Source organism: Scyliorhinus canicula, chromosome 12 (genome assembly GCF_902713615.1).
Source record: "Scyliorhinus canicula chromosome 12, sScyCan1.1, whole genome shotgun sequence".
Lineage (NCBI taxonomy): Eukaryota > Metazoa > Chordata > Chondrichthyes > Carcharhiniformes > Scyliorhinidae > Scyliorhinus > Scyliorhinus canicula.
The window spans coordinates 105,277,481-105,536,446 of record NC_052157.1 but is presented as its reverse complement, the minus strand read 5'-3'; the positions used below and the strand labels follow the sequence as shown (position 1 = coordinate 105,536,446).

The following is a 258,966-nucleotide window of genomic DNA, read 5'->3' as shown; positions in this document are numbered from 1 at the left end:
TCAGCAGGGGAAGATGCACAGCCAAAATTAGAAGAGACAGCCAGTTAAGTCTCAAGGAAGTTTGGATGGTATTTATTTTAATGCAAGGAGTCTGACAAACAAAGCAGATGAGTTGCGTGCACAAATTAAACCATCGGTGTATGGTGTAATTGTTATCACTGCAACATGGTTTAGAGTGGGGGAGACTTGGCAGCTCAATATTCCAGGATACAGAATCTTCATGAAAGAAAGGGAATGTGAAAGACAGGGTGTCACAATTTTGATCAGGGAATCGATTGCAGCAGTAAGGAGATATGACATCTTAGAATGAAGCCATATGGATAGAACATCAAAACCAAAAAGGAGTAATTGCATTGCTGGGAGTGTTCTATAGGCCTCCCAACAGTCAGAGAGAAATAGAAGAGCAGGTATGTAGATAAATTTCAGAAGCGTGTAAAAGTAATAGGGTAGTAATAGTAGGGGGGATTCCAACTTCATTAACATTAATGGGGTAGTCATGGTGTGAAAGATATAGAGGGGGAGTAATTCTTACAATGCATCCAGGAGAACCTTTTAAGCCAGTATGTAGAAAGTCCTACTTTAGGGGAAAAAACTGGGCTAGTGGTTGAAGGTACAAGTGGGGGAACATTTTGCAGACAGCGATCATAACTCCATTAGATTCAAGTTTGTTATGCAAAAGGACAAGGATGGACCTGAAATTAAAGTTCTAAACTGGTGGAAAGCCAATTTTTACAAGATTCGACATGAGTGGCTAGAGTGGACTGGGAGCAGGCATATTTAGGTAAATCTGTTACAGAACAGTGGGGTGCATTCAAGAGTGCAAGGCCAACATGTTCCAATAAAGAAAAAGGGCAAGTCCAACAAATCCAGTGAACCCTGGATATTGAGGGGTATACAGCATTGGATAAAGAAAAAAAGGAGGTTTATGGCCAATACCAAGGACTCAAAACTGTAGGAGTCCTGAGGCTTATAGAATGTGCAAGAGAGAACTTAAAAAGTAAATTAGGAGAGCTAAAAGAGGACATGAAAGGAGACTAGCAGGTAAAATAAAGGAAATCCTAAATTATTTTACAAGTAGATTAAGGGTAAAAGGATAATTAGGGAAAGAGTAGGGCCTATTAAGGCCCACAGTGTAAATTGTGTAGAGCTGGAGGACGTAAATTGGGTTATAAATCAATACTATATGTCGGTGTTCACCGGTGACAGGGACTGTGTAGGTAAGGACTGTGATAAAATTAAATAAATTAACTAGACAAGAGTAGATGAATTTCCAGGACTGAATGGAATGTATCCCAGGCTGCTGAATGAGGCAAAGGATCAAATAGCAGGGTGCTGGCAATAATTTTCAATTCCTCTCTGGCCAGAGGACTGGAGGATAGCCAACGTGGCACTATTATTCAAGAAGGGAGGAAGAGATAAACCAGAAAACTACAGGCCAGTCAGTCTAATCTCTGTGGTGGGGAAACTATTGGAAGCAATTCTGAGACACCAAATTAATCTGTATTTGTAGTGGCATGGATTAATCAAGAACAGTCAGCATGGTTTTGTTAAAGGGAGATCATGTCTGAACAACTTGATTGAATTTTTCGAAGAGGTAACCAGGTGTGTAGATTAGGGAAATGCATTTGACCAGTCTACTTGGAACGTCAGAAAGGCTTTTTAAAAGGTCCCACATGGGAGACTGATAGCAAAGGTAAGAGCCCATGGAATCCAAGGAAACTGAGCAAACTGGATCCAGAATTGGATAAATGATAGGAAGCAGAGGGTAATGGTCGAGGGGTGCTTTTCTGACTGGAAGTGTCTGTTCAGTGGAGCCATGCAAAGAACAGTGTTGGGGGTTGTAGTGATCCTCGTCTGAGTGTGTACAGAAGGGGCTGATGGGAAATGGAAGTACCACCAGGGGGCAGCACGGGGACATATAAGAGTGACGCCGAAGGCCCGCCCTCGCTCACTTTGGCTGGAGAGACAGGGGAGCAGGACAGGGATGGAAGTTGAGCTCAGAGCTGCAAGTGTGGTCAGGGCTAGTTGCAGAGCATAGAAAAGCAGTATCTTTACAAGTGCCATTCTGTAAGTAAAAGCTCACGAAGTAATTTATTGCGGAGCACAATAAACCATCATTCAACTGCTGAACGACTTCTAGCATCCATTTAAGAAACATAACAGGGGTCTTGCTGTTTGTGGTTTATATAAATGATTTAGGCTTGAATGTAGGAGGGTTGATCCTACATTGACTGGTGCCGATGCGATGGGCCAAAGGACCTTTACTGTACTGTCGACCTCTATGACTCTATGAGTCCCGAAGTTGCCCTGCTCTTACAGAAGCTGCCTGAGACTGGATATTGAAATTCTTCAGCTGTCTGTAGTGCTGTACTTCATTTATAGATACCCTTCTAGATTTTAAATTATCGTTGAAGGTTAAAAATGATAAAAAACATTTCAATGATTTTTCTTCTGCTTTCTATTGGTCATTTTCCTCTCCTTAAATGACATTTTGCTTTCTGCATCTGATTTGATATGGAATTAAATATTCTAACAGGCACTTCCTGGCCCAGGCTCAGCACTGCTGATCACTATTTTTCAATCTGGTGAAGATGCACAGTTCCACATCTATCAACACCTGCCAGGTAAATTGGGAAATCCCAGATGGAAGCGCCTGTCAAAGTGTAATGGTTCTGTACAATGCTAAAGTGAGGAGCGCCTTCCCCATTACTCCAGAGAGCTGTGCACACCTACCTCATAATGTGGAGATGCCGGCGTTGGACTGGGGGGGGGGGGGGGGGGGGGAGCACAGTAAGAAGTCTTACAATGCCAGGTTAAAGTCCAACAGGTTTGTTACTGGAGGGTATTCAAAGGCCACCTTCTGAGGTGCAGGCAGAATTTCCCCCATGTCTACTAAGTCATTGTGAAAACTGAGACAACTTTATTGTTCCCGCCACAGCTCCCCTTTTCATGGAGAGCTGCAGACAGCTGCTCTTCCAATTCTGAGCAAAGTAACTTGCAAATCAAGAACAGAGAATTGAGTTTATAATCTGAAAATGAACAAATGAAGAATGTCTAGCAGCTCAAAACCAGACATCCATGAGGGGTTGTGAGCAATGAGCAGCAACAGAATTGTATTCAACCAAAATCTAACATCATGGCCTGGCACATTCCCCCATTCTTCCATTACCAGCAAGCCAACTGACCAGCCCTGGTTCAATGAGGAGTACAGCAAGAAGTTTTACAACACCAGGTTAAAGCCCAACATGTTTGTTTCAAACACAAGCTTTCGGAGCACTGCTCCTTCCTCAGGTGAATTCCTTCACCTGAGGAAGGAGCAGTGCTCCGAAAGCTAGTGTTTGAAACAAACATGTTGGGCTTTAACCTGGTGTTGCAAGGCTTTTTACTCTACTCATCCTAGTCCAACGCCAGCATCTCCACATCAATGGAGGAGTGTAGGAATGTACGACAAGAGCAGCTCCACGCATAAGCTCATAAGACCATATGACATAGGAGCAGAATTAGGCCACTCGGCCCATCGAGTCTGCTCCACTATTCAATCATGGCTCATATTTTCTCATCCCCATTCTCCTGCCTTCTCCCCATAATCCCTGATCCCCTTATTAATCAAGAACCTATGTATCTCTGTCTTAAAGACACTCAGTGGTTTGTCCTCCACAGCTTTCTGCGTCAAAGAGCTCCACAGATTCACCACACTCTGGCTGAAGAAATTCCTCCTCATCTCTGTTTTTTTTTTTAAATTTAGATTAGCCAATTATTTTTTCTAATTAAGGGGCAGTTTAGCGTGGCCAATCCACCTACTCTGCACATTTTTGGGTTGTGGGGGCGAAACCCACGCAGACACGGGGAGAATGTGCAAACTCCACACGGACAGTGACCCAGAGGATCGAACCTGGGACCTCAGCGCCGTGAGGCGGTTGTGCTAACCACTAGGCCACCGTGCTGCCCCCTCATCTCTGTTTTAAAGGATCATCCCTTTAGTTTGAGATGCTGTCCTCTGGTTCTAGTTTTTCCTACAAGTTGAAGCATCCTCTCCACATCCACTCTATCCAGGCTTCGCAATATCTTGTAAGTTTCAATAAGATCACCCCTCATCCTTCTAAACTCCAACGAGTACAGACCCAGAGTCCTCAACCGTTCTTCATACGACAAGTTCTTCATTCCAGGGATCATTCTTGTGAACCTCCTCTGGACCCTTTCGAAGGCATGCTGAAAAATAAAATTCGAAACTAGTGAAACTACACACATACTGAACAGTGAAAGTAGCATGTGACAGATGTATAATCGCACAACAGATCAGATCTAAGCTCTGCAGGTTCTGCCATATCCAGTCATAAATGGTAGAGAACAATTAAAAACCAGGATGAAACTCCAAAAACATCCCGATCCTCAATAATGGCAGAGCTCAGCTAATCAGTGCAGAAGACATCTTCAGGACGTCGGTGTGGTTTTGTGCTGTGGCGCGTTGGAACTGTCGATCGATGAGTCGAGCACCATATCGACTCATCAATCGACAGTTCCAACGCGCCACAGCAAAAAAAGAAATCACACTTACCTACTCAGAAGACAAACACAGGACATAACCGACAGAGTACCCTTCGCCGTCCAGTACTTTCCCGGAGCAGAGAAACTACAACATCTTTGCAGCCTCCAACACTTCCTTGATGAAGATGAACATCTTGCCAAGGTCATCCCCACACCCTCACTACTTGCCTTCAAACAACCGTGCAACCTCAAACAAACCATTGTTTGCAGCAAACTACCCAGACTTCAGAACAGCGACCATGGCACCACACAACCCTGCTATGGCAATCTCTGCAAGACGTGCCAGATCATTGGGGCTGGTTTAGCTCACTGGGCTAAATCGCTGGCTTTTAAAGCAGACCAAGCAGGCCAGCAGCACGGTTCGATTCCAGTACCAGCCTCCCCGGACAGGCGCCGGAATGTGGCGACTAGGGGCTTTTCACAGTAACTTCAGTGAAGCCTATTCGTGACAATAAACGATTTTCATTTTCATTTCATTGACACAGATACCACCGTTACATGTGAGAACACCACCCACCAGGTACGCAGTACATATTCGTGCGACTCGGCCAATGTTGTCTACCTCATACGCTGCAGGAAAGGATGTCCCAAAGCGTGGTACATTGGCAAGACCATGCAGACGCTGCAAAAACGAATGAACGGACATTGCACGACAATCACCAGGCAGGAATGTTCCCTTCCAGTCGATGAACACTTCAGCAGTCAGGGGCATTCAGCCACTGATCTCCGGGTAAGGATCCTCCAAGGTGGCCTTCAGGACGCGCGACAACGCAGAATCGCTGAGTAGAAACTTATAGCCAAGTTCCGCACACATGAGTACGGCCTCAACCGGGATCTGGGATTCATGTCACATTCATCCCCCACCATCTGGCCTGGGCTTGCGAAATCCTCCCAACTGTCCTTGAGGCAATTCAGACCTCTTTAACCTGGGGTCACCCCGATCTCTGGATCTGTAAAGATTCAATTACCTGCAAATGCTCACATTCTAAGCATTGTCTGGCATCTTTGACTTTGCCTATATATATGTTTCTGGAACAAACCTCTTAATTCACCTGAGGAAGGAGCAGTGCTCCGAAAGCTAGCGTTTGAAACAAACCTGTTGGACTATAACCTGGTGTTGTAAGACTTCTTACTGTGCTCACCCCAGTCCAACGCCGGCATCTCCACATCATGGGGTATTCCAGTCAGGGCCAGCCCAAGGTACCGGCAACTCGGGCAGTCGCCCGGGGCGCCATGTGCTAGGGGGCGCCAGAGACTCGGGTCCCGCGCATGCGCAGTTGGGCCGGTGCCAACCAGCGCATGCGCGGTGCCCGCCCTCCCCGCGGGCGGGCGGGCCCCCCCGAAGGGCGGCTAAGTTCAGCTTGCCCGGGGCGCCAGCAACCCTAGGGCCGGCGCTGATTCCAGTGCAGCCAAGACGTCCAGAATCACAGCTGCTGTTTTCCTCATCACCAGCAGAAAAGCTCAGGAGGCCCGAGAAAATCAATTAAACAGCTTTTAATCAGCCAATATAAAGTAAAGGCTACAACATGGTTGACAGCTCAAAAGTCCCAGTCCAGGGCGAATTTACGAGCCCCAGCTGGATGGGCCTCCGCCCATTGGGTGGGGGGTGTTTATATTGCATGAGTCACACAGGGAGATAACATTCATACAGAGGCCGCTGATCTGGAAACCCAATCACCTCAGAGGAACATGATCAGGCGCACGCGCAGTGAACACTACGGGACGGCGCGTGCGTGGTGAGGGGTGGGCACGGCGCGCACGGCGCGCACGGCGCGGTGACGTATCATCGCGTAGCCGTAGCCTGGCCAATCTGTGCGTGCGCGAGAGTACTGGCGCGAGTTTTGTTCTCTTCAGACAGCTGTCTCTCCGAGGGAACCTCTAAGGCAGCCGGAGGCCTCGCTGTATAATTGTCACGGTCTTGTTTACCAGGTAAGCAATTTGACACGTCCTGCATTATTATTTTGAACTGTGCGGGAGTTGCAATCGTATGGATGACACAGTGGTTAGCACGGCGGCCTCACACCGCCAGAGACCGGGAGCGGGAGTCTCCCTTACCCGGCGGGAGTCTCCCTTACCCGGCGGGGGCGGGAGTCTCCCTTACCCGGCGGGGGCGGGAGTCTCCCTTACCCGGCGGGGGCGGGAGTCTCCCTTACCCGGCGGGGGCGGGAGTCTCCCTTACCCGGCGGGGGCGGGAGTCTCCCTTACCCGGCGGGGGCGGGAGTCTCCCTTACCCGGCGGGGGCGGGAGTCTCCCTTACCCGGCGGGGGCGGGAGTCTCCCTTACCCGGCGGGGGCGGGAGTCTCCCTTACCCGGCGGGGGCGGGAGTCTCCCTTACCCGGCGGGATGGAGTGGCGTGAACCACTCCAGCGTCGGGCCGCCATCGCACCTTTAGAGACCAAGCCCTAACATTGAGGAGCAAGGCCCGTGCCGGAGTGGCCCCGCCAGCGGGGATGGCCTTTGGCGCCACGTCAGCGGGGCCGAAGGGTCATCCCGCGCGTATACAGGGGAGGAGGTCACTTCCGCCATGGTGCAGACTATGGCGAAGGCAGAAGGAAAAGAGTGCCCCCATGGCACAGGCCCGCCCGCCGATCTGTGGGTCCTGATCGTGGGCCAGGCCACTGTGGGGGTAACCCCCGGGGCTGGATCACCCCACGCTCCCCCGGAGCCCGCCTGCGCTGCCTGGTCCCGCCGGTAAGGTAGGTGGTTTGATTCACGCCGGCGGGAGAGGCATGACAGCGGCGGGACTTCGACCCATCGCGGCCAGAGAATCGCCTGGTGGGGGGGGGGGGGGGGGCCTGCTGACTGGCGATTCCCGCCCCCGCCGAATCTCTGGTGCCGGAGACTTTGGGAGACGGTGGGGGCAGGATTGAGTCCGGCCCCTGCCGTTTCTCCGACCCGGCAGGGGGTCAGAGAATCCCGCCCCCGGGGTCAATTCCCACATTGTTCGACTGTCTGCACTTTATCCCCATGTCTTGCCTGGCTTTCCTCTGGGTGCCCTTGCTGCTTTCTGTGGAAGAGAATTCCAAAGGCTAATTGTGGGAAGCAAGAAGTCAAACATTAGCTTTTGGAACACTGCTCCTTCCTCAGGTGAATGAAGAGTTAGGTTCCAGGAACATACCTGGAACAGCTGGAACATACCTATTCATTCACTTGAGGAAGGAGCAGCGATCCGAAAGTTTGTGTTTGAAACAAACCTGTTGGACTTTAATCTGGGCAGCAGGCTAGCACAAGTGGATAGCACTGTGGCTTCACAGCGCCAAGGTCCCAGGTTTGATTCCCCGCTGGGTCACTGTCTGTGCAGTCTGCACGTTCTCCCCGTGTCTGTATGGGTTTCCTCCGGGTGCTCTGGTTTCCTCCCACAGTCCAAAGATGTGCAGGTTAGTTGGATTGGCCATGCTAAATTTCCCTTAATGACCAAAAAGGTTAAATGTGGTTATTGGGTTACGGGGATAGGGTGGAAGTGAGGACTTAAGTGGGTCAGTGCAGACTCGATAGGCCGAATGGCCTCCTGCACATAGAACATTGCAGCGAAGTACAGGCCCTTCGGCCCTCGATGTTGCGCCAACCTGTGAAACCACTCTAAAGCCCATCATCCATATGTTTATCCAATGACCATTTGAATGCCCATAGTGTTGGTGAGTCCACTGCAGGGAGGACATTGCACGCCCTTACTACTCTCTGAGTAAAGAACCTACCTCTGACATCTGTCCTATATCTATCTCCCCTCAATTTAAAGCTATGTCCCCTCGTGTTGGTCATCATCATCCAAGGAAAGAGACTCTCACTGTCCACCCTATCTAACCCTCTGACTATCTTATATGTCTTTATTAAGTCACCTCTCAGCCTTCTCCTCTCTAACGAAAACAACCTCAAGTCCCTCAGCCTTCCCTCATAAGATCTTCCCTCCATACCAGGCAACATCTTGCTAAATCTCCTCTGCACCCTTTCCAATGCTGCCACATCCTTCCTACAATGCGGTGACCAGAATTGCACGCAATACTCCAAATGCGGCCGCACCAGGGTTTTGTACAGCTGCAACATGACTTCATGGCTCCAAAACTCAATCCCTCTACCAATAAAAGCTAACACATTGTACGCCTTCTTAACAACCCTCTCAACCTGGGTGGCAACTTTCAGGGATCTATGTACATGGACATCGAGATCTCTCTTCTCATCCACACTACCAAGAATCTTACCATTAACCTGGTACTCTGCCTTCCTTTTATTCCTTCCAAAATGAATCACCTCACACTTTTCTGCATTAAACTCCATTTGCCACCTCTCAGCCCAGTCCTGCCGCTTATCTATGTCCCTCTGTAACTTCCTTCTGCACTGTCCACAACTCCACCGACATTAGTGTCATCTGCAAATTTACTCACCCATCCTTCTACGCCCTCCTCCAGGTCACTTATAAAAATGACAAATAGCAGTGGCCCCAAAACAGATCCTTGTGGTACACCATGAGTAACTGGACTCCAGGCTGAACATTTCCCATCAACCACCATCCTTTGTCTTCCAGCTAGCCAATTTCTGATCCAAACTGCTAACTCACCCTAAATCCCATGCCTCTGTATTTTCTGCAATAGCCTACCATGGGGAACCTTATCAAATGCTTTACTGAAATCCATATACATCACATCAACTGCTTTACCCTCGTCCACCTGTTTGGTCACCTTCTCAAAGAACTCAATAAGGTTTGTGAGGCGCAACCCATGCAACTGTAAGACTTCTTACTGTGTGGTGAATGTATTCAACTTAATGCATGAGCTGTCTGTATGATGATGTGACCCATAACCTGGAAGTGATGATACGGGCTACTTCCAGGTACTGTACTGGAACCCCAGTGGGCTCCGCCCTCATCCGGGCCATATATAGTCTGTTTGTACACTCATTTGTATAGCCGACTCTAGCAGGCGAGTTCATGGATATGAAAGCCTAATGTTCACTCGTTCTCACGGTCTCACAGTGAATTGAAGGTATAACAATTTAATATCTATAGACATCATCATGGATGCCGCTTTAAAGCCAAATAGGCTCGAACTCGATGCGCGCACGTCGGAAACCAAAGAAATCTTCGAACATTGGCTTTGCTGCTTCGAGGCCTACCTCGACTCCTTCAGAATGCCTCCCACTGGAACCCTCAAGCTGCGACTCCTCCATGGTCGGGTGAGCCATCGAATTTCTGGGATGATCGAGAAAGCAGCCACGTACGAGGCGGCGGTCACAACCCTCAAGGCGCATTTCGTGAAGCCTGTAAACGAGGTGTACGCCCGACATCTCGAGACTCTGCGTCAACGCGCTGGAGAATCGCTAGATGAGTACCTGGCTCTGGTTGTGGTAATGCAGATCTAAGCCGCACGTTCGGTGTCTCCCGCTATTTTTGGAATTTTGAGCTCTTTTGAGGGCTCGTAGCGGCGCTGGTTGGACTTTTCCCGGTGTGGGAACACATCTGCTGCGCCTATCTGCCGGTGAATGGACTGGACCAGGAGCGGGGTGGTCAAAAATCAGCTTTGGAGCAGAGAAAGGTGCAAGGCAGGAAGAACAAGCTGGTGGCGGGCGGGGAACCGGCAGCAGTGGGTGCAGGAGCTGCTCCAGTGCTGCTTCAGAGAGCTGAAAGCGGAGCTGCTAGAACCGCTAACGGCCTCGCTGGATAAGCTCATGGCGACCCAGGGTGCAGAGATCCGCTAGTTACGGCAAAAGGTCTTGGAGAATGAGGATGAAGTCCTAGGCCTGGCAGTGAAGATGGAGTCGCACGAGGCGCTCCACAAGAAATGGCAAGCGAGGATGGAGGAGATGGAGAATCGCTCGCGGCAGAAGAACTTGCGGATCCTGGGCCTCCCGGAGGAGCTGGAGGGTTCGGACCTGGGGGCCTATGTGGTCTTGATGCTGAACTCGCTGATGGGAGTGGGGTCCTTCCAAAGGCCCTTGGAGCTGGAAGGTGCCCATCGGGTGTTGGTGAGGAAGCCCAGGCCGAACGAGCCGCCAAGGGCGGTGCTGGTCTGTTTTCACCGCTTCGCCGACTGAGAATGCGTGCTGAGATGGGCTAAAAAGGAGAGGAGCAGCAGGTGGGAGAATGCAGAGGTCCGGATTTATCAGGACTGGAGCGCGGAGGTGGCGAAGAAAAGGGCTTGTTATAACTGGTCGAAGGCAGTGCTGCACAAGAGAGGGGTGAAGTTTGGCCTGTTACAGCCGGCATGTCTCTGGGTGATTTTAATACAGTGCTGAACCCAGCACTGGATCGTTCTAGGTCCAGGACCGGTAAGTGGCCGGCGGCGTCCACAGTGCTGAGGGGGTTCATGGACCAGCTGGGGGGGGGGGGGGGGGCTTGGACCCTTGGAGGTTTATGAGGCTGGGGGGGTAGGGAGTTCTCGTTCTTCTCCCATGTCCATAAGGCTTACTCCCGCATTGACTTTTTTGTCCTCAGCAGGGCGCTGATTCCAAGGGTGATAGGGGCGGAGTATTCGGCGACAGCCATTTCTGACCACACTCCGCATTGGGTGGACCTGGAGCTGGGATGGGGAAGGACCAACGCCCGCTGTGGAGGTTAGAGGTGGGGCTGCTGTCGGACGAGGCGGTATGTGGACGGGTCCGGAGGTGTATAGATGGGTATTTGGAAACCAATGACAATGGGGAGGTGCAGGTGGGGGTGGTCTGGGAGGCGCTGAAGGCGGTGGTTAGGGGGGGAGCTGATTTCTATTAGGGCACAGAGGGAGAGGGGGAGAAAAGGGAGAGGCTGGTGGAAGAGATGGTAAGGGTGGACAGGAGGTACGCGGAGGTCGCGGAAGAAGGGCTTTTGAGGAAGCGGCATAGTCTCCAAGTGAAGTTTGACATATTGACCGCCAGGAAAGCGGAGATGCAGTGGAGGAGGGGGCAAGGGGCAGTATATGAGTATGGGGAGAAGGCGAGTCGGATGCTGGCCCACCAGCTCCGGAAGCTGGAGGCGGTGAGGGAGATTGGCAGAGTTAGGGATGGAGGAGGGAATCTGGTGCGGAGTGCAGGGGGCATTAATGGAGTGTTCAGGACCTTCCATGAGGAGTTATACCGGCCAGTGCCCCCTGGGGAGGAGGTAGGAATGGACCGTTTTTTGGACAAGCTGCAGTTCCTCAGAGTAGGGGAGGAGCAGACGGAGGGTCTGGGGGCACCAGTCGAGCAGGAGGAGCTGGCCAATGCGATGGGGAGTATGCAGTCAGGGAAGGCACCGGGGCCTGATGGGTTCCCGGTGGAATTTTATAAGAAGTTTTCAAACCTATTGGGCCCGCTGTGAGGACCTTGAATGAGGCAAGGGAAGGGGGTCTTGCCCCCGACGATGTCCAGGGCATTAATGTAATTGATTTTGAAGCGAGAGAAGGACCCCCTCCAGTGTGGGTCTCGCTCCTCAACGTGGACGCGAAACTGCTGGCCAAGATACTCGCCAGGAGGGTGGAGGAGGTGGTCCCGCAGGTTATTCGCGAGGACCAAACGGGTTTTGTGAAGGGGAGGCAGTTGAACGTCAATGTGCGGCGGAGATAGTGGCATCGATGAAAGCCTTTGACAGGGTGGAGTGGAGCTACCTGTGGGAGGTATTGAGGAGGTTTGGATTTGGTGAGGGATTTATTAGATGGGTGAGGCTGTTGTATAATGCTCCGGTGGCGAGCGTGGTGATGAACGGGAGGAGGCCGGAGGACTTTCGGTTGTACCGGGGGATGAGGCACGGGTGCCCCTTGTCTCCCCTGTTGTTCACGTTGGTGATTGAGCCCCTGGCCATGGCGCTGTGGGAATCGAGGAACTGGAGGGGGATTGTGCGGGAAGGGGGAGGGGGGGGTGGAGAGCACCGGCTGTCGTTGTATGCGGACGATTTATTGATGTATATTGCAGATCAGACGGGGGGGGGGTGCTGGAGGTGATGAGGATTCACGGGGAGTTTGGAGACTTCTCTGGCTATAAGCTGAATGTGGGGAAGAGTGAGCTGTTCGTGGTGCATATGGGGGACCAGGAGAAAGAGATATGGGGGCTCCCGCTGAAAAGGGCAGAGAGGAGCTTCAGATACCTGGGGGTCCAGATAGCCAGGATCTGGGGGGGCCCTGCATAGGTTAAACTTTACGAGGCTGGTGGAGCAGATGGAGGAGGAGTTCAGGAAGTGGGATGTGTTGCCACTCTCCCTAGCGGGCAGGGTCCAGTCGGTTAAGATAACAGTGCTCCCGAGGTTTCTGTTCCTCTTCCAGTGCTTACTCATCATGATCCCGAAGGCTTTCTTTAGGAGGGTCAGCAGGAGTATTACGGGGTTTGTGTGGGCGCAGAAGACCCCGAGGGTGAGGTGGGTATTTCTGGAGCGAAGTAGGGAAGTGGGTGGATTGGCGCTGCCCAACCTGTGTGGGTGTTACTGGGCTGCGAACGTGGCAATGATTCGGAGGTGGGTGATGGAGGGGGAGGGAGCCGCATGGAAGAGGATGGAAGCGGCGTCCTGTGTGGGTACGAGCTTAGAGGCGCTGGTGATGGCGCCGTTGCCGCTCCACCCGGCAAGGTACTCTACGAGTCTGGTAGTGGTGGCTACCATCAAAATCTGGGGGCAGTGGAGGCCACATAGGGGGGTAGTGAAGGCCTCAGTTTGGTCCCCGATACGGGGGAACCATCGGTTTGTACCAGGGAGGATAGATGGAAGGTTTTTGAGCTGGCACGGGGCAGGTATCAGGCGGATGGGGGACCTCTTCCTCGACGGGAAGTTTGCGACCTTAGAGGAGTTGGAGGGAAAGTGGGGTCTCCCCTCAGGGAATACCTTCAGGTATATGCAGATTAGGGCGTTTGTTAGGCGGCAGGTGACGGAGTTTCCGCTATTGGGCCAAGGGGGGTTCAGGATAGGGTGCTCTCGAGGACATGGGTCGGCGAGGGCAGGATTTCGGCAATTTATCAGGTGATGCAGGAGGAGGAGGAGGCCTCGGTGGAAGAGCTGAAAGGGAAGTGGGAGGAGGAGCTGGGAGAGGAGATAGATGAGGGGACGTGGGCGGAAGCTCTGGGGATTGTGAATTCCTCCTCCTCTTGCGCACGGCTTAGTCTAATCCAACTAAAGGTGCTGCATAGGGCGCATATGACTGGGACCAGGCTGAGCCGGTTCTTTTGGGGGGGAGCGCAGGTGTTCGGGGAGCCCAGCGAATCACACCCACATGTTTTGGGCGTGTCCGGCGTTGGAGGACTTTTGGAAGGGGGTGGCGGGGACCTTGTCAAAGGTGGTTGGCTCCAGGGTGGAACCAGGCTGGATGCTCGCAATTTTTGGGGTAGCATCGGAGCCAGGAGTGCAGGAGACGAGAGAGGCTGGTATCCTGGTCTTTGCGTCCCCAGTAGGCGCAGGATTCTTTTACAATGGAGGGATGCGAAGCCCCCGAGCCCGAAATCCTGGATCAGCGACATGGCTGGGTTCATCAAACTGGAGAGGGTCAAGTTTGCCCTGAGGGGGTCGGTGCAAGGGTTCTTCCGGCGGTGGCAGCCTTTTCTTGATTTCCTGGCGGAGCATTAGAGGGTGGTTAGCTTCAGCAGCAACCCGGTGGGGGTGGGGGGGGGGGGGCGTTTTGTTACGGGGGTTCGTTTTCATGGTTCTATGCCTATTTCTTTTTTTTCTTAATTTATTGTTTTTGTATTGGGGGGGGGGGGGGTTTACTGTTTTTCGTTGTTGGGATAAAATTTGTTGTTGAAAATTTGAATTAAAATTCTTTTTTTAAAAAAAAGATGAGTACCTGGAAAAACTGATCCTACTCGCGAGGAACTGCAGCTACCGGGCTTGGATGGCAGAGGAACACATGAAGCTACAGATCCAGGACACCTACGTGGCTGGGGTCCGATCACACTACATCAAGCTGTGCTTGCTGGAAAACGGGACCACTGACCTGCGGGACACGGTAAAGCTCCCGACCTTGTTGGAGGTGGCCTACCAGAACCTCAGTGCGTTCCCTGCGAACCTGGCAAACCCCTCGTGGTCGCGACCCCTGTCGGACTCAACTACGTCGCGGGCCTGTGCCACGTGGCTGCCAGTCCAGCCCGGGGAACCGCAGTGCTACTTCTGCGGTCAGGGTCAACACCCCCGGCAGCGTTGCCCAGCCCGTACAGCAACTGTGGGGAAGAAGGGACACTTCAGAGTCTGTCTGGGCTGACCGAAAGTGCAGAAATCGTTTACTCACAGGCCCGCAGACCCCACGACGTGGCTGCGTGTCTGCCTGGAATGCCGTCTTCAGATGTGTCATCAGACCCGTGGGGGCCACCATCTTGCCCGCTGGCTCCAACACCAACTGACACGTGCGACCGATGGGGGTGGCCATCTTCGACCCAGCCCGACACGTGTGACTCATGAGGGCCGACATTTTGTAACCCCGACCACGCGCAGCTGGGCGCAGTTACCCTTGGCCAGTCGCAGCCTTGAAAAACCCAATGATGTTTGTCCGGGTCAACTGGCATGGAACTCCTTGCCTTTTCGACTCCGGGAGCACGGAGAGCTTTGTTCACCCTGACACGGTAAGGCGCTGCTCCTTTCCCATATACCCCGCATCCCAAACCATCTCCCTTGTCTCCGGATCCCATTTGGTCCATATCCGGGGATACTGTATCGCTAACCTCGTGATGCAGGGCGCCGCACCCGCCCGTTTTAAGTTGTACGTCCTCCCTCACCTCTGCGGCCCTCCCCCCCCCCCACAGCTTGGATTAAACTTCCAATGCAGTCACCTAAGCCTGACTCTACAGTTCGGCGGACACTTACCGCCCCCTCACGGTATGCTGCCTCGCGACCCTGAAGGTCTCTTTCCACCCTCCCCCCCCTCTTTGCGAACCTCACTCCTGACTGTAAGCCCACCGCCACCAGGAGCAGGCGGTGCAGTTCCCAAGATGTGGCTTTTATCAAGTCGGAGATCCAGCGACTGTTGAGTGAAGGGATCATTGAGGCCAGCAACAGCCCCTGGAGAGCGCAAGTGGTGGTCGTCCGGACCGGGGAAAAGAACCGGATGGTTGTAGACTACAGCCAGACTTTTAACCGGTTCATGCAACTGGATGCGTACCCCCTCCCCCACATAGTGGAGATGGTCAACCAGATCGCACAGTACCGTGTGTTCTCTTTTTAAAAAAATAATTTTTATTGGAATTTTTTACAGAAAATATAAAATATAACAACAAACGATGAAATGCAACAAAATAACCCATAACTGTAACACCACCCCAAACCGTATCAACGCATGTATCACATCCCCCCCCCCAACAAGAGAACTTAACTTTCCCAGTACCCTATCATTGAGCCAGAAAGTCGAGGAAAGGTTGCCACCACCTAAAGAACCCTTGTACCGATCCTCTCAGGGCGAATTTGACCTTCTCTAGCTTAATAAACCCCGCCATGTCATTGTTCCAGGTCTCCACGCTTGGGGGCCTCGCATCCTTCCATTGTAGCAAAATCCTTCGCCTGGCTACTAGGGACGCAAAGGCCAGCACACCGGCCTCTTTCGCCTCCTGCACTCCCGGCTCTACCCCAACCCCAAAAATCGCGAGTCCCCAGCCTGGCTTGACCCTGAATCCCACCACCCTTGACACCGTTCTCGCCACCCCCTTCCAGAACTCCTCCAGTGCCGGGCTTGCCCAGTACATATGGGCATGGTTCGTTGGACTCCCCGAGCACCTGACACACCTGTCTTCACCCCCAAAGAACCTACTCATCCTCGTCCCAGTCATGTGGGCCCGGTGCAGCACCTTGAATTGGATGAGGCTAAGCCGCGCACACGAGGAGGAAGAATTAACCTTCTCCAGGGCATCAGCCCATGTCCCGTCTTCGATCTGTTCCCCCTCCCACTTAGTTTTCAGCTCCTCTACTGACGCCTCCTCCACCTCCTGCATAACCTTGTAGATATCAGATATCTTCCCCTCTCCGACCCAGAGCCCCGAAAGCACCCTGTCACTCACCCCCCTCGCGGGAAGCGAAGGGAATCCTTCCACCTGCCATCTAGCAAATGCCTTTACCTGCAGATACCTGAACATGTTTCCCGGAGGGAGCCCAAATTTCTCCTCCAACTCCCCCAGGCTCGCAAACCTCCCATCAACAAACAGGTCCCTCAGCTGTCTGATGCCCGCTCTGTACCAACCCTGAAATCTCCCATCAATGTTCCCCGGGAACCTCAAAACTCCTGAACCTGACCTATAATAGAGAAAAATGCGTTTTCCGCACAACCCGCTGATGTACCGTCAATTTCCACGAGACGAGATTGGTGAAACAATCTAGGCTTTATTGCACATGTTGTGCCTCCCCGCAGCGGGAACCAGAATGGAATCAGCCCAGGAGTGCATATACTTTTATACGCCTCCTGCTGAGCGGAGCCAGCAGGCAGGGATTTACCGTTGTACCTGTAATATACGGGCAGTGGAGTAATACATGTAATACACCACTAGTGGTGTCAACCACATTCTCCCCGTGTTTTTTTTAAAAAACAGGTCCGGCGCAGGTGACAAAAACATTACAAATTAAGTCTGTCAGGGGCTTTGACTCTCCGCCGTGATCAGCTCAATCTTGGTGGTGATGTGGGCACCAGCGACTCGGGGAGCGTGTTGTCCTCGTCTCCATCACCCCTGAGTGAATCCAGTGGGAGGACGAATCCCGCTGGGGTGGGGGCTGCGGTGAGGTTCGCTGGAGGGAGCGTGAGTGGCGCAGGGGTTAATGAGGCAACCGGGGTGGGGGCGGGGAGCAGCATCAGGTCGTTGGTGAGGACCCAGCGGGTGCCGGAGGGAGTCTGTGCCTTGGCGTCCGTCGGGGTGTGCCACGTAGGCGTACTGCGGGTTTGCATGTAGGAGGTGGGCTTTCGACCAAGGGGTACGATTTATGCCTCCGCACATGCTTCTGGAGGAGGACGGGTCCAGGAACTGTCAGCCATGTTGGCAGCGAGAACCCGGGGGTGGATTTCCTGGGGAAGGCAAACACGTGTTCGTGAAGGGTCTCATTAGTGGCGGTGCAGAGGAGCGACCAATGGAGTGGGGCACGTTGGGGAGGACCGCCTGCCAGCAGGAGACTGGGAGATTTTTAGACCACAGGGCCAGCAGGACGGCCTTCCAGACCGTCCCGTTCACCCTCGCCATCTGCCCGTTTACCCGGGGGTTGCAGCTGGTCGAGGCGATGCATTTGCTGAGCAGGAACTGACGCAGCTCATCGCTCATGAATGAGGATTCCCGATCGCTGTGGATGTAGGCGGGGAAACCAAACAGAGTGAAGATGATGTGCAGGGATTTGATTACCATGGCAGAAGTCATGTCGGGACACGGGATGGCGAAAGGTAACCGGGAGTACTCGTCAATTGCATTGAGGAAGTACACGTTGCGGTTGGTGGAGGGGAGGGGCCCTTTGAAGTCCACGTTGAGGCGTTCAAAGGGGCGGGAGGCCTTCACCAGGTGCGCTCGATCTGGCCAGGAGAAGTGCGGCTTGCACTCAGTGTAGACTTAGCAGTCTCTGGTGACGGTCCTGACCTGCTCAATGGAGTAGGGCAGGATGCGGGTCTTGCCAAAATGGAAGAACCGGGTGACCCCCGGGTGGCAGATGTCATAGTGGAGAGCCCGGAGTCGGTCCACTTGTGCGCTGGCACATGTACCACGGAATAGAGCATCAGGGGCTTGTTGAGCTTCCCCGGACGATTCAAGATCTCATAATTATCGGTGGGAGAGCTGAATCCTCCACCTCAAGATCTTGTCATTTTTGATCTTGCCCCGCTGTGTATTATTAAACATGAATGCAACCGACCGTTGGTCAGTGAGGAGAGTGAATCTCCTGCCGGCCAGGTAATGCCTCCAATGTCGTACAACGTCCACAATGGCTTGGGCCTCCCTTTCGACAGAGGAGTGCCGAATTTCGGAGGCATGGAGGGTGCGGGAAAAGAAGGCCGAGGGTCTGCCCGCCTGGTTGAGGGTGGTGGCCAGAGCTACGTCCGATGCATCGCTCTCCACCTGAAAGGGAGGGAGTCATCGACCACGTGCATCGTGGCCTTGGCGATGTCCGCCTTGATGTGGTTGAAGGCCTGGTGGGCCACAGCCGTCAAGGGAAAAACTGTGGACTTGATGAGTGGGCGGGCCTTGTCCGCATAATTAGGGACCCACTGGGCATAATACGAGAAAAGCCCCAGGCATCGTTTCAGAGCCTTGGGGCAGAGGGTGTTCCAGAAGGTTGAGGTCGGGCCCTAGGACTCCATTTTCCACTACGTAGCCAAGGAGGGCTAAGCGGTTGGTGCGGAGTTGAGCTGTGAGGTCGCGGGGCTGGGACTGATCCAGGGTGATAGAGTTGAGCTGTGGCAGATGCTGGGAGGTCCCGGGCTGGTCAGCGGTGGCGGAGATAGCGGCAGACGATGAACGGCCAGATGAGCAGGGGTCCGAAGGCGGTGTCCAAAATGGCGCCAAAGATGGCCGGGCCCACGTCGCTTGCAGAGGAGAAGATGGCGGCATCCCTGGGTCGCAAGTGGGGAGTGTAGCAACGTCGGGCCTGGAAACAGCGGCGACCAACCGGGCCTGGCAAACAGAAGCGAAGTGTCCTTTCTTCCCACAGACGTGGGAGGTCGCGCTCCACGCGGGGCAGCGCTGCCTGGGGTGTTTGTTTTGCCCGCAAAAATAACACTTTGGCCCTCCAGAGTTGGCTGACTGCCGCGCGGCGCAGGCTTGCGGTGAGTGGAGTCGGCAGCTGTTGGGGCCCACGATGCCCACAAGGGAGCCGCGCAGTCGGGGGCGTAGGACTGAACATTACGGGAAGCCACTTCTAACGAATTAGCGAGTTGCCTAGTTCCCGCAAGATCGAGCGTACCCCCTTCCATTAGCCGCTGGCGGACGTACGCAGACCTAGCGTCTCTAATTAAAAGTTCTGTGTGCTGGACTGCCGAACCTGCCTGGAAGTCGCAGTTCCTACCTCGGATGTGCAGGGCACGCCAGAAATCGTCCAGAGATTCCCCGGGGAGTTGCTGTCTCGTGGCCAGGAGGTGCCTGGCGTATACTTGATTGACTGGTCGAACATAATATCCCTTCAGGAGCTCCATCGCTTCAGAGTAGGTGGGTGCATCCCGGATGAGGGGGAAACTGTCAGGGCTCACCCGTGAACAGAGGACTTGGAGCTTCTGCGAGTCCAAGGGTTCTTCAGCAGCTGTTCTGAGATAGCTTTCGAAGCAGGCTAGCCAGTGGTCAAAGGCGGACGTAGCTTTGGCTGCTTGAGGGCTCAGCTGCAGGTGATCGGGCTTGATGCAGAGATCCATCATTTAAAAAATCTTGCTCAATAAATTGATGCACTATCAATTACCACAAAGACAAGACAATCGAGGCTTTATTGAGCAAGGTGTTGTTCCTCCTGTAGCTGGAACCAGAATAGCTGCAGCACAGGAGAGCACACACATTTATACGCCGCCTACTGGCTGGAGCCAGCAGGCAGGGATTTACCCTTGTACCTCTAATATACTGGCAGTGCCGTAATACATGTAATATACTACTAGTGGTGACTAACACAGGTATTGTGTTGTGTTGTACATGCCTGGGTTTGTCCAGGCTGGCTCCGCCTGTGGCTCCTCCCCTTGGCCTCATGTATAAAGGTGGCTAGTCTCCACCTCTGACCCAGTTTGGGTCCAGAGGCAGGAGGCTTGCTGTTTTGTCCATTAAAGCCTCAGTTACATTCATCACTCGTGTGTTTATTGATGGCTTATCACTAATGATCCTCTGAAAATAATAATCTGCCTTAAATGGTAGGCCCTCAATTTTTAGCTTATGGCTTCCTGTTCTAGATTCCTCCATGACCTCATATACATTTACAACAATAAATCTTGAAAATAATTCTTTTCTCTTTTCTCCATTCCTCAACTTGAATATTCTGAACTTCAGAAATACTCTGCAGTGCACCTGACCTCAGGAGACTAACATGTGGGATTGAAGCTCAGATGTTGCTCGCTATGTAGCTAATGATATATCAGGTTACTTAACTATTGAGCTATCAGAGATTATGTGCCTCAAACGGCACCAGGGACCCGGGTTCGATTCACGGCTTCGGTCACTGTCTGTGCAGAATCTGCACATTCTCTCCGTGTCTGTGTGGGTTTCCTTCGGATGCTCCAGTTTCCTCCCACGAGTCCCGAAAGACACGCTGTTAGGTGATTTAGACATTCTGAAATCTCCCTCAGTGTAACCGAACAGGTGTCGGAATGTGGCAACTAGGGGCTTTTCACAGTAACTTCATTGTAGTGTTAATGTCAGCCTACTTGTGACACTAATAAAGATTATTATTATTTGTCTCAATAATTCCATGCTTATTGGGTGGTACAAGGCTAATGACATGAGCAGTACATGCGATGTTCCGTTCTCGGCTAATACATTGTCCATGTTTTTTTCCAGGATGGAACAAGAGAGCATCCGAGTAATAGAGAATGAATACCCTGATTTGGTGTTGGATGCAGGCACATCCAATTTTGGGGAGCAATATAGAAAATGTATGAAGAACAAAACATTAAAAGTAATGCAGTTAAATATTATACTTCGATCCGCATGTGCTCTATTGAACTCTGGGGGTGGGATTATCACTGTGAAAGTGCTGAATGAAGATTATGACTATCATATTCATGGAATTGGATCAGATATAGAAACTGGGTTGGGTGAGTTGGTAAGTGGAGCAACAAATAAATCTTTCTTCGAATTTATTCAACAAGGCAAAACTTTGCTTATTTTTGTGCAGACATGGTGCAGTAGTAATGGTAATGAAAAGTTGCCACAACTCACTGCTATAAAAAGCAATGTCTACAAGCGATTACACAGCCGTACTATTCAACTGACTCCACTTGAATTGGAGAATTTTTTAAAAAGAGGAACCAAGCCCGTAGGAAACGGTGACAGCTCTGAAGAAGATTCCGATTCCAGCACAGAACCAGTGCAGAAAAATCACAGTTTATCTCCTGAATATGTGACTATTAAATCACCTCAGTGTATGCTAGATAGAACACAATTTCAGTATGGTGAAATATTGGGTTTCACTGAATCTACATATATTGAATTTAAAGAATTTTCAGGGGACAAGTTCTTAGAAAGGATAAAAGAGGTATTGCCAAAGTACATCTCTGCCTTTGCAAACACAAACGGAGGATTTTTAATCATTGGTGTCAACGACACCAAAAGAAAAGTTGTTGGATGTGGGCAGTTTATTGAAGATCATAGGTGTTTTGAGGAATTAGTATCCAGAACTGTACAAAAACTAAACACTGTGCACACTTGCACCACTGGAAAGGACATTAACTACAGGCTTAATGTTGCCAGTGTTCTGAAGGATTCAAAACGACGCGGCTTTTTATTAATTTTGCACGTGAAACCATTCTGCTGTGTAGTGTTTACCGACAGCCCTGACTGCTGGAAGGTAGAAAATGGCCAGATTAAAAGAGTGGAACCTGATGAATGGACTAAAACGTTGTTGACTACTGATCCTGGTAAGTGTCTTGGGTTGTATAAAATCTGATAAAGGACACCTTATACTTAGTAAACCTGGTTAAGGGAGGAATGATTTTACAGGAAAGCAGCTTCCAGATTTTCTGATCCAAAACAGTAACTAAAAGAGGAATAGTTTATGTACTATACTTAGCGATCAAGAAAATGAATACAATTGGCTGGGGATTGCTAATTCCATCTGAAAGGTATTTTTCTCTCCTTGCAGAAACGGAAGAACTCCGTTTGAATTTTCAGAAGGAATTGAGTGAAGCACCACCATGGTGTAAACCAGTGTTTTCAATCAAAGATGCTGGATGTTTGGACAAGTTACAACAGCAGCTGTTTAAAGGTTTGTAACCTTGGTGAAAATTTCATTTGATTATCAAGAATCTGTCTACTTTTAGTTTAAAAATATTCAAAGACTCGGCCTTCGCTGCCTTATCAGGAAGAGATTTCCAAAGACTCACGACCCTCAAACTGCCTCATCTCCGTTCAATGTGCAAATACAGCACCTTCATGCAACTCGCAGGGATGGGGAGCTGGTATTTCCATGCAGCTAATAGCGAAGTGGCCTAAGCTAACGAACAACTTTTTTTTAAAAAAAAGTATTTTTAATGGAATTTTAGCACTTAATATCAAACGTTGCGTATCGCTCGTTGCCACTGCACCTGTGGCAATAGTCCCAGTAATCATCTTGGCCAGTAATCAGCATTGAGGATGACTTGCTTCCATTCTGGGGAGGTGGGTTCTGCAGTAGCTAAATAGTTCAATCCTGGATTTGCAGTCTCTGCCACAGGTTTCGCAGGTGCTGCTTGATGAAGTGGGTGGGACGCTCTGGATTCTGCACTCTCCTTCCCGCTGTTTATGCTTGGCCTCTGCGTACTCCACCCTATGACACTCGAAGTGATTGGCACCTTCTCAGATGATTTTTCTCTCGCTTACACATTCTAAGGCAAGCAATTCCCACTTGTAGGTGAGATGTTGCATTTATTCGGGGGATTTCAGGGGCACTTACAATTTTTTTTTATAAAGGTGCAGGCTGGTAGAGATTTAGTTTGAGGCACATTCTCTCGTATGCCACGGTGAATGCGTGAACGATGGCTTGTAGCTTGTCCTCTGAATGTTTGCACACAGGCATTGTCTGCGTACTGCAGCTCGATGAATGAGGTTGGGGGTCTTGGTTCTGGCCTGGAGGCGTCGGAGGTTGAACAGTTTCCCGCTTGAGGGTGTTTGCACACGTGTTGGGTCTGTGGTGGTTCCATTGGTGAGGAACATGACGTGAATGTCACCATGGAGCAAGCAGAGAATGGTGACTAATTTCCTCAGGCAGCTGAATTTGAGGAGGATGTTCCACAGTCCCTCACGGTTGTCAGAGAAGCCTTTGAGAGATCAAAGAAGGCCATGTACAAAGATTGATGCTGCTCCCTGCAATTTTCCTGGATCCATCACGTGCTGAAGATCATATCAGCCATGATTGAATGGGGGGGAGCAAATTCAATGGGCCGAGTGGCCTAATTCTGCTCCTATGTCTTATGGTCTTGTATGTATTGAGCCTCTTGATGGGCGGAAACAGCATTGAGACTCGGAGGAGCTCTGCAGCCACTGGAAGGAGGCGGTTGAGTAGCTGCCCCGCCCCCCAATTCCTGTTGCGATTTGTCCAGTGGGATCCTGACTTTTTCAAAAAGTACTCCATAGATGTCACCACATTTGGCGTGCCATCCTCCCCCCAACCAGCTTGGTGCTAGTGTCATGTCTAAGAGGGTGTGTCCAGTTAGCTGGAGGAATGCCTTGGTCTCTTTGCAGAGAAAATCTCACAGCTGCAGTTATTGGAGTCCGTTCCATGTTGGAAGTTAGAATTTCTCTGATAGCTCACCCAGGGTCGCTACCCGACTATCCATGTACATGTCCTTCTCCGCCAAAGCCCGGGGCGGAATTCTCCGCAAGGCCCGACGCCATCGTGAAACCCGGAGAGGCACACGACGGCGTCGGAAGTCTCTCCCGGCCCCCTATTCTCCACTCCCCGGGGGATAGGAGGGCTGTACCGGGAAACTCTGCCGCCGGGCCTTGTCCCTGGCTTCAAGGCCCAGCGCGCCAAGAATGACGCCGCGGCAGTGCCTAATGACGTCAGCCGTGCATGCACGGGCTGGGCAGCTTAAACCCGCGCATGCGCGGTTGCAGTCTTTCCCCTCAGCCGCCCCGCAAGACGTGGCGGCTTGATCTTGCGGGGCGGCGGAGGGGAAAGAGTGCGTCCCCTTGAGACGCCGGCCCGACGATCGGTGGGCACCGATCGCGGGCCCGTCCCTTCCCGAGCACGGTCGTGGTGCTCGATCCCCCCACAGGCCCCACACTTACCTGGCGCGCCATGTTCACGACAGCAGCGACCAGGTGTGGTTGCCGCCGTCGGGAACAACAGGCCGCTCGGCCCATTCGGGCCAGAGAATCGCGGGCATTTCTCCGAGCAGTGTGTCGCAAAACCAGACACGCCATTTTGGGGGGGTGGGAGAATAGCAGGAGGAACGGGAGCGTACCTCCCGCTATTCTTCCACCCATCGTGGTTGCGGAGAATCGCACCCCCTATATGTGTAGTGTGTGTCTGTGCATGTGTTGGGTGCAGCGTGAATCATTGAACATCTCCCTTAAGTGCGAGGCCAGTGCTATTGTGAATATTTTGTAAAAGTCAACCCGGGGCTAATCTGGTCCCAACGCCTTCTCTGACTGCATGGTTCCAGCTCCTATTTCTTGTCTTCTCCCACCACTCATATCCAGACCGTTGAGGAAATATTTCATTCCCGAGTTCCCCTCCAGGGGCTCAGAGGTGTACATGCCTCGGTAAAGTTTGCAAAGGCCTCGTTAACGTCATTTGGGGCCGCAACATTCCTACTGCTCCTTCCCCTGAACTGCACTATTTCTTTCGAAATAGTCTGTTTCCTTAGTTGGTGTGCCAGCAGGTGACTGTCTTGGTCTCCACGCTCATAATAGGCCCCCCTGCGCTTGGTGGAGCTGGTGGGCCGCTTTCCCGTGGAGAGCAGATCAAATTCCATCTGCAACTTTTTCATCTCTGCTAGCAATTCCAAGGTTAGGGCATGGAGGGCCGCTGATATATTTCCAGTATGGAGTCGATCAGCCTGGTTCCACTTTCCTTCCTGTCCCTAAGAGTCCTTAGCTCTTAATTCCCCCTGATCGCTGACTTCAGTGCCTCCCAGAACGCGGAGCGAGACCTCCCCGTTCTAGTTGCAGGTTAAGTAGCCTTCAGTGTATTGTGATATTTTTTCCACAGAATTCCTTATCGGCAAGGAGAGTTGTGTCCAGACTATGTTCCATGGGCTCCTGGGTGATTGAACCTCCATGAGTCTACCCCCCATGCCCCATCTGTTCCAAAAAGGCATTTAGTTCTTTTGTCATTCCTAACATAGCTCCCGTCCTAGGGTTGGATCTGTCCATTTTCGAGTCCTGGGCGCAATTAACATTCCCCCATGATGAGTCGGTGGGTGTCCAGCTCAGAGACTTCTGCCATTATTTTCTTGACGAACTCTGCGTCTTCCCAGTTTGGCACGTATGTACTTGCCAGAATTACCGGGGCCCCTTCCAGGGTCCCGCTTGCCATTACAAATCTGCTTCCTGGGAACAGCTTGTCACTATGAACGCTACTCTCTTATTAACTAGCCAGCCCCCACCCCCCTTTCCCTCGTGTTAAAGCACGCGGGAATGTTTGTCCCACCCAGCCTTTCTTTATCCTGTCAGTCCCTCTTTTTAAAAATGTATTTTAGTACAAATATGTGTAAAAACAGTGACAGATACAACATATTTCACAAACTCACAGTCCACAATTTGTACAATTCTTCCCCTTTTTATCCCCACCTTCCCGTCCGCCGCTAGTTCCTCAAGCATTGTCACGAACAACCCCACCATGTCTCGAAGCCCTCCTCTGACCCCCCTCAACTCAATTTTGACCTTTTCCAACCGGAGAAGGTCAGATGGGTCCCCCAGCCAGGCCGCCTCCCCCAGTCGTGTCTCTGACCTCCAATTCAGCAAGATCCTTCGCTGAGCAACTAGAGAGGTGAAGGCCACGACATCGGCCCCCTTCCCCTCCATCAGCTCCGGCATTTCCGATATCCCAAAGATCGCCACCACTGGGTCCGGCCTGACCTCCACCCCCACAATTTTGGACAATGTCACAAACACTGCTTCCCAGTACCCCTCCATCTTCCCGCAGACCCAGAACATGTGTGCATGATTTTCCAGGCCCTCGCCCACACTTCTCATACTCGTCAATCACACTTCGAAAGAACCCACTCATCCTCGCCCGAGTCATATGCACCCTGTGCACCAACTTCAACTGAATCAAGCTTATCCTCATGCAGGACCTCAAACTGGATCCCCTACAGGATTTCTTCTAGTCCACTCTGCCCCCTCCACCCTTCACCACCATCACCTCACCTTTTCCACATTCACTGCCCGATAGTAGTGCACCAGATTCGGGAGCGCTAACCCTCCTTTCTGCCTTGCCAGCAGGGCCCTCTTTACCCTTCAGCACCTTCTCCGCCCATACAAACTCCAAAATCGTCATCCAGAAGAAGGCCTTCGGGAGAAAAATCGTAACGGTCTGGAAAACAAACAGGAAACTTGGCAGCAACCTGCATACTCCCTGCTAGTGTTAGGTGTAGTATGTCCCATCTCTTAAAATAACCCCAAATCTCCTCCATCAACGTTGTCAAATTCCACTTGGACATGGTAGTCCCATTCCCTCATTCGACTTGCATAGGTCCCTGAGGACCTCCACCTCCAAGGACACAATACGGTCAGTCTGGTCGGACACCATCGTCTCCACCTCTCAAATCTTTGCCACTTGTGCCTCAAGACGCTTCTCAACTCGGTCCATCAATCCTCGCAGAGCTGCTACTGCTTCCTCAATGGCCTTCGACCAGTCATCGTGCATCTCCTTCGTTTGCTGGCAAAAATTCATCCTTGATGAAGGCCATCAACTGTTCCATCCGAGCCTTTCCCACTGGCATCGACCCTTCCCCCTCCTCCGTTTTTGCTTGTTGCTGCGCCGCAGGTCCCTTCCATTCCTTAGCCAGGCCTTTGTTTTTTGCCTGGTCTGGTTGCCAGTAGACATGTCAGTCCTGGGGAGGATCTCTCCCTCCACACCTTCACAAGGTTCCTGCTGGAGCGGCCCCACTATCGACTATCAAGTGAACAAACCAATGTCTTTGAGCTGTAGCTGCCCTGTGAACGACCACTCACCCCATGCCGCCACCGGAAGTCCCCTTGGGTGTATCTCTTGCAAGAAGGCTACGTCCACTGTCAGGCTTTTGAGATGGGTGAGGACTCTGGATGTTTTCACCAGCCCGTTGAGCTCCTTGCGTTCCATGTGATTATCCTGATGGGGGTGTTCTGTTGTCTCCCCCCCCCACCCCCAAACACCTGTGGCTGTAGTCTACCTCCAGGGCCTTGGCGAAGCCCTCCTTCCCAAGCATCATCGCTATGTATTTTGTGGGGCTCCTCCACACTTCCTGCAGCCCCACGATCTGCAGACCTGTTTTCTTGGTCGTTGACTTTTTCTCTCTGCCCCTTTTGAGTCTGATCAGCCTCAATACCTCGACTTCAAGAGCTGCAATCCGGTCTCCTTGGTCTGTGGCGACATTTTCCAGGTCCTGCCCCATTGCCTCCTGGGCCTCCGCTCCATTTTGCCATTGCCTCCTTTATGGGGGCCATCACGGCCTCTACTGCCAACCCCACGGCAGCCAGGAGGCCCTCCTGCATTGCCTCCCTGTGCTTCTGGAGCTCAGTGGTGATAAACCTCATCATTTTTTTCATCAGAGCCTGGGTCGGACGTCGCCAGTTCCGGTCACAATACACCAAGGCTGAGATTTCCTTCTCCTTGCTTATGCTGTTTTTCCGACTGAATATCTGGTTCCTCGGCATCCTGACTGGCACTGCAGTTGATGAGGGACGGGGGCGTGGTTTGGGGGATTTGTTTCAGCTTCTGGTGTCCATTTGATAGGATTGAAAGGCCAAAACCAAAGTTCCTAGACGAGAGCCACCTTTCGTGTGACTGCTCAGTTCATGGCCGCCACTGGAAGTCGCTATCCAACAACTTGACGTGATTCACAATTAGAACATAGAACAGTACAGCACAGAACAGGCCCTTCAGCCCTCGATGTTGTGCCGAGCAATGATCACCCTACTCAAACCCACGTATCCACCCTATACCCGTAACCCAACAACCCCCCCCATACCTTACTTGTTAGGACACTACGGGCAATTTAGCATGGCCAATCCACCTAACCCGCACATCTTTGGACTGATGGAGGAAACCGGAGCACCCGGAGGAAACCCACGCACACACGGGGAGGACATGCAGACTCCGCACAGACAGTGACCCAACCGGGAACCGAACCTGGGACCCTGGAGCTGTGAAGCATTTATGCTAACCATCATGCTACCGTGCTGCCCATAAATTCTGAGGATACTTCCTTGTAATGTTGCTGGACGATTTAACATAATAATAGCATGTCTTGTTCAAATCCCATTCAACCTTTTCACAAGGGGCTTTCATTCAGTATTATATATTTGATATTTCGTTTTTTTCTTTACAGTGGAATTTAACTCAAGTGGAATCACTGTAATACCAGACCACTTGTCTGAGGAATTGTTTAAAGGTTATCCAGGTCTGGAGAAACTGCTACCCAAAATGAAACCTACAGGAGGTCAGGGAGTTCTGATTTTCTCCCGAAGTTGGGCTGTTGACATTGGCCTGCCAAAGAACTGGGATGTAATCTGCGATGTACTGCTTGTCAGCACAAAGAGCGCTCCACTATTGTACACCATTGTCAAACATGCAAGTGAAGAAGTTTTCAAGTATTCAAAAGACACGGCGTTTTCAATCAAAAACAAACTGGTGAATCCAGGTGGTTATGCAGGAAAACTGTGCGTAATTCCCAAAATCCATTTGTATCGTGAACGTGAATCAGTTCAAGGCGGTAATGCACCTACCGTGCGATTGGACAATCTCCGGGAGGCTAAGAGGAATTTAGAAGTTCAGTACCCGAGTGCTTATAGCTCTTTAAAAAGGAATGATATCAAAGCATTGCTGAGAGCACTGACTATTGTTCTATTGAGTTTCAGATCCAGCCTAAGTGATCAGCTTGGCTGTGATTTTCTCAATCTGCTAACATTAGAGCAATTTCAGATTCTTCATTCAAAACACAATATTGAGAAATGCAAAAAGCTCTTTGTGCACGGCCTTCCTGGAACTGGCAAAACAATTATAGCTGGACAGCTCATTGAAAGAATTATCAACACCTTCCACTGTCAACAAGACGAGGTGCTTTACATTTGTGAAAATAATCCACTGAAGAAATTTGTTTTTTTTTTTTTTTAAATAATTTTTATTGAAAGAGTTTTTCCATACAAACATTTACCCCTACTAATTTTTAAATTATTTACAACACAATCCCTCTAGGCAAATGTCCCTCCCTCGCCCGCCCTCTCGTGCGCACCAGTCCTCCCCTCCCCCCCCCCAGGCAACCTTAACAAACAAGGCAGCCTACAGTTTCAGACATGAGCAGCGAGCAGACTTGCCCGCGTTACAGTCGTGCATGTCCCCCCACGACCACTGAAGAAATTTGTGAGGTAAAGTTTATATTTTTTATAACTTTAAAACCAGAGATAAATGTACTGATGTATTTTTATAGTTCGGATCATGGGTGATGTAGAATAATGAATTCTTCTCATTCCTGTTTTTAGCAAGTCCAAATATCAATCAACAGAGCCTTTACCCTTCAGCGAAAGGCATCAACAGTAATAAAGTTAGTTAGCTTCGGCTTTAGTTGTGCCTCGTTCCAGTCATTGGCCTCCGCTGCAAACGGAAGTGAATTACGACCAACGACTGTCCACTCTTGAAGTGACCAATTTGATCAAGTCACATGACCTCAGATTGTGAGGAAAGACAGTAAAACATAAAAGCTTCTCAAGTAGGCAGGGGTTTTCCTGAGCAAGTTTCAATAAATTAATAGAAGCCAGTGGAGTTGGCGCCTGTGTGCAATGAGTGCCAGTTAATCAGGGAGCACAGGTCACAGTGATTTGGGGGGGGGGGGGGGTGCACCAGTCACAAATCAAATTACAGACTGAAAGTGGACATCTAACTTACCAGGAAAGATATTGGTAGTCATTTTATAAACAGGCACTCATTGCACACAAGGCGCCAACTCCACTGGCTTCTGTTAATTTATTGAAACTTGCTCAGGAAAACCCCTGCCTACTTGAGAAGCTTTTATGTTTTACTGTCTTTCCTTACAATCTGAGGTCATGTGACTTGATCAAATTGGTCACTTCAAGAGTGGACAGTCATTGGTCGTAAACAAGATCACCATAATCAAAACAGGCAGATAGACATCTGAACTAGGATGTATCTGCTAGAGTGAGTAAGCAGGGCTTATTGTTTTTACAGAAAACCAAGTCTAGACTTAATCTTAGCTTGTAAAATGTCAATGTGGGAAGTAAACATCAAAGCATGGCCCGGCCACATTCCAAGATACTTGTATGTGGAAACGTGCTCCGTTTCGGAGTCATCAAGCTTTAAAATTGTCATCACAGATGGAGTCAGACTTTTTCCTATTAAACCGCATAAGCTTGGTTTTAGTTGAATTCAGCAGAAGATTGAAACCAAACAATATCCAAAATGCTTCACAGCTGATGAAATCTTTTTGAAGATTACTCACTGTTGTAATGTATACAACACAACGACACAGAAAACCTTTACAAACAGCAATGTCATAATGACCAGGCAATCTGTTTTAGATCTTGATGAGGAGCAAGCATTGACACCAGGGAGAACTCCCCTCCACTTCTTCAAAATGGGAGCATGGAATTGTTTAGATTAATCTGACAAGGCAATCAAGGTATTAATTTAACATCACTTCCAAAAGACAGCGGCCTTGATTCTCTGCTGCCCACCAGTGGTAGTGAGGCCCCGAAGCGGCGGAGAATCGAAAAATCAGGATCAGCACCATGCTAAAAGCCATTCATTCATTTTTAGTAGTGGACTGTGATTGACAGCTCCCACAAAATAGCTGCATCCTTGATTCATTCATCACCCTTCATGGATGAGTGATTCTAAGTGCTGAAACCCTAGTGTTTACAAAGATCAACCACATCAAAGAGCAGTAAGTACATTTCAATCACACGCTTGAGTGACTGGATGGCTTGAGATGGCGGTCCAATAGCATCACAAGCGATACTAAATTGCTTCCTGACTTGCGCTCCCAGAGGGAACATAAATCAGTAGCAAATCTCCTCCTTGGAGAGAACATAGCCTCCCAAACGGAGAATCTTGCCCAGTAGCTCTGACAATGCACCACTCCTTCAGTACTGCATCAGAGTGTCTGGATTTTGTGCTAATGTTTCTGGAGTGAGACTTGAGGCTCTACAACTTTCTGGCTGAGTTTAGAGTGTTGCAGCAGAACACATCTGAAAACCCATCCCAGAAACAGCTGGGTTGGACACCTAGATGTGTAAGATTTATCATGTATTGCTTTTGAAATATCTTTTTGTCACTCAAAGCTGTTTATCAGTGGAATCTAAAGTAAAATGGAATTTATTTTTTAGCAAAAACACAAATTGCACCTGTGTTACAAGGAAGAAATTTATGGATAGCCATTACCCAAAAGTGAAACACATTGTCGTTGATGAAGCTCAAAACTTCCGCACTGAGGATGGTGACTGGTACGGTAAAGCTGAAAAACTCAGAACAGATGAAGAGACACATCTTAATGGACCAGGAGTCTTCTGGATTTTCATGGATTACTTCCAGGTGTCCCATATTTTTTCAAATGGATTGCCCAATTTTGAAGCTCAGGATCCAAGAGAGGAATTGACGAAAGGAGTCCGGAATGCCAGGAAAATACATGAACTTGTGCATTTGAACATGAAGAAGATTATTGAGTTACCAAAAAACAGAATGAGACATGAGTTTCTCACCAAATTAGCTGATGAGGCTGATTGTGGACATTCTTTACCTGGGAAGGTTAAGATATTTCAAAAGCCAAGAAAGGAAATTGCAAAATACATAGGGACCAAAATAAAGCATTACCTTGAGTCAGGCAATACAACAAAACAGATGGCTATTCTGTGCAGTACAGGAGAAAACTGCAGCATTTACAGAAATCTATTGCAGCAGGAACTCAAAACATTGAAACTAGATTTTGCAAAAGCAGATGACTTTGATCATCCCTCGAACACCATTATTTTGGACAGTGTTCGCCGATTTTCAGGTTTAGAAAAGCCCATTATATTTGGTATTAATCCTGTACCTCACCAGACACAGAGTGAATTAACTGCTAATATTTTAGTCTGCTTGGCCTCGCGTGCTATGACGCAGCTTCACGTGTTATATGAAAAGTAAGTCGAGTAGCCCCAGTTTTCCTCCACTGTGAAATCTGTACCTGAATACTATTAGTATCTTTCATTTTCATCAGACACTCATTGGTGAACCAGTAGTACCTGATTTACATTTGGCTGAATCCAGGGGCATAGGAACAGCTGGAAAAGAAAACGGTGAACAAGTGAATTAAAAGCTGTGGCAATAATTAAATGGATACACAAAGGGGTAACTTTTTAAACATTGAGTCACATTTATTGAAATAATTGTCAAATTGGCTTTGAATATGTTTCTTGCAGGATAAGGAATAAAATCAGTTTATGGAATCATCCCAAGAGCTTTAGTTGCAGAGTGATAATAGCAATCATTATACCATTCAAAAAGATAAATAATCAGAACAGGAAGCTACATAATATTTTAAGTACAATTGCTGATTTACTGAGGCTCAGCTGTTGAGTATGTTCAAAGCTGAGGTTGATAGATTTCTAAATACCAATGACATCAAGGAATACAGGGACAGTATGAGAAGATGTAGTTGAGAGAGAAGATCATCCATGATCTTGTTAAATGGCAGAACAGGCCCAATACTTCTTCCATCGGGCAGGTGATACAGAAGTCTGAGAACACGCACAGACTCAAAAACAGCTTCTTCCCCACTGTCACCAGACTCCTAAATGACCCTCTTATTGACTGACCTCATTAACACTACACCCTGTATGCTTCATCCGATGCCAATGCTTATGTAGTTACATTATATATCTTGTGTTGCCCTATTATGTATTTTCTTGAATTTTGTTTAATTCCCTTTTCTTCCCATGTACTGAATGATCTGTTGAGCTGCTTGCAGAAAAATACTTTTCACTGTACTTTGGAACACGTGACAATAAACAAATCCAATCCAGTGGCTAAATGGCCTACTCCTGCTCCTATATTCATGTTCTTTGTGGTGTCTTTGTGCTGTGTCATGTATGTAATATTCAATGCTGGGAGTTACCTTGCTAAATGAATTGTAAAAGCTTTCCAAACACTTATGATCATGAAATTATTTTATTATGCTTTACTGTAATTCTGAACTAATCATGTTTGGTGGATATATTATCTGAGCACATGCACTTAAAACTAAACATTTGCAATAAAGAAGCCATTAATTGTACCTGAAGTTGTGTTTTGTCCACTACTTGATCCTCCTGAGGTGGAACAAAGGTGAAATATTCTCACCAGAAGCATGCAGAGTGGGAAGATCATGACATCAGCGACTAACACTGATTTGGCCCGCAACCTGCCGTTTTGTACGACATAGGGTCTGTTAATTCTCTTTTGTAATCACTCTCTGGCACACGTACATTCACCTGCAAGAATGGTCCCCTGCTCCCTTCACCCATCCTCGAGTGTTATTTAAAGAGTTAACCTTGGAATTTCCAGGTGAAGTGCGTTTAACTATTTCTGGTGCAGTTAGTGGAACTACATTTCAGTTGCTCCACAATTCCCACCTTTCAATCCATCTGCTATGTAGCATCACAGCATTCTCTTGGCCAAAATCCTGAAATAAAATAAATCCCAAACTTTTTCCAACAACGCTTCCAATAATCCATGCAAAAGTGCAAAAACAATTCACCCCAGTTCCCTCAAAGCCTGTCTTGCCAATGCCTTTGCTTGTCCTAGTTCTGCTATGTAGTGCTATCCAAAGTGGCTGCAGCATGGCTGGGGGGGAGGGGGGGGGGGGGGGTTGCTGATGGCCTGGGAGCACAAACTCCAGCAGCTCTTAGTCTTATCAGCCCAGATTTGGACAACACCACCTCGGCATGGGATGCAGCAGTGAAGCAACGATACTAAAAATTACCATGCAATGTATCTCGCGCTTGCTAGCAGCCACATATAGAACAGTACAGCACAGAACAGGCCCTTCGGCCCTCGATGTTGTGCCGAGCCATGATCACCCTACTCAAACCCACGTATCCACCCTATACCCGTAACCCAACAACCCCCCACCCCTTAACCTTACTTTTTAGGACACTACGGGCAATTTAGCATGGTCAATCCACCTAACCCGCACATCTTTGGACTGTGGGAGGAAACCGGAGCACCCAGAGGAAACCCACGCACACACGGGGAGGACGTGCAGACTCCGCACAGACAGTGACCCAGCCGGGAATCGAACCTGGGACCCTGTATTCATAAGCAGAGACCTGCCTTCTACAGGCAATAGGAACATGTCCAGGCATTGAGACTTTTTTGAATGGGGGACAATCGCTCCCTGGAGCTTTCTCCATGGCAATGACTCAACCAATCACAATCAACTTGTCACCAATCATTACCCGTTCCTCATGCAGCATAATTTGTCCTTTATATGAAATTTGGCAAATATTCTACCTTGATAATTTTTTGTACCTGGCCACGTTTTACTGACCTGTGTACGTGGTGTACTGACACAGTTTATATGCAGGTACAGCAAGTTAACAGAAAGACAAATGGAATGTTGTCGTTTATGGTAAGAGGAATTGAATATAATTGGGGAAGTTTTACTACACCTGTACAGGGCCTTGATGTGACCACATCTGGAATGTGGTGTGCAGTTTTGGTCCCTTATTCGAAAAGGACTATCAGAAGCAGTTGATAGACGATTCATTAGATTCATTCTTAGGATGAAAGACTGATCAAATGAAGACATTTTGAATGGAGATCAGAAGAATGAAAGGTGATCTTATGGAAATATATAAATTCTGCAGGGACTTGGAAGGGTTTGGAAGAAGGAACTGAAGGCACTGTTGCTAAGTTTGCACTTGATACTAAGATCTGTAATGGGACAGGTAGTTTTGAAGAAGCAAGGGGGGTTCCAAAAGGATTTGGGCAGAGTATGAGAGTGGGCAGTGAAGTGGCAGGTGAAATACAATGTGGAAAAGTGTGAGGTTATGCACTTTGGAAGGAGGAATCTAGACATAGACTATTTTCTAAATGGGGAAATGGTTCAGAAAGCAGAAGCACAAAGGGGCTTGGGAGTCCTTGTTCACGATTCTCTTAAGGTTAACGTGCAGGTTCAGTCAGCAGTTAGGAAGGCAAATGCAATGTTAGCATTCATGTCAAGAGGGCTAGAGTACAAGACCAGGGATGTACTTCTGAGGCTGTATAAGGCTCTGGTCAGACCCCATTTGGAGCATTGTGAGCAGTTTTGGGCCCCGTATCTAAGGAAAGATGTGCTGGCCTTGGAAAAGGTCCAGAGGAGGTTCACAGGAATGATCCCTGGAAATGAAGAGCTTGTCGTTTGAGGACTCTGGGTCTGTACTCGGAGTTTAGAAGGATGAGGGGGGGGATCTTATTGAAACTTACAGGATACTGAGAGGCCTGGATCGAGTGGACGTGGAGAGGATGTTTGCACTGGTTGGAAAAATTAGAACCAGAGGACACCATCTCTGATGAAAGGGACAATCCTTTAAAACAAAGGTGAGGGGGAATTTACTCAGCCAGAGGGTGGTGAATCTGTGGAACTCTTTGCCGCAGAAGGCTGTGGAGGCCAAATTACTGAATGTCTTTAGACAGAGATAAGTTCTTGATTAATCAGGGGTTATGGGGAGAAGGCAGGAGAATGGGGGTGAGAGAAATATCAGCCATGATTGAATGGCCGAGTGGCCTAATTCTGCTTCTATGTCTTATGGTCTTATGGGCAGATACTGGGTAGATATTTCCTCCTGAGAAGGAGACTATAAATAGGGGAAACAGTTTTGGAATATGAGGGACGAGATTTAACCATCAGGTTGCGCACAGCATGGATCTGGGTGCGCCTGTTAAATAGAGGGAAAGTCAGGCGCAAATCAGTTTGCTATCTAAATGGCCCGATCCCAAGGGCGAGTTCTGGATCAAGCCCAAATATGGAGAGCATATCATTGACCATAATTTGCATCAAGTTCCATCTCAGTAGCGCGATTGAAGTTGAAAGCAACGGCCTCCCAGGAATTAATCGGCTCCCCAGTGAGAGATCACATGGGTGTCATTTAGCACTCCTTTTTAAAAACATGAAGCTGGTGCAATGGCTGCTATGGGGACTGAGGAGGTGAGTATTCATTTTCACTTTCCGGCATGCAGCTCAAGGGCACTGAAGAAATTACCCCAGTGCATGGGGGGGAGGGGGGGTTGACCCCTCAGAAGGACCATCAATAATAGACGAAGCAAGTTATAGAACTAAATTGTGGCTTTAATACACTGAGATGTGTGCCTGCTGCTGATCCCTCACTGGGGGCGGGGCCCAGATCAGCCAACTATATACAAAGCCTGAGGGGTGGAGCCACAGGCTTAGCCAACAGAAGCAACAACAACAGTAAGTAACAATGGAACAAACAATAACAGTGAATATATATATATATATATACAGCAGTGAGTAACAGTGGAACGTGGTTCACCACATTCACCCCCTGTTTTAAAAAAAATCCAGCGGGGGTCAAATGGACTTACAGATTGAGTTTGACAGGAGCTTTAACCTTCTGCCGTGATCACCTCAGTCCCGGCTGTGGTTTGGACACGGGTGTCGAGACCTTTGACTCCAGGAGCGTTTCATCGTCTTCATCCCGATGAGCCGAGGGAGACGGTGTAGGGGTGGGAGTGGTGGTAATGGTCACTGGGGAGGCTGTTGGTGCCAAGTCCCAAGGCAGCCGAGTGGTGGTGATGGTGGTAGACGGTGTAGGGGTGGGCCTGTTGGTGATAGTCGCTGGGGAACCTGCGGTTGCCAAGTCCCTGAGGGAGACTGTGTCTTGCTGTTCGTCATGGTGTGCCACGTAGGCATACTGTGGGTTTGCATGGAGGAGCAGAACCCTCTTGACCAGGGGATCTGACATATGGCTCCTTGTATGCTTCTGGAGGAGGACGGACTCTGGGACTGTCAGCCAGGACGGGAGCGAGACCCCTGAGGTGGTCTTCCTAGGGAAGACAATCAAACGTTCATGAGGGGTCTCGTTGGTGGCAGTACACAGAAGCGACCGATGGAGTGGAGCACATCGGGAAGGACCTTCTGCCCAGCGGGAGACTAGGGGACCTCTAGACCGTAGGGCAAGAAGGACGGCCTTCCAGGCCTTCACGTTCTCCCTCTCCACCTGTCCGTTTCCCCTGGGGTTGTAGCTGGTCGTCCTGCTTGAGGCGATGACCTTGCTAAGCAGGAACTGACGCAGTTCATCACTCATAAAAGAGGAGCCCGATCACTATGGACATAGGTGGGGAAACCGAACAATGTGAAGAGACTGTGCAGAGCCTTGATGACGGTGGCAGAGGTCATGTCAGCGCATGGGATGGCAAAGGGAAAACGGGAGTATTCGTCAACGATGTTGAGGAAGTACACGTTACGGTCAGTGGAGGGGAGGGACCCTTTGAAATCGATACTGAGATGTTCAAAGAGGCGGGAGGCCTTCACCAGGTTAGCTCTGTCTGGCCACTAGAAGTGCGGTTAGCACTCCACGCAGACTTGGCAGTGCCTGGTCATGGTCATGACCTCCTCGGTGCAGTAAGGCAGGTTGCTGGCCTTAATGAAATGGAGGAGCATGGTGACCCCCGGGTGACAGAGGTCATTGTGGAGAGCCCGAAGTCGGTCTACTTGTGTACTGGCACATGTACCGCGGATAGGGCATCTGGAGGCTCATTGAGGTTCCCAGGCCGATACAAGATGTCGTGGTTATAGGTGGAGAATTCGATCCTCCACCTCAAGATCTTGTCGTTCTTGATCTTGCCCCGCTGTGTGTTATTGAACATGAAGGCAACCGACCGTTGGTTAGTGAGGAGAGTGAATCGCCTGCTGGCCAGGTAATGCCTCCAATGTCGCATGGCTTCCACAATGGCTTGTGCTTTCTTTTCGACAGAGGAGTGCCGAATTTCGGAGGCATGGAGGGTACGGGAGAAGAAAGCCTTGGGCCTGCCCGCCTGGTTGAGGGTAGCGGCCAGGGCAAAGTCAGACACATCACTCTCCACCTGGAACGGGATGGACTCGTCTACTGCATGCATCGTGGCCTTGGCAATATCTGCCTTGATACGGTTGAAGGCCAGGCATCAGGGGAAAAATGGTGGATTTGATAAGTATGCGGGCCTTGTCCGCGTAATTGGGGACCCACTGGGCATAATAAGAGAAAAACCCCAGGCATCTCTTCAGGACTTTGGGGCAGTGGGGATGGGGAAGTTGCAGAAGGGGGCGTATGCGGTCGGGGTTGGGTCCTAGGACTCCGTTTTCCACAATGTAGCCAAGGATGGCTCTCTTAGTGTCATCTGCAAACTTGGACACATTGCACTTGGTCCCCAACTCCAAATCATCTATGTAAATTGTGAACAATTGTGGGCCCAACACTGATCCCAGAGTGACACCACTAGCTACTGATTGCCAACCAGAGGAACACCCATTAATGCCATGCATCTTTATCTTATGCAGCAACCTTTTGTGTGACACCTTGTCAAAGGCTTTATGGAAATCCAGATATACCACATCCCTTTATCTACCGCACTGGTAATGTCCTAAAAAAATTCCACTAAATTAGTTTGGCATGACCTGCCCTTCATGAACCCATGCTGTGTCTGCCCAATGGGACAATTTCCATCCAGTTGCCTTGCTATTTCTTCCTTGATGATAGATTCCAGCATCTTCCCTACTACCGAAGTTAAGATCATTGGTCTATAATTACCCGCTTTCTGCCTACCTCCTTTTTTAAACAGTGGTGGCCCGTTTGCTTATTTCCAATCCACCGGGACCACCCCAGAGTCTAGTGAATTTTGGTAAATTATCACTAGTGCATTTGCAATTTCCCTAGCCATCTCTTTTAGCATTCTGGGATGCATTCCATCAGGGCCAGGAGATTTGTCTACCTTTAGCCCCATTAGCTTGCCCATCACTACCTCTTTAGTGATAACAATTATCTCAAGGTCCTCACCTGTCATAGCCTCATTTCTATCAGTCACTGGCATGGGCAGCACGGTAGCATGGTGGTTAACATAAATGCTTCACAGCTCCAGGGTCCCAGGTTCGATTCCCGGCTGGGTCACTGTCTGTGTGGAGTCTGCACGTCCTCCCCGTGTGTGCGTGGGTTTCCTCCGGGTGCTCCGGTTTCCTCCCACAGTCCAAAGATGTGTGGGTTAGGTGGATTGGCCATGCTAAATTGCCCGTAGTGTCCTAAAATGTAAGGTTAAGGGGGTGGGGGTTGTTGGGTTACGTGTATAGGGTGGATATGTGGGTTTGAGTAGGGTGATCATGGTTCGGCACAACATCGAGGGCCGAAGGGCCTGTTCTGTTCTATGTTATTTGTGTCTTCCACTGTGAAGACCGACCCAAAAAACCTGTTCAGTTCCTCAGCCATTTCCTCATCTCCCATTATTAAATCTCCCATCTCATCCTCTAAAGGACCAATATTTACCTTAGCCACTCTTTTTTGTTTTATATATTTGTAGAAACTTTTACTATCTGTTTTTTATATTCTGAGCAAGTTTACTCTCAATCTATCTTACTCTTCTTTATAGCTTTTTTTGGTAGCTTTCTGTTGCCCCCTAAAGATTTCCCAGTCCTGTAGTCTTCCACTAATCTTTGCCACTTTGTATGCTTTTTCCTTCAATTTGATACTCTCCCTTATTTCCTTAGATATCCACGGTCAATTTTCCCTCTTTCTACCGTCCTTCCTTTTTGTTGGTATAAACCTTTGCTGAGCACTGTGAAAAATCGCTTGGAAGGTTCGCTATTGTTCCTCAACTGTTTCACCATAAAGTCTTAGCTCCCAGTCTACCTTAGCTAGTTCTTCTCTCATCCCCTTGTAATCTCCTTTGTTTAAACACAAAACACTAGTATTTGATTTTACCTTCTCACCCTCCATCTGTATTTTAAATTCCACCATATTGTGATCGCTCCTTCCGAGAGGATCCCTAACTATGAGATCATTAATCAATCCTGTCTCATTACACAGGACCAGATCTAGGACCACTTGTTCCCTCGTAGGTTCCATTACATACTGTTCTAGGAAACTGTCGCGGATACATTCTATAAACACCTCCTCTAGGCTGCCTTGACTGACCTGGCTAAACCAATCAACATGTAGATTTAAATCCCCCATGATAACTGCTGTACCATTTCTACATGCATCAGTTATTTCTTTGTTTATTACCCACCATAATGTTACTATTTAGTGGCCTATAGACTACTCCCATCGGTGACTTTTGCACCTTATCCTCCATAGCACCGGTCATCCCTTACTATTGCCCGGATGTCATCCTTAAATAACAGAGCTACACCACCTCCCTTACCATCCACTCTGTCCTACCAAATACTTTGATACCCTCAGATATTTAACTCCCAGTCGTGACCATCCTTTATCCATGTTTCAGTAATGGCCTCTAAATCATAGTCATTCACGATGATTGACACCATCAACTCATTTACCTTATTCTGAATACTACGAGCATTCAGGTAAAGTATACTTATGTTGGCTTTTATACCTCTGTTTTGAATCTTAACCTCGATCAGTAACCCCTCCTAAGTTATATTTCCTCTTAACTTTTCTCCTAATTTTCCTTGTCGTTGAACCCATATCTTCATGTAACAACCTGCCACGTCGCTTACCATTTATGTTTTTACTTCCCGTTTTATTCCTTTTAGTATTACTGGGCCTATTCACTGAGCTCCCCTCAGTCACTGTACCTTGTACTGTCGCCCTTTTTGATTTTTGACTATGACTTCTCTGCCTTACACTTTCCCCCTTACTGCCTTTTGTTTCTGTCCCTGTTTTACTACCTTCCAACTTCTTGCATCGGTTCTCATTCCCCTGCCACATTAGTTTAAACCCTCCCCAACAGCTCTAGAAACCCCCCCAGGACATCGGTTACAGTCCTGCCCAGGTGCAAACCGTCTGGTTTGTACTGGTCCCACCTCCCCCAGAACCGGTCCCAATGCCCCAGGAATTTGAATCCCTCCCTCTTGCACCATCTCTCGAGCCATGCATTCATCCTATCTATCCTGACATTCCTACTCTGACTAGCTCATGGCACTGGTAGTAATCCTGAGATTACTACCTTTGAGGTCCTACTTTTTAGTTTAACTCCTAACTCCCTGAATTCAGCTTGTAGAACCTCGTCCCGTTTTGTACCTATATTGTTGGTGCCTATGTGCACCACGACAGCTAGCTGTTCACCCTCCCCCTCCCCAGAATGTCCTGCTGCCGCTCCGAGACATCCTTGACCCTTGCACCAGGGAGGCAACATACCATCCTGGAGTCTCGATTGCTATCGCAGAACCACCTGTCTATTCTCCTTACGATTTAGTCCCCTATCACTATAGCCCTGCCATTCTTCTTCCTGCCGTGCTGTGCAGCAGAGCCAGCCACGGTGCCATGAACCTGGCTGCTGCTGCCTTCCCCTGGTGAGCCATCCCCCTCAACACTATCCAAAGCGGTATATCTGTTTTGCAGGGAGATAATTGCAGGGGATACCTGCACTGCTTTCCTACTCTTGCTCTGTCTTTTGGTCACCCATTTTCTATCTCCCTCAGTAACGTTCACCTGTGGTGTGACCAACTTGCTAAACGTGCTATCCATGACGTCCTCAATATTGCGGATGCTCCAAAGTGAGTCCATCTGCAGCTCCAGAGCCGTCAAGCGGTCTAACAAGAGCTGCAACTGAACACACTTCTTGCATGGGAAGGAGCCAGGGACAGTGGACGTGTCCCTGAGCTCCCACATCGCACACGAGGAGCTTGACACGGGTCCGGGATCTCCTGCTATATCTTAAACCTTAGGTTAACTTATACAACTACAATTCCGAAAAATGAAAGAAAAAATAATTAAATAAATTAGACAGTGAAAAGAAAAACTACTTACCAGTGACGTACCAGGGTTAAAAAGCACCTCCTCCCCACCCAGCTTCGAATTCCCAAACTCACTCTTTGTTGTGTCTTACTCTGGCTGTGTCTTCTCTGGCTCACTGGGAGAACTCAGTCCAAATCCTTCTGCAGTCCCCCTGCTTCCTCAACACTATATGTCCCTCGACATATCTTTATATCATCTGCAAATTTAGCAACAATGCCCTCAGCTCCTTCTTCCAAATCGTTCATGTATATCATGAATAGTTGTGGTCCTAGCACTGACATTTGTGGAACATCATTAGTTATCGGCTGCCATGCTGAAAAAGAGCCCTTTATCCCCACTCTGCCTTCCGCCAGTTAGCCAATCCTCTATCCATGGCAGTACCTTGCCCCTATGACCATGGACTCTTGTCTTATTTAGCAACTTCCTCTATGTCACGTTGTCAAAGGCCTTCAGTAAATCCAAAGAGATCACGTTCACTGGCTCTCCCAGCTATTCCATCATCTTCCCTGCTCGGCTCCACTTCCAATCAGCTCTGGCCAGCTCCCCCCTCATGTCTTTGTAGTTAATCTTTACTCAATTCTAAAAGCGTTACATCCGATTTCAGCTTCTTCCTCTCAAACTGCAGGGTAAATTCTATCATATTGCGGTCACTGCTCCCTAAGAGTTCCTTCACCTTAAGTTCCCAAATCAAGTCTGCCTCATTACACATCACCAAATCCAGAATTGCCTGCTCGCTTGTACGTTTTATGATAAGATACTGCAAAAAAGCATCTTGAGGACATTCCTTTTCTTGGGATCTGCTAGCAACCTGATTTTCCCAGTCCCCCTACATATTGAAGTGCCATGATTATTATAATATTGCCGTTCTTATAAGCCTTTTCTATCTCCTGATTTATTTTCTGCCCCACTTCCTGACTACAGCAGGGGGCCTGTGCATTATTTCCTCCGCGATTCCTTAACTCTACCTACACAGATTCTACGCCTTCCAACCCTATATCGCTTCTTGTTATTGATTTAATTTCATTTCTTACCAACAAGGCAACCCCGCCCAATCTGCCCGTCCTTTCGATAGGATACATCCTTGAATAAATATGACATTGGGAGAGTTGTAATGTAGAGTTATTGAATTATAATACAGAATTACTTAAATTAAAATATAATTTAAGTTATCTTCCAATATTTTTTCAAAATGTTGGTTTCAGCAAGGAAACCGGAGAGAATCCTGCCAGTGTCATCATCCTAAAGTTATGTATCTGCTTCATTCATGCAAGGAAACTGGAGAGAATCCTGCCAGTGTCATCGATGGTGTCATCATCTTAGCATTATGCATCTGCTTCGTTCATTCCCTTGGCATGCACTGATGCCATCTCGCTTCACTTGCAGGTCAATCAGTTGACCAATCTGGGCCATCCTCTCGTCCTCTGGACACTACGGACCTGAGCAGCTCTGAGGAAATATATCTGAGATTAGTGAAGAAACATCACAGTTATTCCCCCCACCCTCCACCAGTGCAGATACTCGCACCTCAGTGGGTAAAATGAGTAGGCAGGTTTCTTTTTTTTAAAATAATTTTTATTGAAATTTTTACAAAATATAAACAACTCAACTCTATTAACAAAACAACCGCGGTAACACCCCAAGAACAATACCCACCCATCTTCAAAAGCAACTACAAACAAAAGAAAAAACCCCAAAAGAACACCCAACAACAAAAGGGAAATAGATAACACCCGCCACATCCCACAAACCCATGTACACAGTTCTCCCTCCCCTGATCCAAGCCCCCCCCCCCTCTCTCCCTCTCTCCCCCCCCCCCCCCCCCCCCCCCCCCCCCCCCCCCAGGTTGCTGCTGCTGCCAGCCTATTTCCCTACCGTTCTGCCAGGAAGTCCAGGAAAGGCTGCCACCGCCTAAAGAACCCTTGTACTGATCCCCTCAGGGCAAATTTCACCTTCTCCAATTTGATGAACCCCACCATATCATTGATCCAGGCCTCCATGCTTGGGGGCCTCGCATCCTTCCACTGAAGAAGAATCCTGCGCCGGGCTACAAGGGACGCAAAGGCCAGAACACCGACCTCTTTCGCCTCCTGCACTCCCGGCTCCACTGCAACCCCAAAAATTGCGAGTCCCCAGCCTGGTTTGACCCTGGATCCCACCACCCTCGACACCGTCCTTGCTACCCCCTTCCAAAACTCCCCCAGCGCAGGGCACGCCCAAAACATATGGGCGTGGTTCGCTGGGCTCCCCGAGCACCTTGCACACCTGTCCTCGCCCCTGAAAAACCTACTCATCCTCGTCCCAGTCATGTGGGCCCTGTGCAGCACCTTGAACTGTATGAGGCTAAGCCTCGCATAGGAAGAGGAGGAATTCACTCTTTCCAGGGCATCCGCCCACGTCCCCTCCTCAATCTCTTCACCCTACTCCTCTTCCCATTTACCCTTTAGTTCCTCCACCGAGGCCTCGTCAACCTCCTGCATTACCCGGTATATGTCCAAAATCCTCCCTCATCCAACCCATACCCCCGAGAGCAACCGATCCCGCACCCCTCCTGGGGGCAGCAAGGGGAACCCCTTCACCTGCTGTCTGGCAAACGCCCTCACCTGCATGTACCTACACATGTTCCCCGGGGGGAGCCCAAACTTCCCCTCTAACTCCCCCAAGCTCGCGAACCTCCCCTCCACAAACAGGTCCCTCAACCTCCTAACCCCTGCCCTGTGCCAGCCCAGGAAACCGCCATCAATGCTCCCTGGGACAAACCGATGGTTCCCCCGTATCAGGGCCTTCATCGAGCCCCCCACTTCTCCCCTATGCCGTCACCATTGCCCCCAAATTTTGAGGGTAGCCGCCACCACCGGGCTCGTGGTATACCTCGTTGGAGGGAGCGGCAACGGCGCCGTTACCAGCGCCTCCAGGCTCGTGCCCACACATGACGCCGCCTCCATCCTCTTCCATGCTGCCCCTTCCTCGTCCATTACCCACTTACGCACCATCGCTGCGTTGGCAGCCCAATAGTACACACAGAGGTTGGGCAACGCCAGCCCCCCCCCATCCCTGCCTCGTTCCAGGAACACTCTTCTCACCCTCGGAGTCCCATGCGCCCACACAAATCCCGTGATACTCCTGTTGACCCTCCTAAAAAAGGCCTTCGGGATAAGGATGGGGAGGCACTGGAACAGGAACAAAAACCTCGGGAGCACCGTCATCTTAACGGACTGCACCCTCCCCGCCAGTGACAGCGGTAACATATCCCACCTCTTAAACTCCTCCTCCATCTGCCCCACCAAACTTGTGAGGTTGAACTTGTGCAGGGCCCCCCAGCTCCCAGCCACCTGGACCCCTAGGTACCTGAAGCTCTTCCCTGCCTGCTTCAATGGGAGCCTACCAATCCCCTCCTCTTGATCCCCCGGATGCACCACAAACAACTCACTCTTGCCCAGGTTCAACTTATACCCCGAGAAACCCCCGAATTCCCCAAGAATCCTCATCACCTCCGGCATCCCCCCCACCGGGTCCGCCACATACAGCAACAGGTCGTCCGCATACAGCGACACTCGATGCTCCTCCCCACCCCGCACCAGGCCCCTCCAGTTCCCTGATTCCCTGAATGCCATGGCCAGGGGCTCAATCGCCAACGCGAAGAGCAAGGGGGACAGGGGGCACCCCTGTCTCGTCCCCCGGTACAGCCGAAAGTACTCCGACCTCCTCCTATTCGTGGCTACACTCGCCATCGGGACCTTGTAGAGCAGCCTCACCCACCGGATAAAACCCTCCCCAAACCCAAACCTCTCCAACACCTCCCACAAATACTCCCACTCAACCCTATCAAAGGCCTTCTCCGCATCCAATGCCACCACTATCTCCGCCTCCCGTCTATGGCCGGCATCATAATGACATTGAGGAGCCTTCGCACGTTCGTATTCAACTGCCTTCCCTTCACAAACGGCATCTGGTCCTCATGAATGACCCCGGGCACGCAATCCTCTATTCTAGTGGCCAGGATCTTTGCCAGCAGCTTAGCGTCGGCGTTAAGCAGCGAAATCGGCCTATATGACCCGCACTGCAGAGGGTCCTTGTCCCGCTTCAGGATCAAGGAAATCAGCGCCCGTGACATAGTTGGGGGCAAAGCCCCCCCCTCCCTTGCCTCGTTGAAGGTCCGGACCAACGGGGGGCCCAACAGGTCCAAATACCTTTTATAAAATTCCGCCAGAAACCCGTCCGGCCCCGGCGCCTTCCCCGACTGCATGCTCCCTATCCCTTTGACCACCTCCTCCAGCTCGATCAGCGCCCCCAGTCCCTCCACCTGCTCCTCCTCCACCCTCGGGAATCGCAGCTTGTCCAAGAAGCGCCCCATTCCACCCCCCTCCACCGGGGGCTCCGACCGGTACAGTTCCCCATAGAAGTCTCTGAAGACCCCATTAACATCGACTCCCCTCCGCACCACCTTCCCAGCCTTATCCGTCACTCCCCCAATCTCCCTGGCCGCGTCCCACTTTCGGAGCTGGTGTGCCAGCATCCTGCTCGCCTTCTCCCCATATTCATACACCGCCCCCTGTGTTTTCTTCCACTGAGCTTCCGCCTTTCTGGTAGCCAATAGGTCGAATCTGGCCTGAAGGCTACGCCTCTCCCCCAGCAATCCCTCCTCTGGAGCCTCCGCATATCTCCTATCCACCCGCACCATCTCCCCTATCAGTCTCTCCCTCTCCCTCTGCTCCCCCCTCTCCCTATGCGTTCGGATGGAGATCAATTCCCCCCTCATCGCCGCCTTCAATACCTCCCAGACCATCCCCACTCGGACCTCCCCATTGTCATTGGTCTCAAGGTACCTCTCAATACACCCCCGAACCCTCTCAGCCACCTCCTCATCTGCCAGTTTCATTTCCCGATAATCACTGATGAGAATTTAAGAATGTCACTTTTTTTCTGTTCCCATTATGAACATAACTCAATTTTATTGGCCTCTTTTTGAGATATCACTTTCTCTGTGTGAAGTTCATTTGAGTTTAATTAAGTTTTTCTTTTTTTATTAGAACAGGGCAGATTACAGGGTGTTTCAATGGAAATGGATTGATAGAAAAAGACAGGAAGCAAAATTGGGCTTAGTAGTATCCATTTTCTGTATGTTATGAGGCCCGTTAAACACCAGAGATGCTGTGCTTTTAAAAAAGTTCCACTTGAGGGTCAATTTTAGTGCCACAAATCCACCTACCCTGCACATTTTTTGGGTTGTGGGCGTGAGACCCACGCAGACATGGGGAGAATGTGCAAATACTGCACGGACAGTGACCCAGAGCCGGGAACAAACCAGGGTTCTCGGTGCTGTGAGGCAGCCGAGCTAACCACTGTGCCACTGTGCCGCCCTAAATGCTGCACTTCGTATGGGACTTGTGCCATCTTGTTAAAGGCAATAGCATATGCACAGAAAAAGTATCACCAAGTTAAATCATGGTATCAATCAGTATTAATCACTGTCAATATTAATTCGACAGCAACAATGCTGCAATTTTACAATTCCATTCCGCAGCTTGTGGTCTCTTTTCACCTCATGCAACTGGACACATTATTACGCGGAACGAGGGATACCGCCGGCCCCAACACCAGCACTATTTAAAGGATCAACAACTTACAGGTTAGTTGCTGGATTAAATCTGCGGGCTATGGCTTCAATCGTACACTCTTTTGTTTCTTTTCGGTAGTTGATAGTGAGTGATTTGGTCCGTAATTAAATACTTTGAGATTGCATGATGGCAGTCTGAGATCTCACTGAAATGCTAAAGACAGAGGGAAAGGTTATTCCACTTCTGTAAGTTTGTTTTGATAGTGTTCACCAGAGAAGTACGGTTTAATTGATGAAGCGAGGCTCAGTTGTGGGCTACCTGGATCCCCAGATAATGAAAGCTAATCTTGGCAAGGTGAAAAGGTAACGTTCCCAGTTGGGCTCTCCTCCCTGGGGCGTTGACTGGAAGCATTCGCTCTTGTCCAAATTCTACTTTTAACCAGAAAAGGAGCCAAAACTACAAAGCAGCTTCATTATCTCGTCCATGGAGGGTACTGGGTCTGCAATATAGAGAAGTAGATCGTCCATGTAAAGGGACAGCCGATATTCCACCCCTCCCCGATTTATCCCCGCGCTATAGCAAACAACTCTTGCCAAAGCCAACAAGAGTGGAGACAATGGGAACCCATCTCGTGCCTCTACTCAACGAAAGATAACCAGAGTTCAGGACTTCCATATGAACACTTGCAGTGGGGCCTTATACAGTAGCTAAATCCAAGAAATAAATTTGTGGCCAAAACCGATACTTCCACTCCCTACTATCAAACGCCTTTTCGTCATCTAGTGAAGCACTCAAATTCAGACACCAAGGAAGGGAAAAGAACAACATTTAGCAGGCAACGAATATTGGCTGACAATTGTCGACCTTTCACGTTCCCCATCTGATGCTCCGAGATTACATTTGGGAGGCAGGGCTCCAGCCGAAGGGCCAACACCTTGGCAAGTAACTTAACATCAGCATTCAACAGTGAGGTCCCTTGGTATGACCCACACTCTTGTTGGGTCTTTGTCCTTCTTAAGAATCAAAGAGATAGAGGCCTGTGTGATTTGCAGGGCAATGAACGCCAGGCTAAGGAGTCATCAAACATATAGAGATATCCAGAATTAAAGGCAGCAGCTTCTCCGAGGACTGCTTATAGAATTCAATCAGAAAGCTATCCAGACCGGGACTTTGTCTGTCTGCATTGTAAAATTTCCTCAGGGTTTAACGAGGATTCCAACTCATGGCTCCTATCCACCTCCACAGTTGGGATGGATAGGCTGCCGAAAAAGTCAGACATAACCGATCCCTCCGCCGGAGGTTCCGATTTATAAAGGTCACGATTCAAAAGCCGCATTAACCCGAGGGAGGGCGGAAACAGGGTTGCCACACGAATTGCGTATCGAATGATTTCCCGGGAAGCTGCCTGCCATTTAAGCTGGTGAGCCAAAAGATGACTGGCCTTCCCTCTGTATTCGTAAAACACAACCTTTGTGCATTGCACCTGGCTCATCGCCCTGTCAGTCAACAATAATTTGAACTGCGCCTGCAGCTTCTTTCTACTTGTCAACAACTCCGGGCTAGGATGAAGTCAGTACTGGTTGTCCAACTCACGAATGGACACCACAAGCCTCTGCTGCTCCACCCTCGCTGTGATCACCAAATCCACTTTCTCGGGGATAATTTCCCCCCTAAGGACCACCTTAAGGGCCTCCCACAACGTGGAAAGTGAGATTCACTCAATTTTGTTAAATTTTATATAATCCTCTATGGCAAAGAACATGCGCTCACAAAATGTCCTATCTGCTAACAGTGTGGTGTCTAACCTCCATGGTGGATGTTGGGTGGGACCAGACTCCAGCGCTAAATCCACAAAGTGAGGGTCATGGTCCAAAATAACAATAGCTCAGTATTCAGCCGCCACCTCTGAAAGGAGGCGAGACCTATCTATCATGAAGAAATCAATCTGTGAACAAAACCGATGACCATGCGGAAAAAACAAAAAATATTTATTACCTGGATGCAAGAAATGTCAAGGATCTAACCGCACCCCCCCCAGCCCCACCTACTCCATGAAAGATAGCAAAGCCCTGACCACCCCAAATGGATTAAGAGATTTGGGCTTGGAATGATCCAATCCAGGGTCCAAGACACAGTTCAGGTCCTCACCCAAAATAGGTCTAAATTGGGGAGGGAAGATAGCAGGGTATTAATAAAATTCATATCATCCCAGTTCAGGGCGTAAATATTGACCAGAATCACCGAAGATAGCTCCGATTCCAGTGAGGCAATCCATTCACTGTGGCTCAGAAGGGCCACTTCCATATCTTCTACCGTGCCTCCATGGGCTTCCACAATTTCATTGGTTTTCCTCATAGTCTCTTGAAAGGGGGTCAAGGCCTCATCCATTGATTTCTGAAGGTCCACCAACACACTTAGTCGGTGCTTTTCAAACTCCTTCACCAAGGTACGAGAAAACACCTTGGCCGTTACTGGAATGTCCGGAGCACCAAAGACTGACTCCGCCATTTTACCTGCCGATGAACACTGAGAGGCCTCTGACTTCGCCGACGAACTTCTATCTTCCATTTTATTTCCTTTCAATTTTTGACTAAGTGTGTGCGAGAGTGGGAGTGTGAACAGGAGTGGAAGAGCGTGTGTGTGTGTGTGTGTGTGTGAGGGGGGAGCGGGAGAGTGTGTGTGTGTCGGCGAGTGGGGAAGGCTGTGTGTCTGTGGATGGGAGAGTATATATGCGCGAGTGGGATAGCGTGTGTATGCACGAGTGGGAGAGTGTATGCGCGTGTGGGAGAGTGTATATACGCGCGAGTGGGATAGCGTGTGTATGCACGTGTGGGAGAGTGTATATACGCGCGAGTGGGATAGCGTGTGTATGCACGAGTGGGAGAGTGTATATATGCACGTGTGGGAGAGTGTATATACGCGCGAGTGGGATAGCGTGTGTATGCGCGAGTGGGATAGCATGTGTATGCATGAGTGGAGAGCGTGTGAGCGGGAGAGTTTGTGTGCTTGCGCGGGTCTGAGAGCGTGTGTGCGCGAGTGGGAGAGGGTGTGTGTGTGCGCGAGTGGGAGACCGTGAGTGGGAGAGCGTGTGCGTACGAGTGGGAGAGCATGAGTGTGTGCGTGCGAGTGGGAGAGCGTGTGCGTGCGAGTGGGAGAGGGTGTGCACGCGAGTGGGAGAGGGTGTGCATGCGAGTGGGAGAGCGTGTGCGTGCGAGTGGGAGAGGGTGTGCACGCGAGTGGGAGTGCGTGTGCGTGCGAATGGGAGAGCATGTGCGTGCGAGTGGGAGAGCGTGTGCGTGCGAATGGGAGAGCGTGTGCGTGCGAATGGGAGAGCGTGTGCGTGCGAGTGGGAGAGCGTGTGCGTGCGAATGGGAGAGCGTGTGCGTGCGAGTGGGAGAGCGTGTGCGTGCGAATGGGAGAGCGTGTGCGTGTGAGTGGGAGAGCGTGTGCGTGCGCGTGGGAGAGGGAGCGTGCGCAAGTGGGAGAGTGTGTGCGTGCAAGTGGGAGAGCGTGTGTGTGTGCAAGTGGGAGAGCGTGTGTGTGTGTGCGCGCGAGTGGGAGAACGTGAGTGTGTGTGCGAGTGGGAGAGACTGTGTGTCTCTGCCCGACAGAATGGCAAACCTCTTCCCCCTGAGGACTAAGTACAAAATATTTGCTCTTCCCAACATTTCGTTTATATCTTGCAAAGGAACAGAACTTCTTCAATAACCCCATTATCTCCCCCATCACTGGCCCTGGATTCCTTACATACAGCAGAAGGTCATCTGCATACAGGAAAACCCTATGCTCCACTCCACCCCGCACAATTCCTCTCCACTTGTCTGATGTGTTCAAAACAATTGCCAGTGGTAAATCGGCAATGTGAATAACAGAGGTGACATAGGACATCCCTGTCTCGTCCCTGTGTAGCCTGAACGGTCCCGAATTCAAAGTGTTCGTTCGCACACTAGCAGCCAGCACCTCGCTCAACACACAAACTCAGGACTAATCCCAAACTTCCCCAAAACCATCAATAAGTAGCTCCATTCAAGCCGTTGAATGCTTTTTCGGGGTCCAGAGGCGAAATTATCTCCGGATCCAGCCCCTCGCCAGTGTAAGAACAACATTAAGCAGCCGCCTAATGTTTGACGACAGCTTCCTGCCCCTCACCAATCTCGCCTGGTCTTCCGCCACTACCTCCGGGAGGCAGGGTCCAACCTCAATGCTAGGATTTTAGTGAAAAGTTTCACACCCACATTAAGAGGGAAATTGGGCGGAACGACCCACACTGTGGAGTCCTTGTCCTTCTTCAGAAGTAGGGATATGTACGCCACACCAGTGTCTCCAGAAGGGAATCCCAAGCCAATGAGTCATGAAACATTCCCAGCACAATGTCATCCGCTAACTTGACAATAGTCCATTCATTTCCTTCGTCCAAATCATTAATATATATTGTCAACAATTGTGGTCCCAGGACTGATCCCTATGCACTCCACTAGTTATAGGTTTCCATCCTGAAAATACCCCTCTTATCGCAACTTTCTAGTCTTTTACTAGTTAGCCAATCCTCAATCCATGCTAATATACTACCCTCAGCACCATGGGCTCATATCTTATTAAGTAGCCTTTTGTGCAGTACCCTATCGAACGCTTTTTGGAAATCCAAGTATATTACATTTACTGATTCCCCTTTAGATAAAGGGGAATAGATATCCTGCTCATTATCATCTCAAAGAATTCCAAAAAATTGGTCAGGCATGAGTTCCCTTCCGTGAAGCCCATGCTGACTCTGTTTGATTATATTATATATTTCTAACTGCGCTGCTATTACATCCTTTACAATGGACTCTAACATTTTGCTAATGACAGATGTCAAGCTAACTGGCCTATAACTATCTGTTTTTGTCTCCTTTGCTTTTTTAATAAGGGCAGTTTTCCAATTGTCATCTAGGACTTTTCCAGAATGTAAGGATTCTTGGAAGATTACTCCAAGTGACTATCTCTGTAGCTATTTTCTTTAATATCCTGGAATGCAACCTTTGCAGTCCACGGGACCAATCAGCCTTGAGCCCCATTAGTTTCCCTAATACTTTTTCTCGAGAGATAGTTATTGTATTTATTTCCTCCCCCACTTTTGCCCCTTGGTTATTTAGTATTTTTGGAATGCTATTAGTTTCTTCTACCACAAAGACTATCGCAAAGAATTGATTTAATTCCTCTGCCATTTCCTGCTTCCCGATTATTTCCCCAGTCTCATTCTCTAAGAGGCCTATGTTCACTTTGGCATCTCTCTTTCTTTTTATATATTTAAATAAACTCATGCTGTCTGTTTTTATATTGTTTGTTGGTTTACCCTCACAGTTTATCTTCTCCCTCTATTTCATTTTGGTAACCTTTTGTTTGTTTTTAAACTTTCCTAATCCTCCTGTTTTATCACAGATCCGTGCTACATTGTAGACTTTTTCTTTTGGTTTAATACAATCCTTAAATTCCTTGGTTAACCACGGTTGGTTTATCCCCTTCTTAGAATCCTTCTTCCTGACTGGGATATTCTTCTGTTGTGAGTCACGAAATATTTTCATAAATCTCTGCTATTGCTGATCAACCGTCTTTTCTGCAAAATTCCTTTCCAAGTCCACTCCAGCTAACTCTGCCCTCATTCCTTTGTAATTACCCTTATTTAAGTTTCGCACAGTTGTTTCTGACACATGTTTCTCATTCTCAAACTCAAACAACACAGAAGGAAACTACTCAGCCCGCATTGTCATTGCACAGCTCCCAGGAAGAACTATCCAACTTGTCCTATTCCCCATTCTCCTCGATTTCTTTCCAGATATTTGGGGCAGCACGGTAGCATGGTGGTTAGCATAAATGCTTCACAGCTCCAGGGTCCCAGGTTCGATTCCCGGCTGGGTCACTGTCTGTGCGGAGTCTGCATGTCCTTCCCGTGTGTGCGTGGGTTTCCTCCGGGTGCTCCGGTTTCCTCCCACAGTCCAAAGATGTGCGGGTTAGGTGGATTGGCCATGCTAAATTGCCCGTAGTGTCCTAAAAAGTAAGGTTAAGGGGGGAGGGTTGTTGGGTTACGGGCATAGGGTGGATACGTGGGTTTGAGTAGGGTGATCATGGCTCGGCACAACATCGAGGGCTGAAGGGCCTGTTCTGTGCTGTACTGTTCTATGTTCTATGTTCTATATGAAACATGTGATGGATTCCATTCCTGCCGCTGTTTCTGGTAGGAATATTCCAAGTCCTAACAATCCCTCAATTCATATCAATAGTCATTGTAGCATCATATTCCATTTGGTTGTGAAACTTGCCGAAGACAATGTGGTGCCTGCTGTAAGAATGAGCTCAATTTTCAGGTACAAAGGAAGGTTTCAGAAATGGAGATTGGTATGTGCTGGTTGATGGAAATAAGTAATAGAGAAAAAAATAAGGTTAAAAAAATCTGTAGTCAGAAAATCTTGCTATATCCTTTTCAGAAATAGAAGAGTGTATGCTAAGCTGAAGTCTAAATATTTTAATGAAGGTACATAGGGAAGGTAATCTCAAAAATAAATATTTCACCAAGTATAAAACAATGGCAAGATTGCATGTATTGGTATCAAATATAGAAGTTAACTACAACTGCAATTGAATGCCAAAAATACATTGTGAAAAAAAACAACTGATCAGGTAGAATTCCCCTGGTTTGCAAGTTCCTTTAGAAGCTAGAAAGTTATATAGGTCTTTGAAAGATTTGGCAAGATGGTTTGTATTGAGGAATGGGATATGGTTGAAATGCTAAATATATATTTTCTATTCATTTTCATTATTGAAGATATTACAGTGTTGGGTTCAAATGCTTTAGATATTGAGTCCTTTAATTTAAATGCGTAAATGGCCGGATCTTGGTTTGGGGCACTGAAGATTGATCAGGTTGCTGGTCCCGATGACATTTGATCTCGAACGCTGAGGAAAATTGGGCAGGTACTATGTGAGCCATTAATTTAGCTGACTAATAATTCTTTGAGGTCTATACCAGAAGGAATTGACTGGAGAAAGAGCCCGATCTATGAATGCTTGCACACACACGCCAAGCCGCATTAATTGCTATCTAGATAGGTTCAAGAGTAGGTTATTCATCCCCTTAAACTTGTTCTACGATTCAGCTAAATTATGGCTGATCTGTATCTTAACTCTATTTGCCCAGTTTTGTTCCCATCTTGGAAGCCTTTTCACGGCGACCGGCGATTCCCCGGCCCGGATGGGCCGAGCGGCCTGACGAACGCGACCGGTTCATGCCGCACCAACCACACTTGGTCGCTGCTGGCGTGAACATCGCGCGACAGGTAAGTGTGGGGCCTGTGGGAGGCGGAGGGAGGATCGAGCACCACGGGCGTGCTCAGGAGGTGACTGGCCCGCGATCGGTGCCCACCGATCGTCGGGCCGGCGTCTCTTTCCCCTCCACCGCCCCGCAAGATCAAGCCGCCATGTCTTGCAGGGTAGTGGAGGGGAAGACGGCAACCGCGCATGCGCGGCTGACGTCACTTAGGCGCCGCCGGCCGCGTCATTCTTGGTGCGCCGCTTTGACGCAAGCGTCAAGGCCCAGCAGCCGAGTTTCTCGCAACATCGCTCCTAGCCCCCCGGATTGGGGGGGGGGGATAAGGGGTGAGGAGCAGCCTCCGACGCCGGAGTGAAACACTCCAGGTTTCACTCCGCCGTCGGTACTCAGTCTCCCTTTGGGAGAATCGCGCCCCAGGCCTTTGACCCTCCAGCTTCTTGATCACACCAAAACTAAAACAAGATGGAGCCTTCCTGTCCCTGGCAGAACACTCTGGAATGGTCAGCACCAATCAGCATAGACTATCATCTAAGAGCAAAGTAAACAGCTCATTGTCCAACAGCCAAATCCATCAAGATGAATCATCCAAAACTCGATGAGCATTCATTGCACAATCAGGAAAGACTGACTGTATTACATGAGCAACAGGAAGAGACAGACATAGCACAGGTACTGATGAATCATCAATGCCAGCAACTCCTGCTGGATTCATTTTTCTTTAAACTAAAGGTGAAGTCCATCTTAAATGTGTAGGTCCTATTAATTGTCCAGGTGTAAAAATTATAAAAGCCCATATAAGAGAAAATAAAGGGAATTTATAGGGAAAACAGGAGATGTACTCCTTACATCCCCCGCCCAAAATAAAGAATGAAACTTCCAGCCACGGAAGTTTCATTATGAGGAATGCAAGACATACAATACCCACACATACCTATCTAACGATGGGCTGAAGGACCGCTTGCTGTGCTGTAAAATGAGTCACAGAAATGGCAGCAAGAGGTAGTTGCAAAATATCATACCTATGGGAAAGTCGGTCCAGACATAAGAAATGAAAAATGAAAAAAAATGAAAATCGCTTATTGTCACAAGTAGGCTTCAAATCAAACACCTATCTACTCTAATCCCATTATCTAGAACTTGGTCTGTAGCTGTGGAGCTAAGGAGGCTGTGCCCCCATTGCAGGCCTCCATCCTCCTTCGCTCAAAGGTTGGGGCTAAATTTATTGTTCTTTATGCCTACCAAAATGTCCCTACGTTGATTTCTAGGTTTACACTACATCCACATTTGCGAGGAAGTTTCTTTTATCCAAGAATGTGTTCCATCACAGTCTCACTTGACAACTATTTTTGTTGACATAATGCTGGTCTGGTTAAAATTAGTTTATAGTCATGCCTTAATAGGAGTCCAGAATCTCATTTATTTCCATCGAGTTCTGATATCTCTGTTGGTTAACACTGGTTAGACGCTACATCAAAGGGATCATCATGATGAAGACTTCATCTTCCCAGGATCTACCCGACTCAAAACGCCTTGCGAGTTCACATCAGATCTCGCAAGACGTTGCGATATAAATCCCACCCATTGTGGGCAGGATCACTTTTTAGAAAATATGCATTCAAAAGAGGGACAGCTAGTCTCACTTTAATGCGCAGATTCTCCAGGTACCTGAGGTGTTGGATTTATCATTTTTGCCTCGGAGACCTTGGTACTGGTCTCCACAAACGGGAACAAGATGAAACGTCACTCATGGGGGTATGCCAGGGGATCGGAGGCCTGCAGGGGCATGCCCTTTAGGCAGGGTGGTACCAGAGAACTGCTAGACTGGCACACTGGTAGTGCCACCTGTGTGCCAGCCTGGTATTGTGGGGAGGGAAGGCGGGGGACCCTCCCAAAGTGGGTTGGGGATCAGGGGTTGCTTCGGGGGCTCCAGAGATCGGGATGCCATTTAAGAATGGTGGCCCAATCTCTCGCTACACTGCGGAGTTCCAGCGAGCGGAGCTCCTCAATGCACAAAACGGGGCTTGGTTTCGAATCGGCCGCACATTCCTCTGCTGAGGTCCCTTATCTAACACAAATGCTGTTTTATAGCGCTGTGTTTCTCTTCGAATTGTAAAAATAAAATTCCATTCCATCCTTGTCGCCAGCTTCGTGTGGTGTCTGATCTGGCGGTAACTGACGCAAAATCTTTACTTAATTGGCAATACCATTTATTTCTTACCTTTTTCAAACTCGGATCAATTCTCCCTGCCAATTTTTTAAAAATTCTTACATTGGATGTGGGTGTTGCAGGCTGCGCCTGCATTTGTTGCCCTTGAATTGAATGTCTTTCAGAAGGCATCGAAAAGTTAACCACAATGCTGTGGGTCTGGTCTCACATGTAGGCTGGAGCAGATTCCTTCCCTGAAGGACATTAGTGAACCAGATAGGTTTTTACAACAATGGTTTCATGGTAATCGTTAAACTTTTAATTCCACACTTTTATTCTAATTTCACTATGTCCCCTGGCGGGATTTGAATCTGCGACCCCAGAGCATGACCCTGAGTCTCTGGAATACAAGTCCAGTGACAATACCAATATGCCATTGCCCCCCCCCCCCCCCAAAGGTAAATTATAACCCCCAATTCCCAGGCTCCAAGCTGGGCCTTCAATTTATCCTCTTCCCAAATAAATGGGGAACCTACGGAAAGTGTTGACTAAATATCGCAGGCCACTTATCCATTGAGCTATTGGAGGGTATAACTTCCACATAATAATTGCATTTCATGCATATTGTGTGGTATGAGCACGATACACAATATGAACTGCACTCGACACTTTGCTGTGTGAATTCCCAGATAATGCGTTCTCTGTGTTTATTTCATTCCAGGGTGGCACAAGCAAACATTCAAGAGATGTACCCTGACTTGGTGCGGGATGCAGGCAGAGCAACCTTTGGGAAGGAGCAGAGGAAAAAAATGAAGCACAAAAATTTAAAAAGGAGCCAATGCAAAAAAATAGTTAAACATACACTTGCCCTGAGAATGAAGATTACAACGGGGACGAACATGAAATTGGGGGTCAGACATAGAACGTGACATGTTTGATCTTGTTAAAGGTTCAGTAAATCAAGAGTTCTTCGATTTTGAATATAAAGATGGGCACATGCAAATCTTTGTGCAGCCCTGGACCAGTGAAATTAACAATCGGGTGCCACCACTTTGTACCGTAACATGTAATACATACAAGTAACAAGCTTGTTCCATTTGTGGATTCCCGTCCAGTCATGAGCGATTTGGATCCCCAGGTAGCAAAATTTGTGTTGGGCTTGATTGAACGGCAGTCCCACTAGTGCCCCTCCCCCTTGAGGGTATACTGGAAAGTTCTCGCTTTTGCTCATGTTGAGTTTGTTGCCCGAGAAGGCACCAAACTCTTTTAGGAGCGCGATGATTCTGTCCATGCTGCTCTGTGTGTCCGAGATATAGAGGAGCAGGTCGTCCGCATAGAGTGAGACTCTGTGCTCTCTGCCTCCCCTCTGGGTCCCCCTCCAGTTTTTTTGCTGTTTTGAGAGTGATCGTTAGTGGTTCGATCGCTAGGGCGAACAGCAGCAGTGACACGGGCATCCCTGCCTGGTGCCCCTGTTCAGCTGGAAGTATTGGGAAGCGTTGTACAGGAACTTCACCCTGATTCGAGTCCGAACCGCTCCAGTACCTCTATGAGGTACCGCCACTCGACTCCGTCGAAGGCCTTTTCTGCATCCAGGGAGACGATCACCTCAGCTGTTCTCTCCACGGATGGGTCATTATTACGTTCAACAGGCAACTGATGTTCGATTTTACCTGTCTACCTTTGACAAAGCCCATTTGATCCTCTGCGACCACCTCTGGTACACAGTCTTCTAGGCTTTTAGCTAGGATCTTGGCCAATATTGTGGCGTCTATGTTTAGTAGTGCGATGGGTCTGTATGACCCACATTCTGTTGGGTCTTTGTCTTTCTTAGGTATTAGCAAGATTGAGGCCTGTGCTAGTGTAGGTGGCAGTGTGTCCCTATCTAGCGAGTCTGTGAACATCACCGACAGGGGCAGCACGGTAGCATGGTGGTTAGCATAAATGCTTCACAGCTCCAGGGTCCCAGGTTCGATTCCCGGCTGGGTCACTGTCTGTGCGGAGTCTGCACGTCCTCCCCGTGTGTGCGTGGGCTTCCTCCGGATGCTCCGGTTTCCTCCCACAGTCCAAAGATATGCGGGTTAGGTGGATTGGCCATGCTAAATTGCCCGTAGTGTCCTAAAAAAGTAAGGTTAAGGGGGGGGTTGTTGGGTTACGGGTATAGGGTGGATACGTGGGTTTGAGTAGGGTGATCATGGCTCGGTACAACATCGAGGGCCGAAGGGCCTGTTCTGTGCTGTACTGTTCTATGTTCTATAGGTGCGGGGCCAGCGCTGTCGCAAATGTTTTGTAGAAATCCGCCGGAAACCCACCCGGTCCCGGCGCCTTCCCCACCTGCATGGAGCTTATACTCTCCATGATCTCTCCCAGTTCAAGTGGTGCATCCAGACCCCATTTTCTGTCCTCCCCTACAACTGATATGTCCAGTCCGTCGAGGAACCATTTCATCTCAGATTTCCCTGCTGGGGGTTCCGAGGAGTAAAGCCCTCGGTAAAAGGCCTCAAAGGTTTTGTTGACTTTTTCTGGGTCTGTTTATGATTTGCCTCTGTTGTCCCTGATTTGTGCAATTTTTCTGGTGGCTGCCTGCTTTCTCAGCTGGTGTGCCAACAGGCGGATGGCTTTGTCTCCGTGTTTGTATAGGGTCCCCCATGCCTGGCGGAGTTGGTGCACTGCCTTCCTTTTGGAGAGCAGGTCAAAGTCCATTTGTAGCTTTTTCCTCTCCACCAGGAGCTCTACGAATATCTACGGTCTACCTCCAGTATGGAGTCGACCAGCTGCTGCCTAGCTGTCCTTTCTTCTCTGTCTTGGCGCTTTGAGACGATAATTTCCCCTCTAGTCACGACCTTTAGCGCCTCCCAGAACGTGGAGGGTGAGACCTCTCCGTTTTGATTGTTCTCCGTATACTCCTTTACGCTGAAAGCCTTGTCGGCTAATAATAGGGCAGTGTCCAACCTCCATGTGTGTCATAATAAACACACAAGTATTTGATGGTGCACATGACCAATGAGCACACAGAATAGAGCAGCCAATCACCAGACAGGACACGGCCACTATAAAGCCAGAGGGCACTAGTTTTCCCGCTCTCTTGGGATGCAGCCTTTGAGACAGTCAGAGCCCGTGAGCAACAACTAGAACATCCACCATGTGGTAGTAAGATAGTTTGGTCAGGTTAGCCTCAGGTCAGGGCAGCACGGTGGCCTAGTCGTTAGCACAGCAGCCTTACGGCACTGAGGTCCGAGGTTCAATCCCGGCTCTGGGTCACTGTCCGTGTGGAGTTTGCACATTCTCCCCGTGTCTGCGTGGGTTTCACCCCCACAACCCAAAAATGTGCAAAGTGGGTGGATTGGCCACACTAAATTGACCCTTAATTGGAAAAAATAATTGGGTAATCTAAATTTATAAAAAGCAAAGGTTAGCCTCAGGTCTCCAGTCAACTCAGCATGTGAGGGGTTGGTTTAGCTCACTCGGCTAAATCGCTGGCTTTTACAGCAGACCAAGCAGTCCAGCAGCACAGTTCGATTCCCGTACCAGCCTCCCTGGACAGGCGCCGGAATGTGGCGACTAGGGGTTTTTCACAGTAACTTCATTGAAGGCTACTCGTGACAATAAGCAATTTTCATTTCATTTCATAGTGTGAACCCACAGTTAAAGTATGTTTAATAATTAAGTGTTCAATACAATAGAGTTGCATTTCTTCAAGTGTTGGAAGCCTGTCTCTCTCACTGCTACAGTAAACGCAGTCCTCGCAGACCCAGCTTACCCAACACATCAGACTCCAACCTCACATCCATATAATGTGGAGCATGGTCAGAGATTACAATTGCGGAGTATTCTGCTTGGATCAGCCCTGGAAGCACCGTTTCCCCCACCACAAAGAAGTCAATTCTGGCATATACGTTGTGTACTGGGGAGAAGAAGGAAAACTCCTTCTCCCCTGGGTGGGTGATCTTCCAAGGGTCCGACGCTCCCACCTTTTCCATAAAACGACCAAGTTTCTTTGCCATGTTTGAGATCTTTCCTGTTTTGGGGTTTGACCTGTCTGTACTTGGGTCCTGTACACAGTTAAAGTCCTCCCCCCATGATTAGTCGGTGCGTCGCTATTTCGGGGATTTCCGCCATGGTCTTTTTAATGAATTTTGTGTCGTCCCAGTTGGGAGCGTACAAGTTAATGAGTACAACCAGTGCCTCGTCCAGGGCCCCGCTAACCATGGCGTACCGTCCCCATGTGTTTGTAACCGTCTTCGTCGCCTTAAACATCGTCCTCTTGCTGATCAGTATTGCCACCCCTCTGGCTCTCGTCCCGTAGCAGGAATGGTAGGTTTGTCCCACCCAGCCCTTTCTTACCCGCAGTCGGTCCTGCTCTCTCAGGTGTGTCTCTTGGAGGAAGACTATGTTGGCTTTCATGTTTCTCAGGTGGAAGAAGACTGGATCCTTCCACTGGGCCGTTGAGTCCCCTTACGTTCCAGATAACTATCCTGGTGGGGGGCTTCTGTTCCACCGCTCCTGTGGGATTAACCATATTTACCTGGTGGGTTTCCTTTTGTTAGGGGGCCGTCCAAGATGGCCACTGTCACTGCTGTCCCCATGCGGTCCTTCCCCTGCGCTCTCGGGTCTCCCTTTGTCCAGGTCGCACCCAACATGGCTGGCCACTGTGCATCCGCCATGTGGGTAGGGCCCTGGACTCTGGGGTCTCCCTTCGCCCAGAGACCGTATTGGGTGGTTGCTTGCAGTGCTTCCTTGCTCCAGGCCCCTGGTTGTGGCCCTTTGTAGCCTTATTGCTGCTTTCATTCTAGTTTTATTTTTCCTTCCCTCCCTGTGCCCCCCCCCGATCCCTCCCTTCCCCCACCCCCCTCCCATTTTCCTCTCTTTTGTCCCCCTTTCCTCCGCTCCTATTCCTGTTTGCTCCCCCGTTCTCATCTCCCCTTCCCCACCTGGCGGCGTCCCCCCTCTTGGGGGCGCGCCGCGGCCCTGCTCTGCTGCATACCCCTGGCACTAGCTTTCCCGCTAGTGCGGTGACCCTCCCTCCCGGGAGTTACTGTCTCGCTTCTCCCTCTCCTACTCTCTGTAGTTACTGACTTTACTCTCCCTTCTCCGCTGTGCTCGTTCTTTTGTACTCGGCCACTATTGGGGGGGGGGGGGGGGGGGGGGGGGGCGGAGAGGCGAGATGCTGCCTCACCCACTCCCCCTTCGTCGGCTTGTGGGTGTGCTGTTGCTCCTTGCCAGGGGCCCCTTATTTCTTCCCCTACTGTCGGTGTTCCAGCCCGCATTCCTCGACTTGTTTGCCCCGCCAGGGGCTGTGAAGAAATATTCTTTGCCTTGATGTGTGACCCAGAGCTTTGCTGGGTACAGCATACCAAAGCGTACGCCGTTCCTGTAAAGGGCTGCTTTCGCCCTGTTAAACTCGGCATGTTTCCTGGCTAGGTCCACTCCAATGTCTTGGTATACCTAATGCTATGTCCTTTCAATTGGCAGTTCTTGGTCTGCCTGGCCCAGCGCTGGATCCTTTCCCGGTCTTGGTACCGGTGCAGTTTGGCCATTACTGCCCTCGGTTGCTTCCTGGCCTTGAGTTTTGGGCGTAGTGACTGGTGTGCTCTGTCCATTTCTGGTGGGTTGGGGATAGTTTTCCTCCCCACTAAATTGGCCAGCATCTCAACCACGTATACCGTGGGGTCCCTGCCTTTGATTCCCTCCGGTACGCCCACAATCCGTACGTATTGCCTTCTCGAGCGGTTCTCTTGATCTTCCACTTTGCTCTTCAGGTTCTCCTGCATTGTGACCAGCCTCGCCACCTCCTTTTCCAGAGTCGTGATCCGAACGCTCTTGTCAGTTGCAGCCTTTTCTAACTCTTTAATGATCGCCTCTTGGGCTTCCTGTCTCTTCTCTGCTCTGTTCAGGGCGAGCTGTATTTCAGCCAGGGTCTTGGCCACCGCTGCCTTCACTGCGGTCCCAATGTCAGCTTATACCTCCGCTTTTATCTCCTGCTGGTGCTCCCTCAGTGCCTCGGTGAAGGATGCCTTCCAGTTCCCCCCTGGTACAGGGGGGGGGGGGGGGGGGGGGGGGGGGGAGTTTACTCCTGTCTGTCCTCGTTTCGGCGAAACTTCCGCTTCGCCGCCTCGTCCACCGGTTGGCTCAGCTGAGTGCGGTCGTCCCTGGCCCTTTCTGCTCCTTGTGTCTATTCTGCCTCTAGCTGGGTTTCCTTCAGGCATTTTTGCTTCTAGTCCCTCACTTTCTTCCTTCCTCTGTCCTGTTAAGTTTGGGGAATGGATTGCTGCTTCTTTTTAGCGAATTCTGTTGAAACGTGGCTGTTTTTTGGGTCCACGGGAGGAGAGCCACCTCACGTGCGACTGCTCAGCACGTCGTCATCACTGGAAGAGCTTCTAGTTTTTCTAACCCAAACGCCACAACCAAAATAGAAAAGTAAATACACTAGACAGCAATTAAACACAAAGTAATTATACCTGATGGTAGAAATCATTTGTATTGATACGCTAAATATTTCTGCAAGGCCATTCTGAAAGGAATTATTTTTCTCTATCCTGCAGGGATAAAATAGTGTGTGAGCGCAGGATCACCAGCTGTTTCATTCAGAGGTGCTGGATATTTGAACAAGTTGCAAAAGCAGCCGTCTAATGGTCTGAAATATTGGTGAAAATTTCATTTCCATTCAATAAGAGGTCAACAAGTGTTGGATTAGAGCTTCCTCTCCATTTATTCAATAGTCTGTATTATGCATTAATATACATCTGTGTGTAGAATCATAGAATCCTTTCGGGGCAGAAGGAGGCCACTTGGCCCATCAATTCTGCATTGGCTCACCGAAAGAGCTTTCGAAAATTCTGTAGATTCTGGAACAGTCACAGTGGGCTGGAGGGTGGCACATCTAATCCCAGCAATTAAAAAAGGAGGGTGAAAAAGTATTGGAGTTTATTATAAACGTTGTGATAAATGAACACTTCGACAATATTAACAGGGCGGCATGGTGGCGCAGTGGTTAGCACTGCTGCCTAACGGCACAGAGGACCCGGGTTTGATCCCGATCCTGGGCCACTGTCTATGTGGAGTTTGCACATTCTCCCCATGTCTGCATGGATCTCACCCCCACAACCCAAAAAGATGTGCAGGGTAGGTGAATTGGCCACGCTAAAGTGCCCCCTTTTTTGGAACAAAAAAATAATTGGATACTTTAAAAATTAAAAAGAAAATATCAACAGGGTTAGACAAAATTAACATGGACTTATGAGAAGGAAATCATGTTTTGACAAACCAGTCATTTTTTGAGGATGCAACTAGCAGCCTAGGTAAGGGAGAAACAGTGGATATGGTGTATTCAGATTTTCAGAAAGCTTTTGATAAAAGTTGTTAAGAGGTTAGTGTGCAAAAGTAAAGCACACAGGATTGGGAGTAATATATTAGCATGGATTGAGAATTGGTTATCAGATAGGAAACAGTAGGAATAAATGGCTCTTTTTTGGAGTGTCAGGCTCGTGGGATCCCTGAAGGATCGTTGCTTGGGCCCCAGCTATTCACAATATGTATCAATGATTTGGATGAGGGAACCAAATGTAATAATATCAAGTTTGCTGATGGCACAAAACTTGGTGGGACTGTGAGTGGTGAGGAGGAATGTCAAGAGGCTTCAAGGTGATTAAGACAAGTTGAATAAGTGGGAAAATACATGGCAGGTGCAGTATGAATTTGAAGTTAACCACTTTGGAAGGAAAACTGAATGGCAGAGCATATTGAAATGATGATAGATTGGGAAATGTTGGTGTATAAATAGCCCGAGATGTCCTTGTACACCAGTCACTGAAAGCAAGCATGCAGGTACAGCAAGCAATTAAGAAGGCAAATGGTATGTTGGTCTTCATTGTAAGAGGATTTTAGTATAGGAATTAGGATTTCTTATTGCAGCTGTACTTCTTTTCTACTTACCTAGGCAGTCACTTTAGGTGGAGTATGACTTGATTACACACAAAAAATGAGTTCTCAGGTGACTGAAGAGTCCAGTACGCGGCCTATAGTATCCATCACAGGTAGGGCAGGTGGTGGTTGGAGGAGTGAAATACATTCCCTTCACCTTGATGCTTGGCTTCAGCTTGTTCTCAGCGATGAAACTCGAGGTGTTCAGCTCCTTCCCAGATGCTTTTACTCCACTTTGGGCAGTCCTGGGCCAGGGATTCCCAAGTGTCAGTGGGGATGATGAACTTTTTCAAGGTTTTGAGGGTGTCCTAGAAGCATTTCCTCTGCCCTCCTGGGGCTTGCTTGCTGTGTTGAAACTCTGAGTAGAGAGCTTGTTTCGGGAGCCTTGTGTCAGGCATATTGATTATTTGGCCTGTCCAGCAGAGCTGAGTGACCATCATCTGTGCTTCGATGTTGGGAATGAGCGAGAGCACCGACGTTGGTGTGCCTATCCTGCCAATGAATTTGCAGGATCTTATGGAGGCAATGCTGGTGGCACTTCTCAGAGTTCATTTTAATGGGTGTAAGATGACTGTGTGCGTGTTCTTTTAATGTGGGGTGGCTGTTGCACACCAACTACCACACCGGCTCGATGGAGCAAAGCCTTGGTCCAGTGACAATGAGGTACAAGGCAACTGGAGATCAGACTCCGCTGTATGAGCCTAGGACATACGAGTACACATACTCTTACTGTCCTCCTTTCTCCTTTTCACAGGATCTCTCTCCTTAGGATTTATAAAGTGCAATGATGGCTTCATGAGGATGGCACTGCCCTTTGCTGTGAATGGCCCGGCTCCTCTCTAATTGCGATCCTCTCACTATGAATAGCTCCACTGCTCCTCTCTCACTCTTCTAGGTGGTGGTCACTGTCTCGGGGTCCTCTTTTTGTCTACGGGATCTTGGCGATACCACATTGTGTGCATTGTTGGTCTCCTTACCTACGAAAGGACATACTTGCCAATGAGGGAATGCAATGAAGGTTCACCAGACTGAACCCTGGGATGCCAGGTTTGTCATATTAGAAGAGATCGGGTCGATCGGACCAGTGTTGATTGGAATTGAGAAGAATGAGAGGGGTTCTCATTGAAACGTATAGAATTCTGACAGGGTCGGACAGACTGGACACAGGGATGTTGTGTCCTCTGTCTAGGGGGGTCTAGAGCAAGGGGTCACAGTCTCAGGATATGGAGTGGGGCAGTGTTTTTCAAACTTTTTTCCAGGGACTCACCTTTACCAACCGGCCAACCTGCGCGAACCATGCCGGCCGACCTTCCGACCCACCATTTTCTCTTACCTTTAATGCGAGAGGTGAACCTGCTTGGTCCTCATGATCTCATTCCAATCAGGTTCACAGGAGGAGAGGTAAGACATAGTTAGCATCCAAGTTTCATCAGCAAATGAATCCGCCAGAGAGGACAATTTCTCGAGGAGGAAAAAGTGGATTTTGTACCTCAGTTCGTAAACTCTGAGTAGCTCCCATGTTGACCGATCATTACAGTAACTCTTCAAGTGGATGAAGTCCACCGTCATTGGGATTGACTGGTCACCGTTTTAATTCAATGCTTTAATGTTGTCTAAAAGGTCAGCAAAAAACTTATAGCCACCCTTCCGTACACAGAGGGCGACATTGTGATGATTTCCCATGGCTTTCATTGTATCCCTTGCCAAATATTCAGTTCTGTCCATGATTAAACCATGAGGAATATATACTCTCTCCAGATCATTTGAGTAATGTTTAGGGATGCAAAACAGATCGAGGTCAATGCCTTATGCATCATCGGTGATCAGCCACTGCCATTCCACTATCGCACTTTGACCCCGGGTTCAGGTCCCAACACTCCCGGTCCATATGTGCACTGATGAGTGGTCACGGATGTATAGTGTGCCCACAATTTTTTTTAGCTGCTCGCAGCCAGCATTGTTAGAAGCTGGCTGTTGCGTGCAAATTTCCATAATCGGAAATGCTGCGATGTCTGGCTCCGTGACCCTCCCGACAACTGTCCGCGACCCCCACTTTGAAAATGCCTAGAGTAGGGCATTTAGGATTGAGGTGAGAAGAACCTTTATCACGGAGGATGGTGAACCTCTGGAATCCTCTACCACACAAGGTAGTGGAGGCTAAGTCACCAAATACATTTAAGAAAGAACTCAATAGATCTCTCGACCATAAAGTCGTCAAGGGGTATGGGGAGAGCGCGGGAGAATGGCATTTAGAGCAGTATTTTTCAAATTTGTTTCCTGGGTCACGTTTTTGCCAACCTGCCGACATTTGGGACCCAAGCCCAGCGACCTTGGCAAAACACGCCATGTTCACTTACCTTTAATGCAAAAGGGTAGCCTGCTTGGTCGTCACAAGCTCACTCCAATCAGGTTCACAGGAGGAGAGGTGCAGACTTCAGCCAGTTCCTTTGTGCTGTCTTCACCTTTGTGTGAACAGAAAATCGAATCACGCACCATGTAGGTCATTGCAAAAGGCAATAGTATCAAAATGCTTGATTTACTCAGCACTGGATACTCAGGGGCTTTTGGCATGTATTTTAAAAACAAATTCCAATGAAAGGGAAATTTAGCATGGCCAATCCACCTAGCCCGCACATCTTTGGGTTGTGGGGGTGAGACCCACGCAGACACAGGGAGAATGTGCAAACAGCACATAGACAGTGACCCGGGGCTACAAACGAACCAGAGTATTCGCTGCCATGAGGCAGCAGTGCTAACCACTGCACCACCATGCCGCCCTTTCAGACATTTGTTAATGCGCTGTCGCAGGAATGATACAGCAGCTTAGTCTTTTCGTTTGGAGTCAGCTGCAAGTTAATAACTGACTCTGAGGTCCCAACCTCCAAAGAAATTTTTCACCACCACTTCTCTTTCAAAATCTGAAACTTCTCTCATTTGCCAGTACTTTTTTGAAGATAACACACATGGGTTTTGCATCCTTAATTGCATTGGCACAAATGACAAAACCATATCTCAAGATAGACTGCTTTGTTCCCGAGTTGCTATTCTTTGTAGGCTGTCAACCAGAGGCACCTGATGCTCTGTACAGAGCTAACACGAGCATTGCTCTGTACTGCCCTGAACTCTTTTGAGCAGCTCTCTCCAGCAGATTCAGATGTGAGATCCTGTCCAGTAGGTACACTGCCGATTTGGTCTCTGGCCATCTCTTAGTTGTAAGAAAATGATTCATCTTCACAGTCCTCTTGCCAGCAGCTAGAAAATGGGAGAAGCTCTCTTCTGTGAATTGTCGCCAAAAACAGAGGACGCTTGATGTCAAGTGTACATGCACAGTGCGTGACCTGCTCACCACTGCCATTTCTGACACGAAGACTGAACACAACATTTAAACAGCAGCAGTAGACGCCATTCTTAACAAGAATGCCAGTAGCAGTCCTTGGTTGCTTCTCCCATGATCAGAATCGGTTTCCTCCCACAGTCCAAAGATGTGGGGATTAGGTAGATTGGCCATGCTAAAATTGCCCCTCAGTGTCCAAAAGGTTAGGTGTTGTTACTGGGATAGGATGGAGGTGGTTGCTCTTTCCAAGGGTCGGTGCAGACACAATGGGCCGAATGGCCTCCTTCTACACTGTAGGGATTCTATGAAGGGTACAGGGAAGGCGCTATCTCCAGCTCTAGGTCTCAAGACATCTCGGTTCAACACCACACTGACCCTGGGTTATGTGCCTTCTTGTATCATTGTGAGAGCAGCATTTAAAAGACACAGCATTATACATCAAAAACTGGTGAATCCAGATGGTTATGCAGAAAACTGCATAATTTACAAATTTCTTAGGTATCCTGACCGTGAGTCAGTTCAAGGCGATGATACATCCACAATGCAATCGGATCTACAATGTGCAGGATGCCAAATTACAGATTGGTACCCAAGTGATTATAGCTCCTTGGAAAATACAGATTGCAGGCGGGACAGGTGCATCCGGGGGGGACCCCCGTCCGATGGTGATCAGGTTCCACAGGTTTGTTGAAAAGGAGCGGGTGCTGCAGTGGGCAAAGAGCACCAAGAGCAGCATGTGGAATAACAGTGTTCTTCGCATCTACCAGGACCTAAGCCAGGAGGTGGCCAGGCAGCGAGCAGCCTTTAAACAAGTTAAGGAGGTGTTGTTCAAGAAGCCTGTGAAGTTTGGTCTGCTCTTCCCGGCCCGTCTTTGGGTTACGCATCAGGGTCAACACCACTACTTCTCCAAGCCCGAAGAAGCGATGGACTTTGCGAGGGATCAGGGGCTGGTCCTGAAAAGAGGTCCCACGGACGCAAGCTAGGGTCCGAGAACTACCGTTTGAAGGGACGCCGATTGTGCCTAGACTGTTGGTCAACTGTTTACTGTTTTAAAGGTGCCATGTGGGGTATTTGTTTTTTTTTGTGTGGGCAGTTTTTGCCCCCCCAATATGTGATAACCATCGATTTTCTCCCGGGAACATGGATGGGGGGTTTCGAACATGGCGGCGGTGAACAATATGTTCCTGGAGGGGAGCTTTGCGAGTTTGAGGGGCTTGGAGGAGAAATTTGGTCTGGTAAGGGGAAATGATTTCAGGTACTTACAGATGCGGACAGTGTCCGCAGACAGGTCCCATCCTTCCCACGCCTCCCGCCAATATGGATCCAAGACAGAATAGTCTCTAGAGGGGAAGGAGGGGAGGGTAGAGTCTCAGATATTTATAAGGTGCTCATGAAGGGGGAAGAGTCCCAGACGGAGGAACTGAAACTCAAATGGGAGGAGGAGCTTGGCAGGGAGGAGGGCTGTGGGCAGAAGCCCCGAGTAGGGTAAACTCAACCGCAACATGTGCCAGGCTCGGCCTGATTCAATTTAAGGTCGTTCACCGGGCCCACATGACGGTAGCTCGGATGAGCAAATTCTGTGGGGTAGAGGATAAGTGCACTAGATGCGGGGGAGGACCAGCAAACCACGTTCACATGTTTTGGGCATGTCCTAAGCTTAGGGGGTACTGGGAGGGATTTGCGGGGTTCATGTCCCGGGTGCTAAACACAAGGGTGGTGATGAGTCATGGGATGGCAATTTTTGGGGTTTCGGAAGACCCGGGAGTCCAGGGCGAGAAAGAGGCCGATGTTCTGGCCTTTGCATCCCGGATAGCCCGGCGACGAATACTGCTGGCATGGAGGGACTCAAAACCCCCGAAGACCAAGCTATGGATTTCGGACATGTCAAGTTTTCTGGGTATGGAAAAAATTAAGTTCGCCTTGAGGGGAGCTGTACTGGGGTTCGCCCGAAGGTGGCAATCATTCATCGACTTCTTCGCGGGAGAGTGAATGTCAGCAGGGGGGGGGGGGGGGGGAGGATTAGAGTGGAGTAGGAGGAATGAATAGGCAGGCAGTGTCGATGGGAGAGGAGCGGGCTTGTGCAGTATGGTTCGACTGAAGTATTGATTTTGCGTTGATGTTTGCACATTTTTGCCTTTTTTGGTTTTTTATGTTATCTATAACTGTTTACAATGCTGAAAAATACCTCAATAAAATTGTTTGGTAAAGAATCTTATAAGAAATTTGCAGCGGACCTGGCACCACATCTGTTGGGGGCGTTTAATGAAGCACCGGAGAAGGGGGAGTTGCCGAAAACGCTGAAGCAGGTAGTGATCACACTAATCCCAAAAAAAGTGAAGGATCCGGTGGAATGTGGGTTGTATAGACCCATATCACTATTGAATACGGATGTGAAAGTATTGGCTAAGTTGTTGGCGGGGAGGATGGAGGATTGTGCCCTGGGGCACAAGGGCAGGCAGCTCGCGAGTAATATAAGACGGCTGTTGAATGTGGTGATGAATCTGTCGAGAGCTCTGGTACCGGAGGTGTTGTCCATGGATGCGAAGAAAGCATTTGATCGGTTGGAGTGGTGGTACTTGTTCGAAGTTTTGGGTTTGGGCCGGGATTTGTGGTTGCTGTTTGTGGCGCCAAGAGCGAGGGTGAGGACGAATGATGAGCTCACAAAGCTTTGACTTACACAGGGGTACGAGGCAGGGGTGCCCGCTGTCGCTGCTGCTGTTTGCGCTGGCCATAGAGCCGTTGGCGATGGCTCTCAGGGGGTCAGCAGAGTGGCAGGGGATAATGAGGGAACAGAGGGCGCATCGGGTGTCGCTCTATTCCGATGACCTCGGAATAGATGTTTTGGATCCATTGGAGAGTATGGGAAGGAGTATGGGCCTGTTGGGGAGGTTTGGAGGGTTCTCGGGATACAAGCTGAATAGAGGAAAAAGCAAGGTATTCCCGCTAAATGAGCTAGCACAGTGGGCTAATTTAGGGGGGGATGCCATTTACATTAGCGAGGGATAGGTTTAGGTACTTGGGGATTCAGGTAGCGAGGGAATGGATGGGGCTCCATGAGTGGAACTTAATGAAGCTGGTGAAGGAGGCCAGGGAGGATCTTAAGAGGAGAAAATGAATATTCTGCCGATTTTCTTGTTTATCTTTCAGGCTCTCCCGATCTTTATACCATAGGCCTTTTTTCGGAAAGTGGACACAATCATCTCTGACTTTGTATGGGCGGGGAAGGTGCCGAGGGTGGCGAGGACCCTGCTACAGAGGCAGAGGGGGTGTTGGCGTTGCCAAACTTGCTTCATTATTATTCGGTGGCGAATGTGGACAAGGTGCGGTGTTGGTGGGAAGAAGGGGTAGAGTGGGTTAGGATGGAGGAGGAATCTTGTAAGGGATCTAGTTTGAGGGCTATGGTGACAGCAGCATTGCCAATGGCTCTGAGTAGGTATTCAGGGAGCCCAGTGGTGCAGTCCATGGTGAAGATATGGAATCAGCTGAGGAGGCATTTTAGAGTGGAAGGGATGTCGGTGCTAATGCCGCTGTTTGAGAATCATGGGTTTGAGCCGGGGGGAATGTGTTCAACAGGAGGTGGAGGGAAGTGGGGCTGGGCAAGGTGAGGGATTTGTATTTGGGGGAAGGGTTCGCCAGTCTGAGGAGCTAAGGGAGAGGGTAGACATGCCGAGGGGTAGTGAGTTCAGGTATCTACAGGTTAGGGACTTTGCACGAAAGGTCTGGAAGGGGCTCCCTAGATTGCCGGGATACACCCTGCTGGAGCGACTGCTGCTTCCGGATGTGGAAGGTGGGAAGAATTGGGGTTATATACAAGTGGCTGGGGGAGCAGGGAGGCGAGCGGGTGGTGAAAATAAAGGAGAAATGGGAAGTAGAGTTGGGAATGGGGAACGATTGGGGAGTATGGGGTGAGGCACTGCGAAGAGTAAATGGGACCTTTTCTTGTGCAAGGATGAGCCTGATACAGTTCAAGGTGGTGCACAGAGTGCATATAACTCGGGCGAGAATGAGTGGGTTCTTTCAGGGGGTAGCAGATGAGTGTGAGAGGTGTGGGCAGGGCCGGCGAATCACGCGCACATGATTTGGGGTTGTGAAAAATTGGGAAGATTCTGGGCGGGAGTGTTCTCGGTCTTAGCCAGGATAGTGGAGGAGGGAGTGGACCCGGACCCTTTGGTGGTGATATTTGGGGTTTCAGAGAAGCCGGAGCTCATGGAGAGGAGGAAGGCTGATGTCATGGCCTTTGCCTCTCCGATTGCACGGCGACAAATTTTGCTGGAGTGGCGGTCAGCATTGCCACCGGGGGTAGCAGCATGGTTGGGTGATCTGTACGACTTCCTGCGGTTAGAGAAGATAAAGTATGAGTTAAGGTATGAGTGACGTATCTGAACTTCTTCCACGAGAAAGTAACTGAAATCTTGTTTGGCTGTTTGAGACACAGAAAGGCAACCTCCCATCGTGAGAGCTATTCTGAGTCTTAGGAGAGAAACAGATGTTCCTCTTTTGGTGGCTTAACCTAAATAATAGGTTTGTAAGATTAGTGTTTTCAGGTCCGGAATACCTAAACCCGTCACACTATTCAAGAGTGGTACTTTCAGCTGCCTAACACAAATGTAGTTTTTTTAAAAACTGAATTCCACCTTTAATACATTCAACCCAACACCAGTTTGTACTCAATGGTTTAGCAGAATGTTATTATTTAAAGTCTCTCACCATATCTGGGATTGAGGGAAACAGTGTTGGAAGAAAACAATTTGTTGCATTGCATACAGGATTTGCACAGTAGCTTCACTGCAGTATTAATGTAAGCCTACTTGTGACAATAATAAAGATTATTAAACTGGGGTAGTTCTAAAACTTCAAGACTCCCACGTTGGTTAGATCAAATGGTGTGTGTATTATGTGCAGCATCAATCTGCACAACTGCTTTCAAAAATTCAATGCATCAGAATTCCAAATATACTTTTATTGCTCAGAAAAAATTGAAATCTAAAATCATGTACAAGAAAATGTATACAGGCTTTAAAATTAGCCAAGGAACTGATTCCAGAAATCATCCATATAATCAATATAAAATTTCTAGTTAGTTAGAATAGACAATATTTTCCAGTGTAGATAATTGATAGATTACCAAACTCCATAAGTGTATAGCATAAATCATTCGACCCTCATTTATAGTGCTGTCATTTAGTCTACTCTGCTCTGGAGAACCAGATACTTCTTTCCCAAAGCAGTAAAGAAGGAAACAATAAAACCCACAAAATGAAACTTAATTTTTCATTAGTCACTCTTAAGAAATGAAGCATTGTATGCGTTATTTCTAATTATGCTCCTGACACAGTCAGTTGCGCCTTATGAAATACAAAAATGCATCCAATGCTGTTATATTCAAGACTCATTGTTTAAAAACAAAAACAAAAACCTATCAATGCTTTAAACATTTTGAAATTATACAATCCACTAGGGGTATACACTTCCCAAGTAAATATTATTTGATCACCAGTCTTCACAGAACAAGCTCCACTTGCTACTTGATTTTTTAAAAATCATCCCATCAATCATGCTTTTGTAATAAAACTTGTTGTTTTATTACAAAATGAAATGGGCAGAAAACACCTTACATTTAAAGGGTTTGTTTCAAATACCATTCTTAATCTGACCAGAAAATTGATTCATATTCTCATGTAGTTTCTTCACTCTTCATTTCTCCAAACTGGTTTTCAAATTTGAGTTATATTGTTAAATCCTATTACGTAATCTATATGCTTGTTTTTGAAAAAGTTGAAAAGATTCCAAAGGAGTAACTAGAGCACAGTTACTCATTTCTTTTTACATCTATTTTACTGAAGATACTTTGGTAGGAGACAGGTGTTGAAATGGAGCAAGTTTTAAAAAACGAAACTTACAGCAGATCTTAAAGGTTGGAAGGCAAAAGGACAAAGAATTATTGATACTTCAGAAGCATCAGGTAACTAGTAAAGCTTTCACAAAGGATTCGATTTAGATTGTCAATAAATTATGATCAAGTTTGCACTTCATTCCTTTTGATACAGATCATACGTAAAATACAGAGTAAAGCAAGTTTGGTCCACAGATGGTGTTGTTTCAATATCCTCTTCCTTTGTTATGGAACAGGTTACAATAATAGTTATGTGACTAGCAATAAAACAGGAAAAATAAATCACCAAAAATAACTAGTTGATTTTAAATCTACGATAGGCAGATTATTCCACGGACTGTCAGAGCAGAATGTTAACATCTCCATTTCATCTCTCCTTCAAATGCTGCTGTCTTCCAGTTAGTACAGTGATTTTTGGTTTATTAAAATGCAAGACATTTGAAGTATTAGTAAATGGAGCCACATTCAGTGTCAATTTCTGGTGAACAAATTAACATTACTAAATCAGTTTTCAACCAGATATGGCTTGATGGCTGATTCTAACTCTGTGTAGCTCGAAACCATTCCCAGTCCATTCATAACTTTCTTCTAATAAAACAGGTATTCAACCCAGGACCATCCATATTTAATTTGCCAATGCCTCATATACAGTATATGTCGAACAAAAGCATACTTCATAGACCTATGCTTAATACCAGTGAACGATGTTGTAAAACAAATGTATAGGTTGTTGTTCACTTTTTCTGCTCAGTCATTTATAGGAACCATGACTCCTTTGATAAAGTCTTCCTTCGTCCATTGGTAGATTTTCAGACAGCTTAAGTAACAGATTGTCAAAGTTAAAAGCATGTGCCTCTCACAATATATTTTAGTTCTCACACTGGTTCAAATAAAATCATGGGACCTTAAGAGTGCTCAACACAAACTCCAATGCTTAATGACAGGTAGTACAACTTGATCAAAATATTTCCTCATTTTATACATGAAAATAATACTCCAAACATTTTTTTGGAATTTTAGGAAAAGCATCAGGTTTTTAAAAAAAACCAGTTCAGAACTGATGAAATATAATTGATCTGAAACATAAACTCAGAATAGCTACTGTAGCAAGAAATACAAAAATAGACTGTATGTACCTTAACAAGATTGTTAAAAGGAAGAAATTAGTGCAAGTAAACATGGGTCACTTAAGGCAGATGCAGTTGAAAGGTTATTAATCTGAAAGGTTAATTCTGTTCCTCTCTCCACTGATGCTGCCCGAGCTGTTGAATATCTCCAGGATTTTGATTTTTTTCTCTCCCCTAACTCCCTTGCTGCTCAGCTGCACTGGTGACCCAAGCAACAGAGGAAACCAGAGCATCTTTTAGTAAAAGGTGTGGGGAATGGAGGCGGGGTTGCCAACTTCATAGTCACGGGACCTCAGGGCACAGTACTGTCAGCTGGGAGCCTGTTATCGCACAATTCCCAGGTTGGTTGTAAATTAAGCTCCTGCTGTTAGTTAGGAGCCTCTCAGTGGATAGACCGAGTTGGTAATATCAAAAAAAAATTTGCTCAGACTTTTCTTTTTTAAAAAGGGGTTATGGAGTTACACTCCTGAGACTTTCCCTACAAAACCAGGATTTGTGCTTTTATTTTCCTTTACATCCTGTGCATAACAAAAACAAACCCTTTCAGCTTCCCCACCTTTACTGAAAACATTAAAACAAACTTCAGGCAACATTGATCTCCTTGCAGCTTTTACTTTTACTATAGAAGATGTCAGTTCTGTATAGGGAGTAATAAGCCAATTCTCCCCAACAGCCTGCCAATTTGATACGAGGTCTGTAAACCAGCATCAAAATCTTTATTATTTAAAATATGCAAATCGCATCATTTGAAACAGAAACAGAGTCTGAAAGAGAAAAAGTAAATTAATCATGTTACAATGCCATTGGGAGTGATTCTCTGGCCGCACTGCACCCGCTGCAGACTCCACTATGCCGGGGGAATAGTCAGAGGGCCCCTAAATGGGGTTTGTGCTGGGCGCCGACCAGTGGCAGATGCCCTCAGCCTGTGGCAGTTGATGTAATCTGGTTCACCATCTCGCTGGGCACTGACATCATATGTGACGACCATGTTGGGGGGCACTGGAACCCCCAGGTGGTTGGGGCATGGCTGGGTAATGCCATGGCACCGTTAACTGGGCACTACCAAGGGGGGTGGAACCTGAAAGGAGGCGGGCATCTGGTGACCACAACGCAGGGTATCACTCATCTGTGTGTTGGAGGGGGGGGGGGGGAGGTTCTGAAATGGAGGCCCCAATGACAGTGAGGATGATGGAGGGGTGGGGAGGGCACTGAAGCTCCGATGGTGGTGATGTTTGGGGACGGGCCTCAACTATCACTTAAGAGATCGTGGCTTCCTCTAAAAACTGCATCCCTTTCTCTGTGAAGCCGGGCATGTTGGTGTGTTAATGGTGGGTCCGCCACTCATATGCCGGTGCAAAACTCCCCCTCTCAATAAAAACTAAGTTTTTTTCAAAATTCATCATCCCCGCTGCAGATTTCCTAGTGGCATGGGGTGGCTTTAATGGGAATTCCCATTAACAACAGCGGGAGCAGCTGCCAGCGAACGGCCCATCAGCCCTCGCTGCCGAGAAATACGCAGCTCTGAGGCCGAAGAATCCAACCAAATGTCTACAGATGGATTGTCAACAGCAAACACTACTGCCCTTTAGATTAGGCCGATAACATATTCACACACTTCAGTAATGTGCATCTGATATGCTGGCGTGGGAGAGAGAAAAAGTCTAAAATATAAAGTGGGAAACCTATAGGTAGCAAGCACACCCGTCCTGATGTCAGGCAAGCTCAAGACAGCATTTATTAATGTGAGTGATATAGTTTCAACATTTTAGTAACGATAGGAGATATTTTGTGACCCATGTAGAAAGCCCCTTACAAAATGCTCCTATTGGAGACCCTATGGTATTTGCTTAACTATTTTGGGGTATGTGGAAGAGATGTTTTGTGCTAATATACATTTACACTGGGATTTTTAAGATAACAAAATGAAACGACTATAGTCAGATGGAGGTCAAATTCACAAATCACATCTTGCAACATTCTGGTCTAAGAACAACAAAGCTTTTCAAAGGTTTGCAATGTAAACGCAACAACTAAGACTTCAGTTGATCTACCTCCCATTCTGGTTATTGCTTGCAAGATACAGGTAGCACCATTTCAAATATAGGCCAAGTCAGTTTTCACAGCTGAAACAAAGTCTATGCTAGAGAACAGATTTAAATAGACAGGACACACTTTGAGAAAAATGTGGCAGGAAACAGCTTTCAATCCTGAGAAAAAGTAGGAAACTGTAAACATGTCTCTGCAGATGGACAAAGGCTGCAATGCTCCATTATTAGAACAGTCACAGGTCCAGAGCAAGTAACAGATACAAAGATTTAACGGATGGATTAGAATTCAAATATCAGTACACTGAAACTTTTGCATGTAGAAAACTTAATTGGTAAAAGAAAAATCATTTAGATAAGATTACATAAGGCACAACAGATTTGAGATTTGGCATTAAAATCCACTTTAAATAGTACATTTGGTGTCATGAATTTTCTTTTGGTTGTGGGTGAGGGGGATGGAAAAGATAAAAAAGATTTCTTGGGAAAAATGTTGGTATAAAATTGAAGATCAGACAATGATGGTGTAGTACTGTCAAAAATGGAAATCCAGCACCTACAGAGCGACAGAATGGTTGAAAACTATAAGGACACTGGCATTAACCATACAATTTGGAAGGACAGTGGAGAGAAACCACTCAAATCTTAAATATTTTAACAGAATTTACAATGTTACATTGTTTGACCGTTAACCTGTTTTAAACTCCTGTAAACATTTACATGCAATTATTGCACTGTAGACACCAATGCAAAGTTAAAGATCGATAGACTGTATTTCAAATTTAAAACTTGGTGTTTAAATTGTACATATCAATTGATTTTAAATTTGCTCCTTCAATCTATGCAGTATAGGAAAACAGGATGGTTCAGATAACACAACTGTATAAATTATATGGAGCCATGTTTAATGTGAAGGCTTGGGGCTCAGTAAGATGAAGATGGTGCATTTTATCAACACAATTTGACCAACAAATATCTACAACTGCTAGCCCACAGTCTGGTTTTGCCCTTCGATGTTCAAGTGCATGTGGAAATACCCGGTGTTAATAATGTATCTGATATTTAGTTCAGTGGTTTTAGGCTTAAACGTGGCAGAACCAAGTTTCAACTGGAACTGAAAGATCGTTATTCGTTCTACTCGCATTTTGAGTAATAGCATGATGGCCATCTACCAGCATTTGCTCATTTGAGTGCAGCTTAATGTCTGCTCTTTTAGTTTCCTCACGTGTTTTCGATGTATAATTTGTTGATCAACCCCCCACCCCAAGTAACTACCAGTAAAAATAAATTACACTATTTCTAAAGTGTCTGCAGTCATTGTAATAAACTATGAATGATCGAAACAGAAGTACAAAATCCTTCATAAATACTAGTGATCCCAAATAGAAACTAGCTTACATTTAATAATTTCCTCTGCTCTCCTGTGCCCTTAGCCTGATCTTGCGTTCTGTCAACTCAACTTCAATTTTCAACATTGGGTCACATGCTGAAATAGTTCAACCCTACATGTTGTTCCACAGAGCATTACAAGATCAGCGAATTCTGGCTTAATTTCTTTTTGCTTTGGATTTTCTTGTACTTCTCTTTGCAATCTCATTTCTTTCAACCTTCCTTTCTACAGTGGAAAAAGAGTTCCAATTGTACGGACACCCTTTGAACATTTCCAAGATAAATGATATTTGTTTCATGTAAAACATTCTACACAATTAAATAGTGTTTTCATTGAGTGAACCAGAAATGTGTTGGCTGACTTACTAGATGTACTGGTGGGCAGATCTGTTTAAAACAGCAGCCTAGGTCTGGGTTGTGAAAATGCACATCTCTAATTGATCTGATATGGATTCACAGTAGTTACAAACACTCAAGACTTGAAGACATGTACAGCCCGTATGACAAACTGCCTGCAGATGGGGCACTCACTCATACGCTTCCCACATTTAGTACACGTGACCATGTGGCCACACTCCAGCAGCACACAGTCGATTGGAGAGTCCATGCATATTTTACAGAGATTCTCATCAACACCTGATGGTTCATTCCCATCTGCACAAAATAAAACAATATAGTTAGTGCAAAAAATTACTATGATGCAATTATGCAACAGCAAACTGATTGAGGCATAAAAATATAAATTTTAATTTGTGTAGTCAAACTGAGAAAGCTAATGAAAAATTAAACACTTCCTCTTTTTAGTCCTTTTGTTTCTCACCTAAATTCCCAACATGAACAAGTTAACTGCCTGGGACAGGGGTGGAAACCTGTTCAAGCAGGCAAGCAGAGAGCTGCTTTGTTACCAATCTCACATTTGTCATTTCATTTTGCGCTGTTGACTGATCACCACTGACACTCCACAGATGTAATGCAACTCCAGCCAAAATATACAGTCAGCGCCTTTTCAATAAGTTAAAGAAAACTGAGGGAGACTATACAATACAGAAATTTCCCTGGGTTTGAAATCAGCCAACTTAATGGAATGAAAGTTTTATTTCTCACTAATGACTACAGGTTCAAAAGTGAAGCACATTTGTACAGCTGCAACCTGCACAGAACAAAGATGCCATAATTCAACACTAATTGACATTAAGCATGCAGTCTCTCAGGCTTAGTTCTGTTGGAAATGGTAAACCTACACTGGGCCTTTGGTAATACTTTTCTTCAGTTTGTGTCAGGACACATATTAGGCAGAAACAAGGATACTTTTGGTATACCGTCAGACAATTTGTGTGTAAAATCCAGAAAATAATCAACATTCCAGCACCATCATCCTTTATTATGCTGAGTGGTCTGTTTCTGTGCTGTAAATACTGAGAAATAAGGGCCGGGATTCTCCCCTACCCGGCGGGACGGGGGGTCCCGGCGTAGCGGAGTGGCGCCAACCATTCTGCCGTCGGGCCTCCGCAAAGGTGCGGAGAATGCTAGGCCCACGCCGGAGTGGTTGGCGCCACACCGACTGGTGCCAAAACCGGCGCCAACGGCCTTTGACGCCCGCCGGCCGGCATCGGGGCTGGCCAAAAGGCCTTTGCCGGTTCGCGCATGCGCCGGTGCGTCAGCTGCTGCTGACGTCACCATCGGCGCATGCGCGGTAGGGGGGTTCTCTTCCACCTCCGCCATGGTGGAGGCCGTGGCGGCGGCGGAAGAAAATAAGTGCCCCCACGGCACTGTCCCGCCCGCCGATCGGTGGGCCCCGATCGCGGGCCAGGCGGGTCCGATTGCCCCGCGCCCCCCCCAGGACCCTGGGGGCCCACTCACGCTGCCAATCCCGCCGCCACCAGAGGTGGTTGAAACCACGTCGCCGGGATTGGCCTCTCAGCGGCGGGAGTTCGGCCCATCGCGAACCAGAGAATCGCTGAAGGAGGCATGCCGATCGGTTGGACAGCACGCCGATCGGCGCAGCATTATTGCCGCCCCGCTAATTCCCGGGTGGCAGAGAATTCTGGCCACGGCGGGATTTTAGCCGGCCCCGGTCGATTCTCCGACCCTGCGGGGGTCGGAGAATTTCGCACAAGATGTACTAATCCATAAACGAAAATTCACAAACGTCTCTTAAAAGCTACAAGGTGAAAATATTGCAGATTCTTACCACCTCGTGTTCTGGAGTCAGAAGCTGTCATGGAAAGAAATTAGCAGAGAAAAAGTATTTACCTCACGATGGGATTAAATATACAAATATGGAACTTCTTTTACCCTGATTCTGAAGGTCCTTTTGTTCATTGTACAGCCGTGTCACTCTCTCCATTAGCTCCCACTTTTCACAACACCCTTTGTAATTTACAAAATTTCGTGCTAGTATTTCCTTCAGCTGACGCACTGTGAGAGCTTCAATATCCTCAATGCAAGTCAAATCCGATAGAGAGGCTCGGTGCCGGCCTGGGGCAACGACCTCCTCCGAATCGATAGACTAGGGCAAACAAGACCAAAATGGACAGTTTTAGTGACCACATATGGTGTTTAGGGTATTATTTATTCCACACATTAGATACAAGAAACACAATGACAATGTTAGGCACTGCAATTTTACGTAGTCCTAAAAGGTCTTCAAACTTGGTCTTCAAACTTGACCAAACAATTTTTGACAGAAGTTTAATTTGGGATGATGGAATTGACGAAAAACCTGTTTTTTCTTCTACTCTTCTCAGAGCACGCTCAAAGAAAATTAATCTTTCATGTCATCAGGAGAGGAATAGACTTTACTTAAACTGGCAGGAAGGACTGTCCTGGTGAATCAAATAATTAGTGCAGGAGATTGGGCTTTACGCTAATACAGGTTGAGGGAGGGTTCAGACTAGGATAACTTTAATTTAATTTGTGAGTTAAATTCATAAAGCGAGATTATGTAGAGATGGCAATGCACAATCTTAAATCTCCCCCCGCCCCCAACCCACACTATATGGCAGAGAAAGCCACTGTTGGCAGCTTCAGCACTATTTTTCCCTCCTGATATTGGCCTTTGCTGATACGGGGAAAACCCCGGCCCAAGTCTGGCAAAGATAAAAATAAATAAATTAATAATTAATTTTGTCTACATCAGGTACCTCCCTAAACAACAGAACTGCAGTTCTTATCTTTATGTTTTATGGTGTCCGAAGCAGGATTCTTCAGAACAGAGTAGCAATTTAGCCCAAATCAACCAGGCTGAATTAGGAAGTGGTAGAATTTAATAACGTTAATATGGCATTAGTGACCAAGGCCACATCAGGGAAAAACAGCTGGAGTTCAAATTGAAGGTGCTATACCTGAAGACACAAAACATTTGTAACAAGATTTAAAAAAAATTGTTCATAGGATGTGGATAGCAGTGGCGTGGACGGTATTTATTTCTCATAATTGCCCTTGAGAAGGTGGAGGTGAGCTGTCTTCTTGAACTCCTCCAGTCCACATGGTGCAGGTACACCCATAGCGCTGTGAAGAAGTGAGTTCCAGGAATTTGACCCAGTGACCGTGAAGGAACCGCAATATAGTTCCAAGTCAGAATGGTATGTGCCTTGGAGGGGAACACAAAGGTGATGGTGGTGTTCCCATGCAGCTGCAGCCCCTGTTGTTCTAGTTGGTGGAGGTTGTGGGTTTGGAAGATGCTGTTGAAGGAATCTTGAACCTCTGTTGGGAGAGCTGAGAGTACACAATGCAGTGCATCTTGTAGGTGGTAAACTCTACTGCTACTGTTCGTTGGTTATAGAGGGAGTGACTGTGGATGGGGTGTCAATCCCGATAGATAAATTAATGGCACAAATAGAGATAAATGCATTTCGCCATTACTTAGATGTTGCAAGGTGACCATGGTTAGGAACAAAATATTCAAGGGTGTTGATTTCGTGAAAAGGTAGGCAAAACGGAAATGGAAATTGGATCGCCCGATAGTAAATGGATAAGATAAACAGGAGGGCTTCTTGATGCAATATGTAGATAGTCCAACTAGGGCAGGGGTGGGCAAACTTTTCCGTGCAAGGGCCATATTCAGAAATTCACAATTTTAAAGGGCCGCATAGTATATTAAGTAAAATAATTACTTCACCCGGTTATGATTCTGGGCGCCTCATATAGAACATAGAACAGTACAGCACAGAACAGGCCCTTCGGCCCTCGACGTTGTTCCGAGCAATGATCACCCTACTCAAGTCAATGTATCCACCCTATACCAGTAAGTAACCCAACAGCCCCCCCCATTAACCTTAAAAAAAATTAAAAATTAAAAAAATAAAAAATAAAAAAATTTTTAAACATTTTTTTTTAATGACTTGGTGGGCCGCATAAAGACCTTTGGCGGGCCGCATGCGGCCCGCGGGCCGTAGTTTGCCTACCCCTGAACTAGGGAAAGGGCAGTACTGGACCTGGTATTGGGAAATGAGCCTGGACAGGTGGTTGAGGTTTCAGTAGGGGAATATTTTGGGAGTAGTGACCACAATTCCATAAGTTTTAGGGTACTTTTGGATCAGGATGAGGGAAAGGGAAATTACAATAACATTAGACAGGAATTGAAGAATTTGGATTGGGTGCGGGCGGCTGTTGGAGGGTAAATCAACATCGGACATGTGGGAATCTTTCAAGTGAGTCTGGATGACTCTGTCAGAGCTTTGACACTCTCTCCACCACCTTCACCCTATTTCTATTAATTTATTTCCATTTCTTCCACTGATCTGCTTTTCCCTCACCATTGTTCCCCCTCCGCCACCCCATTTGGGCCAACTGTTCCTAGTTACCCTTTGTCACATTGTTCACCTTTGTTTTGCCATTCACACATTCTAATCTCTTTATGTGCCACTATTGGAGCCCTTTCTCTCGGGGCCTTAATCATCCCCATTTACATTGCTTTGTCTTTTTGTCCTTGACATCTGTGTCAATCTCCACCCATTACTGGCCCCCAATCCAGTCCCACTGCTTCACCATCCCGCCCACTGTAATATAAATTGGACTCCATTTTCAGTTCCCTTTAGCTTTGACAAAGAGTCATCCAGACTCGAAACGTTAGCTCGCTTCACTCTTCACAGATGCTGTCAGACCTGCTGGGATTGTCCAGTATTTTCTTATTTTGGTTCAGATGCCACCATCCGCAATAATTTGCTTTTATCTTTTTGCTTTCATCTTCAAGAAACTGTTTCCACTGCACTTTTCCTAAAATTACATGACAACTTGGTAAAATTGGTCTTTCCTCAGTTTAAAAAAACTTTTATTCTTGGTCTAGCTTAATCCTTTCTCATAATTATTCCAAATCTAACTGGATTAGGATAACTACCACTAAACTGCTCTTCCACTGATATCATTTCCACTGGCCCCAATTTACTCCCTAAAGCCAAGTCCAGAACTGTCCCTTTTTGAGGGGTTCCTATATACTTGTGAAAAGGTTCCCCATAATATATTTTAAGAATCCTGTGCCCAATGTACCTTTGACACTGAATTTATCCCAGTTAAAACCTGGATAGTTGAAATTTATTACTGCCCTTTTCAGAAATTTAAGTACATTTTGCTCTTCTATTTCCCTTTGTTTATCTATAAGATATTCACAGCAGTATGAATTCCCCCTTTTTATTCCTCAATTCAATCCACATAGCTTAATTTGATGATCCTTCTAGTGCAGCAACTATCCTCATAGCTGTGATTGTTTATTAATCAATGGTGCAAATGCCCTCTTTTTTAAAATCCTTATCTCTCTCCTGTCTGAAAATCCCAGAATGAAGAATTTTGAGCTTCCATTCCCTACGCCACTTTTAACTAGATTTGTTTTTAAAAATAATGATAGACAAGCAATGGCAAACATTTAATGTAAATAATTAATTGTTGTGAACAAATACATTCCCTCCAGGAATAAAACTCCACTAGACGTTAAGCATATTAGATCAAAAGGAGACTCTTACAATTTTGCCAAAAATAAGGGTGCTAGAAACCTGCAAAAAACCCAAGAAATTTGATCAAAAATGCAAAAATAGAAAGAGAATAAATTAGCAAGAAATATAAAAAGAGATTGTATGAGCATTAACAGGAATGTAAAAGGGAGGAGATGAATGCATACAAGCGTGGGTCACTTAAGGCAGCGACAGATGAAAGTTTATCGACCTGAAATGTGAACTCTGTTCCAGCATTTTCTATTTTAATTACAGGAGAAATTATAATGGGGAATAAGGAACTGCAGAAACGTTTTAAAAATACTTTCTGTCTGTCTTCACATTAGAGGACATAATAAGCATACTGAAAATTGTGGGGCATTAAAAGTCTAACGCAAGCGAAAAACTTAAATCATAGAACAAATAGAATTTACAGTGCAGAAGGAGGCTATGTGGCCCATTGAGTTTGCACCGGCACTTGGAGAGAGCACCCTACTTAAGCCCACACCTCCACCCTATCCCCGTAAACCCAGCAACCCAATGGAAAAGTGCCAAAAACAAAACAATGGGACTTAAAACCGATAATTCCTTTGTACCTAATGGCCTATACAGAGTCTCAATTGTTAAAATGATTAGAATTTTGTTTTAAAAGTTGCCAAAGTTTAAATGCTTGCTGGGGAGGGATTCTCCCCTACTCGCGTGGCGGGTGGCCACCGAAGGGTGGCTTGAACCACTCCGGCATAGGGCCTCCCCGAAGGTGTGGAGGATTGGGCTAGACCGGCGCAAGAGTGGTTTGCCAATCGGCCGATACGGAACTGGTTTTGGCGCCATGCCAGCGGCGCCGAAGGGCCTCCGCAAGTTGGCGAATGCGCGTGAGCGCCAGTTTGTCCTGGCGCCATCCCAGCACATGCGCAGGGGGGGGTTCATCTCTGCGTCGGCCATCGCGGACATTTACACCAGCCGACGTGGAGGAAGAGTGCCCCACGGCACAGGCCTGCCCGCGGATTGGTGGGCCCCGAACACGGGCCAGGCCACCGTGGAGGCACCTCCCGGGGCCAGATCCCCCTGTGCCCCCCCCCCCACCCTTCCCCCCCAAGGCCGCCCGCGCAGCCAGGTCCCGCCGGTAAGTACCTACTGTAATTTAGAAAACGGGCGGACGGGGGGGGGGGGGGGGGGGCGCACGATTCCCGCCACAGCCAAACCCCCGGTGTTGGAGAATTCGGCAGCCGGCGGGGGCGGGATTCACCCCCCAGTTTTGTCACAGCACTAAAACGATGCTCGGTGAAGAACTGGGTATAATTGGCCCCACTCAATAAAAAGACTAAGTTTGACTGAAAATATAATCAATATAGTACACTTAGTCGTCACTGATCGCTTTAGAAAACAGGTCAGAAATATGCTGCTCGCTCGACTTCCGGTTGGCGAGCGGAGCGGTTGCACGGAGAGGGGCTCCCGCAGGGTAACGAAGTCGGGGCCTTTCTCTCCGCAGCGGCAAGAGCAGGGAAGGGGAAGGGGAAGGGGAAGGACCCCCCACCCCCAATAAATCATAAATCTGTCGGCGGAGGATCCTCGGCGGCGCAGCGGGTCCCCCCCCCCCCCCCCCCTCCACCCAAGGCCAGGAGCGGTGCGGCAGCAGCCAGGACCGAAGCGGGGCCCAGCCGGCGACCAGCGACCTAACCACCCCCACCAGGAGGGCGCGGGGTAAGACGTGCGGCAGCGGGGACCGACCCAACCCCCCCCCCCCAGCAGCGACCACCACGAGGCAAGGACAAAGACTCTGGACAAAAGTCTCTCTCTCTCTATCCTGGGTGAGTGAGGGGAAAGGAAGAAAAAAAGGACTTTTACAAAATCAAAACCCAAAAGAAGACTGTTAGAGGGGGGGGGATATATATTATTTTCTCTCTTTTTACACACTCTCCCATCCAAAACAAGCCCACCTGAGAGGAGTTGCATAAAAGAGGAGGAAAAAAAATAAAGTGGTAAAGGAAAGAAGGGAAGAGAGAAGAAAAAGGGAAGAGACAAAAAAATAAAAATAAAATAAAAATAGGGTGCGGAACAGGGGGGGAAAGAAAAACAAGGGGAGAAGAAAAGATGAAAGGGAAGGGGGAGGAAAAAATGTCAGAAGGGAGCCAAGGCAGAGGGAGAGGGGCACCAGAAGCAGACGGGACAAGGGGCAAGCCAGCTCAGGCGAGCGAATCAGCTCACAAAGCGGCGGAATGGATGTATCGCCGCATCAAAAAGAGGTGGACAGACAGGTGCCCTCTCCCCTGGGGCCAAAGGGGGGCTGGAATTGGAAGGCAGCCTTTACCGAGGTGCTGAGGGAGCAGCTGCAGGTAATCAAGGCAGAGGTGAAAGCAGAAATAGAGGCCGCAGTGCAGGCAGCAGTGGCCAGGGCCATGTCAGGGGTGCAGCAGGCTCTGACCAGACTGGAGGAGAAATTGGATGCCCAAGGGGAGAAACTGGAAGCCCAGGAGGCGACCATTAAGGAGCTGGAGAAAGCAGCGACCGACATGAGCGACTGGGTCACGGCCCTGGAGAAGGGAAGTGGCGATACTGGGCGCAACACAGGGGAGCCTGAAGGGCAGGGTAGATGACCAGGAAAACCGCTCGAGAAGGCAAAATGTAAGGATAGTGGGCCTGCCAGAGGGGATCGAGGGTAGAAACCCCACAGCATATGTGGCTGAGATGCTGGGCAACTTAGTGGGGAAGACAACTTTCCACAACCCACCAGAATTGGACAGAGCGCATCGGTCGCTGCTCCCGAAGCTCAAGGCAGGGGACCACCCAAGAGCAGTCATAGCTAAACTGCACAGATACCAGGATAGGGAGACAATCGTGCGCTGGGCCTGGAAAAATAGAGCTTGCAAATGGGAAGGCAACGCCATTCGAATTTATGAGGATCTGGGGGCAGATATAGCCAGGAGACGGGCTGAGTTCAACAGGGCGAAAGCAGCTCTCCACAGGAGCAACGTGCGTTTTGGTATGCTGTACCCAGCGAAACTCTGGGTCACATATCAAAACAGGGAGCACTTCTTTACAGCTCCCACTGAGGCAAACAGGTTCATCGAAGAGCACGGGCTGGAAAACCATCAGCGAGGGTGGGGCAACGACACGCCGAAAGGGGGGGGGGGGGGGGGGGGGGGGAGAAAGAGAGAGGGGCGAGGCAAGGCCAGGCCCCCCCGCCCCCGCAAGACCACCCAGAACAAAGAGCAAACCACTGCCCGTGGGACCGCTCCAGTTGGGAGGCCAGGCCCCAGCGCGAGGGAACGAGAGCAATGGAGAAGGGAGAGCAAGCGGGAGGGGTGCAGGGTAGGATGGGGGAAGAACGGGCAGAAAACCGTAGAGGCCAGGCGGGGGAGAAGCGAGACAATAACCCCCGAGAGGGGGGCCACCGTACTAGCAGGAAAGCTAACTCCGGGGGCACGCAAAAGGAACAGGACTACAAAGTGCCACAACCAAGGGCCCAGAACAATGGAACTGCTGCAAGCACCCACCCAGTATGGTCTTTGGGCGAAAGGAGACCCCGGAATGCAGGGGACTACCTGCATGGCGGACACATAGTGGACGGCCGTGGCAGGTGCCCCCGGGACAAGGGGAAACCCCGGAGCGCAAAGACCCGACTGCGTGGAAAGAGCAGCAACAGCAGCTATCCTGGACGGTCCCCCAACAAAGGGAAACCCCAGAGGGCAGGGGCGCGTCCACCAGATAAGTATGGTTAATCCCACAGGAGCAAGGGGGCAGAATCCCCCCACCAGGATAGTCACCTGGAACATAAAGGGACTTAACGGCCCAGTGAAGAGATCCAGTGTCCTCACCCACCTCAGAAATATGAAGGCCGACATAGTCTTCCTCCAAGAGACGCACCTGAGGGAGCAGGACCAACTGCGGGTAAGAAAGGGCTGGGTGGGACAAACCTACCATTCCTGCTATGGGACAAGGGCCAGGGGGGTGGCGATCTTGATCGGCAAGAGGACGATGTTTAGGGCGACAAGGACGGTTACAAACCCGGGGGGACGGTACGTCATGGTCAGCGGGGCCCTGGATGGGGCACAGGTGGTACTAGTCAACGTGTACGCGCCCAACTGGGACGACACGAGTTTCATCAAAAAGACCATGGCAGAAATCCCAGACATAGCGACGCATCGACTAATTATGTGGGGGACTTCAACTGTGTACAGGATCCAAAGACGGACAGATCAAACCCCAAAACGGGGAAAATCTCAAGCATGGCAAGGGAACTCAGTCACTTTATGGAGCAGATGGGAGCGGTGGACCCCTGGAGGTTCGCCCACACGGAGGAGAAGGAATTCTCCTTCTTCTCCCCGGTACACAACGCATACACCAGAATTGACTTCTTTGTGTTGGGGAAGACGGTGCTTCCAGGGATAGACAAAGTGGAATACTCTGCAATTGTGATATCAGACCACGCTCCACATTACATGGACGTGCTGCTAGAGACGGGAAGGGCCCAGCGCCCCACATGGAGGTTGGACGGTGCCTTACTAGCTGACAAAGCCTTCAGCGAAAGGATAGTGCGGGCCATAGCAGAGTACACTGGGAAGCGCTAAAGGCCGTACTAAGAGGGGAAATCATCGCTTTCAAAGCACAAAGAGATAGGGAGGAAAGGGTGGCTAGGCAGCAGCTGCTTGACTCCATACTGGAGGTAGACCGTAAATACTCCGAGACCCCGACCATAGAGCTCCTGGCAGAGAGGAAAGAACTACAAAGGAACTTTGGCCTGCTCTGCACCAGGAAAGCAGTGCACCAACTCCGCCAGGTGCGCAGGACCCTGTATGAACACGGAGACAAAGCACACCTGTTGGCACACCAGCTGAGAAAGCAGGCAGCCACCAGAGAAATTGCACAAATCAGGGGTACCGGAGGCACGTTGGAAACGGAACCAGAAAAGATTAACAAAACCTTCATGGCCTTCTACCAAGAGCTGTACACCTCAGAGACCCCAAGGGGGGAGTCTGGGATGAAATGGTTCCTTGATGGACTGGACATTCCAGTCGTGGGGGAGGGCAGAAAACGGGGCCTGGAAGCACCACTAGCACTGGGAGTGATCATGGACAGCATTAGTTCCATGCAGACGGGGAAGGCGCCGGGACCGGACGGATTCCCGGCGGACTTCTACAACAAATTCACGACAGCGCTGGCCCCGCACCTACGGGAGATGTTCACAGACTCGCTAGCTAGGGGCACACTGCCACCCACGTTAGCACAGGCCTTAATCTCGCTGATACCTAAGAAAGACAAAGACCCAACGGAATGTGAGTCATACAGACCCATCTCACTGCTGAATGCAGACTCCAAAATACTGGCCAAAAGGCTAGAAGACTGTGTACCTGAGGTGGTCACAGAGGTCCAGACTGGAGCGGTTCGGGCTTGGAACAGGGTTCACCTCTTGGGTAAAGCTCCTATACAACACTCCCATGGCGAGCGTACGGACCAACAACACCAACTCCCAATACTTCCAACTGCACAGGGGCACCAGACAAGGATGCCCACTGTCCCCGCTGCTGCTCGCCCTAGCGATCGAACCACTAGCAATCGCGTTCAGGGCAGCAAAAAGTTGGAGGGAGGCAGAGACCACAGAGTCTCACTCTATGCAGATGACCTGCTCCTCTATATTCCGGACCCACAGAGCAGCCTGGACTGGATCATTGCGCTCCTGAAAGAGTTTGGAGCCTTCTCGGGCTACAAACTCAACACGAGCAAAAGCGAGATCTTCCCAGTACACCCGCAAGGGGGGGGGGGGGGGGGGGGGGGGGGGGGGGGAGAGAGAAACACCAATGGGACTGCCGTTTAAACAAGCCCGACACAAATTCCGCTACCTGGGGATCCAAATAGCCCATGACTGGAAAGGGATCCACAAATAGAACCTCACCAGTCTGACGGAGGAAGTAATAAAGGACCTGCAAAGATGGAACACACTCCCACTCTCCCTCGCGGGGACAGTCCAGACGATCAAAATGAACGTACTGCCCAGGTTCCTCTTCCTGATAAGATCCATCCCGATCTACATCCCCAAGGCCTTTTTCAAAACACTGGAAAAACTAATCATGGCGTTCGTATGGGGGGGGGGTAAAAATGCTAGGATCCCAAACAAGGTCCTACAAAAAACAAAATCCAGGGGGGGGGGGCTAGTCCTCCAAAACCTACAATTCTACCACTGGGCGGTAACAGCCGAGCGAGTAAGGGGATAGATACAGGAGCCAGAGGCCGAGTGGGTGGGCGCGGAGGAGGCCTCCTGCGTGGGGACCTCCCTCCGGGCCCTCGCCACGGCAGCACTCCCATCCCCACTCAAAAAACACTCCAGCAGCCCGGTGGCGATAGCCACCCTCCAATCCTGGAACCAACTGCGGCAGCAATTTGGCCTGACCAAAATGTCTGACAAAGCTCCCATCTGCAACAACCATAGGTTCACACCAGCACTGACTGACGCCACCTTCAAAAGGTGGAAGCAGGACGGAGGGACACTGACAGTCAGGGACCTATACACGGATGGCAGGATCGCAACACTGGACGAACTGACAGAGAAATTTTGGCTAGCCAGGCGGAACGAGCTACGGTATCTGCAGCTCAAACACTTCTTACGAAAGGAGACAAGGACGTTCCTACAACCGTCATGACAGACACTACTGGAAGACCTACAGGACGCAAGCATCCTAGATAAAGGGAACTGTAGTGACATGTACGACCGACTGACAGAAAGGGCCGACACCGTACTGGACGCAACAAGAAAGAAATGGGAGGAGGACCTGGGGATTGAGATAGGATGGGGACTCTGGAGCGAAGCACTGCATAGGGTCAACTCCACCTCCACGTGCGCAAGGCTCAGCCTGACGCAGCTAAAAGTGGTACATAGAGCCCACCTAACAAGAACCCGTATGAGTAGGTTCTTCCCGGAGGTGGAAGATAGATGTGAACGGTGCCAAGTAGGCCCGGCCAACCACGCCCACATGTTCTGGTCTTGCCCCAGACTGGTGGAGTACTGGACAGCCTTCTTCGAGGCAATATCCAAAGTGGTGGGAGTGAGGGTGGAGCCATGCCCGAAAGTGGCGGTCTTCGGGGTCTCGGACCAGCCAGATCTATTCCTGGGGAGGAGGGCGGACGCCCTTGCCTTTGCCTCCCTGATCGCCCGCCGTAGAATCCTGTTTGGGACGTGGGAGCCATTCACGCGACTGTTCCGGGACCTGTTTGTGGCCAACAAACAAGAGGAAGAATAGCCAGGTAGCCAAGAATCAGGAGAACTTAGTCAAGAATCAGGAGAACTTAGTCAAGAATCAGGGGAGGGTAGCCAAGGCATGAAAGGGAGAGAAAGGCGAACCATGGGGGGGGGAGACGGGGGGGGGAAGACTGGGAGACAGCTGAACTTGAGGAGGGGGGGGGGGGGGCAGAAGAGGAGAACCAGCGGGATGGGGCAGGGAAACGGGAGCCGGAAGGAGGGCACGGGGTGCCAAAATGTGCATGACATCTCCAGGAGCGGGGAACGAGGAGGTTGGGGATGGAGGACGGGAGGAGCAGTGGAGGCGAGCGGGGGACGGCGGCGAGAGCCGTCCGGGAGAGGCGGGCTACAGCGCAACGCGACCCAGCCAGGTGTCGCACACTGTGGTTATCTCCCCGGCACCCAAATGTATATTTGCTTCCCCCCCCCCCGCAAACAGTCGCGAACTTACGTGGTGTAAATAATTCGGCCAGATGCACAGAGCTGCCTCTGTCGAGCTGGTGCACGGTACCCCACCAGTTAGTCTATTTCATATTTTATTGTATTCTATGTTGGGGTGTGCCCTTCTCTTCTAAATATGTGTGTATATATATATATATATATATGTTTCTTATTCTGTGTACATAACGGTAATTATACCTTGTTCAAAAACCCAATAAAAACATTTATTTTAAAAAAAAGAATGGAAGGGGGGGGGGGGGGTGTTGGTTTTGGGTTTGTTTTGTTATGTGAGTGTTAAATGTAAAAATGTTAAAATTTGAATTAAAATATTTTAAAAAAGAAATATGCTGCTCGCAACAGTGTCACTTATAGAATTCAAGAAACCAGAGAAAACCACAATGCAGCACAACAGGAATGAAGATGTAACACACCTCAGTCTCGTCCTCTATTTGTGACACAGGCTCATTCCGACTCTCTTCCGTCACTTCTGCATTCAACTGTAAAGATGAGAAATTGCATTACATTCATATTTCAAAGTGGTCAATAAATGAAAACTAAATTGATTAAGATTAAAGTTCATAGTTAATAGTGAGATTTAATACAAGTGGCTATATATCTTTTGTAATTACAGTTCAGAAAGTTCAGTAGCTTTTAATTCCTATGCAAACAGCAAAAACTATTTATAATGATCTGTATCACTTGACTTATGCTATTTGCATAGACTGCTTTGCAGGTTTCCGAGTAAACATTATGATTAGTTGTTATTTTATTAAACAAATGAATTCTTATTATGAGACAAACCCAGAAATAATACATACCAGTGATTAAATTCCTCTTTGCAAATAAACTTTATAAAATTAGTGAATTTTGTTTGAAAATACATTGCTCGATTCTGTAACGCATTTAATAGGTTGAAAATTAATATACAAGATAGTCAAGTGGCCAATATGACTTAATTCTCCTTTCTTGTTCCTACCACTGATATAGAATTAAATTCAACACAGATCCACAAACATTTTTTAAAAAATCCTGTGTGACCATTACTCAATTTTCCTAGATTTATAAATTACATAAACACATATTTACCAGGTTTGCTTCCTGAGACTGTCCTGGGCTACTTGGGCTGGCTGCTCCATATGGTGGTGGAGCATCCTGTGAGGTAGATGCTGTTGTCCCTGTGTGTATATTAGGTATGAAGTACTGCTGCTCAGGCATATCCATCCTGTAAACAGGAATATGCACTTGAGGGGCTGGGGCAGGCAGAGATCGCTGTCCCAGTACTAGATCTACGAGTTCCGACTTCTCTCTGCACATCTCCATTGAAATTTCATGAAGTTGCAGATAATCACGCAAGTCTTTCACTTTCAGTTTCATTAGCTCGCCTCGCTCGAAGTCAGTGGCACGGAATTTCTGGCAAGTGTGGCACATTTTAGGATTGTTCTCAGGTTGGATTGAGCAGGTGGTGCAGAAATTCTTCTTGCAGTCCACACATACATGCTGTAATGAGAGAAAGTGTTAATGGCACTGTGCATCATCCAACTTTGTACATCTGCACTAATACAGGAGTTCCTACTTGACTCATTGTGATCATTCCTTCTTTCTCCTAAGTTAAGCATATTTTTCAAACAAGCATTAAGCGAACATTTCTCAAAATTGTCCCATATATCCAACATAACAATTGTTATGCCGAGTGATTGCCCCAGTAAAATTTTAGTTGTGTTATGTTATGGGCCAGGGTTGAGAAAACCCCAAAGTGTAACATGGAGTTCACCTGCCTCACAACTTTTAATAGATTGTGGTATGGGGAGCACACTGCCCACTCTACAGGTGTGGTACAGCAGATATGGAAACCAATTTTTTTAAAGCAAAACAATGTTTATTCTATGAACTCAAGTTAACCTTTTTAAAATATAGTGAACATCTTCGCAACCATTAATTCAAATACAACCCTCAAAGACTATAACACTAAGTAATCCTTAAGCTGTCCTTTTAACATCCATAAGACTTTAAAAAAACCTTTAAACAGAAGCACATCAGGTTAAAGTCACTACTGAGAGCAGTTATTAGTTTTAAATCACCAAAGGATCAATTTACAGTTTTTAGATTACAGAGAGAGACACTAATGTCCGTTCTGGCTGTGACTGCAGCTATCCAGCTCTGAAAACCAAACTAAAACACACCCTGCAGCAAACAGCTTAAAACGAAAAGTAAAATGCTGACAGACAGCCCAGCTTCACCCACTCTGACATCACTGCAGTAGTAAACACCCATTTCGTAAAGGTACTCTCACATGACAGTTAATTCACAATGTATTGCTCCACTTTTCAGCTGTGCCCTTTTCCAACAAACCAAAGGAACAAGATGTCCAGATCATTTACAGGTAAATTGTTTTTGAAGCATCTTTGTAAACTGGAATTTGCTTCTCTGTTTATGGCTGGACTTTAGAAATGCAGCTGAGAAGAACCAGTTTTTTTAAGATGGCTTTGCATCTGTGGCAAAACATGATATTTTAATGCTGCATCTGTGCAAAGCGAAATGCTGTTTTTCATATATTACTCCGAGGTTTTCCACAGCACTGCACAAGATTCACCTTATCTCTCACTCATAGATACGTCAGTCCGGTTGAATGAATGCCAGCAATGTTCATTTCTTTACGAACTCATTTTGGTACATTCTCACAAAACTAACTGGAATTTTTTTTTTTCCTGTGTGTCTCGAAATGTCCTCGAGACACCAACGAGTGGAAGCAAAAACTTCAAGATAAAAGTGACTTCAGATTTACAAAACTAAAGAGTAATTTCAACAAAGGCCTTTAAAAGTAATTTTTACCGATGCGTCAAGGATTCTCCGACGGCTAAAATTTCCCTGCTAATCAGTTAAACAGATCACATTCTTAAGGGAATCCTTATCTGGGTTTAGCCCCTTACTTAGTTTCATTGGTTCTAATTCTTATCTGAGACCCCTTGATTTGTTCAGGAAAGTGTCAGTCACTTAACAAGCGATTGGTTAATTAAACATTAATCAATTACTCCAAATTAATTAATTATCTTTCCCATGACTCTTGTCCCACGTTCAAACTCCCTACGTCATGTCTGGTCTCAGTTACGAAATTGTTTCAAACTTGTTGATTGTACCCTTATTTCAGTAAAAGTACCGATGAGTGTACTTGCACTACACTATTCATCACATTTGAGGCAGTCATGGACAGTATTCAAAAGATTAGCCAATTTTATAACTTACTCATATTTCTACAAATTCTGTGATTTTCACGAATCATCTTAGCGAATATTTTAAAGGACCTCCCTCGACAATTGTTGAATCCAACACCAAGTAAGATGTTTCATTGCCGTATAGGTACAGAGTATTATGCTATGCAATGCACAATGCATCGTCATGTTGGCAAAGTAAATCAGTGTACTTTCAAGACTATAGATCCAACTGCTGTTGAGCAAACATTGAGTGAGTTCATTATTTATAAATCAACTAATTTCAATGAAGACAACACTGGCATTTTCTGACTGCTCTCTCTTCATGTTGTAATCATCTGACTTACTTTAAAAATAAAGCTCTCCCTTACTCCTCCCACTATCTTTCCCACTCCCCCCCCTCCACCAAAAAAATCCCCGGTACCCCTCAGTCCGTTTGATACAAAGCCCAATGAATCAGAAGTGGAATCGTGAAGAAACAGGACTTCTTTGCCCAACTTTATTATTATCGAATCTCCTGTGGCGTATGAACTTGGAATCATAAGCTATGCTACTGCAAGGTCCTGAGCTGTGAAAAGAGGATGGGTGCACATGTCTAGTGAAAAATATGCGTCACCAACAATGCTCCCCAGAGATTGTGAAGAAAACATTTTTTGATCAGCGACAGCAAAATAAGTTAGACTTTTTCCCTAGGCGGCACAATGGTGCACCTCACGGCACGGAGGATCTGGGCTCGATCCCAACCCCGGATCACTGTCTGTGGGCAGTTTGCACATTCTCCCCATGTCTGCTTGGGTCTTACCCCCACAACTCAAAAAGATGTGCAGGGTACGTGAATTGGCCCATTAAATTGCCCCTCAATTGGAAAAAAAATAATTGGGTGCTCCAAATTTTTTTTTTTTTAAACTTTTCCTTGCTGCAATTCATAAATAATACTGCTGCATTCATGAGAGAAATAGGGATTTTTCTAACCAACTGAGTTGTCTTTTTAAAAAAAAGTTCATGAACCACTTTTGGCATAAAAGATTTCAGTTTACTGAGAAAAAGCTTTTCAAATGATTTTGAGCAATTTAACTGGTTTAGTTTATTTCAATTATCCTCAGAAATTAGCAAGAAAAGAAACTTTACACTTAAGGAACAGGATTAGACAATTTTATTTAATGAATTTGATTTGAGGCTGAGAATGAAATATTTCCACTTAACCCTTAATAGGAATGGAAGGTATTGCAGTAAACCCTTTAAAATTCTTCGACAAATAAAGCACTTGAATTTTGATCTGCACTCGAGCAGGCCACTAAGCTTTTAGATCAACTTATATTTGCTAGTACCTTTAACTAATAAAGCATCCTGCAACACTTCATACAAGCATTATAAAATAAAATATGACATGAGCCAATAAAGAAATACTACGGCAGGTGACCAAAAGCTTGGACAACAATGTACCTTTAAATGAGTGTGTGTATTTTAAAGGAGGAAATCAAATTAGAGAGACATGGGGAGGATATTCCAGAGCTAAGGGCCTATGCAACCAAAGACAATCTCCAAAGGTAGGCATAGAATCATAGAATCCCAACAGTGCAGAAGACGGCTATTCAGCCCATCGAGTCTGCACCGACCCTTCGAATGAGCAGTCTACTCCCACCCACTATCCTGTTCACCCTGCCATATCGTCGTAAACCCATAACCTGACTTGCACGCCCCTGGACGCGAAGGGGCAATTTAAAATGGCCAATCCACCTAACCTGCACATCTTTGGACTGTGGGAGGAACTGGAGCACCCGGAGGAAACACACGTAGACATGGGGAGAACGTGCAGACTCTACACAGTGACCCAGGTCGGAATTGAACCCAGGTCCCTGGCGCTGTGAAGCAGCAGTGCTAACCCGTGTGCCATACTCTCATCGGAACCAGTGATTAAAATCAGGAAAGCTATACCACAATCCTTTTTAAATGGGTCAACAAAGTGATCACTGGCTTTGTCTGGGCGGGCAAGACCCCGTGAGTAAGGAAGGTGATGCTCGAGTGGAGCCGGGGAGAGGGCGGGCTGGCGCTGCCAAACTTTAGTCACCTACTATTGGGCGGCGAATATAGCCATGATCAGGAAGTGGGTAGTGGGGGGGGGGGGGAGGGTCGGGTCGGCATGGGGGCGCATGGAGGCGGCTTCATGTAAGGGCACCAGCTTAGGGGCGTTGATAACGGCGCCTCTGCCGTTCCCGCCAGCACGGTACTCCACCAGCCCCATGGTGGTGGCAGCCCTGAGAGTCTGGGGGCAATGGAGAAGACATGTGGGAGCAGATGGAGCATCGGTCTGGTCCCCAATCTGTAATAATCACTGGTTTGCCCCGGGAAGTATGGACGGGGGGGGGGGTTGCGGAGATGGCAGAGGGCTGGGATTGAGAGGATAGGGGATATGTTTATAGAGGGGAGCTTTCTGAGTTTGAGGGAACTGGAGAAGTTTGGATTGGCGAGGGGAAACAAATTCAGATACCTGCAGGTGCGGGACTTCCTACATAGACAGGTTTCAACCTTCCCGCTCCTGCCACCAAGGGGGATACAGGACAGGGTAGTTTCCAGAGGGTGGGTGGGAAAAGGGAGCTTCTCTGACATTTATGAGAAACTTATGGAGTCAGAGGCGACACAGACTGAGGAGCTGAAGCGCAAGTGGGAAGACGAGTTGGGAGGAGAGATAGAGGACGGTCTATGGGCGGACGCGTTGAGTAGTCAACGCGTCCACAACATGTGCCAGGCTCAGCCTGATACAATTCAAGGTCGTTCACCGGGCTCACATGACACATGTTCTAGACATGTCCAAAGCTTAGGGGATTTTGGCAGGGGTTTGCAGATGTCATGCCCACGGTGTTAAAAACAAGAGTAGCACCGGGTCCAGAGGTGGCGATTTTCGGGGTGTCGGAAGATCCGGGAATCCAGGAGGAGAAAGAGGCAGATGTTCTGGCCTTTTCTTCCATGGTAGCCTGGAGACGGATATTATTAGCATGGAGGGACACAAAGCCCCGAAGTCAGAGACTTGGCTATCTGATAAGGTTAGCTTTCTCTGTTTGGAGAAAATCAAGTTCGTCATGAGAGGGTCAATGTTAGGGTTCACCCGGAGGTGGCAACCGTTCATCGACTCCTTTGCGGAAAATTTATCGTCAGCAGAAGGTGGGGGGGGGGGGGTTAGTTTAGCTTGGGGGTTAATAAAGGTGGGACCTATAAGGGAGGAAGACAGCTTTTGCACGATGTTTATAGATTCATTGTTTATTTTGTTGTTGTTGTAAAACCAAAAATACCTCAATAAAATGTTTATTTAAAAAAAAAATCAGGAAAGCTGAAGGAAACCAGGATTAGAACAGTGCAGTTATCTGAGGATTATGGAGCTGAAAGAAGTTATAGAGATAGGGAGGGATGAGACTATGGAGGAATTTGAAAACAAGGACGAAAAGTTTAAAATCAATGATGTTACTAAACTGAGCCAATGTAAGTCAGCAAGCACTGGGGTGATAGGTGAATGGGACTTGAGAGTTAAGACATGGGCAGGATTAACCCAAGTTTATGGAGGGTGGAATGTGGAAGACCAGCCAGAAGTGCATTACAATAGTCAAGTCCAGCGGTAGTAAAACATAAATGAGGGTTGTTTCAAATGTTGGGTGATGGTATGAAGGTGGAAAAGAGTGGTCTTAGTGATGGAGGGAAAGAGCTTGGAAGCTCACTTCAGGGTCAAATGTGGCACCAGGTTTGTGAACAGACTGGCTTAATCTCAGATTGTTGCAAGGGAGGGATGGAATCAGTGTCCAAAGAACAGTTTTAATTTTGATCTGTACTGGAGCAGTTCATTGTCTGATTTTAAGAATTCATGTCAGGCTTGTGATATTGACACGTATAAAATACCCAATCTACATGCATTCTGCAAATACAGACATCTGTTCCAAATAATTGGTAATTCAGAAATTAGTGAGTTACATTTTTCAAAAAATACATTTTATAGCATCTTTCATGGCATCAGGACACCCTGTAGTTCACTCGCATCTGAACCAGTAAGTTATGGATTCAAGTCCCACTCCAGGACTGGAGCACAAAAATCCAGGCTGACACTTCAGTGCAGTAATGAGGGATCCCTGCACTGCTGGGGGTACTTTTGGATGAGACATTAAACTGAGGCCACATTTGCCCTCTTAGAAGGATGCAAACATTTCCATGGCACGACTTAAAAAAAAGAAGGGGAATTATCCATAGTGTCCTCTTGCCCAATATCTATCCCACAATAATCACCCAGAAAATTATCTGGTCATTATCACATTGCTGCCTTTTATCGTATAATTACAAAATGTACTTATCAGTTGCTAAATTCTTCAGAATATCCGCAGATCATGAAAGGTGCTACATGTTCGCAATTGCTTTCTTTACAACATAGAATAGAATTTACAGTGCAGAAGGCGGCCATTCGGCCCATCGAGTCTGCACCGGCTCCTGGAAAGAGCACCCTACCCAAGGTTAACACCTCCACCCTATCCCCATAACCCAGTAACCCCACCCAACACGAAGGACACTTTTGGACACTAAGGGCAATTTATCATGGCCAATCCACCTAACCTGCACATCTTTGGACTATGGGAGGAAACCGGAGCACCCGGAGGAAACCCACGCACACATGGGGAGAATCTGCAGACTCCGCACAGACAGTGACCCAAGCCGGAATCGAACCTGGGACCCTGGAGCTGTGAAGCGATTGCGCTATCCACAATGCTACCGTGGTGCCCCTAACCAATGACGTATTCTTGCAGTGTAATAACTGCTATGATGCAGGCAAACAAGATAATTAATTTGTGCACAGCAAGGTCCCATAAATCCCAAAAGAGAAAAATGATCAAGTAAGCTGTTGGCCATGGGAGAAACGATGGCCTGAAAACTGAGAGGTGGCCTCTGCTCTTCTACAAATGTGCCGGTGGTTATATTATAGTCATCCGAGCAAGCAGAGGGGAAATTCTTTTATACCTTATCCAGAAGACAGTACTTTTGACAATTGAGCACTCGGTCTTTTGCTGTACTAAAGTGTTAGCATAGGCTATGTGCCCATATCCTGGAGAAAGCTTGAACCCATAACCTTCTGACTCAGAGGCAAGAACACTGCCACTGATGCAAAAGCTCAGTCTTTAAGCTTGTGCATATTATGCCTCCATGCAGAAATCAATGGTCAGAAGCTAATACGTTATCATTGTTTAGTTCTCTCTTACACAGATGTTTTTGTATTTTTAAAACAGCGTTGTTCAGACAAGTGACCATCTAAAAACATTTTAAAAAGGAGGGAGAAGGGTTGGAAAACAAGATTCCGGACAAGATCTCTCAATGTGACCTAATCTTTGTGGTTAAAACAGTGGAATATCATGAGGCTACAATACTAACAATACTAATCCCATGCAGGCTAGTTACTTCCTTTAAACTTCAGCTCCCACTGGGAACTTAGGAAACATATCAAAATGTGATCAAAAGCCATTAAGAACATGCTGTACCGAGTTACCTCATCTCAAAGAAAGCAGAGGTGGATATGTTAGTGTTGACTTTGGTAACCCAGGGCAGGACCAGAAGCAGCCTGTGGAAGTTTGCTTATTCTCTCAGCTAACTAAATATCTAGAAAGTTCTCGTCAGATAAAGGCCAGATAAGACTCCACTGTGATATCATTCACGATCATTTAACCTGCCAGGTTTAGACTTTAAAATTATGTTGAAAGGAGAAAAACTTCAGATATCATCTGATTACCACCGTGCTCAAAATTTAGTTTGTTTGTTAAGGATGCTAAAATAGATTCTCTCAGAAACACCTCCCCATATGACAAAAGAGTTATCTCAGGCTTGCAAGTGCATGGGTTTGGAGCACTGCCAAGTGAACTATAAATCACTGAACTAAAGATATAACACATGCATGAAGTTATCATCAAAAGCTAAGCAAAAACGTAGGCCAATAGATCAGATTAAATGTGCTTTCAACGTTGCTAACTGCGGGCAGCATGTAACATGCTGTCACACGGACACCATGGTGTGGATCCCAAAACTAGGAACAGATATCTGCCAAGAGAGATCTTCATTAACTTGGTGTTCAATCTTTAAAGTTAACCCTCCATACACATCCAAAGAAAATATGTTGATATAAAAAATTGGTATGTTAATTTCATTCATATATGTCCACTGATAGAAACATAGAATAGAAAATAGGAGGAGGCCATTCGGCCCTAGGAGCCTGCTCCACCATTCATTATGATCATGGCTGACCATCCTTTGTACAGAGACTAGCTCTTGGCCTTGAACTCCTGCATGCCTCCTAGTTGCTCGCCGAGGGAGGCTTTCTGATCACACACAATCTATTTTTGGACTATCAAAATACTCCCCACATCAGAGTCAGAAATACTTCCTGCTGCACAACTGGTGCTGAAATATTTAATCACCTGCACAACTTCTTCAGTCAAGAGAAGATGGGTTAATTTGCTGCGAATCATACAAACAGAACATTTCCAATAAAGAAGAAACCCATTTGGTCTAATCTAAAAGCCATGATTGAATTTGCCACCACCAAAGTGCTTTCCAGATCCCAACACCTAGCTGCGTAAAAAGGATTTCTGCATGTCATTCCGGTTCCTCTGCCAATCACTTTAATTCAGCGTCCTCTAGTTCTTGACCCTTCTGCCAATGGGAACAGTTTCCCTTTGTCTATTCTAGACCCCTCATGATTTTGAACACTTCCATCAAATCTGTCCTCAATCTCCGAGTGAGAATACCCCGGTTTCTCTAATCAATCCGTATTCTTCATCCCTGCAACCAATCCCATAAATCTTTTCTGCACCCTCTCTTCACATTCTTCCTTAAATGCAGTGCCCAGAATTCAAGATACCCAGTTGAGGTTGTCCTGTGTTTGATATAGGTTCATCATAACTTCCTTGCTTTTGTAATCTAGAATTCCTTTTTAAAAAAAATTTAGAGTACCCAATTCATTTTTTCCAATTAAGGGGCAATTTAGTGTGGCCAATCCACCTAGCCTGCACACCTGTGGGTTGTGGGGGCGAGACCCACGCAAACGCGGGGAAAATGTGCAAACTCCACACAGACAGTGACCCAGAGCCGGGATCGAACATGAGACCTCGGCGCCACCGTGCTGCTCCCTGTAATCTATACTTCTATTTAGAAAGCCCAAGATCCCGCATACATTATTAACTGCTTACTCGACCTGTCCTACCACCTTCAACAAGTTGTGCACCTATACCCCAAGGCCTTTCTGCTCCTGCACTCACTTCAGAATTGTACCCTTTGTTTATATTGCCTATTCTATTCTTCCTACCATAATTTATCATTAAATACTACTTGTTGGGCAATCTAGAGTGAGAGGTCACGGATATAGGTTGAGAGGTGGTAGATTTAGAACTGAGATGAGGGGGAACTACTTCTCGCAGAGGGTGGTGAATTTGTGGAACATGTTGCCCCATAGTATGGTGAAAACTGAGTCATCAAATGGTTTCAAGAAGGAGATCGATATACTTCTGATTTTAAAAATTGGGTTAATGGGACATGGGCACCAGGTGGTGAGCTGGATTTGAGACCAGGAAGAGGTCAGCCATGATCTGATTGAATGGTGGAGCAGGCTCGAAGGACTGATTTGATGACTTCTGCTCCTAATTCCTATGTTCGGCACTAAATATTATTGCTCATTTGTCCACTCATTCCCCCAGCCTGTCTATGTCTTCCTGAAGTCGACCACTATCCTCAACACTTACAAGCTTTGCAACACCCAAAACTTTTGGTGCTGATAGAGTCTAGTTTTACTCATATAGTGGCCAGTTGAATGCATATAACCAATAAGCAAAATATTAAGAGTATCCTGAATGTGGGAACTCAAGTCATTTTTCATATAACAAAATAACCATTTTATTCCATTGTATTCAATACTGAGAACTAATCGTCCATTTCAAATCTAGTGGAAACAAATAACCTTTGCCACCATTTTGCTGCACTTCCCTTTGAAAGAACAGTGGGAGGGAGGAAATCTTACAGAAATCCCATCTGCAAGTGTTTGGAAGAAACTAATGATGATTTGCTGTTGGATGCATGAGCACAAGGGAAAATATTGATCACAGAATGATGCGAGAAGGTGCAGCAACATTTCTCTACTGTTATATTTGATTCCCTTTGTAAATAACGTCAACATTCCATTTACCTTTTTAATCACTTGCTGCACTTGTATACCAACTTTGTGATTCATGTGCCAGAATACCTAGATCCCCCACTACTTCAAGAGTCTGTCAACTCTCCATTTAAATAATATTAAACTGCTTTCCTATTCTTCCTAACAAGATGGACAAGTTCGCATTTTCCCATATTATACTCAATCTGCCAATTTTTTTACCCACTCACTTAACCTATCTAAAACAATTTGTAGAAAGTTTGTTGTCCTCTTGACAACTTACTTTTCTACTTATCTTTGTGTCACCAGAAATTTTAGCTATGATACATTTGGTCCCTTCACCCAAGTCATTGATAGATTATAAATAGATGGGGCCCAAGCACTGATCCCTGTGGTACTCCACTCGTAACAGATTGGCAACCTGAAAATGACCCATTTCCCCCTACTCTTTGCTTCCTGTTAACTAACCAATCATCTATCCATGCTAATGTGTTACCTCTTACACTATGAACACTTATTTTGTGTAGTAACCTTTGATGTGGCATCTTATCTCAGCACCTTCTGGGAATCTAAGTGCACCACATCAACAGCTTCATAGTTATCCAGCTTACTTGTCCCTTCCTCAAAGAACTCAAATAAATTAGTTAAGCATGGCTTCCCTTCCACAAAACCATGTATACTCTGCCTTATTATATTCCCTTTTCCTTCAAGGTACCATGTCCTAAAGGGTATTTAGCAGCCATGAACTTCCATGTTAATCTTGATCTAGAAACGTGGATCATCTGATTGCAGAATAACTTTCTAAATATTCTATTGTAGTCAAGCATTTTCTGTAGGACAAAATGTTAAGTGAACTGGCCGATAGTTTATTGCTTTGAGTCTCATTCCTTTGAATGGAGGTGTTACTTTAGTGAGTTTCCAATCTGCTGGGACCTTTCCAGTGCTATTAAGATATTTGATGGAGAGACAATCACATTATAGCCACCACAGCATGAGTTCATAATCACACCTACAGCCAGTATATCCCATGTTATGTCCCCATATCTATTGTGCCACCTCTGCCTATTGTGTAGGGAAGCTAAGTTGGCAGGAGTTTTGCCAACTCAGCAGGAGATGCCAGAGTTCACTGTGTACAAGTGCAAAGGAAGGGTTATTCTCCATCCATGTATAATCCACGAAAAGGCAGGAGAAAACACCTTGGTAAACTTACGGGATGAAAGACGGAGCTTCTGATAGTGTAGCACTCCCTTAGTACTGCACTAAATTATCACCATAGAACCACTTAAGTAGTCTTTCAAAGTCAAAGTTCCAAACAATATGACTCAGCATGGTTAAAAGAAAATGGGTATAAAGCTGAAGTTAAATTGCAGGCTGAAATAACAGGTTTGTGAAAAAGAAAAAAAAGGAACACGGTCTTGTGAAGGAATACAAGATTGATGGGTGTGTACTGAAAAGGTTTCAGTGCCAATAAAACTCTTGGGGAAGGGCAATAGTTTCAGCCTGAATCTTAACTTGCTTTTGCAGCTTGATTCACGTCATCTAAATAGAAAATAATAGAGCACTTAAGTTTTTTTTTCTCTCAAGGGTTTAGGAGAATGAAAAGCTTCCATTTACTTCAAAACACAACAGCCTGAACCTTTCCGTAATAAAAAGAATGTCCAATTTCTGACTGATCTGGCATTTGGTTTTCCAGTATATAAAGGTTATGTAATGTAGACCGAGTGAATTATTTATGTTGGAAAATACCCTGTGAGATAATAGAGAACTTTAAAACCAAAGTTACAGGAGCTAGGTACATCCTTGAAAAAGATTCATGCTCTTTCTAAAGATACTTGATTTTATAGGATCGGAATCCCCTCCAACTGGAAAATCTAGGGGTGTAATTTTCAATTCATGGAAATGCTTTGACCTCATGATTGGAACTATCAGTTACAAAAACCAGGCTGCAGTCAGCAGCACAAGGCTGGGCACCAAGAGGTTAATTTGGACATTTAATAATAGAGTGACTCATCAAAAGGGTTTGGACATGTCAGGGAACAATGGTAAAATCAAATGTAAAGCGCAGTACGGGCCCTTCGGCCCTCGATGTTGCACCGACCCGTGAAACCATCTGAAGCCTATCTGACCTACACTATTCCATTTTCATCCATATGTCTATCCAGTGACCACTTAAATGCCCTTAAATTTGGCGAGTCTACTACTGTTGCAGGCAGGGCGTTCCACACAAATACTACTCTCTGAGTAAAGAAACTGCCTCTGACATCTGTCCTATATCTACCACCCCTCAATTTAAAGCTATGTCCCCTCGTGTTGGTCATCACCATCCGAGGAAAAAGACTCTTACTGTCCACCCTATCTAACCCTCTGACTATCTTATATGTCTCTATTAAGTCACCTCTCAGCCTTCTCCTCTCTAACAAAAACAACCTCAATTCCCGGAGCCTTTCCTCATAAGACCTTCCCTCCATTCCAGGCAACATCCGAGTAAATCTCCTCTGAACCCTTTCCAAAGCTTCCACATCCTTCCAATAATGTGGTGACCAGAACTGCACGCAGTACTCCAGGTGCGGCCACATCAGAGTTTTGTACAGCTGCAGCATGACCTCGTGGCTCCGAAACTCAATCCCCCTACTGATAAAGGCTAGCACACCATATGCCTTCTTAACAGCCCTATTAACCTAGGTGGCAACTTTCAGGGATTTATGTACCTGGATACCGAGATCTCTCTGTTCATCTACACTACCAAGAATCTTGCCATTAGCCCAGTACTCTGCATTCCTGTTACTCCTTCCAAAGTGAACCACCTCACACTTTTCCGCATTAAACTCCATCTGCCACCTCTCAGCCCAGCTCTGCAGCTTATCTATGTCCCTCTGTATCCTATAACATCCTTCAGCACTATCCACAACTCCACCGACCTTCGTGTCATCTGCAAATTTATTAACCCATCCTTCTACACCCTCTTCTAGGTCATTTATAAAAATGACAAACAGCAGTGGCCCCAAAACAGATCCTTGCGGTACATCACTAGTAACTGAACTCCAGGACAAACATTTGCCATCAGCCACCACCCTCTGTCTTCTTTCAGCTAGCCAATTACTGATCCAAACCGCTAAATCACCTTCAATCCCATACTTCCGTATTTTCTGCAATAGCCTACCGTGGGGAACCTTATCAAACGCCTAACTGAAATCCATATACACCACATCAACCGCTTTACCCTTATCCACCTGTTTGGTCATCTTCTCAAAAAACTCAATAAGGTTTGTGAGGCATGACCTACCCTTCACAAAACCGTGATGAGTATCACTAATCAATTTGTTCTTTTCAAGATGATTATAAACCCTATCTCTTATAACCTTTTCCAACATTTTACCCACAACCGAAGTAAGGCTCACAGGTCTATAATTACCAGGGTTGTCTCTACTCCCCTTCTTGAACAAGGGGACAACATTTGCTATCCTCCAGTCTTCCGGCACTATTCCTGTCGACAAAGACGACATAAAGATCAAGGACAAAAGCTCTGCAATCTCCTCCCTGGCTTCCCAGAGAATCCTGGGATAAATCCCATCTGGCCCAGGGGACTTATCTATTTTTACACTTTCCAAAATTGCTAACACCTCCTCCTTGTGAACCTCAATCCCATCTAGCCTGGTCGACTGTACCAGAGTATTCTCCTCGACAACATTGTCTTTCTCCAGTGTAAACACTGACGAAAAAATTCCATTTAACGCTTCCCCTATCTCCTCTGATTCCACACACAACTTTCCACTACTATCCTTGATTGGCCCTAATCTTACTCTAGTCATTCTTTTGTTCCTGATATACCTATAGAAAACCTTAGGGTTTTCCTTGATCCTATCCGCCAACGACTTTTCGTGTCCTCTCCTCGCTCTTCTTAACTTTCCCTTTAGGTCCTTCCTGGCTAACTTGTAACTCTCAAGTGCCCTAACTGAACCGTCATGTCTCATCCTAACATAAGCCTTCTTCTTCCTCTTGACAAGTGCTTCAACTTCCTTAGTAAACCACGGTTCCCTTGCTCGACAACTTCCTCCCTGCCTGACAGGTACATACTTATCAAGGACACGCAGTAGCTGTTCTTTGAAAAAGCTCCACATTTCGATTGTACCCATCCCCTGCACTTTCCTTCCCCATCCTAAACCTTGCCAAATAGCATCATAATTGCCTTTCCCCCAGCTATAATTCTTGCCTTGCGGTATATACCTATCCCTGCCCATCGCTAAAGTAAACATAACCGAATTGTGATCACTATCACCAAAGTGCTCACCTACATCTAAATCTAACACCTGGCCGGGTTCATTACCCAGTACCAAATCCAATGTGACATCGCCTCTTGTTGGCCTGTCTACATACTGTGTCAGAAAACCCTCCTGCACACACAGCACAAAACCTGACCCACCTATAGTACTCGAACTACAGTATTTCCAGTCAATATTTGGAAAGTTAAAGTCCCCCATAATAACTACCCTGATACTCTCGCTCCTGTCGAGAATCATCTTTGCAATCCTTTCCTCTGCATCTCTGGAACTATTCGGAGGTCTATAGACAACTCCCAACAGGGTGACCTCTCCTCTCCTGTTCCTAACCTCGGCCCATACTACCTCAGTAGACGAGTCCTCAAAAGTAAAAGAAGCCTTTACCTGAAGCAGATTTCCCTGTACAATGGCACAAAGGTCACAGCAGTGCAATTACACTCAGGCAGATAAGGTCTGTACCATGGACAATAGTACTGGAAATAGTCATTTAAATCCTCATTAACCTTGAAGCCAAGGTGATGCTGTAATTGCTCATACAATGATAACTGATGATATTAGTTTGGATACAACTTCCATGGAAATCCCAGATTGCTTCAACCAGCAGGAGCTGAAGATATTTGTCTGGACTTCGCATGGAATCAAATAATTGAACATTAAAAAAAATAATAATTTACAGGATGTGGGTGTCGCTGGCTGGGCCAGCATTTATTGTCCATCGCTAGTTGACCGTCAGAAGATAGCGGTGAGCTGTCTTCTTGAACCGCTGCAGTTCCTGAGGTCGAGGTGCACCTGGTGCTGTTAGAGAGCGAATTCCAGGATTTTAACCCAGTGACAGTGAAGGAACATGGGAACAACAGGAAATAGATTGTGACATGTCGGAGTTAAATTATTATAAAATAGTAAATCCGAGTAGCTGTGCTGCAGCCAGATGGAGGGTCACGGCTGGTCAACTTGACTCAGGCCTACTGTCAACACCAGGCAGTCCAGCCGTGTTGGGGCTTGTAAGTTTCAGCCAAATCGTAGTGATATTGGTCTGAGGACTTTGTGACGGTTTGGGGTGAAAAGGTGGTGTTTTCTTTGCTGGTAACTAGCAATTTGTTTCAGCCATATCTTGAGTAATACTGGTCTCAGGGTTTTTCCACCAGGGTTCAGGATAAGACCTGGTGTTTTGTCAGTGTTTTTTTGTAATTTAAAACCACATTGTGGGGTCTTCTTGTGGAGTTAGTTTAAGCCTGAGTCGTGGTAATTTTATGTTGGGTATTGGTTGTTTAAATTTTGGGGTTTTGTACAGTGCGGTTGTGGGTGATTCAATAAAGTGATTGTGAATTATCCGAAGAAACTTGTCTCGCTGGTTCAAACCTTACACGCAAGTTTGATGTCACTAACTTGAGTGTGGGAAGGACTCGGAGGTAGAAAGAATTCTGAACACAAAAATCGCTAATGGTATGGTAATTAACTTCTTTAAATAAAAGCTAAACAACTCCGGGTGCTCCGGTTTCCTCCCACAGTCCAAAGATATGCAGGTTAGGTGGATTGGCTATGCTAAATTGCCCTTAGTGTTCAAAAAAGGTTAGGTGGGGTTACTGGGTTGCGGCAATAGGGTGGATGAGGGCTTAAATGGGGTGCTCTTTCCAAGGGCCGGTGCAGGCTCGATGGGCCGAATGGCCTCCTTCTGCACTGTAAATTCTATGATCTCTGATCTATGTCAACTGGGCGGGACTTCAGTTGCTGGGTCAGAGCCTCGATGGCCTGTTGACTTGTATTCCAATCCCACACTTAATAGGGAAACATGCACATGCCACTATTTGAATTTCCAAATAGTTTAACTGGTCAATAACCGTATTCACCACTCAATTTATTGCGACAGACCTGGGAAACACTGCTGATGGGTCGGATTTAAAGGGCTGGCATGAAATACAAAAGCAATCATACACTCAATACATCTTTCAGCATGAAAATGCAATCGCTTTGCACATTCATATTATACACACATAGACAGTGGGCAAGAAACTGCATTGTTGAAAAGGGTAACCATGTTGAGGTGCAGGGAAGGGATGGAAATTGTCACTAGATGTCTGGAGGGAAGTTGGAAAGATTTTGCTCACAGATATAGACTGTTCCCTGGAAAATAAGAGCACTTTCTATCTCACTACAAGTAGATAAATAAATATGATTATTTCCGCACAGTAGCACAGTGGTTAGCTTCACAGTGCCAGGGACCTGGGTTTGATTCCCGGTTTGGGTCAGTGTGTGCAGAGTCTGCACGTTCTCCCAGTGTCTGTGTGGGTTTCCTCGGGGTGCTCCGGTTTCCTCCCACAAGTCCCGAAATACATGCTGTTCAGAATTTGGACATTCTGAATTCTCCCTCAGTGTACCCAAACATGTGCCATAGTGTGGCATCTAGGGAATATTCACAGTAACTTCATTGCAGTGTTAATGTAAGCCTACGTGTGACACCAATAAAGGTTATTATTACAGTTCATACAGAACTAGCTATGTCCCATGGGTCAGAAGCTCTTTAACTCAAAATATTAAAAAAGTTAACAAAAGGTGAATTAATTTACATGATTCCTTCTTCACAAAACACTTTTGCAACAGTACAGTTATTAAAGAATTCTGTTGGAACATGTTTAAATTCAAGACGTTGGTTTGGTACGACCCTGCAAATTAAATAATGGCACAGTGCTTGTATTTGAGGTTACTCCCAGCGATGATCTTATTAAATGATGGAGTAGGCTCGAGGGGCTGAATGGCCCAAGCCTGCTCCCGGTTTGTATGTACTACCCAGAGTCCTCCCTAACCTTATTTCCTTGTGTCTGATCCTGGGTGGGTAAAAAAACTAGCTCCCAACTCCCCAACAACTCTACTTTCAAAATTCAAACTGTTCATGCTTGGCTCATCCATTCACAATTACAATTCTGCAGGTATTGATGTGCGCAAAGACATCCTCACCCACACCTTTGATGTCACAATCCCATTAAAACATTCTTTCATCCTGCGTATGTTTGTCTGATGCGATCCATCAAGTGTGTTAGAATAGTGGGTGATAGTGGGTGATGTGTAGTGATCAGTCTCCCATTAGTATATGGCCCCGACATCAGCAAGTCATGTTGTGCCTCCCCACTAAAACTAGCTAAACTACTGGGGAATAATAGAACATAGAAAAATACAGCACAGAACAGGCCCTTCGGCCCACGATGTTGTGCCAAACTTTTGTCCTAGATTAAGAACAAATTAATCTACACCCCATCATTCTATCGTAATTCATGTACCTATCCAATAGCCACTTGAAGGTCCCTAATGTATCCGACTCAACTACTTCAACAGGCAGTGCATTCAATGCTCCCACTACTCTCTGGGTAAAGAACCTACATCTGACATCCCCCTATATCTTCCACCATTCACCTTAAATTTTTGTCCCCTTGTAATGGTTTGTTCCACCCAGGGAAAAAGTCTCTGACTGTCTACTCTATCTTTTCCCCTGATCATCTTATAAACCTCGATCAAGTCGCCCCTCATCCTTTTCCGTTCTAATGAGAAAAGGCCCAGCACCCTCAACCTTTCCTCGTAAGACCTACTCTCCATTCAAGGCAAATCTCTTTTGCACCTTTTCCAAAACTTCCACATCCTTCCTAAAATGAGGTGACCAGAACTGCACACAGTACTCCAAATGTGGCCGTACCAAGGTTTTGTACAGCTGCATCATCACCTCACGGCTCTTAAATTCAATCCCTCTGCTAATGAACGCTAACACACCGTAGACCTTCTTCACAGCTCTATCCACTTGAGTGGCAACTTTCAAAGATCTATGAACATAGACCCCAAGATCTCTCTGCTCCTCCACATTGCCAAGAACCCTACCGTTAACCCTGTATTCTGCATTCATATTTGTCCTTCCAAAATGGACAACCTCACACTTTTCAGGGTTAAACTCCATCTGCCACTTCTCAGCCCAGCTCTGCATCCTATGTGCCTTTGCAGCCGACAACAGCCCTCCTCACTATCCACAACTCCACCAATCTTCCTATCATCTGCAAATTTACTGACTCACCCTTCAACTCCCTCATCCAAGTCATTAATGAAAATCACAAACAGCAGAGGACCCAGAACTGAACCCTGCGGTACGCCACTGGTAACTGGGCTCCAGGCTGAATATTTGCCATCCACCACCACTCTGACTTCTATCGGTTAGCCAGTTCGTTATCCAACTGGCCAAATTTCCCACTTTCCCATGCCTCCTTACTTTCTGCATAAGCCTACCATGGGGAACCTTATCAAATGCCTTACTAAAATCCATGTACACTACATCCACTGCTTTACCTTCATCCATTTGCTTGGTCACTTCCTCAAATAATTCAATAAGACTTGTGAGGCAAGACCTACCCCATACAAATCCGTGCTGACTATCCCTAATCAAGCAGTGTCTTTCTAGATGCTCAGAAATCCTATCCCTCAGTACCCTTTCCATTACTTTGCCTACCACCGAAGAAAGACTAACTGGCCTGTAATTTCCAGGGTTATCCCTATTCCCTTTTTTGAACAGGGGCACGACATTCGCCACTCTCCAATCCCCTGGTACCACCCCGTTGACAGTGAGGACGAAAAGATCATTGCCAATGGCTCTGCAATTTCATCTCTTGCTTCCCATAGAATCCTTGGATATATCCCGTCAGGCCCGGGGGACTTGTCTATCCTCAAGTTTTTCAAAATACCCAACACATCTTCCTTCCTAACAAGTATCGCCTCGAGCTTACCAGTCTGTTTCACACTGTCCTCTCCAACAATATGGTCCCTCTCATTCGTAGTGTAGCCACCTGGGTTGGCCACTTCCTCACACAAAATGGAAGAACGCAAAGATTACAGGGAAAAATGGACATTGGCAAAAAAACAAGCAGTCTGCAGAATCCCCTGTATTCTAGCTGCCACAGAAACCAGACAGAATTGTAACTAACGAGCTGCGCATATTAAATGAGCGATTCACGGTGATTCCCAGGCACAATGGACACAACAGTTAACTGCAATTGAAACATTCTATGGAAGGTCAGACAAGAGCTCTCCTTGACCAGCCTCCCAGCGCTCTCCTTGACTAGCCGGCCCTCCCAGCAGAACACCGTTGCAGCAGAAGAACCTCGAGAAGGAGAGGCCTGGTCAGCAGCCGCCATCAAGTAAGTGTCATACAACGCACGCTACGAGAGTAGACACTCCTGACCCCTTTAGTCCACACCAACTGGAAGCCTGCGGATCCAGGACAAAGCAAGAGGTCATTGTTCCCTGATCCGGCAGTTCCCTTATTCCAGATAAGTATTGGCCTGTTAGTGGTAGGAATAGCCTAGTCTTTTAGTTTTATATGCATAATTAGTAGATAACTGTATTATAATAAACGTGTCCTGTTTGAACTTACTAACTGGTGTATTGAGTTATTGGTCTGAACTTGAACTTGAATCGTGTGGCGGTATCTTAACGATACCTGGCGACTCTAGAGCTAAGGAATAAAACAGAGCCAAATTGAGTGTAAAGCACACTCACCCAGAACGAGCAACAGTAAATACTGAAGAAAAGTACTCGTTCAAGACCTCTCCTATCTCTTTAGACTCAATACACAATCTCCCGCTACTGTCCTTGATCGGACCCACCCTCGCTCTAGTCATTCTCATATTTCTCACATGTGTAAAAGGGCTTGGGGTTTTCCTTGATTCCACCCACCAAAGATTTTTCATGCCCTCTCTGAGCTCTCCTCATCCCTTTCTTCAGTTCCCTCCTGGCTATCTTGTACCCTTCCAGCGCCCTGTCTGAACCTTATTTCCTCAGCCTTACATAAGTATCCTTCTTCCTCTTAACAAGACATTCAACCTCTCTTGTCAACGATGGTTCCCTCACTCGACCATCTCTTCCCTGCCTGACAGGGACATACACATCAAGGACACGTAGTATCTGTTCCTTGAACAAGTTCCACATTTCAATTGTGTCCTTCCCTGACAGCTTATGTTCCCAACTTATGCACTTCAGTTCTTGTCTGACAGCATTGTATTTACCCTTTTCCCAATTGTAAACCTTGCCCTGCTGCACGCACCTATCCTTCTCCATTACTAAAGTGAAAGTCACAGAATTGTGGTCACTATCTCCAAAATGCTCCCCCACTAACAAATCTATCACCTGCCCTGGTTCATTACCAAGTACCAAATCCAATATGGCCTTTCCTCTGGTCGGACAATCTACATACTCTGTTAGAAAAGCTTGCTGGACACACTGCACAAACACCACCCCATCCAAACTATTTGATCTGAAGAGTTTTCACTCAATATTTGGGAAGTTGAAGTCACCCATGACTACTACCCTGTGACTTCTGCACCTTTCCAAAATGTTTCCCAATCTGTTCCTCCACATCTCTGCTGCTATTGGGGGGCCTATAGAAAACTCCCAACAAGGTGACTGCTCCTTTCCTATTTCTGACTTCAACCCATACTACAAGTCTGCAGATCCTCCTCGAACTGCCTTTCTGCAGCTTTTATACTATCTCTAATTAACAATGCAACCCCCCGACCTCTATTACCACCCTCCGTAATATTATTGAAACATCTATAACCAGGAACCTCCAACAACCATTTCTGCTCCTCTTCTATCCAAGTTTCCGTGATGGCCACCACATCGTAGTCCCAAGTACCGATCCATGCATTGAGTTCACCCATCTTATTCCTGATGCTTCTTGCGTTGAAATATACACACCAACCCATCTCCGTGCCTGCAAGTACTCTCCTTTGTCAGTGTTACCTTCCCTACTGCCTCACTACACACTTTGATGCCCTAAATATCGTCTGCCTTAGTTGCTGGACAAGTCCGGTTCCCATTCCCCAGCCAAATTAGTTTAAACCCTCCCGAAGAGTACTAGAAAACCTCCCTCCCAGGATATTGATGCCACTCTGGTTCGGATGCAACCCGTCCTGCTTGTACAGGTCCCACCTTCCCCAGAATGCACTCCAATTATCCAAATACCTGAGCCCTCCCTCCTACACCATTCCTACAGCCACGGGTTCAACTGCACTCTCTCCCTATTCCTAGCCTCGCTATTACGTGGCACCAGCAACAAACCAGAGATTACAACTCTACCTGTCCTGGCTTTTAACTTCCAGCCTAACTCCCTAAACTTATTTATTACATCCACACCCCTTTTCCTACCTATGTCATTGGTACCAATGTGCACCACGACTTCTGGCTGCTCCCCCTCCCCCTTAAGGATCCTGAAGACATGATCCGAGACATCCCTGGCCCTGGGAGGCAACATACCTTCCGGGAGTCTCGCTCACGACCACAGAATCTCCTATCTATTCCCCTAACCATTGAGTCTCCTATCACTATTGCTTTTCTATTCTCCCCCCCTTCCCTTCTGGCCGCTAGGGCCTTCCCCCTATAGGTCATCCTCCCCCCCCCCCCCCCCCCCAACAGCATCCAAAATGGTATACTTGTTTTGAAGGGGAACGGCCACGAGGGATTCCTGCATTGTCTGCCTGTTTGTTTTCTTTCCCCTGAATGTAACCCAGCTACTCGTCCTGTACCTTGGGTGTCGTAACCTCCCTGTAACTCTTCGTCTATTGCCCTCTCTGCCTCCCGGATGATCCGAAGTTCATCCAGCTCCAGTTCCCTCACACGATCTCGGAGGAGCTGGAGTTGGGTGCACTTCCCGCAGGTATAGTCAGCGGGGACACCGGTCATATACCTCACCACCCACATCCTACAGGAGGAGCATGCAACTGCCCTAGCCTCCATCCCCTCTTATCTTACAAAATATAGCTGCACTATGGAGCAACTGGAACTCCGCCCTCCGACTCTGCTCCCAGTCAGCTGCAGTCTCTGTAAACTCCCGGGTCCCTTCACGCTTTGAAGAAATGTAGGAAATGAAATGAAAGGAGTTCCTTCCTCCCCCCTAACCTAACTTCGTCAGTCACCAAACTCTCACCATGGCACTCAAATGCACCCAAATTCAGCACAGTGCAAACAAAGTCTGCACTGTAGCTAGCTCAGATTTAAACTGTGACTCTAGCCTCTGAAAACTGGCCGAATCCAATTAACTAATTAACAAGCTCCAGCTGCAAGTAGCTACAAGTAGAACCTTTGTTTAAACCTGATTGAAAGTTCACCTTCTTCTCAACCAAACAGCAACTTTTAAGTTAATTAACTAAATAAAAAACTAGACTTTAGATAAAAATTAAAAAATAAACCCTTGATATCCCTCAGTCACCAAACTCTCACTATAGCACTCAAATGCACCCAAATTCAGCACTCAGTGCAAACCAAATTTGGCGGATATCTGGTCCCCAGACATGTGGCATAAAAAAAACCTGATTTGTTGTCCACAAACCAAACCTCGAGCAGTGGGTAAATAGTTCCACTGCCTAGTGGATGCCTCAGCAGAGAAGGCAGCTAAGGGAGTAAACCCCAACAGAAAATCCAGAGTGCAGTCCATTAGCTAGTAATGTCATCTATCGGGCAGTTTTCCGGCAACCCTTGCAGCAGACGCAGTTGCCATCCTTTTCTTTAGATAATAACGTCAGGGGGCAACCTAGGACCCCTATATTATTTGCCTCGGCCTGTGCCCCGGAGAGGACATTCCAGTTTTGTGATTTACGTTGGCACAATATGGGAAGAGCAGTTACCAGTTGTAAGCTCTCGCCCAATTGGCGTAGATGACGAGTGCTAGGAGTTACTTCTATGGTGAGAGAGCACATTGCACCTCATTGGATAGCTACTGTCCACCTAAGGCTGGGCAGCCACCAATCAATTAGGTGATGCTTGCTTCAATGAGTGTTTTGCTCTCAGACTCACCTTTCATCAAGTGGGTTGCTAATCTGTGCACCAGGCAAGACTAACTCAGTAAAGAAGACAAAGATCTTTCACATCACAAACTGGAATGCAAGGACAATACGTCCTGGTCTTACTGATAACTTTCTTCAGGTTGATGCTACATGCAAGCCAGCTGTTGTTGACAAAGAACTTACAAGGTTTGATGTTGGTACTCCTGCGCTGCAAGAATCTGTGCTCGCTCAAACTAGATCCATTATAGAGAAACACTACACATTCTTCTGGCAGGGGAAAACTCAACAGGTAATTTGTGGCAACTTCTACAGACTGGATTTAACAGGAAAGGGAACACTACTCATGATGATTGAACCCACCACAGAAGGTGGAGAGAGGCCTTGTGACAAGGTGTCCTGAAGAAATCCAAGATCATCCCACTGGCACTAGCAAGATCTCATCATCACAGATGCACTTCAACAGTGTCCTCATCACTCGTAGCTGTCACAGCCCTGACTGTGACAATGACCATTCCCTGGTGTGTAGCAAGATCAGGCTTCAGCCAAGGCGACTATACCACTCCCAAAAAAGAAAGGTAGTCGTTGGATCAACACTTGCTGGACCACTGACTGAGAAAGGAGTCAGGAATTCCTCAACAGCTTTGATCAGATTCATTCAGATAACAACACCCAAGACCAGAACATGGTGTCGAAGTGGAATTACCTGCGCAACACTATCCATAACTTTGCCCTCACTGCATGTGGGAAAAGAGATGCGAGGAATATGGGACTAAAATGGAGCCAGTTACTGTAATCAAGACGAGAGCCTTCATGAACTACAAACAAGTCGCCAGCAAAGAACATCTAGATGCTTTCAGAGCTGTCTGAATCAAGTCTCAGCAACAGCATACAATCTGCTGCTGAATCCAGGGATGCTCAGCAGGTTGCTCAGCACTGCACCAATCAATAAGGGTTGAAACTCAACAGCAGCATATGACCTGCTGCTGCATCCGGGGATGCTAGAGGATTTTATGAAAAAATCAAGGAAATAACAGGCCCAGCAGCAAGCAAATTAGTCCCCTTGAAGACAAAGACAGGGATGATCATCACTGAACCTTGGGGCAGCACGGTAGCATAGTGGTTAGCACAATTGCTTCACAGCTCCAGGGTCCCAGGTTCGATTCCCGGCTGGGTCACTGTCTGCGGAGTCTGCAAGTCCTCCCCGTGTGTGCGTGGGCTTCCTCCGTGAGCTCCGGTTTCCTCCCACAGTCCAAAGATGTGCGGGTTAGGTGGATTGGCCATGCTAAATTACCCTTAGTGTCCAAAAGGCTAAGTGGGGGTTGCTGGGTTGCGGGGATAGGCTAGATCCTATGATCTATGATCCTATGATCTATGATCCTATGAACCTAACAAGCAGATGGAAAGCTGGGTGGAGCACTCTTTCAAACTCCATGCAATGGAGAACATTGTCATTGAAGAAGCTCTCAGCACCAATCCAGACTTTCCTGTCATGGACGGTGGGCAGTGAGCCCACCATAGTCAAGCTCAACAAGGCCATTGGCCATCTTGCCAGTGGTAAAGCCTCAGGAAACGATTGCAATCCACCTGGAATCATCAAAAGTGTAAATCTGACACTGCCACAGTAGCATCGCCATCAATCTTTGGGTGTCTGTTGGCAGGAAAAATTTGTGCCTTGCGAAATGCAAAAACAGTCTCATTGCATAAAAACAAAGGGACTCACGGTGACTGCGACACTTACCCACTTACTGTGGTATCTCCTTCTGAACTATTGTGGGGGAGTATTGTGACCAGATTGCAGACCCTGGCATCAAGCATCTACTTCAAGTTGCAGTACGACTTCAGAGCTGGCCCAATCCACGCCCACCTTTTCCCGATATCCCCATATTTGACAGGAGGTTATAATTTTGTTTGGATGTTGTTGACAAAAACAAGTTCCATTTACCTTCACTGCCTCAAGTTATTTTCCATCAACAATGGAAGATGGCTCAAGAATGCAAGTCATTCTAACATTCCTTGTTTTAAATACATTTAGAGCATCCAATTCATTTTTTCCAATTAAGTTGCAATTTAGCATGGTCAATCCATCTATCCTGCTCATCTTTTTGGGTTGTGGGGGCGAAATCCATGCAGACACGGGGAGAATGAGCAAACTCCACACAGGCAGTGACCCAGAGCCGGGATCGAACATGATACCTCAGTGCCGTGAGGCAACCGTGCTAGCTACCGTGCTGCCCTCTTACATTACTGACCTACAGAGTAAATGCTCTGTCTTTCTGTCGATCAAACGAATCCAGAAGTTGTAGACACAGGTGCAGGATGTAGCCTGCCATCCCATTAGGCCCCTCCCACTCTGGATAGGCCTGAACTCAAAGTTCAGGTTTATCAGAAATGCATAAATTTCTGATAGAAAGCATTAAAAACATCTTGGAATGTATTCACCGTTTGGGAGCCTACCTCCCGCTGCAAGTGAATTGTGTTGAATTCATGCTCCTGCTGGGTGCGCCATGCAGTCAAAATTCAGGTCATGCTAATGGACCAGCGTGAAACGCGAGTTAATACTGGCCCCGCTGGAGTCTGATTTGCTGGGGCTGGGATTTGCCTTCCAAGTGCTTGACAGTTGGAGCTGGTTATAGCACTCCACTCACCACAGACTGACGGCTGCACGGAGACCTGCCACCGATTCTGGGATTCGAGATTGACCGAATGCAGGATGCCATTGAGGAGAGGTGGGGCGGTGACTCAAATCTGCCCTATGTAACAGCGCCTGGGAAAAGGTGGCAGTGGCTGTCATTGCTGCCAGCCTCACCAGGAGGATGGGCACACAATACGGAAAGATGATGAATTATTTCCTTAGGGCAGCTCGGGTGAGTTCCCACGTCTGTGCCCCTGGCATCACTTCTATCTCTCACTCCTCACATCTCCCCCAATCCCCTAGAGGCCAACAAGTCACCTGCCTGCATCCCTTATACCCAACCTCCACCACACCCAAACACATGTATTGCCCTCTTCGGCCAGGGGCCTTGCACACACATGTCACCAGCTGCAGACCCCCCCATAGAATTCACCTTCCAGCATCTCACTATGTCCTTTCTGGATCCCCAAGGATAAGGTAGTTCACAATAGGCATGAGCGGCATAAGACGGGAGGGTGAAATTGCTGACATTCGGGTCCAGACCCCTTCAGAGGAGAGGACCCTGTAACCCGCAGGGAAGGCCATGAAGAGGGCAATGATGGAGGTCAGCATCCGCCAAACAAAGGAGACCCAATGCGACGCAAAAGTCCCTAAAGCAAGTGAGTCACCCACCTGCCACAGACCAGTCCTTCCCAAGATCTCACCCAATGTCTTTTGTCTTGCAGACTCATCAGACAAGGCTGAACCATCTGGGGTCACTGCTCCCCAGCACACCCTGCAGCACCACTCCAGGGAAGACACCAATGTTTTGATTCTACTGTCACCAGCACTCTCTACTATTGCAGACTGGATGGGTTATGCTAGGCTTCTAAATCACCCTCTAACGAACACCACATGCATGCTGCAGCACATTAGGTGGAGGCAGAGACTCCCGAGGGATCGGACAGTCGGAGGGCTGCCTGATCCCATGGAACAGCCAATGCCCAGACAAGTGTTGCGCTTCTGCAAAGTATGATCTAATCACTGGTGCAGATGCAGAGCTAGAATTTGGATTGGATTGGATTTGTTTATTGTCATGTGTACCGAGGTACAGTGAAAAGTATTTTTCTGCAAGCAACTCAACAGATCATTCAGTACATGGAAGAAAAGGGAATTAAACAAAATTCAAGATAACACAAGAAAATACATGAGAATACATAATAGGGCAGGGGTGGGCAAACTACAGCCCGCGGGCCGTATGCGGCACGACAAAGGTTTTTATGCGGCCCGCCAATGAGGTGCCCGGAATCATAACCAGCATTTTTGAAAAGCCGCCGGGGAAAAGCCGCTGAAGTAAATGCGCTTATTCAATAAGCGCATTTACTTCAGCGGCTTTTCCCCGGCGGTTTTTCAAAAATGCCGGTTATGATTCCGGGCACCTCATTGGCGGGCCGCATAAAAACGTGCATAGTGGGGTGGATGAGTGGGGCTGTCTCATTGGTCGGTTTAGTTGGGTGTGCGACCAATAGGAGTCCAGGTTACAAACAATAAGCCTTATTATTGTTTGTAACCTGGACTCCTATTGGTCGCACACCCAACTAAACCGACCAATAAGGCAGCCCCACTCATCCACCCCACTACGCACGTTTTTATCGTTGACTCGGCTAGGCTGTGCTTCTGTCAGTGTTAAGGATCAGCACAAGCAACTTGACACCTGATTTCAACAAACTGGTAAATGACTGCAGTCAGATGCATCATTCTCATTGACATTGTTCTGTTACTTACTGAGTTACTTCGTTTTTCAAATAAATGTGCTTTTTTTTCTTTAAAGACCTTTTATTTTGGCTATTTAAAATATTAATTATTTTACTTAATATACTATGCGGCCCTTTAAAATTGTGAATTTCTGAATGTGGCCCTTGCACGGAAAAGTTTGCCCACCCCTGTAATAGGGCAACACAAGATATACAATGTAACTACATAAGCATTGGCATCGGTTGAAGCATACAGGGTGTAGTGTTAATGAGGTCAGTCAATAAGAGGGTCATTTAGGAGTCTGGTGACAGTGGGGAAGAAGCTGTTTTTGAGTCTGTTCGTGCGTGTTCTCAGACTTCTGTATCTCCTGCCCGATGGAAGAAGTTGGAAAAGTGAGTAAGCCGGGTGGGAGGGATCCTTGAATATGCTGCCCGCTTTCCCCCGGCAGCGGGAGCTGTAGATGGAGTCCATGGATGGGAGGCAGGTTTGTGTGATGGACTGGGCGGTGTTCACGACTCTCTGAAGTTTCTTGCGGTCCTGGGCTGAGCAGTTGCCATACTAGGCTGTGATGCAGCCCGATAGAATGCTTTCTATAGTGCATCTGTAAAAGTTGGTAAGGGTTAATGTGGACATGCCGAATTTCCTTAGTTTCCTGAGGAAGTATAGGCGCTGTTGTGCTTTCTTGGTGATAGCGTCGACGTGAGTGGACCAGCACAGATTTTTGGTGATGTGCACCCCTAGGAATTTGAAACTGCACCATCTCCACCACTGCTGACAGGGGTGTGCACAGTACTTTGCTTCCTGAAGTCGATGACCAGCTCTTCAGTTTTGCTGGCATTGAGGGAGAGATTGTTGTCGTTACACCACTCCACTAGGTTCTCTATCTCCCTCCTGTATTCGGACTCGTCGTTATTCGAGATCCGACCCACTATGGTCATATCGTCAGCAAACTTGTAGATGGAGTTGGAACCAAGTTTTGCCATGCATTCGTGTGTGTACAGGGAGTAGAGTAGGTGGCTAAGTACGCAGCCTTGCGGGGCACCGGTATTGAGGACTATTGTGGAGGAGGTGTTGGTGTTTGGGGGTGCCAACAACTTCCTGCGTCTACAGGTGAAGCTGGAGGAGTCCAACCGCCTACAGGCGTAGGAGTTGTTGCCAACAATGTGCAGTTCCCATGCCAACAATTATACCCATAGCAACACTGAAAAGGTGGCAACTGCAGTGGAAAGCCTGTGTCATGATGTCAGAGCCATGTGTCAGGGCGTCCCAGGCTTCAGACACATTGTCCTGTGATGGTTGAGGAGCAGGACAGGAGAGCCCAGTTACAGGCGGACGTGCCCCGGGCACAGATTGACATTGCTACGGTGCTCCAGAGCTTGGCTCATTCACAAAGTGTCATGCTTGAGGGAATAGAGACCATTGGTCGAATGCTGACTGACCTTAGCCAGTCACAGAGACATGATCAAGGCAGTGAGGGGCATGTTGCGGTCTCAGTGTGCCTTGGCTGAGGACATTAAGACAATGGCTCAGACCAGGGCAGGTCTCCAGGACTGGCAGCGCCTGGTGGCGCTGGCACTTCCAGAGTGACACACGAACTTCGGCCGGGACCATCCAGGACGGCCGCCAAGGGCAAAGGACGGAGGGTGAGACACGCAGCAGGCCACCTCAACTACTGATGTGTGCTGTTTGGAGAAACGGCAGGACTGGTAGGCTATGGAAGAAAATCAAGATAGATGGCGCTTAAATTGGCACGGGTGTAGTAGATAGATGATAATTTGCGGTTAGGGCACACCATTGTATTTAGTAACTATTAAACACTTTGCACCATCAGTCCCGACCTGCCTGTCTGATGGGTGTGATTGATAGCCTGGGGAAGGGGGGTGTATGGCCATGGTTACACCCTCACTGAGGTGTTGCAGCATGTGGGCAGCAGTGTAAACCCACCTTGCATAGATAGCAGGGCTGGTTTAGCACACGGCTAAATCGCTGGCTTTGAAAGCAGACCAAGGCAGCCAGCAGCACTATTCAATTCCCGTACCAGCCTTCCCAAACAGGCGCCGGAACGTGGCGACTAGGGCTTTTCACAGTAACTTCATTTGAAGCCTACTTGTGACAATAAGCGATTTTCATTTCATTTCATATATGACGGCATGCCCATTGAGCCCTAACCGTTCACCATCTCCCGCAACCACCCCAGTTTGGAACTAGAACAGTTGTTAAATTTAAATCCAAGATAGATTTTTGTTAAACAAAGATATTAAGAGATATGGGCCAAATGCAGGTATATGGAGTTCAACCACAGATCAGCCATGATCTCATTAAATGGTGGGGCAAGCTCAAGGGACAGGGAACGGGTGGAGCGAAGGCCTGAAGGGCAGGAAACGGGTGGAGCAAAGGCCTGAGAGACAGGGAACGGGTTCGAGCGAAGGCCTGAGCGACAGGGAACAGGTGTAGCAAAGGCCGGAGGGACAGGGGTAGGGAACAGCTGGAGTGAAAGCCTGAGAGGCAGGGAATGGTGGAGCGAGGCCTGAGGGAGAGGGAACGGGTGGAACGAAGGCCTGAGGGACAGGGAACAGCTGGAGTGAAGGCCTGAGAGACAGGGAACGGGTGGAGTGAAGGCCTGAGAGACAGGGAACGGGTGGAGTGAAGGCCTGAGAGACAGGGAACAGCTGGAGTGAAGGCCTGAGGGACAGGGAACGGATGGAGCGAAAGCTTGAGGGACAGGGAACAGGTGGAACAAAGGCCTGAGGGACAAGGAACGGGTGGAGCGAAAGCCTGAGGGACAGGGAACGGGTGGAGCGAAAGCTTGAGGAACAGGGAACGGATGGAGCGAAAGCTTGAGGGACAGGGAACGGGTGGAGCGAAAGCTTGAAGGACAGGGAACGGGTGGAGCGAAAGCTTGAGGGACAAGAATGGGTGGAGCGAAAGCTTGAGGGACAAGGAATGGGTGGAGCGAAAGCTTGAGGGACAGGGAACGGGTGGAGCGAAAGCTTGAGGGACAGGGAACGGGTGGAGCGAAAGCTTGAAGGACAGGGAACGGGTGGAGCGAAAGCTTGAGGGACAGGGAACGGGTGGAGCGAAAGCTTGAGGGACAGGGAACAGGTGGAGCGAAAGCTCGAGGGACAGGGAACGGGTGGAGCGAAAGCTTGAAGGACAGGGAACGGGTGGAGCGAAAGCTTGAGGGACAGGGAACGGGTGGAGCGAAAGCTTGAGGAACAGGGAACGGGTGGAGCGAAGTCCTGAGGGATAGGGAATGAGTGAGAGGCTCATGGAGGGGTGTGGTGGTTTGAAGTGGAGGAAAGGAGAAAAGAGTTGGGACAGATGAGCAGAGCTGCCGGTGCCAAGGCCACCTAATTGGTAGATCTGGAGGTGATGAGGTTGTCCTGTGTGCGGCAGCCTGGATCACACTTCGGGCGACCTGCCATGCGAGCTCTTGCTCCACGCCTGGATTCTCCTGGGTAGCATCCTCATCGTCAGATAAGGCCTGCTTATCCTTTCTCCTCCTCCAACATGTCATCCCTCTTATGCGCAATGTAATGGAGCGTTCAGGCCACCTCGATGCTGAAGACCCTCTTGGGGCTATAACGGAATGCATCTCGAATAAGCCACTCAAATGACGCTCCTGGTTGCTCTGTAATTGTCATTATAACGGTTCTCCGTCTCGTCTGAGGCCTCCATATAGACAGCATCAATCATGACCTCAGCTGGTAATCCTTGCTGCCCAATAGCCAACCCCTCACCCGAAGGATTGCCTTGAAGGTGCCGGGAACTGACAAATGAACCAGGATCTAAGCGTTGTGCAGGCAGCTTGGATATCGGGTGCAGACATCCATGATGTGCCGCTGGTGTCCACACACTCGGAGGGCGATGCGTGTGCCATCGATTACCCCCGAATATGGGGCAGTGAGCGATGGTGCCCGGACATCCTGTTGGGCCTGGTGCAGGTTGAAGGTGATGTAATCTGATGCCCTGGTGCATAGGGCATCCGTAAAAGCGCAGATGCCCCTGTGTGCAGACGTTTGCAAGATCCCTGCTCGAGCACGGAGTTGGATTTGTTCTGCCTTTTTTGTGGACAAAATATACCTAGCCAATTTCCCAGTGACTCATTAGATGCCTCACCAATTACACTATCAGGTGTGCCCATTCCCGAGGATCCCAAGCTGTTTCCACGTCCTGCCTGTCCACCGTGCCCCTGATCCCAACCATCCTGCCCCCAGCTAGGAAACCTGACCAGATCTGTCACAACCTGGGTGTTAAACCCAGGCTCCACATAACACTAGCTAAGGTCCCAGCAAATGCACACATCCTCACTCACCCCCAGCTGTAGAACCTGCACTCTCACTAGCCTCTTAGCATGGAGGCGACTGGCAGCATAAGTTAACCATCTCCAATATACAACCAGTTGCCACCCTGCTGGCGGGAGAACGTGCTTCCCAGCCAGTGAGGAGACCCCAGTAGACCACACTAGGAGAAACAGAACGGGGACCACAGGGCCTAACGCTAACACTGGTTGCAGTAGCCGCCAGTACCCCTGTTGGCAGGAACCGGTGGTGGGGATAGAGGATTCCCGCATCACAGGCCAGGTGCCAGTCACTGATGGAGACAGGTTGCATTGTGAACAACAACATCTCAAAGGAGGGGCGGGGGGGGGGGGGGGGGGGGGGATAGGCTGAGGGTGGCACAGCAGTACAACTCAAGGTGACCATGTGATCTGGTAGCCATGATGTGGAGATGCCGGCGTTGGACTGGGGTGAGCACAGTAAGAAGTCTTACAGCACCAGGTTAAGGTCCAACATATTTTTTTCAAACACCAGCTTTCGGAGCACTGCTCCTTCCTCATGTGTACCTCACCTGAGGAAGGAGCAGTGCTCCAAAAGCTAGTGTTTGAAACAAACATGTTGGACTTTAACCTGGTGTTGTAAGACTTCCTAGTGTGATCTGGTAGCATTGGATGGTCAAGGGAATCCTCATCTTGCTACCATTCTCTGTCTCTTCCTCCTCCACAAGCAGATACATGGATATCGGACTACAACCACCTGTGCCCACTATGAATCTGACTTGTGGATGCAAGGAGGCTAGAGCGCCAGGGCCAGAGGAGCCCCAGAAGAGCAGGGGCCAGCCAGTGAGGGTAAAGTGCCGGTATCCGACAGGCCAAGGAGGAGGTGCGAAGGAGACGCCGCATCAGGTCACGTGTATATCATTGGCGCCTGTCCTTCAAGGGGATGCTGGACTGTGTGCTGCCACCAACTCTGGCTCACCAGGGAGACTGTCCGGCACCTGTGCCAGATGGTGGTACACCTGGCACCATAGGGATTTAGAGGAGGACACGCCCCTGGTGGCCATCATGGTGGCAGTCACTCTGAACTTTTATGCCTCTGGCTTTTTCAAGTGCTGGGAGGCAGCTGTGCCACTCTGCCACCCTCTTGTGGAATCCAATAACTGTTATTGATTTTTAAAAGCTTGTAAGTTGTTGGATGCTACAAAGCTGGTACAAAGCTGCAGCCTAAAACTGACCAGCAGATTCCAAACTGTAAGCTTTACTGATCATTCAAGAATTAAAGCCTTATTCCTCCAAGTGTTTACTTAACTATTAGAACTTGGTGGTCTTACGAGATACAGCTGTGCTTCAGTGGTGTGCCAGGGAGGGTTCCAACAGCCACAGTGCACGTGTCCTTTGTTTTGGGTGAGCACTGCTAATCCCCTGCTTCCTCTGGTATGGGACTGCCCTTCTGAGGAGTGCCAGCACCTGGTGTCAGCGACTGAGCATGGCCACGCCCATCATGTTATAATGGGGTCTGAGGGTTTCCAGAGGGGCGTGCAGGGTGAGTTTCCGTATGATCAGAAGCCCTCTGAGCATGTACAGGATACAGTGAGCAGTCAAAAGTGTGAGCAGCCAGGAGCCTGTAAGTTGCAGTCAAGGGAGGGTTTAAATTAATTAATGCAGCAATGGCGGTCTGACTCAGGCCATGCCAATCGGGCACCCCGAGTCCATGCACGTGCAATCAAGTCATTCCCCGCTACTTTCCGAGGTCCAGACACAAACCCCAGCAAGGTCAAAAAGGTCAAAAACCTTCTTGCTCCCCCTCAACAACTATGGCGCCCAGGCCCCGACTTGCACCAATTCACACTTGTGTGACCCCCGCCAAGAGGGGTGGAGCATCCGGTGTCCAGCCCATTAATCGTAGGCAAATCGATGCAACTCATGGATTTTCATAGGGCCACCGGCGCAGGGCACGAACCTCTACGCTGCCGCCAGCGGGGACCGGAGCATTACAACATAATTGCCGCTGGGTTCCTCTCCTGTTTTTTGCTCCACGCAAAGTTCTTTGCCCAATTGAGAATGTCCACAAAATTTCACTAATAAAGCTACATTCTTAGCATTGTAAAAGTTCTAATTTTAAAAAAAAAAATAGTTTACGACATTATAAATCTTGCTTTAGTTTGCAGAGGGTTCAGAGAAGCAGAGAAATTTTCAGGCAAAGTAGTTTTGCTTGTTTATTAATATTGCCACAGATTCAAAAGTATTGAATCATAGAATTTACAGTGCAGAAGGCCATTCGCCCATCGAGTCTGCGGCTGCCCTGGGAAAGAGCACCCTCCCTAAGCCCCCACCCCTACCCTATCCCCATAAACCAGTCTATCCTTTTTGGATAGTATGGGCAATTTAGCATGGCCAATCTACCTAACCTGCCCATCTTTGGACTGTGGGAGGAAACCGGAGCACCCGGAGGAAACCCACGCAGACACGGGGAGAAAGTGCAAACTCTACACAGACATTCACCCGAGATCGGAATTAAACCCGGGACCCTGGAGCTGTGAGGCAGCTGTGCCACTGTGCCAACCTCTTGTGGAATCCAATAACTGTTATTGATTTTTAAAAGTTTGTAAGTTGTTGGATGCTACAAAGCTGCAGCCTAAAACTGACCAGCAGATTCCAATCTGTAAGCTTTACTGATCATTCAAGAATTAAAGCCTTATTCCTCTAAGTGTTTACTTAACTATTAGACCTTGGTGGTCTTAGGAGATACAGCTGTGCTTTAGCAGAATGGACTGAAGTTTATACTTCATGACACTTCTTGTTTTATAAAAACAGCAGTTCACCTGATGCGTCTTGAAAATATACAGAATAAAAAGTCACATATCTGGGGCTGGTTTAGCACAGTGGGCTAAACAGTTGGCATGTAATACAGAACAAGGCAGCAGCGCGGGTTCAATTCCCCGAACAGACGCCGGAATGTGGTGACTAGGGGCTTTTCGCTGTAACTTCACTGGAGCCTACTTGTGACAATAAGCTATTAGTATTATTATATCTGGAGATTTTCTGATTCCTGCCTCAAATTTCAATCACAAAACTGCAACAAGTCACAACCAGAAACGGATCTTATCAATATATAGAATATTTAGAGGTATTAATAGAGAGAAAGCAATTAGTTTTTAATTCACTTCAAGGTGAAACTACTCCTAACAATGAACCCATGTGGCATGAACACAGCTCACATTTAGATGAAAAATAGATGGCATAATTACAGAGCAATAGGTTCCAGTCCATTTAAAACAGCACCAACTTATGCCTCTCAGAATCACGGATTAATTTCTCCAACATAGTTTAAAATTCAAGGTTAACAGCACAAGACGCCATTTACATTTAGTAATGTTTATTTCTAAGCTACTACTTCTGCTGAAAAGTAGGGTTTTTTTCTGTGCAAGAGTTCAATTTAATTCCAATCTCAAATTCAACTTGTACCCACCTTTCTCAGTGGATTTTCAAATTGGGATCCACAAGCTCTGCATGTGCTCTCCAATCCGGATGGAGGTGACTGAGAGTTGTAGCCTGCATTGGTGTACACCTGCCTTCTAGGATTTTGCTCGGGTTCATCCATGGTCTGGTTATCCACACAAAACCAGTTGCAGCAGGAGGCCCACATTGCAGTGCCGTCTGCAAAAACACAACAATTTATTTATAACTGGACTGCTGCATGCAATGTCTGCAGTTTTAATCAACATCACATACTTTACCCATTCATTTTTTGGAGGTGGTTGAGGAACTGGAAGGTGCTGTAAAGAAGCCTTGGCAAGTGGTTGCAGTGCATATTCGAGATGGTACACACTTAGCCTGCAGTGGAAGGAGTGGATGTAGAAGATGGTGGATGGGATATTGATCAAGCCAGCTGTTTTGTGATGGGGTTGAGATTCTGGAATATAGTTGGAACCGATAAGTGGAGAGTATTCTTGTGCCTTTAATGGTGGAAAAACTTGGGAAGTCAGATGGGAGTCAATTACTTGCCACAGAATAACCAGTCACTGACCTGACCTTTCACCACACTATTTATACGGCTGATCCACATAATATTTGGTCAACGGCAACATCTAGGATGCTGACAGTGGGGATTTAAATGATCATAGTGTCACACAATATCAAGGAAAAGTGGTTGGACTTTCTCTTGTTGGAGGTGAGCACTGCTTAACACTTGTTTGGCACAAGCATTACTTACCAGGTCTTGCTGCATATAGATAGACTACTTAATTATCTGATAGAATTGAACTGTGCAATCATCAACAAATATCCCCACTTTATAATGGGGAAACCCTTAATGGGTCCATTGATGGAGCAGCTGAAGATGGTTGGGCCTAGGGCACTGCCCTGAGGAACTCTTGCAGCAACAGATAGGATGGAGAGTTTTCCTCGGACTCGCATTGACCTCAATCTTAAGAAGGTGCCTTATGCCCTATTGAGTAAAATGCTGCCTCAACACCAAAGACAGTCACTGTCACCTCACCTCAGGAGTTCAGTTCTCTTTGCTATGGTTGGGCAAGGCTATGAAGTCTAGGACCAAGAGGAGCAAATGAAATTTAAATTAAGCATTGGTGAGCAGGTTGTCAAGCACTGCTAGCGACCCTTCCATCACATTATTGATGACTGGAAGTAGACTGATGGGGCGGGGGCAGTAATTATAGAATCATAAAATTTACAGTGCAGGAGGCCATTCAGCCCATCGAGTCTGCACTGGCACTTTGAAAGAGCACCCTACTTACGCCCACACCTCCACCCTATCTCCGTAACCTAGTAACCCCACCTAACCTTTTTTTTTTGGACACTAAGGGCAATTTATCATGGCCAAGCCATCTAACCTGCACATCACTGCGGGAGGAAACCGGAGCACCCGGAGGAAACCCAGGCAGACACTGGGAGAACATGCAGGCTCCGCACAGACAGTGAACCAAGAGGGAAGCGAACCTCGGACCCTGGAGTTGTGAAGCAACTGTGCTAACCAGTGTGCTACCGTGCTGAGTTGGATTTTGTAGCCACCTGGGTTGGCCACTTCCCGACTTAAAATGGAGATTCGCTAAGAACGCAGGGAAAAATGGACAGGCTCAGAAAAGCAAGCAGAATGCAAAGTGTCCTGTATATTCGAGTTGCAGAAAGCAGACAGCACTGAAACTAATGACAATCTACATATTAATGAGCGATCCCCGGGACAATAGCACCAGTTAAAGATAATCAAGGTAAAGCCAGACTCCTCGGCGCCAGCAGGAGCCAAAACAAAAGAAGCCAACGGACACTTAAGAACCGCCCAGCGATCAGGGAACAGCCCCGGTATTGGGGAAATCAAACCAATTGATTTGGTCCAATCAATTGGAGCCAGGTACAGGGTCCGCCCACAAGGGCACAAAACCCCTGGGGACTATAAAATAGAGTCCCCAAGTTCAATTCGTCCTTCTTGGCAGGGTCTCCCAGCAGCTCGAAACAACCCTTGACAGAGACCTGCCTAGCAGCTGCACCAACAAGCAAGTGTCCAGTCAATGCACGCTACGAGATAGGCGCTCCTAACCCTTAGTCCATACCAGCTGGAAGCCTGCAGACTCAGGATCGAACAAGAGGCCATTGTTCCCTGACCCAGTGGGTTCCTTTTCCAAAAGTTAAGTATTGGCCTTTAGTGGTAGAAGTAGTCTAGTTTTGTAGTATTTATGCATGAGTAGTGATTGACTGTGTATATAATAAATGTGTTTTGAATTGAACCTTACTGACTGGTGTATTGGGTTATTGATTAGCACTTGAACTTGAACCACGTGGTGGTATCATAAAGATACCTGGCGACTCTACAGCAAGGTAATAAAACAGCCAATTGAGTGTAAAGCACACTCACCAAAACAAGCAACAATTTGTTCTGCCTTTTTTGTGGACAAAATATACCTAGCCAATTTCCCATTTTATTAGATAAATGCCAGTGCTGGCACTCCTGGCATCACCCGAGTCTGAAGTGGAAAGTTTCTACTTTCATTTCAAGTATTATTGCAGAAAGCTTGGCTGGAGGTGTGGCTAGTCCTGAAGCATACGTCTTCAGTGCTTAGGCTAGAATGTTGTCAATTCTGTGGAGTGAATCAAATTGGCCAAAAAGTAGCATCTGTGAAGTTGGGGACTGAGGCTGAAAGAGACTGAAAATGGTTGTAAACACTTCAGCATTACCTTTTGCATTCATATCCGGACTTGGCCATCATGGAGGATGGGGATGGATTTACTCCTCTTTATTGTTCATACTGTTCACAATTGGATGCGGCAGGGAAACAATTTGATGTGATCCACTGCATATAAGATCAATCAGCTGCCTATAACATGCTGCTTCCATTACTTAGCACCTCATGTAGTTCTTTGTTCTACTTTAATCAGGTTGACACCTCATGTTTAAGTACACCTGGTGCTGTTACCGACATACTCTTCTACATTAGAACTGATGGTTAGTTTGTGTTTATCTGGCACAGACACAATGGGCTCAACAGCCTCTTTCTGTACCATAACTTTTCAAATGGTTCAAACGTTTCTATGGTTCTATTCCTCATTAGGCCAGGGTACATAGAACATACAGTGCAGAGGGAGGCCATTTGGCCCATCGTGTCTGCACCGACCCACTTAAGCCCTCACTTCCATCCTATCCCTGTAACCCAATAACCCACCCTAACCTTTTTGGTCACTAAAGGCAATTTATCATGTCCAATCCACCTAACCTGCTCTGGGGTAGTGGACTGTGGGAGGAAACCTATGCAGACATGGGGAGAACGTGCAGACTCCGCACAGTGGCCCAGCAGGCAATCGAACCTGGGACCCTGGTACTGTGAAGCCACAGTACTATCCACTTGTGCTACTGTACTGCCCTCCAAGCATGGGGTAGGCTCTCCCAAGCATGATCGTGATGGTATAGTGGGGGATATGCGCAGCCATGAGTCTACAGATTGTGATGGAACACAATTCAGTGACTCACAGGGGCTCATGGATTTGAAATGCTGGATCTTTTCTGAATCTATGGAAGAAAGCACAGTGTTGTGCCACATGATGGAAGATGTCCTCAATGTGAAGACAAGATTTTGTCTCCACAAGGACTGAGTAGTGGTCACGCCAATCAATACTGTTACGGACAGGTGTAGGTAAATGAGTGAAGATCAGGTCAACTAAGCTCTTCCCTCACATTGATTCTCTCACCATCTGCCACAAACACAGTTTGACAGCTATGCCCTTCAGGAGTCAGTGAACCCGGTTAACAGTGGTGCCATTGAGCCATTCCTGTTGATAGATATTGAAGTCCCCTACCCAAATTACATTCTACCCGTACAACCTCAGTGCTTTTCCCAAGTAGTGTTCAACAGAGAACTGATTCATCAGCTCAAAGACAGTGATAGGTGGTAATTATCAGGTTTTCTTGCTGACGTTTGACCTAATGACATGAGAATTCATGGGGTACAGAGTCAGCAGTGAGGATTTCTACAGCTATTCCTTCTGACAGTATAGCATTGTGCCACCACCTCAGATGAGCCTGTCCTGCAGGTTAGGAAGGACATTTACAGGAATGGTAATTGCAGGAGTTTAGGATAGATTGGCAGGTATGATTGTCAGGCTGCTACTTTACATGTCTGTAGGACAGCTGTCAATTTTTGCACAAGTTCCCGGATGTTAATCAGGGCAACATTGCAGAATGAACTATGCGTGGACTGCATATCTAGACTGCTTTAATTAAGGACACACTGCTGCATAACAAAAAACAATTCATGAATTGGATCACTAATTTCATAGAATCCCTGCAGTGCAGAGATGCCATTCGGCCCATCATGTCTACACTGACCCTCTGCAAGAGCACTCCATTAAGCCCACTCCCCCACCGATCCCAATAACCCCCATCCAACAGTAAGTGGCAATTTAGCATGGACAATCAACCTAATCTTCGCATCTTTGTGGGAGGAAACCGGATCACGCGAAGGAAACCCACGCAAACACAGGGAGAAAGCGCAAACTCCACATCGTCACCCAAGGCCGAAATGAACTTGGGCCCATGGCATTGTGATGCAGCAGTGCTAAACTCTGTGCTACAGTGCTGCCTCTGAAATTACTTGGTCTAAATGCTTTCCCGACAGTCAAACTACCTCCCCAGAAAAGAGAGGAACAATAGCAATGATGAATGTGGCCACTGGTTAAGCAGGATTCCCTTGATCTCCTAGCAATTTGTTTGAATTTGAGAAGGTATCGGTTTCCCTTACTTTTTTGTCTTCTAACTCTTAAGCTTTCTCCTAACCAGGTCAGGTGCTTGCTTTTCATTCCATGAGTGTTAAATTTTAGCCAACAGTTGCATATATGGAACCTGATCGAATGCCTCCAGAAGTCCACACAAGTTATACCCATAAACATTTGATTGTCTACAACCGTAGCTACTGCCTCAGAAAAAATTTAGTTTGGTTTATTACAGAAGACCTGCCTTTTACAAATCCATGCTCGTTCTGTCGAGCCAGGTTTTGAATTAGATATTCCAATAACTAATCTTAACAGAGATTAGACTAACCCATCTGTAATTTCCTGGTTTCCTTCCATCACCTTTCTTGAATAATGGAATTACATTTATAATTTTCCAGTCTAAAGGGGCAATTCCTAAATTGAGAGAACTATGGAAGTTAGTAGAAAAATCTTCAGCTTCATCAACCACTCCTTTTAAAACTCTCAGGTGTGCAGGGGGTTGACATTAGCTAGGGATTCACTTGATTCCCTATAAACAGACACCGACGGAAACTGCGGTTATTGGGTTAGGAGGTACATGCTTATAATATATAATTCTTCAATTAAATGCTTTTTGAAAGTACGTAAACATTGGCACCAGCCTCATCCTTCAACATTTGGGGCGGCACAATGGTTCGCACTACTGCCTCACAGCGTCAGGGTCCTGTGCTCAATGAGTCGAATGGCCTCCTTCTGCACTTGTAGGGATTCTATAAAATGTCTTTCTGGAGGATAACATGGTAGCAGAGAAGATTACATAAAGGTTGGAAACTAAAAAAAAAAATTCTGACACAAATTTTAAATCCTAGTTGCTTTTGTGGAAAATGACAGAAAGCAAATATAAATTGCTACAGTATAGTTACCTTATGATGTGTTGGGAGTCTAAACTATTTGACTAGTGGAAGAATTAAGTGAATATGTGAGGAAATAGGATATTGTCCTTGGATTTGTCACTTCCTACAAATAGCGAAGTCACAAGCAAAATTAGTTCTGAGATGGATGCCCTTTCACTTGGAAAGTAACGGATTGAACCTTCCATTGGGGTTCTTGGATGAAATTTACAAGAAAGATTATCTATTTAATGCCTATGAGATAAAGTCAGACTTCGATCAATTTCAAAAGACAGATAGCCATTCTGCAGACAATTGTTTTCCTTTGTAGTAATAATCAGGGCCTAGTTTTAAGGACAATTAAATTGGATACCTTAAATTAAAGAATTGGGCACTTTAAAAACCACAGTCTCCAGAAGCCTGCAGAATCCGAATATAAAGAACTCAACACAAGCTGACGGGATCTGTCTGAAGCAGTCCCTGAATAACCCATCGAGTAATTATCATTGCTACTTGAGATTCTCTGGCCTATTGCCCATAGTTCCTGATATCCCATCAACTGATAGTCGCTCCTACTAAGATGCATTGGCCTGTTGTTCACAGTTCCTGTAACCCATCAAGCAATCATTGCTCCTCCCAAGGCGGGCTCAGGTGCCCTGTCAACAGATTATCAACCAGACCATTAGGCACTGAGACCCTGCCTCCTGAGACTCCACTGGCCGAAGGCCAAGGGCAGGTGGAAAAATGAGGTGGGTGGCGACAGGGGAATAAAAAGATAGGCATTTTCCAGACATCTGGAGAGAAAGGACTAGAAGCTGAGACTGGAAGGAAAAGACTCAAAGCAAAAACCTTAAGGCAAAAGACTCGAAGTAAAAGACTCAAAGTAAAAGACTCAAAGTAAAAGACTCAAAGTAAAAGACTCAAAGTAAAGACTCAAAGTAAAAGACTCAAAGTAAAAGACTCAAAGTAAAAGACTCAAAGTAAAAGACTCAAAGTAAAAGACTCAAAGTAAAAGACTCAAAGTAAAAGACTCAAAGTAAAAGACTCAAAGTAAAAGACTCAAAGTAAAAGACTCAAAGTAAAAGACTCAAAGTAAAAGACTCAAAGTAAAAGACTCAAAGTAAAAGACTCAAAGTAAAAGACTCAAAGTAAAAGACTCAAAGTAAAAGACTCAAAGTAAAAGACTCAAAGTAAAAGACTCAAAGTAAAAGACTCAAAGCTTGGTGTGTGAGGTGACCTCGACCAGACCAGAAGGAAGGAAGCAAGCAATAGCCAGCAAGAATCACCTTTACAAAGAGGAACCAGAGGGACTTAGGGATCGGATCTGCAGCTTACCAAATCACTTTTACGGGAAGTACAGTCGAATCCTGGGTGTTTCTTGTATGTATAGTGGGTAATTTATGGGTTAACTATATTTAATAAAGTGTGTTGCATTATATCTGTGTCCGTACTTTGTTCTCCTCATAAATAAAGACACTTGGGTAAACTTTAATTAAAGAGCTGGTTGAAGTATCTGAATTGGACAAATACAACACCTTTATTCTTTCATGGGATGTGAGAGTTGCTGACAAGGCCAGCATTTGCTGCCCACCCTAAATTTCCCATGAATTGAATGGTTTGTCACAGAACTGTTACACTGCAGAAGGAGGCGATTCGGCTCATGATGTCTTCACCACAGGCAGCTACGAGTCAACCATTTTGCTGTGGGGTCTGGAGTCAAAAAAGATTAGTGAACCAGAAGGTTTTTTTTTCAACAATTGATGGTGGTTTCATGGTGAATAACTAACTTTCAATTCCAGTTTAATTAATTGAATTCAAATTCCACCAGCTGCCACGGTGGGTTTGGCCCAGAGCAGTGGTGAGCAACCTGCGGTCTGCGAGGGTCCTGCAATGCAGCCCACGAGATATTTTGTTGACGTGCAGGGCTGCTAGATTCCGCTGTTTTCCATTCATGTAGTTGTTTCCCCTACCAGTATGACTAAAGTGATAACCATGTAAAGAAAAGGCACCTGAAGTGAGGAGTGTGCTGAATGTACCAAACGTTGACTGTGAGAGTCATGGATTCCTGCGTCTAATCAAAGAGCAAATATTTATTTTGTTTTTACCATTTGAAGTTGATGACAGTTCTATTAATATATGAATGATTAAGCATTTTCTATAATTTGTTAAGAAATTTTTGGCATGTACTAAATGTATTCAATCTTATTCATGGGGTCATGGTTAGTGGGCATGCCTGATTTCAATCTTGCGGCCCACTGAGATGAAGGAGGGAAATTATGCAGTCCACTCACTAGCCTATATTGCAAATCACTGCCCATTTGTTTTTATCCAGTGTTTAACTCTCTGCCACCTCTCTTCCAGGAATGTCTACCCTGAAGAAGTACTGCTCTTCTCTCAGACAGGATTTCCGTAAGTCCCTCCCCCACTAAATATTTCCCACTTTCTCTGTCTGTTAGCTTTGACAAAGAGTCATCGGACTCGAAACGTTAGCTCTTTTCTCTCCCTACAGATGCTGCCAGACCTGCTGAGATTTTCCAGCATTTTCTCTTTCGTTTCAGAATCCAGCATCCGCAGTAATTTGCTTTTACACGGAGCAGTGGGTGTCTGGATTATTAGTCCAGTGACATCACCAGCATGTCACCATTTTCCCATTATATCATGGACAGTTTGTATAGAACAGGCATTGTCAATCTCGGGGGCGCGGCCCGCGGGTGAGTCACGGGCGGGTGTCAGGAGGGTCGCGGAGCCGTCCGTCGCGGCGCTCACAATCGCGCAAATCTGCACGCAACAGCTGCCTGTTAAGAACGCCAGCTGCAAGTGGCCTTCAAAATGGCTGCGAACATGTAAACAAAATGCGGCCGCACTGCGCATGCATGCCAGATCATCGGCTCGCAAGCGCAAAACTACGCGCATGTGTGCCGATGATCAGGCACGCATGCGCAGTGTGGTCGCTTTTTCTTTTAAACTGCCAAAGCTTTTTGTTTTACCAGTTCGGGGGTTGGGGGGGGGGGGGGGGGGGGGGTTTATTTGATAAAATGTTACAGGAAACAAATGCAGAACTTTGGACAGATGGAGACTCCATATTTTCCGACACCGGAAGGCTTCACCTTCATCTAACAGGTTTCATTGAAGGAGCGTGTACGAGGGCCAAAGGGACCCAAAACCATTTCCTCCATTTTTGTCAGCAACAAACAAGATAAGAGAAAATGGTGGGTTGCGCAGGTCGGCCGGCATGGGTCGCGATGGTCGGCCAGGTTGGACGAAGGTTGGCCGGGTTGGCAACAATGGGTCCCCGGAAAAAAAGTTTGAAGAACACTGGTACAGAATATTGCGGTAATTCAATTTGGGGAACAATTGCATCAGCACTAGCGCTCAAATTGTTGGATGTTGCCAAGATGGCTCAGATAGACCAGTTGTTTGGCTGGGAAATGCTGCCCTTCAACTTGGGAAACTAAAATTAAAAGGGTTGTTAAAAGTACGGTGGTTGCTGAAACAATGATTCAAGTGGAGGAAATGCATAAGGGATTCTGCTTATCACTTATTCTAAGTGAGATTCTGTTCAATGGGACTTCTGAAGATAGTCTATAACAAGGCTGTGCTCCTTTACTTTTCAAAATCTGATTTTTCAACTTTAAACTGACTGGAAATTTTGCAAGTTGAACTGCGACAGAGCAAACGGTTGGAACATACAAAGCTATATTCCAAGGTGAAGGTATGAAACCAACAAATCATCCTCAGCAGTGTGCAGGGAGAGAAAATATCAAAACTCAAATGTCTCTGAGGCATTAAAAATTCAAGTACTATTTATTGAAACAATGACTGCCACAGACAGACCCAGCAAAAACCTCTTTGGAATACACAATGGGTGAAGTATTTCATCGCAAGGCTGCCCAGCCACCCGAGAGAGAGATTGCAAGGTGGTGTTCAGAAAGTCATCAGCAGACGAAACCAGTGAAGGCTGCTCTCTCTCCCTCTCTTTTGAAACGGGTGTCTCACCCTATTTGAGAACCCACTCTATCAGAACCGAACTGAGGTCTTATAATAATTGCAATGTCTTCTAAATCTGACAATATCAAAGAAACCAGCTAACTTGCATTGGCCACAGTGTTTAAATTCTAAGCATCAAGGACACTTAACTGTAAATTCTTTCACTTTAAAAAATAATTGGACTCTAACTTCCTTTATTTCTGCAACGTGTGTAAGCGTTATGTGCGCGCTCGCCCAAATGGCTACTTGGCCAAATAACTAAATTCTTGAAGTCGCATTTTTATTATTTTTCTCAGGTTTGGTTGATAAATTTGCTCTTTTGACTCAAAAAAAAACTTTGTTTGATTGGCTCCTTATTGCCAACAGCTTTAGTTAAATACATTCTAATTTGGAAAAGGCAAATCCTCATGAAAAATAAACATAAACCTATGTTGTGGCTAACCGAAGAAGTAGAATAGAGGGGAGCCAGTTCACCCCTTCTCATCTGCTCATAACAAGGTAAATAATTGTTCTTTGTGGGTACATTCTATGAAAAGGTGAGCGAGAAAAGATCAGAGTGACTGACTTGAAACAAAGTGAGAGAAAATACATTTCTAAAATTAAATGGGTGGATGTAAGTCAGGAACTGATTGTTTAAGAAAATATGCATGCATGAATAAATTGTGATCTCATATTTAAATAGCTTGACTACTAATACTCTGTTGCCCATGAACCTAGAACGAACCACTGCTATCAGGAGGGAATTATTCTGAAAAAAAAACTGCCCTTGCATAATCCTACATTTTCTCATTCTTTATGTTTCCATTTCTGTATCGCTGCCCTCGAATTTTCCTATTCCTTGAGACAATACTTCCTGGTGTGGAACTCAAAATTTGCTTAGTGCTTGCAAGTACTTCCCTCCTAAAATACAAAGGAACACAGAAAAACAATTTGAGAAACCTTGAAATTCCAGCAAAAGGCGAGCCCCAGGAGTCATAGTTTTACATTTTAACATCTAGGAAGCAAAATTTGCATTCAAATTTCTCACTGCATATGGAGTTTGAAGAGTCCTATTTCACACATCACACCCCCACCCTTTTTTATTCAAACACATGCCACACACCGCCCCTTTTGTTTATATGCACACATCCCCACACAGACCCTTTTGTTTATACACACACACCGCCCCTTTTGTTTATATGCACACACACCCCCACACAGGCCCTTTTGTTTATACACACACACACACCCACCACCCCTTTTGTCTACCTCCCACACCCCTTTTATTTACCCCCACACTCCTTTTGTTTACCCCCCACACACCCCTTTTGTTTACGCTGACACCCCCCTTTTTGTTTTCACAGCACACGCCACTTTTGTTTACATACCCATACCCCCTTTCATTTACACACACGCAGCAATATGCTGGGGAACAGGGTGAATGGAGAAATAAATGACACAATATACTGTTACAATTCATACATTGAAGTCAACATGTGCCAACAGATATTGCTAGAGTCCAATTTCTGAGTGAGATATTGTCTACGGAGCTTTTTATACTTGATCATGTACTACCTATTCAACTATACTTAAATGAATAAAACAATCCCTTTGAGTACATTTAAATTTGAGTCTGCAGTTTAATTTTAGATTGCTCTAATACACAAACTGAACACAGGTATGTGGCAAATACCCCAAAACTACATTTCCATCCTTGTTGCAATCCTACAGTCTATGTTGTTACAACACTTTTGCTTCAATAGATAACTGAATTGTGAAAAAATTGCAAAATGAAAAAAGTATCATAAAAAAAACTACAATCTTGTGCTATTTAAATAGATTCAACTTGTAGCATTATTAGTACTTAAGTTACAGAAACTTTTGCATCCAAGGTTGGGAGAACACTGGAACGAAAAGCAGAATGAATGCTAGATAAATAAGCCATATTCTACCAGCTTTTTAAATCATGTATGGAAGTTTTACCAGAACAAAGGGCAAATAAGCATTACATGGATAATGAAACACTTGCTATCACAGAAATGTTGAATAGCATAGGCATATTTCAGGAGAAGCTAGATTCATACACGAAAAAGAAGGATATTCTGATAGTTAAATAATGCGGTTACTCCGAGATCCCGACCGTAGGGTTGTTGGCGGAGAGAAAAAAGTTGCAAATGGACTTTAACCTGCTATCCACTAGGACAGCAGTGATAAAACTCCGCCTGACATTGGGGACCTTCTACAAACACGGAGACAAGGCTGGCCGCCTATTGGCTCACCAGCTGAGAAAGCAGGCAGCCATGAGGGAAATAGCGCAGGTTAACGATAGCAGAGGCAGACTGGTAACAGAACCAAAGAAGGTCAATCGGGCATTTGAGACCTTCTACCGGGGACTGTACACCTCCGAGCCCCCCCAACGGGGATGCGGGAATGAAACAGTTCCTAGACAGACTGGAACTACCAGTGGTGGGGGGAGAAATTTGGGGGGAGCTTGACGCACCAATAGACGGGAGAAATCATGGAGAGCATCAGCTCCATGCAGGGGGGGGAAGGCATTGAGACCCGACGGGTTCCCGGTGGACTTCTACAAAAAATTCGCACCAGTCCTGGCCCGACACCTAAGGGACATGTTCGCGGATTCGTTGGCAGGGGGCACCCTGCCCCCCACGCTAGCGCAGGCCACAATCTCACTTATACCCAAAAAAGATAAAGACCTGACAGAACGTGGATCATACAGACCCATTTCACTGCTGAACGTGGATGGGAAAATACTCACAAAGGTCCTGGTCACAGAGGACCAAACTGGCTTCAGTGAACATCAGGCGGCTGCTGAATGTGACAATGACCCCTCCCGGGGAGAGAACAGAGGTAATCAGCTCCCTAGATGCAGAAAAGGCCTTTGACAGAGTCGAATGGAACTACCTCCTCGAGGTACTGGAACGGTTTGGGCTAGGAGCGGGGTTCACCGCCTGGGTGAAGCTCCTGTACAACACTCCGAAAGCAAGCGTCCGAACTAACACATCAGCTCTGAATACTTCCAACTACAAAAATGAACAAGACAGGGCTGCCCCTTGTCCCCACTCTTGTTCGCACTAGCGATTGAACTCCTGGCGTTAGTCCTACGGGACGCAAAAAGCTGGAAGGGAATACGGAGAGGGGACAGAGAGCACAAAGTTTAATTCTATGCAGATGACCTGCTCCTCTATGTCTCGAAGCCACAGGATGGACTGAAGGCAATACTGCAAATACTGAGAGTTTGGAACCTTCTCGGGCTACAACCTTAACCTGGGCAAAAGCGAGGCATTCCCAGTGAACCCAAAAGGGGGAAGGACAGAGCTGAAGGGGCTCCCGTTTAAAACGGCCCAGAACAGATTCCGTTACCTGGGGATCCAAATAGCAGGAGACTGGACACAGATGTAAGAGTGGAACCTGACCAGTGTGGTGGAGAAAGTAAGGAAAGACCTCAAACGGTGGGGCTCACTCCTACTCTCCCTGGCGGGGAGTGCGTAGACGATCAAGATGAACGTACTACCAAGGTTCCTCTTGCTGTTTAGATCCATCCCGATCTTCATCCCCAAGGCCTTTTTCCAAAACGTAGATACTCTGATTATGACGTTTGTGTGGGTTTGTAAGAACCCGAGAATTCCAAAACCGACACTGCAAAGAGGAAAAGTCAGAGGGGGCCTGGTTTTACCGAACCTACAATACTATCACTGGGCAGCAATGGCAGAAAGTGAGGGGGTGGGTACAAGAATCCAACACAGGTTGGGTACAAATGGAGGAGGCATCCTGTAAAGGAATTACCCTCCAGGGCCTGGCTACAGCAGCTACCTCAGCAAGGTACGCAACGAGCCCAGTGGTAGTGGCCACACTGAGAACGTGGACCCAGTTGAAACAGCACTTTGGGATAACCAAAACGTCCCCCATTGGCCCCATCTGCGGCAATCACAGATTCCCCCCAGCCATGCTAGATACCACCTTCAAAAGATGGAGGCGAGACGGGGGCACACTGACGGTTGGGGACTTCTACGTAAGGCGCAGACTGGCGACATTGGACGAACTGACGAGGAAGTGGAAAATAGCAAAATGGGAGGACGAACTGGGGACAGAGGTAGGATGGGGACTCTGGAGTGAAGCACTGAGCAGGACGAACTCCACCTCCCCCTGCGCAAGGCTAAGCCTAATGCAGCTCAAAGTAGTGCACAGAGCACACCTGACCAGAACCCGAATGATCAAGTTCTTCCCGGAGGTGGAGGACAAATGTGAGCGGCGCCAGAGGGGCCCGGCCACCACACCCACATGTTTTAGGCATGCCCCAAGCTTGCTGGGTTCTGGACAGCCTTCTCCGAGGCAATGTCCGGGGTTGTGGGGGTGAGGGTGAAGCCATTCCCAAATAGTGGCAATCTTCAGGGTATTGGAGCAGCCAGAGTTACACATGGGGAAGGGGCCCAACGCCCTTGCTTTTGCTTCCCTAATCGCACACCGGAGAATCCTGCTCGGTTGGCGATCAGCCGCAGCACCCAAAGCTGCAGACTCGCTCGCTGACCTCTCGGAATTTCTCCACCTGGATAAGATCCGAGGGTCAAAGAAAGGCTTCCTGGATACTTGGGGGCAGGTCGGCAGCCTGTTCCAAACCCATTTCGAGGCCAGCAACAAGGAGTAAGCTAAGGAAAAATAAAATGAGGAACCAAAGGACTGCGCAACCCGGGGGGCGGCGGCGGAGAAACCACAAAAGAGGAAGGGGGGGGGGGGGGGAAGAGAAGAGAACCATAGACCGATCAGAGGGCAACAAAATGTACATAAAGTTGGTTAAATGAAGGACAAAACAAACCTCTTTGAAAAATAAAGTAAATTAGCATGGGCAAGAAAAATGTAATGTATATACACAACTGTTTATAAATATGAGAAAAGCCAATAAAAAGATTTTCAAAAAAATAAATAAAGCGAAGGTGGGACAAGTCTAATCTAGTTTGGAGTACAAGTACTGACACAGATCGAATCAATCGAATTGTCTGGGCGGCACGGCGGGGCAGTGGTTAGCACCGCTGCCTATGGCTCTGAGGACTGGAATTTGATCCCTGCCCCGGGTCATTGTCTATCTGGCGTTTGCACATTCTCCCAGTGTCTGCGTGGGTCTCACCCCCACAACCCATAGATGTGCAGGTTGGGTGGATTGGCCACGCTGAATTGCCCCTTAATTGGAGAAAAAATTATTGGATACTCTAAATTTATTAAAAATAGATCAAATTGTCTATTTCTGTATAGTAAAATCTATGGCTGGACTTTGCAGTTGTAACTGTGATAAAACTGTCAGCATTCATGGTCATTACTCTGTGAAACTGACAGCAATTTTTGTTAACGTGTCCCTAATTAAATTTGAAAATTCAGAAACCGTTTTGGTCATTCCCAGCTCCTCCACAGGTTGCACTGTTGAAAGTTCCTGCGGATAGGAATCAATTACTCACTCATTTGATATAAATATCCAGTTTTTCACAATCATTCCTACTGCAAAAACCCTCAGAAAAAAAAGTATACTTTGTTAAATGAGGGGTAACTAGGTTTTAACAGTGTACTAAATCATAGCTTCTGTCTAATCAGTTCTTGTTTTGAACGGTGTGGATTATGGCAAGCTAAACTGGAAGCTATGGGATTCACGTTTAGAGGGGAGAGGGTAAGAAAACAATCAAGGATAATCAACTGGTATCTTTTCTAAATCTCAAACAGCCTAATAGAGATGACAATGATGGCAGCCTGGGAGCAGGCTTACGTGCCTTTTAGGCTTCATGGTGTCAAGCTAGGAATGTTGTAAAGGGGAGTTGAGATTGCAGCAAGATTACCTACGTTCACAAAGAGAATCCGGAGAACATATTTTAAAATTTCTAGTTCATTTAGTTGTTTTCATATTGCCATAAGCCAAATTTAATTGTGGAACCTGGTGATGTTAAATTTTCTTTTGCAAACTGTTGCCATCAGTTCATCATCCAGTGCAAAACTGGCAATCATTAACTTTTAAAACTTGTAATGTGGCAGAATTAAACTAAACAATCAAACCTGTGGAAAAACCAATGTCAGAATACATCAGTCCTCAAAACAGATTGTTGCAATCTGAACAATAAATTCATACAAGGAACTACTCGATAGCCAAATCTTCAACTTTATGTTGCACTCTGCACTCAGATTGTCTGGAAGGACATTTTAAGAAAATGTTGATTTCCCTCTCTGAATGTTGAAGCATTGCCAAAAACTCTCTTCTGACATTCTTTCAGCAGAATAAGTGATTCATTAAATCCTGGATAAATGTTTCACTCACACATCTTTCCAGATGAGTCAAAAGGAGCTTCTTAACCTGAATCATGTACCTCCTTTCTCAATGGATGTAATACAATCTGCAAAACTTGTACCCACACAAAAATAAGCCACCCCCTTATTAACTGCATTTCTGAAAAATATAGTTTTAGGGTGTTGTAGTCTACCACGGTCTTATTTTGATAAGACAGTGGTAGTCTAAGTAAGCAATTAACAAATCGGCATTGGATGAGCAAGGCAATTTTACTCATCATAATTTATCCATTAACGACCATACATTTCCCTCAATGCTGCAGAGTTGTTTCTTAAATTATTCCAGGGCTTCAGTCTCCCCCTCTCTACAGAAACCCATTCCAAAACTTGGCTATTGTTCAAATAACCCCCTAATATCAATCTTAAAGTCCAAAGACGTGCAGGTTAGGTGGATTGGCCAGGCTAAATTGCTCGTGGTGACTAAAAAGGTTAGGAGGGGTTATTGGGTTACAGGGATAGGATGGAGGTGAGGGCTTACGTGGGTCGGTGCAGACTCGATGGGCCGAATGAGCTCTTTCTGCACTGTATGTTCTATATATGTTCTTTGCGGGCGGTCAGTTCCAGCATCCCCACCCCCAACCTGGGGTTGCAGCATATGTGAATTAACAAATAATTCTTATAAACTTGTCGAGATTTGATCCTAGACTGCTCCAATGAGACTGCACCAATGAGACGCGGACACCAGATTTATAAGTAAAAATGTCAACAATAAGTTTATTAATAAAAAGATCAATATATAAACTAATAACAGAACAATGGTCTAATAATCTACCAATGGTCTAATTACCCCACCCTCCACCCAGACACACGGGGTAGAAATTGGGGGGGGGGGGGGGGGGGGGGGGGGGGAGGTTTAAAAATGACAAAGGGATTAATAGTTATGAGATGATTCCTTGCTTTCGATGTATCTCGTTGTAGCGAGCGATCTTCTAATCATATATCCAATCAGAAACTGCAGGCTCTGGAAAGCTTGCTAAATCAACTGGCAGAGAGAGATTTAAAACTGCCTCATGCCTGGATCTCTTCGCACCACACCCAAAATGACACTCTTCACTAGACCCGCCTTCCTTCTGGAATTTTCTGTCTGGCCCCACCAATCACAGGCCCCATTAGGAAAAGGTCGCAAATGATACATTTTCCGATTTGCTGCTTGCCAAGCCGATCAAATCAACCTCACCGGTTGGCTTGGTCCATCACGATAGGGGGTTCCAACTCGGCCTAAATAGTTTAAACAGAAATCCCAGATGGTGTAGCAATGTTGTAGCAACTAACCAGAAGACAGGCAGCAGGGTGGGGATAAAAAGCGGAACACAGGACAAAAGGGTTTTACAGCAGTATCTTAACACAATTCTACCAATTACGACCTCAAAAAACTCCAGTATGTTTGTCAAACATGAGTTCGTGTTCATAAATTCAAGTTGTCTTTGCCGAATTATGTATCCTTGAGTATGTATCATTTTCCCTACTACTTTTTTTTAAATTTAGAGTACCCAATTATTTATATTTCCAATTCAGGACCAATTTGGTGTGGCCAACCTACCTACCCTGCACATCTTTAGGCTGTGGGAGTGAGACCCATGCAAACACAGAGAGAATGTGCAAACTCCACACGGACAGTGACCCGGGGCCTGGATTGAACCCAGGTTCTTGTCGCCATGAGGCAGCAGTGCTAACCACTTCTCTGCTCCAGCGAAAACAACCCAAGCTTATCGAACCTCTCTTTACAACTTAAATGTTCCATCCCAGACAACATTTTGGTGAATCTTCTCTGTATCCCTTCCAGTGCAATTACATCCTTCCTATAATGTGGTGACCAGAACTCCACCTGTGGCCTCACCAATGTTCTATACAAATCCATCATGACCTCCCTGCTTTTGTAATCTATGCCTCAATTGATAAAAGCGAGTGTCCCATATGCCCTTTTCACCAACCTATTAACCCCTTCGCCTGGAAAAATAATTGTGTACTCTAAATTTATTTTTTTAAATGATATATCCAATACTTGCCATACAATAACACTAGACATATCTCTTATTACAATTCATGTGGAGATTGATTTAAGAAACACGTTTACTATAACAATCAAACTAAAATCAACATAAATAAACACACAATTAGAAAAGAAATGGAAAGAGGGGTGGAAAGAATGCGTTTTGCTCACAGATGTTGGACACAGATGTTTCAGTCGGTGTGAAGTTCAATCTTCATTCACACAAAGCCCTGATTGGCTAGAGGACCAGAGTCCATCCGGTCCTCCAAATCTTCCCATTTGTCAACACCTCTCAGGCAGGCAATGAGGTTGTAGACCCCACGCGGCCAATGAGAATGCTTGAAGAACCCAAGAACTCAAAATGATGCAGGTTTTTAGCCAATCGAGAGATCAGAGATCAGCCCCGCCCCTCATTCACTCAGATTGATTGGCGGACCAGCCGCTCCTTCTTGGTCTTCCAGTCCTGCCCCCTCTTCCTATTGGGCTGGAGCTGCCGTCAATCACTCCCCCAGGCATTGTGATGTGGAGCATGCGCAGTGCGGCTCATGCCCAGGGACAGATGCTTGTTTGTCTCATCTTCAAGTGGGAAGGAGGCGGATAAGTGGCAACAGCATTAGGGGCAGCGGGTGGGAGAGGAGGCTTTACAAACACCCAGTGAAGGCCTCGACATTCCCAATACCAAACTAGAGGCACTGCCTCAACACCCAACACAACAGCAGCTGCGTGCTTTCTCCCTGTGCCAGGCCCCAGTGGACAAATTTAATAATAATCTTTATTGTCACAAGTATGTTACTGTGAAAAGTCCCTAGTTGCCACATTCCAGCGCCTGTTCTGGTACACAGGGAAAATTCAGAATGTCCAAATTACCTAACAGCACGGCTTTTGGGACTTGTGGGAGGATCTAGAGCACCCAGAGGAAATCTACGCAGGCACAGGGAGAACATGCAGACTCCACACAGACAGTGATCCAAGCTGGGAATCGAACCTGGGACCCTGGAGCTGTGAAGCAACAGTGCTACCCACTGTGCTGCCCAAATGCAGCAATGGATGTGTTAATGAGAAATTATCTTTAACTCACTTCACTGAACCTGGAGCATGAGGAGAGGGGTTGGGGGGAAATTCTATCCTGCACTCCTACCGATAGATTTGTTAATGAGGAATTATCTTTAATCACTTTACTGATCCTGGAGCAGGAGAGAATGGAGGGAATTTCTATCCTGCACTCACACTGATGGATTTTGGAAACTCCTTTTAGGGGGGGGAATTAGAAGAGGAGGATTTACAGACAGGAAAGTCAAACCAAACATCACATCAAGTGCAGACCAGATTAATCAGGACCTGGATATTATCAACGTTACTGTAAGAAAAACTTATTTCTCACATTCTCCTTGTATCTCTTCCCATAATCTCAAATCCGTGTCCCATAAACTTTCGCAATCATAATGGGGACACAGCTTTTCTTTATCTCATCGAATTTATTATGAACTTCTACACCTCGACGGAGGTGTAATCCTCAGGTTAAATCACCATCTGCAGCCCTGCCCTCAAAAGGAGAAAACAGCCAATGATCATCTGGGACTATGACAACTTTATTTTACTGGACTCACTGGCACCAATGACATAGAATGGCTGGGTCTCAGCTTGACTGATGGCCAGTGAATTGACCCAAAAGGTGGTGTTCTGCGCGAGACAGGTGATGATTGGATCTGATCCCACTGGAATGTTTTTAGGGTCACGAGGTTTCCAGTTTGCTGTCAGTTTGCCTTTAGCCATTCGGAGAGAAGACCGACTCTCTTTACTCTCAGTGTTTCTCCAGAAAGGTTATGCTTCTTAACTGGCAGAAAGCCTGGATGAATTTGTTTACAGGAGAACCATTACAAGCGGTGCAGGCAAAGTTCAGAATCTGTTAATTCCCCTAGAATATCTGGTGGGAATCGACTGTCTTTCTCCAGAAGGCCTTCTGCCTTTGATGAAACAGGGCTTGAAGGCAGGACACGAACTGAAAGCAAAGTTTGATGAAATAGGGATTCTGACTCTCCAGGAAGGGTAAGAGTAAGGTGCTTTTAAAAACTACATGAAAACCAGTACGGGCTGTAACACAAAGACTGTAATATACAGTATAAAAAGCATGCCAGGAACCATCATCTGAAGAAAATACTCCTTTCTCTTTAAAGTACATTTTTCCTCTTTTTCCATCCCTCTGTGTTAGTCTGCCTGGTGTGTGTGTGTGTTTTTGCAGAGGCAAGTTAAAATAGGAATTAGGTACTTATTAATAATGTTTAACCAACTGTATCTGCTGCATATTTCATCATTATTCTTGCTATAAATAAACAGTAATTGTGTTTCAACTTACAAACCTGGCAACTGTAATTATTGGGCAACCAAGGGCCAAAAAAGAGTATTTTTGTAAGAATGACTGGTTAATTCATTTGAGCTGTAACTCCGGGACGAGTGGAGTTGGAATTGACTGCGCACTTGCCCAGGATGTCGTAATAGCAGAGACATCTGACCTCTTAAGGGACTAGAGGTAATCCCTAAAGTATATCTGCTGCCTTCCTGACTGTCTCCTGCCACTATAGAGTTTGGAGTAAAACAGTTGCTTTGGGACATACAGTGTCAGACATACGAACTACTTATCCTGCCTATCGGAGCTGTATATGAGTGATTAGTACCTGAAGGCTGGATGAATTAGCGCGGGAAAAGCTGCTGCTTTTGGACAGTCTTTCTTGCCACTGGATTTGGCAGGTCTTGAAAAGGCACTGCTGCTGGCATTTCTGTTCTTCGAGGTACCTGCTGTCCAAGTCTGCAAAGCATGCAGGAGAGTGGGGAATCAATGCTTCTGGCAAACCAAGGCCTCAGTCTCGGGATTGAGATCCTGGTTCACAAATATTCTCCTCCTCAGTTGGCCGAAGGTTAATCAGGTACCTTGTAGGCAATGATGAACAGAAGTAGTTGCATTATAGATTATACGGTCCATATGTAATTTTGTTTAGTTTCTAGGAAGTCACTGAAATAGTGAGTAGCTAAATATCCAAATAGAAATACCATTGTCTGTGATTCGCAAGTCAATTTCCTGAATCCAAAATCTTCCTGGACTATTAATTTGCTCAGATGCAAGAAGCACAACTAATTTCAGAGTTTTTCAAGAGTCAATTCGATTTCTGTTTGCACTCCTAAACTGGTACTTCATTGGTTAAAAGGGACAAATGTAATTCCACTCCCATATCCTGCACAACAATAAGATATTTTGCTTGAAGAGTCAGATTGCGATCTGACGTCAAGGCGCACCTATTTTGTAAATTCATTTTGAGTTTTTTTGGCAAACTGTACTGACAGACTTCAAATATGGGGTGGACGGGGAGAATAGAAGAGGAAGTTTGAAGATTCACATATATATAATGTACTGAGCAGCTCCAGTTCACGAATATTTTTTTCAATACCAGAAAGATTTGTGGTTAGGTTTAAAATTGATCTGAAATGACTGTCGGAGTAAAGGACATTACGATTGTTTTCTCATTTGATAGAATACATGAGATACAAATGAGATAACATTGTCAACATTGAAATAATATTCCCCATAACGATTCAATTTCAGTACACTCCAGTTAACAAAGATGGACACCAGCGTGAGATATTTAAAAATAAACTTCAATGCAATTAAGATAATTAATTAGAAAGTAACTGAAATAATCCGATAAGAAAACAACGAAAAAAGATATGGATGGTTCATAAACGACTGGCCAATTACAAGACCAGCTGAACCATAGTAAGTCATTGCAGCTGGTACCCTGGCACGTAACAACTGTTATCGGGATCTTCACAAGTGTAAGTGGGTTCCTGTATTTTTCTGTTTATTTACTCTTTGTGGTGATGTCCAAACTACTTTCCGATAGCATTTTCATTTGGATGATTTACAATAGGATATGACTGAAGTTTAGTTCATTTCATATTTTCTTTCCATGCTGTCCTGTTACATGCACAAGCTAACATCTGAACTGAGATATTTTAAGAGATGCTGATCTTTATAAAAATCTGATATAAAGAAAGTATTAAGTAGGTAGATACTTGATGTCTCCATTATTGGAACTCATGTCAGTGCCCTTTTAACATAATACGTTTATATGAAGGGAAATTTGATAATATAATTGGATTGGATTTGTTTATTGTCAAGGTACAGTGAAAAGTATTTTTCTGTGAGCAGCTCAACAAATCATTAAGTACATGAGAAGGAAAGGAAATAAAAGAAAATACATGTTATGGTTCCAAAGGGTATTCTAGCAGAATTGAGGGCTTCTAGAAAATTGATTATTTGTATATCTTAGGGTCACAGTGGCCAATGGATGAATGTTAGATAACACAGGGTATTTTACAATGCAGTTTTTAGAAACTTCCCATTGAAAAATATATTTTTGCTGTTTCCTGTAATTATAAGGCGGAACAATTAAATAAAGCTCTTGCCGGTTTGTTTTAATGAATTTGAAGTAAGTTTCATATTCCAAACTCTTTTGGATCAGTAGCTTAGATTACTGTGCAGGAAAACCTGGCAACCAAGTGATCAGGAAATAATGCTGGACCATGAGTCAAGCCCAAGGAAAGCTAATACTATTGTCTGAAAGTAATACGACAATGATTCAAATAATGTCATAATCATGCTCCTTCAGCTGAATACTTTCCCACAAAAGGCACTCCACCTCAAATTTCCATGTATATAGTTAATATTTTTTGATTGCAGAGCCTATTCATATCACCCTGAAGAACTGTTCTGTTATTTTACTGAAAAGTACTGATGCAGCCAGTAAGCACCACAATGCACAGTTGGCTTAAACCTTGGCTGTGCTAATTTGTACTTTTCACTCTCTGGACTGAGACAAGTAGGGCATGCATCTCTGGGAAGAAAACACACAGTCTATCGAGCATTTTGATTTAATACTGTTATTCAGTCTAAAATATGGTGATGGTCCTCTGTGCAGATATCATCTGACCAAGAAAAAGTAGGTAACGGCCAAATTCAGTAAAAACAGAAATGGTACATAGCCTCCTCCCTAATGCATTCTTCACATGAATAGAGTTTATTCCATTTTTACACAAAAAAGAAACACTGCAAAGCTTTCAAAAATCTGATCTGCCAAACAAGCACTGCCATTACTTTGAATTTCCTTTATTCTCCAATTAGATGTGACAATTCATAAAGTAGTTTTCACATTCTAATATTTTGTTGGAGACGTCAACCAGCTGGTTCTCCTGTTACAAACTTCAGCTTCTAGTCCGGACTTAAAACAGTCACAAAGTAAACTTAAAAATCGATGCCATGACAGTCAAATCATCCAAAACAATGCAAATGAAAGTAAAGATACCCTCTCAGTAACTGCTTGTTTCAACACTAGGAAGGTTAGCAAATAACGTGATTTAACTGTGACTCAGTTTCAATTTCGATTAATAAAAATGTCTTTCAACTTATTATTTTTTGGATATGCAGAATAGCTCAAATATAGGTAGACTTTAAACACTTGTCACATTTATGGTTAATAAGGACAATCAAGTTTAATTAATTGGTGTATGACATGTATTTAGTAACATGTTGGATCAATTTGAACATTAATGCTTTTCGGAACGTGAAACTAAATTTTGCTGCAGCTCTAATCTATCACCCAGAGTAAATAGCGCATACATCACTTTTTTTTTTTTTTTTTTTTTTTTTTTTTTTTTTTTTTTTTTTTTTTTTTTTTTTAATTTTTTTATTGGAATTTTTTGCAGAAAATATAACAAAAAGTATAGCAAAAAGCAGTAATATGCAACTAACAGCCCCATAACACTCACAATTCCCCCCATACCGTAACATCACATGTATCACATTCCCCCACCCCCCCCCCCCCCCAAACAAGAGAACTTAACCATAAATTAAAATTAGATAAATCAAATTTAAATAAAATAAGCTAACATAATCAACGCCCCCCCCCCCCCCCCCCTCACCCCCCCCCCCCCCCCCCCCCGGGTTGCTGCTGCTACTGTCCCAGTACCCTATCGTTGAGCCAGAAAGTCGAGGAAAGGTTGCCACCGTTTAAAGAACCCTTGCACCGATCCTCTCAGGGCGAATTTAACCTTCTCAAGCTTAATAAAGCCCGCCATGTCATTGATCCAGGTTTCCACGCTTGGGGGCCTCGCGTCCTTCCACTGTAGCAAAATCCTTCGCCGGGCTACTAGGGACGCAAAGGCCAGCACACCGGCCTCTTTCGCCTCCTGCACTCCCGGCTCTACCCCAACCCCAAAGATCGCGAGTCCCCATCCTGGCTTGACCCTGGATCCCACCACCCTTGACACCGTCCTCGCCACCCCCTTCCAGAACTCCTCCAATGCCGGGCATGCCCAGAACATATGGGCATGGTTCGCTGGACTCCCCGAGCACCTGGCACACCTATCTTCACCCCCAAAGAACCTATTCATCCTCGTCCCAGTCATGTGGGCCCTATGCAGCACCTTGAATTGGATGAGGCTAAGCCGCGCACACGAGGAGGAAGAATTTACCCTCTCCAGGGCATCAGCCCATGTCCCGTCTTCGATCTGTTCCCCCAGTTCCCCCTCCCACTTCGTTTTCAGCTCCTCTACTGACGCCTCTTCCTTCTCCTGCATAAGCTTGTAGATATCGGATATCTTCCCCTCCCCGACCCAGACCCCCGAGAGTGCGCATACATCACTGACACCATTGAACAACTAATATAACAGAAATATATATAGTTCATTATCAAATGAGTTGCCATCATAAGATGTTGCAAATATTTCTAATGCGTTATATACAGTTAGAAATATGTACACTGAGTCAGATTGATCTACTACATAATTGTACATGTTTACATTTCTGGTTTTCAAGAAAACTAAACTGTGGAAAAATGAGTACATGAGGGAACTTCCCGAGTACTTCCTGCATGCCTCATCTAACCATGAAATAGGCGGAGTGTTGTCCGTGAACCAGAAATTTTATTTAACAGTTTCCAAAAATGAACATTAGCTGGGCTCTGAGTTTTATCACTTGGTATGCTGATTCATATCCTCACCTCAAACAACTTGCCAACACAAGAAAAACAGAACGGATGGGATCCAAGGCCATATTCCAACCAACACTGGCATTTTTGGTGACATGGAGCAGAAAATACAGGTGGTGTGAGAAGGGGGAGGTATTTACAATGGGACTAAATGTACCAGAAATCAATATTTGAAAGGAATAAAAATTCATTTAAAATATGCATCATAGAGATCTGCATTTCAAACCAATTTCCAAATATTTTATTAAAAAGGGTTAGTAATTGTCATGGAGAAACATGACCATTTCAGAACTTAAATGAAAAAAATTAGACATTCAGGAAACTGCCAAGAGAACTTGAAATAGAATGTTGTCTTTGTATTTTCCACTGAAGTTTCCCCTTTGATTGGATCAAGCAGTATCTTGATCGATTAATATCCATTTTACAACTGTTATGACACAATGGGCGGGTGCGCGGTCAATTCAAGCCCACGTGCCCAAGGGTCACATTACAAGCGAATTAACCAATAATTCTTACAAGAATACCCAGTCTTTGGCCTTTGGCTGTTCAATACTTACAGTCACCAGATTTGTAAATGTAAACACGATTACTGTTTATTTAGAATAAGGACCATCAAGGGTGGTATGGTGGCAAGCACTGCTGCCTACGGCGCTGAGATACCCGGGTTCAGCCCCAGGTCACTATCTGTGTGGAGTTTGCACACACTGTGTCTGCGTGGGTTTCACTCCCATAACCCAAAAAAGATGTGCCGGTTAGGTGGATTGGTCACACTAAATTGCCTCTTAATTGGAAATAAATAATTGGATACTCAAATTTTTAAAAAGAACAAAGACTACCATGAAATATGCAGTAAATTCAACTGGCTAAAGACAAGCTAATATCTACTATCCACAACTGTTCCCATATACACACACCCACATACATACACAAAGGCATACAAACTCAGAGGGGGTGGAAAGGGGTAAAAAATATAATAAGGATGAATGTCAAATGTCTATGCTTCAGATGGTGCTTCTTTGGCACACTTTCTTCACAGCAAGCTTGCCGATTAGAGTCTTTCATTTTTAGCCGGTAATGGTCTTCTTTGTAGAGTCATTCAGTCAGGATCACAGTAGTTTAGAAAATGCAGTACTCAAAGACAGCAGGCTTTCTGGAGAGACACCTTATTTCACATCAAACCTTGCTTTCAGCTTGAGGTTTGACTTCAAGCCTCTACAGTCTCATCAGAACATCACTCAGACTTACTGGAGAGAGATTCAGCCCTCACAGAGGCCTTCTAGAGAGACAGGTGGATCTTTCGGGAGAGAGTTAGTTACATCTCTTCACTAGGCATGTCAGGTGGTGGCATGTATGAAGAAGTCGCACAAATGAGGTGAATCGGTTAATATTGTTCAATGACTCCTTGTCCTGGGATTCGTTGCCCGTTACACTTACACAGGCTTCTATTTCTCTGATCTTAAAGAAGGACAAGGACCCTACAGGGTCGTACTGACTCACATCACTTTGGAATGCGGATGCTAAATTACTTGTGACAGTGTTGCCGCTGTGATTAGAGCCCTGCCTTCCAGAGGTGATTGCAAAAGACCATACACAGGCTTTAAGGATCGGCAATTATCAACCAATGTTGGCTGATAAACATCATTCTTTCCCCCTCTCCTGTGCCTGAACCAGAGGTGATTGTATCCATAGAAAAGTCTTTGATAGTGTGTAGTTGGGATATGAATGAAACGAAATGAAGAATGAATGAAATGAAAATCGTTTATTGTCACAAGTAGGCTTCAAATGAAGTTACTGTGAAAAGCCCCTAGTGGCCACATTCCGGCGCCTGTTCGGGGAGGCTGGTACGAGAATTGAACCGTGCTGCTGGCCTACTTGGTCTGCTTTCAAAGCCAGCGATTTAGCCCTGTGCTAAACCAGCCCCTATTTCTTTTAGATCCTTGGGAAATTTAGTTTGGGGCAAAAGTTCACATCTTGGGCTCGGACACGGCTAGTGTCCACACTGACGACTTGGTGGCCATTTTGGGGTAGTGGCCTCGCTGATGCTCTAAACAGGGAGGGGTAATGGCAAATGCCATTGTCTTTACTTTGTTGATAGCCCGGAAGAGTGTTATGCTTCGGTGAAGGTTTCCAACTTTGCCCAGTGCCTTGCCCTGATTGGGTGACCTCATGGAATTTTTACATTTGGAGATAGTCAAGTACACCATTAAGGGGTCAGTCGAGGGGTTCTGTCCGAGATGGCAGCCATTCGTTTTCCTTTTCAAAGGGTTTGTCTCCGTCAGTTGTAAAGGGTTTCTTTTGGTTTATTGTTAGGGGGTTTTAATGTGTTCCTAATTATTGACCGTTTTCTTTTTCTTTTGCAACCCGAAGCATCCATTTTATATAATATTGTTATAAATGAAACAGTATTCAATAGAATTAATTTTATAAAGATCCCTTCATTGGGCTGCCAGAATCAAACTGAAACCTCAGGACTCTGAAGGACCTTTCAGTGGAATCCAATCACCTATTACTGGTCAGAGCACAGCATTTTTTTGTCAGAACATCCAAACTTACTCACAAATATTGGCATAATTCAGATACTGAAAGGTTCGACATCAAACATCTATATTAAGATCATTCCTAAACATTATATAAACAAGAGGGACAGACAGACTGTTTGTAAAGTTGCCTTATTAAAATTAAAGTTACTAACTTCCTAGTACTTAACTATTGGCCAGGCTCCAACACTTACAACAAACGTATTTCATCAGGCTCTTCATTAAATATTCTTTCAAATCTAATCAATACCGTTCAAACAAAACTGACTATGTAACACACAAGCAATAAAAGCAAATCTGAAAAACAGAAAACTCTGGATAAATTCAATAGGTCTAGCAGCATCTGTGGAGACAGAAACAGTTAAAGTTTCATGTCCGTATGACTTTTTCACACCTGAAGAGAGGGAGAAATGTGTTGGAGTTCATACTGTTTAAGTGGGGATGGAGCAAAATAGAAGGTCAGGGGACAGGTGGGAAGCTCAAAGAGAGATTTGACAAAGGTGTCATGGACACAAGACAGAGAGTTTTTAAAGACTAAAGAAGGTGCTGATAGAAATAGTGGAAAAATAGCAGAATGTGTTAATAGCAGAACAAGGGTCAGCATTCTGTGAAAGCAAAACCTAAGAACAAGTGACAGATGGCCCTGCGTGGGCTGGAAATTGCATTTTTATTTTTTTTTAAAAAGGGTCAAGATGGAGGACAGAGTTTACGTTAAGTCCAGAAGGCTGTAAAGTATCTCATCGGACGAGGTGTTGTTCCTCCAGTATACGCAATGTAAATAAATAGTCACAGACATTGTGTGAAGCATATGGAGTGTAGTACTACTCAAGAGAGAAGATGTGCGGAGAGATCAAAGTGTAGAACGTGTGGAACAAACACTGTTACCAGACCAGGTAAGAATCTGACTATGAGCCTTGGTCACACATTGATATGTGGTTCAAAGCTCAGCTTGTAGTCAAACAGAATGCAGAAATGTTACCAAATAAATATCAATGCTAGCAAGAACTGAACAGTACAAATTTAAGTTTTGCAACAGTAAGCCAAGACTTAAATGCTGAACAGGCAATCAGATAGCCCAGCAACAGCCAAGAGTCAATTGTGATATTATGAAAGAGTAACATGTAGGTGAAGGGAGATTGCAAAATAACACAAGATGAAAAGGACTGAAGTCAGATGCTATTATGCCTCAGTGTTTAGAAGAGTTGAAAATAAAAATGCAAGTATGGAAGTGCATTAGCAAGAATGTGACCAAACCACTGGGAGCTAAATATTTATAGGGAAAGTACATACTCAAAAAGTTAACAAACTTAAATGTAGAAAAGTCAACATGCACAGTATGAGATGGATATCAGTGTTGGAAAGGTACAGTTCAAATTCATTACAATGAAAGGTTACATTTAAAAAGATTTGAAAACATCACCTCTTTTTCATTGAAGCCAAATCAGAGCATTTGTAGCAAAAGCTGCTTCCTTTACTAATTGGTAGTTCATTAACAATGGGAAACCAACTGAGGAGTATCACGGAGGACAAAGTGAGAGGATTGTGAGAACATGGAATGCTTAATCACAAGGGCCAGGACTGCAAAATCATCAGACAAGTACTGGATAAATATTTTGAATGGGGAAATAGAGTTACAGTAAATGAATCTTGTTTGAGAGCCAGTATTGGCACAAACTAGTACTCTAACCAAAAGGTTATCTGCTCTAATGCCCGCCACCGTGGCTTAATTTCTAGGATTCTCTCCTCTCAATTACACCTCTTCCAGTTCACTCCTTCCTGACACACCACAGCCATTGCTAACAATGACTTCTCCTCGCTGATATTTTCTAGAATTAATCTGGGTCTTCTCCTTATTAACTACATTTGTTTTTATTTGTTCATGGGATGTGGGCATCATTGGGTGGACCAGCATTTATTGCGCATCTCCAAGGTAATTTTTAAGAGATCGGTTGTGGATCTATAGTCACATGTAAGCCAGACCAGGTAAGGACAACAGATTTCCTTCCCCAAAGGACATTAGTGAACCAGATGTTTTTTTTTTACAACAATCGACAATGATTTCATGGTTACCTTTAGACTTTTAATTCCAGATTTTTATTGAATTCAAATTTCATCAATTGCCATAGCAGGATTTGAACCCAGGTTCCCAGAGCTAGGCTCTGGGTTTCTGAATTACTATTCCAGCGACAATCCCACTACTCCATTGCCTCCCCCAAATTTACATTTTCGTTACGTCATCCAGTAACAAGTAGTGAGCATTTTGCATGTATTCAATGACACCCTATTTCCTTCACTAACTGACTTCCTACACTTCAGTCACGTATGCAATATTGAGACCTGGGTAAGATAATATTTCCTCCACGTGAATGCTGGGAAAACTGAGATCACCCGATTCAGTTCCCATCAAAACCTCTGAGCTTCTGAACTTGAATCAATTTCAAGCAGTTAGGAAATGCTATATTTGTCATCCAGTTCAACTTCCTCCCCACATATTGTTCATTATTGAAAGGTTTTTCTTTTTGTGGTTGCCTCAACTCAGCCCTTTTGCAGTTGAAACCCTTTCAGGTTTCCTTTACCTGAATAAAAGACTTCCTCGGTACATTTTAACTGACCCACTCCACAGCAACCTCCATTATCATTGGTCTTCATCCAGATTAAGCTCTATACTCACATTATCTCCACCCACTTCAAGCTCCACTTTGTGCTCCAGCTTGTCAATTTAAAATTTCTTAACCATTGTTGCAAATCACTCCCAGCCCCTTATCCTGAGACTATGCCACTGAGCTCTAGGGCCAGAGACAAGTTCTGAGAATGTTATTCATTTCAATAAGAGTATACTAGTTAATCAATTCTCATAAGGAGCGAACTTCTAACACATTAATCTATCTAGTCAGCCTCTGTTGTACCCATTTTAAGACAAGTATATCTTTCCTTGGGTGGCACGGTGGCGCAGTGGTTAGCACTGCTGCCTCACACCAACGAGGACCCAAGTTCAATCCCAGCCCCAGGTCATTGTCCGTGTGGAGTTTGCACTTCTCCCCATGTCTGCGTGGGCCTCACCCCCACAACCCAAAGATGTGCAAGGGTAGGTAGATAGGTCATGCTAAATTTCTGCTTAATTGGAAAAAAAACAATTGGATACTTTAAATTTATTTTTAAAAAGTATAGGAGACCAAAGCTATAGACAGTGCGCCAGCTGTAGTCTTACTGAAGCCCTGGGTAACTGCAGCAAGGCTTCTTTGCGCTTATATATAATAATCTTTATTGTCACAGGTAGGCTTACATTGACACTGCAATGAAGTTACTATGAAAAGCCCCTAATCGTCACATTCCGGTGCCTGTTTGGGTAGATGGAGGGAGAATCAGAATGTCTAAATTACTTAACAAGCATGTCTTTTGGGACTTGTGGGAGGAAACCGGAGCATCAGGAGGAAACCCACGCAGACATGGGGAGAACGTGCAGACTCCGCAGACAGTGACTCAAGCCGGGAATCGATCCAGGCGCTGTGAAGCAACAGTGCTAACCACTATGCTCCCGTGCTGCTCCAACTCTCTTGCAATAAAGACTAACAATTGCCTCCTTAGTGGCTTGCTATAACTGCATATTAACTATGATTTATGTACAAAGGCGCCCAAACCGCCTTAAAAATCAACATTCAGCAGTCTCTCACTTTTTCACAAAATATTTTTCCATTGTTCCTACCGAATTGGATAATTTCACACTTTAACGTATTATACTTCACCTGTTCAGTCATCGAACTGGTCCGAGACAAGAACAGAGGACACTAGCAGGTCTGCCAGCATCGATCAGGAGCAAAACAGAGTTAATGTTTCGAGCCAAAGTCTTTTCATTGGAACCAAAAGGAGGGAGAATGTTGCTGCAGAAGGAACTGCAGCAAAAAGGGCAACTTTAAGAGCAAACGACAGATGGCCTGGTGTGAGGGGACGGGCTGTTTTATATTGAAGCAATACACGTATGGAATATTTTTTTTTAAAGTGGGGGTTTAAGATGAAGGAGAAAGGTCACTTTGCAACCTCCGTGTACTCGTCAGAGCTCATTTTTCCACCTAGCCTTTTACCATCTGCAAATTGGATACATTACACTCAGTTCGTTCATCCAAGTCGTTAATATAGATTTAAATGGTTTGTGTGAAGAACTGAAATTTGTCCTACATTTCAATTAACTGGTTTGAGCCTGGAGCTCCTCATCCTATTTAGTTTGTAGTAGTTTTCTGTATTTATTTACACTTGCAAAGCATTGATCCACTAAGGATTGAGAAGTTAAGCCTTTTAGATACATAGAAGATAGGAGTAGGAGGAGGCCTTTTGGCCCTTCGAGCCTGCTCAGCCATTCATCACGAGCATGATCATGCAACTCAATAGCCTAATCCTGCTTTCTCCCCATAGCCTTTGATCCCATTCTCCCCAAGTGCTATATCCAGCCGCCTCTTGAATATTTCAAAGTTTTAGCATCAACTACTTCCTGTGGTAAAGAATTCCACAGGCTCACCACTGTTTGTATGAAGAAGTGTCTCCTTATCTCTGTCCGAAATGGTTTACCCTGAATTCTCACGGGACTAGACAGGGCAGATGCAGGGAAGATGTTACCAATGATGGGTGTGTCTAGAACCCCTGGTTCTGCACACACCCATCATTGGTAACATCTTCCCTGCATCTACCCTGTCTAGTCGTGTGAGAATTTTATAAATCTCCATGAGATCCCCCCTCATTCTTCTGAACTCCAGCGAGAACAATCCCAACCTAGTCAATCTCTCCTCATATGACAGTCTGGTAAACCTTCGCTGTACTCCCCAAGAGCAAGGAGATCCTTCCTCAGAGAAGGAGCCCAAAACTGTACACAATACTCCAGATGAGGCCTCACCGAGGCCCTATACAATAACAGCAACACATCCCTGTTTCTATACTCGAAACCTCTTGTAATGAAGGCCAACATACCGTTAGCCTTCTTTACCGTCTCCTACACCTGCATGCTTACCTTCAACAAATGGTGTGAAGATGCCAGCGTTGGACTGGGGTGAGCACAATAAGTCGTACAACACCAGGTTGAAGTCCAACAGGTTTGTTTCAAACACATCATGGCTACCAGGGGCTGGTTTAGCTCACTAGGGTCTGGTTTAGCTCTCATGGGGCTGGTTTAGCTCTCTAGGCTAAATCGCTGGCTTTTAAAGCAGACCAAGCAGGCCAGCAGCACGGTTCGATTCCCGTACCAGCCTCCCCGGACAGGTGTCGGAATGTGGCGACTAGGGGCTTTTCACACTAACTTCATTGAAGCCTACTCGTGACAATAAGCGATTTTCATTTCATTTTCATTTCATTTGTTGAAGGTAATCATCTTCCTAATCTGAGGATGGAGCAGTGCTCCGAAAGCTCACGTTTGAAACAAACCTGTTGGACTTTAACCTGGTGTTGTAAGACTTCTTACTGTGCTCAACAAATGGTGCACAAGGACACCCAGGACCCGCTGCACACTCCCCTCTCCCAATTTACAACCATTCAGGTAGTAGTCTGCCTTCCTGTTTTTGCTTCCAAAATGAATAACCTCACACTTATCCAAATTATACTGCATCTGCCATTAGTTTGCCCACTCGCCCAATCTGTCCAGAGCTTGCTGTAGGATCCCTGCATCCTCGTCACAATTCACCCTCCCACCTAATTTGGTATCATCTGCAAACTTTGTGATGTTACATTTTATTCCCTCATCCAAATCATTAATATATATTGTGATTAGCTGGGGTCCCAGCACCGATCCCTGTAGTATCCCACTAGTTACTGCCTGCTAATTTGAAAAGGACCCATTAATCCCTACTCTTTGTTTCCTCTCTGCCAACCAGTTTTCTATCCCTCTCAATACATTTCCCCCAATCCCATGAGCTTCAATTTTGCACAATAATCTCTTATGCGGGACTTTGTCAAATGCCTTCTGAAAGTCCAAATATACCACATCGACTGGCTCCCCCTTGTCGATTGTATTGGTTACCTCTTCAAAGAATTCCAACAGATTTGTCAAACATGATTTTCCCTTCATAAATCCGTGCTGACTCGGACTGATCCTGCCACTGCTTTCTAAATGTTCCGCCATAAAGTCCTTGATAATGAATTCAAGTATTTTCCCCACTACCGATGTTAGGCTTACTGGTCTATAATTCCCTGCTTTCTCTCTACCTCCCTTTTTGAATACCGGAGTGATGCAAGCTACCCTCCAATCTGCAGGGACAGTTCCAGAGTCTATTGAATCCTGGGAGATGACCACCAATGCAGCCACTATTTCCAGAGCCACCTCCTTAAGCACTCTGGGATGCAGATTCTCAGGCCCTGGGGATTTATCCGTCTTCAATCCCATCAGTTTTCCCAGCACCACTTCTCAACTAATGTTGATGTCACTCAGTTCTTCCCGCTCACTAAACCTTTCATTCTCCAACATTTCTGGGATCTGATTTGTCTCCTCATTTGTGAAGATATAACCAAAGTATGTACTCAATTGCTCAGCCATTTCTTTGTCCCTTATTATGCATTCCCATGCTTCTGTCTGCAGGGGGCTGACATCACAGTGGGCTAAACAGCTGGCTTGTAATGCAGAACAATGCCAGAAGCGCGGGTTCAATTCCCATACCGGCTTCCCCGAATAGGCGCCGGAATGTGGCGACCAGGAGCTTTTCACAATAACCTCATTGACGCCTACTTGTGACAATAAGTGATTATTATTATTTCTCTTTACCAGTCTCTTTCTCTTCACATATCTGCAGAAACTCTTAGTATCAGTCTTAATGTTCCCTGCAAGCTTCCTTTCGTACTATACTTTCCCCTTCTTAATCAATCCTTTGCTGAATTCCAAACTGCTCCCAATCCTCCTTATTTTTCTTGGCCAATCTGTATGCTTCTTCCTTGTATCGGATAATATTTCTAATTTACCTTTGTAAGCCATGAATTGGCCCTCTTACCCTCTTTTGCTTTTGTGCCAGACAGGAATGAACAGTTGCTGTAGTTCTTCCATGCGTTCCTTGAATGTTTGCATTGTCTATCCACTGTCATCCCTTGAAGTAACTCTCCCCAATCTATTAAGGCCAACTCACGCCTCATATCCTCGTACTTCCCTTCATTAAGATTCAGCGCCCTAGTCTCTGAATCAACGACTTCACTCTCATCTTGATAAAAAATTCTATCATGTCATGGTCGCTCATCCCCAAAGAGTCTTGCACAGCCAGATTGGCAATGATTCCCTTCTCATTACACAGTACCCAGTCTAAGATGGCCCGCTCTCTAATTGGTTCCTTCACATATTGGTCAAGAAAACTATCCCGTATACACTCCAAGAATTCCTTCTCTACGTGGCTAATTTGATTTGCCCAATCTATGTGAAGATTAAAAACACCCATGATCATCGATATTCCCTTGTTACATGCATCTCTAATTTCTTGTTTAATGCCATTCCCAACCTCACCACTGCAATATGACACCCACTAATGTTTTTTGTCCCTTGGTATTTCTCAACTCTACCCATACAGATTCCAGATTGTCAGAGCTAATATCCTTTCTCACTATTTTGTTAATTTCCTCTTTAACCAGCAGTCCCACGCCACCACCTTTTCTTTTATGCCTGTCCTTCTGAAATACTGAAAACCCTGGAACATTCAGTTCCCATCCCTGTTCACCCTGCAGCCGTAATGTATCCGTAATCCCAATTATATCAGACCCATTTATATCTATCTGCATGATTAGTTCATCCACTTTATTGCAAATACTCCATGCATTATGGCACAGAAACTTTAAGTCTGTCTTTTTCACAATGTTTGTCTTGTTCCCAATGTTCTTCTCTACTGGCCTGTTTAAATTTTGTCCTTGGTTTCGCAACCTATCACTTTTCTACCTTTTGCTTTTGTCCTTGCTCCCTCTTTCTCCGACTCCTTGCATGGATTTCCACCCCCCTGGCATATTAGTTTAAACTCTCCCCAACCGCTTTAACAAATAGCCGCCCTCGAATATCAGTTCCAGTCCTGCCCAGGTGCAACCCGTCCAGTTTATACAGGTCCCACTCCCCCAGAACAAGTCCCACTCCCCCAGAACCAGTCCCAATGCCCCAGGAATCTGAAACCCTCCCCCTGACACCATCTCTTCAGCCACGAATTCATCCTATATATCCTGTCATTTCTATGACAGCATGGGCAGCATGGTAGCATGGTGGTTAGCATAAATGCTTCACAGCTCCAGGGTCTCAGGTTCGATTCCCGGCTGGGTTACGGGTATAGGGTGGATACGTGGGTTTGAGTAGGGTGATCATGGCTCGGCACAACATCGAGGGCCGAAGGGCCTGTTCTGTGCTGTACTGTTCTATGCTCTATGTTCTCTGACTAGCATGTGACCCCGGTAGTAATCCTGAGATCTCTACCTTTGAGGTTGGATTTCTTAACTTCCTTCCTAGCTCCCTGTATTCTGCTTTTAGGACCTCATCCCGTTTTTTACCTATGTCGTTTGTACCGATGTGTGTCGCGACCACTGGCTGTTAACCCTCCCCCCTCCAGAATATCCTGTACCTGCTCCAAGACATCCTTGACCCTAGCACCAGGGAGGCAGCACGGTAGCAATGTGGATAGCACAATGGCTTCACAGCTCCAGGGTCCCAGGTTCGATTCCGGCTTGGGTCACTGTCTGTGCGGAGTCTGCACATCCTCCCAGAGAGTGCGTGGGTTTCCTCCGGGTGCTCCGGTTTCCTCCCACAGTCCAAAGATGTGCAGGTTAGGTGGATTGGCCATGATAAATTGCCCTTCGTGTCCAAAATTGCCCTTAGTGTTGGGTGGGGGTGTTGAACTTGGGTAGGGTGCTCTTTCCAAGAGCCGGTGCAGACTCGATGGGCCGAATGGCTTCCTTCTGCACTGTAAATTCTATGTTCTATACCATCCTGGAGTCTTGTTTGCGACCACAGAAATGCCTGTCTATTCCCCTTACAATTGAATCCCCTATAACTATTGCACTATCACACTATTACCCCTCCCTCTGCAGCAGAACCAACTGTAGTGCCACAGGTTTGGTTGTTGCTGTTTCGCATCGCACCCCCCCCCCCCCCCCCACGCGAGGCCATTCCCCTCAATAGTATCAAAAATGGCATATCTGTTCTGCAGGGGAATGGCCACAGGAGACTCCTGCACTACCTGCCTCGCTCTCTTGCTCTGTCTGGTGGTCACCAATTCCCTTGCTTCTTGCGGAGTCTGAGCCTGTGTTGTGACCACCTCTCTATACGTGCTATCCACGATACTCTGCGACTTGCAGATGCTCCACAGTGTCTCCAGCTGCCACTCCAGCTCTGAAACTCGAGCTTCCAGGACATGTAACTGGAGACACTTCCTGCACACATGCTGACCCTGGGGACCGGAACTGTCCCCAGCCTGCCACATGGAACAAGAGGAGCAGACCATGCCTTGGAACTATCTTGCCATGATTAATTCCTTTAAATTAAACTTTAGAAAGATGTTTTTGTGTCAGATTATATTCTATCTCACGTACACTATTTAATTAGCTTTATTTTAAAAACTGAGTATTTATCCCTCTTGATAGGAGAACAAATTAAAAATAATTATTTAAATGAAATTAAAAGTTATTTAATTGAAATTACAATAGTTATTTAATTTAAATTAAAATAGTTATTTGAATCAACTTAAAAATAGTTATTTGGATCAACTTAAAAATAGTTATTTGAATCAACTTAAAAATAGTAATTTAAATCAATCCAAAATAGTTATTTAAATCAATCCAAAATAGTTATTTAAATCAAATAAAAAAATTAAAAAATTAGTAATTCAAATCAAATAAAAACTAGAGTCCTCTCTACTCCCGGAAGCTGAGTGAAGGCCTAGAGTCTGGCACTGCCTTTATCCTCTCCCTGTAGCAGTGTCCCACACAGGTTCGCTCCTCTCTGCTCCTGGAAGGTGAGTGAAGGCCCCAAGCCTGGCGCTGCCTTTATCCTCTCCCTGTAGCAGTGTCCCACTCAGGTCCGAGTCCTATCTGCTCCCAGAAGGTGAGTGAAGAATTTCTGTATCAGAAATCTTTCAATCTACTACAATGAAAACAATGACTCCACAGATGTGTTAGAGATCATCTTACACCTCATTACATAATTCTTAACAATATAACTCTGCAATATCCAAATAATGATTGCAGTTTAGCAAATAATTGAAATGAACAGCTTCATTCTCAAAGTCTCTTCTGGATTTGAAGAGGCAAACAAACGATTGCCAATTAGTCAAACTATTGTCAATATTGATTTTATCTTATGAATTAATTATTCGATTAAACAAAGAAAACTTTTCCATTTATCTTGGTGACTACTTTTTCAGATAAATCATCTTTGCCGCTGTTGTCAATTGATCACAGCGACTCCCCAATACGATATTGACATATCAATGCAAACTACACAATGTAGTTTGGGTGGCAAGTGCCCCAATCAAGTGTAGCAAAAATAGTCCAAAACCACAGAGATGACATAGACTGATATTACTCAATTTCACACCAGTCTTGTTAGAGCTACAACCTGGGCAAGGAGGATTGGGACTTTTACATTATAATCTAACTTACATTCAAATGTTTGTGAATAGACTTCCATTTTCCCTAGATAACAAGGCAATATGAAACAGGTCTTCCGATAGTTACAGAAGGAACCAATTAGATTCAGTAGTTTTAAACCTACAGAAAAGTCTACAAGGGAACAACATTCTAAGTATCTATTACACCATCTCACAGCTCAACAGAATGTTTTTAACACAATAACAGTTGACCAACCTTTGAACTCTATTTAGTTTCAAGCAGATATTACCACAAAATTCTAACCTCAAGAAACTTCATTGCAATGTATTCTACAATAAATTAATCTCAAACAAATTATGTGTATCTGGCAACATCTCTGGAGAAAACAAAAACAGAATTCACGTTTCGTGTCCAATACGACTCTTCTTGAGAGCATATCGGACTTGAAACAACGTGGCAATCTCCCTCAGACTTCCACATTCGGCAGACTTACCGACGCTGTAATTCCCAAGCCCCTGCCTTGCCCAACCTTCCCCATTCAGCCTGGGTAAGATAGGAGCAGTGAAGCGCACCCCTGGTACCATCGTCGTGGAGTAACTAGGGTGCTGAGTTATTTGCCCTTTTATACGGCAGTAGCTGCCATAAAGGGGAGGTTTAAAGGGGCGATTTACAAGAAAATACAGTTTATATGTGGGTGGGAGTTGGAGGGAAAAAGAAGTGTCTATGTTCGGGAGGGAGGGGGTCGAATGGGTCATGTTTGTATGGGGTGTCCCATGTGAGGCTGGGTCTGGGTGTTTAAATAGTTAGTTAGAAGTGTATTTTTCCTTCGAACTCTTTCAAAGTAATTATCAGGGTAAAACTCACAGAACCATCCACAGTTAGCGATTTATTTACTTCTGTCGGATAATTCCCAGTGCAGTGCAATTGTCCAGAGGAAGTTAGCACTTCTGGGCAATTGCCGGGTAATTCCCAGTACATCATAGGGGTACCCACTAAATGCAACACTGGGGAACCTGGAAGGTGTGGGTAATAAATTCACTGTTTCTCTCACCACAGATGCTGCCATGCCAGGCTTGCTGAGTTTTTCAGCACTTGGCTTTTATTTGATTTCAAAAACATGCAATATTTCACTTTTATTTTATTACGATCCCAGACCAGACCCTCAAAATGGCTAGGATACTGGACCAAAACCCCAATATTTCAGTTTATTTGTAAGACTGTGCAGGAAGAATGATCGCTCTAGGAATGATTGCAGGAAGAAACTTGTTATTTTTAACACTAACTTTTATTATGAATAGAATATTAACTTTTTTTTTTAAACTGCACACACAGCTTACAATTACTTCTTAAACACTACTACTTGATTTCACATTAAAGAAACATACAGCTCTCAATCTATCATAGTGTGGGAGAATTGTGGACTCAATATCAGGCAGATCAGAAGTTAACTCCTCTTTCCAAAGTTTCTCCACAAAAGACTCTCGAAAACAGCTTTCTCCAAAATATCTGCTTCTCTAAAGCTTTTCAAAAAAATGTCTCTCGACATTCCTTTGCACGACTCAGCAATGACCTCATCTCCCCAAGGTGAAAAACAAATTCTCTCTGCAGTTTGCAAAGCATAACTCCCCATTAGCCTAGATTGAAAACACATTTGTTTGTCAGTTTCACCTTCTGGCCCTACAAAAAAAGTTTTTAAAAAGACCAGTGTAGTCAAACACACCAAACCCAATACTTAGAATCCAATATTCTTTAAATCTTCCAGTCGTCACGCCTTCCCCTCTTAAAACAATGAACCAGCAATGTAACAGGAGGCTTTATTTTTCTAAAACCCTTTTAACGTTAAACATTTCTTAAGATTACATATAACCTCTGTAGTAATCCACGGGAGGCAGGAGTTCCGTCACCACACCAATATTTATTTACAATAACGATATTACAGGAGCAGCTACAAACAGTGCTGCTAGCAGTCCAGTCAACTTAAGACTGGCTCACAGCCTACAATGAGCTATCATTGAGGGAGCTCATACTTCAATTGGCCAACCAATAAAGCCAATTGGAGTTCATTACACCCCTCCCCCCCAAGGTCCGAGGAATTCCTGCCAGCTGGCATTCCTCTGAGCTTCTTCCTGCTCCTCATGTCCGGGTCTGTCACCTCTGTGTTGTCCGCCGGGTCGTTCTCCGAAGTGGGCGGGGTGTACCTTATAGGTGCCCGTCTTTTCCTTGACGACCTCCTTGGAAGTTGTTCTTCCTCCTCCTCGGGAGAGGTGTCGCGGCGGCCTCGTCGAGTGTATCCATCTCCGACTGATGACTGGATGACGGGGTCTGGAGAAATTGCTCGGGGCTGGGGTGTGGGTATCCTTTCCGTCTGGGCTATCCCAGCTTGAGACGGTCCTGCTTCGCCTGCCTCCAGGTGTGGTTCCGCTGCCCTTATTTGGTCTAGGTGTTTCTTCAGCACCTTACCTCCTATTGAAACCTCATAGGATATGGGCCCTGTTTGGGACTCAACCGTGCCTTTGATCCACGTTGGTCCATTCCCACAATTCTTGACCCAAACCGGTGCCCCCACCTGGAAATGTCTCTGCTGCCGACTATTATCATGCCCCCTGCGTTGGGCCTCCTGTTGTTTCTCCACTTTCCCCGTTAAATTTGGGAAAAGGAGACTCAGCCTCGGTCGCAGCCGCCTTCCCATTAAGAGTTCAGCTGGCGGTATGCCCGTTGTGGAATGCGGTGTGGTCCGGTCCTGTAATCAAACAGCCAGAAGGAGAGCTTTGTGTCTATTGACGCTGCCGGCTGCTTCTTGAGTCCCGCTTTAAGTGTCTGGACCGCTCTCTCTGCCAGGCCGTTGGTCGCTGGATGGTAAGGGGCCGTTTTGATGTGACAGACTCAGTTTTCCTTCAGGAATTTTCCAAATTCCCCACTTGTGAATGCCGTTCCGTTGTCCGACATCAATACCTCCGGAAGTCCATGTGTTGCAAACGAGGCCCTGAGCTTTTTAATTGTCGATGCTGTGCTTGCCGTGTTTACCCGGTGGACGTCCAACCATTTGGAGTGGGCGTCCACTATCACCAAAAACATTGAGCCCATGAAAGGGTCGGCGTGGTCAGTATGCAGACGGGTCCACGGTCTGCCTGGCCATCCCACGGGTGCAATGGCGCCGCTGGTGGCACTCTTTGCCCCTGTTGGCACTCCTGGCACCGACGTACCAAGGCTGCTATGTCTGTGTCCAAACCTGGCCACCAAACGTAGCTTCGAGCTAGCATCTTCATTTTAGACACCCCTGGGTGTCCGTGATGTAACTCAGTTAAGATTGCCTGACGGCCCTGAGCTGGGACGATTACCCGGGCTCCCCATAATAGGATACAGTCTTCTACGGTTATTTGGTCTCTTCTGCTCCAGTATGGGTGCATCTGGGGCTCCACTGGTCTTTCCCGTTCCCCTGTTAGCAGTAAATGCTTCACCTTGGCTAAAACTGGGTCTTTTTGTGTCCACAACTGAATATGTTGTCCATCTACTGGTAGGGTGTCCAAAAAATTTAGAGTCATTACTGTCTCCTCTACTTTTGGTATTTGCGGCGGAGTGTCCGTGAGGGGAAGTCTGCTCAAAGCATCTGCATGTGCTACTCGCGTTCCCGGTCTGTGCTCCAGAACGTATCTATATGCCGCCAGTAGCAACGCCCAGCGTTGGATTCTAGCTGATGCAATCGGGGGTATTGACTTGTCTTCTTTTAATAACCCTAATAACGGCTTATTGTCCGTCACTATGGTGAATTTCCGCCCGTAGATATACTGGTGAATTTTTTTTACTGCGAATATCACCGCCAGTCCTTCCTTCTCGATTTTGCGTACTTCCTCTCAGCCATCGCCACGGTCCTCGAAGCACAGGCTATTGGCCGTTCTTCCCCATTCCTTCCTCTATGGGCTGAGACGGCTCCTACCCCATAGGGGGATGCATCACAAGTGACCACCAACTCCTTCCTTGGGTCATAATGCTCTAGGACATTTTCGGATGACAGCTGTTCCTTAATGTCCCTAAATGCTCGGTTTTGGCGGGTGGACCATTTCCATTCTTGCCCCTTTTTTAGTAGCTGGTGGAGGGGTTCTAGGATGGATGCCCTATTTTCAATAAATTTTCCATAATAGGTTACCAACCCTAAAAATGATCGTAACTCCTGGACCGTGGTGGGAGCTGGGGCTTCTTTTATTGCCCTTACTCTGTCTTCTAATGGATGTAAGCCTGACTCGTCTACTTTATATCCCCGGTACGTCACTTGTGGGGCCAGAAAACACATTTTTCCCTTTTTAGCCGTACGCCTGCCTTTGCGAAACGCCTGAGCACTTCCTCCAGGTTCCTTAAGTGTTCCCTGTTTGTCCTACCCGTGATTAAGACATAGTCCAAATAAATCGCCACCTGCGGTAGTCCCTGCAGAATATTTTCCATCGTATGCTGGAATATAGCGCAGGCTGATGACACTCCAAAAGGTAGCCTAGTATAACGAAAAAGGCCCTTCAGGGTGTTGATCGTAGCAAACTTCTGGGAGCCCTTGTCCAGTTTTAACTGCAGGTAGGCGTGGCTCATGTCTAGTTTCGTGAACAAAAGCCCACCTGCCAATTTGGCATATAGGTCGTCTATTTTCGGGATTGGGTATTTGTCCAGCATTGCGTATTTGTTTACTGTCTGTTTGAAATCTCCACAGAGACGTATCGAGCCGTCTGGTTTCAAAATTGTTACCACCGGCGCTGCCCATTCCGAAAACTGTACTGGTCTGATAATGCCGTCGCGCCGTAACCTTTCTATTTCGTCATCTACTTTCTTCCTTAATGCAAAAGGTACCGGCCTGGCCTTACAAAATTTCGGAAGAGCTTCTGGGTCCACGTGCAAAGTTGCTTTGGCGCCTATGATTTCCCCCAAACCTTCCTGGAAGACCTCCGGGTGTTTTTGGAGTACTCCACTCTGGAAAATTTTCATCCAATCTAATTTTAGGTCTTTCAGCCAGTTCCGTCCAATTAAGCTTGGTCCGGAGCCCTCTACTATCGTCAACGGTAATCTGAGCAATTGTTTCTCATATTCCACAGGTACATGAGTCGTGCCTAGAACTTCCAGGGGTTCCCCCGTGTAGGTTTTAAGTTTCGTCAATGTTTTTGTTAGGGTTAGTGGCTGGAGTCCATCTTTGATTTTTCTAAATGCTGCCACTCCCATTACTGATACGGCCGCACCCGTGTCTATTCCCATCATTGTCGGCCGCCCGTTCACCCGTGGGGTAATCCTAATGGGTTCTGCTTTCTTCGTTGTAATATTATATAATTGTTCACTTTCGGAGGAGGATGGGGCGTCTAGGTTGTGTACTTCCCTGCGTCCCCACCTGCTATTTCTCTTTTGCCATCTCCTTCTAGAGTTTCTGTCGTTGTTACCCCACTCTGTCTGGTGCCAGAAACGGTCCTTCTCTGTTGGGGGAGCCTCAGCCGGTACTTCCCTCTGTCTCCAGTTAGTCCTGGCAGACTTGGAGGCAGTTCTGGGGTTTTCCTTTTTCCCTATATTCCTCAGGTTTTTCCTGAGCGCGGCTATCTGGTAGCAGGACCCGTTGTGGTAGTCCCTCTCACAGGTATCTACCTCCATTGGCGTGTCCTGTAGTTCCTGCGCCCCACTTGCTGCCTTTTCTAGGGACAGTGCGAGCTGTAACGCCTGCCTGCAGTCTAGCTCAGTTTCCACCAACAGGCATTTCTGTATTGTGAGGTCGTTTACACCACACACTAACCGGTCCCGAAGCATTTCATTTAGCGTTGGGCCGAACTCACATTTTTCCGCCAGCCTTCTCAGGCGGGTCAAGAAATTTGTGACTGACTCCCTGTCTTCCCGCTTCGCTGTGTAGAATCTGTACCTACGCAAAATGAGGGGTGGTTTTGGGTCGTAGTGCTCTTTCACCAATTCCGTTACTTCTTGGAAAGTTTTCGTGTCCGGCGCATCGGGATAAGTCAGGCTGCGTATAATGGCGAAAGCGGAGGGTCCGCACGCCGACAGCAGGATAAGCCGTCTCCTATCGTCCGTCAGTATATCATTTGCCCAGAAGAAGTAACACATTCTCTCCACATACTGGGACCAGTCCTCAATAGCCGGGTCGAATGCCTCTAACCTCCCAAAAAACGGCATTTTTTAAATGGCAAGGCTTACCCTCCGAGTGTGGCAGCTGGTCTCCGCAGAATTCGTAGTTTACCTCGTCGCCACTGTAGTAATCCACGGGAGGCAGGAGTTCCGTCACCACACCAATATTTATTTACAATAACGATATTACAGGAGCAGCTACAAACAGTGCTGCTAGCAGTCCAGTCAACTTAAGACTGGCTCACAGCCTACAATGAGCTATCATTGAGGGAGCTCATACTTCAATTGGCCAACCAATAAAGCCAATTGGAGTTCATTACAACCTCTACTCTCTACAATATATAATTTTAATTTTTAAACAGGCAAACATCAACACGAATATATTCCATTTTAGTCTTCTCACACATCATAGTTGTGATAAAGCCTCAGCAAACACATTTTCTTTCGCACAGACTCTCGCATTTAAGTTCTGTCTGAATACTCCTGGCATTATCAAGCAGATAGGTCGTCTCTATGATAGCTTCCAGCAATTTTTCTAAAACTGTCTTGAAGACAGGTTCCCACATTTAGTACCAACTCTTCAGCCTCCGGTTCCAGTATTCCACCACTGAAGTTGTCACTATGAAACGGTCACAGAGTCACTCCTGACGCGATACAAGCATCATCACTTCCTGTGTCACAATCATGTTAGAAATTTGACAGCTCTTGGTGCTTCACAGTTCCTCCATTTTCTTTCATTGCAACCTGTTGTCTTGTGATAAATTCCCTCTCTTGTTGAAGTGGTTGTTGCTCCTCTTCTAGCTCATGCAGACAACTGTTGGTATGCTGGAGTTCCTGCGCCATTTGATGCTAGTTGAGGGGCTGTTTTAGCACAGTGGGCTAAACAGCTGGCTTGTAATGCAGAACAAGACCAGCAGCGCGGGTTCAATTCCCGTACCGGCCTCCCCGAACAGGCGCTGGAATGTGGCGACACATTCGTTTCACAGTAACTTCATTGAAGCCTACTTGTGACAATAGGCGATTATTATTATTGTTATGCTGAATCTCAGTTTTCTCTCAAATCTGCCTTCCCAAGCTAGCGTCGTCTCCTGTGCAACCATCTCATCTGCTTGAGGCTCCAATGCCACCTGCTCCCTAGCCTTCAATCTTCATTAACTCTGTCAAGGAGTTCTGCGGTGTTTACATAAACCAGCCACCTCCACTTGTATTTGTGTGAACTTCAGTGGATTGAGCCTGTATGGATCGTGTTCAATGGGAATATTCCTATATCTCATCATGCATAATTACTTTCTCACTTTTTCTGTTACTGCAACAACCTTTTAGGCTGTTTTGATTTTCCCCTGGAAGGTAACTCAATTTATCCCAATGTTTGAATACTTCCTCTAGATTCATCTTTTCTCCCTGAGTTACAACGACTAACACTTCCTCCTTCTTTCTTTCTCTATCAAAATGCCTTTTCAGCATATTAACATGACACACTCTAGTTTTAATTTTGTCTCGTGTTCTCTTCAAATAACTCACCTCACTCAATTTCCTTTCAAATTGATAAGTGTTACAGACTTAAGAAATAGGGCTTGGTTATTTTTTTAAACCAACTTTATTAAAACGACCCGGGTTCAATCCCGGCTCCGGGTTACTGTCCGTGTGGAGTTTGCACATTCTCCGTGTCTGCGTGTGTTTCACCTCCACAACCCAAAGATGGTTTCCTCCCACAGTCCAAAGATGTGCGGGTTAGGTGGATTGGCCATGCTAAATTGCCCGTAGTGTCCTAAAAAGTAAGGTTAAGGGGGTGGTTGTTGGGTTACGGGTATAGGATTGACACGTGGGTTTGAGTGGGGTGATCATTGCTCGGCACAACATCGAGGGCTGAAGGGCCTGTTCTGTGCTGTACTGTTCTATGCGCAGGTTAGGTGGATTGGCCACGCTCTTGAACATCTGCGCCACATATGTGCCGGCATCTGTTCCCTCGCTGCCTTCCGGCAGGCCCATGATCCTCAAGTTCTGCTGCGCGATCTAGTCTCCAGATCCTCCGCATTCTCCTGCAGCTGCCTTTGTTGATCTCTCATCAATCCCTACCCACACTCATTGAGGCAAGCTGCTCCTGGTGCTCCCCCAATGCCTCATCCACCTTCTGGATTGTCTGGCCCTGGGCCTCTAACCTCATCTCCATGCAGTCGATCCCTACCTTTATCGGATCCACCACCCTGGCCAGGTCCTCCAAGTTCTCCTTCCTCTGCTTTCCAAATTTCACATGGAAGAAGCTTACTAGCTGATCCGTCGACCACCGGGCAGGCAGGCTCAGAACCTGACCCTCTTCCCGTGTCGCAGGCGTCACACCAGTTTTCAATAATTGTTCCATCCTTTTCCAACCACTTCTGGTCCACAAATCCATATACCGGTGGGATATTATCTTCCACTCCTCCTGCACCTTTTACAATCACTCAGCTCTGCCGTTAGCTGGGGAAAAGGTCCAACCAAAGGAGCCACCAAATGTGCGACTGTTCACACTATGGCTGCCACCAGAAGTCACATGTAATACTTCTGAATGAAATTACCTCTTGACATTGAGTGGACTCATCCATTATGGTCAACAGATACGGGTTCGCACTTTTAGTTTTAGGCAGGGGTCCCATGCAATCAATTAGGACCCTGGTAAAAGGTTCCTTAAAATGTTGGAATAGGCATTAAAGGTGCTGGTTTGCTTACTACCGGAGGTTTCCCTATTACCTGATGTGTGACATGTATGGCAAAATGCAACTATATCCTTAATATATTTTTGTACTTTTGCTCGAGTTTTCCTTACTCCTAAATAACCCCTACTGGAACCTCATGCTTTCTTTCCTTATCACTTTCATCCTTTGCTAATCTTTCCATTTCTAAAGCCCTTTTTCCTTTTCTTTCATAATATATTTTATTCCAAATGTCAAATTCGGCATACAAAGGCAAAATAAATAAATAGTTCACCCCCTCATTGACAAATCAAATTACTCCATGCTTTCATGTGCAAGAAGAACATGAACCCCAATAGATAAAATACAAACAGTGACAAGAACTAGAAGCATGAATATGCAAAATTCAAAAATCTCCAAAAAACATCCCATAACCACAATCAAATTTCTCCTCGTCCACTCCTCCTCACAAAGTCATTCGCATCCCCGATGAATTAAAGTAATGGTCCTTGTTTTTAAACGTGACCCACAGTTGAGCTGGGCACACCATTTTGAATTGCACCTCTTTTTTATAAAGCGCCCTCTTGGTCTTGCAGAACCCAGCTCCTTGCTTTGCCAGTTCCACCACGACGTCCTAGCAAATTCTAAAACGGTGCCCTTCCCAATAGCTTTCCTTCGTAGCCTCCACCCATTTCAAGTTCCACTCTTTTATCGAGAAATCTATGAAGGTGGACTATAACTGCTCGTGGTGGATCCCCGGATTTCGGTTTCAGTCGTAGTGACCAGTCCACCTTGGAAGGGTTAACAAAGACCCCTTCCCCCACCAATTTCCGGAGCATCTTTGCCACACATTCCGTGGCTTTCGAGCCTTTGATGCCCTCCAGTAGCCCGACAATCTGCAGATATCGGCACCTAGACCTGTTCTCTTGGTCTTCAACCATGGCTCTTAAAACCTTTTGGGTCTTTGGCTTCAACAAAACCTCAGCCTCCAAAGAGGCAATCTGGTCGCTATGATCCGGGACCACCTCTTCCATCTCACGGATCTTCTTGCCTTGTACCTCCATCTCCTGCTCAACCCTCTCCAAGGTTAACCGAAGGGGGAAGTTACCACTTCCTCCATTGCCCTAGAAACATCTCCCGCCATCAACTGCCTTTGCTTATGGAACTCTCCCACAAGGAATTACATAAATTTTTCTGTTGGCTAGGGGAAGTTTTCGACAATCCAGAGGGCTCCGCCATGTTTTCCCCCCTCACCACGAGGTACTGCCGAATCAGGTGTGGAGCTTTTACGTGTTTTCTGTGTGATTTTACCCCCTACAAGAATCCCATATTGGAGACCGGGAGGCACAAATTCGCTTCCTTTTTTAAAAAACCATAAGTGTGTCGCTGAACAGGAATCGCCTAATATTCGACTGCTCACCGCATCGCCTCAACTTAAGTCTTCCTCTTTTTCCTTTTCTTCCGCCAATGCCAATCTCTCCTTTTCCTTTGCTTCTATTTCCAATGTCTTCACTTCTATTTGTAATTGAATTCTCGCTAATTCTAATCATTCAGGCTGTATCTGGCAAATTTAAATATTGAGCTATGGATTGTATTATCTCTACCTTCCTCACCCCTTTAGATAGCATTAACTGAAGCTTCTCTGCCAAACCAAAAAGTTTTGCTCTAGTCTCCCTTTATAAACCATCCCATATAATCACTTCCACACCCAGAAGTTTTTGCATATGAAAGAGCGATCTCCAGTCACTCATTTAACTTTCAAATACTGAAAGAATGCAATCATTCCACATCCACTCACTGTCTTTAAGTTTAATAACCTCAAGCCGAACAAGGAATCCCAAAGGAGCCCCCAATTTTATTACAATCCCAGACCAGACCCCGACAGTAGCTAGGGTACTGGAACAAAACCCCAATATTTTAGTTTATTTGTAAGACTGTGTGGAAGGAACGATTCCTTCCCACTTGAAATGAAAATCGCTTATTGTCACGAGTAGGCTTCAATGAAGTTACTGTGAAAAGCCCCTAGTTGCCTGTCCGGGGAGGCTGGTACGGGAATCGAACCGTGCTGCTGGCCTGCTTGGTCTGCTTTAAAAGCCAGCGATTTAGCCTTGTGAGCTAAACCAGCCACTTCCGATGGTGACCATGTTCTGATCGGCCGCACACAGGAATGATTTGGTTTGGTCCCTTTTTTGCCAGTTTTGCTTTGATGGGGACATTGTCATCGTCCACCCCATTATCAGTAGAGTAACTAATGGGGCTGATCAAAGGGGTACTAAGAAAGCATCGGTGAGAAATACAGGAAGATTGGTCAAAGGCGATCGAGGGAACAGTTGCCCCTCTTCAGATGTCATGGAGTGGATGGAAAAGCACCTGTATTCGCATGAGGCTATGATTCGAGATGTGGAATGGGCAATCTCTGACCACAGTGATCAAATTGTGGGGTCACACTTCGGTGCCTGTTCGGGTACACGGAGGGAGAATTCAGAATGTCCAATTCACCTAACAAGCACGTCTTTCGGGATTTGTGGGAGGAAACCGGAGCACCTGGAGGAAATCCACACAGACACCTGGAGAACGTGCAGACTCCACACAGACAGAGATCCAAGCCGGGTCCCTGATGCTGTAAAGCAACAGTGCTAACCACTGTGTGACGTGCCGCCCATTGGAGCTGAACTGGCCAAGCAAAGAGCTGGCTTCAATTGGGCCATTTTTTGAAATAAGATTCGATTTGGCGTGCTGTATCTGGCCAAACGCTGGGTGACATTTAAGGGGAAGGAACATTATTTCACTAGCCTGAAGAGGCACACAGTTTTATTAAAGAGCATGGATTAGAGGAGCGTTGATTGGAGAATGGGGGTTATTGATGCAATCCAGTCAGGAAGGGCATTGGGCCTGGGTGGTTTCCTGGTTGATTTTTATAAATGGTTTGCGACAGACCTGGCCAACATATCCTGGGGATGTTCTCGGACTCTTTAACGCGGTGGGAGTCACCGGCCACGTTGGCTGAGGTGTCTATTTCATTAGTTCACAAGACAGAAAAAGATCGCATGGTGTGAGAGTTATCACAGTCCATCTCCTTATTAAATATGGATGTGAAAGTTCTGGCTAAGATTGTAGCACGACGGCTTGAGGTGTGCTGGCGGGGGATCAGGCAGGTTTCATGAATGGGCGGCAGCTGTCTAGCAATATCAGAAGTCTATTAAATGTTGTCATGGCACTGTCTAACAGGAGGGTGCAGAGGTTGTGGGGGCTCTAAATGCAGAGAAGGGTTTCAATAGGGTAGAGTGGAGGTATTTGCTGGAGGTGTTGGATAGGTTTGGATTTGGGCCACATTTATCTCATGGATGGACTTGTTGCATGTGGCCTCCACAGCTAGGTGTTTGGACATATTTGGTTCGCTCTGAGTATTTCTGGGCATGAGGCAGGGCCGCCCGTTAACCTCACTTCTGTTCACATTAGCAATAGAGCCTCTGGCTATTGCTCTCTGGGCTACTGTGGAGTGGTCAGGTATTGTGGTGGTGGTGGTGGTGGTGGGGGGGGGGGGGGGGGGGGGATGTAGAATTTTGCTTTATACTGATGACTTGTTATTCAATATATCTCATCCACTGGGGTGTATGGATAAGATTTTGAGGATATTGGATAATTGGTATGTTCTCAGGCTACAATTTGAATATGGCCAAAAGTGAACTATTTCCGGTTAATGCCCTGGGGAAAAGGGAAGATTTGAGTGTCCTTCCATTCAAGCAGGCCAGAAGTAGATTCAGGTACTTAGGTATTCAGGTGGCTCATGAATGGGCCACGACGTATAAATGGAATCTGGTGGACGGGTGAAAGAGGATCTAAAAAGATGGTAAAAGTAAATTACTCCGGGTGCTGGAATCTGAAAAAAACCCAGAAAATGCTGGACAATCACAGCAGGTCTGACAGCATCTGTGGAGAGAGAAGGGAGCTAACATTTGAGTCTGGATGACTCTTTGTCAGAGCTTTCACAAAGAGCCACCCAGATGCAAAACCTTAGCTCCCTTCTTTCTTCACAGATACTGCCGCACCTAAAAAGATGGGATGCCCATTTTTCATTATCTGGGCGGGTGCAGATGGTCAAGATGAAGTCCTACCAAGGCTTTTGTTCATATTTCAGTCTCTCCCGATATTCCTGTTTTTCTGTGATATGGATAGAATCATGGAAGTCTTGTGAACTCAGCATCAGGCTGATCAAAATTCACTCCTCTCTCCAAGGTTTCTCCACAAAAACGCTCTCCACAGCTTTCTCCAAAATATTTGCTTCTCTAAAGCTTTTCAAATAAATGTCTCTTGGCATTCCTTTGCTCGACCTTATCTTCCCCAAGCCAAAAAACAAATTCGCTCTGCAGGCTGCAAAGCACCAACTCCCCAGGGACTTTCCCACTACCTTAAACTGAAAAACGCATGTCTTTGTCAATTTAACCTTTTGACTGCTAAAAGCACCCAGGCACTGCAAAACAAAATGTGTAAAAAAAAATGACCACTGCAGTCACACTCTAACCCCAGGCTTTTAACCCTTAAATTGCCCAATACTTAGAACGCAATATTCTTTCAATCTCCCGTTGTCACTGAAACTATAATAGGAGTTGTAGATTGAGCAATACTTCATTCCTGAGTTTATATTTGAACTATTTTGAAAGCAATAGCTGTGCAATAATATTGTAGACTGTTGGAGTGTCAAAAATGCTATTGCCTCTACCAACTTGTGTACACAATTTGTTGTTTCAAACTGGGGGCAGTTTTAATTCAAATTCAGAATAGGAAAGCACACATTCGGCAAGAGACAACCTCTTCCTTCACAATTGATGATGAAATACTTGTGATTCTAGTTATGAGATATGCCATTCGACAACCCAACATTCAGTTGAAAATTATAAATTATGTTCTAACACAATACAAACCACTAAATGTAACTGTTCATTTGATGAACACGCTTCAAATTATTTTCCTAACATAATTAGGAAATTATTATTTCTAAATTGACATTTCAAGCTTAGTGTTAGAAATCTTTTTTCAATTTGAACATTTACAAAGTGCCTCAGGAGGCGAATGTATTTCAAGGATAACCTGAAGAATGTAACATTCTTCCAGAAACATTGCAACAATTAACCAGAGACTGCATAGGTTGAACAGCTTTGAAAATAGCAGAGTGACAACTGCAGAAGGAATTCCTTGTTTCAGAAAAGTCAACCAGCAATGATTAGAATGTGGACAATACTGGGCTTGTTATGTGCATCACTGACTATGAACTGTTGCATCATAGTCAGTTCAAGGTGGCCTGCACTGTTTTTTGTTGGCTAGGGATTTGTATGAAGTAGTATCATTATGTTTAAAAGTCTCAAGTCTTTGTATTGGCATTTTCAACTTTAACAGTATAACAGTTTGACATGTAAGGCACATGGTATTTACAAAGTAGCAGCTCAAGTGTGTCTGATATTTACAAGCCAGTTTGTAGCTTATGGAGAACAGTTTTTACATGCTTCCTGTTGGAGGCAAGTTCCGTTTGGTTCCTCCGCCGCCGCCGCCCCCCACTGTTTTGAAAAAAGTTTTGTTGTTTGGTTTGGGGGGGGGGGGGAGCTGCGTAGCCCTTCCTCATCTCCTCTTGCTCCCCGGTGCTTAGTTTTGTGCAGTCTTTCTCCCCCCCCCGCCCCGTCTCTTAAAAGTGTCCGCCCTCGTCTTTCTCTCTCTCTCCGCGGCCCCCCCACCTTCATTGTTTGACCCGTGGATGGTGTACTTGACCGTCGGCAGGTGGAGAAATTCCGCCAGGTCTGCCAGCCAGTCTGGAGCTTTGGGTGGTGCGGCTAATCGCCAGCCTAGCAGGGTTCTCCGGCGTGCGATTATTGATGTAAAAGCTAGGGCGTCCGCCCTCTTCCCCATATGAAGGACTGGCGGGTCCAATACCCCGAAGAGTGCCACTGACGGGCAGGGCTCCACCCTCACCTCACAACCTTGGACATCGCCTCGAAGAAGGCTGTCCATAACCCGACAAGTCTGGGGCATGCCCAGACCATGTGGGCATGTTTGGCCGGACCTCCCTGGCACCATTCACATTTGTCCTTCACCTCCGGGAAGAACCTGCTCTTTTGGGTTCTAGTCAGGTGGGCTCTGTGCACCACTTTAAGCTGCATAAGGCTAGGCCTAGCACAGGAGGTGGTAGAGTTGGCCCTGCTCAGTACTTCGCTCCAGAGTCCCCAACCCACTTCCGTCCCCAATTCACGGTCCCATTTCCATCTAGTTTCGTCCAGTGGTAGTCTTGCCCTGTCTCGTAACCATCCGTATCTGCTCTCACAGTTCTCTTCCCCCCCTCCTTATTGTCCGTGTTGATTAGCTCCTCTAGGAGAGTGTCTCTCGGCGTCCTTGGGTACCTTATTGTCTCCTTAAGGAGTAAGTGTTTAATTTGGAGTATGTCCCGCAGGTGTGGGGCCAGGGCAGGTGCGAATTTCTTATATAAGTCCGCTGAGAACCCGTCAGGTTCCAGCAACTTCTTTGCCTGCATGGAGCTGATACTCTCCATGATCACTCCAGTCCTAAAGGTGCTTCCAGCTCCCTCCGCCTATCAGCTCCTGGCCTGTCGGTAGGTCCATTTGATTCCACGTCTTCAACGTGGCTACCACCACTGGGCTGGATGTGTGCTTTGATGGAAGAGGATGGGAGCGCTGGTGTGGCGAGTGCTTGGAGGATTGTTCCCTTGCAGGACTCCTCCAGCCTCACTCATTCTGTGGTTGGCTCTCGTGTCTATCTCCTCACCCTCTTGGCTGTGGCAGCCCAGTGGTAGGACTGTAGGTTCGGTAAGGCTAGACCGCCCATGTTTTTCCTCCTTTGCAGCGTTGACTGAGGGATCCTCTGGTTCTTCCCCCCCCCCCCCCCCCCCAAACAAACACCATAATCATTTTGTCTACTTTGTGGAAATACACCTTGGGGATGAAGATCAGTATGCATTTCAACAGGAATGCTCGCCTTGGGGACGTTGTATAAGAGTTTCACCCATGAGGTGAATCCTGTCCCTAACCCAAACCACTCCAGCACCTCAATGAGGTACTTCCATTCGACTCGGTCCAGGGAGATAATCACCTCTGGTGTTCACTCCCTGAAAGGGATTATTATTACATTCAGCAGCGACCGAATGATCGCAGTTAGCTGCCTACCCTTGACGAGGTCAGTTTGGTTCTCTGGACGTAGTTCTTCAGTCTCTTGGCCAGGACCTTTGTGAGTATCTTCACGTCTACATTCAGCAGTGAAATGGGTCGATATGATCCACATTATCTCAAGTCCTTGTCTATCTTGGGTATCAGCAATATCGTGGCCTGTGTTAGAGTAGGAAGCAGAGTGCCCCTCACAGCAAGTATGTTCTGCAGGTGTGGGGCCAGGGCAAGTGCGAATTTCTTATACAAGTCCGCTGAGAACCCGTCAGGTCCCAGCACCTTCTTTGCCTGCATGGAGCTGATACTCTCCATGATCAGTCCAGTCAGAAAGGTGCTTCCAGCTCCCTCCGCCTATTGGCCCCACAACTGGCATGTCCAGTCTATTGAGGAATCTTTTCATCTTGGCATCCCCGTTGGGAAGGTTTGGGGGTGTATAGCCCTCGGTAGAATGTCTCAAACGTTCGGTTGATCTCTTTTTGCTCGATTACCGGCCTGCCTCTGCTATCTCCCTCGTGGCTGCCTGCTTTCTCAGCTGGTGAGCCAGTAGACGGCCAGCCTTTTCCTTGTGCTCATAGAAAGTCCCCCGTTGGTGCACTGCTTTCCTGGTGGATTGCAGATTAAAGTCCATTAGTCGTGTTTCCTCTCTGCCAAGAGCTCCATAGTCGAGGCCTTTTCTGATGAACCCCCAGGATGCAATCGATCAGTTTTGCTTGGCCACTCTGTCTTCCCTATCTCTTAATGCTTGTAGGCTACAATCTCTCCCCTAATCACCGCCTTAAGTGCCGCCCAGAACGTGGAAGGCGAGACTTCCCCATTCCGGTTGTTTACAACATACCCGCCTGTGGGTTGTGATATTTTCTGGCAGAAGACCTTGTTGGTCCATGTCTAACCTCCATGTGGGGCGCTGGACACGGCTCGTCTCCAACCTCGCACCCATATAATGTGGAGCGGAGATAACTATCACTGAGTATTCCGCTCTTACTATTCCTGGAAGTACTACTTTCCCCACTGCAACAAAATGTATGCTCGAATATGCCTTGTGGACCTGCGAAAAGAACAAGAATGTAGGAACCTCGACATGTCCACCCCCCCCCGCTATCTGCTCCATGAATGTTGCCAGATCCCTGGCCATGACCATTTTTTTTCCCAATCTGGGGTTCGATTGGTCTGGCAATGGGTCTTGTACACAGTTGAAGTCGCCCCCTATGATCAGTCAATGCATGTCAATGTTGGGGATTTCTGTCATGGTATTTTTTATAAAGCCTGTGGCGTCCCATTTGGGCACGCAAATATTAACCAGGTCTACCGATGCCCAGTCTAGGACACCGCTGACCATTATGTACCACCCCCCCGGTCCATAACTGTCCTCGTCGCCGTGAACCTCGTTCTGTTACTAATCAATATGGCTACTCCCCTAGCCCTCGTCCCGTAACACGAGTGATACGTCTGTCCCTCCCAGCCCTTTCTTATTCGCAGTTGGTCCTTCTCCCTCAAGTGTGTTTCCTGTAGGAAGACCGTCAGTTTTCAGGCTTCTCAGATGGTCAAAGACACTGGATCTTTCACCGGGCTATTAAGTCCCCTCGTATTCCAGGTGATAATCCTGGTGGGGGCTTTTGGCCCCACACTCCTGCGGGATCAACCATACCTGGTGGACGCACCCCTGCATTCCGGGGTTTCTCTGTTAGGGGGCCGTCCAAAATGGATATGGTCACCTTTCTCATCATGAGGCCGGGCCCCTGCACTCTGGGGTTTCCCTTTGCCCAGGGGGGCACCCACCATGTCCACCAACTATGTTTATACATGGCTGCGCCCCTGCATTCCAGGGTTCCCTTTGTTCAGGGACCCCCCCAAAGTGCTGCTTACAATGCCATCTTGTTCCTCACCCGGCGAGGCCTGTAGGATACCCAGCTCATTTTTCCTTCTCAGTTCATTTTATGTCCCCTTCCCCATCTCCCCCCCGTTCCCATCCCTCTGTGTCCCTCCTTCCCGCCTCCCCCATGCACGACCAGGTGCTCCCTCCCTGCTGGGAGGTGCGCTGCGGTTCCCCTTACTTTCCACCTTCGCAGACTAGCTAGTTCTGCTCGTGTGGTGGCCCTCCTCCCTGAGCTGGTCTAGCCCCTTCCTTATGCCCGCTGACTGTCCGTTCTCCATGTCTAAACCCTCACCTGTCTTCCCCCAATACCTGCTCCTTTCTAAGGTCCAGTCTTCCCTTTAGAATCGGAACGAGGCAGCACAGTCTAGCGCAAACATGCTCACTGTCCAATGATTCTTTTGCTCTTTCAGAGTTTCTCTGTACAACTCTCATTGTTGCCATGCCTGTCCCTTGTCCAGGCGCTTGATTCTAACAAACATTTTCACTTACTCTGGGGAGTTGAAGTAATGCTCATTCTTTTGGTATGTGACCCAGAGCCTGACCGGAACACCATCAAAACATGCTCTGTTCTTGTACAGGGTCGATTTCAGTTGATTAAACACGGCCCTGCATTTTGCTAGTTGTGCCCCATTGAGCTGGTAAATTCTGATTCTATGTTCTTCCCAGGTACTTGCTTTTGTTTGCCATGCCCACCACAGGATCCTTGCACGGTCCTGGCAGCGGTGGAGCTTTGCGATAACCGCCCTCGGCTGCTCCCCGCCCTTGGGTTTCGGTCTATGCGACTTATGTGCTCTTGTCGAGCTCTGGGGGTTTGGGGAAGCTGTCTCTCAACTAAGTTGCCCAGCATTTGGGCAACGTAGTCCATCGAGTCTTTGCCCTCAATGCCTTCGGGTAGACCCATGATGCTTATGTTTTCTCGTTGGGAACTGTTCTCCTGGTCCTCGACTTTCCCCGAGGTTCCCCATGACCGCCACCAACCTTTTTACCTCTGCCTCCAGGGCGCCGATTCTGTTGCTCTGGTCCATCGGGGGCTTTTCCAGGTTGAGAATCGTCCTCTCCGAGGTTGCCACTTTTCCCCCAGCCCACTGATTGCCTTCTGCACGGTGGCCATCGCCTCCGCCACCAGCATTTTGACCCATACCTGGATTTCTAGTCTGAGCGCCTCCTTCATGGCGGTCAGCTCCTTCATAAGGTAGCTCTTCCATCTGTCTCCAGGTGGTGGGGAGGCTGATGCTCCAGTCGTTGGCCGCCCTGTCTTCTGGGGCCCCTTCACCTCGTGGGGCTGCCGTCTCGTCTGTCAGCTGATCCTGGCTCTTTCTAACACTTCTGCCATCTCTTCGGTCCCTCAAGCTCCTGTTCGCTGCCATCTCTCCTTGGCTACCCTCCTTAAACTGTTGAGGGATTTTCCCCTTGAAATTTGGGCAAAATTCAACTAAAAAGGGTCTTTCTTTTTTATAATAATCTATATTGTCACAAATAGGCCTACATTAACAATGCAATGAAGTTACTGTGAAAAGCCCCTAGTCGCCACATTCCAGCGCCTGTTTGGGTACACCGAGGGAGAATTCAGAATGTCCAAATGACCTCACAGCACGTCTTTCGGGACTTGTGGGAGGACCCAGAGGAAACCCACACAGACACAGGGAGAACATGCAGTCTCCTCACAGACAGTGACCCAGTCCCGGTTCAGAGTGCTACCTAATATGCTTCCTCTCAGCACATCATCGTGAACAGAAGTCTAAAAGTTACTGAGAAATCCGCACAAGTGCAATTTCCATTGAACAGATACGAGTTATACATTGTAACCAACACCATTTACCCAATTCCAGGTAGCTTATCAAAAAATAAGCTTCTGACCCTGTTGAAGTTGCACAAATAAAACTACCATAGGTATCGGCTTCAATCGCTCACGTATCTAGGCCTAAAATATCAGTCAGGATATGACTTAGAAATTATTTGATTGAGGAGCCATATCATAGTGATAGAACTATCAATTCAATTCCCATAAGCAGCTAGGGCTGGCTGGTCAATCATCAGTAGCACTCTGGAGTTTTAGAGACAGGCTCAGGCATCAGATTACCAAATCCACAACAAAGAAAGAACTTGGACTTATACAGCAACTTTCACACCCTCCAATGTCTCACCAGCAAGAGAAGTATTTTTGAAATATTTTGATTTGATTTATTGTCACATGTATTAGTATACAGTGAAAAGTATTGCTTCTTGCATGCTATACAGACAACGCATACTGTACATGCAGAAGGAAAGAGAGACTGCAGAATATAATGTTAGTCATAGCTAGGGTGCAGAGAAAAGATCAACTTAATACGAGATAGGTTCATTCAAAAGTCTGATGGCATAGAGAAGAAGCTGTTCTCGAGTCGTTTGGTACGTAACCTCAAACTTTTGTACCTTTTTCCTGACGGAAGAAGGTGGAAGAGAGTACGACTGGGGTGCGTGGGGTCCTTAATTATGCTAGTTGCCTTTCCGGGGCAGCGGGAATTGTAGACCGAGTCAATGGATGGGAGGCTGGTTTGCGTGATGGATTGGGCTACATTGACAACTTTTTGTAGTTTCCGGCAGTCTTGGGCAGAGCAGGATCCATACCAAGCTGAATGCTTTCTATGGTGCATCTGTAAATGTTGGTGAGAGTTGTAGCTGACATACCAAATTTCCTTAGTCTTGTAAGAAAGTAGGGTCATTGTGACAATAAACAAATCCAATCCAATCCAATCCATTGGTGGTCTTTCTTAACAATAGTATCAGCATGGGGGGGGGGGGGGGGGGGGGGGGGAAAGAGAGGACAGGACAGGTTACATAGAACATAGCACATACAGTGCAGAAGGAGGCCATTCGGCCCATTGAGTCTGCACCGACCCTCTTAAGCCCTCACTTCCACCATATCCCCGCAACCCAAGTCACTAAGGGCAATTTATCATGGCCAATCCACCTAACCTGCACATCTTTGGACTGTGGGAGGAAACCGGAGCACCCGGAGGAAACCCATGCATTCACGGGGAGAACGTGCAGACTCCGCACAGATAGTGATGCAGCGGGAATCGAACCTGGGACCTGGCGCTGTGAAGCCACAGTGCTGTCCACTTGTGCTACCATGCCGGCATGGGGGGGGGACCAGGACAGGTTGTTGGTGATCTGGACACCTAGAAACTTGAAACTCGCAACCCTTTCTACTTCCTTCCCATTGATGTAGACAGGGGCATGTTCTCCACTACGTTTCCTGAAGTAAACGACAATCTCTTCATTATAGTCATTGTTGTGATGTGGCAAATGTAACAGCTAAGTTACGTAGTCACATGATCTTCTAGATAAATCTGCTTCCATAACATAAACTGGGGTGTAATGTTAACCAAGGTACTGGGAGAAAAGCCCTTCTCTTCTTCAGGTAATGTCATGAAAACTTTTATGTTCACTTAAATGGACAGATGCTGCCTCATTTGAAAACAGGTGCCTCAGTATAGCACTCCCTTCAGCACTGTACTGATGTGTCAACCTAGATTATGTTCTCAGTTCTTGAATCTGCAACTTTCCATGAGCTAAGACGGACACCATAAGGATTGAATTGATTCTAATCCTCCTTAAGCATAATATGCTGGGGCACAGATGCTGAAAGGCATTGCTCAAGACTTATTAATAGTGAATATGGTTCAGTCAGTCTCCCTTTTACCTTGGGAGTTAAAATGTTGCAGGTTTAAGTCGCACTCCAAAACTTGAATATATAGTCTAATATCTCAATGCAACATTGGAGGGAGTGTTGTGTTGTCAGAGGCCCATCTTTCAAATGAGACCTTAAACCAAATTCAGGTGAATGCAAAATAGATTAGTGAGTTCTGTTGGTATGGTACCAACATTCATTTCTCATCCAACGTTGCCAAGAAAGATTAACTGGTCATTCATCTAATTTCTGTATGCAAGTTCACCATTACGTCTGTCTCAAAAATTACAAGATACTTAAAAAATAAGGTTAATTGATTGTGAAGCATTCTGGATGTCCTGATGAAAAATACAATATAAAAATAAGTCTTTCAAGTGTTTCGATTCAAAAAGGACAGCATTAACACATTGCTGAAATGCATACAACAAAGTTTCATATGTTACAATACAATTTCAGACTGATTTCTTATCTTGCCAGAAGATGACTAGTGTACATTATGACAGTCACAGCCATCAATGTAAGATTGAGCATTCTAATAGTAGCAAATTCAGGATTCCAAAAACATTGCACGTAGTGCAGAACTAAAATTAGCTCATCAGTTTGAGAACAGCACAAGTATAAGTCAAAGGGGAGATTTAAGAAGTCCAATGGAAAGATGAAATATCGCTACATACACATGCTCCGTGCAAAGCTTTTTACAAAGCAGCTGTAACAGAACAACTTGTACAGCACAAAATAAATCAATCCTATCTAATGGAGCATCAAGGACAGCTCTGCTTTCACTTATTTGGTCAACTTAATTTGAAAACAATTTTAAACTCCCATGATTGCCCCACTCCACTTGCGCTGCCTTTATAAGATTTTCCAATTCTCCAAAATTCAGAATTATTGATGGTAGCAGTTCTGGCAGATAATAACACCCAGCAAAGAGCATATGCTAAAGCTACAACATCACACAGTGAACGAAGGCAGTAATGGACACAAGTTTTACCCAGTTCAAGAACCGTCTACTACTGTGAGGATCAGAGTGAGCACCATACACTCACCTGGACTGACAGCAGTCTTCACCTCACCTTTGGGATAGAAATCTGCAATCACACACCATAATATTAATGTTTAACGGGAAAGACAATATTGTACCATTTCTATGGTTATTTTTGCAAATAAGATTACATCTCAAAGATAAGTTACATTCTTTTAGTTGATGATATCTTTTGTTCATAGAAGTGAGCACGGCAAAATTAGTTTATTGCTGATTCCTAATTGTCCCAGAGAGGCCAGTGGTGAGCTACCTTCCTGAACACTTGGTGATGGAGATTTCAGCAATTGTAAAGCCAATGATGTCAAAAGGAAATCTTTATATTCTCTCTTAGTGAAGATGATTATTGTCTACACATGTGTGGTATTAATGGTACTCCCACTTAATAGCGCAAGTCTGAATGCCATCCAGGTCTTGATGCATGCAGGCAAACATTGCTTCAGTCTCTGAAGAATAAAAGCAAAATGTTGCAAATGCTGGAAATCTGAAATATAAGTTTTACATTAATAGGCATTCTGAAGAAAGATCAGCAACCTGAAATGTTAAATCTGTTTCTCCACAGATGCATCCAGACACACTCCAAGACCTCCAAATATTTCTGTTGTTGTTTCAGTGTCTAAGATTTGGAATTTTATTTTCAGTAGGGCATTGAAACATAAAAGTAAATTCAATGGCTAAATTTGATAATTTTCACTGTGCTCAATATTAAAAGCTTTTTTGAAAAACTATTTAAAATTAATTTGATTTATCAACAAGGGTCAGAGGCCAGTCTTTAAACCGGAAATTCCTCTCAGTAATCTTTCTATAGGCAGTCTCCACGTTGATGTAATAGTAAGTTAAAAAGGATGACAAAAGAATCTATGGTTTGTAGACAGGAAATATGCTAATGCGGTAACTTCTGTTCACAAAGTGCCTTTTACACACAAAATACATCCCAAGGTGCAACTCAGGCATGCAAATGCTGACCTAAAATAGGAGATTTTAGGAGCGATGATCAAAACCTTGTTCAAAGAGTTATCAGGTTATAAGAAGGGAAACAGAGGAAACTCTGGAGGATGGACCATACATGACTGAAGACATGATTGACAAATATGGGGAGATGGGAGTGGAGTCTGCATTAGAAGGAAGGGGCAGGTTTAGGTAGCAACTTCAGGCAGGAACATGTTAGAGATTTATATAATGTATAATAGATATTTCTATAACGTGTCACAAAGCTATTTCCTATGAATATCAAACAGCAACCTGAAGAAGAACCTTGGTATCTATTGTAACTGCAAGCCTGCTAAATCCTGAAATGCACTTGAGCATACTGTAGGAAGTGTCTCCATTACCAAGCAATCTAATGCAACTGTATTAGTCTGTAGAAATTGCACCACATTTGGTTTTAGCAATTTAGGGAGGTGATGGCATTGTGGTATTGCCACTGGACTACTAATCCAGAGATCAGTATAATGCTCTGGGGAACCAGGGTTTGAATCCCACCACGGCAGGTGGCAAAATTTGAATTCAATGAAAATCCGGAGTTAAAAGTCTAACGACAATCATGCAACCATTGTCAATTTTGTAAGAACCCACCTTTTTACATAGAATTTACAGTGCAGAAGGAGGCCATTCGGCCCATCGAGTCTGCACCGGCTCCTGGAAAGAGCACCCTACCCAAGGTTAACACCTCCACCCTATCCCCATAACCCAGTAACCCCACCCAACACTAAGGGCAATTTTGGATACTATGGGCAATTTATCATGGCCAATCCACCTAACCTGCACATCTTTGGACTGTGGGAGGAAACCGGAGCACCCGGAGGAAACCCACGCACACACGGGGAGGATGTGCAGACTCCGCACAGACAGTGACCCAAGCCGGAATCGAACCTGGGACCCTGGAGCTGTGAAGTGATTGTGCTATCCACAATGGACATGGTCCAATAATATCCTTTAGGGAAGGAAATCTGCCATCTTTACCTGTGACTTCAGATCCACAGCAATGTGGTTGACTCTTAATTATCCTCAGAAATGGCCTAGCACAGGCATTTTCAAAGTGGGGGTCATGACCCATGGATGGGTTGTGGAGCCATCCATCGCGGCATTCCCAATCGCGGCAATTTAGGCGCAATGTCCGCAGCAGCCGGTTTTTAACAATGCCGGCTAAACCTGCTGGAGAGAATGGCTCAGGAGAATTCAAAGCAGGTAAAACCAGTGGTGGTGTGAGCTGTTCAGGAGAATCCACAACAGAAAGTTTGGATTCAACAAATTCCAAAGACATTTGAAGACAAACCTCTTGATTTTTTTCAAAGGATGCAATGAGAACTTAAATCGTCAGCTGAAGTCCTCAGCAGCAATGTTACATTGAACAACAAAGTACAATTAGCCTCTTGGTAGCTTACCGTGTAGCAAAGAGAAAATGCCCCACACTGTAGAAGAGATTAATTCTCCCTGCTGCATAAGATAAAATTCTCACGGTCATAGATGAGAGGTTCGTTGAAACAGTGAAATCTATCCCACTTAGCGATAACATAGTGGCTTGCTGAATTTCTGATATTGCTGAGAATTTAGAAGCCCAGCTTATTTCTCGTTTAAAATCAGCGCAGGAGTTCTCAATACAACTAGATGAAAGAACAGACGTTTCAGATTGTGCAACCTTGCTAGTTTACGTTGAGATCTCGCATTAAAGGCAAGAGAAAATGGTGTGTCACGAAGGTTAGCCGGAAATAAAGTTTGAAAAACACTGACCAAGCAAACCAGTTCAACGGCATTTAGAGATTGGCAACAAATTCTGTCCCAGCCAACAATGCCCACATCCCCAGCACAAATTTAAGAAAACAGTTTAGTTGAAAGTGTAGTGAAATAATCCTGCACTGAATTGCAAGTGACGTTGTACAACCCATAGCAAATGGGAAAATCTTTTTTGCTAGGGAGAATGCAAGAAAAGCAAAGGAAAACACCTCATTTCCTTTTGAAAGCACCTTTGACCTGTCCCGTTTTGCCCTCACCACGTTCTCTTCATCTGTTTTCGTTCCTCCCCGGTCTCCTATCGGTTTAGCCCTTCCTGGAGAAAGGTTCCACAGGCACATTCCTTGATGCACGCTATACAAGTGAGCATTATTTGGACATACCCACAGTATATTGAACTACAGCGGCATCAGAGCCAGTTCAAGACTTCCTTGGTTGATAGCCTAAAAAGTGCACCCAGTAGGAGTGACTCGAGTGTAATCGGAGATGGAAAGCTTAGCTGTTAACCCTGGGAACAAAAGGCACTACTTCTGCACTATCAAGGTTGAAATCAACCAACAAAGCAGAAATCAATAGTTAAATCTGGCCTTTTCCTGGTCTATGAGAAAAAGCAAAAACATGACTCACAGGCATCATCAGAATGTTTAAGGATATACAAAAGTAAACAGCGGCCGACCCTTTCCAGTGGGCAGCAAGACAAAGTAAACAGCGGCTGACCGTATCCAATGGGCAGCAAGACAAGTAAACAGCAGCTGACCGTATCCAATGGGCGGCAAGACAAATTAAGGGAGTTTAAAAAAACATTCTTAAATAGATATTCTTTGAATATATAAAATTCTCTGTCATTAACAGCTGTTAAAGTCAATTTTAAACAGACAGTTCCCCTGGCCTTGGGAGGAAACAAAAGTCCCACCAACCCAAAGAATTCCTACAGTGCAGAAGGAGGCCATTTGGCCCATCAGGTCTACACTGACCTTCTGAAAGAGCACCTTACCTAGGCCCACTCCCCCAGTTTATCTCCGTAACCCCACCTAATCTGCACATTTTAAGGGGGAAATTTAGCATGGCCAATCCACCGATCTCTTTCCTGTGAACATGGGGGGGGGAAATGAAGAACAAAACAGCTTCAGAGTCAGTGCCCCCAAAATGGCAGGTGAGGCAATAGGGAGGCGGTAAGCCAACCCAATCTGGGCTACACGATCAGGATTTAGAGTAAAAGACTACCTAAGAAAAGTGCGCTTGGTTTTAATCGGCTGAAAGGGTCAGTACATATTTTTTCATTTTAAACACAAAGACTGATGTAAAGTTATTTTGCAAATTACATTGTGCAATAAAGTAGATAAATTTGTTTCTGGCCCCATCTTGGTGTTAATCTATAAATCCTTACAATGCAGAAAGAGGCCATAAAACCCATCGAGTCTGCACCGACCCCCCAAAAAAGTATCCTGCTGAGCGAGCCCCCCCCGCCCGCAACCCAACTTAACCTTTGGACACTAAAGGACAATTTTTTAGCATGGCCAATCCACCTAACCTGCACATCTTTGGATTGTGGGAGGAAACCCATGCACACGTGGGGAGAACATGGAAACTCCACACAGTTACCCGAGACAGGAATCAAACCAGAGTCCCTGGCACTCTGAGGTAGCAGTGCCACTGTGCAGTTCATCTTTCAAAAGATTGGTGCAAAAGTGAGGATTGAATTGAAGACTAATATATCCTGTTTGTACAACAAGGCATCTCATTGTTATAATGTGTATGTGTAGACATTGCATACAATGCAAACTCCTGACTGAGATATACTGGGGAGGTCAACTTCGAACTTACATCTTGAAATTCAAAACTATCCAAACTATCCTCGAGAAGGTGGTGGCGAGCTGCCTTCTTGAACCACTGCAGATCATGTAGCGCAGGTACAACAACAGTGCTGTTAGGGATGGAAATCTAGGATTTTGACCCCGTGACTGTGAAGGAACAGCAATATATTACCAAGTCAGGATGGTGTGTTCCTGCAGGGCATCTTGTAGATGGTACACACTACTGCTATTGTGTGTCGGTGGTTCAGGGAGTGTTAGTGGAAGGGGTGGCAATCAAGCTAGCAACTACCTTAAAATATAAAATGAATTCCAAATATCAGCCACACTACCTTACAAGATGTTTCATTGTTAGAATTTAAGATTTTTTTATTTAAACTAGTGAATTTTAAATGCAACAAAATCTTCACAGGACAAAGCTGATCAACAACTTAGCAGACACCATTAGCAGGCGGTGTATTTTGACAGCCTGCCAACTGAAATTTAATCCCTCTGGACTTTACACTTCAAGTGTTGTGTATCCAAACCAAATAATAGAATTATATTCCTTTGAAGCTTTCTTTAATACATGCTTAAAAAGGTATAAATCAACTACTTTATAAAGATAACAGCAACTAATTTCCAGGACTTCTATAACCATTACAATTTGTAATATATCTTCAGCTTGGGATCAACAATTTGCAGAAAAACTTGACTGTGTTTCCAAAGGGTAACAAAAGTGATAAAGATGAGATACAAGCCATGCCCTGGCAGTTGTTCCTCAGAGAAGGTGGCTTTTGTGGACATATAGTTAAAGTACATTAGCTTCGAGGATGGGTTCAAGTTCAGGAAGTAAGAAGGATTGTTGAGAATTCAGGGATAACCTGTAGGACCCTCAGAAGCTGTGAGCTGCCCTAGTGCAGAAGGCAGCAGGGAACTAAACCAGGTGAACACAGGTGAATTTTCTAAGAGTGGCTGGTAGCTCAAGAGGGTAGGAAAGAGGGTGGGGGTACTTTTTTAACTATTCCCAACACACAGGCATATACAAACACGACAATCACAGATCAAACAGCCCGCCCAGCGCCTTGCTGCTTACCTGCGCGGCTTCCCTTCTTCCTTGCTTTGTCGAAAACTTTTCCTCACTTTCTTTCATCAGCAAAGAGGTGAAATTTAAGACATGGAGGGAACTTTAGGGGGGTGGGTGGGAGGAGAGGATGAGGAAAGAGCAGCAAGACGATGAGGGGGAAGGGGAAGGAGATGACGATCCGCCCCGAGTACTGACTCGCTCGAGCTTTCACATTGCTTTCCAACCGACTTCTCTCTTGCCCCTGGCGGCAGCCCGGGCGGTGCGCGCGCACATTAGGCTGGCCGGCCCTGGAGGACCGGAGCGTTGGAGGACCAGGCTCCAAGCAATACAAGGGAGACTCTTGACACCAAGTGAGGGTATCGTTGGCGAAACGCTTGCTGGGACGCTGGCGGTTCCAAAAGATCGGGAAACGCGGAGGGGTTAATTCTGGCGTGAAATCGGAGATTCTCCGATTCAGCGCCGGCGGGTTAATTTTGAAATATCTCAACAATCTGAGCTTTTTATTGCGTTCGGTTCGGAAGCCATTGACCAACTGGAGGAGGTGGTGACGCACGGGCAGCCCGCCCTACGTGCTGACGCAGGACGCATCGCGCGGGAAGGGTGGGAGGGGAAACCATGGAGCCGGCGGAGAGCGCGAACGGCAGCAGCGCGGGGCCCGAGCCGGACAAAGACCAGGAGGCCGCGTCCTCCAGTGCTGCCGGCCGAACGGCACCGAGCGCCTACGAACTTCCCTGGTGAGTGGCGTCCCCCGAGCGAACATCGCGTAACCCAATCACCTCTGGCGCCCACTGACCCTCTCGTTCAAAACTGCTGTTACTTGACCTCCCCATCCTAGTAATAAGTCTTACAACAAACACCAGGTACATCTCCACATCATTGTCCCCATCCTAATGTGAGATGTTCAGCTAACTGCCCTTCATCTCTCCTTGTGGCAGGTTCACTGCCAAATCCACTCTCCGAACTGACACTACGTTTCTGCGCACTCCATTTTTGTACTTCATGTTCCCAATCTATGGGCCTCCCCCTCCCCTCCCCACCATTTCAAATATTCAACCTTATTTTCCAGTGGCCTTCCCTGCTCTACCAGTGATCAAACACAGAGTACTGGGCTAATAAGATTCTTGGTAGTGTGGATGAGCAGAGAAATCTCGGTGTCCATGTACATAGAACCCTGAAAGTTGCCTCCCAGGTTGAGAGGGTTGTTAAGAAGGCATATGGGGTGTTCGCTTTTATTGGTAGAGGGATTGAAACTCGGCCGCATTTGGAGTATTGCGTGCAGTTCTGGTCGCCGCATTATAGAAAGGATGTGGAAGCATTGGAAAGGGTGCAGAGGAGATTTACCAGGATGTTGCCTGGAATGGAGGGAAGATCTTGTGAGGGAAGGCTGAGGGACTTGAGGCTGTTTTCGTTGGAGAGAAGAACGTTAAGAGGTGACTTAATTGAGGCACACAAGTGTGGTAGTCGCTAGTAGGGGTATTATGGTACCCAGGTTGATGCTGTAAGACCATTGGTGTGGGAGGTTCCTGAGACAGCTATATCATTGGTGAAGCCTGCCTGCTGGTTCCGCCCAGTAAGGCTGAGTATAAGAGCATTAAGAGTATAAGAGCTCGATCAATGACTCCAGAAGCGAGATTGGAAGACAATTGAAGGCTTTATTGGACTAGATGTTTCCCCCAGCAGCGCAGGCAGCTGCTACATCCCTAGCAGCTGCCTGTGCTGCTGGGGGAAACATCTAGTCCAATAAAGCCTTCAATTGTCTTCCAATCTCGCTTCTGGAGTCATTGATCGAGCATCAACAAGATGATCAGAGGATTAGATAGGGTGGACAGTGAGAGCCTTTTCCCTCAGATGGTGATGTCTCGAACGAGGGGACATAGCTTTAAATTGAGGTGTGATAGATATCGGACAGATGTCAGAGGTAGGTTCTTTACTCAGAGATAGTAAGGGCGTGGAATGCCCTGCCTGCAACAGTAATGGACTCGCCAACATTAAGGGCATTTAAATGGTCACTGGATAAACATATGGATGATAAGGGAATAGCGTAGATGGGCTTCAGAGTGGTTTCGCAGGTCAGCGTAACATCAAGGGCCAAAGGGCCTGTACTGCGCTGTAATCTTCTATGTTCTAATTTACAGTGCAGAAGGAGGCCATTTGGCCCATCGAGTCCGCACTGGCTCTTGGAAAGAGCACCCCACGCCTCCACCCAACCCTGTAACCCTGCAACCCCATCTAACCTACGGGCAATTTAGCATGGCCAATCCACCTAACCTGCACACCTTTGGACTGTGGGAGGAAACCCACGCGCACACGGAGAGAATGTGCAGACAGTGACCCAAGTGGGAATTGAACCTGGGACTCTGGTGCTCTGAAGTCATAGTGCTAACCACTGTGGTACCGCGCTTCCCACATGATTGTTGCATCCTTCCACTGACTGGTCCCTATCTGGCAAGTATGTAACTTTAGGATAAATAGCCGTGCCCGGTTCATCAAAATGACTACGTCCCTCTTTGGGTACCCTGTCAATTTCCATGATCTGGTCCTCCTCATTCTTTTACCAACTGTACCTGCATGTTTTCCTGGACTTTTCCATTTCTTAACTCCATCCCATATAGTATGCCATGTCTCCCTGTTTGAAAACAGTTTCCAATGGACGTACATTGTGCCTCAAAGCTCTCCGAATTCTTCCTGAGACTTCTGCTTTGATGAATGTTCTTCTCCCTGTGTGGAATGCATTCAATTGCTCAGAACAGGTAGAACTATAGTCCCTTTCCAAGCTGGAAGATGATCATTTATGACTGAAGGTCCACACACTTTGCCTTAACCTCATCCTTCCATAAATCCCAGAGATGAGCCCCCTCCCTCTCCAACCCTGAAAAAGTTCCAAATCTCTGAAGCAAACCCATTATGCTCCCCACCGAAGAGCTCGGCTGCGAAATATACAACAACAGATGGTCAGCATATAAGGACACCCTCTGGTCTGACTCCCCTCCCCTCACTGACCCCTCCACAATCCCATGCCCCTCATCACAATGGCCAAGGACTCTACAGCCAATGCAACCAGAAGGGGACATGTGGGGGGGGGGATGCTCGCCATCGGCTCCTTACAGCCGCGCCCACAACACAAACTTTATCCAATCCCAAATTTCTATAATGCTGCCATCAAATAACTCCATTCCACCCGATTAAATGCTTTCTCCGCACTTAACGTCGTCTCCGTCTCTCTTCCCTCTGCCGGAGAATGAATCACACTCAACAGCCTCCTCGCATTCAAGGGCAACTGTCTTCCCTTTACAAACCCCGTCTGGTCCTCGCCAATCGAAAGGCACCCCTTCAACCTTAACGCCATCAGCTTTGACAATATCTTGCAGAGATATGGGCTTGTATGACCCACACTCCATGGATCCGTGTTCTTTAGCAACAACGAGATGGAGGCCTGCCCCATTGTGGCAAGACATCCCTGACCAGCGCTTATTCAAACATTGCCACTATCAATGGCGCCGCCTATCGTTAAATTGTTTTAAAAATTCAACCACAAGCCCATGTGGCTCCGCCACCTTCCCTGCCTGCATCCTCCCGATTACCACTTTTACCCCCTCCACCCCCATTGGCTCTTCCAGCCCCGCCCTCGCCACTTCATCCAACCTCAGGCACTCTAACCCATCCAGAAACTCCCTCATCTCCTGCTCGTCCTCTGGTGGCTCCAATTTATACAAGTCTCTGTAAAACTCTTTACACACCTGATTAATCTGTTCTGGAGACACCACTAATTCCCCATCTTGTCCGCAGCCGAACTATCTCACCTGCCACGGCCTTCCGATGAAGCTGACTTGCCAGCATAAGCCTTGCCTTCTGCCCGTACTCATAGGCAGCACCCCTCGCCCTACTCAACTGACACACGAACAATAGGTAAGACCTCACTTGCAGCTCCTTCCACCTTTACCAGGAGGGTTCGGGTCCCCCCTATACCTCCCATCCCCACCTCCAGAATCTCTTCCATCAATCATTGGCGTTCCTCCCTCTCCTCATTATCCACCTTGGCCTTAAACAAGATTGCCTCCCAAACTTCCCCCATACAATTGAACCCCAAATACTTCTTAATCACCTTCCCTATCTTGTCACAGAAGCTCCAGTCCGCCAACAATTCCACATCCATCCTCCACCCTGGCTTCTGGGCTATACCCTTCTCCAATACCATGTCCATCCAATACGGAGCGTAATCCAAAATCACAATTGCCGAATACTCTGCCCTCCTAACTGCGGCAAACAGCGCCTTTCCCACCACCAAAAAGTTAATCCTTAAGAACACCTTGTGCACCGGGGACAAAAATTAATATTCCTGATCCCTTGTGTGTACAAATTTCCACGGGTCTACCCCCATCTCCCTTGTGAGCCCTACCAACGCCTTGGCTACCCTGGCGGGGTCAGCGGGTGCAGCTGTGACCTGTCCACCCTTGGCTCCAGTACAGTGTTCCAACCCCCCCCCCCCCCCCCCCCCCCCCCCACTATCAACTCGTGGACATTCAGATCTGAAATGGCATCCAATGTTCTCTTCATGAACCCTGCATCATCCCCATTGGGGGCATATATACTTACCAGTACCACCAGCTGTCCCTCTAACATACCCATAATGATCACCTACTTGTCCCCCGATCCACCACCAGCTCCATCTGAAACCTCACCCGCTTGCCCACCAAGATCGCCACCCCCGAGCTCTGCTTTTATCAAACCCTGAATGAAACACCTGGCTCATCTGATCCTTCACCCTTGGATGAGTCTTTTGCAGCATCACCACATCGGCTTTTAAAATGCACAAAAACTCCCTCTGTTCACCAGTTCCCCTTAAGCCCCTCTTGTTCCATATCACGATAAGCAATTAAAACACAAATTCTAACTCAAATGCTGGAGACTTTAATTATTTCCTAACATCTGTTTTAGGCTCGCTATATTAATCTGTAGTCATTTTACACTGATGTATTTTGTAGAGTGGACATTCTCCCAAAGGGACTTTTTGTCTATGTGACACTCTATAGGTAGTGTTCTTGAATACTCTGTTCCACTTAAGATTTTAGTCAGCATCCTGGATATAAAAAATGCCATCTCTACTGCCTCTGTTAGGGCAAGTGTCTCCAGTGTACTTTGTATCTTTTCAATTTTGCAAGCCAAGAGGCAACGTTTACCCTTCTCTCCCAGGAGAAAAAAAATCCTCCTGCACTCGAAAAGCCATCACAATGATTAGCAAAAGATGTGTCACCATAAACAATCAGTTTTAGTTGTGTAATATCACTTAACGATTGGAATTTCAAAATACAATTCTCCATTTTTAATTTTGTCAATGTTTTTGTTTGATGTGAGCAATTTCTTCAACCTTAGGATCATTCATTTTAGTGCTTAGTTCTAAAACATCAAAACTAGCGTCCGGTCTTGTTTGTCTAGCTAACCAATTCAGCTGCCCAATTGAACTTCAAAGTTCCTCTTTTTCCATTTTAGAAACCGTCATAATTGCTATGGGGTTAATATTCAAGCAAGATCGCTGGTGCAAAGTGACTTGCGAACCACTGCCCGATTTCTTTTTTTTATTATAAATTTAGAGTACCCAATTCATTTTTTCCAATTAAGGAACAATTTAGTGTGGCCAATCCACCTACCCTGCACACCTTTGGGTTGTGGGGGCGGAACCCACACAAACGCGGGGAGAATGTGCGAACTCAACACAAGCAGGGGGCAGCAGAGCTTCTGATTGGCTGTTCTGGGGAGATTTGCATACGTGCAGTGCGGTCAGTGTAAGTTGAAGGTGCACCTGCATCAGTGACCCGAGGAGTTCGACAGAAGTCAAGCATCCAGCAGGGGGCAGCAGAGCAGAGCTTCTGATTGGCTGTTCCGGGGAGATTTGCATACGTGCAGTGCGGTCAGCGTAAGTTGAAGGTGCACCTGCATCAGTGACCTGAGGAGTTCGACGGAAGTCAAACATCCAGCAGGGGGCAGCAGAGCAGAGCTTCTGATTGGCTGTTCCGGGGAGATTTGCATACGTGCAGTGCGGTCAGCGTAAGTTGAAGGTGCACCTGCATCAGTGACCCGAGGAGTTCGACGGAAGTCAAACATCCAGCAGGGGGCAGCAGAGCAGAGCTTCTGATTGGCTGTTCCGGGGAGATTTGCATACGTGCAGTGCGGTCAGCGTAAGTTGAAGGTGGTTTGTGAAGGGGCTGTTCTCGAGTGACAGCTTTACCCGAAACACTACTTACGTAGTGTCTCCCACCCATCCTCCTCCTCTAACAAAAAAAAAAGTTCTGTCCGTTGGATTGCTAAACTAACAAGTTTTTTATTTTTATTTTTCAGTAGTTGGGAAGTTAGTTCAGTGGGAATGGAGGCTAGGGCAGTTGAATGTTCCTCCTGCAGAATGTGGGAGGAAAGGGTCACCTCTAGTGTCCCTTCTGACTACATCTGCGGGAAGTGCACCCAACTCCAGCTCCTCGAGAGCCGCGTTAGGGAGCTGGAGCTGGATGAACTTCGGATCATTCGGGAGGCGGAGGAGGTTATTGAGAGGAGTTATAGGGAGGTAGTCACACCTCAGGTAAAAGAAGAAGGTAGATGGGTTACCGTCAGGGGAGGGAGAGGGAACCGGCAAGCAGTGCAGGGATCCCCTGTGGTCGTTCCCCTCTATAACAAGTATACCGTTTTGGATACTGTTGCGGGGGACGACTTACCAGGGGTAAGCAATAGGGCACAGGTCTCTGGCACAGAGTCTGTCCCTGTTGCTCAGAAGGGAAGGGAGAAGAGGAACAGAGCACTTGTCATTGGGGACTCCATAGTTAGAGGAACAGACAGGAGGTTCTGTGGGAACGAAAGAGACTCACGGTTGGTGTGTTGCCTCCCAGGTGCCAGGGTTCGTGATGTCTCTGATCGTGTTTATGGGATCCTTAAGGGGGAGGGGGAGCAGCCCCAAGTCGTGGTCCACATAGGTACCAACGACATAGGTAGGAAGAGAGATGGGGATTTGAGACAGAAATTCAGGGAGCTAGGGTGGAAGCTGAGAGCTAGAACAAACAGAGTTGTTATCTCTGGGTTGTTACCCGTGTCACGTGCTAGTGAAGTGAGAAATAAGGAGAGAGAGGAGTTGAACACGTGGCTACAGGGATGGTGCAGGAGGGAGGGTTTTGGTTTCCTGGATAATTGGGGCTCTTTCTGGGGTAGGTGGGACCTCTACAAACAGGATGGTCTTCACCTGAACCAGGGGGGTACCAATATCCTGGGGGGGAGATTTGCTAGTGCTCTTCGGGGGGGTTTAAACTAATTCAGCAGGGGGATGGGAACCTAAATTGTAGTCCCAGTGTACAGGATGTTGAGAGTAGTGAGGTCAGGGATAGGGTTGAAAGTTCGAAAGAGGGCACCGGCAAGCAGGACGCTGGTTTGAAGTGTGTCTACTTCAACGCCAGGAGCATCCGGAATAAGGTGGGTGAACTTGCAGCATGGGTTGGTACCTGGGATCTCGATGTTGTGGCGATTTCGGAGACATGGGTAGAGCAGGGACAGGAATGGTTGTGCAGGTTCCAGGATTTAGATGTTTCTGTAAGAACAGAGAAGATGGTAAAAGAGGGAGGGGGGTGTGGCATTGTTAATCAAGGAAAGTATTACGGCGGTAGAAAGGACGCTTGAGGACTCGTCTACTGAGGTAGTATGGGCCGAGGTTAGGAACAGTAGAGGAGAGGTCACCCTGTTGGGAGTTGTCTATAGACCTCCGAATAGTTCCAGAGATGTAGAGGAAAGGATTGCAAAGATGATTCTCGACAGGAGCGAGAGTAACAGGGTAGTTGTTCTGGGGGACTTTAACTTTCCAAATATTGACTGGAAATACTATAGTTCGAGTACTATAGATGGGTCAGTTTTTGTGCAGTGTGTGCAGGAGGGTTTTCTGACACAGTATGTAGACAGGCCAACAAGGGGCGAGGCCACATTGGATTTGGTACTAGGTAATGAACCCGGCCAGGTGTTAGATTTAGATGTAGGTGAGCACTTTGGTGATAGTGATCACAACTCGGTTATGTTTACTTTAGCAATGGGCAGGGATAGGTATATACCGCAAGGCAAGAATTATAGCTGGGGGAAAGGCAATTATGATGCTATTCGGCAAGATTTAGGATGTATAGGATGGGGAAGGAAACTGCAGGGGATGGGTACAATCGAAATGTGGAGCTTTTAAAAGGAACAGCTACTGCGTGTCCTTGATAAGTATGTACCTGTCAGGCAGGGAGGAAGTTGTCGAGCAAGGGAACCATGGTTTACTAAGGAAGTTGAAGCACTTGTCAAGAGGAAGAAGAAGGCTTATGTTAAGATGAGACGTGAAGGCTCAGTTAGGGCACTTGAGAGTTACAAGTTAGCCAGGAAGGACCTAAAGGGAGAGTTAAGAAGAGCGAGGAGAGGACACGAAAAGTCGTTGGCGGATAGGATCAAGGGAAACCCTAAGTCTTTCTATAGGTATATCAGGAACAAAAGAATGACTCGAGTAAGATTAGGGCCAATTAAGGATAGTAGTGGAAAGTTGTGTGTAGAATCAGAGGAGATAGGGGAAGCGTTAAATGGATATTTTTCGTCAGTGTTTACACTGGAGAAAGACAATGTTGTCGAGGAGAACACTCAGGTTCAGTCGACCAGGCTAGATGGAATTGAGGTTCAAAACGAGGAGGTGTTAGCAATTTTGGAAAATGTCAAAATAGATAAGTCCCCTGGGCCAGATGGGATTTATCCTAGGATTCTCTGGGAAGCCAGGGAGGAGATTGCAGAGCCTTTGTCCTTGATCTTTATGTCGTCTTTGTCGACAGGAATAGTGCCGGAAGACTGGAGGATAGCAAATGTTGTCCCCTTGTTCAAGAAGGGGAGTAGAGACAACCCTGGTAATTATAGACCTGTGAGCCTTACTTCGGTCATGGGTAAAATGTTGGAAAAGGTTATAAGAGATAGGGTTTATAATCATCTTGAAAAGAACAAGTTTATTTAGCGATAGTCAACACGGTTTTGTGAAGGGTAGGTCATGCCTCACAAACCTTATTGAGTTTTTTGAGAAGGTGACCAAACAGGTGGATCAGGGTAAAGCTGTTGATGTGGTGTATATGGATTTCAGTAAGGCATTTGATAAGGTTCCCCACGGTAGGCTGTTGCAGAAAATAAGGAAGTATGGAATTGAAGGTGATTTAGCGGTTTGGATCAGTAATTGGCTAGCTGAAAGAAGACAGAGGGTGGTGGTTGATGGCAAATGTTCATCCTGGAGTTCAGTTACTAGTGGTGTACCGCAAGGATCTGTTTTGGGGCCACTGCTGTTTGTCATTTTTATAAATGACCTGGAAGAGGGTGTAGAAGGATGGGTTAGTAAATTTGCAGATGACACGAAGGTCGGTGGAGTTGTGGATAGTGCTGAAGGATGTTATAGGATACAGAGGGACATAGATAAGCTGCAGAGCTGGGCTGAGAGGTGGCAGATGGAGTTTAATGCGGAAAAGTGTGAGGTGGTTCACTTTGGTAGGAGTAACAGGAATGCAGAGTACTGGGCTAATGGCAAGATTCTTGGTAGTGTAGATGAACAGAGAGATCTCGGCATCCAGGCACATAAATCCCTGAAAGTTGCCACCCAGGTTAATAGGGCTGTTAAGAAGGCATATGGTGTGCTAGCCTTTATAAGCAGGGGGATTGAGTTTCGGAACCACAAGGTCATGCTGCAGCTGTACATAACTCTGGTGCGGCCGCACCTGGAGTACTGCGTGCAGTTCTGGTCACCACATTATAGGAAGGATGTGGAAGCTTTGGAAAGGGTTCAGAGGAGATTTACTAGGATGTTGCCTGGTATGGAGGGAAGGTCTTACGAGGAAAGGCTCAGGGAATTGAGGTTGTTTTCGTTAGAGAGGAGAAGGCTGAGCGGTGACTTAATAGAGACATATAAGATAGTCAGAGGGTTAGATAGGGTGGACAGTGAGAGTCTTTTTCCTCGGATGGTGATGACCAACACGAGGGGACATAGCTTTAAATTGAGGGGTGGTAGATATAGGACAGATGTCAGAGGCAGTTTCTTTACTCAGAGAGTAGTATTTGTGTGGAACGCCCTGCCTGCAACAGTAGTAGACTCGCCAACTTTAAGGGCATTTAAGTGGTCACTGGATAGACATATGGATGAAAATGGAAGAGTGTAGGTCAGATAGGCTTCAGATGGTTTCACAGTTCGGCGCAACATCGAGGGCCGAAGGGCCCGTACTGCGCTGTAGTGTTCTATGTTCTAAGCAGTGACCCAGAGCTGGGATCGAACCTGGGACCTCGGCACCGTGAGGCAGCAATGCTAACCACTGCGCCACCGTGCTCACTGCCTGATTTCTAACCCAATGTATTTTAATTTCCTGGGTCCCAGGCCCTTCTAAGATGGACACTAACCCCACGTGGTCCCCTTCCACCAATCGAGAAATCATTTGGGCAAAATACTGTGTCGGTTTCGAGCCCTCCACACCCGCCTCACAGTCCTACCAACTTGAGGTTTAGCTGCTGTGATCTGTTCTCCTCGGGTCTTTATTGCCGTCCGCCACCCGCAGCAATTCTGCTTCTAGCGAGGCAAATTGGGCCTCGTGCAGTGACAAGACCTCCACCCCCTTCACCGTCTCACCTTGGGCTTGCATCATGTTCAAAGCTCTCACCATCTGCTCAGGGATCAGATCCAAAGCTTGCTCGACACTGATTTTGAAGGATTTCTTAATGTCCAGACCCTGCCGCTCCAACTGCCTGTCCATCTGTTTGCCGAATGTTTCGAGTTCCTGCGCCATTACCACAGCCAATGTAATGGGCGTGGCGACCATCTTTCCTTGTCCCCCCTCCTTTGATGGGCTACCCTCCTGAGTCTTAGTATTTGGCTTTTTAGTCGACGATTTCAACATACAACCATCGGGAAACAGTCCACCCACTCAACAACCCCAGCTTGGACACCAAAACGCCCCGTAAAATTCAGTAAACGGGATCAATAACAAAGACCCTGTCTGGAGTCACTTTTTGTGTGTCTCGCTCTTACATTATGTCACCAGAAGCCATCTTTTTACCTCTTTTAATCAATGTTACTTTTCTTTGCACTATTGTCCTGTTTTTCTCTCTCCCTTATTACCTTGTCTACTGTTTTTGCATTTTACTGTTCTTTTATTGCTGTCCTTGTTTCTCTTAGTCTTCTCACTGTGCTTAGATTCCCAACCTCCTGCCATTCAAGATGGAAGGTGGAAATATTGATCTCCCTCCCACGAACAACTGTTAAAGCTGGGATTAACAGCAAATTTCCAAACTGAAACTTATAGCTTTTGTTTAGTAAGTGTTTTAAGGATCGAAGGTGAGTAGATGGAGTGAAAATACAGACCAGTCATGATCTCATTAAATGACAGAGCAGAAATGAGGAAGAATAGTTTACTTCTGTACCTTCATTCCAATCTTCCAATCCTGGAATTGATTTATTGTCACATGTACTGAAGTACAGTGAAAAGTATTTTTCTGCGGCCGAGGGAACGTACACAGTACGTACATAGTAGACCGGGGTGGGCAAACTTTTCCGTGCAAGGGCCACATTCAGAAATTCACAATTTTAAAGGGCCGCATAGTATATTAAGTAAAATAATTACTTCACCCGGTTATGATTCTGGGCGCCTCATATAGAACATAGAACAGTACAGCACAGAACAGGCCCTTCGGCCCTCGACGTTGTGCCGAGCAATGATCACCCTACTCAAGTCAACGTATCCACCCTATACCAGTAAGTAACCCAACAGCCCCCCCATTAACCTTTAAAAAAAATTAAAAAGAAAAATTTCTTTCAAAAAAATTTTTTTTTTTTTGTAATGACTTGGTGGGCCGTAGTTTGCCCACCCCTGTAGTAGACAAAAGAATAATCAACAGAGAACATTGACAAATGATACATCGACAAACAGTGATTGGTTACAGTGCGGAACAAGGGGCCAAACAAAGCAAATACATGAGCAGGAGCAGCACAGGGCGACGTGAATAGTGTTCTTACAGGGAACAGATCGATCCGAGGGGAGTCGATGCGGTGTCTTGTAGCTGTGGGGAAGAAGCTGGACTGAACAAGTTTTCAAATTCTCACCCATTCTGTACATGTTGCCTGCTAAGAGTTAATTCTTCCACCACTTTTTCAGAAATAAAAACTAAATCTGGAGGGAATGGAAAGAATGTGTCATCCTTTTGTTGAGACCATTATTCTCTCACTAATGACTATCTCTGGTCCTGAACTAGAAGTCCACACACCACTCAGCTGCCAGTAAATGCTGCGAATAATTAACGTATCTATCCAAGCTGCTATTCCCGGATACAAATCAGCCAGTGCTCGGGATGATAACCCCATTGCTCATGTGTCTTCAGCACTGCACCGTGGGAATCACTTACAACAGAATGAGAGGGTGGACATGTGACTGGGTTCAAACTCAAAATCCTGTCACAATTACTTTTCAAATAAAGCTGTTGGCTGCATTAAAACACAGCAGCTGGAATTCCTGCTTGACCGTGAGGAAAGCTGGGGGGGGCATCAAAAAAAACAAAATCCTTCAATTAAAACTTTACCTTGTATTCTCTCTTGAAGCCTGAGCAGGAGAGCAGTGTGATTCTATCACAGGAAGCAAGAAGAATCCAGAAATCCGGCGCTGGACACACAAAAAACCGTAGCTCCGCGACTCAGACTTTGAAAAACCCTGATCATTGAGATAGAACTCATTGGCCCGCATCTGGGATCTCCATATACATCCCAAATTATTTCCAACTTTTCAGTTCTGCATCTTTTATTAATTTATCATTTTGTTGGAAGCCACTAAGACCTCTCTATCATATGGATTTCTGTTCCTTGTAGCATTCCGAGACTACCATAATATTTGACCTTGTTAAGCTGCACCCTCTATCCTGCCTTATATCTTGTTCTGGACTGCGACTGGATAATCTCTTTCCTTTTTTTTTTATATAAACATTTTATTGAGGTATTTATGGTTTTATAACAACAACAGAAGAAACAAACAATGTACATGAAAATATAAACATAGTGCAAAAGCCTTCTTTCTTCCTCACAGGTCCCACCTTTACTAACGCCCTACTCTAAACTAAACCCCCCCCCCTCCCCCCCCCCCCCCCCCGCTTCTGCTGACGATTAATTTCCCCCAAAGGGGTCGATGGACGGCTGCCACCTCCGGACGAATCCTAACATTGACCCTCTCAAGGCAAACTTCATTTTCTCCAAACAGAGAAAGCTAGCCAGGTCTCCGACTTTGGGAGCTTTGAGTCTCTCCAAACTAATAGTATCCGTCTCCGGGCTACCAGGGAAGCAAAGGCCAGAACTTCTGCCTCTTTCTCTTCCTGGATTCCTGGGTCTTCCGACACCCTGAAAATTGCCACCTCTGGACTCGGTGCCACCCTTGTTTTCAACACCTTGGACCTGACATCCGCAAACCCCTGCCAGAATTCCCTAAGCTTCGGGAATGCCCAGAACATATGGACATGGTTCGCTGGCCCTCCTGCACACCTTGCGCACCGATCTTCTATCGCAAAGAACTTGCTCATCCGGGCCACTGTCATGTGGGTCCAGTGAACGACCTTAAACTGTATCAGGCTGAGCTTGACACATGATGTGGATGCATTGACTCTACTCAACGCGTCTGCCCAGAGACCATCCTCTATCTCTCCTAACTTCTCTTCCCATTTGCGTTTCAACTCCTCGGTCTGCGTCTCCTCTGACCCCATGAGTTCCTTGTAAATGTCAGAAACCCTCCCTTCTCCCACCCACATTCTGGAAACTACCCTGTCCTGTATCCCCCTTGGCGGTAGGAGCGGGAAGGTTGAGACCTGTTTTCGTAGGAAGTCCTGCGCCTGCAGATACCTAAACTTATTCCCTCTCGTCAATTCAAATTTCTCCCCCAACTCCCTCAGGCTGGAAAAGCTCCCCTCTATAAACATACCTCCCATCCTCTCAATCCCTGCTCTCCTGCCTTCTCCGGAACCCTCCATCCAGCCTTCCCGGGGCAAACCGGTGATTATAGCAGATTGGAGACCAGACCGATGCTTCCTCTGCTCCCACATGCCTCCTCCATTTCCCCCAGACTCGGGGCCGCCACCGCCATGGGGCTGGTGGAATACAGTGCCGGCGGGAATGGCAGAGGTGCCGTTACCAATGCCCCCAAACTAGTGCCCTTGCATGATGTTGCCTCCACTCGGTCCCACACTGCCCCCCCCCAACCACCACCCACTTCCTAATCATGGCGATATTCGCCGCCCAATAATAATTACTAAAGTTAGGCAGCGCCAGCCCGCCCTCCCCTCAGTTCCGCTCCAGCATCCCCTTTTTTACTCGCGGGGTCTTACCCACCCATACAAATCCAGTGATTACCTTATTGACCCGTTTAAAGAAGGACAATTTAATAAAGATGGGGAGACACTGAAACACAAACAGGAATCTCGGGAGGACCATCATTTTCACTGTCTGCACCCTCCCAGCTAGTGACAACGGGAGCGCGTCCCACCTTCGGAAATCATCCTTAGTTTGGTCTACTGGTCGGGCCAGATTTAACTTGTGTAGCCCTTCCAATTCCCGTGCCACCTGGAAAGCTTTCCCCTACCACCCTCAACTGCAGCTTCCCCAATCGCCTCTCCTGCCCCTTGCCTGGATCGTGAACATCTCACTTTTCCCCATTTCAATTTATAACCCGAAAACCGGCCAAATTCCCCCAGAATACTCATCATTTCTTCCATCCCTTCTAGTGGGTCCGAAACATATAGGAGCAGGTCGTCTGCGTACAGTGAGACTCTGTGTTCCACCAGCCCCTTGAGGCTGTCAATGCAATTGCCAGTGGCTCTCTGGCCAGCGCAAACAGCAGTGGGGAGAGGGGGCATCCCTGCCTCATCCACCCGGTGCAGCCTGAAATAGTCCGATGTTGACCTGTTCGTCCGTACGCTCGCCACAGGAGCCTGATACAGCTGTCTGACCCAGTCCATGAAGCCCCGCCCAAATCCAAACTGTCCCAGTACCTCCCACAGTTATCCCTATTCCCCCTGATCAAATGCCTTCTCTGCATCCATTGCGACCACTACCTCCACGTCCCCACCCTCTGGGGGCATCATGATCACATTCTGGCCGCCAACTGCCTACCCTTAACGAATCCTGTCTGGTCCTTCCCAATCACATCCGGAACGCAGTCTTCAATCCTAGAGGTCAAGATTTTGGCCAACAGTTTTGCGTCTACATTTAGCCTGGAGATTGGCCTGTAGGACCCTCAAAGCTCCGGGTCCTTGTCCCGCTTCAGGATCAATGAGATAGTGGCCTTTGACATAGTTGGGGGCAGCACCCCTCGCTCCCTTCCCTCAGTAAATGTCCTCATCAGCAGCAACCCCAATATCCCAGAGAATGATTTATAAAATTCCACTGGGTACCCGTCCGGCCCGGGGCTTTACCCGACTGCATGGCCTTCAGCCCTTCTTCTATTTCCTCCAACCCGATTGGGGACCCCAGCCCTTCTACCAACCCTTCGTCCACCTTCGGGAACCTCAGCCCCCCCCCCCCCCCCCCCCCCAAAGAATTGCCTCATCCCCTCTGGCCCAGCTGGGGGTTCCGACTCATACAACCTGCTGTAAAACTCCTTCAACGCCTTATTAACTCCTGCTGAATCTCCGACCAGGTCCCCGTCCCTTACTTTCCCAATCTCCCTGGCTGCTTCCCTCTGAGCTGCTGCGTGAGCATTCTGCTGGCCTTCTCTCCGTATTCATAAATCGGCCCCCTCGCCTGCCTCAGCTGCTCCACCGCCTTCCTTGTAGTTAACAAGCCAAACTCCGCCTGTAACCTCCGTTGCTCCCTTAGAAGCCCTGCCTCTGGGGTCGCCGCATATCTCCTGTCAATCTGCACTATCTCCTTTATCAGTCGGTCCATCTCTGCTCTGTCTGCCTTCTCCATGTGGGCCTGTACCGAGATCAGCTCCCCTCTTACCACTGCCTTCAATGCCTCCCAGACCACCACCCCTGAAACTTCACCCATGTCGTTAACTTCCAGGTAGTTCTGAATACATTTCCTCAGCCACCCACACACCACCTCATCCGCTAAAAGTCCCAAGTCCAGTCTCCAGTGCGGGCGTTGGCCACCCTTCTTGCTAACCTGTAGGTCATCCCAGTGTGGGGTCAGTAAAGCCCTGTTCAGAATTTAAAAAGTCAATCCGGGAGTACACTTTCTCCTTCACTCTCAGCAGCCCAAATCTCCATGGGTCCCGTCCTGTCCCCCATTTCCCCATTTGCTCCACAAACACCATTAGCTCCTTTGCCATTGCTGGCACCCTACCTGTCCTTGAGCTCGACCGGTCTCGCCCTGGGTCAATGACTGCGTTAAAGTCTCCTATCCCCCCCCATGATCAACTTGTGCGAATCCAGGTCTGGGATCTTTCCCAACATCCTCTTTATAAACTCCACATCATCCCAATTTGGTGCGTACACATTCATGAGTACCACCGGTAGCCCTTCCAGCTTCCCACTAACCAAATGTAACAGCCTCCCACATCCGCAACTATTCTTCCCGCCTCGAATGACACTTGCTTGTTAATCAGGATCGCGATTAGGCTTAGAGTCCAGCCCCGAGTGAAAATCCTGTCCGACCCATCTCTTCCTTTATCTAATCTGATCAGTTACTCTAAGGTGCGCCACCTGTAAACCCACCCCTTCAACAAGCATAACACATCTGCTCACCTCTCTCTCTCTCTTCCCCACCCCCCCCACCCCCCACACCTCTGCCGCCCATCAGTGCAAATGCAAAATTTAACTCACACAGCTCTGCAACAGGCCCCAAATCGATACAGAAGTCATTACAAATAATGTCTGAATAACAAGAAACTTTTTTTTAACATGAGCGCTGCAGCAAAGTTGAAAGACCTCAGTCCACCACCAGCCCTTTCCTTCTAGCGAAGTCCATCGTTTCCTCGGGAGACTCAAAATAAAAATGTTGCTCCTCATACGTGACCCAAAGACGGGCCGGATACAGCAGTCCAAACTTAACCGTTTTCTTGAAAAGGATCTACTTTATCTAGTTCAGGGGTGAGCAAACTACGACCCGCGGGCCGCATGCGGCCCGCCAAAGGTCTTTATGCAGCTTTTTTTAATTTTCAGCTTAATGGTGGGGGCTGTTGGGTTACTGGTATAGGGTGGATACGTTGACTTGAGTAGGGTGATCATTGCTCGGCACAACATGTGTTTCATGTGAAGTTTCTACTTTAAAATATTAATTAATAAAAATTAATTGCTTTTTTTTTCTTTAAAATCCTTTTATTTTGGCTATTTTAAATATTAATTATTTTACTTAATATACTATGCGGCCCTTTAAAATTGTGAATTTCTGAATGTGGCCCTTGCACGGAAAAGTTTGCCCACCCCTGATCTAGTTGAATCCTGCTCTTTTCCTGGCCGCATTCGCACTCAGATCCTGGTAGATAAGCAGGATGCTATTCTCCCATTTACAGCTCCGTGTCTGCCTGGCCCACTGTAAAATACACTCCTTGTCCAGGTACCTTTGGAATCTCGCCACCATTGCCCTCGTGGGGTCCCTCCATGCGGCTTCCTCGCGAGCGCTCTGTGAGCCCTGTCCACCTCAAAGGGTCGGGAGAACGTCCCATCCCCCAGTAACTTTTCGAACATGCCTGCTATGTATGCCCCTGCGTCCATTCCTTCGGACCCCTCCGGGAGACCAACGATTCTCAAGTTCTGCCAGCGGGACCTATTTAGGTCCTCCACCTTCTTCAGGAGCCTTTTCTGCTAGTCTCTCAGTATCCCCACCTCCAACTCCACTGCTCAGTCAGCGCCTTCTCCACTTTCCGGATCGCCCGGTCTTCAGCATCCAGTCTAAGTTCCAGCCACGCAGTCGATTCCTTAATTGTGTTCAAGCATTCCTGTTTCTGCTTGGTGAAGCCTTCCTGTATGAACTGCATCAGCTGTTCCGTCGATCGCTGGGTTGTCCAGCCTGGACCCCGGTCGTCCGCCATGCTTTCTCCCGCTGCAGTTTTAGCCTCAGCCCAAGCCTTCTCTGTTCGCCTATTTCTTCCTTTGCGAGCACTTCTGGTCCGCCTCTCCATGCACTGATGTAGGAATCCACTTCACAATTGCCTCCACCATCAATTTACCGAATAAAGTCCGACAAAAAATTGGGGGAAAAGGTCCAAAGGTCCGACCTGAGCGGGAGCCACCAAATGTGCGACCTACTCCTTCACAGCCGCCACTGGTAGTCCTCGATAATCTCTTTCCTATTATGCGATGTTCTTTCAACAGTTTTTATCTCTTATGCATGTGTTCAATGCTAAACCTACTGACTGAACTGACCGCTCTCCAATTTTGCACTCCATGTCCACATGGGAACATCATTCTTTCATTGGTCATAGGGTTGACCCTCTGAGAGAATGATGGGTACTCGTATCACGACACACTACCTTGGATTCCGTCATTTGTTTTCCAAGTCACTCTAAATCACTCTTTAAGTTAGAATTCAGAATATAGCCCTTTGTCTGAAGAAATCTTAGTTTGCAATCCTTTTTTCTTACAGGCAGAAACCATTCTCTGCTACCATTGTTAAGTTCTGATTGTAACTATAATAAGAACAAGGAAGCAAGTCATGACTTCTTCGACTCCCAAGTTCACTGTGTTCAGTAATCGTATCTTCCAACAACAAAACAGTTGCATCTGTATCCGCTTTATATATTGGTGCAGTCAATTAAACAAGTGCAATTTATTCTAACTTATGTACTAGAGGACATAATCTCTTTCCTGACAGTCGATGTCCTTTTAAGCGGTAGAGGTTGTGGATTTGGAATGTGCTGTTGAAGGAGCCTTGAGAATTTGCTGTAGTGCACCTTGTAGATGATAGACTGCAGCCACTGTGCATCATTTGAGTGAATGTTGAGTGATGGATGGGTGCCAATTAAATGGGCTGCTTTTTCCTGGATGATGTCCAGCTTGGGTGCTGTTGGATCCAGGAAAAGCAGAGGCAATGTCACTCAGTGGGTAGTGAAAATCTGGAATTCCCCTAAAACTGTTACGGCTTGACAAGTTGACCATTAGGAAACAGATTTGTGGATTTTTGTTCAGCGCGGGTATCGAGTGTCAGGAAACTGGTTGGGTAGATTAGAAACAAATCAGCCATGATATGATTGAATGGCAGAGCAAGCTCAAAGGGCTGAATGGCCTCTTCCTGATCCTACATTCCACCAAACCTCTGCAACATTTCCAATTCCCTCTGCTTGATCCATCCAGGCAGAACCATACTACTTAGAATTTCCTATCAAAACCCCTGTCTGTCTTCCCTGTCCATCTTTAACAAGCTTTCCGAACAGCAATTCCTTGGCTATCTCTCAACTCGCTTTCCTCTGATGTATCTTGTGAGAGTTTTTTCCTACATATTATTAATGCAAATTATTAGGACATAATCTTTTCAAGGTATAAAAACCTGGATTAAAAAAATATCTCCTTTTACTTTGTTAAACAGGGTTGAGAAATACAGACCACTGAAACTGAATGAAGTTGTGGGGAATGAAGAAACCGTCAGCAGGTTGGAGGTAGTTTTCAGCACTTTTTTGTTTCCTTCACGCCAACTCCAACCCTCTCCTCTCTTTGACAATGAGGCTGAACACGTAATCCAAAATTGAGAATTCGTCCTGCTATTTTAGAAACTCCTCTTTCATCAATTTTAATGGACCTGTGTTTCATAGCTACAAACTGATTCAAATGGGCTGAACCCAGTAGGTTCACTACGAAAGAGAAAATGCTGGAAAATCTCAGCAGGTCTTGCAGCATCCTCTTTGTCAAAGCTTTTTTCCAGTAGATTCATTCGCAGAATCTCTGGTGGCAAATAGTAAAGAAATCCAATCCCTTGTCCCAATCACGTGGTATCCGCAGTACTTCTCTACGGTATTTGAGAGGTACCACTATTTGATGAACACCCGTCCATTCCTAGTCCACAGGTCTATGAGGATGTCTTCACTTCCTCATCAGAACTCCGTCCTTAATGTAAGAGCACCTTGGAATTCCTCAACGTCTGTGAGAGCTGACTGTGCTAATCTATGTATCTCTGGATCTGCCTCCTGGGCCTCTTAATGAAGTCCTACCAAATACTTCCTCAGAATGATCATCTTTTTCAAGGGTAGCTTCGGCTTCTCTACCATCGGATTGTGAAGTGTCTTTAATCTTTGGTGATGAACTTTGCTTAGCCATTGCTCTGGTCACCAGGCACAATGAAAAAATATCTGGAAATTGTTCCTGTAACTGTTTTGGCTTCTTATCTTACTTCGGACTCTCTGTAATCATGGGTGAAGCTATAACCTTCACTCCTGCCAATTCATTCCCCAAGGGTGGCACGGTAGCACAGTGGTTAGCACTGTTGCTTCACAGTGCCAGGGTCCCAGGTTTGATTCCAAAGATCATGGAGCAGAGGCCCAAAATTATGTTACGATCCCCTAGGCTAGTATGCAGTCAATTCCAGCTCCACTTCATCTGGAATCGCAACACAATTGAAATTAACTATTCATTCTTAGAAAATACCCCGAAGGCTTTGGCTGCCCAATAACTACAATCACTAGGATATGCATTAAAGCACAATTTTTTCCTCCCACAGTCCAAAGACGTGCAGTTTAGGTAGATTGGCCATGCTAAATTGCCCTTAGTGTCCAAAAGTTTAGGTTGGGTTGCAGTGATAGTGTGGAGACGTGGGCATAAGTAGGGTGCTCTTTCCAAGGGCTGATGCAGACTCGATGGCCTCCTCCTGCACTGCAAATTCTATGATTCATCAGGATCTCCAGACTTCTGCAAATTCAAAAACCAGCAGGCAGGAAACCTTTTAGGAGAAAACGAGAGAGAGATTCTTTTCCCGGCGTCCAGGAGAGTTCTGATCCCTGGGTCTTTTGAAAACTTCCCACCTGACTGAAGCCAATCACTGTTTGTTTTGGACAGAATACAGTCTTTGGCCAATCCATTGGCCACCAGCCAACTAGTCAAACGCAATCCCTCTGATTTCTACTGAGTCAGCAGATCTGAGTTCTTCTGTTACAAATCAAAATCTTTACAGCACAGTGTACTATTCTGCAACGTTTGGGTTCTTCACATCCTCCGCTGGACATAAAGGTATATCACTAAATTGTATAATTCCTACAGTGCAGAAGGAGGCTATTCGGCCCATCGAGTCTGCATCGACCCACTGAAAGTGCACTCCACTTCTCATTGTATCCCAATAACCCCTTAACCTAACCTGCACATCTTTGGACTCTGGGAGGAAACCCATGCAGACACAGGGAAAAAGTGTTAACTCCACACAGACAGTCACCCAAGGCCGGAATTGAACCAGAGTCCCTGGTGCTGTTAAGACAGTAACAGCCTCCCCGAACAGGCGCCGGAATGTGGCAACTAGGGGCTTTTCACAGTAACTTCATTCAAGCCTACTCGTGACAATAAGCGATTTTCACAGCAGTGCTCACCACTGTGCCACCATGCCGCCCTTATCCATTCAATATCTATGGTTCAAAAATGATCAATGGATCTATGAGTTTTATAAACTCTGGGGAAGCTGGGATGGGTGTGGACGAAACTTAATGAACTTTTTTGGGAGGCCATATACCCTCCTTGTACAGAGTCAGACTTGAAGCGGTATGAGGTTAATTGGGTGAATTATTGAGGGAGGGAACTTGTGTATCCCTCTCATGTATCGAAGAGGCACAGAGTTGTGTTTTTGACTGTTCCTGCTATAGCCTTTTTGGACTTCCAAAGTCACTTATCTAAGCGCAAGATGATCAACTTATGCATGATGAATTATAGGAGTGGGCTTTTGAAGCAAAACTTGCAATTACAAGTGTTCCTGCAGTATAAATAATAATGCATTATAATTGGGCTTCACATTTACAAAGTTTCCCAATGGTGTTTTATTAATTACATTTTGAGGTGGAATGTTGTGACCCATTCAACATGCTATTATGAAAAATAACTGGTCAAATAGTAAACTAATCACTCACAGACTAAAGAGATTATAAAAATGTGATTTATTTCACGCGAGGGATGCTCGTTTATGATCCTGAAGTTTAATTCAGCACTTGAGAATTTAAAATGGGAAGATTTTCAATTTTCCTGATGTTTACCCTATCGTTAGGTTTGCTCAGGAAATAATAGCAGCCTGTGGCTGGGGGAGGAGTTCCTTTTAAAAAAAAAAAAAAAATTATTTCTTCAATTGTTTCTTGCATTCTTCGCCATTGTCAAAATGCAAGAGCTGGTTACCCTGAACAACGACAGCACAGCTTTATCATCGGGACGAGGCCCATTTTCCAACTGTACTAATGGAACAGTTGGATTGAATAAACACAGATTGATCTGGAGCAGAATTGAAGCTGCAGTGATCTGGAAATGAAAATGGGACTCGCTGAGTTATTTCCGTTAGTTATACAAACTTAAACCATTGGCAACCAGATGCATGTCAGATTTTTCCATTTTAGTTTCCAATTATTGTGCCTAATGTTGATGAAATCAGTTCAAATATGGAGGATTTTTAAAGTGTTTTTGTCAACTGTAGCCTCTGCATTGGCATTAAGTGTTAATGGTATGTTAATTGTGAAGATACACAGTTGAATGGCATTGTTTGTGTAAATGCTTCGAGCACTTATAAAGAGAGACTGCTGGGTCACTGGATTGGTAGGCAGAAGCCAGACAGATGTTGTACTGTAGCACAGTGGTTAGCATTGTGGCTTCACAGCCCCAGGATCCCAGGTCGATTCCCCGCTCGGTCACTCTGCAGAGTCTGCACGTTCTCCCTGTGTCTGCGTGGGTTTCCTCCGGGTGCCCAGGTTTCCTCCCACAGTCCAAAGACGTACACGATAGGTGGATTGGCCATGCTAAATTGCCCATAGTGACCAAAAAGGTTAGATGGGGTTATTGGTGTAGGAGGATAGGGTGGAAGTGAGGCCTTAAGTGGGTCGGTGCAGACTCGATGGGCCGAATGGTTCCTTCTGCACTGTATGTTCTGTGAATAAACCCATTATCAAGAAAAGTATTAGTCTGTGGTTTCATACCTCTCCAATTGGTTTGGGATTGCATTAGCAGTAAGCATCGAAGCAAGAGAGCCATTGTGTAATTCAGGGTTTTTCAAAGTTGAGATTGTGACCTACACTGTGTCCATAGTTCAAAAGGTCTGAACTAAACTAAGCTTTTTTCAAAAATATTCCAAGTAAAAAAGGGCTAAGTGCTGAGTTTTGTCTAGTTAAAGGTGGTCTGGACACGGTTCTGCTCTCCCTCCCACACCCTGCCCCACTCTTCCCCAAGTTTACACTGATGATTATTTTAATAACTAATGCTTCCCCATTCTACACACATAATCCAGGAAACAGGAAGGGGACTGCGCTATGTGGCCCCTTGAGCTTGCCCTATCATTAATAAAATCACGGCTGAACATTTTTTAAAAATTCAGTTACGGGATTTGGGCATCGCTGGTTAGGCCAACATTTATTGTCCATCGCTAGTTTCCCTTCAGAATGTGGTAGTGAGTTGCCTTCTTGAACTGCTGCAGTCCTTGAGGTGTAGGTATACCCACTGTGCTTTAGGGAGGGAATTACAGGATATTACCCAGAGACAGTGAAGGAACGGTTATATATTTCCAAGTCAGGGTGGTGAGTGACTTGGAGGCGAACCTGCAGCTGGTGGGGTTCCAAGGTCTTGTCCTTCTAGATGGTAGTGGTCGTGGGTTTGGAAGATGCTGTTTAAGGAACCTTGGTGAGTTACTGCAGTGTATCCTATAGATGGTAAACACGGCTGCCACTGTTTGTCAGTGGTGGAAGGTTTGAATGTTTGTGGAAGGAGGAGCAATCAAGCGGGCTGCTTTGCCCTGGATGGTGTTGAGCTTCTTGAGTGATGTTGGAGCTATACTCATCCAAGCAAGTGGAGAGTGTTCCATTACATTCCTGACTTGTGCCTTATAGATGATGAACAGGCTTTGGGGGGTCAGGACGTGAGTTACTCGCCATAGGATTCCAAGCCTTTGACCTGTCCTGGTAGCCACAGTATTAATATAGCTAGTCCAGTTCAGTTTCTGATCAATGGTAACCCCCAGGATGTTGATTGTGGGGGATTCAGCGATGTTAATCCCATTGAATGTCAGTTCCTTGTATATTTCCGAGACCCTCCCCTCCCCAACCCCTGTTTTTGACATTACCTTATCCTGTAGTCCCCTTAGTGGGAGGCGAGGGAAACCCAGAACCTGCTTCCGGACAAAATCCTGCACTTGTAAGTACCAGAACCCTTTCTCCCCTGTCCCATGTGCTGCCTCCATTGACCCGGGTTCTCTCAGGGCTGCCACTACCACTGGGCCTGTGGTGTACCGAGCCGGCGAGAACGGCAGAGATGCCGTTAACAAAGGCTTCAGACCTATGCCCTTGTAAGATGCCACCTCCACTTGCTCACACACCAACCTCTCCCTCAGGACCCACTTCCTAACCATCGATATGTTAGCCGTCCAGTAATAATTAATAAAGTTTGGAAGAGCCACGCCCCCGCTCAAGTAGGACCTTCTTTACCAGCGGGTCTTTCCCAGCCCATATAAAATCCGAGATCGCCGCATTCGTCTTCCTAAAAAATGCCTTGGGGATGAAATTTGGAAGACAGTGAAACATGAACAGCAATCTCGGGAGGACTGTCATTTTCACAGTCTGTACGCTCCCTGCCAATGACAGCGAGAGCACGTCTCGCCTTTGGAAATTCCCTTTCATTTGCTCAATCAACTTGTCCAAATTTAATTTGTGAAGCTGACCCCAGTCTCTTGCCACTTGAATACTTAGGCACCTAAAACTCCCTCCCACCACCTTGAACGGCATCTCCCTCAGCCTCCTCTCCTACCTCCTTGCCTGGATCGCAAACCCTCACTCTTGCCCATGTTCAGCTTGTAACCTGAGAACCGGCCAAATTCCTCCAATATCCCCATAATTCCTACAATCCCCCCTACCCCCAATGTAAAGGAGCAAATCATCCGCAAAGAGCGAGACCCTATGTTCCTACCCCCCTCTCCCTGTCCCCCACCAAATGATTGATGCTCGCAACGCCATTGCCAAAGGCTCTAAGGCCACGGCAAACAATAGTGGGGAGAAGTATTGTATTTTTAAACAGTAGCCACCCATTTCCCCACATACACTGAATAATGATTCTTTTGATTGTGATGTTGACTACGCCTTTTGGGGCTGGGCGATGAGGTTTAATTGTAGCCTTTACCAACAGCAAAATATTGAGTTCCTGTCCTTTTCAGTAGGTACTCCTGAGTTAATGGACTGTTAAAATATGTTTGTGCGTGATCCCGCACTTCCTAATGCACTCACTGTTGAATGTTTAAATGCATGCTGGCTACTTTAGTCATCTCATTGTGTCATCTTTAACAGGTATTCGCAAGGGAGGGAAATGTGCCCAACATCATTATTGCGGTGAGTATGAACCACCATATGAACGAGCACCCATTTAGCAATTGTATAAAATGCCTGATTGTCACATGTTTCCAGGCTGCAATACTTTATAAATGAACAGCATGTTTGATGTGTTCAACATGTGATTTGTTGAAGCTGAAGGCCATTAATGCCTGATGTGTTGCTAATGACAGGAAATCAGAAATGGCCTTTTAAGCTGCGATGATTTGAAATCATATCTGTGCTTGAACTTGCACTGCTGTATGTTTGCATAATTTTTCTCAATATTTTTATCTACTATTGCTATCATTTCATGTCTTAACGGTGGCAACTGACCAAAGTTTCTTGGTCTGAATGGTTTTGCCTGTGCTCATTTGGGTGGCTGAGAACTACCACCCTCTGACTTATGCAGCACATTCGCATTGACCACAAGTTTTAATTTATACCAGTTTGCTTAAAAAATAATGCAAAATTTGGCTGTAATGTCTAAAAGGGCGAGGTCACTGGTGACTGTCCATTAACTGGATTTGTGTTGCTGCGAGTTAAATATCGCATGACCACCTTTCTCCATGGATTTAAATTGGGCCTTGATCTTGGTCCAAAGCTTTTATTCTTGCATAACAGGAATGCTTGACTGGTAAAGAACTGTTGATCCCAAATTTTTGATTGAATCATAACATCATGGAAGAAATCCAGTGTCGTCATTCCTAGGAAATTGTTGAGTTTCACTGTCAGAGTGGGAAAGATTTTACTCCCCTTTTCTTTTCTTAACTTCCTCAACTTTTCCCATTCACACAAGAGAAAAACTGTTCTCAGATTATGTAGCATATACACATAGGGATTGCTGTTTTGTGGAAAATAAACCTAATTGATTATATATCTGGTGGCATTCTATTGTGTGCAGTAATGAAAATGAAAATCGTTTATTGTCACAAGTAGTCTTCAAACAAAGTTACTGTGAAAAGCCCCTAGTCGCCACATTCCGGCGCCTGTTCAGGGAGGCTGGTACGGGAATGGAATTTACATTTTTTTCCGAGTGCTGCCGTGACATCACAAGTGGGAAATCCCACAAGGCTCTGGGAGGGTTCCTGGCGATGCGCAGGTCCCAACATGCCATAGATGGTTGTGAATGCCACAAACAAAATTACTACAGGAACCTTGCTGGAGGATACTGCAGAACAGGAACAGCAGGCCGTTTCTCCCCCTCGAACATTATATTCTGAAATCCAATACACACTCGCCCCAAGCATTTCAGATAAGGGATGCTCAATCTATAATAACTTTAAAAATTATATGTTTCACAGAAAGACAGGATTTGGATGGAGTAATGACCAGGCTCAACTTTGCATTACGATTGACAATGTCTTTTTACTATTTATTAAAACCACGGGTTATTGCTGGATGTTAACATTTTATTAAAATAATAGATTCTTGTGCTTTCTCTCATCATGCGTTGTGTTGTCAAAATTTATTTTTTTAAGTGAATGGTATTAACTATTGCGTATCTTCAAATGCTGACCATTTATTTCTGTCATCGTCAAGGGTCCACCTGGCACTGGGAAAACCACCAGCATCCTGTGCTTAGCACGGGCATTGTTGGGTCCTGCGTTAAAAGATGCCGTTCTTGAACTCAATGCCTCAAATGACCGGTAAGATAGCTGAGGATATTTTGTATTGATTTTAAATATGAATTGTGATGCCCCTTTCTGATGCCTGTAAAATTGAACAGATTGATATCTAACTGGGATGTCAGAGTAAGGAGATCCCTTGAGAAAAGGAAGGAAACATTTTCTGATGGATCACTCCGTGCTGCTCTCATGTTCAGTACAGCATTATCAGACTTTGCTTCAATATTTGTTAAGGGCTCTTGGACAACAGTACTCACTGCAACCACTGCCTTTGTATTGCCGTCCCTCTTTGTTTCCTCATTGCTATTACTTCTAAGGTGCCATCTGTCCTAATGCAGACACATATGCAGGCAGATCCATCATTTTCATTCCTAAAAACAAAAGACTTTTTCAGCTAAGGTCTGATGGCACTCAATCAGATCCAGCAGATTTTGCTGCCACTGTTTATATTTAGAAGTTCATCGGGCAGCAAGGGAAGCAAGCGGTTGCTCATGGCTACAATTATAACTTAGAATCATAGAATCACTGCAGTGCAGAAGGAGACCATTCGGCCCATTGAGTCTGCACTGACATCCTGAAAGAGCACCCTACCCCGGCCCACTCCCCTACCCCCAGAACGCCACAACCTACACATCGTTGGATATTAAGGGACAATTTGGCATGGCCAATCCACCCAACCTGCACATCTTTGGACTGTGGGAGGAGACCAGAACACCCGGAGGAAACCCATGCAGACTCCATGCGGACAGTCACCCGAGACTGGATTTGAACCTGGGACCCTGACACTGTGAGGCAGCAGCGCTAACCACTGTGCCAGCCCAACAATGATTGGCCACTTAAAGGCACCTCAGCTTGGAACCTGCTGACCTCGGAGAAAGAGCCAAGAAAACAAAGAGAAGCTTTCTTGAATAAGGAACATATAAGTTTTGTCAGGATAGTTTATGGTTCCGATTTGCTGTCCAGCAACTGTCTTTTCCACACAGTATGTTGTGTTGATGTGAAATATGATCTTGTACAATATGTTGAGAGGTTGTGAAATAATACCCTTTTCCCAATGCCGTTGTTCTACATCCCCATCTTGATGTTGCTTCAGCCAGGACCAATTATCGGAACAATCGACATTATCGGCACAGTCGACATTATTAACTATGAAAATAAATACATACAAGACTAAGCATCCCTGCTAGAACCCATCCTCCTGGAACATCACTTGCTAGCAACCACTTATATTTGACATGAACAAGTGGATTTTGTAACACTAATTAATTGCAGTGTGTAGCTTTTGTGTGACAATTGGTAGTGATGAAACTTTGAGTTTAATTACAGGATTATGCCGATGGCATCTCATTCACAATGTAGAACGGTGTAAAAATGACCTGTTCAGTGCCGGAGTTCAACATGATTCACTGACAATGACATACTTTCTGAAATGGTGGCTGTTGTAAAGTTGGTAAAGACAGCATACTGATTTTTCACACCGTATAATCTCAAATTGGGCAGTTTGTGGGGCATGTGATGGCCAGGAAATTGGAAGGAATAATTTTTTTAAAACTTGCTGTGAAATGTTTTCTGCCCGTCTTAGTGAGCAGGCTGAGCCTCCACTTAACAGCATCTCTGAAAGATAGCTGAAGGCTTCCGGTGATGGGAATGTGCTGAGAGGTCGCACACCAGAGTGGCGAATGTCGTGCCCCTGTTCAAAAAAGGGAATAATAACCCTAGGAATTACAGGCCAGTTAGTCTTACTTCGGTGGTAAGCAAAGTAATGGAAAGGGTACTGAGGGATCGGATTTCTGAGCATCTGGAAAGACACAGCTTGATTAGGAATAGTCAGCATGGATTTGTGAGGGGTAGGTCTTGCCTCACAAGTCTTATTGAATTATTTGAGGAGGTGACCAAGCACATGGATGAAGGTAAAGCAGTGGATGTAGTGTACATGGATTTTAGTAAGGCATTTGATAAGGTTCCCCATGGTAGGTTTATGCAGAAAGTAAGGAGGCATGGGATAGTGGGAAATTTGGCCAGTTGGATAACGAACTGGCTAACCGATAGAAGTCAGAGAGTGGTGGTGGATGGCAAATGTTCAGCCTGGAGCCCAGTTACCAGTGGCGTACCGCAGGGATCAGTTCTGGGTCCTCTGCCGTTTGTGATTTTCATGAATGACTTGGATGAGGGAGTTAAAGGGTGGGTCAGTAAATTTGCAGACGATATGAAGATTGGTGGAGTTGTGGATAGTGAGGAGGATTGTTGTCGGCTCCAAAGAGACATAGATAAGATGCAGAGCTGGGCTGAGAAGTGGCAGAGGGAGTTTAACCCTGACAAGTGTGAGGTTGTACATTTTGAAAGGACAAATATGAATGCGGAATACAGGGTTAACGGTAGGATTCTTGGCAATGTGGAGGAGCAGAGAGATCTTGGGGTCTATGTTCATAGATCTTTGAAAGTTGCCAGTCAAGTGGATAGAGCTGTGAAGAAGGTTATGGTGTGCTACCGTTCATTAGCAGAGGGATTGAATTCAAGAGCCGTGAGGTGATGATGCAGCTGGACAAAACCTTGGTAAGGCCACATTTGGAGTACTGTGTGCAGTTCTGGTCACCTCATTTTAGGAAGGATGTGGAAGCTTTGGAAAAGGAGATTTACCAGGATGTTGCCTGGAATGGAGAGTAGGTCTTGCGAGGAAAGGTTGAGGGTGCTGGGCCTTTTCTCATTAGAACGGAAAAGGATGAGGGGCGACTTGATCGAGGTTTATAAGATGATCAGGGGAAAAGATAGAGTAGACAGTCAGAGACTTTTTCCCTGGGTGGAACAAACCATTACAAGGGGACATAAATTTAAGGTGAATGGTGGAAGATATTAGAGGGATGTCAGATGTAGGCTCTTTACCCAGAGAGTAGTGGGGGCATGGAATGCATTGCCTGTGAAAATAGTTGAGTCGGAAACATTAGGGACCTTCAAGCGGCGATTGGATAGGTACATGGATTACAGTAGAATGATGGGGTGTAGATTAATTTGTTCGCAATCTAGGACAAAAGTTTGGCACAACATTGTGGGCCGAAGGGCCTGTTCTGTGCTGTATTTTTCTATGTTCTATCAGGTGGCTTTCGTCCCGCGAACCTGAAAAATAGGCACCTTTTTGTTTGAAAACGGCTGCAAACGATAAAAATCATCCCAATGTCACTAACAACACAAAGAAAGATGAAAAGTTGCAGCACAACAGTCAGTCCAGAGGACGAGTAAAGACCACGAGTGGGAAGAGCCCGGACAAACAGCAACCGGCTGAGCCGACCAGTGCATAAGGCGGCGAACCTCAGACTTTGCCAGAGTGAGAGGAACTGACCCGCCGCATGAGAAGCCCCCTTAACCAGGGGATTGTTGCTATATTTATCTGGTTATAAATACAGTGGTCAATATGGTCGCCTTCCTTAATCCTAATTAAGTTTGCTCTAGAATCGCCAGGTATCTTTCGATACCGCCACAAGGTCCAAACCTGAATACTGATCAAAGAATCAATGCACCAGTTAGTTAGTTTAAAGTCAATACTATTTATTTACACACACACTAATATCTACTCATGCACAAATACCACAAACTAAACTATCTCTAACGCTTACACTTAACTTCGGGTGCCCACTCAGTCAGAGGAACAATGGCCGTTGTTCGGATCTGAGGCTGTTGGGTTCAAAGAGGTAACAGGAGAACAGCTAAGGTCGTCCATCTGATGGCGAGCGTTGACCTTGGACTTACTTGCTTCTGGTGCAGCTGGTGGATGGGTCTTTCCGCTTTGAGAGCCGAGTCCAAGAGAGTGATTCTCTCTCGGGGGCTTCTTCTTATACCCGAAGGGGCTTTGCGCACTTTTGGGCGGGCCTTGGACTTGGCCCCGATTAATTGGGCCGTATCTTGATCACTCGTATTGATCTTAATGGTGGGTTTGCTGAAGTCCGAAGATAGGGGATCTGAATGTGTATATCGGAGTGCGGAAGGCTCTCCTCCGCCATTTCCTCAGTCTTAGAGTCTGAACGGCACTGCAGAGTATCGCAAGTACTAATAGTGATTCCACAATGTAGGATACGGAATACCACGTTATGAACTTGCCACACCAGGTCGGTGTATTGGTTACTGTCTCGGGGTACAGTGTATGGCAGGGGTGGGAAACATTCACAGCCTGCGTGGTAGGGGTCGGGGGGTAGCGTCCGCGCGCAACTGGAGGGATCCCGCTAAGATCCAACTGTAGAGCATGATGGTTGTCTTCACCTTTTCTTCTTTCTTTCTTCCTCTGAGGCGTCTGTGGTTCCGAGGTTCTATGGACACGAGAATAATTTATTTTATTATCTTGTTTAAGGTCTTGTATGTCTGTCTTGTCTGTCCTTTTATTGCCAATTACCCGTTATAATTGGTCACCATCTGTGACTCCCTCATTTAAAAAAAAAAAATCTTTGGGACAAGACATCCGAGAAAAAAGAAAACTGACACAGTGCAAGCCATCTCGCAGCCTGTGCGATCTACCATCCCAGTGTTCGAGGATGTAAATAGCATTTGGAAGCAACCCAAGGGTCGCCATAAACAAACAGAAGAGTTTTGAACTAAAAGTGCCAAAATAGGGTGCGTATGGGCCACGGCGGGTAAGAATCCCCAGGTAGGACGATGAGCAGTGCCATATGCACTCTACCCGAGCGTAGCTGACCAGAGTGTCCTCAGGCAGGGCGGGGACCACTGCCGTTACTCCACTGCCTGAGTGACCGGCAAGAACGGTAAAAATTTGTGGTCGTCGTGGGGGTTGCATTTGTTGCTAACTTCTACCTTCAAAGCAGAACAGCAGTTACGATCGCTTGTCTGTGGGCAAACCTGTTCCATTAACTGCCAGTGGGCGTTAAAAGAGTGGTGGCGTGGGGCTATAAAATCTTGAGGTAACAAACAACACGTAACATTCACAGTAACAAACAAACATACATTACAAACATGGTGCAGGTTCCATCAGAAAGGACACCGTAAATCACATTTGGCTTGGGGTGTAACTAGCATATGGAGTGGGTGTAGTGTGACCGAAGAAAAGAGGAAGGAGGAGAGAAACAAAAATGAAGTGGTATTGCTGAGGTGTCCCTGCCATGACAAGTGGTGGGTAAGCGCTCACAGTTTGCATGGGGCAGCTGGGACCTTGCAGCTGCTGTGGGTGGTGTTCTCTTTCATATCTGGGGGCTAGTCTAGCTGGTGGTGGGGGTCTCCTGCAATCTCGGGCAAAATGTCGTGGCTGGGGACTACGCAAATGCCCACATCGCCATGTGTGGTTAACAAGTGTTTAAACTTATAAGGGGCTGGGAAGTTGCCTTTTAAAACTTCTCTGAGCTTCTCATCGTCCTTTTGGGCCTTCGCTAGATCCTGAATGTTGGTCTGCGAGACCTGAACCGCGTGTACTGGGGCGCTTTAGGGGGGGGTTCCAAAAGTGACCGTATCTGGAACCTGCCTTTGCTAGGGCGTCTGCCTTAACGTTACCGGGGGGGAAGAACGATGGTGGCTGCGAACTTTGATAATGCCATATTTCCTGTCTTTGGCATTTTCAGAATATGCCTGACTAATGGGGCTGAGGGTAGGGGCTTTCCGTCTGCGGAAAAGTATCCTCTAGATTCCTACAGGGGTAGGAATTTGGTTAAACTATTACAGACATATAAACTGTCAGAATATATGTCAGCTGGGGTCAGAAACGAGTCGGGGTGTTCTACAATGTAGCTACGGCTGTCAGTTATGCTGCCTGCGAGCTTAAATGTCCTGGCAATTTTAACGAAATCTCTTCGAACGCGCGTCCTCTACATAGATACAGCAACCGGTAATCCTTTTGCCGTTTAAAACTGTGGAGGAGCCATCCACATAGATTCTAAGGGGTGCGCCTGTTTCTGTGGGCTGGGGTCTCGGGGGTGAAGTACCTGGTTTCGGGGGAGCTGACTTTGGTGCAAAGGGTCCTGTATTGTGTTTAGTGGAGATGATTTCACATTCGTGTGGGGTGCCTGCATACTGCAGATTATCAGCGAGGAAGGTGTGGGTCTTTGTCCTCTTAACTGTTATGTCTCGTCCCTGTAAGGGAAGGGTCCAACGGGCTGCGCGGATTTGGCTGACTGGGCCATCCTTAAGTCTACCATCAAGTAGGAGTTGTGTTGGGGTGTGTTCAGTTAGGATGGTGATGTGGTTGAGTCCTGTAATGCATGCGAAGTATTGTACTGCCCAAAAAACTGTGAGCAGGTGCCTTTCACAGGCAGAAAATCCTTGCTCAACTGGATCTAATAGATGTGAGGCGTATGCCACGGGGCTTAAACGATCATGTCATTCTTGGAGGAGCACGGCCGAAAGAGTTCGGTCAGTGCTTGCAACTTCAATTGCGTACGGGGAGAATGGATCTGGGACCTGTAACGCGGGGCCTGTGCTGAGGGCTCCTTTTAACGCATCAACTGCACCCGTGTTCTGTGGATGCCATTCCCAAGTGCTTGCTTCTTGAGAAGTTCGGATAGGGGCGCTGCCTTTGTGGCGAAACCGTCGATGTGGTTTCTACAGTAGCCAACCAGTCCTAGAAATGACCGGAGGGCTGTGACGTTATGGGGCAGGTGTAATTTGACAATCGAGTCGATTCCTTTCTGCTCGATCTCGCGTTTGCCGTGTACGGTTACTGTTCCTAAGTAAATCACCTTTTCCTGTAATGTCTGGTCCTTCTTGGGGTTCACTTTACATCCAATTTGTTGTCGGAGTCCTAATAGTTCTTCAAGAAGCAAAATGTGCTCTTTCTTTGTGTCTGTCTGCAGAAGCAAGTCATCTACACATTGGACCAGACAATCGGGTCGGGAAAACTTTGCTAAACCATTTGCCAGATGTCGGTGGAAAATGGAGGGGGAGTTGTGGAAGCCTTCTGGAAGGCACATCCACGTATATTGCTGTCCCTTGAATGTAAATGCAAATTTGTATTGGCACGCTTTATCCAATGGAATGGACCAAAAGCTGTTGCTATTGTCCAAAACCAAAAAATAATTTGACTGTAGTCCCTGTTTGAGCATGGTTTCGGGACTCGTGGCTATGGTGGGGGCTGCTACTGGGGTTACTTTGTTTCGTGCCCGATAATCGATTGTCAGACGCCATGATCCATCGGGTTTCCTGACGGGCCAAATTGGGGCATTATTCGTGGAGGCTACTGATCGGAGTACGCCTTGATCAAGCAGACTCTGTATAACTTTTGAGATTTCTCCCTCTGCTTCTTGGGGGAAACGGTACTGCTTTTGGGGTCTGGGGTTAGGATCTGTAATATTCACCAAGCCAGCGATCTTGCCACACCCGTGTTTGTGCTGTGCAAATGCTGCTTTGTGTCGCTGCCGTACTTCCCTAACTTGTTTGTCCTGACTAATGGCTCGAGGGTCGAATCAGAAGTCTCCTATTGCGCTAATCGTATTTTCAGAATCTCCAACTGTGAGCGTGGAGAGGACTCGTGCTGCCTTTGCCATTTTCCACACACATCTATTAACGGGGTCGAATGATAGACTGTGGGAGCTCATAAAATCAATTCCTAAAATGTGTTCGGCTGTCTGGGGTAGGTCGATGAGAACTACGGGATGTTTGGTTTTACTGTTCCCTATTTGTATTGCTACAGGGGCTGTGATGTGTCCCTGCTGTAAGTGCCCTGTAAAACCACTGAGAGTAATGGTGTCTCGCTGAAACATTGTGGAGGAATTTATCGTGGTACGGGACCCTCCTGTGTCCCAAAGAAATTCTACGGTGTGTCCCCGGACTATGCCTGCCACTACTGGTCTACCGGATTTGTCCCAAAGGGTGTCGCAGACCCAAGTTGGGGAGTCCGAACACCGTCAATCGGTGCCGTTCATATCTGGGGTGTCAGAACGGGCGCTAACACTGTGAATTGGCTTTGCCCAATTCCCATTTAGGGTGCCTGTCTGCTGGTTTCTCTGCTGCTTCTGGGGTGCTTGACATTCTCGTGCGAAGTGTCCTAATTGGCCGCAATTATAACACTCCTAGAATTTGGTCTGCTGTGGGCCGTTCCTTCCCTCATTTACCCATGTGGGGTTCTGGTGCATCCTAACTGGATGCATGTCTGCCTGCTCTTCCTCTGTTCTACCATACGCTGATTTTCCCTGCATGGACTGTTACCAAGCGCGGGACAATCTTTTCAAAACCCATTTCTCATTGTGGGCCTCGTCTGAGGGGTCGTAATTTGCACAAGCTCTCTGTCCTGCCTCTGTCGCATGAGAGACTAGGATTCGAGTCCATTTGGCCATATTATCTGGGGACAAATGGGCGCGTGCTAACTCTCCGAACACCGCAGTAAAATGTATCCACAAGCGTCCAGCAAACGCTGTGGGGTGCTCGGTCTTCTTTTGCCTACACTTGTTTAGGCCTTCTACGGGGTCTCCTTTGTTATAGCCGATCGCGTCTAGGATCGCTGTGTGCATTTCTTGGAGTGTGCCTCCTCCTACATTTTGTGGGTCGGGAAGGGCTGCCACGACTGAAGGATCGAGGCTCAAAACTGGGAGCTTCACTTGCTCCTTTTCATCCAGGCCGTACATGGTCGCCCGCTGTTTTACTCTTGCAAAGAGCTGGTGGGGGTCCGATGTGAGTAGGAATTATGTAATCTTCTCACACGCGTCCCTTAATTGAGTGACGGTTAATGGGGTCGTGTACAGGAAATCTGGTCTCCGTCTGTTGTGGCCCTGTGCTGTGTGGTTACAGGGTTCATAGGGGTGTGTTCTGCCTGTGCAGTCGGGGGTTGGGGTGCTTTTCGTTTTTGAGATTGGTGTGCCGCTCGGCATCAGCCACCTCTTTGTCCCTCGCCGCTAACTGCTCTCTCAGTTCCCTGTTCTTTCTCAAATTCGCTCACATCTCCTTCGCTATTCCTGTCTCTCTCTTCAATCTCTCTACGGAGTGTCTTCACGACCTCCTCTGTGCCTCGCAATTGTCCCAGGTTCGGTGCCGGCCCTGGGTCACTGTCTGTGTGGAGTTTGCACATTCTCCCTTTGTTTGCGTGAGTTTTGCCCCCACAACCCAAAGATTGCCCCTTAATTGGAAAAAAATGAATTGGGTACTCTAAATCCCAAATTGCACTTGCATGCAATGCTTCAGACAAAATCCCATCGATGGCAGGCTTGTCATATAAGGAGAGATTGGGTCGACTAGGCTTGTATTCCTGGAATTTAGAAGAATGAGAGGGGATCCCATTGAAATGTGTGAAATCCAGACACAGCTGGACAGTCTGGATGCTGGGATGTTGTTTTCTCTGGCTGGTGGGTCTAGAACAAGGGATCACAGTCTCAGGATACAGGGATAGCCATTTAGGACTGAGATGAGGAGAAATCTCTTCACTCAAAGGGTGCCGAACCTGTCGAATTCTCTGCCTCAGAAGGCTTTGTAGGCCAAGTCAGTGAATATATTTAAGAAGGAAATAGTTAGATTTCTAGACTCTAAAGGCATTCAGGGGTATGGAAAGAGCGCGGGAGTATGATGTTGAGATAGAGAATCAGCCATGGTCATATTGAATGGCAGAGCATGCTCGAAGGGCCGAATGATCTACTATTTTCTAAGTTTCTATGATTGTCTTTAAGAAACTGTTGGCTCTTATTTTAAAGGATTGTAATTTATCCACTTTTTATTGTCGTCACCATGTTCCAGAGGGCAGCATTCGAGCACCGTAGACAATGAGGCTGGTGTGAAAAAGAGTTTGCCAAAATTTTCCCCTTTTTCTAACTCACACGCACCCTACCCACATGCCTGCTCACATGACTGACTATTAAATTAATTATTGATTTAGGCTCCAATATGTGAAGTGAGGCAGAACAGATGCAGAGTAACATTCCATCGGCTCTGCCTCAGCCCTCAATTTCAAACAAGTTGCTCCGATGGATGAGTGCAAAACTTTGCATTTCTTACATCAGCTGCTCTGGTTCAGCAAAGTTTGAGAAATTTAAATTGATTCTTGGACGACAAAAGAGATCTATCTATATACCTTTGAAACAATTATTTTAATAGTGGTAGTTTTGTAAATGGATATGTGTATGGTTTTCCTTTGTTACAGAGGTATTGATGTGGTCAGAAACAAAATCAAAATGTTTGCCCAGCAGAAGGTCACACTACCAAAAGGCCGTCACAAGATTATCATCCTGGATGAAGCTGATAGGTGAGAGGATTCATGTACTTGAGTATGAAATATCTGGTGTGTAGTCAGGACTGAAGGGGAAGATAGATGCCAACAGCATTTCAGCAGGGGATTGGTAGGGATTTCCCTGCCTTCATTTGTTCATGGTCAGCATCAAAATTTGTATTGCACTGCAGTCGTGATCAACACCACAAACCTCAACTATTTAAGGCAGAAGCAAGCATAAAATGACTTCGGAAGCAGCTCTGCAGTGCTTGTCACAGATCCAGGAGTGCTTTGGACACACTGCGTTTACCTTATTTGAATGCAAGATATAGAACCAGACCGATTTTGTAAACACTGGTGCCCACATGCTTGCCTAGTTGTTTTATGTTGCTGTGACTTTATGCCAGGGCTCCCTAACTTCTACAGTGGAAGGGTTTATCCAGCCAATTGTTTATACATGTCTCTCAGCTTGGCTCGGTGCACTTGCCTTAGAGTCAGAATGTTGCAGGCATTCTGGAGTACCACTCCAGGAATCATCATAGAATTTACAGTGCTGAAGGAGTCTGCACCAGCCCTTGGAAAGGGCACCCTTATTAAGCCCACAGCTCCACCCAATCCCCATAACCCAGTAACACCACCTAGCCTTTTTTGGACACCAAGGACAATTTAGCATGGCCAATCCACCTAACCTGCACATCTTTGGACTGTGGGAGGAAACCGGAGCACCCGGAGGAAACCCACGCAGACACGGGGAGAACGTGCAGACTCCGCACAGACAGTGACCCAAGCCAGGAATCGAATCTGAGACCCTGGAGCTGATAAGCAACTGTGCTAACCACTGTGCTACCGTGCCACCCTAAGACAGTACTTTTTTTTAAAATAAAGTTTAGTATTCTATGATGAACCTGCATGTGTGCTGGAGAGTGCTGGATTGTTGGTAGCTTCCACCCTTCCAATTCAATGTTAACCCTAAGGCCTTGTTTGCCTGCTGGTGGGTGCATATGACCCCATGGCATCATTTCCGTGCAGAGATTTTTCCTGGTATCCTGACCGAAATTCATTCCCCTAACAACGATACTAAGAAATCTCAGGATCTTCATCTCATTTCCACCATAGGACCATTTTGTGTGTACATTGCTTACAAAACAGCAGTCACTGCATTAAAAGTAATTAACTGGTTCTGAAATACTTTGGGACATTTGGAGGGCATGCCAAATACCAAGCTCTTTTGATGCATGTCAGGTGTACACACATCAAAACAGTTCACTAGAGCTAAAAATATGATCACTGTGTTTAGTGGAACACAACGTCTCCACACTTGGCATGGATGTTAAATTGTTGTTAGCAGTAAAGCCATTATTGATGGCAAAATAAACGCGGAATGAATGTATCTGTTCAAATCCTTGGTGTTGCATTTGATCCCAATGAAGCTTCTGACCTCACACCTGCGCCATCACAAAGATTGCCTAGTTCCACCTCCATAATATCGCCAGACCTCACCCTGTCTCGGCTCATCCGCTGCTGAAACCCTCATCCATGCCTTTGTTACCTCGACACTTGGCCCCTGTCCAAACTCACAGCAAGTCCTGTTGTCCTATTATCTCTGTGCTCTATTACCTACAATCACTCCTAGTCATGCAATGTACTGATTTTAAAATTCTCATCCTTCTTTCCCTCCCCCCCCCCCCCCCCAGCCCCCGAGATTTCCATTTTCCTCTAATCACTGGCCTCTTCTGCATCCCCAATTTTAATTGCTCCACTGTTGGTGGATGTGCCTTCAGTTGCTTAAGCTCGACGCTCTGGAATACTCACCCTACACCTATTTGCCTCTCCAACTAATTTTTCTCCTTAAAACCTACCTCTTTAATCATCAGCCTTGATATCTCTTTGTGTGACTCTTGTCACGCTTTGTTTTATAATGCTTCTTGTGAACCACCTTCTGTGAAGATGATTTACTAATGCAAGTTGTAGGCACCAGCTCATTTAGCAGACTGGCATTTTATTAACCAAAGCCACATTTTGTATCTCGTCAGAGGTTCCTGCAGAAGAGCAAGGACTGAATAAAGGGTGAAGAGAGAGTTTATTATTTATGTGTGGTATAATTAAGTGATGCTTGCATTTTCTATATTGCCAATTATTCTGTATGATTTATAGTATGACAGATGGAGCTCAACAAGCTCTGAGGAGGACGATGGAGATTTACTCTAAAACAACACGCTTTGCACTTGCATGCAATGCTTCAGACAAAATCATAGGTAGGTTTGTGGTGAGCAGAAACACTTAAATAAATCTCCAGAAGTTGTTAAATTAGCTATTGTCCTATTTCTGGACATTTTGACCAGGAAATAATTTCAATTGATTTTAATTTGGTTGTTGACAGCAACGTATACTCCCATCGGTTTTTTTTTTATTCCAATAATACAATAGACAGCAAAATGCTATGAAAAGATTAAAACTGTAACAAGAGGAATTTAAACCCTGGGATGTTGGATTGCATGCAGACTTTGGCAACTAGGACAATCCACTGACGGGGAAGGTGAGACATTGTGGCATTCTTTGTCATGTCATTCGACAAAATACAAGTTGTACCGATGAACAGAGAATTTCATATCTGTTGCTTTGTATGTTTGCACACAGTAAAAGCTCTCTTTTTTTTTTTCCCAATTAATGGTCAATTTTAGCATGGCCAATTCACCTACCCTGCACACTTTGGGTTGTGGGAGTGAGACCCACGCAGACACGGGGAGAATGTGCAAACTCCACACGGACAGTGACCCGGGGCCGGGATCGAACCCAGGTACTCGGTGCCGTGAGGTAGCAGTGCTAACCATTGTGCCCCCATGCTGCCCCAGTATAAGCCCCCTTAATGATACCAAACCAACCCATATCTCATCTGATGCTAACTCTGGCTACCCTCATTGTGTCTGTAGTGCCACCAAGGAATGTTACTTTTCTAAATTGCAAAGAATCTTTTTTTAGTTTACTGTAAATTGCTTGACATGATAACAAAACAGATATTGCCATAGTGGCAAGTTGTGACAATGTAACCACTCGTGGGACTGATCTTGTGATTTATTCAGCTCGCGTCGCTTACTGGTATTTTTAGTATCTCACCACTTCCTGGCCTAGATCCTCTAAACAGCAAACCGAATACAGCTCAAATCTTGAGTTGACATTGGTTGGATCTGAGCCAGGGGCGCTTGTATCACACGGGTTTGACATGCTGTGGCAGTGAGCTGAAACTGAAAGATTATAGTGAGATTTTTTTGATTGGGGTGTGGTGGGGAGAGTGGGGGAGGGAGCGAGGTGCAAAAGTGAAGTTACCTGTTTGTGTCTAATTTTAAATAGAGCAGACATTATCTGTGATTAAAATTTTGCAGCATGCTAATACCGCACCACATGTTTTCTGCACTCTTGGATCAGGTGTATATGTACGCTTGAGATGGATCATTAGCCAAATCCAGCTGTGCTTCAGGTTGTTGCACAAATCAGTAAAGAAAACAGCTATCTGCTTCTCTAATCTTCGCTATGACCAATTTCAATGTGACTGCAAACTTATTAACACTGAGATTTTTAGTCAAGTTAGTAGTGTGCCATAAAGGATGCAGTTTGTTAGAAAGTACAGGACATGTCATGTAAAGAGGAGGTCTGTTGTACTAATTACCATCTAATCCTAAACGTTTGTGCTGCTTTATCTTTGCCTTGTGGTATTGTGTGTTGTGCCTGAAAACCGCTGATTAAAGGCAGTCCCTGGATGTTTTGGAAAAAAATCCCCTTTTTCATGACACCCAAGAGGAAATGTACTGGACAGAGAGAGAGATCTGTTCCCAATCATTAGAGAGGAAAATTATGATATAATTGAAGAAAGATTCCTGTCATTATGGCCACTTCTACGCTGTGTCGCGACCAGGCCAGCAAGCACCAGACCAAATTTAGAAAACTGGATTATAAAGCTTTCACCCTAAAGTGTTCAGATGAAAATGCAGGGTGCTGTAGTTGTATTTACTGCTTGAAGGCGTTCAGTGTGATATCAGGTTTATGTTATATTCTTGGCATGCTCACAGAGCCTATCCAGTCGCGCTGTGCTGTCCTACGTTACTCAAAGCTCACCGATGCCCAGGTCCTTGCACGACTGATGCAAGTGGTTGAGAAGGAAAATATCCAATATACAGATGATGGACTGGAAGCCATCATCTTCACGGCACAAGGAGACATGAGACAGGTAAAATCAGTTTTAGTCATGGCGCTCAATCAGAGCATAGACTGAGTGCTGACTGTTAAATGTTACGTAAGCCCATCAACCAGTATCATAGGTATGCCACTTCTAGAAGACTCCTGTATTATAGTTTTCCCATAAACCTTTCCCAACACCAACAACTATAACTTCCATTAATGTAGCGCTGTTAAGTTAGTAAGAGCCCCAGAAGCATTACCAAATAAATTTGGACCAGTGAACCTTATATAAGGAGTTTCCTAAAGAAGGAGAGAGAGCTGGGAGACACCGAGGGATGGAATTCAGAGCTTAGATTTTAAGTGAGCTGTAATAATAATAATCTTTATTAGTGTCAAAAGTAGGCTTGCATTAACACTGCAATGAAGTTACTGTGAAAAGCCCCTAGTCGCCACATTCCAGTGCCTGTTCAGGTACACGGAGGGAGAATTTGGAATGTCCAATTCACCTAACAAGCACGTCTTTCGGGATTTGTGGGAGGAAACCGGAGCACTCGGAGGAAATCCAAGCAGACACGTGCAGAATGTGCAGTCTCCGCACAGACAGTGACCCACGCCGGGAATTGAACCCGGGTCGCTGATGCTGTGAAGCAACAGTGCTAACCACTGTGTTGTCCTTGTTCCATGAAGGATGTTGATGTGGACGATTTTCAGTTTTGTTTCAGTTATCTCAAAAAAATGCAAAGTCTTTACCATTCCCACAGTACTGTGCTTTTCATCCAATATCATGAGCAGTTTCTATTTCAGAATGTGACATATCTATTTGCTTCTGATTATGACAGCTAACTAACATCTAATGATGAGCACTTTTGACCCAATACTAAGAATTGAGTTGAATCCATTTGGACTCCTTTCATATAGGGAGCCAAGAGAAAGATCCTTTTCTGTTCCTGTCAGCTGAAGTTGAGTGTGTATTACATTATGTTCATTTTGAATAGAAACCCCAACTGTGTGTCCCAAGTTGTGCATTTGTTGGCTAATTTATTTTGGACTTTAAGAGAAACGTTTTTATCCAACAGGCTTTGAACAACTTGCAGTCAACACATTCTGGATTTGGATTTGTCAACAGTGAAAATGTTTTCAAGGTAAGTGCTTACGATTCTTGTAGATAGAAAGAATAGATAGAGCAGCTTTTCCCAGGACACTTCACAGCTAAATCATTATTTGAAGCTTATGCCAGGTTAACCTGTTCTGAGTGGTGTTTTTTAAGGGAAGAATGTTGACTGGGGCACAATAATTTGCAGCTCCTCATCAATTGGTGCTTTTGAGATTTTTAAAGCTACCTGAATGGGCGGATGAGGTCCTGGTCTAACGTCTCTTCTGAAAGGCAACGCCTCCGACAATGTAACATTCCCTCAGTATTCCACTGAAGTATCAGTCAGTCCTGCACTCCTTTAGCTACAAAATGTTGCTGTTACTTTGCACCATAATTCTATTTCTCTTAATTTGTTTGCTATTCAGAAATTTTTATTATGTGTGGCCTGGTAATGCAAAGAAACTTTGTTTCTTTTTACCAATAGAATGGATATTCCTCTTAAGAGCACAATCTCCCCCATATAGTATTTTTGTGGTTTTTTTAAGCCAGTAAATTGTTCCGCCCTCAATGGGCAAAAGCTCATTTTTGCTCCCACCATTCCAGCACATAGCTGGATCCTGTTTTCTAACTGCTTTATTATGACCACAATAGTTTTGACCGTGATGCACATCATTGTCGTTCTAGGTTATAGTGCCATCGGTTTAATTAAGTGTTTAGTTATTGAACAGTATTTTTCCTCCTGTACTTTGAACAAAAAATTCACAGATTATTCTGACTACTGTTTTGATTGATGGTGCATGCCAGTTCTATGTCCTGAGCACAGAGCGTGGATCAGCTGTATCCTTCACCTTTAGCTAGGTCCTCACTGGGGACGGGGAATTTGTGAACTCGTACCCGTAGAAGCTAAGAAGGGAATTTCGATATCTATTTCTCTTGGATGGTTCCCTGACCTCTGAATAATACTTGTGGTTTAAAGCTCTACTGTGGATTTAAATGCACAATCCAGGATGGCGCTACAGTGCTGGGCTGAGAGTGCTGCATTGCTGGAGATGTCATTTTTCCTTTAATCGGTTAACCTGAGGTTCTGCCTGACAGTTCAGGTAGATGTAAATTTCATGGCACCATTCAATGAAAACCAAGAAGCTCCCCCAGGGTGTTGACCGACCACAATCATTAAATGAAACAGATTATCTGGAAACTTTTTCCCAGGGTGGAAGAATCAATTACATGAGGACATAGGTTTTAAGATGTGAGGGGCAAAGTTTAGAGGAGATGTGCGAGGAACGTTTTTTACACAGAGGGCAGTGAGCGCCTGGTACTTGCTGTCGGAGGAAGTGGTGGAAGCAGGTACAATAGTGATGTTTAAGGGGCGTCTTGACAAATACAGGAATAGGATGGGAATAGTGGGATACGGACTCCGGAAGGTTTACGGTTAGATGGGCAGCATGGTGGCGCAGACTTGGAGGGCCAAAGGGCCTGTTCCTGTGCTGTACTGTTCTTTGTTCCAACTCCATTTCTGCTTGGAATCAGCTTAAAGTAGCTGCTGTATCTCCCATTGTAACAATGGCTACAGAGTGATATGCAGCAGTACTTTAAAACAACTTGAGGACATACAAAGGTATTATATAAATGGATGTTTCTCACAAACTAAAGAGCTGGTCATTGACTTCAAAAAGCAAAGTATTGTACACAACCCTGTCTACATCAACGGGGCCGAGGTGGAGATGGTTGACTGCTTCAAGTTTCTAGGTGTGCACATCACCAACAATCTGTCCTGGTCCACCCACATCGACGCTACGACCAAGAAGACACAACAGCGTCTATACTTCCTCAGAAAACTAAGGAAATTCGGCATATCCACATTGACTCTTACCAACTTTTGCAGATGCACCATAGAAAGCATCCTATCTAGCTGCATCCTGCAGTATGGCAACTGCTCCGCCCAAGACCGTAAGAAAATGCAGAGTCGTGAACTCCGCCCGGTCCATCACGTGAACCCGCCTCCCATTCATTGATTCTGTCTACACTTCCCGCTGCCTTGGAAAAGCGGGCAGCATAATCAAAGAACCCTCCGACCCGGCTTATTCACTCTTCCAACTTCTTCCATTGGGCAGGAGATACAATGGTCTGGGAACACGCACTAACAGATTCAAAACCGCTTCTTCCCCACTGTCACCAGACTCCTAAACAACCCTCTCATGCACTGATCTGATCTCTTCACATATCTTCTGGGCAGCAGGGTAGCATGGTGGTTAGCATAAATGCTTCACAGCTCCAGGGTCACAGGTTCGATTCCCGGCTGGGTCACTGTCTGTGTGGAGTCTGCATGTCCTCCCCCTGTGTGCGTGGGTTTCCTCCGGGTGCTCCGGTTTCCTCCCACAGTCCAAAGATGTGCAGGTTAGGTGGATTGGCCATGCTAAATTGCCCGTAGTGTCCTACAAAAAGTAAGGTTAAGGGGGGGTTGTTGGGTTACGGGTATAGGGTGGATACGTGGGTTTGAGTAGGGTGATTATGGCTCGGCACAACATTGAGGGCCGAAGGGCCTGTTCTGTGCTGTACTGTTCTATAAATTCTCTACTGAATAGTACTACACCCAATGCCTGTGTCTATGTATTTACATTGTGTATTTTATGTTTGCCCTATTATGTATTTTATTTTTGTGTACGGAATGATCTGTCTGAACTGTACGCAAAACAATGCTTTTCACTGTATCTCGGTACACGTGACAATAAACAAATCCAAAGATTCAGTCAACTGTCAGCTACAGTTTGGTATGTAGAAGTCTTAATTATTGGCATGAATTACAAATTGTTGTTGCTCGTGAGATTCTAGTTGGGTTTATGCAGAGACTGTCAAGTAGAATTAACACAATAGCCATCAGAGTTCTGGCAGTGTGTAGATGCAGGCAAAAACTGAAGAAACTAATGATTCAGAGCGTGTAGTTCTATCCTGACTAAATGTCCCATTTCCAATAGGTCTGTGATGAACCTCATCCACTTCTGGTGAAAGAGATGATTCAACATTGTGTTAATGCAAACATCGATGAGGCATATAAGGTAGGTCTTACATGATGATGCTATCGTTTGTGCATGTTTCTACTTAACCCTCAAATACAAATCTATTAATGTCGTCTCCTCGAGCTTTTATTTTTCACCAAAAAATTGAGAATGCTGGAAATACACAGCAAATGTGTAAATAAACCTCATAACTAATGTTTCAAGTGCAGATATTTCATGAGAACAGTTCTACCACCCTCTCCATTTTCACATTCTGCTATACACCACGATTATGCTGCAGTCAAGATATTCATAACATGCTCCTCAAAAATAAACCACTGCCTCCAACTCCTTTCCATTGCCAATCTTGAGAAACTCATAGACTTTTTTGACTGAAAGGTTGTGACAATCTATTCAACTACCTTATCCATTGTTGATTTGTATTCCATTTTATTCCTTCCACTCCGCATCGTGGCCTCATCTTCCTTTTCTCCATTCTTCAAAACTGCTGACAGGACACCCTCAAAATCCCTGTGAGCACTGTTCCCTCTAATTTTTCTTGCTGTTTGTGGCTGTTGGTTGCTGTGCCCAGTCCCTTTTATGATTACCACACTTGCATACATCTGAAAGGGAATATTACCTATGCGCAGCCTGTTTGCTCTTTGCGGGTAACATTGCAGATTGATGTACAGCCATACATCGGCCCAGTTTAGAGAGGACTTTGCATGTGAAGTGTTTGTGGTGCCCCCCTCTTGCATGCATGATTTCATTGCCCGCCTCTCCCTCTTCACTTCCCTGTTGAGAGACCATCTTAATTGTACTTCAATTGTTTTCAGCTGGTAGCTATTGATTTACATTTTTCCTCCTTTGGTCTGATTATTTGACAGTAACTTCATTTGAAGCCTACTTGTAACAATAAGCGATTATCATTTTCATTTAATCTACATTCCATTTTCAGGTTGTTGCTCACCTCTGGAAGCTGGGTTACTCGCCGGAAGACATCATTGGCAACATCTTCCGGGTCTGTAAAACTTTCCAAATGCAGGAGTACTTGAAGCTGGAGTTCATCAAGGTGAGAAGGGTTGGAGCACTAGAGCTTAGATTTCTCTATCAGCGCTTCTGTTTGACTTGATCAGCTTGGTTGTGTCTTTGCTTCTGGGCCAGATGTTGAGCGTTTCTTATTTGCAGCAGAACTTGGGCACATCGTCACAGTGATGTTCTGCTGTAGCACGGAAAGAATTCAGCATTGTCAGAGGCACACCCTGCAAAGAAGGGTGTAGTTTGTGTAGATGTCAAAGATTGCCCAATACTTAACTTATTCTGGTGCACTTCAGGGTAACTAATTTTGGAGGAAGTATTTTGTGACATTTCATAGATTATCATAGAATTTACAGTGCAGAAGGAGGGCATTCGGCCCATTGAGTCTGCACCGGCTCTTGGAAAGAGCACCCTACCCAAGGTCAACACCTCCACCCTATCCCCATAACCCAGTAACCCCATCCAACACTAAGGGCAATTTTGGACACTAAGAGCAATTTATCATGGCCAATCCACCTAACCTGCACATCTTTGGACTGTGGGAGGAAACCGGAGCACCCGGAGGAAACCCACGCACACACAGGGAGGATGTGCAGACTCCGCACAGACAGTGACCCAAGCCGGAATCGAACCTGGGACCCTGGAGCTGTGTAACAATTGCGCTATCCACAATGCTGCCGTGCTGCCCTTAACACAAACACAATTATAAATGGTTCCTGCAGGGGAAGATGTAAGAAGGAAACTAATTTCCCTTCGCTTGGACAGGAATCAAATAGTAAGCAGCACTGATAAAGTGTTGTAACCAAGGATTCCAGCTTGGCCTTCCAAACCTATTGTCAATCTCCTTACTGTGATTCACAAACTAGGGTCTAGCAGGAACTTTAATCCCCATTAAACTTGCCATGCTTTTAAATTTCATCACTTCCACTGGTGATTTATTCAATAATTCTATCCTTTACAAAAATAAAATTGACTAAATATATTTTGTTTTCATGCCTTCTGATTTTGAGAAGTAAAAGTTTGGCCCACTGTGTTTGTTATAATGCCAATCCTGCAAGCAGTGTTAACTACTCTAATTCAACTTCCCAAATCTATTTATACTGTTGCTTTACCAACGTCTTATCCAATTTTATTTTCAATTGTTATACTCCTTGCTTCAATAACTACGTGTGTTTTGGGGTGGCACAGTGGCCCACTGCTGCCTCACGCCGCCGAGGACCCGGGTCCGAACCTGGCCCCGGGTCACTGTCCGTGTGGAGTTTGTATATTCTCCATGCCTGCTTGGGTTTCACCCCCACAACCCAAAGATGTGCAGGGTAGGTGGATTGGCCATGCTAAATTGCCCCTTAATTGGAAAAATCATAATTGGGTACTTTAAATTTGTACAAAAAAACACTACAAGTGATTTTAAAACATTTCATTTGCTAATTGCTCACTTTAAGGAACATTTCTAATCTCCTCTTTTATTCTTCTACTGATTACCTTTATTGCCAATTGGAAATTCTCTTTTTCCCACCCCCCCAAATACATATGACACCTTTTTAAAGTTTTGTTTCCTTCTAACCTCGTTTAAAGAAATCCTAGTCGTACCTTGATATTTGTAACCCAAATTTTATTCACCACTGACTTCAGTATCTTTTGCATCTAGTTTGAATTGTCATCTTAATCTGGGTGAAAGTCCCTTTGCGTTCACTAAAATTGGCTACGGAATGTGCATTTTTAGTGACACAGCTGAAAATGGGTTTATCAGCTAAAATAAGTATTTTAAATCATGTTGAGTCTACACTTCATACATGTCTATAATTCTACGTATAACATTACTTTAAGTCTCTGAAAATGACTTTTTAAAAATAAATTTAGAGTACCCAATTCTTTTTTCCCCCCAGTTATGGGGCAATTTAGTGAGGTCAACCCACCTACCTTGCACATCTTTTTGGTGGTGGGGGCGAGACCCACACAGACACGGGGAGAATGTGCAAACTCCACAAGAACTGTGACCTTGGTGCCGTGAGGCAGCAGTGCTAACCACTGTGCTGTCCCCGGAAATGACTAAACAAACTACTTACCCGAGCTATTGACTGGTGTCGTTCATGTACATGTTAGATTCTCAGTACATTAAATATTCTTGGGGTTTTAAAAGCCTTTGAAGTGTACCTTTGTGGCAAAAAGAAACCAAGTTAATTGAATGGACTCAATTGATGGAAACACTTGTGCTTCTTTGTTTGATCTGGATATGGGGACCAGCTTACAGCACAATGTTTTTGAAACCAGTGTTAAATTTTGCGGAAACTAGATTTATGCTCAACCCAATCTGTGCATAAAATGGCACCATTTTCCTTTAATGCTGGATTGGTAATTTCAGGCAATTTGTGCTTTTAATGGCTGCATAGTGGTTTCATATTCTCAGTTCCTAGTGAGTCAGTTTATTGGGATCATTAGAAGTTAGGTGTCAAGTTGAGGTTGGGCTTTTCTACCCGAATGGTTGCACACTGACATTGATGAGAAGAATGGAACAGAAAATCTTGAATTGGTGTTAAAGGAATGGCCCCTGGGAAAATGAAAAGAAAACGAGAGGATGGAGGAAGGATTGAGTGACTGTTATTCCAACATGATTCTGCATTGCAGAAACCCGTCCTGAAATAATGAGTGTTTCCTCCTTTGCTCTGGTTCATTCCACAAGAGTAGTGAATATTGAGCTTCTAATAATTCTAATTCTTCATTACAAATTATGGTAAGATTGTAGGCCAGAATTACAGTGATAGGTTGCACCTAGTTTGTTAGTATAAATAAATAATGGCACACGGTTTGAGAAATGGCTAGGAAACCAGACAAATTGAGATTGGACTTTTAAAGACAAAAGATAACTTGTAAACTTTGAGCTGATAGTTTGTCAGTGATTTTAAAAAGTAAATTTGCCTTCCTTCTGGATCCCTGCAGGAGATTGGATACACGCATATGCGAATTGCAGAAGGGGTGAATTCCTTATTGCAAATGGCCGGACTGCTCGCTCGACTTTGTCAAAAGACCATGGCTCCACCAGCAAGTTGATACATGTGCCCTAATCTCCAGGGTTTTCAAAAGCTATACAGTATTTAAGTTTGTAACAGACTTGTATGTTAAGTATCTATATACACTGCCTTTAGATATCTCCTGTCAGACACGCATCCTGTACATATGGGATTCTGTGGGTTTGTAACTGTCTCTCAGCTTTTATCATTTTCTGGAGCTTGAGGAAAGTTCACATAATAAATGCAAAAGTTTAATTGTGCACCAAATTAATATGGCGTACATTTATGTGACCATTTTTATCAATGTGACAATACACATCTGCACTGAGTGCCTGCTTGGCTTAGTGAGAGTGCTTTTGGAGTTGGGTGAACACAGAGTTCAAGTGGTGAGTTATAAGAGGGCAAGTGTAATTAAACTTGTTTTCAGATTGAATTGAAAGCTAAATTAGTCCTTTAATTGGGTAATTAAAAGTTGCTCTATTAGTTGCATTCCTGAAACAGGAGTCAACTAAGTCACACTCAACTGTCGCTGTAGCTCCTTCATTGTACAACTGGTTTAATTCCGTTTCCAGAGCGTTGTGATTTGAGGCCTATATAAGGAGGCGCTAATCAGTGCCTGTTTGTCTGCATTGAGTGCCTGCTTGGCTGAGTGAGAGTGCTTTTGGAGTTAGGTGAACACAGGAATCAGGTGAAACTGGCCGAAGGTAAAACTGAAAAGACAGCGCGGAGCTCAGTCCGGGCAGGAGTGGAGCACAGCCAAGTTTCATAAACACCAAGGTTGGATTCCTGTCCTCATTGACTTTGCAATCGGCATCACAGTGAAACAGTCATGAGTATAAAAACTGTTTTTTTTTGGAGGAGGGGAATAACTGAGAAACAGCACTAGTGAGTGTACTCCAAGGGTCATTATAATAAAGTAAGATAAGTAAACAAAATAGGATAAGGGAGGCAAGTAAATAGTATTCTTACATAGCTTAAGTTTTGTTAAAAGGGAATAAATAAGGGGCTTAAGGGTAGGCATGGCAGGAGAGCTTGCACTTGTGATATGCTCTTCCTGTACAATGTGGCAAATCATGGAAGTTTCGGTTGTCTCTGATGACCATATGTCCAGGAAGTGTGTTCAATTGTCACTACTGGCTAACCGTATTTCGGAGCTGTGGCTGAGGGTGGATTCGCTGTGGAGCATCCACGATGCTGGGCAAGTTGTAGATAGCACATTCACTGAGTGAAGGTGAGTAGAGAGAGGCAGGTAGTGCAGGAATCCTCTGTGGCCATCGCCCTTTCTAATAGATATACCATTTTGGATACTGTTGGGGAAATGACTGGGTAGGGGAAAGCAGTGGCAGCAAATTTCATGGTACCATGGGTGGGTCTGCTGCACAAGAGGGGAGGAGGAACAACTTCAGGGTTATAGTGGTAGGGAATTCAATTGTTGGGGGAACAGGCAGACATTACTATGGCCGAAAAAGAGACTCCAGGATGGTACGTTGCCTCCCTGGTGCCAGGGTCAGGGATGTTACTGAACTGCTGCAGGGCATACTGAAGGGGGAGAGCAAACAGACAGGTATCGTGGTAAACATTGATACCAACCATATAGGCAGAAAAGGGGATGAAATCCTGAAAGCAGAATTTAGGGAGCTAGGAAGTAGGTTAAAAATTAGGACCCAGAAGGTAGTAATCTCTGGATTACTTCCGGAGCCACGTTATAGTGAGTATAGAAATAGGAGGTTGTTCAAGATGAATGCGTTACTGGAGAGAAAATGCATGTTGAATCGACAATAAGTAGAAGCATAGACGATAATAGAAATTACAAGGGTTATTTCAATACAATTCTTGTACTCCTACATTCCCCTAAGGGTCTCCTTCGCTGACCTGCACTTTTGCCGGGGTTATTAATGCAGCTAGGGCTCTCCTTGTAGAAAGAAAGCCCCTCCCTCTTAAAGGGAAGTTCATATTCCGGGACGATCATGGGAAATCGTATTGCCCTGATCCTGGGACCTCCATTGGGGTTATAACAGTGCAGTAGGGAGGACTTTAGATTTCTGGGACATTGGGACTGTTTTGAGGAACAGTGGGACCTGTTTACACCTAAACTGAAATGGTACCAGTGTCCTTGCAGGGAGGTTTGTAAGTGCTGTTGAGGAGGGTTTCAACTAACTTGGCATGGGCCTGGGATCCTGAGAGAAGGTTCAGCAGGGATAGATGCGCAGCCAAAAGTAGAGGAGATATCAAGTGAGTGAGGAAGGCAGAGAATGTATGGACCAGTTAAGTCACCAGGGCGTTTGGCAAGATTGGATGGTATTTTGATGCGAGGAATCAGATGAACAGGCAAATTAATTGAGAGCACAAATTAAAACATGGAGGTATGATGGCATTGCTGTTACTGAGACATAGTTGAGAGAGGAGCAGGATTGGCAGCTCAATATTCCAGGTTACAGAATCTTCAGGTGAGATGGGGAAGGAGATAAGAGGAGGAGGTGTCGCAATTAAAGCAGTAAGGAGGGATGATATCTTGGAAGGCTCTTCATCTGAGGCCAAATGGGTAGAACTTTGATTTGCGAAAAAACAAAAAGGAGCAATCACATTGGTGGGAGTGTTCTGTTGGCCCTCAAGCAGTCCAAGAGAAATAGCAGAGATATGCAGGCAAATTTCAGAGAAGTGTAAAAGTTAATAGGGCAGTGATAGTGGGGGATTTCAACTTCCCCTATATTAGCTGGGGTAGTGAAAGGTTTAGAGGGAACAGAGTTCTTAAAATGGATCCAGGAGAACTTTTTAAGTCAGTACTTGGAAGCACCTACAAGAAAGTGGCAGTTCTGGACTTAATTTTCAGTAATGAAACTGGGCAAGTGGTTGATGTATCAGTGGGAGAACATTTTGCTGACAGTGATTATAAGTCCATTAGATTCAATATTGTTATGGAAAAGGACATCGATGGGCCTGAGATCAAAGTTCTAAACTGGGGAAGGCAAATTTTAATAAGGTCAAATATGATTTGGCCAGAGTGGACTGGGAGCAGACCCTTTTAGGTATATCTGTGACAGAACAGCGGGATGCATTCAAGAAAGAAATAGGGAGAGTACAGAGCCAACCTGTTCCAATCAAGAAAAAGGGTGGGACCAACAAATCCAGTAAAGTCTGGATGTCGAGGGATTTACAGCATTTGATCAGGAGAAAAAGGGAGGCTTATGGCAGATAGAGGGCTCAAAACAGCAGAAACCCTAGAAATATATAGAATGGGCAAGAGGAAAGGAAATTAGGAGAGCAAAACGGGGACATAAAAGGATACTGACAGATAAAATAATTTATACAAGTACATTAAGGGTAAATGGGCAACTAGGGGAAAGTGCAGGGCCCATTACGACCACAGTGGTAATTTGTGTGTGGAACGGGAGGATTTAGGTAGGTTTAGATCATAGAATTTACAGTGCAGAAGGAGGCCATTCGGCCCATCGAGTCTGCACCGGCTCTTGGAAAGAGCACCCTACCCAAGGTTAACACCTCCACCCTATCCCCATAACCCAGTCACCCCACCCAACACTAAGGGCAATTTTGGACACTAAGGGCAATTTATCATGGCCAATCCACCTAACCTGCACACCTTTGGACTGTCGGAGGAAACCGGAGCACCCGGAGGAAACCACCGCACACACAGGGAGGACGCGCAGACTCCGCACAGACAGTGACCCAAGCCGGAATCGAACCTGGGACCCTGGAGCTGCGAAGCATTTATGCTATCCAAAGCTGAATAAAATGTGATCCTTTATCATGAGAGGAATTGAAAATGATGTTTTTTTCAGTTATACAGGGCATTGGTGAGGCCACATCGTGAATAGTGTGCGCGGTTTCTGTCTCCTTATTTCAGGAAGGAAGGTGGGAGATTGAACGTTCTTGCTATGGAGGGAGGGCAGCGAAGGTTTACCAGGCTGATTCCTGGGCTGGCGGGACTGTCGTATGAGGAGAGACTAAATCAGTCAGGATTCTCTTCATTGGAGTTTAGAAGAGTGAGAAGGGATCTCTTAGAAATGAAATGAAAATCGCTTATTGTCACGAGTTGCCACATTCTGGTGCCTGTTCGGGGAGGCTGGTACGGGAATCGAACCATGCTGCTTTAAAAGCCAATGATTTAGCCCAGTGTGCTAAACCAGTGCCTGTTTTCTTACAGGATTAGACAGGGTAGATTCAGAAAGAACGTTCAGGATGGTGCGACAGGGGTTCCAGAACTAGGGGTCATAGTTTGAGGATATGGGGTGAACCTTTCAGGACTGGGGTGAGGAAAAATGTCTTCACCCAGCGAGTGGTGAATCTGTGGGTTTGCTACCACAGAAAGTAGTTCTAAATCAATGCTTTGTCAGTGGTCACTCGTTAGAGGGACAGTGTGGGTATAGAAATCACGGAAAAGGACTGCACTAAAATTTGAAAGATTAACATAGAGATGATGTTCTGAGTGGTCTGGCAGGCTTAAAAGTAGACAAATATCCAGGGTCAGATGAAATGTATGCCAGGCTGCTGAGTGAGGCATGGGAGGAAATTGTGTGAACTGATGCACTTGGGCATGACAAGCAAGGCAAGGGAATACATGATGAATGGCAGGATCCTGGAAAGCACCGAGGATCAGAGGGACCTTGGTGTGCATGTACTTTTTGTTTTTGTTTTTAATAAATTTAGATTACCCAATTATTTTTTCCAATTAAGGGGCAATTTACCGTGACCATTCCACCTACTCTGCACATTTTTGGGTTGTGGGGGCGAAACCCACGCAGACACGGGGATACTGTGCAAACTCCACATGGACAGTGACCCAGAGCCGGGATCGAACCTGGGACCTCAGCGCTGTGAGGGAGCTGTGCTAACCACTAGGCCACCGTGCTGCCCTGGTGTGCATGTACACCTGTCTCTTCAGGTAACAAGGCAGGTAGATACAGTGGTTAAGAAGGCACATGGTATACTTGCCTTTATTAGCCGAGGTATAGAATTTAACAGCAGGGAGTTCGTGCTGGAACTGTATAAAATGTTGGTTAGTCCACAGCTAGAGTACTGTGCAGTTCTGGAATCCACATTATAGGAAGGATGTGATAGCACTGGAAAGGGTGCAGAGGAGATTTACCAGGATGTTGCCTGAGCTGGAGAGTGTTAGTTGTTAAGAGAGATTGGATAGACATGGATTGTTTTCCTTGGAGCAGAGACGACTGAGGGGGAGACTTGATTAAGATGTATACAATTATGAGGGGCAGAGTAGACAGCAACAAACCTCTTCCCCGTGGTGGATGGGGCCAATGACCAGAGGGCAAAGATTTAAGGTAAGCGGTTGGAGATTTAGAGGGGATGTGAGGAAAGTTCCTTTTTACCCAGAGGGCGGTGGGAGTTTTGAACTCACTGCCTGAAAGGGTGGTGGAGGCAGAGACCCTCATAACATTTAATAAGTATTTAGATGTGCAGTTGCGATCCCAGGGCATACAAGCATATGGGCCAGGTGCTGGAAAATGGGATTAGAATGATTAAGCAGTTGTTTTTGTCCGGTACAGGCACGATGTGCTGAAGGGCCTTTTCTGTGCTGTATGATTCGCATAACCGTAGAGTCAAAAGCATAGAAACTAGAATTTCCAAGTCCTTTTCAGCAAGAAATCTTTCTTTTAAATAAATTTTGAGTACCCAATTCATTTTTTCCAATTTAGGGTAGCCAATTCACCTACCCTGCACATCTTTGGGTTTTGGGGGCGAAGCCCACGCAAACACGGGGAGAATGTGTAAACTCCACACGGACAGTGACCCAGAGCCGGGATCGAACCTGGGACCTCGGTGCCATGAAGCAGCAGTGCTATCCACCATGCTGTCCACTTGAAATCTTAATTTACCTGTTTTCTTTGGATGTGTTTTAATATTCTGCTCTCATCTCAATTCTGCCGTGTAGTCTGTGCAAGTTTCTCAGTAGCATCGTAAGATGCCGACTCCTTGGCTAATAAGATCCAGTACAGGTCTGTGGTGTTCATCCTTCCTTCAGTTATTTGTGAAATAAATTAATCTCTGTTTAGGTGAAGCGGCAGTGAATCCACTTCAGGAGATCGTCACAAATCACTGCTTTCTGTTTTTGTCATTGGTCCCAATTACAACACAAAAATAGCCCCATGTGTGCGATAGCATCCCACGAGGCCACTTAAATCCTAGTTAATGTGCATGCTAGACTGCATTTCTATACTGCCGTGACTGTCTCCATGGAAATAAGCTCACCTGCTGAAGCCAAAAGATTTTTTGTTGTAACTAGTGAATATGAAGATGTTGACATTTCTCAACATTTCAATAATATAAATATTGCCTTTGCTCAGGGGATTTACAGGTGAGCTGTTTTTCATTTTTGTGCCTGTTGACCTGATCAATTTTGGAGAAAAACATATTCCATGCTGGGAGGAATGTCAGAAATTCAGTTATGAATGCGATTAATTTATTTGAAACTCAACCACAACATGCACACGTTCTGATGTCCTTGCTCTGTTTTCTTTTCACAGTCCCTGCCCCACAAGAGAGAATATCCACCAATAGTGGTCAGCACTGCTGCCTCACAGCACCAGGAACACTGGTTCGATTCTGGCCTTGAGTGACTGTCTATTTGGATTTTGCACATTCTCCCTGTAACTGCGTGGGTTTCCACCCACAGTCCAAAGATGATGAAGTTAGGTGGATTGGCCATGCTAAATTCCACCTGCGTCCAAAATGTGCTGGTTAACTGGGGTTACGGGGATAGAGCAAATGTGAGAGCCCAGGTAAGGTGCTCGTTCAGAGGGTTGGTGCAGACTCAATGGGCCGAATGGCCTCCCGCATTGTAGGGATTCTATGGAAATTAGGTGGGAAATGTAAGAAAATCTAGAATTTTTCCCAACCCAAGGGTTTGAGAGCTGCAATGGTAAGACACCTTGTGGACTGACGTTTGAAATGGAATTGCAGCAATGAGAAATCAGGAATTGTCTGATCTAGTTACCTGAAATGAAAAGGAGCAGACTAGAATAGTGGTTCGTGGGAAGGTAATGTTCGTGCGGGAGTATCCTCTGTAGCTTGAGGTAATTAGCAGTGGTGGAAAGCTTGCTTCAACGGAAATGCTCAACCTTATTGCTCATTCCAGTGACGATGGTGGGAGTGGTTGAATGACCCAGCCCTGTGACATTGATTGCATGCCATTGACTGATAGCTTAACCCATGGCAGAAACTACAGGAGTGACTGTATAAGAAACAGTCTGTGACTGACGGGTTGCTCTCATGATGGGAATGAGCAAAAACAAACTTCAGTGTGCGCATGCCAGCAACGTTAAGTTTCATAAAATGCTTTCGAAACCCATGGGAAGGTGTACATCGAATACAAGTATTCTTTCCTCCCAACCCCTGACTTTCCTGCTGGGGTGGCACAGTGGTTAGTGCTGCTGCCTCACAGTGCCAGGGACCCAGATACGATTCCGATCTTGGGTTACTCTGTGGAGTTTGCACAGTCTCCCTGTGTTCGCATGGGTTTCCTCCGGGTGCTCCGGTTTCCTCCCACAGTCCAAAGATGTGCCTGTTAGGTGGATTGGCAATGCTAAATTGCCCCCAAGTCCAACGGTTGGGTGGGGTTACAGGGATAGGGCAGGAGATTGGGCCGCGGCAGGGTGCTCTTTCGAAGAGTCAGTGCAAACCTGCACTGCAGGGACTCCATGTTTAAAATTTCCTGTCACAATTTGTTGTCTCTCTTCATTTACCTATGGAAGAGCCCTTCCAAATTCCCCCTCCTTCATCCTCTTGCTCTACGAATGTTGCCCTACCCTCATTACACCCTCTTCTACACCATGTTTTCCCCAACTTCAAAACTATGGATCTCAGTCTTCCCCCCCTAAAAACTTTGCATCATCTAACTGCTACTTTGTACTACTGCTGTCCAAGGTTGCACTGTGGGCCCTCAACTCACTGATGCTTTTTAAAAAATAATCATCTGGATGGGTTCAGGGTAATTGCTGAAATCAGATGGACACACTGATAAACCGCTCCATTTTGCCAAAACTGTTCTTTTCGCTCCAGAATGTTGTCATTTGGTAGGCCCCCGGTGTATAAGTGTTTTTAGAACAAACATGCTCTGCCCTGGAATGAATATGTGGCATTTCAACAGGTACACGTCTGACTCTTTCAGGGTTAGGCCCATTTATTACTGATTACAGAATTTTAATTGGGCCTTTTATTGAAATGTTTGCAAAAGAACTGCACATAATAGAATGATTTAACTGTTGGACTTTCTACAGACCTAATTCCTAAATTACAAATCTTGTAGAAATTTTTTTTGCATTAAAATGAATAGCATTTTTAATACCACTGAAGTAAAATGAAAACAAGGCCCTGTACAGAGATTTTCCTTCCCTTTTAAGGAAGTGACAAAACCACTTAAAACTAGAGCCTCCTTAGGGAATGTTCCCATTAGCAAGGCGGCATTCACAACTTGGATTTTCACTCTTTTTTTCCCCAAAGGCCTGATCAATTCCATTCTACAAAGTTTTCTTCAACATTAATTTGTATGGTGGCATTTCTTATTATATTCATATCCAGTGCCAATTGCAACCTCTTTATCCTTGGCTGGGCCCCGCAATTTATTAGAACAATACAGAAGCATCTGGAATGGCTAACTTATTGCATGAGATAATAGCACTGAAGGATTGATTTTCCAACGCTTTCCCTGGGAGGAAAGTTAAGGAAAATGGGGCTCTGAGCTTTTTGCACTGATATTTATGGCTCCTATTCCTGAAACACTGATGAGTGAAATAAGGAATTCAGGAGAATTTAGAACGGTGGGAATGTGGAACCTTCTACCCTATCATGTGGTTGAGGTGAATAGCTTAGCCACGTTTGAAGAGAAGCTAGCTATGTGTTTGAAGAAATTAATAAAAAGATAAGTACGGGTGGAGGCCTCGATGGAGCATAAACATGGTCAGTGTCCAGTTGAATCGAAAGGTCGCTTTCTTATTTTAAATTCTATGTGATGTTCAATTGCTCGGGCCTTTTTTTGTGAGAGGGAGCAGAGCACATCCTCCTGTAGGTATGTCTAATGAAGGTATTCAAATAAGGTAGGTGGAGATGCTCGCAACCTCCCAGTTCATTTCCTGGTCTGAATATGACCCAAAATCAAGAGCTGTGGGACAGACATAATTCTGCCAATTGCAGGGTCCCTGAAGCAGGCCAAGGTCAATTTAAGAAGCTTGTACGTTGACATCTACCTGGAATTTCTGGCTTCTGATTTCCTTTGACAGTCATGAAATGCTCATCTCTAAGACCCTACACTCACTGTCCTAATGCCTGTAACAGAGTGGCTCCAAGTGACTTAAATATCCTGGACTAAGAGCAGCGCACTTGGGGACGTAGCTTCTGTCCACAAGCAGTTTTGGTGTCTGGATATATGGAAAATATGACGGCTATCGATATAAAATAAATTACAGCCTAATCAACAAGGGTTGCAGAGTTATATTGAGGCTTAAGAAAAATAACTTTTCCCCTTAGATTTTTTTTTTGTTAAACCGTTAAAAATACCATTGAAGAGTGGCTAGTTCACTGATTGTTAGTCTTTGTCTTTTTAGTTTGGTTCTCCACCTCCTCAACTCTAATTATAACCCACACTATTTCTTGGTCAAGTGAGCAAATGGACAGTTGAAATGGGCTTCAGGAACACGAGAGATGAGGAATCAGCCCCATACTAGGGGTGGAAATCGGAAATCGTTTTCTTGTTACATTGAATGAAACTCACGATTGAATAAGTCCCCAACCTACATCCTCACACTTTTTTAGTATGGTACATTGGAATTGTGTGTTGTCAAGGGGGATCACCCTTGATGTAGATTCCAATTTTGTGGACATATTTTTGTATTTGGCAATGTAATTTGAAGGGCTGTTGCCGTGAGGTATCACACAGCTTCAAACGGTTCCGGCTGATCATAGTCAAAGATGCTGAAACGGGTTTTATGGTATTGCACCTAGGAATTGGCCCAATATCTCCCCCAAAGAATTCCCAAAAAAAAATGGGGGGGGGGGGGGGGGGGGGGGGGGGGGAGGGAGAAGTGTATAGAAGCCACATTAATGTGCAGCATTTTGAACAGATTCAATTCAGCTCCATCGAACCCTCGTTCTACATCATTAATTAGTGTAGAATTTCCATAGTACAGCTGAGACCTGATTAACATACAGCAAGCCAATTTCTCCTTGGATCGCTACTTTTGTATAGTGGAAGAGTGTAGCGATGGTACTTTTTGGATTTTGTTTGCTCAAGGTATATATTTATCAAATTGCAACTCCAATACATCAGCATTCAGCCAGATAAGAGAACAGTAAAGCTGTAACTGTACCTAGAATGCTCAATTACCCATGTTTACAATGGGTGCACCCATGAGTCAATTATTTTTCCAAGTATGTAATATGTATCAAGATAATTCCATTGGCTCCTTGCAAAACAATGCTGGGGCTAGGAAAGATGCTGCTAACCGAGATGTCCTGATAGACTCTACTCCAATTATGTTACTTACATTAAGCTAAAGCCTACCGGTATTGTTTTCCATAGAATTGCTCCAGTGTTGGGCAACACAACGGCGAATGGTTAGCACTACTGCCTCACAGCACCAAGGACCTGGGTTCGATCCTGGTCCCGGGTCACTGCCCGTGTGAGTTTGCATTCTCCCCATGTGGGTGTGTGTGTCTCACTCCCACAACCCAAAAAGATGTACAGGGTAGGTGAATTGGCCATGCTAAAATTGCCCTTTAATTGGAAAAAAAAAATTGGGTATTCTAAATTTTTTTTAAAAATCGCTACAGTGCAGAATAAGGCCATTCAGCCCATTGAGTCTGCACCAACCCTCCGAAGGAGCACTCTACCTAGGCCCATTCCCTCACCCTATCCCTGTAACCCCAAACATTGATCATGGCCAATCCACCTAACCTGCACATCTTTGGAATTTTGGGAATCAAGAATAACTTAATTCTTGTTAATTGATGCTGACTTGTTAAAATAATAGATGCACCTATATTCTGATTTACATAACTGCTATTTATACAGCACTTTTGATGTAATAATATGTCCCTAGCCACTTCACAGGTTTGAAGCAAAATTAAACCCTGAGTAACGGAAGGCAATATTAGGGAAGATGGCCAAAGGCTTTGTCAAAGCAATAGATTTATGGAGCATGGTTTATCGTGTGAATCCCAGAGCTGGGGCACCAGAAGATGGTGTCTGTGGGGCTGGAGGTAATCAGAATTGGGGAAAGGAGAGGCCATGGAGAGATTTGAAAATAAAGATGAGAATTTTAAAATCGGGGTTCTATTTGACCTGTTTTGGTGAGAGAACATGGTGTGAGTTAGGACAAGGTTTTGGATGAATTTCTGTTTGGGGAGTGTGGAATATGGGAGGCTACCCAGGAGTTTTATTAGAGTAGTTAAGTCTAGATGTAAAAATGACTTAAATGAGGGTTTCAGATGCAAGGTTGAGGCAATAATAATCGGGTGATGTTGTAGAAATAGAAGTAATGATGCCACATGTGGTTAAAGGCTCATCTTGGGGTCAAATATGACAATGTTGTGGACAGTCTAGTTTAGACTCTCAGTTGTTGGGGGAGGGATGGTAGGTAATGGAGTTTGGAATGTGAACTAAAGATGATGACTTCAGTTTTGCCAATATTTCGTTGGAGGAAATTTGCACTCATCCAGTACTGGATGTCAGACTGGAGTCAAGGGAGGTGGCAATGAGGTTGAACTGAGTGCCATCAGTCTATATGGGCAGCACGGTAGCATGGTGGTTAGCATAAATGCTTCACAGCTCCAGGGTCCCAGGTTCGATTCCCGGCTGGGTCACTGTCTGTGCGGAGTCTGCACGTCCTCCCCGTGTGTGCGTGGGTTTCCTCCGGGTGCTCCGGTTTCCTCCCACAGTCCAAAGATGTGCGGGTTAGGTGGATTGGCCATGCTAAATTGCCCGTAGTGTCCTAAAAAGTAAGGTTAAGGGGGGGGGGGGGGTTGTTGGGTTACGGGTATAGGGTGGATATGTGGGTTTGAGTAGGGTGATCATGGCTCGGCACAACATCGAGGGCCGAAGGGCCTGTTCTGTGCTGTACTGTTCTATGTTCTATATCAGGGCCGTCTCGACGAGAAATAGGAAGATATCAAGATGAGATCCTTGGAAGACACCTAAGTTAATGACGTGGGAGCAGGGCGGCACGTTAGCACAGTGGTTAGCACTGTTGCTTCACAGCTTTGATTCCCGGCTTGAGTCCCTGCGTGCTGTCTGCACGTTCTCGTCGTGTCTGCGTAGGTTTCCTCCCACAAGTACTTAAACGTACTGTAGGTGAATTCTCAAACAGGTACCGGAATGTGACGCCGAGGGACTTTTCACAGTAACTTCATTGCAGTGTTAATGTAAGCCTACTTGTGACAATAATAAAGATTATTATTGTTATTAATAGCTAATCCAACAACACTTGGGCACAAATGGAACCAGGTGAATGCAGTCCCACACCCTACTGGATGAAGTGGACAGGTGTTGGAGGAGGATAGTGTGGCCAGGCAGGTCGAGAAGGATGAGGGAGTATAGTTTGTCTTTGTTAGTCACATGGTATATCATCTGTGACTTGTGCCAAGAGCTGTTTCAGTACTGTGGCAGGGACAGAAACCTGATGGAATGTGTTCAAATACCGAGATCTGGGAAAGTTGGATGCAAATTTGAGAGATTAGCGATGGGGTGATAGATTGCAGGGACAGTGGGATCATGATTTGTTTTACTCAGAAGAGTGATTATGGCAGGTTTAAAAGAGAGAGGGACAGCACTAGATGAGAGAACAATTAATAGTATTGATTAATGGGGCCTGGAGGCAAAGTTGGGTAACCAGTAGTTTAGCAGGAATAGGGGTTAGCTCAGTTGGCTGGATGGCTAGTTCGTGATACAGAGCGAGGTCAATAGCACGGCTTCAATTCCCGTACCGACTGAGGTTATCCATGAAGGCCCCTCCTTCTCAACCTTGCCCCTCGCCTGAGGTGTGGTGATCCTCGGGTTAAATCACCATCCGTCAGCTCTCTCAAAGGGGAGAGCAACCTATAGTCCCCTGGCGACTTTCATTTTCAGTCGGAACAGATCGAAGCGAATAGGATTGGATAGAATCTTGGAGAGGGGGGTGAGGAGAGATGGCCCAGTGGGAAGGAGGAAAGCGGCACAGACGATTGAGTGGTCACACTCTTAGGGCGGGTTCCCCCCCTGGGTGTGGTGTGTCTTCCAGAGGTGGTGGGGGCCGCTGGCAGGATCTGGCCCTGCCAATGTCTACCGCATTTTGCGAGTCTTGTCAGCCCCGACCCCAGGAAACCTGCCCCGGGGAGGATGGGTGGGACCTTTGCCAGGGCCAGAAGATCCCGCTGACAGGAACGGGCCAGGAAATCCCAGCCTTAGTGACAGCTCCTCGCTCATTGTTGGAGGGCAGGAGTTTGCACTTGAGAAATCAAAAGCAAGAGATTATCTTTACAGTCCAGGATCTTGCAATGTAAGATAGTTTTGGCAGACGTGAGCAGGACCTGATGGTGCTTTATGGGGTCCAACCCAACCTAAATCTGTCTACCATGTCCTTTCAAGTCTGCCTCCCTTGGAGTAAAGGAAGCAGAGATATGACCATACTGGTGGGATGGGCAGGGTGATAAGATAATGGGCTTATTGGGGGTGAGGACATCATAGGTGGAGGTGAGAATACTGTTGAGCAAAGCAGTAACTGTAGATATGTGAATAGAGGGCCAAAGGCTAGCTGTGATTCTCAGTGAGTTGGAAGTGCTTTTCTTGGGGTAGATACGAGAGGGGGGGGGGGGGAGGATAGGAAGCGTTGAAAGGGGATGTGTGATGCACAGAGGCGATTTTATTGTGATTGATGGATGGGAGAGGTGAGCCCACACAAGTGCAGCACGGTAGCACGTGGGCAGCACGGTAGCATGGTGGTTAGCATAAATGCTTCACAGCTCCAGGGTCCCAGGTTCGGTTCCCGGCTGGGTCACTGTCTGCGGAGTCTGCACGTCCTCCCCGTGTGTGTGTGGGTTTCCTCCGGGTGCTCCGGTTTCCTCCCAGTCCAAAGATGTGCGGGTTAGGTGGATTGGCCATGCTAAATTGCCCGTAGTGTCCTTAAAAAGTAAGGTTAAGGGGAGGGTTGTTGGGTTATGGGTGGATACGTGGGGTTGAGTAGGGTGATCATTGTTCGGCACAACATCGAGGGCCGAAGGGCCTGTTCTGTGCTGTACTGTTCTATGTTCTATAAGTCAGGAACTTCAACGTGGTGGATGTGATGTGAGTTGGGGAGTTTACATGTAGCTATTGAGAGGGAGGTGAACTCAGAAAAGATAGC

General features: G+C 46.2%; 3 protein-coding genes across 9 annotated transcripts; 2 read left to right on the top strand and 1 right to left on the bottom strand.

Annotated features, from left to right (window-relative positions):
* Positions 1–6,370: 6,370 nt before the first annotated feature.
* Positions 6,371–33,088, top strand: LOC119974753 (schlafen family member 13-like). 2 transcript variants are annotated; one of them, XM_038813951.1, is made up of 6 exons: positions 6,371–6,474; positions 14,242–15,021; positions 20,878–21,956; positions 22,181–22,303; positions 28,554–29,321; positions 31,560–33,088. In XM_038813951.1, the coding sequence occupies exons 2-6, from the start codon at positions 14,963–14,965 to the stop codon at positions 32,357–32,359; spliced, it is 2,829 nt and encodes a 942-aa protein (XP_038669879.1). In that variant the 5' UTR covers positions 6,371–6,474; positions 14,242–14,962; the 3' UTR covers positions 32,360–33,088. The 2 variants fall into 2 exon arrangements, with proteins under 2 accessions (XP_038669879.1, XP_038669880.1); XM_038813952.1 differs by lacking the exon at positions 14,242–15,021 and having other exon boundaries at positions 6,434–6,474.
* Positions 33,089–79,009: 45,921 nt separating this feature from the next.
* On the bottom strand, positions 79,010–195,462 carry LOC119974622 (E3 ubiquitin-protein ligase rififylin-like). 5 transcript variants are annotated; one of them, XM_038813658.1, is made up of 7 exons: positions 195,154–195,462; positions 189,545–189,586; positions 129,009–129,196; positions 93,530–93,940; positions 92,875–92,940; positions 81,143–81,356; positions 79,010–79,501 (listed from the first exon to the last, which is right to left on the bottom strand). In XM_038813658.1, exons 3-7 carry the CDS (start codon positions 129,183–129,185, stop codon positions 79,320–79,322), a joined length of 1,050 nt encoding a protein of 349 aa, XP_038669586.1. In that variant the 5' UTR covers positions 129,186–129,196; positions 189,545–189,586; positions 195,154–195,462; the 3' UTR covers positions 79,010–79,319. The 5 variants fall into 5 exon arrangements, with proteins under 5 accessions (XP_038669586.1, XP_038669589.1, XP_038669588.1 ...); XM_038813661.1 differs by having other exon boundaries at positions 189,572–189,586; XM_038813660.1 differs by lacking the exon at positions 189,545–189,586.
* A 93-nt stretch (positions 195,463–195,555) lies between these two features.
* rfc2 (replication factor C (activator 1) 2) lies at positions 195,556–244,892 on the top strand. Of its 2 annotated transcripts, XM_038813656.1 has the most exons (12): positions 195,556–195,878; positions 214,643–214,712; positions 220,551–220,592; positions 222,114–222,220; positions 232,248–232,349; positions 234,468–234,568; positions 236,378–236,535; positions 237,563–237,628; positions 240,555–240,635; positions 241,091–241,108; positions 241,534–241,647; positions 244,551–244,892. In XM_038813656.1, the coding sequence occupies exons 1-12, from the start codon at positions 195,760–195,762 to the stop codon at positions 244,659–244,661; spliced, it is 1,089 nt and encodes a 362-aa protein (XP_038669584.1). In that variant the 5' UTR covers positions 195,556–195,759; the 3' UTR covers positions 244,662–244,892. The 2 variants fall into 2 exon arrangements, with proteins under 2 accessions (XP_038669584.1, XP_038669585.1); XM_038813657.1 differs by lacking the exon at positions 241,091–241,108.
* The last annotated feature ends 14,074 nt before the right edge of the window (positions 244,893–258,966 follow it).

Bases quoted from the DNA above. Each gene is read 5' to 3' on its own strand.
- LOC119974753 (XM_038813951.1), top strand. From the start codon at position 14,963: ATGGAACTCCTTGCCTTTTCGACTCCGGGAGCACGGAGAGCTTTGTTC. The intron at 15,022-20,877 runs GTAAGGCGCTGC...GTTTTTTTCCAG, and splicing joins GCTTTGTTCACCCTGACACG to GATGGAACAAGAGAGCATCC. The intron at 29,322-31,559 runs TTTTTTTTTTTT...GGAATTTATTTT, and splicing joins TAATCCACTGAAGAAATTTG to TTAGCAAAAACACAAATTGC.
- LOC119974622 (XM_038813658.1), bottom strand. From the start codon at position 129,185: ATGTGGGCCTCCTGCTGCAACTGGTTTTGTGTGGATAACCAGACCATG. The intron at 93,941-129,008 runs GTGGGTACAAGT...CTCTCATTACAG, and splicing joins TTGAAAATCCACTGAGAAAG to CATGTATGTGTGGACTGCAA. The intron at 79,502-81,142 runs GTAAAAGAAGTT...TATTTTGTGCAG, and splicing joins AAAGGACCTTCAGAATCAGG to ATGGGAATGAACCATCAGGT.
- rfc2 (XM_038813656.1), top strand. From the start codon at position 195,760: ATGGAGCCGGCGGAGAGCGCGAACGGCAGCAGCGCGGGGCCCGAGCCG. The intron at 214,713-220,550 runs GTAGTTTTCAGC...CATCTTTAACAG, and splicing joins AAACCGTCAGCAGGTTGGAG to GTATTCGCAAGGGAGGGAAA. The intron at 241,648-244,550 runs GTGAGAAGGGTT...GGATCCCTGCAG, and splicing joins TGAAGCTGGAGTTCATCAAG to GAGATTGGATACACGCATAT.